At 44.9% G+C, this 231872-nt stretch overlaps 8 protein-coding genes and 2 long non-coding RNA genes across 15 annotated transcripts in view; 2 read left to right on the top strand and 8 right to left on the bottom strand.

The window, feature by feature from the left end:
• Positions 1-19793, bottom strand: part of DHX40 (DEAH-box helicase 40) — a 28891-nt gene extending 9098 nt beyond the window's left edge. Inside the window, exons 1-10 of one of the 4 annotated variants that reach the window (XM_064729401.1) lie at positions 19544-19793; positions 18086-18231; positions 14950-15069; positions 13032-13262; positions 12810-12876; positions 10819-10950; positions 9014-9113; positions 7850-7936; positions 4619-4801; positions 1678-1758 (exon numbers count right to left, since the gene is read on the bottom strand). In XM_064729401.1, coding sequence (XP_064585471.1) covers positions 1678-1758; positions 4619-4801; positions 7850-7936; positions 9014-9113; positions 10819-10950; positions 12810-12876; positions 13032-13262; positions 14950-15069; positions 18086-18231; positions 19544-19682 — 1286 coding nt within the window. In that variant the 5' untranslated portion in view covers positions 19683-19793. Of the gene's footprint in view, positions 1-1677; positions 1759-4618; positions 4802-7849; positions 7937-9013; positions 9114-10818; positions 10951-12809; positions 12877-13031; positions 13263-14949; positions 15070-18085; positions 18232-19214; positions 19268-19543 lie in introns of those variants that run through there. The other 3 variants (XM_064729404.1, XM_064729403.1, XM_064729402.1) reach the window with 3 other exon arrangements.
• Positions 19794-20781: 988 nt separating this feature from the next.
• Positions 20782-25200, bottom strand: LOC135455891 (uncharacterized). The gene is made up of 4 exons (XR_010442414.1): positions 25032-25200; positions 24018-24159; positions 22151-22457; positions 20782-21218 (listed from the first exon to the last, which is right to left on the bottom strand). It is a non-coding gene; the product is annotated as an uncharacterized LOC135455891 (long non-coding RNA).
• Positions 25201-34561: 9361 nt separating this feature from the next.
• LOC135455776 (uncharacterized) lies at positions 34562-37829 on the bottom strand. Its single transcript, XR_010442382.1, has 3 exons — positions 37754-37829; positions 37561-37660; positions 34562-35145 (listed from the first exon to the last, which is right to left on the bottom strand). It is a non-coding gene; the product is annotated as an uncharacterized LOC135455776 (long non-coding RNA).
• A 6650-nt stretch (positions 37830-44479) lies between these two features.
• YPEL2 (yippee like 2) lies at positions 44480-77814 on the bottom strand. Its single transcript, XM_064729236.1, has 5 exons — positions 77723-77814; positions 65297-65610; positions 48627-48670; positions 47802-47910; positions 44480-45867 (listed from the first exon to the last, which is right to left on the bottom strand). Exons 2-5 carry the CDS (start codon positions 65411-65413, stop codon positions 45778-45780), a joined length of 360 nt encoding a protein of 119 aa, XP_064585306.1. The 5' UTR covers positions 65414-65610; positions 77723-77814; the 3' UTR covers positions 44480-45777.
• Positions 77815-84490: 6676 nt separating this feature from the next.
• GDPD1 (glycerophosphodiester phosphodiesterase domain containing 1) lies at positions 84491-102291 on the bottom strand. The gene is made up of 10 exons (XM_064729577.1): positions 101869-102291; positions 97121-97163; positions 93420-93468; positions 91906-91951; positions 91269-91387; positions 90338-90427; positions 89493-89626; positions 88967-89026; positions 88207-88258; positions 84491-87681 (listed from the first exon to the last, which is right to left on the bottom strand). Exons 1-10 carry the CDS (start codon positions 102002-102004, stop codon positions 87559-87561), a joined length of 852 nt encoding a protein of 283 aa, XP_064585647.1. The 5' UTR covers positions 102005-102291; the 3' UTR covers positions 84491-87558.
• A 1196-nt stretch (positions 102292-103487) lies between these two features.
• Positions 103488-108214, bottom strand: SMG8 (SMG8 nonsense mediated mRNA decay factor). Its single transcript, XM_064729451.1, has 4 exons — positions 106504-108214; positions 105633-105778; positions 104372-105247; positions 103488-103848 (listed from the first exon to the last, which is right to left on the bottom strand). Exons 1-4 carry the CDS (start codon positions 108185-108187, stop codon positions 103651-103653), a joined length of 2904 nt encoding a protein of 967 aa, XP_064585521.1. The 5' UTR covers positions 108188-108214; the 3' UTR covers positions 103488-103650.
• A 794-nt stretch (positions 108215-109008) lies between these two features.
• On the bottom strand, positions 109009-113359 carry PRR11 (proline rich 11). The gene is made up of 10 exons (XM_064729473.1): positions 113206-113359; positions 112429-112540; positions 111878-112025; positions 111590-111712; positions 111024-111260; positions 110798-110896; positions 110204-110313; positions 110029-110088; positions 109845-109941; positions 109009-109512 (listed from the first exon to the last, which is right to left on the bottom strand). The coding sequence occupies exons 1-10, from the start codon at positions 113351-113353 to the stop codon at positions 109447-109449; spliced, it is 1200 nt and encodes a 399-aa protein (XP_064585543.1). The 5' UTR covers positions 113354-113359; the 3' UTR covers positions 109009-109446.
• A 430-nt stretch (positions 113360-113789) lies between these two features.
• Positions 113790-125655, top strand: SKA2 (spindle and kinetochore associated complex subunit 2). 2 transcript variants are annotated; one of them, XM_064729474.1, is made up of 7 exons: positions 113790-113930; positions 119613-119702; positions 121485-121661; positions 122871-122957; positions 123941-123980; positions 124617-124749; positions 125157-125655. In XM_064729474.1, the coding sequence occupies exons 1-7, from the start codon at positions 113898-113900 to the stop codon at positions 125281-125283; spliced, it is 687 nt and encodes a 228-aa protein (XP_064585544.1). In that variant the 5' UTR covers positions 113790-113897; the 3' UTR covers positions 125284-125655. The 2 variants fall into 2 exon arrangements, with proteins under 2 accessions (XP_064585544.1, XP_064585545.1); XM_064729475.1 differs by lacking the exon at positions 119613-119702 and having other exon boundaries at positions 113848-113930.
• Positions 125656-127834: 2179 nt separating this feature from the next.
• On the top strand, positions 127835-153667 carry TRIM37 (tripartite motif containing 37). Of its 2 annotated transcripts, none has more exons than XM_064729457.1 (25): positions 127835-128044; positions 129365-129466; positions 130791-130831; positions 131405-131521; positions 131780-131867; positions 132699-132821; positions 134255-134378; positions 137980-138047; positions 138526-138650; positions 139332-139382; positions 139598-139679; positions 141107-141183; positions 141569-141748; positions 142259-142373; positions 142476-142688; positions 143064-143200; positions 143883-143983; positions 144952-145140; positions 146647-146958; positions 148105-148236; positions 149729-149888; positions 150565-150674; positions 151961-152113; positions 152829-152907; positions 153078-153667. In XM_064729457.1, exons 1-25 carry the CDS (start codon positions 128024-128026, stop codon positions 153130-153132), a joined length of 2955 nt encoding a protein of 984 aa, XP_064585527.1. In that variant the 5' UTR covers positions 127835-128023; the 3' UTR covers positions 153133-153667. The 2 variants fall into 2 exon arrangements, with proteins under 2 accessions (XP_064585527.1, XP_064585528.1); XM_064729458.1 differs by having other exon boundaries at positions 127836-128044; positions 153129-153667.
• Positions 153668-157454: 3787 nt separating this feature from the next.
• Positions 157455-230969, bottom strand: PPM1E (protein phosphatase, Mg2+/Mn2+ dependent 1E). Its single transcript, XM_064729459.1, has 7 exons — positions 230475-230969; positions 170790-170908; positions 165474-165673; positions 162463-162651; positions 160674-160817; positions 160347-160440; positions 157455-160079 (listed from the first exon to the last, which is right to left on the bottom strand). The coding sequence occupies exons 1-7, from the start codon at positions 230876-230878 to the stop codon at positions 159031-159033; spliced, it is 2199 nt and encodes a 732-aa protein (XP_064585529.1). The 5' UTR covers positions 230879-230969; the 3' UTR covers positions 157455-159030.
• Positions 230970-231872: the final 903 nt, after the last annotated feature.

The following is a 231872-nucleotide window of genomic DNA, read 5'->3' as shown; positions in this document are numbered from 1 at the left end:
ATCTCATTATATATCTCATATTATTGTATATCTCACTATATATCTCACTATATCTATTTTTATATATTCAGATTCAATGCAATTATTTATTATACATTCTGCTATTCATATCTCATTATATATCTCATCATATATCTCATATTATTGTATATCTCACTATATATCTCACTATATCTATTTTTATATATTCAGATTCAATGCAATTATTTATTATACATTCTGCTATTCATATCTCATTATATATCTCATTATATATCTCATTATATATCTCATTATGCATCTCATATCATTATATATCTCACTATATATCTCACTATATATCTCACTATATATCTCACTATATCTATTTTTATATATTCAGATTCAATGCAATTATTTATTATACATTCTGCTATTCATATCTCATTATATATCTCATCATATATCTCATATTATTGTATATCTCACTATATATCTCACTATATATCTCACTATATATCTCACTATAATCTCACTATAATCTCACTATAATCTCACTATAATCTCACTATCTCACTATATATCTCACTATATTTTTATATATTCAGATTCAATGCAATTATTTATTATACATTCTGTTATACATATCTCATTATGCATCTCATTATGCATCTCATTATGCATCTCATTATGCATCTCACTATATCTCTCACTATATCTATTATTATATATTCAGATTAAATGCAATTATTTATTATACATTCTGCTATTCATATCTCATTATATATCTCATCATATATCTCATATTATTGTATATCTCACTATATATCTCACTCTATATCTCACTCTATATCTCACTATATATCTCATTATATATCTCACTCTATATCTCACTCTATATCTCACTCTATATCTCACTATATCTATTTTTATATATTCAGATTCAATGCAATTATTTATTATACATTCTGCTATTCATATCTCATTATATATCTCATATATCTCATTATGTATCTCATATCATTATATATCTCACTATATATCTCACTATATATCTCACTATATCTATTTTTATATATTCAGATTCAATGCAATTATTTATTATACATTCTGCTATTCATATCTCATTATATATCTCATCATATATTTCATATTATTGTATATCTCACTCTATATCTCACTCTATCTATTTTTATATACACAGATGCAATGCACTGATGTGTAAATGTGAATTGGGATGGCAGCACTTCCCTCTGCACTGTGAGTGCCCACACGGGTGCTGGGCACATGGACAAGTGGCACCAGCAATAAAATTTATAATGCACATTTCTCCAGCCTGCTGTGTCTGCTCTCCATGGCGGGCACAGCCAGCTCTGGGTTTGGGTTTTTCATTCTTTCCAAGAAGAATTCCTGGAAGTTCAGGATAAGATCTCATTTCCTGCCTGAGCTCTTGGAGCTGCTGAGCCCCAGCAGGCTGGGATGCAGAGCTGGGGGCACTGAGGAGCTCCAGAAAATCAGAAAATCCTAAAAATCAGAACCTGATTTTTATCTCCCAAACCCCAAACCCTGCTCCAGCCCTGCTTCTGCACACAGTCCATTAAACCCCAGGAAACTTCCTGGAGGTTAAATAAGGAAACACGTTGTGCTGCTGAGGAGTGTCCTTTAATCCACACAAAACATCAATTTAAGGCTTAGATTTTAAATTCTTTTGGTTTTTACCTGTCAATAGCATTGCACTGGTAAAGTTCCTTCAGAGCTTCCAAAATGTGTCTTTCCTCAGGTGGGTCCAAATAGGGAAACCTAGGGTTAAAAATGAAGTCGATTTGTTATATTCATATTTATGAAAATAATTTTTAAATATTTAAAATTTTATTTTAAATGATTTTCATAAACGTTATTTATTATTTTTAAAATTTTTAAATTTAAAATTTATTTTATTTATTTTAAATTATTTTCATAAACGTTATTTATTATTTTTAAATTTTTTAAATTTAAATTTTATTTTATTTATTTTAAAGTTTTAAATATTTATGAAAAATCATTTTTAAACCTCCCCAATGCACATCTTCTAACCAAAGTTAGATAATCATAACAATCATCTTATGTGTGTTCCTGTACAAACTCCAGCTGAGGAATTTCTGATGACAAATCCCAGCATGGCACACACTAAACTGCATTTTCTACTCTTCTATGGTCTTAAAACTATAAAATTCCAGAGAGATGAAACTTTTTGGGTATAAAAATGCAGTACTTTGAGGATTTGAAGTATTTAAAGGTGTAAAAACCAGTATTTTAAGTATTTTAAAGGTATAAAAAGCAGTATTTTAAGAACTGTAAGTATTTAAAGGTGTAAAACTCAGTATTTTAAGGATTTCAAGTATTTAAAGATACAAAACTCAGTATTTTAAGTATTTAAAGGTGTAAAAACCAGTATTTTAAGTATTTAAATGTGTAAAACCCAGTATTTTAAGGATTTTAAGTATTTAAAAGAATGCTAAAAACCAGTATATAAGGATTTTAAGTATTTAAATGTGTAAAACCCAGTATTTATGGATGTTAAGTATTTAAAGGTATAAAACCCAGTATTTTTAGGATTTTTAAGCATTTAAAGATATAAAAACTAGTATCTTAAGGATTTTAAGGATTTAAAAAAACACTTTAAAAATATTTAAGGATTTAACTATTTAAAGATCTAAACCCCTGTATTTTAAGGACTATAAGTATTTAAAGGTGTAAAAACCAGTATTTTAAGAATTTTAAAGGTATAAAAAGCAGTATTTTAAGAACTGTAAGTATTTAAAGGTGTAAAACTCAGTATTTTAAGGATTTTAAGGATTTAAAGATATAAAACTCAGTATTTTAAGTATTTAAATGTGTAAAAACCAGTATTTTAAGGATGTTAAGTATTTAAAGGTCTAAACCCCAGTATCTTAAGGACTTTAAGCATTTAAAGATATAAAACCCAGTATATAAAACCAGTATATAAAAACCAGTATATAAAAACCCAGATATAAAAACCAGTATTTTAAGGATTTTAAGTATTTACAGATATAAAAACCAGTATTTTAAGTATTTAAATGTGTAAAAACCAGTATTTTAAGGATGTTCAGTATTTTAAGGTCTAAACCCCAGTATCATAAGAACTTTAAGCATTTAAAGATACAAAACCTAGTATATAAAAACCCAGTATATAAAAACCCAGTATATAAAACCCAGTATATAAAAACCAAGTATTTTAAGGATTTTAAGTATTTACAGATATAAAAACCAGAATTTTAAGTATTTAAATGTGTAAAAAACAGTATTTTAAGGATGTTCAGTATTTAAAGGTCTAAACCCCAGTATCTTCAGGACTTTGGGCATTTAAAGATATAAAAACCAGTATATAAAAACCCAGATATAAAAACCAGTATTTTAAGGATTTTAAGTATTTACAGATATAAAAACCAGTATTTTAAGGATGTTCAGTATTTAAAGGTCTAAACCCCAGTATCTTAAGGACTTTAAGCATTTAAAGATATAAAACCCAGTATATAAAACCAATATATAAAAACCCAGTATATAAAAACCCAGTATATAAAAACCCAGCATTTTAAAGATTTTAAGTATTTACAGATATAAAACCCAGGATTTTAAGCATTTAAATGTGTAAAAACCAGTATTTTAAGGATGTTAAGTATTTAAAGGTCTATATCCCAGTATCTTAAGGACTTTAAGCATTTAAAGATATAAAATCCAGTATATAAAAACCAGTATATAAAAACCAGTATATAAAAACCCAGGATTTTAAGCATTTAAATGTGTAAAAACCAGTATTTTAAGGATGTTCAGTATTTAAAGGTCTAAACCCCAGTATCATAAGGACTTTAAGCATTTAAAGATATAAAACCCAGTATATAAAAACCCAGTATATAAAAACCCAGTATATAAAAACCCAGATATAAAACCCAGTATTTTAAGTATTTAATTGTGTAAAAACCAGTATTTTAAGGATGTTAAGTATTTAAAGGTCTATATCCCAGTATCTTAAGGACTTTGAGCATTTAAAGATATAAAACCCAGTATATAAAACCAGTATATAAAAACCCAGATATAAAAACCAGTATTTTAAGGATTTTAAGTATTTACAGATATAAAAACCAGTATTTTAAGGATTGTAAGTATTTACAGATATAAAAACCAGAATTTTAAGTATTTAAATGTGTAAAAACCAGTATTTTAAGGATGTTAAGTATTTAAAGGTCTATATCCCAGTATCTTAAGGACTTTAAGCATTTAAAGATACAAAACCCAGTATATAAAAACCCAGATATAAAAACCAGTATTTTAAGGATTTTAAGTATTTACAGATATAAAAACCAGTATTTTAAGTATTTAAATGTGTAAAAACCAGTATTTTAAGGATGTTAAGTATTTTAAGGATGTTAAGTATTTAAAGGTCTATATCCCAGTATCCTAAGGACTTTAAGCATTTAAAGATACAAACCCCAGTATTTTGAGGATTCTAAGTATTTAAATATATAACTTTTGATGGATTTATCTGCAGGCTGGCATGGAGGGAGAGCAGCACAAAGCTGATTGCAGTGTCCCACTTGGCCGGGCCCTAATCCTGCCCCTGGCCCTCCCGGAGCAGAGCGGGATAATCCCGCAGGGAGCTCACCTGATGACATCGTGCACGGAAAGGCATTTCAAGGTGAGGATCACAGATGTCAGGCTGGTCCTCCTGATCTCTGGCACGGTGTGCTGGGGCATGCACTGCTCCCAGAACTCCCTGCTGTACAACACAAAACATTTCCCTGCTGATGTCCGGCCCGCGCGCCCGGCTCGCTGCTTGGCTTCACTCCTGCCCAAAAAAAACCAACATTCAAACCTTTCATCCCTTCTGGTACCACCCACACAAGCATCCTGTACAGATGGAACAGGTATTCCTGCACAGCAGCTGAAAAATCCAGCTGTGCAAGAAATAAAGTAAAATTTTCGTGCATTTTTTGGATGCCGCCGTATTCAGCCAGCCCTGCTCAGACAATGCCAACTCCTCCTAAATATTTTTAGGACTAAATATTTTTAGGACTAAATATTTTTAGGACTTTTAGGAAGTTGTATATCCTGAAGTGCTTTTTACATTGGTTTGGTGTGCTGGGTCATGCACTGCTCCCAGAACTCCCTGCTGTACAACCCAAAACATTTCCCTGCTGATGTCCGGCCCGCGCGCCCGGCTCGCTGCTTGGCTTCACTCCTGCCCAAAAAAAACCAAAATTCAAACCTTTCATCCCTTCTAAACCACCCAAACAGCACAAAATGTTTCTCTTTATAGCTGGAAGAGGTATTCCTGCAATGAAATATCCAGCTGAAAGATCCAGCTGTGCAAGAAATGAAGTAAAATTTTCGTGCATTTTTTGGATGCCGCCGTATTCAGCCAGCCCTGCTCAGACAATGCCAACTCCTCCTAAATATTTTTAGGACTAAATATTTTTAGGACTAAATATTTTTAGGACTTTTAGGAAGTTGTATATCCTGAAGTGCTTTTTACTTGGTTTTACATTGCTCAGGTGTGCTGGGGCATGCACTGCTCCCAGAACTCCCTGCTGTACAACACAAAACATTTCCCTGCCGATGTCCGGCCCGCGCGCCCGGCTCGCTGCTTGGCTTCACTCCTGCCCAAAAAAAACCAAAAATTCAAACCTTTCATCCCTTCTAATACCACCCAAACAGCACAAAAAATGTCTCTCTTAACAGATGGAAGAGGTATTCCTGCAATAAAATATCCACTTGAAAAATCCAGCTGTGCAAGAAATAAAGTAAAATTTTCGTGCATTTTTTGGATGCTGCCGTATTCAGCCAGCCCTGCCCAGACAATGCCAACTCCTCCTAAATATTTTTAGGACTAAATATTTTTAGGACTAAATATTTTTAGGACTTTTAGGAAGTTGTATATCCTGAAGTGCGTTTTACATTGCTCAGGTGTGCTGGGGCATGCACTGCTCCCAGAACTCCCTGCTGTACAACACAAAACATTTCCCTGCCGACGTCCGGCCCGCGCGCCCGGCTCGCTGCTTGGCTTCACTCCTGCCCAAAAAAAACCAACATTCAAACCCTTCATCCCTTCTAATACCACCCAAACAGCACAAAATGTTTCTCTTTACAGTTGCAACAGGTATTCCCGCACAGCAGCTGAAAAATCCAGCTGTGCAAGAAATAAAGTAAAATTTTCGTGCATTTTTTGGATGCCGCCGTATTCAGCCAGCCCTGCTCAGACAATGCCAACTCCTCCTAAATATTTTTAGGACTAAATATTATTACAACTTTTAGGAAGTTGTATATCCTGAAGTGCTTTTTACTTGGTTTTACATTGCTCAGGTGTGCTGGGGCATGCACTGCTCCCAGAACTCCCTGCTGTACAACCCAAAACATTTCCCCGACAATGTCCGGCCCGTGTGCCCGCTCGCTGCTTGGCTTCACTCCTGCCCAAAAAACACCAACATTCATTCCTTCTGGTAGCACCCAAACAGCACAAAATGTTTCTCTTTACAGATGGAACAGGTATTCCTGCACAGCAGCTGAAAAATCCAGCTGTGCAAGAAATAAAGAAGAATTTCTGCGCATTTTTTGGATGCCGCCGTATTCAGCCAGACCTGCTCAGACAATGCCAACTCCTCCTAAATATTTTTAGGACTAAATATTTTTAGGACTAAATATTTTTAGGACTTTTAGGAAGTTGTATATCCTGAAGTGCTTTTTACTTGGTTAGGTGTGCTGGGGCATGCACTGCTCCCAGAACTCCCTGCTGTACAACACAAAACATTTCCCTGACAATGTCCGGCCCGTGTGCCCGGCTCGCTGCTTGGCTTCACTCCTGCCCAAAAAAAACCAACATTGAAACATTTCATCCCTTCTGACAGCAGCCAAACAAGCAAAAATGTTTCTCTTTACAGATGGAACAGGTATTCCTGCACAGCAGCTGAAAAATCCAGCTGTGCAAGAAATAAAGTAAAATTTTCGTGCATTTTTTGGATGCCGCCGTATTCAGCCAGCCCTGCTCAGACAATGCCAACTCCTCCTAAATATTTTTAGGACTAAATATTTTTAGGACTTTTAGGAAGTTGTATATCCTGAAGTGCTTTTTACATTGGTTAGGTGTGCTGGGGCATGCACTGCTCCCAGAACTCCCTGCTGTACAACACAAAACATTTCCCCAACAATGTCCAGCCCATGTGCCCGCTCGCTGCTTGGCTTCACTCCTGCCCAAAAAAAACCAAAATTCAAACCCTTCATCCCTTCTAATACCACCCACACAAGCATCCTGTACAGATGGAACAGGTATTCCTGCAAAGCAGCTGAAAAATCCAGCTGTGCAAGAAATAAAGAAGAATTTTTGTGCATTTTTTGGATGCTGTCGTATTCAGCCAGCCCTGCTCAGAACTCAGACAAAGCCAATTCCTCCTAAATATCTGTGACTTTTAGCAACCACTTTTTACTTGGTTTTAAATTGGTAAATTAAAACCAACTGAAGTGGTTTTTAAATCTTAAAATGGTTTTAAAGCCTTAAAGTGTTTTTAAATCTTAAAGTGGTTTCAAACCGTAAAGTCGTTTTTAAACCCTTGAGTGATTTTAAACCTTAAAATGGTTTTTAAACCTTACAATGGTTTTTAACCTTAAAGTGGTTTTAAGCCTTAAAGTGGTTTTTAAATCTTAAATTGTTTTTAGACTTTAAAGTGGGTTTTAAATCTTAAATTGTTTTTAGACTTTAAAGTGGTTTTTAAATCTTGAAGTGGTTTTAAATCATGGGGCTTTGAGGTTGCTGCCTATTTTTTAATTTATTTATTTTTTAACACAGAGCATCACTGCCAGAGCAGCTCCCAGAAACAATAAGTGAGTGACATTTTTCACTTACTTTGAGATGGGAACAACCTCCAGGATGTCCAAACCCACTCTGGGATTATGGTTCAGCTGCTTCACAAAGCCACTGTCCACCACATACCTGAAATGAACCATCCAGAGAGGTAAAAACCAGGGAACTGACACATGGATTTCATTAAAAAACCACATTTATTCTACCTAGAGCCTGGTTATTCAGTAGATTTGATTTCAAAATAGATTCAAAAATATTGAATCTAAGACTATAATAATATTAAGGGTTTTTTTACTGCTCAAACAAAGGCAATGGTAGCAGAATAAATGTGTGAAATGAACAATGCAGAGAGGTAAAAACCAGGGAACTGACACATGGATTTCATAAAAAAACACATTTACTCTACTTAGAGCCTGGTTATTCAGTAGATTTGATTTCAAAATAGATTCAAAAATATTGGTCACCTCTAAGACTATAATAATATTAAGGGTTTTTTACTGCTCAAACAAAGGCAATGGTAGCAGAATAAATGTGTGAAATGAACAATGCAGAGAGGTAAAAACCAGGGAACTGACACATGGATTTCATTAAAAAAACACATTTATTCTACTTAGAGCCTGGTTATTCAGTAGATTTGATTTCAAAATAGATTCAAAAATATTGAATCTAAGACTATAATAATATTAAGGGGTTTTTTACTGCTCAAAAAAAGGCAATGGTAGCAGAATAAATGTGTGAAATGAACAATCCAGAGAGGTAAAAACCAGGGAACTGACACATGGATTTCATAAAAAAACCACATTTATTCTACCTAGAGCCTGGTTATTCAGTAGATTTGACTTCAAAATAGATTCAAAAATATTGGTCACCTCTAAGACTATAATAATATTAAGGGTTTTTTTACTGCTCAAACAAAGGCAATAGTAGCAGAATAAATGTGTGAAATGAACAATCCAGAGAGGTAAAAACCAGGGAATTGACACATGGATTTCATAAAAAAAACACATTTATTCTACTTAGAGCCTGGTTATTCAGTAGATTTGACTTCAAAATAGATTCAAAAATATTGGTCACCTCTAAGACTATAATAATATTAAGGGTTTTTTTACTGCTCAAAAAAAGGCAATAGTAGCAGAATAAATGTGTTTTTCCAAACCCACACCTTTCTGAATTATTCCCTCTGCTATGAGAGACAGAAATCAATACCTGACTCCTTCAATGGTCAGAGATGTTGCAGCAATGTTTGTGGAGACCACACATTTCCTGATGCCTCTGGGGGCTGGCAAAAATATCCTTTTCTGTTGATCTAAAATGACAGAAAATGATGACGTAAAATAAGGTGACAAAACAAAATAAAATAAAGCGATATAAAAAGAAACAATGTAAAATAAAGCAATGCATAATAAAGCAAAATAAAACATAAAGAAAAATAAAGTATAAAGTAAAATAAAGTATAAAATATATGAAATATATGAAATAGAGATGAATATATGAAATAGAAATGAAATATATGAAATAGAGTAAAATAAAGTCAAGTAAAATAAAGTAAAATAAAGGCAAGTAAAATAAAGTAAAGTAAAGTAAAGTAAAATAAAGTCAAGTAAAGTCAAGTAAAGTCAAGTAAAGTCAAGTAAAATAAAGTAAAATAAAGTAAAATAAAGTAAAATAAAGTAAAATAAAGTAAAATAAAGTAAAATAAAGTAAAATAAAGTAAAATAAAGTAAAATAAAGTAAAATACAATATGAAGTCATCTGGGCTTTCAGTTACTCAATATCCCCTTCCTACCTGAGGATCTTGAAGTCACATCCAGACTTGGATCTGGATTTTGACTGGAGCCTCAAGCAGCGAAGGCTGAAGTTTGATTTAGTTTTTGACGACCACAACAAAACCCAACCCCAAAGTGCCCCCAAGGGTCCATTCCCACCCTTTTCCCAGCCCAACAGCCAGTCTGCTGAGGATGATATCCATCAGCAGCCCTGCAGCTCACACTGTGTTGTGGTGTGTTGCAATGTCCTGTTTTACCTTCTCCCTTCCCCCTCGCCCCTCGCTGAGTGTGCCCTGTCAATCAGGCTGACATACCAGCAAGGCGTCGTGTGATTGGTCCCTCAGGCCTGGGGGACATTGGATAGGTGTCCCTCGTCCCTTGAGACCCTGCCCCTTCACCTGGTTGGTGGCTCACCTGTCCCCTCCCCTTCCCCTGCCCTGAGCTTAAAATGTTAATGAGACCATGCGGCCTCCATTCTGTTAGCAGCAGTGGCCCAGTGCAGACATCTCTGTACCAATGGAATAAACATCTGGCAACCTTCTAGCAGAATCCACTCCTTTTATCTCCACTATCGCCAGAAGCTCTCTCTCCTGAGGAGAACGGAGTCCTGTCTTGTGCCCCGCTGCACTCTGCCGCCAGCCAAGGTATCTCTGGGGTAAAGCACCACAGTGCTGCCTTTGGCCCAGCAGCGAGGGTCAGAACTGGCCTAGGCACCATCTAACTGGTTATATTGGGATTCATATTCCAACATACCAGCAAGGCGTCGTGTGGTTGGTCCCTCAGGCCTGGGGGACATTGGCCTGTATAGGTGTCCCTGGTCCCTTGAGACCCTGCCCCTTCACCTGGTTGGTGGCTCACCTGTCCCCTCCCCTTCCCCTGCCCTGAGCTTAAAAGGTTAATGAGACCATGCAGCCTCTATTCTGTTGGAGGAATTGTCCCAGTGCAGACCTCTGCACCCATGGAATAAACATCTGGATATAACCCTCCAGCAGAATCCTCTCCTTCCTCTCTTCACCATCGCCAGAAGCTCTCTCTCCTGAGGTAAACGGAGTCCTGACAAGCCTGGACTTGCTCAGTGCCCCGCTGCAATCTCCAGCAGCCAAGGTATCTCTGGGGTAAAGCACCACAGTGCTGCCTTTGGCCCAGCAGCGAGGGTCAGAACTGGCCTAGGCACCATCTAACTGGTTATATTGGGATACATATTCCAATAACACTGCTGTGCTGAAGGGAGGTTTGGGCTCTGACCTGTGGACATGGAGCCGTAGAGGGGCAGGATGAGGAGCCCCTCGACAGCGCGGTCGTGCACCTCGTAGCGGTAATCGATGGCCTCTGCCCTCCTGAAAAGCACATCACAGGCTCTCTCTATCTCATTCTGCCCTAAAAGACACACAAGAGCATCTCAGTCACCTCATCAGCTACAGCTCTGCGTTCCTGGTTTGCAACACCTTCAAAAGAAATTGTTTTGTCAATGTGTAATAGGTCAGCATCATTAAAATGAGGAATTCATGAGAGGGTTTGGGAGGTGACACCCAGCCCTTCCACAGGGCCTCCCACCAAGGATTTGCCTTAAAAGATTAGATATCTTTTTATTAGATATTAATATTAGATATTAGATATTAGATCTAATATCTAATATCTATTATCCATCCATATCCACAATATCTAATATCTAATATCCATGCATTGCTGTAGGATTTTACAACTAAAATAATTCATAATTAAAATAAGGAATTAACGAGAGGGGGTTTGGGAGGTGACACCCAGCCTTTCCACAGGGCCTCCCACCAAGGATTTGCCTTAAAAGATTAGATATCTTTTTATTAGATATTAATATTAGATATTAGATATTAGATATTAGATATGGGCCTGGTCCATGCATTGCTGTAGGGTTTTACAGCTAAAATAATTCATAATTAAAATGAGGAATTAACGAGAGGGGGTTTGGGAGGTGACACCCAGCCTTTCCACAGGGCCTCCCACCAAGGATTTGCCTTTAAAATTAGATATATTTTTATTAGATATTAGATATGGGCCTGGCCCATGCATTGCTGTAGGGTTTTACAGCTAAAATAATTCATAATTAAAATGAGGAATTAACGAGAGGGGGTTTGGGAGGTGACACCCAGCCTTTCCACAGGGCTTCCCACCAAGGATTTGCCTTTAAAATTAGATATCTTTGCATTAGATATTAATATTAGATATTAGATATTAGATATTAGATATTAGATATTAGATATGGGCCTGGCCCATGCATTGCTGTAGGGTTTTACAACTAAAATAATTCATAATTAAAATGAGGAATTAACGAGAGGGGGTTTGGGAGGTGACACCCAGCCTTTCCACAGGGCTTCCCACCATGGATTTGCCTTTAAACTTAGATATCTTTTTATTAGATATTAATATTAGATATTAGATATTAGATATTAGATATGGGCCTGGTCCATGCATTGCTGTAGGATTTTACAACTAAAATAATTCATAATTAAAATGAGGAATTAATGAGAGGGGGTTTGGGAGGTGACACCCAGCCTTTCCACAGGGCCTCCCACCAAGGATTTGCCTTAAAAGATTAGATATCTTTTTATTAGATATTAATATTAGATATTAGATATTGAATATTGGCCTGGCCCATGCATTGCTGTAGGATTTTACAGCTAAAATAATTCATAATTAAAATAAGGAATTAACGAGAGGGGGTTTGGGAGGTGACACCCAGCCTTTCCACAGGGCCTCCCACCAAGGATTTGCCTTAAAAGATTAGATATCTTTTTATTAGATATTAATATTAGATATTAGATATTAGATATGGGCCTGGCCCATGCATTGCTGTAGGGTTTTACAACTAAAATAATTCATAATTAAAATGAGGAATTAACGAGAGGGGGTTTGGGAGGTGACACCCAGCCTTTCCACAGGGCTTCCCACCATGGATTTGCCTTTAAAATTAGATATTTTTGCATTAGATATTAATATTAGATATGGGGCTGGCCCATGCATTGATGTAGGATTTTACAGCTCAAATAATTCTTCCTCCCTGAATTAACAACAATCTAAACCATGCAGACAACACAGAGTCAATCTGGTTATTCCTGAAACACTCTGAAATTACCATTGCACAGGACTTTGTGCACCAGCCTGCACCTTTCCCTTCTCTCTGCTCTGGGGAAAAGCAGGCAGGCTCTGGAGGCTTTTCTGCTTTGCTGGCAGTGCCATAATTCACCCAGGAAAATTCTCACCTGTGAGGAAAACCAGGATGTCACCTTCTGGTTCATTTAAGTGAACATCCAGGGCGACCTTCACAGCCTGGAACAAACAACAAACAAACCAAAATCAGTTGAAATCTCATTTAATTCACCATCCCAACTGATCCTCCCCTATTTCCTGCAGAGATGCTGAGAACACAACAGAACAGCTCATTCCTCCAGGTGAAAAATATCCCAAAAGCAGGGAAAACAAACCTCTGTGACATAGGCAGAGCTGCCCACATCCCTGGGGCTCAGCAGGTTGCAGAATATCTCCTTGACAGGGTAACTCCTGCCTGGAATGTGCAGCACTGAGCAGTGGCCAAAGAACTCGGAGAGCTTCTCCACCTCCAGGGTGGCTGACATCACCACCACCTTCATGTCTGCCCTCCTGCCTGCCGGCTTCTCCTGCAGGAACAGCTTCTTCAGCAAACCAAACAAAATATCCTGGCACAAAAACACAAACAGATGATGTTAAAACCCTGGTTTTCCTAGAAGAGCCTGAAAAACTTGGAAATTTGATGATTTTATCCCATTGATAGAGTGAAAATCACACATTCCAGGCCTAAGCATTCTGAAGAAAACCCACTTTTGCCCTGGATATTTTGGTTTCTAGAGTTTAATGATTTTTTTACCAGCTCTCCTCACAGCACCAGTGTAACTCAAACCCCTTTGTTTTTCATTTTTACACTCTCTTGGTCAAGTCATTTGTGAGAAGTTACCTCAGCCCCATTTTTCATCCCATTTTCCAGCCATGTCCCCTGACTGTGTGTGCACCCTTCCTTGCTTTTATTTATTGCAACGACCTCAGCAAGTTTATTTTCCTCTGTGCTGCTCTGAATCACAAATCTGCTCCTTCCACCACTTCAGCTCAGTTATTTGCCATTCCCTCAGATGCCTGAGGGCAAGCTGGGATTCAGGAGATCATTTTTTCTTTTCCCAGCTGGACAGGGAGATGGTTTGCTGGAGCAGGAGGTTGTGTGACACACAGCACAATCTCCTGAGGTCTCAGTGACCTCAATGTCCCTTTGTTGGCCACACAAGGGTCAGGGTGACCTCTGAGAGCTTTTGGCACTCAGGTCTAGATGCTTCCATGGACCCAACAGCCATAATCTCTCTGCACAGTCACATACACACCCTAAAAAATATTGGACAAGACAGGTCTTTGGGCTTTTTTTGGTGTATTTTGTGTTGGTGGTATTCTAGAAAGTTCTGGCTTCAAACTCCTGGGAATTTTGGGAGAGTATTCAACAGAAAAGTTTTAACTGCATTTAAATGCAACAACTACAAAAATTCCAACACTATTAGAGGTTACATCTTATTTTCAATTTGTGCAGCATGGACTGAACAAAGCAGCAGAAGGACAAAGCACATCCATGGAAGGACAAAGCACATCCACTCAGGTCTAGATGCTTCCATGGACCCAACAGCCATAATCTCTTTGTACAGTCACATACACACCCTAAAAAATATTGGACAAGACAGGTCTTTGGGCTTTTTTTGGTGTATTTTGTGTTGGTGGTATTCTAGAAAGTTCTGGCTTCAAACTCCTGGGAATTTTGGGAGAGTATTCAACAGCCAGCAGAGTTTTAACTACATTTAAATGCAACAACTACAAAAATTCCAACACTATTAGAGGCTACATCTTATTTTCAATTTGTGCAGCATGGACTGAACAAAGCAGCAGAAGGACAAAGCACATCCATGGAAGGACAAAGCACATCCACTCAGGTCTAGATGCTTCCATGGACCCAACAGCCATAATCTCTCTGCACAGTCACATACACACTCTAAAAAATATTGGACAAGACAGGTCTTTGGGCTTTTTTTGGTGTATTTTGTGTTGGTGGTATTCTAGAAAGTTCTGGCTTCAAACTCCTGGGAATTTTGGGAGAGTATTCAACAGCCAGCAAAGTTTTAACTGCATTTAAATGCAACAACTACAAAAATTCCAACACTATTAGAAGCTACATTTTATTTTCAATTTGTGCAGCATGGACTGAACAAAGCACATCCATGGAAAGTCAAGATCCCCCAAACCCCTTGGGGATCGTGCTGAAGTGAAAGGAAGGGACAAACAGAGCACAGAAAAGGAGAGACAGTGACCCAAAACCCAGCTATGAGAGACACTCACAGTGCTGAGGCTCCTCTCGTGGGCTTCATCCAAAATGATGACGCTGTACTTGCTGAGCAGGGGGTCAGCCAGGATGTGCCTCAGCAGGCACCCGTCGGTCATGTACCTGATGGCAGTGTCCTGCAAGGGCAGCCACAGTCACTGCCAGCCTGGCCTTTCACCTCAGAGCAAACTCTTCTACACAGGTCACACATTCATCCACCACAAGGATTTCCCTTAAAAGATATTTTTGGGCTTGACCCATGTATTTATATAAGATTTTACAGCTAAAATAATTCTCATTGTGCTTATGCTTGGCAACGTTTCACCTGCAAAGTGCCCAAAAACCTCCCTCAAATGAGTCAATGCTTGTTTATTTCAAATACAATACCTACCAAGCCTTAAAACAGCCAAGCCAATGCACAGAGCTCCATTATTAAGCTTAAAAACTTCCTAATATCTTGCCAGATAAACTTTTCTGTATTTAGGGAGTTATTCCAGACAAGTGTTAATAGACCATTGTTCTATTTGTCTTTGCTTTTCTACATTTTACATCATTTTTCTGCTGACTTATGGCTACTGCTTAGCTCTAAACTGTGTGAGAGACAGTTCTGCTGTCTCTGAGGCCTGCCTTCTGCAGCTTTCCCAAAACTTTCTGATTTTATGCATTTCCACAAGGGGACACAAACAGCAGGGACAGCCCCTTCCCAAAGCTCTGGGACAGCCCCCAGCCCCCTGGTGCACCCCAGGACACCACAAGGATTTTCCTTAAAAGATATTTAAGGGCCTGACCCATGCATTGATATAGGATTTCACAACTAAAATAATTCACATTGTGCTCATGGACAGCAACACAGGTGCTTGGAAACGTTCCACCTGGAAGGTGCCCAAAAACCTCCCTCAAATGAGCCAGGGGACACCAACAGCCCCTTCCCAAAGCTCTGGGACAGCCCCCTGCCCCCTGGGTGACCCTGGCACACCCCTGGGCACCACAAGGATTTCCCTTAAAATATTTCAGGAAATATTTAAGGGCCTAACGCATGTATTGATGTAGGATTTTCCAGCTAAAATAATTCTCATTGTGCTCACGTTTGCCAACGTTTCACCTGCAAGGTGCCCAAAAACCTCCCTCAAATGAGCCAGGGGACACAAACAGCCCCTTCCCAAAGCTCTGGGACAGCCCCCTGCCACCTGGGTGACCCTGGCACATCCCTGGGCACCACAAGGATTTTCCTTCAAAGATACCTAAGGGCCTGGCTCATGTATTGATATAGGATTTCACAGCTAAAATAACTCACATTGTGCTCATGGACAGCAACACAGGTGCTTGGCAATGTTCCACCTGCAAGGTGCCCAAAAACCTCCCTCAAATGAGCCAGGGGACACCAACAGCAGGGACAGCCCCTTCCCAAAGCTCTGGGACAGCCCCCAGCCCCCTGGGTGACCCTGGCACATCCCTGGGCACCACAAGGATTTTCCTTAAAAGATATATACGGGCCTGACCCATGCATTGATATAGGATTTCACAACTAAAATAATTCACATTGTGCTCATGCACAGCAGCACAGGTGCTTGGCAATGTTCCACCTGCAAGGTGCCCAAAAACCTTCCTCAAATGAGCCAGGGGACACAAACAGGTGGGACACAAACCTTCCCAAAGCTCTGGGACAGCCCCCAGCCTCCTGGGTGACCCTGGCACATCCCAGGGCACCACAAGGATTTCCCTTAAAATATTTAAGGAAATATTTAAGGGCCTGACGCATGTATTGATGTAGGATTTTCCAGCTAAAATAATTCTCATTGTGCTCACGTTTGCCAACGTTTCACCTGCAAGGTGCCCAAAAACCTCCCTCAAATGAGCCAGGGGACACCAACAGCAGGGACAGCCCCTTCCCAAAGCTCTGGGACAGCCCCCTGCCACCTGGGTGACCCTGGCACATCCCTGGGCACCACAAGGATTTTCCTTAAATGATATATAAGGGCCTGACCCATGCTTTGATATAGGATTTCACAACTAAAATAATTCACATTGTGCTCATGGACAGCAGCACAGGTGCTTGGCAATGTTCCACCTGCAAAGTGCCCAAAAACCTCCCTCAAATGAGCCAGGGGACACAAACAGGTGGGACACAAACCTCCCCAAAGCTCAGGGACAGCCCCCAGCCCCCTGGGTGACCCTGGCCCACCCCCTGGGCACCACAAGGATTTCCCTTAAAATATTTCAGGAAATATTTAAGGGCCTGACGCATGTATTGATGTAAGATTTTACAGCTAAAATAATTCTCATTGTGCTCACGTTTGCCAATGTTTCACCTGCAAGGTGCCCAAAAACCTCCCTCAAATGAGCCAGGGGACACCAACAGCCCCTTCCCAAAGCTCTGGGACAGCCCCCAGCCCCCTGGGTGACCCTGGCCCACCCCCAGGGCACCACAAGGATTTTCCTTAAAAGATATATAAGGGCCTGACCCATGCATTGATATAGGATTTCACAACTAAAATAATTCACATTGTGCTCATGGACAGCAGCACAGGTGCTTGGCAATGTTCCACCTGCAAGGTGCCCCAAAATCCTCCCTCAAATGAGCCAGGGGACACCAACAGGTGGGACACAAACCTTCCCAAAGCTCTGGGACAGCCCCCTGCCCCCTGGGTGACCCTGGCACATCCCTGGGCACCACAAGGATTTTCCTTAAAAGATACCTAAGGGCCTGGCTCATGTATTGATATAGGATTTTACAGCTAAAATAATTCTCATTGTGCTTATGCACAGCAGCAGAGGTGCTTGGCAACATTTCACCTGCAAGGTGCCCAAAAACCTCCCTCAAATGAGCCAGGGGACACCAACAGCCCCTTCCCAAAGCTCTGGGACAGCCCCCTGCCACCTGGGTAACCCTGGCACACCCCCAGGGCACCACAAGGATTGTCCTTAAAATATTTCAGGAAATATTTAAGGGCCTAACGCATGTATTGATGTAGGATTTTCCAGCTAAAATAATTCTCATTGTGCTCACGTTTGCCAACGTTTCACCTGCAAGGTGCCCAAAAACCTCCCTCAAATGAGCCAGGGGACACCAACAGCCCCTTCCCAAAGCTCTGGGACAGCCCCCAGCCCCCTGGGTGACCCTGGCCCACCCCCAGAGCAGCCCCCAGGTCCCACCTCGCAGGTGCAGTCGTCGAATCGCACCTGGTACCCCACGAGGGTGCCCAGGGCACAGCCCATCTCCTCGGCCACCCTCTGTGCCACCGACACGGTGGCCACGCGCCGGGGCTGGGTCACACCGATGGCTCCGTGCTCGGCCAGCCCTGGGGGGACACAGAGTGAAAAACACCAATCATTAGCTCGGTTTTTAACATTTTAAATGTTTAATAGTAATAAAATGCTTATAAAAATAGTAACGTAGAGAAATAATAATTTGGATAATTGGGGTTAGGACAATATGAGACAATAGAAACAAAGAGTTACAGACAGTCTGGGCACCTCTTTCTGAAAAAGGACCCATGTTAACAGAGGATTAACCCTTAAAAACAACAGCCTGTTGCATACTCATACAGCTCATACATGGTGCATAAATTCCATTCAAACACAGGATTCTGTCTGGTCAGTGCCAGCTTCTTCCTCTGAATCCTAACAGCGCCTTTGAGGCAGCAAGCAGTTCATTTCTTCTGATAATGGGGCAATAAATTCTTTTTCTCTGAAAGATTCAGGTGTCCTGTGGCTGCTATCTTGCTGCAAGTCCTTTCTTTTAAAAAGTACCTTCCATAGCATAGTTTCTATTTTAACACTTTGTTATAACCTAAAACTATATTTACCACACTACTTAAGTGAATTAATACAGCATTACTTTATGACACAACACATACAATATTCATTTGAATATTTGCGAAAAGCCAAGCATAACATACACATTTTTCACAGAAGGGACATTAAAGATCATCTCGTTCCACCCCCTCTTGGAACATCTTCTACTATGACAAGCTGCTGTGAGTCTTCTACAGCCTTGGATGCTCCCAGGGATGGGGCAGATTCCATGGGCAGCCTGTGCCAGGCCCTCCCATCCTCACAGGGAACAATTCCTTCCCAATATCCCTCCTGAGCCTCCCATCCTCACAGGGAACAATTCCTTCCCAATATCCCTCCTGAGCCTCCTCTCTGGCAATGGGAAACCATTCCCAGTGTCCTGTCACTCCAGGCTCCTTCAGGTACTGGGAAGGGCTCTAAAATCACCGGGAAACCTGTGCCAGTCCCTCCCATCCTCACAGGGAACAATTCCTTCCCAATAACCCACCTGACTCTGCTCTCTGGCAATGGGAAACCATTCCCTGTCACTCCAGACTCCTTCAGGTACTGGCTCTAAAATCACCCCTGGAGCCTCCTCCAGCCTGAACACCCTCAGTGATTGTGGCACATTGGGTTGTGCTGCTCCAGGTCACTTTATAACACGTACCCACAGTTCGTTTTTTTTTATTTAAAAGGTTTAACCGAGCCACCTCCTCTCACCACTTCCCAGCCCGAAGCTGCGTCACCCGTGAGGGGACAGGGGCACAGCCGGATGAGTTTATGGTGCTCGTGTCCCACATCCGCAGCCCGCGGAGCGGCGGGGGGGGGTTCCGTTACCTGCCTCGTAGAGGTACCTGGGCAGCTGCGTGCTTTTACCGCTGCCCGTCTCGCCGGTGACGATGAGGAAGGGCCGCTCCCTCACGGCCTCCACCAGCTCTCGGCGGGAGCGGCGGATGGGCAGGGCGGGGCCGTCCATGGCGGCTCCCGGGGCTCACCTGGAGCTCACCTGAGGGTCACCTGAGGCCCCGCCCACGCGCGCCCCCGGCGGGAACCCCCCGTGCGCGCCCCCGCGCCCCGCCGGTGCCGCGCGCCACGCGCATGCGCGCCACGCCCCCATGGTTCACCGCCTCCTCGCTAAGCCACGCCCCCACGCAGCTTCCCGCCTCTTCCTTAGGCCACGCCCCCCCACTCTCCCCGAGGCCCCTCACGGCGCCTCAGAGTCACGGAATTGCCCAAAAAATGATAAAAATCACCAAATTACAAAGTGCGAAGGGTTGGAAGGACCTCGAAATCAATGATCCCGCCAGATCAGGCTGCTCAGATGTATTTTGTGACAAAACCTGAGCCTTGAGTCCACACGTAAATGTCCTGATGGAACGACCCTAATTAGGAAAACATTCTAAAATCTAAGGGAGAAGAAACCATCTCGAATTCTGTTATAAATAATTTCCATAGGTCAGCTAAGTGTCATTTGTGTTGCATTAAAGTAATACTCTCTTTCCATAGGTCAGCTAAGTGTCATAATGTGTTACATTAGGCTGTTACACAATATTGAACAAAACACAACTGTACACATGTAGAAAATAGTAAAATATTGATAAACAAACCTGCTGCACTAAAACTTCTTCCTTGAGAGAGAAAAAGCACTTTGATGTTTTATCTTTTTATACTTTCAAGCCTAATCAACAAGAGACGAGATTCAATCTCTGAAACAGAGAGCGGCCAACAAGCTCTAAGTGATGTGTTAGAAAAAAACAAATTACTTGGTAGAATTTTAAAAGTTTAGCCTTGGATACGCTCCAATGATCTCAGACTTAGGGGCAGCTTAACAAAGCTGTGGGGAAAAAAAGGGTACCATTGGTAGTGGACACAAAGAATGCAGAATTTAGGGGACATCTGGCAGAACTGCCAAGATGTGGAAGAAACTGATAAACCCAAATGAGCTCCAAGTGGGTAAAAGGTAATTCTGGTAATTCTGTGACCACCCACCCAAGAAACCCACTGACCCCAAAGAGAAGGACTCAGCACAGCACTAATTAGCGTCAGAAGCAAATCATTAACTGGTAGAAGATAGAATACTAATTAACAAGTGGACTGTGTGACTGGTGGCAAATGAACACTAATTCCTTTGTGTGGTAAAATGTGTAAACAGTAAAAAGTTTTGATGGTTGGGCTGCCTGCTCTGTGAGGTTCACCCAGGCTTGGCAAGGCTGAAATAAATAATCAAAGTCCCTCTGGTACGTGCAGGTATCGCTGTGTTGTGCTCCGGGTAACAAATGTGATTTTTAAGGACATGATTAACCCAAAACTCGCTGTGATGAACAAATGAAGGCGCTGCTGCTCCGCCTGTGAGTTCACAGCCGGCCTGAAGATGGCATGCACAGAACGCTGAACACACACCAGCCGCAGTCCAGCTCCCCTGCTTTCCCCAAAATGCGATTTTTATGGTGAATTTTGCCCGTAGCTCAGTCCTTTCTCCCCTCACACGCTGTTTTTCACCCTCCATTGGCCTCTATCAGTGAAAAGAAGCACACAGTAAATTTGGTGTCACACAAGGGGCAAATTCAGGCCACCCACTGAGTCTGGTTATCCCAAATTCCCTCAATTTTTGCCTCTGGCACAATGGGAGAAATATTTCCCCACTAGGAACATGCACTCTGAGGCTTGGAACATATTCCATCAGTTCCATCAGTTAGCTCTGTCTAACCTACAAATAATTGTTTAGTCTGCCAACAAGCAGGCATTGTAAAATCCCACACTAAACAGGGTTGTGACAGTCTGACAAAAATAGTGGAATGTGCCAATACACTCTATGTTGGTACACTCCTTTATGGAAAATACCAAATTTATTGAATCACCATTTACTTATGTCATGTTGCCACTGGTAATTTACAGTTAATGGTGATCATATACACATTTGAAACTGCAAACACACCCTTATTTCACTTTTTGCTGTGTATTTGCCAAGAAATATTTAATGGTTTTAATAGACACACATTTATGCAGACACACTTGCAGTCTGCATGATTTTATTTAAATCACATCTTTCTTTTGGCAGACACAGGGCTAGGTAAGGTTTTTCAATTCTCTTTTTTTTTTTCCTTTTTTTTTTTTTTTGTCCTCCCAGCCTGGGAATAGCAGATTTGGTTTTAATCAACCCCTTTGCAGTGCTGAACTTTGTCCTCCTGGAATACAGAGCCATTCATTGAAGGATTTCCCCCTGTCTAATAAACATTAATGAAGCACACTTTACAATTCCCCTGTGATCTTATCTCAGTTTCACAGATGGGGAAAACAGAAACAAATTAAGGGGTCTGCACACGCCACAAATCAAAGGCAGAGCTGGGGGAAGAACCCAGGAATCCCAGCACAATTCCCTGCTCCAATAACTGAGAAATGTGCTCCCATTCCTGCAGCTGCTCTGGCACAGGGCAGCTTTGTTACCTTCAGGCCATCCAGGAAGAAGAAAATTGCTCTTTTTCCTGAGGTTTAGCTCCCCACAGAACTGCAAATCCTGCGAGGTGGCAGAGGGCTCGTGGCTCTGCTGGATTATCCCTCAGGATGTCTTTATTCCCTTCTGAGCAGAGGATCTCTTTTCTTTTCTGATTAGCAGAGATCTAGCAGGATGTGGGGAATATTCCAGCCCCTGCTGGTACACCGTGGGGTTTATCCATCTTTCCCAGGAGAGAATCCTGATTTCCTGGGGAATTCTCATCTCCTACCTCTGGACAGTGTGGTCCATTCCATGTGCCTGTGAGGAAAACCACATCTATTAATTACATCCAGCAAGGAAAGGCAGGTAATTGCCTTGAGCCTGGAATTTCTAAGTAGGGCCACTTTCTAGCAGAACAATCCCAGAGCTGTGGTTTCAGCAGAGACAGAGGAAACCAATGTTCCCTGCAAGCTGCACTCCTGTCAGACACCCAGCAGTTTTTCTGACAGCCAGGATTTTTGTGGCACTGGCTGTGAGTCATTATTGAAGAAGTGTTATTCTTAAAACAGAGGAAGAATACTGGAAAAAGGAGGTGTTAGACAGGAAAAAACCCAAACCCCTTTCACACCTCCATCTGCTGTCTTGCAGTGCCTTGCTACCAAACATTTACAAATTGACATGTTTTATTGCAAATCTTGCTCTGCTTGTTAAAAAATGCTTCTTTTTGAAGACACAATCAGACATTTAGCCTTTCTCCCCTGCCATGAATATATTTTCCTTGTGTTTAGCTCCATGGAAAACAACAATTCCTACTGTGCAGCCTTCTGCCAGGACAGCCAGGTAATTCCTAACTGCACTCCCAGGTTTCTGCTAAAAACAGGCTGCAGGAAATACAGCACTGGCAGGAACCTGGTTTAGTTTGTTCTGCAGGTGGGCAGCGTCCAGCCAGATCCAAACTGGGAATTGATCTGGTGGAATTAAATATTTTTGCGCTGGAGAGGGATTTGCAGTTCTGTGCTGAGAGTCCATCTCAGCATTGAGGAGCTCCTGAGCCAGGTGTGAGCGAGCCATGGCACAAAGGGTGACAGAGCTGCCACAGCAACTGCTCATCCTCTTGTTGGTGTGCTCACAGCCCTGCCCAGCTCACCCCAGGCTGATCCATTCCCCTCCAGCTGCTCTGGAGCTGTGTCTGCACATGGACCTGCAGTGAGTCACAGTCACACTCTCGGGTCTCTGTGCCCCAGTTCCGCAAACCTTTCTGCACAAACATCATTGTATTCAGCACAGGAGACCTGGTGTACTCACTGCAGGCCTTGACTGATGTTCTTACAGCCCTGCTTTCTCTTTAAAGTTGGTCTGGGAAGTGATTTTGTTGATTGACCCCCCTCACACGTCCGCCTGCTTCACCCTTTTTAAATTTAACTCCAGTGTCAGATGTGCAGCTGTTTCCGAGGCCACATCCATGAATGATTGCTGCTCCTGCCAGGTGCAAGCCTGAATAAAAAGGTCACGGGCTGGGGAGAGGATTAAGCTTTGGCTCAGCTGTTTGCATTCTCACACAGAGCACGGGCTGTCCATCCATCTGTCTGTCAGCCCTCACACACCATGCAGACAGGTGAGGAGCTGAATGTTGGAAACAATTCAGTGACGCTCGTACAAAGCCACTACGCCGTGTCTGTGGTTTATAAAAAGCTCCCCCAGCAATCCCCCAAGCAGCCCTTGGATCAGTGAAATGATCTGTGCAGGAACATAAATGCAGAATGGCATGGGAACAGTCTCCCTGGAGACTGGGGCAGGGCAGACTGGAGAATACCTAAATCTCTAAACGGTGTCTGAGATTTTTCATGTTAAACTGGAACATTTCCTTCCCACGCTTACCTAAGGAGATGAAGGGAGGCAGCTTATGGGCACTTAGCACATACACTGAGAGCAAGCAGGGAAAAAATCCAGGAGGCAGGGAGCAGATCCATCCCCCTGGATCTCCACCTGAGGCATTCCGCTGATTCAAGGCCTTTTGTACCTGCAGCAGTGAAAGCTCTTGGTTATTTTAAGACCTCCTCACGCTTGCACTTCTGTTTCAACCCATGGGAGGCTTCCAATCTATTTCTGTGTATTAGTAATCCTTCCTCTTCTGACTTCCTTATCAAATGTGCAAAACAATCAATAATTCACTCAGGCCCTCCATTCCCATTAGAGTGCACCCACAGCTGTGATTTAAATATATTTCTGTGGCTGTAGAATGAGCATATATCCTAAAGTGCCCTGGAAATGCCCTCTTACACATGACAGCATCTCCTGCCACCCAAAGTAGTTTTATTTCTCCAGCTGTTAAATCTAGGACAAAATACTACTCTTTTGTTCTATATTAAGACCATGGAATAACAGCAGCTGACTTCCCAGCCTCTGTCCTCGTGGAGGGGAGCAGCAGGATGAAGAATTAACCCCTGGCATGAGCTTTTCTCTTGCTAAGTCATTAAGAAAAGCCAGATCTCCTTGATGCTCTCCTGGATGACAGAAAACTGGAGGTTGATGAGCTGGGGGTTGCCTTCCTCCCCTTCCCATGGCCCTCACCACACACTGTAGGTCCAGGCTCACCTGGGATTTCCTTCCACAGCCTTCTTTGGAAGGACCTGAGGCTCATGTAGCTTAATTAAGGATAAAAAAGCAGATTTGAACTCTGCTTCCCCTTACCACAGATGCTGTCACACCTCCCAGGAATGAACTCATCCCTTACACCCTCATTTTGGAGGGAGGGCTGAGCTCTGGGAGATCAAGTGACGTGACCAGGTCTCCAGGAGTCACAGAGAGTGTCCAGAGTGACAGATCCCCAAGTGCCACATCCCCCAGACTTCAGAGATCTGTACAGACCAGACAAGTACCAAAACTTCTTACCAGAGACAAGGACAGAGCTGTCAGAGCACAAACTCCCCGAATATTTTATCTGGGAATCCACAGCCTCTCCCATTTCCTCTTTAACCCTTCAGTACCATCAGCTCTGTGTGTCCACAACATCCAGCAAGGAGGGCAGAGCACGGGGCAGCCACACACATCCTGCTACTGACTTCACTTCTCCCACCAGCTCTGGAAAAAACAAAAACAAACCCAAATCCCTGCTCCAGCATAACTGTGGCTCTGTTATTCATGGATCTTAAATCTTACTCCTTCATGAATTTTAATGTGCAGTCCATTTTCTTCCCACTAATCCTACATTAGGCTGGAAGCCTTTCCAGACTGAACATTTGCCCTCCTTCGCTTTTCTTTCCCCGTGGCTGCCTGTCCCCAGGCACTGCCCTTGTCTCTGCTGGGCTGGCACTGAACTTCCAGCAACATGAAAGTGTTTTCTTATCGGATCCTCCAGTTCTGTGCATCCCTGGCAGAAGCAGCAGGGTGGCTGCCCTGGGAACTGCAGCTCTTTATTTTGCCCACGATTTGGATTTGGCAAATCTCTGTTGTTTGAGGCAACGCCTGTCTGCGAGTCTTTAGCACCATGCTTTTATAAATCCCTTTTTCCAGCTAAAACCTTCTCCACAAGTCATCAGGAAGGGGTGAAAGCCTTTCAGGAAATTCTCCTTTCCAAGGAATTCCTGATGAGTGGCACACAAGAGCAAACCACAGGCAGTTCCACACCACCACAAGCTCCGAGATGCTGAACAGCCCCATTTAAAATGAAATCTGGTTAAAAACCAGACAGAACCATGAGATACTCCCATATCACCTTCTGCAAAATGCAGTTTGAGCCTGTTCTTTCTTTCAGTACTAAATTTAATCATTTGTTCAGCTGAAGTGATGCTTCCAAAGGGAAGATACCAGTTTGGATAGAGGAGGAAGCCACCATTTCCCATGGAGACATCCCTGAGGAATCATTGTGCCCTGAGGAGTGGAATCTACAACAAATTGAGGCCAGATGCTCTGGCTGTGTTAAATTGCTAAGAATATCTCAAACCCATCCCCTCCATGTGTCTCACAGAACCCTTATTAGATGAAAAAGAAATATGGTACAGTTCTCAGCTCTGAACTTCTAAAAATACGAGAACTTTGATATATAAATGCATGTTGAGGAGCTGGCTGGCACCGACTACAAATGTTCCCAATTGCCTTTAATTCCACACACTTGCAGAACCAGTGGTGAAATTTCTTTTCCAGGATATCCAGAGCACACCCAGTGCTCCAAGGATTCCATCCCTGGGGACACTTTGTGTGCCATCAGTGCAGCAGGCAGGAATGAATCGGGCTGAAAATCTGATTTGACTTAAACAACACTGACCTGATGAGGAGAGAGGAGTCTGAAGCAAATCCCATCTGTTCCTTATTTCTATAACAGGCAAGCTAAAACCCTAAATCCACACAGCTCTGAGCTTTGAAGCCAAATTTTGCAGCTTGAGTCCATTACTAGCAAATGATGACTGCTAGCCCAGCTCCTTTAATTGGAGGCTGGGATTTATAACTCAACATTAAATGAAGGAGACACATTGCATGGTGACTAACAGCTAATCTGGGAAGGCATTTGGAGACAGAAATTCATGGGTTGGTGAATCAATTGGCCCACCTCTTTGCTCCCCATAAAATTATTATCAAAGCACTCATGGTTAATGATGTTCTGAGGGTTAACTGATGTTTGAGAACCCCTCAGATGCTCCTCAGCTGTTGGGGGCTAATAAAACCCTGCACTAACTCTCTTAGTTATTGTATTGTTACAGTTTTTACTGGGTTTTTTCCAGCAATTTGATGTCAGGAAAAAATCTAATCCATAAAGCAAGCAGCTTTTTAGCTTTGTGAAAAATAAAAGTGAGCATATTCAGAGAAAAAAAAAAAAAGTCAGGTCTCTGTCCTTTAATTCCCAAGAACAAAGCTGGAGAAGGCTGGTCCCCAAGTGAGGGTGGAATTTGGCAATTCCATTCCCATTAGTGCAGAGCAAACCCCTTAAATATATAATGGCTCAAGGACAATGTAGATTGGAAAAATAAGCTTGGAACTGTTAAGGCACCTAATTATTTTCCATCCATCTACCTTCACATTAAACCCCAGGGTTTGAGGCTTCCCTGGCTGCTGGGGCAGCCACTGAGTTTATTGAGTTTTTGAAGTGATGCTCTGTTTATAGAACTGCAATTACTCAGTCTTGGCCTTTGTTTGGAGAAGAATCCCTGTCCATCCTCACTAATGGCTTCTTCTGATCTCATCCAGTGTGGAGGATTTCCTGAGCATATTAAAAACATTCTTCACTCTGCCTTTTTAGTTTAGCCAAAGATTTAATGACTCCAGCATAAGAACTGTGTGTTTGAACTGGATTTGCTCCCTGACAGCTGATGCTGTGCACTCTGTTCCCTGCGTGTGCTCACGGGCACAAGGGGACTGCTTGAACTGCTCCCATCTGAGATTTTTCTGGGGTAAGAACCTGTGAGGGTGGTGAGGAGGTGTGGCTGCCACAGCCCTGGAAGTGCTCAAGGCCAGGTGGGATGGAGCTCTGAGCAACCTGATGTTTTTAAAGAGGTTACAATGCTCACTCATCTCACTCATCTTGTAAAATGTGCACAGCAAAACCAGACTTAATTCCCTGCAGGACACATGGGCAGCACTTGCAGCCACCTCGTCCTTTGGCCAGGGAGAGGCTGGGATGTAACTGCAGTTACTGTTTGCCAGAGTGGGGCATTTTCATGGTAGGTTTAATTTTACTTTCTATTACTGGCCTTACACAGAGAAAACAACCCTGCAGGGCATGAGGGAGGGCAGGCTGGCAGTGCAGGGCATCTTCTCCTCTGCTGCAGTTCCTGGAGGAGAGGAGGTTAATTAACAAATTGTAATCAGTGCCTGGGGGAGATCAGCACCTGAACGCCTTTTGGAGGGTGCTGTGGGGCGATTTTGGGGTGCACACAGCTCATTAAACCCATTCTTAAACATTCAGAGCACAATTTCAGTGTAGACATTAAAAAGGACACCTCACTACCCCTGCCCACTTCTCCAGACTTCCCTTCCCCTCTCAAAAACAAAAAAAAGGGGGGAAATGGAAAAACAAAATAGATAACTCTCACTACTGAACTGCAAAACAACATTTCCCCCCCCAATTCAATATCATCCATTAAGCCTAAACTAACTTAAATCTATGTCAAGCATAGCAGAAGTGTTTACAAACAAACCACTAAAGCAGCTGTGTGACCAAAATTTCCTTCAGCCCAAATATTTTTCACCCTCAGACTGATCAGACACGTCTGAGACACACGTAATAACTCCCACCGGTGCACTCTGACAGGCTGCTGCTGATTCCCCATAATTCCTTTTTTGTGCCGTGAAATATCATCTTCTCTATCTAAAGCAAATTGATCTTTTCACCCAATCTATTTGACAGATCTACCATTTAGTATTCAATTACCATTTCAAGAATAAAACCCGTTTGTGATGCAGGCACCAGGAGCTCGTGCTGGGGGCTGGGGTCTGCATCAACCCTGAGGCTGCCGTTATTTTTTTATGAAGACCAAATTAATTCAGAAATATGAAAAGAATGGAAATAGGCACAAATATGCCAATTTATGCATTTGGCTCTCCCCCTAGCATTTTTGATTTTCCTCTCCTTCTTTCCCCCATCCCCTTGAGCAGCTCAGGATGGCTGTGTGTCAGGAGCAGCTCAAAGGCCTGCGAGTTCCTCCAGAGCAGCCTCATAAATTCCCATCCTGCTCTTCCCAGATGCATAAGTGTTTTTAAGTGCAGTATAGAGGTTTATCCTCATTTAACCACTCATCTCTCAATTTTTGATCTCTGAAGGCTGAGATTTCAATATTGAATAAGATTATAAACCTTCGTTTTCATGAGCTTTCATGATTTGCTGCCTTACCACTGCACAGAGATCCTAGACCTTGCTGAAGATCAGCTCCTATAAGCCAAGAAAGTTGCTCAACCAGTTCTTTCAGAGCTGGTTCTTTCATAAAACTTTATTTCTAGAATTCTGGTTTGTTTTGGTTTTTTTTTTTTTTTCCTTCAGTTTGAATCCTGGTAGGATGTTTTAGGCAGCTGCATTTTAATCTTTACCATTAATTAGCTTGGTAAAGTATAAATAAATATATATATTTATTTTTATATATTCTTATAAGTATATATAAAGTATAAATAAATAAAATGACAATCGTAACGAAAGTAGTAAAAACAGATTACCGGCTAAATCCAGAGAGCCCTCCTGTAGCACTGCGCATGCGCGGGCACAGTGAGGGAGTCGTCATGGCGGGCGCCGCATGGCGAGCGGGCCGGCGGGTGCGGGAGGTCCCGGAGCTGCGGGAACGGGAACGGGGCTGCGGCTGCGGCCGTGGAAGGGAACGCCGGGACGGCCGTGGTTGCGGGAGGCGCCGGAGCCGCGCCATCTCGCAGCTCTGAAGCGGGGGCCGCGCTGGGGAAGGCGCGGCCCGGCCCGCCATGCAGCGGCGGCGGCAGGAGCTGGAAAGCGACCACGGGCGGCGGCGGGGCGGCCGCGGGGGCGGGAGATGGTCCCGGGGGGGTGGCGGGAGGAGCGGCGTGGAGCCGGCGGGAGGCTGCCGCGGGGGCGGCATGGCGGACTGTGGTGGGCTGGTCGGCGGCGGGAGCGCGGCGTGCGGCCGCTGGGGGCTGGGGTGGCTGCAGGCCCGGCGGGCAGGGGCGGCAGGCACGGGAGGCTGGGCTGGAGCGGCGCCGGCACGGGAGGGGCTGCAGCCACCGGTGCGGACTCCGCGCCGCCGGCACGGCAGGGCTGGGCGGGCGGGGGCGCCCCGGTTCCAGCGCAAGCGGTGCCATGCCGGGAGCGGGGCATTGCGCCGAAACGGCGGCGGGGACGGGTCAGCCGTGGGCGTCTGCGCTGCCGCGGGGCCCGTGGGCAGCTCGGGGTGCGCTGCGGGCGCTTGAACGCCGGGGCCGGGGGACAGGATTCCCGCGGCAGCGCCGGGCGCGCTCGGCATCGCAGAGGCGGAGCCGCCTGGGACTGCAGAGACGCGGCAGCGACGGGACTTGGAGCACCACCGGCGCCGCTGTGTCGGCGCGGGGGGCGGGGAAAAAGCGGCGGGGAAAGGAGGGGCGGGGCCTCCGTGACGCTGCTGGGCGGGCTCGGAGCGGCGGGACTGGGGGGCGGGACAGCTGGGATGGCGGCACCGGTGGGACGGGCCAGGAGCGGAACCGCGAGGGCGGGGGACGGGGCGCCAGGGATGAGCAGCGCTGCGGGAACTGGAGCCGTGCGGTCCCAAGGGCAGCTGGGGGCGTGTCCCGTTGTGGACTCGCGGCGGCGAGGGGCGGAGCCGCAGCAGGGGCGGGGCTGAGCGGGGCGGCGGCTGCGGGCAGCCCCGTGCAGTAAACGGCTCCAGCAGCGCCCTGCAGGCTGGGAGCAGCTCCACTGCCGCCAGGGCCCGGCGGGAGATACAATAAAGTGCTGCGCCCAGCAGTGCCCTAAAGTCTGGTATACATGGCTGAACGGTACAGCGTTTTACGACCGTGCTGCTTTACGACACCTTTTACGACAGTCGCGCTTTACGGCACCTTTTACGACAGTGCTGCTTTACGGCCGTTTTACGACAGTCGCGCTTTACGGCCCCTTTTACGACAGTGCTGCTTTACGGCAGTTTTACGACAGTCGCGCTTTACGGCCCCTTTTACGACAGTCGCGCTTTACGGCCGTTTTACGACAGTGCTGCTTTACGGCAGTTTTTACGACAGTGCTGCTTTACGGCCCCTTTTACGACAGTCGCGCTTTACGGCCCCTTTTACGACAGTGCCGCTTTACGGCACCTTTTACGACAGTCGCGCTTTACGGCCGTTTTACGACAGTCGCGCTTTACGGCAGTTTTTACGACAGTCGCGCTTTACGGCCGTTTTACGACAGTCGCGCTTTACGGCCCCTTTTACGACAGTCGCGCTTTACGGCCGTTTTACGACAGTCGCGCTTTACGGCCCCTTTTACGACAGTCGCGCTTTACGGCCGTTTTACGACAGTCGCGCTTTACGGCCCCTTTTACGACAGTGCTGCTTTACGGCAGTTTTTACGACAGTCGCGCTTTACGGCCCCTTTTACGACAGTCGCGCTTTACGGCAGGTTTTACGACAGTCGCGCTTTACGGCCGTTTTACGACAGTCGCGCTTTACGGCCCCTTTTACGACAGTCGCGCTTTACGGCCCCTTTTACGACAGTCGCGCTTTACGGCCCCTTTTACGACAGTCGCGCTTTACGGCAGTTTTTACGACAGTCGCGCTTTACGGCAGTTTTTACGACAGTCGCGCTTTACGGCCCCTTTTACGACAGTCGCGCTTTACGGCCCCTTTTACGACAGTCGCGCTTTACGGCACTTTTACGACAGTCGCGCTTTACGGCCCGTTTTACGACAGTCGCGCTTTACGGCCCCTTTTACGACAGTCGCGCTTTACGGCCGTTTTACGACAGTCGCGCTTTACGGCCCCTTTTACGACAGTGCTGCTTTACGGCAGTTTTTACGACAGTCGCGCTTTACGGCCGTTTTACGACAGTCGCGCTTTACGGCACCTTTTACGACAGTCGCGCTTTACGGCCGTTTTACGACAGTCGCGCTTTACGGCCGTTTTACGACAGTCGCGCTTTACGGCAGTTTTACGACAGTCGCGCTTTACGGCCGTTTTACGACAGTCGCGCTTTACGGCCCCTTTTACGACAGTCGCGCTTTACGGCCCCTTTTACGACAGTGCGTTGGCTTTACGGCCTGCTTTACGACAAGTCGCGCTTTACGGCCGTTTTACGACAGTCGCGCTTTACGGCCTTTTACGACAGTCGCGCTTTACGGCCCCTTTTACGACAGTCGCGCTTTACGGCCCTTTTACGACAGTCGCGCTTTACGGCCGTTTTACGACAGTCGCGCTTTACGGCCGTTTTACGACAGTCGCGCTTTACGGCCCCTTTTACGACAGTGCTGCTTTACGGCCCCTTTTACGACAGTCGCGCTTTACGGCCGCCTTTTACGACAGTCGCGCTTTACGGCCCTTTTACGACAGTCGGCGCTTTAACAGGGAGCCGTTTTACGACAGTCGCGCTTTACGGCCCCTTTTACGACAGTGCTGCTTTACGGCTTACGCAGTTTTACGCCGTTTACGAGTCGCTTTACGGCACCTTTTACGACAGTCGCGCTTTACGGCCCCTTTTACGACAGTCGCGCTTAGGCTTTCTTACGGCCGTTTTACGACAGTCGCGCTTTACGGCCGTTTTACGACAGTCGCGCTTTACGGCCCCTTTTACGACAGTGCTGCTTTACGGCACCTTTTACGACAGTGCTGCTTTACGGCCGTTTTACGACAGTCGCGCTTTACGGCCCCTTTTACGACAGTCGCTGCTTTACGGCCGTTTTACGACAGTCGCGCGTTTTAAACCGGCCTCTTTTACGACAGTCGCGCTTTACGGCCCCTTTTACGACAGTGCTGCTTTACGGCAGTTTTTACGACAGTCGCGCTTTACGGCCGTTTTACGACAGTCGCGCTTTACGGCCCCTTTTACGACAGTCGCGCTTTACGGCCCCTTTTACGACAGTCGCGCTTTACGGCCGCTTTTACGACAGTCGCGCTTTACGGCCCCTTTTACGACAGTGCTGCTTTACGGCAGTTTTTACGACAGTCGCGCTTTACGGCCGTTTTACGACAGTCGCGCTTTACGGCCCCTTTTACGACAGTGCTGCTTTACGGCCGTTTTTACGACAGTCGCGCTTTACGGCCGTTTTACGACAGTCGCGCTTTACGGCAGTTTTTACGACAGTCGCGCTTTACGGCCCCTTTTACGACAGTGCTGCTTTACGGCCGTTTTACGACAGTGCTGCTTTACGGCCCCTTTTACGACAGTCGCGCTTTACGGCCCCTTTTACGACAGTCGTGCTTTACGGCCCCTTTTACGACAGTGCTGCTTTACGGCCGTTTTACGACAGTCGCGCTTTACGGCCGTTTTACGACAGTGCTGCTTTACGGCCCCTTTTACGACAGTGCTGCTTTACGGCCCCTTTTACGACAGTGCTGCTTTACGGCCCCTTTTACGACAGTCGCGCTTTACGGCCCCTTTTACGACAGTCGCGCTTTACGGCAGTTTTTACGACAGTCGCGCTTTACGGCCCCTTTTACGACAGTCGCGCTTTACGGCCCCTTTTACAACAGTGCTGCTTTACGGCCCCTTTTACGACAGTGCTGCTTTACGGCCCCTTTTACGACAGTCGCGCTTTACTGCACCTTTTACAACAGTCGCGCTTTACGGCAGTTTTACGACAGTCGCGCTTTACGGCACCCCCTCCCATTTTACGACAGTTGCCCTTTAAGGGCCTTTCTTTTACAGAATTTTTTGGCTCTTTACATCACTTTACGACTTTTATTTTGTTATTCATTTATTTTTAATTATTTCCTTTTTTTAAAATTTATATTTTATTTTATTTTTATTTTTAATTTTTTTATTTTTAAAGTGTTTTATTTTATTTTATTTGGTTCTGCCCAGAGCAGCTGCAGCTGGTGATTTTGGTGGGTTTTTGGGGGGTCCTGCGAGGGATTAGGGGTCCCAGGTGGTTTTAGGCGTCTATAACTCTCTCCAGGGATCCCCAAAATCCCCTCCAAAAATCAGCTGGGATCCCCCAAAAATCCCCCCAGGATCCTGCAGAGCCCCAGCTCCTGTGCCAGCACTGGGGTTCCCCGAAAAACCGCTCAGGGACCTTCCAAAAATCCCCCAAAAAAAACTCCCCAGGGACCCTGCAAAAACACTACAAAATCCACCCAGTGATCCCCCGAGATTCCCCACCCGGGGACCCCCTAAACACCTCCCAGGGACTCCCCAAAAATCCCCCTAAAACCCCTCAGAAAAACCCCCAGGGAGCCCCCAAAAATCTCCTAAAATCCACCCCAGGACCCCCCCAAATCCCACAAAGACCCCTCTGAAACCCACCCAGGACCCCCCAATACCTCTTCAGGATCCCCCCCAAATTACCCCAAGCCCCAAAAAATCCCCACAGAATTCCCCCCAACACCCCCTAAACCTCCCAAGGATCCCCCAAACCTGCCCAGGCCCCCCCCCTAATTTCCCCAAATCCCCCAGGACGCCCCAAAACCCCTCCAGGACCCCCTCAAACGCCCCCGTATTCTTTCAGGATTCCCAGTTCCCCCCAGGGAATCCAGGTGGGTTCAGGGCGATCCTGAGGGAGTCCTGAGAGGGATTTTGGAGAGGACCCTGAGGGGTCTCAGGGAGATCCTGAGGGGGATCCTGAGTGGAATTCAAGGGAGTTCAGGGAGATCCTGAGGGGATTCTGAAGGGGATTTCGGGGACATCTCGAGGGGATCAAAATTGGGGGGAGGGGGTCACTCACTGGCCTCTCCCGCCCCCTCCGCCATGAGTGGGGGAGGGGCAGAGCGCTCCGTGAGGGGAGCGCCCCTCCCCCCAGCGAATCCCGCCCTTCCCCCCCTCACAAACACCCCCCAGCTCCCCAGAACCCCTCAAAACCTCACCAAAAACCCCAAAATCGCCTCAAAATGCCCCAAAAGGCGGCCCAGGTGTCGCCTCCCCTCAGACCCCACCGCTGCCAACCCCAGCCTGTTTTAATTTTCCCTGGTACCATCCTTCCTCCCATCACTCCCAGCACAGATGATGAGGCTGCAGGGACAGGGCTGGGATTTCCAGTACCTGCTGCTTCTGTGAGGAACCAAAAATAAAAAAAAAAACATCTGCTAAAAATACTGAATGATCAGGGAAAAAAATGTTAAACCCCAGAGATCTCCCTGGGCTGCGAGGATTAATTTTAATTTCCCTTTAATCCGGACACAAATCGTGACGTCGCCGCTCAGCGGTGCACGGCTCAGCTCCATGGACAGAGCTGCAGTTCTGCTTCCACGACTTTTGGGTGCATTCCAGAGGAAAATGGACACACGACAAGCAGGAGGCCACAGGGTTCAGCGCAGGCTGCCAGAAATGTGTCCCAAATCCCATGGCTGCAGCTCCCAGTGTGCCCTTCCCCAGCTCCACACTTGGATCCAGGCTTTGTTCCTGCCTGCAGCCAATTTTGGGGTGCTCTGATCCTGTACCCCACTGTGGGAAAGAGCAGAAAAAGGGGACAGAGGTCCCAGATTACAGCCTGGACTTCTGAAAAATAAGATTTACCAATACTCTCCACTTTGAAGGGAAGGAAAACAGTGATTGGAGCAAATCAATTTGTGTTAATTTGTTCCCCTCTCCCACGTCCCCACAGCAGGGGTGGGCTGAGCATCCTCAAACAGAAACTTTGCTCCCAGCTTCACCCCAAATCAGATAGATGCAAATTTATGTGTGGAAAAATTTACATACAGAGCTTGGTCCTGGGAGGAAAACTCCCTTAGTTCCCAGGACAAGGCCAGGGTTTGGTGGTCCCCACATGCAGCAGCTAAATTTGGGGGAGGATTTGGGGATGGAAGGAAGCAGGAGGACATTTTGGGGTCCTTGGGCAGGAGAGGTTCAGCCTCAGGAATATTTTGAGCACTGAGGGCCTGCAAGCAGACAAGGGCTCATAGTTTGAGGTGTGATTTATGTGCAGCAGCACATAAACACCTGAAACGGGGTCTGTAAAAACACCTCAGCCTCCACCACAATGCTGCTGTTGTGGGGCTCCATGTGGAAAAAAAAAATAAGGAAAATGAAATGTAAGCAATTCCTTAAAAGCTGCTGCAAATGTGCTTTCAGCCCAGGAGTGATCAGAGGGGCGAGTCAATATTTTCCTGGAGAGGAAACGCTGCTGTGTTTACACCTGGTGCTGTTTGCTCTCAGTCCTGCTCAGTGTTTGCCCAGGGCAGGATGTGGGGAAGAATTCAGGGTTTGTGTGGAGGAAGCTCTGTGGTTGCAGGAGCTGCAAGGAATCTCTTCTCTGGGTCGTGTTCCTGTGAGCCTCAGACAAGGGGCTGCTGTTGGGCTGGGGCTGGGCAAGGTGGATAAACCCAAATATTTAATTCAGGAAGGCCCAACCTGCAGCTCTGGTCTGCAGGACCCTTCCCACGTGGAGGCTTTGCTCTGATTTTTGGGAAGATCCCCCATGGCTGCCTTTAAGATTTCCTCCTCCAAGTGCCTGAATGACCCAAAATTTGCTGTTTGTGCCACCCTCCTGTGGCACATGTGACATCCCCATGCCTGGCACAGGGGAACAGAGACACCCATGGGAATGGGAATGAGCCCTGCAGCACCTTCCCTTTGGGGAAAGCTGTGTCTGGGCAGGTTAGGGCTGTGCATCCTGGAGATCCCACCCAAATCCTGCACCCTTGGGTCCCTGGCACAGCCACTGCCCTCCCAGAGCATGGAGCAGAGCTCACCCAGCCCAGGGTGGCAATCTCCACCAGGAAAACTGACACCACCCTGAAAATGGTGGCCAAAATCAAAATATTTCCCTGAGATGTGAGAGGATGAAGGCACTGCCAGCTCCCTGGTGTGGGTGACACGGAGCTGAAGGTGCCCCCGTGATCCCTTTGCTCACCAGGCTGGAAAGGAGCACAGAGCTCTCCCCTTCCCAGCACCCAACAGCTGCCAAAGGTCAGGATTGAGCTCCACAGACCTTGGCAAGGGTTTGTGTGAAGAAATCCCCTCCAGCACCTCAGGAATGTCTGGGCTGAGCTTCACCTCCTCTCACTCCTTGGAGATTGGGGTGGTTTGGCCAGGCTGAGCTGGGAAGGGACGTGGCCAGGCTCCCTGTGCCACCAGGATCTGCTCCAAATCTCCCCCCACGAGCCCTTAATCAGCTTCCACCTGGGATTAGCTCAAACATTCCCAGCCTCTGGTTCAAAATAGCTTTTCTTGCTTGTGGGCAGCTAATCCAAAAGGAGCCCTGTCCCCGTTAGCCAGCAGCTCCACAATGGTGGGGTTTCCTAAGGATTGAGCCTTGCCTGGTTCCCAAACAATTTTGGGTTGGGACCCTCGGGCATGGAATGCTCCTGTTCAGAGCTGGGTTGTGATGGGGATTCACAGGAGCAGCTTCACTAAACCCAAGCAAAACCTGGCCTGGTTCAAGGCAGGTACAAAGAGCACAAGAGCCCAGTTTGGGCTGAATCATTTGTGTTTTGGGGAAAATTCAGGTTTGGCACAAGGGATTTCACTCAGGAGCTCCCAGACCCTCTCCTGCTGACAGCAAACAGAGCTAAAAAAACAAAAAAAACCAAAGCCCTGTGTATCTGAGGCCACCAGGACCTGGGGATGAACTGGGTAAAAAACAGCTTCTTCTGTAGGACGGATCCCAGAGCAAAGAACTGCTGAAAACCCAGAGAAAAAAATCCCTTCCCACAGCACCCAGAGGAGCAGGCAGGTTGGGAAGGGACGTGCCAGCAGCCACATCCCCAAGTGCAGCCGATGACGTGGCTGTGATTTAATAAAGGACATTATTAGTGCCCTGCTAATGGCTCCAGGCGCCGGCAGCAGAGCTGGACGGCTGCTGGCAGCTCCCAGCCCGGCAGAGCGCGTTCCCACCAGGCTGCTAAAGATTAAATTCACCTCCACAAGCCTGCAAAAGGATTGGCATCGACAGTCCCCCATCACAGCCTCCTCCTGCTGCCCCCATAGCCGGGCACACGGAGCCACAGCAGCTCAAATCCTGCAGTCAGACAGAAATCCCAGCTCAAATTAAAGATAACACAGCCCCAAGCCTTCAGCCACTTCATTTCCTCCCCATAAAACCTGCTCCCACCTGGCTTCTTCCCACTGAACTGAGCAGCAAAATCCAGTTGAGGTTCCAGCAGCAGCACCACTCCAAACAAAGCTTCCTCCCAGCAAAAATCTCTCCAGAAACCAGAAAATCTTTCCAGAAACCAGCAAAACCTGTGGGCTGGGGGAGGGCACTGGTGATGGGCACAGCTGGTGGCATCAGTGGCCTCTCAGCCATCCCTCCTGGTGTTTGCCCACCCTTTGCCTCATCAGCAGTGATTGGGGTGCGGATGAGCTGCCCTGGGGGAGATAAGGGCCCCTTGTCTGTCACAAATTGATATTGACTGCTCAATTGAGGTGTTCATTTCTGTGTCTCAGAACAGGAGTTTTGGCTGAGCCCCCGTTCTGTGCCACGAAGGCTCTGCTGCTTCCCCCTGGTCCAGGCAGCATCTGCACCACGGTTCATCTCCAGGCAGGAAACTCCAAAAAAGAAAAATCCCTGTGAGGCAGGGATGGAGCAAATCCCCCGTTTGCACAGGGTGAGACATCTGCCAGCAAAGGCAAACCTGCGTCAGAGGCTGAACCCTCCCGAGCTCCAGCTCCTCCAGCACCAGGGCTTGCCTGGGAGAGGCCCTCTGGTTCTGCCTGAAACCTCCATAAAAATAGCACAATTATGGGAAAATCCTGGTCCAAGTGGAAAAGAAAACACCAGCCTGGCTTTCACAGGGAAGCAGAGCTCTATAAAATCTCCTATAGCATTTGCTGTTTCTGTCAGGCATCCAAACCTTGCTCAGAGCCCTTCACCAGGGCACAGCTCCACAGGGCGAGGCCGGGCCCTGGTAAAGGATTTTATGATTTTTTTCCCCTATTATTTCCCTTCACCTCATCAGAAGTTTCCATACATTGGGAACAAACGTCTGCAGGAGCTTTCCCTGTGGAGCAGCGCGGGGCAGCCCCCGCCGGGAGCAGCTGCTTGATCCCGAGCCATAAATAACAGGACAGCCTGGAACAGCTCCATGAGGGTTTTTTTGTTGTTTTTTTTTTGTTTTTTTTTCTCTCACAGAAGTCGAGCTGGTGCTGCCTGTCACCCCCTGTCCCTGCTGTCCTTCATTCTCCCCGAGGATCCCCTTTACAAGCTTGGGGTGCCCTGATGGATGGAGGGATTTAATCCTGGAGAGGTTTAATCAAAGGTGCCCATCCCTGGACAAAGTCTGTGCTCGCAGCACCCCCAGATTCCCCAGAACAGAGCAGCACTCGGTGGTTTTTGGGGTCACATGGAGAGGGGTGGCAGCAGGGCTCTGTTATTTCCCCCAGGGGTGACAATGTTCGGGTGACATTTCCCTCGTGCCCGCCCCGCTTCTCTGGGACATTTCTCGGTCAGCAACAGAGAACGGCCTGGGCTCTATTTATACCCCAAGCCTGGAGCCGGGTAAAAATATCCCGGGCGTGTTTGGCAGCCTGAAGGCGCTACTGTAAATCCTCCTCCTGTCAGCCAGAAACGCGCTCGGGGGGAGCCGGGTCCCGCTGGGAAAGGAGGCGCTGGGGAAGCCCAGGGGCACCGTGAGGCCGAACCCCGAGGGCAGGAGGAGCGCAGGGATCGAGGGAAGCCATGGAGCAGCAGCTGGCAGCACCCCCGCGTCCCAAAAAGCCGCCTGGGAAGCAGAGCAGGAGTGTCAGATTGCTCTTGAGCCGGGATTAAAGGCCACGGGCGCTGCTGTATTTTTAGCTTCGTGATCATCCTTTGAAAAAAGAAAAAAAATCTTTCATTGTGGTGGGATGGGAGAGGAGCCGGGAGCTGCCCCAGGCTCGGCCCCGCTGCTCTTTATAGCCCGTCCTGTGGCCACGGGGAAGGTCACGGTGAGCCAGCAGCGCTGTCACCTCACGGGGACCGGGGATCCATCCATCCATCCATCCATCCATCCATCCTCCATCCATCCATCATCCATCCATCATCATCCATCACATCACATCCATCACCCATCCATCCATCCATCCATCCATCTCCATCCATCATCATCCATCATCCACCATCCATCCATCATCCATCCATCCATCCATCCCTCCATCCATCCATCCATCATCATCCATCCATCCATCATCCATCCATCCATCCATCATCCATCCATCCATCATCCATCCATCCATCCATCCATCCATCCATCCATCCATCATCCATCCATCCATCCATCCATCCATCCATCCATCCATCCATCCATCCATCCATCCACCATCCATCCATCCATCCATCCATCCATCCATCCATCCATCCATCCATCCATCCATCATCCATCCATCCATCCATCCATCCATCCATCCATTCCATCCATCATCCATCCATCCATCCATCCATCCATCCATCCATCCATCATCCATCCATCCATCCATCCATCCATCCCCCATCCATCCATCCATCCATCCATCCATCCATCCATCCATCCATCCATCCATCCATCCATCCATCCATCCATCCATCCATCCATCCATCCATCCATCCATCCATCCATCCATCCATCCATCCACCCATCCATCCATCCATCCCATCCATCCATCCACCCATCATCCATCCATCCATCCATCCATCCATCCATCCATCCATCCATCCATCCATCCCATCCATCCATCCATCCATCCATCCATCCATCCACGGGATTTTCCCCTGCAGGGCTGGAGTGGGGAACAAGAAATGTCCCCACATCTGTGGGTCCCCTCCCCACTGCCCCAGGGGATTCCACACAGGGTTAAAACCTTCGGGCTTTTCCAGTGGGGCTGTAGGAACAAGCCCAGCCCAGGAGCTGCCCCACACAGACCCTGCAGGGCATTTTTTGGGATGCCATTGTCCCCAAGGTGGGGGCAGTGTCCCTTAGGGACACAGCCAGAGTGTCCCAGGCTGGTGTGAGGGCAAAAGGAGCAAATCAAGGTTTTGGTGAAACCAAGAGCTCTGACCCCACTGCAGGGACTGTCCATGGGGTCGCTCCCATCCCATCCCATCCCATCCCATCCCATCCCATCCCATCCCATCCCATCCCATCCCATCCCATCCCATCCCATCCCATCCCATCTTCCTTGGCCTTTCCCAGCTCCCAGGAATCCCCAGCCCCTCTCAGGCGCAGCTCTGGGGCCGTGGCCGGAGCTCACTCCCAGCTCAGGGCTCTCAGTTCAGCCCCTGGGCTGTCCCCAAATGGGGTTAAGTGGCTTTTTTGGTCCCGTGGGGAATTAAGGGCACTCAGCAGCCCAGGGACAGAGGGCACAGAGGGCACGGGGACAGGGACAGGGCACGGGGACAGGGACAGGGCACGGGGACAGGGCCCTGCCACCTCCAGCCGTGGACGAACAGGGATTGCACCCACCCATCCCAAAACCCCAAATACAGCACTGCCTTCCCCCTGGCTGTGGAGGTGTCTGATTTGGAAGGAGCTGCTGTTTCCCATCCCCTGATTGGGATGAAAATCCCCTTTGGGATGAAATTCTCTGGATTTCAGGGATTTGCACAGAATAAAGCAGAAACCTGGAGCAGCAGCTTTAGTACTTGAAAATTTTATTTTCTCAAATGAGCACCAACACATATTGTAAATATGACAAACAATACGCCTCCCTCTAATACTGAAGAACTATATACAATGTACAAATACATGAAAAGGTGAAAACCAATTATTTGAAAACAAACAATTGCATTTATGACTGAAGCAAATGACCTGAAAGAATATGCCAAAAAAAATTAAAATAAGATCAAAGAAATAAAAATATACACAATTTGTAAACACAAGAGCATCCATAGACAGGCTGGTATTGGAAATATTGTCCTTAGTTTTGTCAGTGGGGAAAGCATTCCCATTTCCTTAGGAAGAACAAAACAAAGGATACACACAGTTGTAACGATGAGAACAGCTTATTGGTGGTTGTACCTTACACAACGCCATTCTGCTTGCATTTAAATATGTTGATTTTTGATTTTATTTTTTTTTTTTTCTGAATTCAAGATGATTTCGTTTCCCCTCTTCTGCTTGTTCTTTCTCACCAGGATTTCTGCAGAAAACCTCTGTCTAACCTGATTGTTTCTGAGCACTGAGAGCTCCTTCCCACTGAGCTGAGCTTGGTGTTTGGTGTCCCCTCTTCATCCCAAAACTGCTTCCCCTGGAAGCTCCTCCCAAAGCAGGGCAGTGCAGTGAAATGCATGATTCACACCCTCTCAGAGCAGCCAGAAAAACGCACACACAGAGAGAGAGAATTCTCACTTGATCATCACCAGAACAACGGGGTTGGTTTGGCAGGGTTGGTTTTGTTCCTGTGGGGTTTGAAGTTCTCCAAACCCAGAGAATTTTTAAAGAACCTGCAGCAGTTCTTGAACAGCTCCTTGCTCAACACAGTCCAGTGCTTTGTGCTGTTGGTCCACTTTGGATAAACAAGAGACCAAGTGAAATAAAAACAAAGGAGGGAGAGAAGGGGGGAGATTAAAGACAGAAAGGAGAACAAAATAAATGAATTTTACTGCCAAGAGAGGTAAACTTTTACTCTAATTTGTTATGTAGCAGCCTGGTTAAAAAAAAAATAAACAAAACAACAACAACAAAAATAAAATCTCCCCTCGAAAATAAAAGCAGGATCTAAAGATTTGTGGTTTAGGTTAAAATTGGGTTCAAAGCTCCATCGTCCATCCCTGCAAACCTGAGGCTGCAGCTCCTGTCCAGCCCCAGAGCTCCTCACTCCAGCCAGCACTGGTGCAAGGGAATCCCAGGCCTGCATTCCACAAAGCAGGAAAAGTGGGAGCCCCAGGCAGAGGGGAATGGAGCCCTCCTGATGCCAGCCCACACATCCCAGCCCAGATCTGCCACATCCACAGCAAACACGGATCCACCTCAGAGGACAACGGAAATCAGGAGTTTTGTTTCCCTTTAAACATATTTTCCAACAAATACAGAAGGAAACAGGATCATCATCAACAACAACAACAAAAAACAAAAGTGCTCTCAGGGAGGGGCTCTGAGAAAACAGCACCAAATATATTATTTCTTTTAAAAAAAAAAATTAAATATTATTTACAAAAGTATATTTCACAAGGTAACGTCTTGGGGGTTGTTTTTTTTCTGCTTTGTATATATTATCATCTGAATATTTCTTACAGGGGTCAGGATTTCACACCAGAGCAAAAACAATTTCAAACTCGCTCGGGTCTGAGCTTTGGGGTACGGGGGGGGATGTAAACTCGAGGGTGCTCACGGCTGGACACCAAACACAGGAGGAGAGCCCAGCGCTGCCCAGGGACAGCAGCAGCTCCCCAGGGCCACATCTCCCTCCCTGGGCACACACAGGCCCCACCTGGCTCAGCTCAGCAGGGAATTCTTTGGTTATCTCTGAGGGTGTCACTCCCCAGCGCTGCTCCCAAGCTGCTCCTGCTCCCTGGGCACGCTCAGGGGCTGCCCCAGCCCCAGCTCTCCCCTCAGCCACCACAGGCACTGCCCAGGTGGGTGCTGGGGACAGGCACAGCCTGGCTGGGCTGCACCAGGCTCAGGGCAGGCTCTGAGCACAGACTGAACAGCACAAAACCAACCAAAAGCAGATTAACACCTCGCCCCATTCCAGCTTGGACTGGCTGCCATTAAAAGCCAACACCTGTGACCATAAAAACCAGCCAGGTCTGATGGGGCATTGTCCTTTTCTGTCCCAAATGAATGGATAAAACCATTTCCACCTGACTGGCATTTCTCTGCACAGCCCTGCCTTTTATTTTGCTTTTTGATCAGCACTCACTCCAAATACCAACATCAAACCACGAGCCCTGTGTGCTCCTCTCAGCCTCACAGGATTTGGGATGATCCCTCACCTCTCCCAGCTCCTTTAAAGGCTCTGTGCAGAATAAAGAGCTCTCTGAAGAACAGGAATTGCTTCCCACTACTCAAACCCAGTAAATTGCCATGGATCCTCAATGAAGGGACAGGGAAATGGCAGCAGGTCGGTGCCAGCAGGTGCTGTGGGAGTTGTGATTTTTCCTGGCTCTGTCACTGAGGGGATGTGGCAGAAGCAGAGACAATCCAAACCAGAAGCTGAAGGAATTGCACAGCCAGAGCAGGAGGGTGAGGGCAGAAGCCGCCTCTGGACAGGCTGGGCACCAATTCCATCCCCTGCAGGGGCCCGGCCAGCTCCCCCCCAGCTCTCCAGGGCTGTCAGGAACAGCTCGAGAGACAAAATTAACAACCTTTGCTCAGCAGGTCTGGCTTTCAGCACAAGGATCCAGCCCTGAATTCCACCCTGATCCTTCAGGAAGTCTCTGCTCCCATTCCCTGCCAAGTATCACCAAATAATATCACCAAATGAGTCCTGGCAGCCCCTGGCATCTCAGGGCTGGGGCAGTGATTACAGATCCAGCTCCAATTGGAGCTTCTGTCCCATGAGGAGCCACCACCCCTGCACAGCACTCACTCACTCCTTCCTTCTGCATTAAGGAAGATTTCCCCCCATGGATTAACCTACTTGAGAGAATTCTGCCAACAAAAAAATAAAAATTCACTGGGGGAGAGACAGAACGAGCTCAGCTCAATAGTCCTGGGTGATGCACCAGATACTGGCTGGATGCTGCAGAGCAAATTTCTCATTTTCCTTTTACTTTACCCAGCTCCCCTGGCACACAGGACACCCCTCCCCACCTTGGGAAGGTGCTCAGGAATCACCAGGGACAAACAAAAACGGGGAGGACTCGTTGTCCCTGCAGTTCTGACACCCAATCCACCCCTCAAGGCAGGGATCATTCCAGGGCTGCTGGAAGATGTCCCATTTCTTTTTTTTCCTTTTTTCCTTTCCCACTCTCCCCGTGCCTGCACTGGGCTGCTGGGAGTGGGGAAAGGGGGGAGGATACCTCAGGGATGAAATACCCACCTGTGCACCACAACTGCCCCCACTCAGCTCCCTCCTCGCCCCACTCCTGTGCATTTTCTGAGCCTGGCATCCAAGGAAAAGGTTCTGTAACAGCATTTTCCTCCTTGCACTTGTCAAAGATTGGTGAAACACCACCAAGGGTGCTCAGGGGAGGCCAGGAAATCCAGGGGTACCCTCTGCCACTGTTTGTCCCCATCCTCCTCTATGGAATTTCCCCCTCCTTGCCTCACACGTGCCTTTTTTCACCCCTCCACGTTCTCTAGGCTGCAGCTCCGGCCTCCTTGTGCCTGGAGTGGCTTTCTCCTCCTCTCTGAAGGGCTCACAGCTCAGGCTTTGGTTTCTCCAGCCTTGGGGACGCTCCCTATGGCCGTGCTCAGCTGGGACCTTCAGCCTCCCTACCCAGAACCAGCGAGGAGGAGGAGAGGCAGGAACCTCCCCTGCAGCAAGGAGCTCATAGACAGCAAACAAAACACAGATTGTGGGGGAACTGGCTCTGCCTCGGGCTCAGCCAGAGCCTCCACTGATGGATTCAGAGAGAAAACACAGCCATGAGGTAATTCTGTCCTTTCACACAAGGAGATATTCCTGTGTCCTTCTCAGACAAGTGGATATTTCTGTATCCATTCGGACAAGTGGATATTTCTCTATCCATTCAGACAAGTGGATATTTCTCTATCCATTCGGATATTTCTCTATCCATTCAGACAAGTGGATATTTCTCTACCCATTTACACAAGCAGGTATTTCTCTGTCCGTTTACACAAGGAGATGGTTTCAAGCCTCGCTTACCCAGGACTGAAAGGAGCAGCACAGCATCACCCTCTGATGGTTCCCCACCCCTGTCCCACCTTCTCCTGCCCAACCTCGGGGCTGGCACCAGCTGGGAGGTGCCAGGAGAGCCCAGGCCAGGCTGGGTGGAGCTCTGGGCACGTGGAATGGCTGTCGGGCATTCGGTGCATTCTCTGAGCCAACAGAACAGAGAGAGAAGCAGCCAGGGTCAACTCACAAACAGAGACAAAGCAAAGAGACAGAGAGACAGAAATTTAGAGGCCAGTCACCAATAAAGATGGAGAAGGGTGTGAAGATGCTCCCGGGTTGCAGAGCCTCTAAATGCATGGAACCAAGCGTTCAGTCACTCTCTCACTCTTGGGTACAATGTTGGGCTGGATGGCATCTCTGGCACTGCAGGGCTGGCTCGGCTCAGTCCCAGCCGTTGTCCTTGATCATGTGAGCTAGTTCAATGATGTATTTGCCTTCTTTATACTTCTGGCTGCTTTCAAAAGCGTGTTCCTGCAATGGAGGCAGGAGCAGAGGGAGATTGAGGTGGTGCTTGCTGGGAATCCGGTCATGGATCAGATTTGGGAATGCTGGTGCAAGTCTGAGCCCACAAAGGCAACTGCAGCTCCTCCTGTGGGCTCTTGGGAAATTGTGAGGGGAAAAATCTTAAACCCTGCTTCTGGAATCCCAAATCCTGCTTCTGGAATATTAAATCTTGCTTCTAGAATCTGAAATCCTGGAATATTAAACTGAAATCCTGAAATATTAAACCCTGCTTCTGGAATGCCAAATCCTGCTTCTGGAATATTAAATCTTGCTTCTAGAATCTGAAATCCTGGAATATTAAACCCTGCTTCTGGAATACCAAATTCTGCTTCTGGAATATTAAATCTTGCTTCTTCAATCTGAAATCCCGGAATCCCAAATCCTGCTTCTGGAATATTAAATCTTGCTTCTAGAATCTGAAATCCTGGAATATTAAACCCTGCTTCTGGAATAACAAATCCTGCTTCTGGAATATTAAATCTTGCTTCTAGAATCTGAAATCCTGGAATATTAAACCCTGCTTCTGGAATACCAAACCCTCCTTCTGGAATATTAAATTCTGCTTCTGGAATCATACATAAATCCTGCTTCTGGAATCATAAATCTTGCTTCTAGAATCCTGAATCGTGAGTCTAGAATACTAAATCCTGCTTCTGGAATCCCAAATCCTGCTAATGGAATCCTAAATCCTGCTTTCTAGAATCCTAAACAGTAAATCCAGAATACTTCATCCTGCTTCTGGAATATTAAATTTTGCTTCCAGAATCCTACATCCTGCTTCTGGAATCCCAAATCTCGCTTCTGGAACATTAAATTCTGCTTCTGGAATATTAAACCGTGCTTCTAGAATCTGAAATCCTGGAATATTAAACCCTGCTTCTGGAATCCTAAATCCTACTTTCCAGAATCCTAAACAGTGAGTCTAGAATACTTAATCCTGCTTCTGGAATCCCAAATCCTGCTTCTGGAATACTGAATTCTGCTTATGAAATCTTAAATCTTGCTTCTAGAACCCCAAATTTCGGAATATTAACTCCCAAATCTGGAATCCTAAATCCTGCTTCTAAAATGCTAAATCTTGAGTCTAAAATAAGAAATCCTGCTTCTGGAATATTAACTCTTACTTCTAGAATCCTAAATTCTGCTTCTGGAATATTAAATCCTGCATCTGGAATATTAAATCCGGTTTCTGGAATCCCAAATTCTCCTTCTGGAATATTAAATCCTGCTTCTGGAACCCCAAATCCTGTTTCTAGAACCCTAAATCAGGAGTCTAGAGTACTAAATCCTGCCTATGGAATCTTAAATCCTGTTTATAGAACCTTAAATCCCACTTCTAGAATCCCAAAGCCTGCTTCTAGAATCCTAAATCATGTTTCTAGAACCCAAAATCCCACTTCTAGAATCCTAAACCCTGTTTCTAGAATCTTAAATCCTGCACCAGCTCAAGCACTGGTGAAAAACATTTGGACAAAATGATGTGGGCCTCCAGAAGCAGAAATTAGGATGTAGCATTGGATTTTATTGGAAGGTAATTGAATTTTGGAAGAGCAAACAGATAAACTCGTGTTCAACAGCATTTCCAGTGGGGAGGACACAGGATTAATGGAGCATTCTGTTATTCTGATAACATCTACCAGAATAATAGAAAAAAGACAGTGTGAACCACAGGGCTGAAATGATCCTCATTTATGTTAAATGTCACTGAGGGGCACCAGGTGTAGATAAAATAAAATTAGTGAAAACAGAACTATTAAAGCTGATTCTCTAAATGCAACCCACACAGAGGCAGGAGGAATGCAGCTGGCTACAGATGCAAACCTGCATTTTGGGCTCCCAAAATGACCTTCCCACCCCCTCAGCTGCAGCAAAGGGGCACAGGCAGGGACACAAATACTCACATATTTCCAGCCCAGCGTGGTTTTGCAGTTTTCACAGTAAATATCTGCCACGGCGTGCAGGCCTGTTAGCAACACCCGCTCCTCTGCAGGGCCACAGCCCACGTTCACTCTGGGACAAAGCACAGATGCTCCATTAGTGCCCCTCCACAGCAAAATACTCCAATAAAATCGACAAAGATTTCACTGCAGTGTTTGAAAACATGAGCAGGAGGTTCTGAGTTCCCCAGCTGTGCCCAGACAAAGCTCTCTGGCAGTTCCAGAGCAGAATGAAAAGGTAAAATGGGATTTTTATTCAGCTAAAAAACTCAATGAAAGCTTTGAGCAGGAGATTAATAACACTCTAGTCACTTTGCTAATTAGGCATTTGAGAAAGGTTTTCATTCTCAAATTGATAAAATGGTGCTTTTACTTTCCCAAATGGAAAATTGAAGAATGTGAGTGAAATCAGCAGCTCTGCTGAAACCAGACCAGCAGTGACCTCCCCAAAACTATTTCCAGTCACTGGGAAAACGACACTCAGTTTTTATGAAGTGCATATTTAGATATCATCTATCTCCACATTTACAAACTCTGGTTATGGTCCCACTCCATCCTGGGAGAGGAGATGACTCAGCCATCAGCTCTGATTTCTCAACCCAATGACGAAAAAATTCACCTTTTCCTTGCTGCTTATCTGAGACCCCTGCACCACTCAAATATGAATCAGGGGCTATTTCTGCCTCTTTCTCCAGCCATGTGCAGGAAGCTCCCCACTCCCAGGCAGAGTTTTTCTGAAGGAAATTGGGTTTTTTTCCCTTTTTCAGGAGGGTTTTGTTGGGTACTCACACGGAGTTGAAGAGGTAAGCTCGTCCTTGGCTGCCCTGGAAGGACTGCAAGGCAAGAAAACAAAGCTCAGTTGGCTGCTTGAGAGCAAAGGGGCAAATTTCTCCATCTCCAACAGCTGCCCTTCTCACAGCACACACCTGCAACTCCCACTCATTTCATTCCCTGCTCAGGAAGGAGGGGCCGAGCAGGGGGCACTGCCTGTCCCTGCTGCAGCGCTGGGATAACTGGGGAGGGCTCAGGGATGAAGCACAAAATCCCACAGCAACCAGGGCAAAATGCAGGCAGATGAAGCTTTCTCAGCATCCAGTCCTTGCCTGTAAATACTTCTCCAAAAACACCAAAAAGTGACTGAGTTTGCCAATAACAGCAACTGTGGGAGCAGAGTTTTTACTGGTACAGAAATAGGATTTTCTGTTCCTGCTGTACAAAGGTCTGTCTTTAATCAACAACAAACCCAGCTCCATCATTGCTGCATTGCCTGCCCTTCCTCCCAGCCCAAACCAGTCCTTGAGGGTATCTAAGGGTGGTCACTGGAAAAAAAAAAATTCACATTATTTACCCCCTGCCCAAGCAGAGTTTTGAACAAACCACTGCTCAGCTTTCAGTGCTGTCTCAATAATCACCCTCCAGCCAGCACAGCATTTGGCAAAACACATAAAAAGAAGGGAGAGAAGTCTGGTAACCACAAGTTCCCCAGTGCATTTGTCCCCTGCAGGACTGAGCTGGCTGTGCCTTTATAAAGGTGGCACAGGCAGCTTTTATCTGGCTGCTGTAACCTGAGCATCTCCTGGAGATCTTCCTGCTCCTTGGCACACCAGAAAAACTGGCACATGCTGTAACGGGAACTACAAAATCAGAAAAAAAACCACCCCAGGTATATTTATACACAAGCAGATGCTCTTGTATTTGTTTTTGCTGCTTTGTTTGTTTTTATAAGAGCCACACAAAGATTTCCACAACACCCTTGATGTGCACTGAGGTGACAGCCAGCAGCCAGACCTACTTTCTGTGCTCTGCATTTTCCCTGTGCACATTCAGAGGTGCAGCTCAACCCCCTCCCACTGAAACCCAGACTCTGAAACAGCTCCTGGCTTTCCTTTCCTTTCCTTTCCTTTCCTTTCCTTTCCTTTCCTTTCCTTTCCTTTCCTTTCCTTTCCTTTCCTTTCCTTTCCTTTCCTTTCCTTTCCTTTCCTTTTCCTTTCTTTCCTTTCCTTTCTTTCCTTTCCTTTCCTTTCCTTTCCTTTCCTTTCCTTTCCTTTCCTTTCCTTTCCTTTCCTTTCCTTTCCTTTCCTTTCCTTTCCTTTCCTTTCCTTTCCTTTCCTTTCCTTTCCTTTCCTTTCCTTTCCTTTCCTCAGAGATGGAAAGGATTCTCTGTGGATGTTTCCCACTGGAAGCTCCACAGATTTTTCCCTGCTGGGAACACATCTGGATGTGGCAGCAACACAACCCAAGCTCCCCATCCTGCCTGAGCCCTCTGAAAAACCCCTGAGCTGCTGGGATTGGAGATGCACAACAGCTCAAAACAGCTCAAACCAGCTCAATCCTCCTGAGTCAGGAACCCTCTGCACCCCTGGGTGCATCCCAAAGCTGCAGGGCCCAGGGATTGAAAGTGCCCAGGGGGGAAGCAGAGCCTGGAGTCAGCGGTTTGGGGCAGTTTGGAGCAGTTTGGGGCAGTTTGGGGCAGTTTGGGGCAGTTTGGGGCAGTTTGGGGCAGTTTGGGGCAGTTTGGGGCAGTTTGGGGCAGTTTGGGGCAGTTTGGGGCAGTTTGGGGCAGTTTGGGGCAGTTTGGGGCAGTTTGGGGCAGTTTGGGGCGGTTTGGGGCAGTTTGGGGCAGTCTGGGGCAGTCTGGGGCAGTTTGGGGCAGTTTGGGGCAGTTTGGGGCAGATCCCCTCTCCTCTCACAGCACAAGCTCCATGCTGAGATGCTCTGGCAGCTGCTCTGGTTTAAGGAGCTCCTGTCACCCAATTTGCAGCCACCTTGCAGCCCCTCAGCTGTGCTGGTCCCAAATCAGAGCAGTGAAATCTTTTAAAAACCAGATGTTTTTTGAGGGAAATGGCTTTTCCCTCCTTGCCCTGTCAGCCAGTGGCAGGACATTCCCAGGGGGTGCCTGTGGGGCAGCCACAGCCCTGGGGAACAGGGAATTCTCCAAATGTGCTGGCAGAGCACAGAAGTGCAGCTCTGCTGGGACACTCAGCCTGCACAGGGGCTCCTGGGCTTTCAGTGATGCTGCTGGAGCAGCCACAGCCTGCAGGACCCTGGATCTGCTCTGCTCAGCAGCCAGGACCTTGGGGGCTGTTGGGATAAATCCATTTGTTATCTCTGCTCTCAGCCCCAGAGCTGAACCCACAGCTCTGAGCACACCAGAAAAACTGGCACATGCTGTAATGAGAACTACAAAATCAGAAAAAAAACCCCAGGTATATTTATACACAAGCAGATGCTCTTGTGTTTGTTTTTGTTGTTTTGTTTGTTTGTTTAAAAGACACACAAAGATTTCCAGAGAGCAGAGCCATGCAGGGCAGGGCCGTGCCTCTCCACCAGCCCTGCCCTTGGCTGTGGCTCATTCCCCTCTCTGCTGGTGCTGCAGAGCCAGGAGGGAGCTCTGACATCCCACCAGTGATGCCAGGGAAAGGCACAAACCCTGGGAAAGGCACAAACCCTGGGAAAGGCACAAACCCAGGGAAAGGCACAAACCCTGGGAAAGGCACAAACCCCGGGAGCTCCTGCAGCTCCTCACTCCCAGCACAGCCCACTCAGCAGCTCCACTCCCTCAACAGTGACAGAATCAACACCCCAAGCCTTTGTGGTGCTGTCTGACAATGGGCTGAACATGAAAAGAGCTGCTGGAATCATCTGGAAAAAGAGGAAAGAGCTGAAAGGCTGCAGGGTGATGGCTGTTCCTGCAGATGCAGCAGAGAAACCCTGCTCACCTGTACCCAGCTGTGAACAAACCCTGCTCACCTGTACCCAGCTGTGAACAAACCCTGCTCACCTGAACCCAGCTGTGAACAGCCCTGTCACTGAACCACTGGAACAGTCCTGCTCACCTGTGTGCAGCTGTGAACAAACCCTGCTCACCTGTACCCAGCTGTGAACAAACCCTGCTCACCTGTACCCAGCTGTGAACAGATCCTGCTCACCTGTACCCAGCTGTGAACAAACCCTGCTCACCTGTGTGCAGCTGTGAACAGATCCTGCTCACCTGTGTCCAGCTGTGAACAAACCCTGCTCACCTGTACCCAGCTGTGAACAAACCCTGCTCACCTGTGTGCAGCTGTGAACAAACCCTGCTCACCTGAACCCAGCTGTGAACAAACCCTGCTCACCTGAACCCAGCTGTGAACAATCTCTCACCGTACCATGGACAATCCTCTACCTGTACCCAGCTCTGAACAAACCCAGCTCACCTGTGGCAGCTGTGAACAAACCCAGCTCACCTGTACCCAGCTGTGAACAGACCCTGCTCACCTGTACCCAGCTGTGAACAAACCCTGCTCACCTGTACCCAGCTGTGAACAGATCCTGCTCACCTGTGCCCAGCTGTGAACAGATCCTGCTCACCTGTACCCAGCTGTGTACAAACCCTGCTCGCCTGTACCCAGCTGTGAACAACCCTCACCTGACCTGTGACAACCTGCTACCTGTTCCAGTGTGAACAAACCTGCTCACCTGACCCAGCTTTGAACAGACCCTGCTCACCTGTACCCAGCTGGCAGCTTTGAACAACCCCATAAAACAGGAATGAAAAGCAGCTGGTCCCAAAAAGGTCCAAGAGGGGAAGGGGACAGCGTGTGCCCCTTCCCAGGCTGCTCCTGCAATAATTCCCACTGCAGGGATGCACAGGGAGCTGAGGGCCCTGGGCAGTGAGGGGGGGCAGTGCCAGGAGGAAAACAAGCACAGGAATCAGGATTTTCCAAAAGGAACAAGTTCCCTGTGCTATCCCCACAGGGCAGTGCTGCAGTGAGAGAAGGGATGGTACAAACCCTCGGGCACTGAGGAATCCAAATCTCCAGGGAGATTTGGGATCATTGATTTCCCAAATTTGGGCTCTGAGTGGTGCAGAGAGTGAAGGGATGGTACAAACCCTTGGGCACTGAGGAATCCACACAAGGATCTATCCAGGGAGATTTGGCATCACTGATTTCCCAATTTTAAGTCTGAGCTCCTGCAGCCACAGCACAGCACTGACTGCAGATTCATCTATTCCCACTGACAGATTCATCTATTCCCACTGCTGACCTAACCCTTAACACCCAAGGAGGAAAGGTTCTCATAAAACACAGCCTGAACAGGGAGAGGAACCTGTAAGTGACACAAAATGTGGTGTCAATACAACCTGACACCAAGATGTGCCCCAAACCCAATTCCCTTGTGCTCATGCATTAATCCCAATTCCTACCTGCTGCTTTCCAGCATCCCACACACCAAGCTTGGCTTTTGTGGCACCTTTCAAGCCTGATTTGATTTAATTTGATTAAAAAGATGAACCCTGGAATGTGCAGCAGGGGGAGAAAAATGAAAAATAAAACCTGTGCAAATTCCTGCTGCAGATTCCAGGCTGTGCCCAGCCATCCCAACATCACACCCAGCATTTCCCAGGGGAGCAGCAGCTCAGCTGCTTGGTCTGAACCCACAGAGCCCTCCCAGGGTTCATTAATTCCTCACACAGGGGGCAGGCCATGATCTGATTGAGCAGATTCAATTTTGCTCTGATGCCACCAGACATCTGTGGGATCTCAGCACCTCAGGACTGAGGTGTCACCGAGAGCACCCTTGGGGGGCTCGGGAGTCCTGGAATGTTCCAGAAGTGTCTGGTGGCTGGACTTTGATCCTACACAGGAGACGACACCTGTATGAGGACAGGAGGGTTTCACCGGGGTGAATGGTGAAGGGATTGGTTAATTAGAGAGTGAAACACAGGGTTTAGGATTTCTGTACAGGGGGGTTTAGAGAAGTAAGATGGAGGAATTGGGGCGTGTCCTGTCCTTCTTCTTCTTCTTCTCCTCCATCTTCTGTGGTGATGGTGGCACTTTGGGATTGGTCATTACTAAAAGTGCACCGGGCAATAAGGGTGAAAGGTATTGGGGAAAAATGATAAATATTGTACACGTAACTTTGGGTATAAAGATAGGTGACTGTCCAGAGGGCAGCACAGTGTGCTCATGGCTGGCTGCTGAGCAGAGCTCTGTCGGGCCGAGAGAAAATCTTTTAGATAAACAATTAATAAACACCGAGACCGAGAAAAGAACTGAAGCCTCTTCTGTTCCTTTGATACGCGGCTGCCCCAAGGCCACCCCGGGCCTTTCCAGGCCCTCCAAACAGCCGAAAACCGGACAGACATCAGGACAGGTTCCATTACTGCACCTCGTGCCCAGATGTGACCTTCCCCTGCTCCAGCTGCATTCCTGAGCTCTCATTGAGTTTTACCACGGGTCCTTAATGCTATTTAAAGCCCCAAGTCGATATGGAATTAGTGGACCAAACTCATCTCTGAAATAATTCAATTAATTCAGCATGGCCTTTATTCCCCTGCAGTTTGTGTTGCTGTGCAAAAACTCAGGGAAAAATCAGGATCTGCTGCATTCCAGGCCCGGAACAGCTCCAGATTTTGTGGCTCAGGCTGTGCAGGAAGGTGCACAGATGAAAGGTTTTTATCTGGTTTTATTAATATCATTGCAATTTTTAATTCTGCCTCCCAGGTGTTGATCCAACCCCAGCCCATGTCCAACCTGCAAGAATCCCTGTGCTCTGAAATCCCAGAGTTCCAGTGCCATAAACAGCCCCCTGATCCTAAAACCCTTGGGCAGATTGAAGGAATCCTTAAAGGGCAAATTTAAGGAATTCTCATTTTAAAATTCTTCTCAATAAGAACATTTTTGGTCCACTTTGGTTTGGTTTTTCAAAGGGAGATTCTCTCATCCTCTCACATTTCTGATTACTGGAGCCAAAAAAAATCCAAATTTTCACAGGATTCCCCAAAAATGCTGAAGTATCATGCAGCACAGTGGATATCCCTGGAATGTCACTGCTGCCCAGGAAAATGGAGGGATTTAAATGGGTCAGGATCCAGGGGCACATTCCCAGTTATTAATCCATAGCAGGGCAGGGGATTTCTCTCAAATGGGAAATTTTATATTTCAGTTGCAGAAGGCAGAAAGAGAATTTCTTCTGAGGCTCTGCAATTAATGAAGGGCAGCACTCAGGGAAATTCCCTAAAATCAAGGGGGAGGTTTTTCCTCCAGCACTTGGATTTCTAACACAGATTAAGACACTGCTCTGCTGAGCTAAATCCTGAGCCAAACCCTACAAAAATGCCAAAATTCACAAAATAATTGCAAATTGCTCTGTCCCCTTGTCCCTGCCAGGCTGTCCTGCCTCACTTCAAGCCCAACACTGAATTTTCCTCCTGTTATCACTGAGCTCTTCCCCCTCCTCCCTCAAGCCCTGGGCTCCTCCACTCTGCTCTTATTTATTTTTAAACGAATTTCCAGCTCACAGACTTCAAAGTGAAATTTCAAAATGCAAATGGCTGAGGGCACAAACTACTGAAGGCAAATAAAAGAAAAACCCATCAGATTTATGACTTCTATAAAAACTCCACAATATTTTGGGGCTCCTCTTGTGATTTTCACAGTCTCTGGTTGCTGCTGTGCTTCAAAACTTGACTTGGAGATGAAAAAGGATGGAAATACTGTGGGGAGAAAGAGCAGATGGAGTGTTTACTTTTAAAAGCAATTACTGCAGTTTATTCTGTAATAAACTGAATTTTTTTTTACAGGGGAGAGAAAAGCAGAGCAGAAATGTGGGATTGTGAATCCCAGGAGAGGAGGGAGCCTGGGCACTGCCCTGATCCTGCACCAACATCCCCAGGGCTGGGATGGGTTTGGCACCTCTGGCACCATTTCCATTTGCCATGAAGAAGGGCAATATGGATGAAATTTTATTATTTACTGTGAAAAAACACAGGTGACAGTGAAGCCCTTTCTGAGTACACAGGGATGAAAAATTGTAATTTTTGCTGTGGGTTTTATCCCCACTTTCGAGTGCTGCTCAAAGCATCCACCCCAATGCAGTCATTTTGAAAAAAGCAGTGGCAGAATAAAGCCTTTTATTTCCACATTAATTATTGCTGCTGCATGGGTTTTGGAGATAAACACGGAGCTGGGATGGAAGATGGAAAGTGCTAATGCAACAGGTTATTTAATTAGCAGCATAATAGTGAGTGTGCACGTATCAGTGGAGCCCTGCTCACCATTAGGGCAGCCCATAATAGCAGCAGTGCTGACTCTGAGGGCACGCTGGCTTCTCAGCAAAAGCAGATTTGCCCAGGGCAGCAGCTCCCCTGTGTCCCTGGGCAAGAAATGAAGGGAAATGAAGTCACCAAACTGGCTGAGAATTCCTCCATTTATCGAAATTCTCGTTCATTTGTTAATCCCATCACCTAAATTCTCAATATTTGTGTCTTGTCAAAAAAAGTTTTGGTACTAAAATGTATTTTATTATTGAGGATTTGTCCTCAGAGCTGAGCTGGAAGCAGATTTTAATTCTGATTTTAAATCTCCCAATTCCAGGTATCCAGCCACAATTTCTACCTTTGTTGTTGCTGCTTATCCCAACAGCTGTGATCCCATGGTGCATTTTAAGAGAGGAGTGTGAAAAACACATGGATTTTATGATTGGCTTTTTGCAAATATTGAAATGAATATTATATGTGTTGTGTTAGAAAGTAATGCTGTATTAATTCTCTTAAGTAGTGTGTTAAATACAGTTTTAGGTTATAAAAATTGTTAAAATAGAAATGATGCTATGTAGGATACTTTTTTAAAAAGAAAGGACTTGCACTGAGATAGCAGCCACAGGACACCTGAATCTTTCAGAGAAAAAGAATTTATTGCTCCATTATCAGGAGAAATGAACTTGTTCATGGTTTGAAGCTGCTGTTGGGATTAGAAGGAAGAAGTTGATGGTGACCAGGCAGAATCCTGTGTTTGAATGGAATTTATGCATCATGGATGAGCTGTATGAATATGCAACAGGTTACTGTATTTAAGGGTTAATCCTCTGTTAACTTGGGTCCTTTTTCAGCCTTATGCTGCTCGGAAAAGGCACCTGGACATCTGGAACTCTTTGTATTTATTGTCTCATACTGTTCTAATCCCAATTGCCCAAATTATTATTACTCTAATTGTATTACTATTTTTATAACCATTTCATTACTATTAAACTTTTAAAATATAAAACCGAGGGACTGGTGTTTTCCACAGGAGACTCTGGGCAGAATTCCCTTTTTCCTGAGCCTCAGCCCTTGCCCATTCCACCCTGCTGGATGAGCAGAAATGCAGAGGATTCCTGCATTCCTGTGCTGCAGCCTGCAGGCTGTGGAGCCCTCAGAGAGCATTTCCTGCTGCTCTCAAACAGAATTTACCCTCAGAAACTCCTCAGGGCCCTCTCCCCAAAGGCAGCAGGTGGGAAAAGCCCTGTGGAGCCCTCAGAGAGCATTTCCTGCTGCTCTCAAACAGAATTTACCCTCAGAAACTCCTCAGGGCCCTCTCCCCAAAGGCAGCAGGTGGGAAAAGCCCTGTGGAGCCCTCAGAGAGCATTTCCTGCTGCTCTCAAACAGAATTTACCCTCAGAAACTCCTCAGGGCCCTCTCCCCAAAGGCAGCAGGTGGGAAAAGCCCTGTGGAGCCCTCAGAGAGCATTTCCTGCTGCTCTCAAACAGAATTTACCCTCAGAAACTCCTCAGGGCCCTCTCCCCAAAGGCAGCAGGTGGGAAAAGCCCTGTGGAGCCCTCAGAGAGCATTTCCTGCTGCTCTCAAATAGAATTTACCCTCAGAAACTCCTCAGGGCCCTCTCCCCAAAGGCAGCAGGTGGGAAAAGCCCTGTGGAGCCCTCAGAGAGCATTTCCTGCTGCTCTCAAACAGAATTTACCCTCAGAAACTCCTCAGAGCCCTCTCCCCAAAGGCAGCAGGTGGGAAAAGCCCTGTGGAGCCCTCAGAGAGCATTTCCTGCTGCTCTCAAACAGAATTTACCCTCAGAAACTCCTCAGGGCCCTCTCCCCAAAGGCAGCAGGTGGGAAAAGCCCTGTGGAGCCCTCAGAGAGCATTTCCTGCTGCTCTCAAACAGAATTTACCCTCAGAAACTCCTCAGGGCCCTCTCCCCAAAGGCAGCAGGTGGGAAAAGCCCCCCTGGTTCTGTGTGATTAAATTACAGATTGAACCAGCAGCTCTGGGCTGCTCCTAACGAGGATAAATCAGATTAAAACCACACACCTGCAAGGGAAACTGCCAGGGCAGCTCCTCCAGGAGCAGCCCAGGGTTCTGCTGGAATTCCCTCCTTGTCCAAGGGCTCAGAGCTCACCAGCTCCCAGCTCCAGCTGTTGAGGATTTGCAGCACTTGCAGCAAAAACCCTGATGATTCAACTGTCCTTCCTCCCTGGCAGCTCCCTGGATAATAAATGGGAACAATATTTTATTTATGCCCAGGTCATCAATTCTAAGGCAGAGGAAGCAGCAGATGAAAGGAGAGCTGTTTCCATGAAGAAAGTGATGGATTAGAAAAATCCATTTTTACCCTGTTCCTCCTCCTTGACAGGGAATTCTAAACTCTTGTGATTTATTACCTTTTTCCTCCTTCTTTTTGGACCAGAATGAAATATTTAAAAAAAAAAAAATCACACAGCAGTTAATTGCTGCATAAACACAATTATGCAAGGAGGTACAAATTACCTTGGGGTTTTTCTGTTAAACAGCAATATCCTGGCTAAATAAAACAAAAAATCCGGACCTGCATTTCATTTTAAACTTCATGGAAGCCAAGAATTACAAGGTGCTTTCCCCCCTCACGTTCACAGCACTGAAATGGGAGCTGAAAAATCTCATAATGACTTTTCCTGGAGCTGCTTTGCTGTTTATCACTCACTGCTTGAACTCTAATATTTGCAATTAAGAGCAAGCTCTGAATAATGCCTGGAAGTGGCAAATTCATTAGGGAACAAGAGCTGGAAAGGAGGATCCAAAAGCTGCTGGACAGCTTCTAGAAAATGTGCATAAAATGGATAAATCTGGTGCATGAAGAGCTCCCAGCAAATAAATGAACACAAGATTTCTGTGCAGTGCTGAGCCTGATGCAATTATGAAATGTGGGAGCTGAGAAGATGCTGCTGCAGAGTCTGAGGCTGCAACAATGAGAGCAGCTCTGTTTCCATCCCTAAAAAAGAGACTGAAATGCTAAAAATGCAGAAGAGAGCCACAAAAACGATGTGAAACTGGAAAAAATCAGATTGCACCATGAATCTGTTTAGTCTGCCCAAAAACTGATCAAGAGTGACTTTGGTTACTGCAGATATTTTATAGGAATAGAGCAGGACTGGAGATGGATTTTATTAGCCAAAGAAATAAAATAACGGCCAATGACAAGAAGCACAAGTCAGACAAACCTAAATTCAAACTCTCTGATTTTTAATAGTAAGGATGATTAACCACTGGATAAAAATGACCAAAGGGAGCAGTGAATTTCCCCTCCTGAAGTGTTTAAATAGAGACTAAATGCTTTTCCTGGAAGAATTGCTGCAATCCTGGAGAAACCCACTGGCCCATGGCCCAGAGGAGCTCAGGTGTGAGGATGATGATGATGATGGGATGGCTCCTCCTGCCCTTCAGAGCTCATCACTGTTATAAATAACTTTATTTCAATTACTGTGGAGCTGGGAACTTCATATTTGGGAAGGAACAAAATCTACTTTAAAGCAAGAATAATAAAACCTGTGTAATGAAATCCAAGAACTTTACCCATGAGAAAGGAATACCCCTCTCACCTCATACACTGTTTTTTTCCTGTGATGGAAATGCAGGATTTTCATCAGACATGCTTTGGACATTTATTAAATGCCTTTTTTTTTTCCATCAGGTTAAAGATTACCTCGTAATTTCCCATTTATTGTTCTGCCTTGTGTGCACGCTGCCCCCACCCAGCAAATAACTTCACATCTTCAAAGGGAACTGAACTACAAATATCAGAGAAGTAAAGCCCTAAAGAACATTAAACACTGCCTTGTCCACATGAAAAAAAGGAAAAAAAGCAAACAGCCAAACCAAAGACCCAAATACTGCTGCTCCTTTCACCAAAAAACCCAAAAACTGCTGCTCCTTTCACTAAAAACCCAAAAAACTAAAAACTGCTGCTCCTTTCACCAAAAAACCCAAAAACTGCTGCTCCTTTCACCAAAAAACCCAAAACTGCTCCTTTCACCAAAAACCCATAAAACTAAAGTGTTGCTCCTTTCACCAAAACCCAAAACTGCTGCTCCTTTCACCAAAAAAAACCCAAAAACTGCTGCTCCTTTCACCAAAAAACCCAAAAAACTAAAAAGTGTTGCTCCTTTCACCAAAAACCCAAACCTGCTGCTCCTTTCACCAAAAACCCAAAAACCCAAAACTGCTGCTCCTTTCACCAAAAACCCAAAAACTGCTGCTCCTTTCACCAAAAAACCCAAAAACTGCTGCTCCTTTCACCAAAAACCCAAAAACCCAAATCTGCTGCTCCTTTCACCAAAAAAACCCCAAAACTGCTGCTCCTTTCACCAAAAAAACCCCAAAAACTGCTGCTCCTTTCACCAAAAACCCAAAAACCAAAACTGCTGCTCCTTTCACCAAAAACCCAAAAAACCCAAAAACTGCTGCTCCTTTCATCAAAAACCCAAAACTGCTGCTCCTTTCACCAAAAACCCAAAAAACTAAAAAGTGCTGCTCCTTTCACCAAAAAACCAAAACTGCTGCTCCTTTCACCAAAAACTGCTGCTTCTTTCACAAAAAACTGCTGCTCCTTTCACCAAAAAACCCAAAACTGCTGCTCCTTTTACCAAAAAACCGAAAAACCCAAAACTGCTGCTCCTTTCACCAAAAAACCCAAACCTGCTGCTCCTTTCACCAAAAACCCAAACCTGCTGCTCCTTTTACCAAAAAGCAGCCAGGAACGAGAGAGGCCACGAGGATTGGGAGGGAATTTTCCTGCTCCACCTCCCAAATCCCGGCTCTTTGAGAAGATCAAAAAGAGCTTCCCAGCGTTCCCTCATTAACAACCCGGCCCCAAACGGGAAACCCAGGCACACAGGAATGCTGGATTTTTCCTAAATTCTCAGCCTGGAGGAGCTGCAGCCTTTTTGTGCTGAAGAATTTCCCATTCATGTTCGGCTGAGGTTCCATGCAGACATCAAAGGAAAACATTAAATTTCCCCAGCAAGCCTGGGGCTAACTTCAGAGGATACATCACTGAGTAATGTTGAGCAGTTGGATCACAGTTAATTCAGGGGAAAAAAAATGAAACTGCAGGACGCCCACAAGACATTCTCCACATATTTCCATAATCAGGGACATTTCTGCTGAATTACTGCTCACAAAAAATCAGCACCCAAGACACTCAGTGGCATCTCTGGCCTGCATCTTTCTGCTCTTGTTCCCATCCTCCTTTAAGGGCACCAAGTGGATTCCAACAGAAAGAGCTGGAATAACTCAGAGTAGGTAAAAATCAGCATCACCCCTGCCAGTTTTAAACTTTAAGTTTACTTATTAAATGTCAATTTTTTTGGCTGTTCCCCTCAGGCCTCACTAGAAAATGATGTAAAAGAAAAACTCCTGTGTCTCCTTCCTGGAGACATTGATGATGGAATATATATTTTTCTCAAACATTCTAAAAACCATGGGATGTCGTGCCTGTAACAAGAAGTACCTTTCACTTATTTTTTTGGCATTGAAATATGATTTTTAAGTACGGTTGCCTGGCACTGTGATATTGTTTTTACATTAAAACCAAAGAGGATTGGGACAGCCTGTACTAATTTGGAGGAGCAGACAGGACCTGCTCCAAAACCCTCCAAGCTGCATTTTTCAGGTGGGGGAAAAGGAGGAACAAAGACATCCAGTGACTTCCTCAAGGTCACACAGGAATCTGTTGCAGGGCAGGGTTGAGTTCCCAAAGCCTCAGCCCACTTAAGCACTGGAAAAAAGCAGTGAAACAAGAGTATGTACTAAATTTGGCACAGCCTTTTAAATGATGCATTGCTCCAAGGGAACAAGAAACTCCACTCATGCTAAGCCAGACACCAAAGGAACACAGAAAGGAAAAACTACTCACTCCACCCAATTTATCTGATCACCTTAATATTTCCTAAGTCAATAAGGCCTTTCTTGGCCAGACAGCCCAACCTACAATTTAGATCCTGTTACAAAATCAGACACACTAAACCACTTTCTCCCTCAGGCTGCAGGAGATAAAAGGCCAAGTAAGCAACATTTTGGTAACTGGCTTCATGTAACAGCTCTGGATTTTCTTAAAAGCCTCAGCATCGATTGTTTCCTTTAAATAGCAATGGTTTATTGAGAAATCTTCCACCCCTTTTAAAGCACAAGGTTTTCCTGAGGTAGAGAAAGGAGCAAAAACTGCCCTGCCAAGGCAGATTTGTCTAAGAGTTTTGGATACCTGGGGCTGGCAAAACATTTTGAAGTTAGAGTTAAGGTAACACTGGTGCTGAGAGGGGAAACTTGGGAGAGGGAATGAAAGCAGAACAACCCTGGGATTCAGCTCCAGCTGTGTTGGATCCAACAGCTCCAGCCAGGGCTGCAGCTTGTGAGGAGCATCCAGAGGAGCCAAAGGAGCACAGGAATTCATTCCATGGAGGCAAATGCCCAGCACCCTGCTGTTACATAAAAGCCTGTTTGGTTGGGAATGCTTCCCTTTGGGCTGCCTGGATCCATGGCACAGCCAGGCTCAGGATGAGCTGCAGCTGCTCCCATTCCTGCAGAGTCTCCCACTCCCTTTTCCAGCCCTGTTCCTCCCTTCTCCTCTGCCACGTTTCCATGTGGGAAACCAGCACAGCAACTGCAGTGCCTGCTTCAGGGATGGGAGCGTAAGGACTGAAACATCTCCCCAAGCCTTCCTCCAAACTGAGCTCCAACAGATAAAAAAGCCACTATTTCACATTGCCTGGGAAAGTTCCTCCACATCTGGAAGCCCCTTGAGGCAGGGACTGCCCTTCTGCTCTGTCAAACACCACTTGTACAAGCCACGATTGCACAACTGCTTTTATAAGGTTTCCAATTATACAAAGAATGTGTTTTTATTCATGTTTACAACCCTGAGAAACAAACCCTGAAACCCCAAACCCTTTGCATTCAAATTCCATGACCTGCTGGTGGCTCCACCAACTATTAATTCACACCTTGGTCTACAATGAACTTTTAGAAGGAGCACACTGGAATTAACACTTCCAAAAGTCACATTGTGCTTCCCTCCTTGCCCTCTCCTGTCCATATTTTAGCAGTCAGCATTCCTGGACTAGGAGCTCAAATTCCAAGCAGTTGGCAGCTCTGGCACTGCCCTGCTGGAAGCTCCTTAACCTGCAGAGCTGCACTGGAGCATGGACCTGGAACAAGGAGGGGAAGGAAGCAGCAAAGGTGAAAGCACTGGGAATGTACAGCCTTGTTTTTCCTTGGCTGGGCACCAGCTGTGCCAAGAAACAAAAGCAGAGCACAAACTTTAATCTACTGTAAAAGCAGCAAGTAAAACAAGCCTCCTTCCTCAGCCAGTGAAGCACTTTCTGTGTCCCAACACAACATCCAGGGCACCAAATAAAAATCCAGGGGGTCACTGCCCCATCCCAACTGGGCACAGGAGCCTGGAGTCACCCAGCTGGCCCAAGGGTGAAGCAATTTCACCTCCAGGGCACAGATGCTGCTGCATTTACATTTCTCTACATTTCAAACCCCTTTCCAAGGGGCACAGCCCCTCTGCCCCTGGTGATCCAGAAGCTGAACTGTTCAAGCTGCACACACAGAGCTCACAGCACCATTTCCACTCAGCCCAGCTCATCACCCTCTGGCTGGGGCTGTTTTTTACTGAGCACAGATTTTCTAAGCTGAACGAACTTCCTGGAACAGTTATTCCAAGGCAGCTGAGCCCTGGGGGCTGGCCACAGCCAGGGAAGGTTTCATTTCCCACCTCACAACAAGCTCCTCTTACTGGCCTGCATCAAAACTCTTACTGGCTGTGAGAGCTTTTAATTCAGCTTATCCTGACACCCCTCAAGAGCTGGAAGGGACTGATCAGGATCACTGAGTCCAACTCCAGCACAGGACCCCCCAAAAATCCCATCCTGGGCTTGAGACCAAACCCTGGGGAGCCTCTTTCAGTGCTCCACCACCCTGGAGGTGAAAACCTTTTCCTGACACCAACTAAAGCTGCCCTGACCCAGCTGCAGCCATTCCCTGGTCATGGCAGTGAAGAGATCAGTGCACTCGTGAGGGTGGTGGAGACCCCAGGCAGTTAACACAAACCCACAGCTCACAAACAGATCCTTTGGGATGAGAGCCCATTTTCCAAGGGAAAAGGCAGCTGGGAAAGGCCAAGCATTTACAGAGCCACTGATGTGCAATGTTATAGTGTTTGCAGGGAGATATGATGCATCTGACTCCATCTTATCAGAAGGGTAATTAATTACTTTATTATACTATATTATTCTATACTATTCATTATACTATATTACTTTATTATACTATATTATTCTATACTATTATTCTATTACATTACATCTAAACTGAATCTGCCAAGCACTCAACTCTGCAGACAACTGCACTGATCTTGTGATTGTAACCCAACAGTCCTGACACACACACACACACACCTGGCCCTGACAGGCCAAGGAACCAAAACACCATCACTGTGGGTAAATAATCACCATATTGAATTCTACTGTGGCACAAACACAGGCATAGCAAATAATAATTGTTTTTCCCTTTCTCTGAGGTTCAGAGAATGAGAATCTCAGAAATATTTTTGGGAAGAATTGTGCCTTGCTTTTCTCTGTGGAGAGAAATGTGGGGCTACACACCGGGCCCTGAACCAAGGAACCAAAACACCATCACTCCATACTGCATTCTATTTTTGCACAAACACAGGCACAGCAAATAATAATTGTTTTTCTTTTCTCTGAGGTTCAGAGAATGAGAATCTCAGAAATATTTTTGGGAAGAATTGTGCCTTGCTTTTCTCTGTGAAGAGAAACGTGGGGCTATAAACTCGGCCCTGAACCAAGGAACCAAAACACCATCACTGTGGGTAAATAACCTCCATATTGCATTCTAGTTCTGCACAAACAGGCACAGCAAATAATAATTGTTTTTCCTTTCTCTGAGGTTGAGAAAATGTGAATTCCAAAAATATTCTTGGGAAGAATTGTGCCTTGTTTTTTTCTGTGAAGAGAAATATGGGGCTACACACCAGGCCCTGAACCAAGGAACCAAAACACCATCACTCCATACTGCATTCTACTTTTGCACAAACACAGGCACAGCAAATAATAATTGTTTTTCCTTTCTCTGAGGTTCAGAGAGTGTGAATCCCAAAAATATTCTTGGGAAGAATTGTGCCTTGCTTTTCTCGTGAAGAGAAACGTGGGGCTACACACCTGGCCCTGAACTAAGGAACCAAAACACCATCACTCCATACTGCATTCTACTTTTGCACAAACACAGGCACAGCTAATGAGATAAGAATTATTTTTAGATAAGAAAGGTTTAGAGAATGTGAATCTCAGAAATATTCTTGGGAAGAATTGTGCCTTGCTGTAAAATGTGCTGACACAACGTGAGGGCACCGTCTGCTCCGGGGAGCCCCTACCTTGGAGATGAGCTCATCGTGGTTGGCCAGGTGGGCCCTGCAGTGGATGCAGCTGTAGGTCCTGTGGCAGGAAGGCAGATACGCCTGGAAAGTCTTGGACCTCGTCATCTTCACCATTGGAGCCACGGAGCGCTGGCTGAAGTCGGGGGTGGCCCAGGAGGCGCTCCCGCAGGAGGGGTCGCACGGGAAACAGCGGAACACGCAGGTAAAGGCCGTGGTTCGGCGGGGACGGGCTGTGTGGGGCGGGCTCCACACGCTGCTGATGCTCCAGACGAAGGGATTCGGGCACCAGAAGCAGGGGATTGCACAGAAACCTGGGGTGGAAAGCAGACACAACACTCAGCTTGCAGCCCACAGCGGGATTTAGGGCTGGATTTAGGAGCAGGAGTGATGCCTGGGGATTAAATCAGTACCAGAGATCTTTATTCATTTGCTGGCTGCCCTCACACCTCCCTGCTGTTATTTGCACCAATTCTTCCAGCTCTTGTGGCTCTGGAAGTGCCTGCAGAGGAATGGAGGTGATTCCCATATAGCCTGGTCCCAGGATTTAGGAGACAGGAGTGATGCCCAGGGATCAGATCAGCAGCACAGATCTTTATTCACTTCCTGACTGCCCTCACACCTCCCTTCTCCTGTTATCTGCACCATTCTTCCAGCACTTGTGGCTCTCTCTGGAAATGCTTGCAGAGGAGTAATTCCCACCCAGCCTGGTCCCAGGATTTAGGGCTGGATTTAGGAGACAGGAGTGATGCCCAGGGATTAGATGAGCAGCACAGATCTTTATTCACCTGCTGGCTGCCCTCACACCTCCCTGCTGTTATCTGCACCAATTCTTCCAGCTCTTGTGGCTCCTGCAGAGGAATGGAGGTGATTCCCACCCAGCCTGGTCCCAGGGTTTAGGAGCAGCAGACAGGAGTGATGCTCAGGGATCAGATCAGCAGCACAGATCTTTATTCACATGCTGGTGCCCTCACACCTCCCTGCTGTTATCTGCACCATTCTTCCAGCCCTTGTGGCTCCTGCAGAGGAGGGGAGGTGACTCCCACCCAGCCTGGGACAAAGTGGGGAGCAGAGCCAGCCCCTGTCCCCGGCCTGACTCACTGCTGTGACACCCCATGGGAAAAAATGAGAGCTGGACCTGGGTTTTCTAAGGCCATGAGTCACCAAACCAGTTTTTCTCTCCATTCTGCCCTACTTTCCCCATGGGAAATGCAGGATTCCTTCATTATACTTTCCTTTAGAACTCCCTGCAAGCTCTGAAGGTAGAAGCTACTCTATAAATTCCACTCCAGTATTTTATTTTTTTTTATCTGAACATCTGACAGCAGCCAAAGCAAGGCACAGCCTCTGAAGCCTACTCCTGATAGCAAGAGACATTTCAGAACCCTATTCAGGATGGAAACACCATTTTACACTCCAACATCATCTGACAGCACCTGCAAGGCAGCTCAAGCCTGGGTCTCTTTTTGTTGGCAGAAATGGAGTTTTCAGATCCCACACCTATAAAAGTCTTAGAGCTACAAGCGTTGCTTTTGAGGATGGAGAAGCACAAAGGAAGCAGCAGCAGCTCCCCTCCCTCCCTCCCTGCCGGATCCATGGCGCGCACGCACGCTCTGCAAATTAATCATGAACTCTGGCTGCTCCTCCCAGGAGGATTTTCCTTTCCATGTGATTCTGCTCAGCCTCTGAGCCTGCACTTTGTGGGTCAAACATGGAACAACACCAAGTTCACCCCCAAAATAAAGAAAACAAGGAATAACATCTCAGGCATCCAACACTTCCCCCAAGCCTTGTCATGGTTGATAAAGCAGATTTAAGGTGTCCAAGCCATGGAAGCTGTCCCAGGGTGTCCAGAGCTCTGTCCAGCCTGGCCTGGACACCTCCAGGGATGGAGCAGCCTGTGCCAGGCCTCCCCACCCTCACAGGGAAGGATTTTTGGGTGATCCCCACCCCAAAGCTCCTCTCTATCAGTGTGAAGCCATTCCCTTGTCCTGTCACTCCCTGCTCATGGAAATATTCCCTCTGGTACCAGAGGGACCTGACCACACACAGAGCTCAACAGGAGCCAGAATCATGTAAAACAACAGGATACCCATTTTTCTTCTTTTTTCTTTTTTTCTGAAATATTTTTCTTCTGCTCTCCAGGAGGCAGCTCCCTCACAGCCAAATAGGGAAAAAAGCATCTTGCTCATCAGGCAAGCTGCTGATAAAGCACATCCATCACGATCATAGCAGTCAGCACTTCCACAGCACTGCTCACTCCTAAAGCTTTCTGCAAATACCAACTAATCAGATTAACCTTTTCCAATTAAAGTTACAGCCACAGCCGAGCAGGACCCCTCTGACACAGAAAGGTTCATTTCCCAGCTTGAGAGGAGCTCACCCTCTCCTCTTCAGTCCAAATGAAATTTTGCCAGGGATTTACCTGGCCAATTGATAAGGACTGGGCACTGTTTGCTCCCCAGCTGCAGCTCTGGATTTCAGCAGGATTTGTCTTTTACACCCATCAGAGAAGGAAGATAAATCAGGAAGATAAATCAGGAAGATAAATCAGTCTTCACCTGTATCCTGCCCCAGTTCTCTGTGTGCACCAGAATTTTGTCAGAACTGAGTTCTGCATTAGTCAGCATTGTTTTCCCATCCAAGGTGAGACGCACTCAAGGACTGCAGCCTAAATTAGCAACAGGGCAGAAACCAGATGTAAACCAAAGCAGAATCCTCATTTTCAGCTGCCACAAAACCATCCCCAGATTCCAGGGCCCTGGTTGAGCAGCTGATGTGTTTTATCCCAGAACCTGCAATCTGTGAGGCTCCAGGGAAGCAGGGGAACAAATGTGCCCTTCCTGGGGCCAAATGCAGCTGGAGACAGATTCCCTTGGAAAAGCTGGGGGAAAGTACAAGGAAGGACTGGCAACACTTCAGCTGATTCCTGAATGAGAATCCAGATTGTGTCTAAACCTCAGGCTTGATCTGCAATGAAATGCAGCCCCCTCTCCCCTCCACTCCAGTGCAATAATCCATCACCACTTTCACCACCTCCATCCTGCCCTGCCAAACCCTCCCTTCCCCATCAGCTGCAGAAGGTAATCCCCAGGCACCCCCAGAGAGAGATAAATAAACCCCAACCAGAACAATATCCCAGCAATCCTTTAATTTGCTGCTTGCTGACCCCTCTGTCCAGACCTGCTCAGCATCAATGCTCCAGAACAATGAATAAAGCAGGAAATCCTACAGCTGCATTTATCTGACACAGCAATGAGCACACACACAGCAATTATCTGCTGCACACAGCTTTCTGCAAAAGCAGCTCATGAGCATTCATTTATTTGACCTCATAACACATTGAACATCAGCAAAAAAAAACATTTGACCTTTTTAAAGCAGACCAAAAAAAGAAAATGTTCAGGCGAGATGGTATCGCAGGAACTGCAATTCCTGTCTCAGGGCTGTGCTGAGAAAGCAAACTCCATCTCTGCTCCAGGCAGGGCAGAGAATAAAGATTGGTGAGCCAAGATCTTGGTGGGAAGCCTTGTTAAGAAAATGCCTTGAATAAAAACTTCAGATAAGCTCAGCTATAATTTACCAAGACACCACTTTGACACAGTGTGACCACATGGGCATTGTCTACCAAGAGCTGTGTCCCCACCAGTGTGGGAGAGGAGGTAAAACCTACAGGAAACGCATTCTGACATTCTACAAGCACAGCCAGCAGCTTATAGGCACCAATTTCTGTCTTAAATACAATTTTGAAATGTATTCAGTGGCTCCCAGCAATGCAAAACCCAACCCCGTGGATTTTTCATGTCCTAATGCCAACTACATTTGAATTAGGAGACAATTACCAGCTAACAGTGCATTTGTGCTGCTGCAGAACAAAGGCACGGGATGAATTTGGGCTGTGCCTCTGGTTTTCAGAATGATGAGCTCACGTTCATCAGCACCACAGGCAGTGGGCAGCAGTGGAATCGTTGCACTCACTTTAAAAAAGAACAAAAGAAGGTTTGTTCACTTTATCATCGTGCCCAGCACTGTCAGAGAGATGAGGATCTGTCACCACCAACATCATCCATTATTGTTCTTTTCTCATTCAAGAGAAATTTATCTCTGGGATGCACTCACTCCATTCAATGGAAGAGGAATTTGTGCCTATTAATTAATGCCCACCAAGTCAGGAAGTTGGTTTAGACAAAAGGAAAGGATTCTAAAGAAAAAAAAAAATTGCAACATCATTTATTGTGGGTTATCAGTGGGAAAATCAGCTGAATGTTTTCTTTGCCTGCCCTGGGTGTGTTGGGCTGTCCTGCTGAGCTCTGGGCAGGTATCAGCTTCCTGATGGAAAAACCACCACACACTTTTTGCCATTTGGCCAAATTTTGGTTCAGAACCCACCCTCCACCTGTGGGTGTCCCACACAAAGCTCTCAGCAATTCCGGAAACACAAAAAAAGGAGGAATTCTGTGCCAAGCACTTGCCAGACAAGGCCACTGTGAGCACAAGTCCATATGCCAGGGAACAAAACCATCACACACAAGCCTGATTTCAATAAAATCCATTTGCAATGCAGCTCAGATGCAAATGTTCATTGTGGCAGGACAAACAACAGGTTTGTTTGGGCTGAGAGGTTTTTTTAATGATTTATTCAATTTTAAGATCAACTTCAGCCTGTGAAATACTTATTAGAATACAGCAAATGCTACAGAAAGCTGCTTGCAGCAGCTCTGAAACGATCCAGGTATTTGGAAACCCAACCTTTCTCCTTTGGTGGGTCTCTCATTAATACAGAAAGAGTTTGAGATGTGCTGATTCCCAGAGCAAGGAGAGCACAGAGGAATTGGGTTTGGAGTTTGCTGTGCCTAAACTGGGTTGCTCCAGGCTCTGAGGAAGATTTTAGGAAAACTCTCAAGGTAAATACAGCCACTTACCAGGGTTTTCTTGACAAAAACTGCTTTAATATTCCCTAGTGCAGCTTGGAGGAAGGCTGGGCTCTAATTGGAGCTGGGGTTTGATGCCCTGCTCTGCTTCCCTATGATCAGGAGTTATCAGAGGCAGGTGTGGGACACTCAGACACACCTGGCACTGCTAAAGGAGCATTTCATACTCTGATGGTGACAGAATATCCTGGTTTGGGGCAGTTCTGGAGAGCCACAGCTCTGGGAAAGCTGCAGCAGAGCCTCTGAGGGTGGCAGGGAGGGTGGGATGTACCTTGAGGAAGGGTGAACAACCTGAATTCAACCAGGGAACAACACAAGGGGAAGCCAAGAGAGGAGCTGAAACAGCAGATGGGTGAGCACAATGTGCTTCACTCACTCCTTCAGCAGCAAGTCTGAAATGCACCAGTTTCAAACCCTGCAGAGAGCTCAGCACCGATCCCTGAGTGTCCTTTAACACCTCAGCTCATCCTCCAAACCCTGCAAGCAGGAGAAGAACACGAGAAAATGTGGAAAACAGCCAGCAGGAACCCTCTGCACTTTTATCAGCTGCATTGACATCATTACAACACAAATAATAATAATAATTAACCCCTGAGTGTCCTTTAACACCTCAGCTCATCCTCCAAACCCTGCAAGCAGGAGAAGAACACGAGAAAATGTGGAAAACAGCCAGCAGGAACCCCCTGCACTGACTTTTATCAGCTGCACTGACATCATTACAACACAAATAATAATAATAATAATAATTAACCCCTGAGTGTCCTTTAACACCTCAGCTCATCCTCCAAACCCTGCAAGCAGGAGAAGAACACGAGAAAATGTGGAAAACAGCCAGCAGGAACTCTCTGCACTTTTATCAGCTGCACTGACATCATTACAACACAAATAATAATAATAATAATAATTAACCCCTGAGTGTCCTTTAACACCTCAGCTCATCCTCCAAACCCTGCAAGCAGGAGAAGAACACGAGAAAATGTGGAAAACAGCCAGCAGGAACTCTCTGCACTTACTTTTATCAGCTGCACTGACATCATTACAACACAAATAATAATAATATAATAATAATAATTAACCCCTGAGTGTTCCTTTAACACCTCAGCTCATCCTCAAACCCTGCAAGCAGGAGAAGAACAGAGAAAATGTGGAAAACAGCCAGCAGGAACCCTCTGCACTGACATCATACAACACATAATAATATACAAACTAATAAAAATATAATATAATAATAATAATAATAATAAATAATAATAATAATAATAATAATAATAATAATAATAATAATAATAATAATTATATTATTATTATTATTATCTATTATACTTATAATAACCCCTTCTCCTCCCTGGTGTCTCTAGCAGTGAGAAGAATGAAAATTCCTCATCACCTGAGGAACGCGCTGCACGGTGACTTGGAAAAGGGCATGGAGATGGATTGGATGGAGGGATGGATATGGAGGATGGATGGATGATGATGGATGGATGGGGTGATGCTACTGGCACAGAACATCCCAGACCCGTCCCAGGGAGCCACTAGAGGGCCTCGGGAGGAGCTGCAGCAAGCAGAAGGCAATCCCAGCCACAGGGAAGCCGGGACGGGCACGAGCTGCATGCCAGCCCTGCTGCACCTGCCCTGCTCCACATTCCACAGCCAGCCCCGCCACGCTGCTGCTGCTGGTAATCACCTCCCAAAGCTGGCCTTTGGTGGCTTCTCCTCCTCTTTGAGATCATCACTCTGTGTCTAGCACAATTGTTGTGGTCAGAAATGGATATACAGCACCCCACAGCAAACCCCCCTGGTGTCTCTGATGGGCAGGATTCCTCTAAAGGTCACCTGCAAAGCACAGGGAAATGAGGTGAAACTGAAAAGGAACAAGGAGCAAATTTTAAAACTCACTTTTGTTAGAATTTTGTGTAGATTTGTCACTTTAACCCAGTAAAAACCCATTAAACTTACTGACATTAAAAAACATTTTAAAATCCTTATTTTAGGTTCTGACAGTTTGGAGATTAAATCAAATTTAAAAGTTTCACCTATTTTAATAACCCACACCAGCGCATTTTCAGGTTCCCAAATGCAAGAAGCAAGTCCAAAAGGCTCCTGCATTCCAAGCAGGAATCCTTGTGTGAATTACAGCCCTCAGCCAACTGGGAAGGGAAAGAACAGGTTAAAATAACTCACTGAAGATCATGCAGAGGTGCTTCTTTCTGGCTCCTGACTACAGAGAGCAGGGCACAATGAGAATTTTCTGATTTCTTTACAGCCTAAGGCTGGGCTTGGAGCATTCAGTGTCAGAACTGCTCACTCATCCCTCCCCACAACCCAGAGCACCATCAGACAGCACTGGGAAGGCAGGGAAAGGAAACAATCCTGGATATTTTAATCAAAGCCTTTCCTTTCCAATTTCATCTCCAAAAGGCAGGGCACAGGCTAGGACAGACACCACCCGGCTCAATGGTTTATTACAGAAGGATTCTTTAAACCTTTTTTTATTTAAAGGTATTATTAAAAGATTATAATTTATTACTTTTTCCAGGCCTGCCTCTGAAACCACAGGAGCAGGGACTGCAGGATCCAGGCTCTCCAAGCAGTGACTGACACCTCTGGCTGAATTCCCTTCCCACTCTCCCCAGTTGCCTGGCAGCGATATCTTTGCAATGCAGAAGAGCCTGTGCTGCTGATAAGGAGCAGCAGGGCGAGATTACAGCTGTGAAATGCCCACCTCCAGCTCCTTGCACCAGACCCAGGGCCCAGCTCCAGCAGAGGCCACTCCAGAGGTACCGAGCAGGAGAAATCTCCTGCAGAAATCGCGATGCCGAAAGCAGGCGGCGCTTCCGTCCGCTCCCACCGGCAAATCCCACTCGTGCCACAAATAAAAGCTGCAGCCTGGGCTAATTTAACACACAAGTGATTCCATTTCCTCCTGTACGTTTTGCAAAGCCCCGGCAGGCCCAGGAAGCTGCAGCTCCTCAGTTTCAGAGCCACCCCTGTGCTGGACAAAGCCACGCTCAAGGTGAAGGGCACACCTGGAGCCCCAGACAAGAATTCTGCCACATTCACGCTCACACAGAGCTCCACAAAATGAAACAAGACCCTTGCCCTGCTATTCCAGCACCAACATGAACTAAAGGCAGAGGGGAAAAGCTCTTCCCAGCCAACTGATCATTTACTGACAAAATGGAAACGCTTTTCATCATCCCCACTTCTCAGCTTGATTTGCTTTAATTGCAAAACAGTCTGGCTGTCCAAATAAATCTCCTATCACTGCATTTTCTGTGGTGTTCCTCAGATCACTTTATTATTTCCCTCTCTGGCACACGAAGGTATGAGCAGGATTCAATTACCTGGGTCTGCAGGACGGATCATCCATTTCTCCTGATAAAGGCAGGGAACACAGCGAGAACATTTATCTGCTGCAGGGATCACTCCAATATCCTCAGAGACATTAAAGAAGGGTCTGCTAGAGCTGCCTGTCATGAGTCACTACTACAAGCTCTCTTTGCCAAATTCCCAAGTTTTCACTGCCCACAAACCCCACCTGTTCTTCCCAGGAACTCTTTAACCCAGCAGCTCATCTGCCACAAGACAGGCAGCAGCTTTATTTTCTACCCTGATTCTGTTCTGAGTAAAGCTGAGGATAAAATGGCGAATTCTGACCCACCTCTGCCAGAAACACTTGAAATGCAACAGTTCCTGCATTAACAAGGGCCAAGCTCTGTGTTGTTCAGCCACAACCCCTCTCACTCCCCTTTAGTGTGTCAAGGGGGCAAAGCCAGGTGAGCATTTAGAACCTGAATCTTCCCATGGCAGACATTCTATAACTGAATCTAGTTTAAGAAGGTCAAGTCAGCTGTTAGCCTGCCAGGTTCTGTCATTAGTTCCTCCTGGATATCCTCTCAGCCTGCCAAGGCAGGTGCAGCACTGACTCACCTGGCGCAGTCTGTGACAGAACTGACGCACGTCTGAGCTGGGAGTTCCTGGGACTCTCCTCAACATTTCTTATTTCCCCACAGTTAATGATTAACCCCATCTTTTATTTTTGTTTGCAATGCTGGCAGTCTGTTTTTAGCAACATCTTGCCCCAGCCGTATTTCATCAGTGAAACCTCAGAGGTTTCCTCTGGAGCTCCATGGCTGGGGCCGTGCAATGCCCAGGTCACACCATGCCACGTTCTGTCCTCCTGGTGCCAATGTGAAACAGGAGAAGTGACAGCACATCAAAAACTCCTCTGAAGGGCAAATTCAAAGCATCCTCAGCTTTTGGAACTTTTAGGAGCCTTTGCTCCACTGCGGGAGTTTTGTTTTGTACAAGTCACGACAGCAGTGAAAAAAAAAAAAAAGGAGAGTAAAAGTGATATATTTTTGTGAGTTAGCAAAGCATCTCACATTTTAACATCCTCCACCTGAGCAGGTGTAAAAAACCAATCTCCAGATGGAGCTGTTGGTGAGGAGACCGGAAGGCAGCTCCACCAGCCTGCATTCCCAGTGACTCACAGAGCCTGGCACTATCATTTGTTAAAGCAAGAGTGAAGCAGGGATAATAGCTATTTACTAAAAACAGAGGAGCGTGATTAGCTTTAATTAGCATTGTCAAGTGACTTGAGATTGTCAGGTACAAGATGTGGGAGAACTAAGTCTCATTAATTATGTTATTTCCTGCAGCCTTAAGTGGCTTGGCCAGTCCAGCGAGGCTTCCGGGGATGGAGCTGCTCCCCATGGCCAACACACCCCACAGCAGAGGCTGGAAAAGGTGGAAAAGCTCCCAGGAAGATGTGGCTGTCCAGTAAAAGGTGGCAGAGGAGGAGAAGAATCAGCCACACTCAGTTTATGTGCAGCAGGACAGCCACAGAGGCTGACAAACGGGGACAAAAAGGCAAAAATGACACGGCAGAAAGCAGAGTGAGAAATAACCCACTGCCAAAATCCAGGGGGATGAGGAGCAGGGATCAATGGGGGTACAGGGAACAGGATTCAGCTCCAGGGCACAGCACTCCCACAAAACTGTGGTTTTGTTCTCCCCAAAAAGACAAACTGTAAGAAATCCACATTCCCACACAGCCAACAGACACTGATTTAGCAGCTGAGGATTTGTACCAAAGAAATGAAAAATCCTGGGGTCAGAATAGTCCCTCTCTTGCATGGACTGGAAGGAAAAGCAAACCTGTCCTCAGCCATCAGTTACTGTGATGGGATCTGAAAGACAAGACCTGCAAACAAACAGGCACAGAAAAGAGGAAACACCCTGAAGGACCAACCCACAGCTCTCCATCAAGGAGTGGGGAAAGACAGCTGTGTGTCCTGGTTTCCAACTCTGCTGCATCCTGGACATCCTGAGCAGCTTCAGAACAGCCTGAACAGGGAACTGAACCCTCAATTTCCTCATTCCTGACTCCACTCTGTGATCCCTGTGCTCCAGCACCCCACAGCTGACCTCTAATGAAGAGTCTCCTTAAGCTCTGCCTGTTAATGACCAAAGCCCAATGAAAGCCTGGCTTTATTGGTGCCTCTTCTTCCACAAACACAAGCAAAGGCAAGGCTGTGATGCAAGAACAAGAAATAAATGTTTTTTTACTCCTCTGCAATCCCTGCAATGCTTTTGTAGCACCACAGCAGATGAAGGAGGTCCCAACTTTGTGAACTTCCAGCCAGGACCTACACCAGAGTGACCAGTTCCTTAATTAAATTCTCTCTCTCTCTCAGCAACAGGTTTCAATCCATGAGTCAAGGAGCCTTTGAGGGAATGTGGATTTACAGGTAGGGATGCTGTCTGCTTCAACACAGCCCTGACTCAACTGCACACACCAAGCAGCAAGGAAAGGAAATAATTTATTCAGAATCTATGGATCCAGAGGACACCGGGGAGCTCAAGGACTGTTTTGCCAGTTATTCCAATCCTGGCACTGGGAAAGAGACACCTGCAAAGAAAGCTAAAATAATAAATAAATAAGGGAAGCACTCGACATCTCCATCACAGTATTCCCAACCTCAGCTTCAAAGCTCAGCCCTCACTTTTACACAGGAGGAAACGAGGAAGGAGGAAACAAGAGGAAGGAGGAAACAAGAACCAGGGAGGAAAGGAGAACATCCCAATTCCCTGTTCCAGCACTGCTGTTACACAGCACACCATGTTTACAAGGAACCAGAGGCGTGGATCCAACACGATGAGATCTCGAACAGAATCAGTGGGAGTGCTGTGCGAGGATGAAGTCACAGAACACATCCTCTCCAGGCAGAATCCTCTCACGGATTACAAGGCAAGCTCCCCTCAGTATCTGCTTGTTTACAACCCTCTCACTCAGCACAGGCCTCCCTGCACTGCCCAGCTTTAAGGAACCATAAACGCATTAGGAAAAATCCTTATCTGGAGCGGGGAGCCGGCGCTGAGGGAGGCAGGGCAGGTGCTGTGCCCTGGCCCAGCTGCATGCGAGGAACACTCACTGCTCTGACAGGCTCTGGCTCTTTTCTAAGACACAAAAAGGTGAGGACAGAGCCACTCCAGTAAATTGTAGGTTAAGGCTATGAGGATTCCACTTCTGTTCTTCCCACCCCATTTTAAACAGGAGGATTTCAAATCAGCTGCACTTCAAAAATCAGCATTAAAACCTGAAGCTATGAACCCAGGGCGACTTCTGTCACCTCGAACTTTTCAGCATCAAAAACCCAGGAGTCTCTATGGAGATGCAGAACCCCGTTAGCATTTCAAACCTCAACCCTGGCCCTCGGCGGAGCTCTGCAGAAGAGGAAGCTGCTACACCCTTATCAGGGGAGACAGCAGCAACACAAAACAGCTGAGCAGCGACACAGCAGCCGAGATACAACACGGAGCAGCCGAGCAGCCCCGGGAGGGCATCCATCCCCCGGCTGCCCCGCACTCCCTGCGCGCCCCCGGGCACGATGGCAGCAGAGGCACGGCCGGGGCTCCCGGGACTCGCAGCGCCGCTGGCACCCGGAGCCGCCGGCTCGGAGCCCCCGGGGAAGCTGCGGCGGCTCCGCACGGTCACGGCCCGAGCCCCCGCACGCCGGTGCCACCACGGCTCAGGGCTTGCGGTGCAATCACCGCCACAGCCCGGTGGCTGCCGAGGCACGACCACCTCTGTTCCTCCTCCTCCTCGCCCGGCGTTTCCTCGCTGCTCCCCGGCCCGGTGGCACCGAGCCCCTCCCGGCCGGACCTGTTGCCCCCCGCCTCCATCCCCCGGCCCGGCCGCGCACACAAAGGCCGCCGCTCGCCCAGCCCGGCTCTCCCACCGCCAGCACCGGGGGCTCCCCCATCTCCTCCAGCGGCCCTGATGGAGCCCCCCCGGGGATGCTCCGCGGGCTCCGCGCGGCCGCGGGCCGGGTGCAGGGGGGGACGCGGGGACACACGGACACAGACGCGGCTGTGGCGCAGCTGCGCGCGGCCGCCCAGCCCCGGCCCCGCCGCGCGCGGGCCGGGACGCTTCTCCTCGGCGGCCGCTCGCCCCTCACGCCCTCACGCTCTCCGTGCCGCCCTCACTCACCGCGGCCGCACCGAGCGCGTCCCGGCGCGGACCGAGCGCGGCGGCCGCCGACGCGCACAGAGCCCGCAGCGCCTCCCCCGCCCGCCGCCTGCTCCCTCCCCTTATACCCTACCGGCGCTGAGCGACATCGACTTTAACCAATCAACGCACGCCGCCACATAGCAACACGCCGCGGATTGGCTGGTGCCGGCCGCAGCCCATTTTTGCCCAGCCATTCAGAGCGCGGCGCTCCCGCCCCTCCCGCGCGCACCCGCGGGTCCGCACGCAGCGGCTGCGGCGGGCGCAGCCAATGGGAGCGCGGCTCGCGCTGTCGCAGCCAATGGGAGCGCGGCTCGCGCGGCCGCACAACAAACACGGCGCGGGCTCTTAAAGGGGCCGCGCCTCCCGCGGGGATGCGCGCAGGATGCGCGGGGGATGCGCGGCCCCGAGGGTCCCGGGGCTTCCGGGGTCACGGCGCAGGGAAAGGGGCGGCTGCGGTCACTGGGCCAGGGCTGTGCGGTATTTCCGTCTTTCCCCGCGCAGGTAATTAGCGCGCGTTAATGAACGGCGGCAATGAGCGGTGTCTGTGCGCGGGGTGGGCGCTGGGGTTGGGAGAGCAGCGGCAGAGCAGAGACACAAAATGCACGAATTGAACCCCAAAATCACCAGTAGTAACCCCAAAATTAATCATTATTAACCACCAAAATCCATCAGTGCTAACCCCAAAATTCACCAATATTAACCCCCAAAATCCATCAATACTAACCCAAACATTGTCAATATCAACCCCAAAATTCACCGGTACTAACCCCAAAATTCACCAATATTAACCCCCCAAATCCACCAGAACTAATCTCAAAATTCATCATTATTAACCCCAAAATCACCAGTACTAACCCCAAAATTCACCAATATTAACCCCCAAAATCCATCAATACTAACCCAAACATTGTCAATATCAACCCCAAAATTCACCAGTACTAACCCCAAAAATCACCATTATTGGCCCCAAAAATCCACCCATATTAACACCAAAATCTACCGGTACTAACCCCAAAATTCACCAATATTAATCTCAAAGTTCATCAATATTGACCCCAAAATCCACCAGTACTAACCCAAACATTCTCAATATTAACCCCAAAATCCACTATATTAACCCCAAGCCCCACCAGTACTAACCTCAAAATTCATTAATATTAACTAAAAAATTAACCCAAAATTAACAAATATTAATCCCCAAAATCCACCAATACTAACCCAGCTTCTCCACCCACCTCAGGGCTAACAGCAGAAATGAGGATATTTTATTTTTCTCCATCCATGAATTTTCCAGCAGATTTGTGCCCCAGCAGTGCTCACACCCCCAGCAAACCCCAATTAAATCCAAAATCCCCTCAAAGCTCTGTAATTAACACAGAGAGCTCAGGTCACTGAAGGCTTCTCCCTGTTTTTATTCCCTAATAACAATAATTCAGTTTATAAAGTACAGGTTTAATAATCCCAGAAGGGTTTGGGGTGGAGGGGAATTTAAAGTCCATCCCATTCCACCCCTGGTGGATTATTATTAAATAATATTATTATTAAAAATAATATATTTAATATTGGAAATGGCCAAGGACTCTTCCCATCATCCCCTAGACATTTCCAACATGAAAAATATTTAATTAATATCTTCTATCTGTCCATTTCTCACAGCCATGATTAAAGTTCTGCATCTTCAGGGCTGAAATATATTTGTTTTATGAGTTTATTTTTGTTCTAACTTTCTCTTGCTTAAGGAAATTCTTAATGATATTTTATTGCAGAATTCCTGAATTGGTAATAAGAGCAATATTCTGGTTCAAATGTTAAAGACATGGAGTAATAAGGCAATATTTCCATTAATTATGATAATTTTTAAAAAATAACATCCTAGCTTTTTCAGCCCCTCTCCCCAGTGCTAAAAACTCTGAATTTAACAGATCTGCACGAGGTTATCAGCAGGAAGTGGTGACAGAATTTACTTGAACTTGAAATCACCCAGAAACCACAAGAAACCATCAGCAAAACAAATTGACACCACCAAAGAAGGGAATTTTTTCTTTTCACCCCAGAATTTTTCAGTACATTATTATTATTATTATTATTATTATTTACAAGGTGAACATTAATATTGTTTATATATAAAGGTTTCTGTTGTTTATTGGTTAAGGGTGATGAGAAATTGGAATTATTTTGCTTTAATTCAGCATCACTGTGGAGATCTGGGGGCTCACACAGCTTTGAGGTTGTAGTAAAATATCACCATAAAAAAGCTAAAATTTCTTATCTAAACCCCATGATTTACAAAAATTGGAAGGTTTTTAGGGACACCAGTGTTTTATAAGGAGAATTTCACTCACCTTTGTAAAATAAAACATTGATTTAAAATAAAACATTGATTTAAAGGCTGCTTATTAAAGCTTTAAATCCCATTTTCACATTTGATTCTGGGTTATTTTGGTTGCAAACTTTGCTGGGCTGAGCTTTAGGGAAACCTATTTTAAAAAAATCTGAATTTTGGCTCTACAATAATTACAATTTAGCTTTAAACTGAACACTGAGCAGGATTTTTAAGCTCTCTATTTGCAAACACTCATTTTTTGGAGCCTGAACAGCACAAGTACTGTTTTTTCCCTGCTCAGTGGCTGATATCAGTTTAAATAATAATTATTATTTAAACCAGCAAAGCCCAACTGCTCCAGCATCGCTGCCTGGGGGAAACTTTTGTCAGGCAATTCTGAGAGGGGAGAAAACTGCAGAGCACCCACGGAGGAATTGCCTCAGCCCTGGGAATTAAATCTGTGTTTGCAGCTGATAAAATCTCCATTTCTTGGCATTCCTGATTTTATTTACAGGAATTGTAAATAAATAAGGGTTATTAAATAAATAAATATTTATTTATTTATTTAATATATTAAAATATTAAATATTTTAATAAATAAATATTTATTTATTAAATAAGGGTTATTAAATAAATCTTTATTTATCTTTGGAACCAAGATGCCTCCCCTGCTATTGCCTGTTTTTCTTTATTTGGGAATAAAATAACCTAAAATGGGAATATCTGAAATTTTTGATGTAGCAGCATCCTTTCAATGTTCCCATCATTAATAGAAATAATTTTATTTCACTATTTTTGGTGCTTCAGTGCTTCATCCTGCCCCAAAATCACCAAGCCATGACAGTGCAGCTGTAACACAACCCCAGGGGCTGCTCCCTCATTTTCCTTTCTGCAGCAATAATCCCGATTTCACAATTAGGATTTCCATGGAAATCGGTTTTACCGTGCAGAAATGGATGGGGAAAGCTCCTAACCCGGGGCTCCCTGGGCTGCACCCGCAGTGCGGGCTGCCGTGCCGAGGATGAGGATGAGGATGATGATGATGAGGATGATGAAGGCTGGAAAGGCAGCGGGAAGCCGCGGGCTGTGGCGCCCTCCGGCGGCAGCACCGAGCAGGGACATCCCCGGTTATTGCCTGCCCTAATTCAGCCCTGCTGAGCACTGGGAGTTTCAAGAAACTCATATAAAAATATAAGATATATAAAATTTTATCTTAATATAAAATAAATAATAATTTAATATATTATATTTTTTATATATTTATATATAATAAGATAAAACATAACATTTATATATATAATGAAAATATATAAATGTGTATATATTTTATATATATATATAAAAATATGACATATACAAATTAATATATCAAAACATAAAAAATATATAAAAATTATATATTTTATATATATATATAAATTGAATATAAATTTTTATATTAAAAAAGTTATGATAAAATAAATTTATATATACATTTTGTATATTTTATTATTATAATTATATATGTGTATATATATGTATATATATATATTTTATAGATAAAATATATATATATATATTATATATGTGTGTATATATATGTATATATAAGTATATATGTGTATATATATGTATATATATATAAATATATATATACATTATATATAATACATAAAAATTTTATATATATTTTCATATATATTAAATTTTTATATATATTATACTTTTATATATATTGTACAAAATATATATTATATAAAATATATATAATATAAAATTTATACATATTATATATATAAAACTTATCTTATATATAAATATATAATTTATGCATATAATAAATATAATAAAATATTTTATATAATTTTTATATAGTATATATATAAAATATATATTCTATAAAAATTTTATATATAACTAGATATAAAATAAGTATAACATATATAAGTATATTATATATTTTATATATATAATAAATAAAAATTATATAAAATATTTTTATTATATATAGATATATATTATATATAAATTATATATTTAAGATAAAAAAATTATATATAATATATAAATGTTATATAATATATATTTTCTATTATATATATAAAATATATATTCAATAGAAATTTTATATATAACTATTAGATATAAAAAAGTATAACATATATAAGTATATTCTACAAATATACTTTTATATAAATATAAAAATGTATATTAGAATCTATACCAATGATAATATATTCTATGATATATAAAATTCATAGATAAAAATTATATAAAAGATATAGTATATAAAATTTATAGATAAAATTATATAATATATATTAATATATACATTTCTATATTATATAAATAATATATAAGTAGATATTTTATATTATTTACTTATAATATTCTATTGTTTATTATTATATTTTCAATACATATTATGAATATATTCATATACTATAACTATATTGATATAGTAAATATAATACTATATTTAATTGTAATTATATATCATTATATATGTAATTATATATCATTATATATGTAATTATATATCATATAATGTAATTATATATGATATTATAATAAGAGAAAACGTAATTATATATATTTAATATATCTAATATTATTTTAATATATAATGTAATTATATATAAAACTTAATATAATTATATATATACACACATTTTCAATACATATTATGAATATATTCATATACTATAACTATATTGCTATAGTAAATATAATACTGTATTTAATTGTAATTATATATCATTATATATGTAATTATATATCATATAATGTAATTATATATAATATATGAGAAAATGTAATTATATATATTTAATATATCTAATATTATAATAATATATAATGTAATTATATATAAAACTTAATATAATTATATATATACACACATTTTCAATACATATTAATATATTCATATACTATACCTATATTGATATAGTAAATATAATACTGTATTTAATTGTAATTATATATAATTATATATGTAATTGTATATCATATAATGTAATTATATATAATAAGAGAAAATATATATATTTAATATATATAATATTATAATATATAATGTAATTATATTTAAAACTTAATATAATTATATATATACACACATTTTCAATACATATTATGAATATATTCATATACTATAACTATATTGATATAGTAAATATAATACTATATTTAATTGTAATTATAAATTATTATGTATGTAATTATATATCATATAATGTAATTATATATAATATTATAATAAGAGAAAACATAATTATATGTAATATTTAATATATCTAATATTCTAATAATATATAATGTAATTATATTTATTATATTATATTTTCAATACATATAATGAATATATTCATATACTATAACTATATCGATATAGTAAATATAATACTATATTTAATTGTAATTATATATCATTATATATGTAATTATATATCATATAATGTAATTATATATAATATTATAATAAGAGAAAACGTAATTATATATATTTAATATATCTAATATTATAATAATATATAATGTAATTATATATAAAATTTAATATAATTATATATACACACATTTTCAATACATATTATGAATATATTCATATACTATAACTATATTGATATAGTAAATATAATACTATATTTAATTGTAATTATAAATTATTATGTATGTAATTATATATCATATAATGTAATTATATTTTCTCTTATTATATATAATTATATATATTTAATATATCTAATATTATAATCATATATAATGTAATTATATATAAAATTTAATATAATTATATATATACACACATATATACATACATATATATATATTTATATATATATATTTATATATATACATATATTACATATTATAGTATATATGCTGAAAATTCCTCAGAATAATCAGCACCTCGAGCCTTCTTGCTTTGGATAAATAAATTGTGAATTTGCTCTGAATTTTCTGTTTGAGCTGCAGATTTATGGCAGGTGGCAGCACCTGAAGTGATCACAAATAAATATTTTCCATGTTAAAAGATTCTGTCCTGTCCCCCAGTTCCCTGGTCTGGTTTAGCAAACATTTGGGAAATGTTTTAAGGAATCAAACAGCACCCAGAGCCATCTGGGGAATCCTCCTTGTGCTGGAAAAATCCATTAAAATTTACTGGAAATTGTAACACACAAACCCCAGCTCACCTCTCTCACCTCAATATGAACCCCCAAGGCTTCAAAATTACACTTGACCTTAAAACCTAATATTTAATTTAATTTAATGGCAATCCAAAATGTTTCCTCTAGGATTGGTGGAAATTTTATCCTGCTGATCATCAGAAAGCTGCTGCAAGTGGAATTCCTGAAAACACCAACTCAAACCAAGCACATTGGAAACACAAAACTCTCAGAAATGAGGTTTTTAGGGAAAGAAGTCACACCTAACAAGCATTCAGTTTTAGACCTTTTATGAGCAAAGATGTTTTAATGTGCCACTTTTCAAAAGCATCAAATCCTTCTTGACATGAAAAGAGAAATCACTGCATAGCTTTGGAGCTGGAGAGGTCCACGAGAGTTTCTGCAAATTAAAAAATGCATGAAATCCATGCAGTCATCCTTCATACACCAACAGGGTGGAGAACACAGTGGTAAAACAATATTTCGAGTTAAAAATACCTGAAAAGAATCTCACCTCAGAGAGAGATGAACTGAACATCCTCCTGGACACTTGTGCAAGTTCTCAACAAAAAGTGGTTTAAAAAAAAAAAAAAAAAAAAATCACAGAGATTCTGGAATATTCCAAACAAGATTGGAAAGAAGAAATGTTTGTTTTTTAGAGTTCCCCCAAGTCCGTGGGGTTTGGGCCCTGTGCACTGGGAGTCACCCCTGGGACATTTTCTGTCCCATGAGATCAGAGCTGATTTCCTCTTGTGGAAATCCCAGAGGTGAAGGAATAAATCCAGCTCTGGATTTATTTCCAGCTTTATTTATTTCCATCTTTTCCAGCTCTGGAGCTTTTCCCTCCCAACCCAATTCCAAGATATTGAGCAGCAGATTTGTCCAAGAGAGGTCAAGGTATGATCAGCATAGTCAGGAGCTCCATCAGATGTAGAACAAAAACAGGGTTGGAAAATGTGTGGAGAATTTTAGAATGCAGAAATTTCCATCTCTACTACTAAATAGAGAATTAAAATGTTAAAATTAAATATAAAACACTAATTTCAGTGCCTGTGTTTTATCATTCAATGTAGAATAATGGAAAATTGTGTATTTATTGAGTGTTGAGGGAAATTTGATACAAAGTAAGTCAGAGATCAAAATTGGCATTTTAAAACTTAGCTCCTCCTAACTGAAACAAATCAGTTTTAATGTGGTTTTGATATAATTTTCTAAAACCATCATTATATCTGCATCTTAATATTGGTGCATGTGTTACAAATTCAACAGCAATAAAATTGAATTTAAAAAACCCACATTGCATAAAAACTCATCTGGAGCTACAAACTGCTAATAAACCCAGATTGGGACAGAAAGGTGGAATTTTTTTTAATTTTCTGAGCTGCATGTGGAACATTTTCTATAACCATTCTGTGGCTTCTAAAAAGCAGGCAGAGCTGACTGATTATTAGCACTTATGTGAGCAGACAGAGCTGGTCTGAGAGGGAAACAGAAAGCTTTAGTAGCTAATAAATAATTTCATCCTTTTCCCCCCCATGAACAGTTAGGAAGTTCCATTTTCCTCTCTTCCATTCAATAAGCAACAAGGCTGATTAAATTAGGAGGAAATTGAATCTGCAGCCATCCTCAGCAGGCAGATATTCCAAAGGACAACATGAACTCATCTGCCCCCATCAGCACATGTTCACTTGAATCCTAAACGCTGCAGGTTTTTTTCCATTTCACCCAGACAGATTCCTCAGAAAGGAGCTGTGCTGCAGAAACAAAGCCTCTCCCTGCAGATGGGTTTGGCATCCTGACAGGCAGTGCAACAGCAAAGATGCTCCACAATTATAAATATGGCACAGCAGCCAGGGGGTGCAACAAGAACCCTCCCAAATCTGAGCTACCAAGGGGAAAAAAAAGAACTTAAAAATCAGTTTTTAGCACAGTGGCTGCTCCTTGCTGTAAAAACACATCTGATTGCTGTGTTTATTATTAAATCTATTATTTTCACATGAAACCCCTTCAAGAAACAGACACTGCTGGAGCCAAACTCTTGTTTAGAGAGAGCATCTGATGATGCAGTGCCTGAGCTCTGGCCATTGGGGGTCATTAAAGCACAAAATCCAAGCCCTGAAGGCCCAGCCCTGCCATGAGCACACCCAGGGCACTGCAGGCTCCAGCCTGGCTGACACTGGGGTAACTCCTGCTCACAACAGCATGGAAGCTTCCAGAAATACCTTCCTGCCTAACTGGGCTCCCCTGGCCTTGTGCCTGTTGTTCCCACATCCATGCACATAAACATGATGGATATTGAATGGATTTTTTGTGGAGAGAAAAGACTCAATCTGTACACATTAGATTGACACTTCCTCCCTTTATAAATACACAAAAATCTGGGTGAATTCATTGAATAGGAACATTTTCATTTGTCCCTGAAACTCCTGACCAAATTTAAGTCTTCTTTGGTCCCTCACCCTAAAACACAACTTCCTGTTCATCAAGAACCACAAATGTGCAAAAGATTTTTATAGGGCATGGTGGAAAGGCTCTTTCAAAGTGAGTGGAATCTGTACCAAGTGCAGTTTTCCATCCTGGAGATCCAGCCCCTGCCATGAGAGGCAGGGGCAAAGCTGGACCCTGCACTGGAACTTGGTGTCAAACCCAGATCCTGATTTAAATCCTGGACCAACAGGTCACAGCGTTGCCATCACCTCAGAGAGGGTCTAAATCCATTTCCAACTCAAGTTCAACATTATTGTCAGTGAGAATAATGGAATAAATCTGTACTGAGTTAATTCTGGCTAAAAGTGACCACCTTCACTGAGTGCACTTCACTACCTGGCCAGCCACAGAGGCTGCTTTGTTGTTTCTCCTGTGCCTGTTTTTCTTTATTTTATAATTTTTTTTTTCTCTAGAAGTTACCTGAAATCTAAAAGCAACACAAGAAATGCAAACACACAGGCTACACTTTCAGAAATTCTTCAGTTTCTGCTCACTAGAATATAACTGGAATAACTGACATGTCTGGACAGCTGCTTAGGAACAATTGTGACAGGTAAAATGATGCTTATTATCTACAGGAACCTTATCAGGCAACTCTCTTCCTAATCATCATCATTTGTGAAGTGTGCTGTTACTAAATGAGCTATTTACAAATGTAAACTATGTCATTAAAGTTTAAAATAAATAGACAACCTTGACATTAGGTAGTGATTTGACAACAAGGAAACAGATCATCAGTTACATCTTTCCAACAAAAATGATCTGTGCATGCTGCCCCCAATTATTTTTGTTTTTAGTGAGGAAAATCCTTGGCTCACAATCTGTTCTGGAAGGACTTTCTCAGTTTTCTTCCTTCATGCTGGGTAATTATGTAAGAACTCCTTCAGTTTTGTTGGATAGTCTGTCATCACTCCAGTGGCTCCAAGATCAAACGCTCTCTTGTATTCTTGTTCTTCATTCAGTACCCAAATGTACACCTGGGAAATGGGATACAACCACCAAGTTATTACAGGAAATACTAATTTCTTTTTAAAAAGTGACTTTTGACCTAAATTGTTTGATCTGAGAGAGATGTTGCTGCATATCTAAAATGAGAAATGATGACACTGATGCTGGACTTTTCTCCCTCACCTTCCAGAAGGAATATTTTTTAATGGTGACTCCAATTCCACTACCTCAGACTTTGTATCCTTTTAAAAGTCAGTATTATTTTGTGAAAGTCCCACATCAAATAACCAGTTTTGCAGATTTTATAGGCTTCATTTTGACTTCAAGGGATTAAAATGAAAAAACTCTTTTTTTTTTCCCCAGGTGTACAAATGTTCCTTTGCAACCAGAGCACAGCAAATACAACAGCAGCAGCTTTTGCTCAGGAACCAAACAGCAACTCAAGGTCCCAGAAACAACTCAAGGTCCCAGAAACACAAAGAACTTGTGGGGAACAGGAACCTCCTTCAAGGCTGGGTGTGTTTGAATTCTCAGTTCAGCTTTGCCCACTGTACCTGGATGCCCCGAGCTGTGAGGTGATCAAACAGCGCCTTCCTCATCAGCAGCCTGAGAAAGGAGAGGGAAATTAATGAACAACTTCAGGTAAATTTGGAATTTTCAGGGTCTGTTGATGACAATGAAGTTCCCATACAGTGTGTAGAGTTTTCCACAAGAGAAATCCAATTCTAGAAATTGTTCAGATAATTCAAGTGTCAAGATTGAATCCAGCAGAGAAATCCTTCACCCTGCAGGGACCTTACACCTTGTCTGATGAACTACTCTGCTTTCAGGTGAGGTTTTATCCTTCCCATCAGAAAACATGAAAATGTCCTGGAGGAATTAAACTATCAGATGTCAGAGGCAGGAGACACTGAAAAGCTGTGCCTAAATCCCCTCTGAAGCACAGATATTCTCAAAATGCAAAATGTTCCTTGTAAGGCAAACAGTGCCTCTCCTCTGACAACATTATGAAACAGTCACATCCACAAAATCTGCATTCTGCATCTAATTGCATGTTAATTAGCTGAGCACAATTAAGGACAGGAGCTTAACAGACACAATTGGAATAATTCCCACTTTAGAAAGCTCCTGTGTATGGAAAATAAAAGCATAAAGCACACCTACGTAAGATTTGAATCTGATTTATCCTGCACTGACAAAAAGCTGGAAGGAACTGAAAATATATAATGCATAGATACAGCAATAGCTAATTTGAGTCAAGTATTAATATAAAAGCAAAATATAAATAAAAACTAAATCAGACAAAAATCTTACGTGTCAGCCAGCCAGATAACAAATCTCTGGCTTTTTGACATCTTCTCTGGTTCTTTCAGCCTGTTGAGGAAAAGAAAACCAAAAATTAGCAGAGCACAGATTAAAATCTTAGTTGAGATGTTGCAGCAAAAGGAACATAAAGAATTAATCTTGCTCAAATTAGAGCAGTAATTTCACTGCTCAAGACAGTGACGTAGAATTGGGTTATACAAGAGAAATGAGCCACATTTAAGAGAAGCAGCAGAGATGAGAATTCTGCAGCATTTTGAGTGAAGAATGAGAAAGATTGTGAAATCTCATTTCCACTCTACTGCTGGCTTGTCTCTTGGCCCTATCAGATAAATTTGTTCTCAAGAAAAGAGGAGAAAAGAACAAGAATTTATTGTAAGTACAGAACTGCTGTGCATTACTGTGCACAGAATTCTCCCAGCAATATCCAAAAGTGCCTAAACCAACAGAAAAGGAACCTCAGCCCCAAAAAATCAGCTCAGGGAGGCTTCAGGGATCAGCAGTGGCTGTAACTCACTTGAGGATGATGGAAGGCATGGGGATCTCAAAGAATTCCTCCTGGAAGGGCACAAAGGGCAGCAGCCCAGTGTAGAACAGGCCAAGGAGCAGGAGCACACGCTGGGCACAGAAGATGGTGGCAATGTCAGAGTTCTGCAGGAGCACAAAAGAGATTCTCAGTTAGCTTGGAAGATTTTGACTCTGCTGCAATTCAATTTACTCATCAATGCATGGCTGAAATGCAGCAATCACACCTGAGATGAAGCTGCTTATGTGAATAAATTTAACTGCTGTTCAGGTAGGAAATGGGGTGTTGTCCTGCACTGATAAATTGAAATAATCAACTAGACTGAACTATCAATAAGATGGATTTCACTCAGGTGCATAACTCCCTTGGACTAAGCACAATTTTAATTTAATTCTAAATTGTAAAATTCCTCAGCAGGAGGAGGAGAATGATAGCTGTGAAAGAACAGCTTGGTGCTGATGCAACTCTGTCCACTAGTGGCCACATCCATTATTTGCATGCAAAGAAACAGACAATCAGCAATCCTTGGGAAAATTGCTTTTTATCAGATGAACGATGTGCAAAGCAGGCTTCTAAGAACTCCTGGCATAAAACTGCAATGCCCTATATTTCATAAAACAAGAATAAAACATGACTAAGCTGAATTCCTCAAGTATTTCATGGCAGGGTAGAGGAGTGTTATCTGTGCTTGTCTTATTTTAGCAGAACAATCTGAGCACAGAATTTCTCACCACGAGTGGAAGCCTGGCTTAGCTGGTTAAATCTTGATTTTCAGAGTGTTTTTCTGTAGGATTTGTGAGCACACAGCACCAAAGCTCAGCTGGACTCAGCCTTACCTCCTTGAAACACTTGCACACAATCTCATAATTGACATTGCCCCACACGGTCAGGTGCTCTCTCTTGTAGCGACTCACCAGCTCTGAGACCTGCACACACAAAGCACAGCTCTCACCTGGAGCCACTGGAAATAAATGCAGAATTATTGAACTGAAACTCTGCTTGCTTTGGAAATCATTGCAGGGAAGAGCTCTGTACTTTGTCCCCATCATGAGCTGGTTGGGATGCTTTGATGGGAAATAAACAGGTTCAGGACAACAGATTATAGCTACAAAAAACCCTAAAGAATTCAAGGAACCTAAATGACAAAAATAATATTTTCTGGAAAGATTTCCCTCTGTGTTGAGAGGTTACTTTCTACTTTCTTACTCTCTGCACAGGGACTTTCATGTTAGGGGTGGGTTTTTGTTTGGGTTTTTTATTGAGGTGAATCCTCCCCTTTGGTTTTGGGCACCAGGCACACTCAGAGCCCCCTGCCCACCCCACAAATTCACTTTTCACCCCTCAGCCCATTTCCTCCTCAACTCACCGAGTATTTGAGGTCAGATATGTTCACATCATCACTATCTACACAATAACATATTATTTTATGCTGCTTTGGGGAGCAGCAGTCCCTAAGAGGACCCTTCCCATGAGGTACAAAGCAAACAGGTCTCCAGCAGTGCTGGAGCTGTTTCTCTTCCAGATGAAGGCTCCTGAAGAGCTTTTACAGAATATCTTGCACAAGATCCCTTCTCTGTCTCCTCTATTACCTCACACAGAGAGCAGGACCCAACATGAGAAGGGTGAAGCAGTCCAAGAACACAGATCTGGCTGTCACAGACTGCCAGAACTCCAAAAAAACCTCTGGAATATCAAGGTGTTGATATATCAATATCAAGTGAAGCAGCACTGCCCTGCCTCAGTGTGAGCTCAGCAGGCCCCATGTACCTTTCTGATCAACACATCATTGTTCATTTTGATGTCAATGTTGACAGGAGTCTCTGGAAATGCCTCAAACACCTCCTGCAGCAGTGGGATTCGGTTGTCTGTCCCCTCACACTGACTTTCTGGGGAAACAAGAAATTTCTCACTGCTCTGGCCACTTTGAACAAATAGATAAACACAGATAAAGGCAGAAATAGCAGAGCACTCAACACCTTCAAACTTTATACTTTTAATAAAAAGTTCCAAGGATAATCACATTTTTAAACACATAATTAACTATGACAAACTCATTTTCATCATGAAAATGCCCTGAGCATGTTGCACATTCAGGTTTTAACTTCATGAAATTCACTCGTTATTTAGCAACAGTAGGAGTGCAGGCAACATTAAAATCCTGAAATAGCAAACACAGGCTCAGTTACCACACACCAAATGCAATGAGATTCATGTGAAAAAGACAAAATGAGAAGAAAATTTCCTTCTGAACTCATACCTACAGGAACTACTGCACTGGTTTCTACAGCCAGGGTTATATTTTTCCTTTGAAACTTCTTTTGTCATGGTATTGAGAGAAGAAAATGTACTTTTTTACTCCCTTTGCCAAATGGAAAATTGAAACAGCAAGAGACAAACATCTCACCTTTCTGAAAGGTGACATCCAACTTGCAGAGATAGGGTGGAAGTTCCTTAAAAATAAAGAGGAATGGAACATCAATTCAAATGCAGGGATATAATCATGACCCTCCTCCCAAAAGACAAAATCATAATTCACAAGCCACTTTCTCCTCATCCAAAAATCTGGTTTAGTAGCACCACTTTCAGTATTAATTGAACTGTTTGGCATTCTTAGATTTGTGTCAGCTGTAAGGGAACAAAGCAAAACTTTCCCAGATGTCTGAGAATTCTGGAAATAATTCTACTGAGAATTCTGAAAACTCCATTGTTGAGGCAGAGGGGATCCATCTCCCAGTTTTCCCACTAAAAATCTGGTGACACCAGGAAGAGCTTTTATGCTTTTGTCACTGTGCCATCGGTGTGACAAACCATGCCAGCTGCAGAGCCACCGAGCCAGGCTGATGCTGAGGAGTGAATCCCCCTGGGAAGGTGCCAGCTGTGATCTCCTGACTGCACTGGGAGCTCAGTGAGGGTGGTTTAGGTTAGGGTGGGTGTTGTGGTGTGTTGCAATGTCCTGTTTTAAACTTCCAGGTCCCTTCCCAGGTGTGCCAATATTCCCTTCTCCCTTCCCCCTTGCTGAGTGTGCCCTGTCAGTCAGGCTGACATACCAGCAAGGCGTCGTGTGATTGGTCCCTCAGGCCTGGGGGACATTGGATAGGTGTCCCCAGTCCCTTGAGACCCTGCCCCTTCACCTGGTTGGTGGCTCACCTGTCCCCTCCCCTTCCCCTGTCCTGAGCTTAAAAGCCATGAACAGCAGCATTTTCTGCTTTATAGTGATAAATTAATTAACAGCAGTAATCACCAGCAGGCACAGCATTGTTTGCTGGTTTAGCACAGCTCAGGCCTCAGTGCGGCCTCCACTCTGTTGGAGGAATTGCCCCGGTTCAGACCTCTGTAACCATGGAATAAACATCTGGATATAACCCTCCAGCAGAATCCTCTCCTTCCTTCTCTTCACCATCGCCAGAAGCTCTCTCTCCTGAGGTAAACGGAGTCCCTGACAAGCCTGGACTTGCTCAGTGCCCCGCTGCAATCTCCAGCAGCCAAGGTATCTCTGGGGTAAAGCACCACAGTGCTGCCTTTGGCTCAGCAGCGAGGGTCAGAACTGGCCCAGGCACCATCTAACTGGTTATATTGGGATTATATTCCAATAGGTGGTTTTTGTTGGGTTTTTATTGGTCTGCTGGGCAATAGGCCTCCAACCCTTCACTTCCATCCCCTCCTCCTAATTCAGGTTTTGGGCAGCATTCTGACATGACACTCCTGCACCTCAAATTCACTTCTCACACCACCATCCTCCTAACTACCATTTGTCAGTAGTTGACATCCTCCTGGATCCTCAGTTCCCTGACACACCATTGACTTTGTCAGTGCACCAGCTGCATGTCTGCCCAAGCACTGCAAGGAAAGGCTGCCCTGAGCCACTCAGGTGCTTTGTGCAGCTCCAAAAAACCCAACAAATTCCACAAACCAACCCACTGGAAGGGCTTGGGAGGCTTTAATGGTGCAAGGAATCCTCTCAATGCTGCTGCAAAGCAAGGAGCAAACAGGAATCCTCACAACATCTCAGGAAGCACAGATGGGAATTTTGGCTCTGTCTCCCACAGGATTTGGGAAGCTCACCTGTGGATTGCAGCCTGGCAGCCCAGGATTGAGAAACCTGCTCCTAAAGATTGGGTCAGGATTTGGAGCGGGGTGTTAAGGAGCAGCAGCACATCTGGCACTGCAGGAAGTGAGGTTGTGAAAAAAGAAATTGAATTTGTGGTGAGAAACAACAAATGACAGGGGTGTGAAACCTGTTTTTTTTAAACTTTATTTACATTAATCAGGAAGGGATAGATCATGAAAATAGCAGTGGGACTTTCAGACTTTTGGCTGTTTTATTGGGTAGCAAAACAACCTTAAACTATTGTGTTAATTTAAATTAAAGAGGAAATAAACCACTAAACATCCTGTTATAGTTTTTAAAGCAAAATAACTATTCCTGGTCCAAGCCACTGCTTTGAAAAGCTCTAATCCAATCCCAAATCCACTCCATGCTAGTTTGGTTCATAGGAGGAGTGAGGAAAGCAGAAATTAATGATGATATTGATGGAAATAAGAACAAGAAACCTCAGACCAGAACAGAAAAAAAAAGCTTTACTGCAATGAGCAGTGAATTGCTTATTTAACTAGAAAAGTGGTGTCATTGCAGCAGACAGATAAAAGTCTGAACTCTTCCTTCAAAACCTTTTTATCCACCCCTGAGCAAACCCCCAGCACCTGTGAGCTGTGCCCAGCTGGGACCCACAGCTCTGGAAATTCAGCATCAGCCTTTTCCTTCTGGGCTTCATTGGCTGCTGAACACAGCCCATGGACATCCACTAATGTGGTAACAAACCAAAAAATAAATCAGAACACACTCCCCAAAGTGGTTAACACAATTTCTGGTCCAGCTGGGATAATGATCAAGGAGGGCTGTCAAATTAAAGCCAATTTGTGAACTGTTTGCCAGTGCTGCTAATTAAGAATTAGAAGAGGAACAAAATCCTGTTACATATGGAAGAATCACAGGCTGTACTGGGTGATTTTTTTCCTGCTGAGGGAAAGCAACTCCAAATCTGCTGCAGGAGATTTGCCAGATCTGTAGCTGTTCCCATGTTTTATCATTGCACCAGCAGATTTTATTAGCAATATTTCTTGCTTAAGAAAGTCAGGGCTGCTGCTGCATGGAAAGGGGAGAACAAAAACTTTCCTTGTTCACAGATCTGAGGCTTTGCCAGGCCCTTACAAGCAGCTCAGGGCTCAATGAGCTTCCTCAAGTGCTGAGCTGAAAATCAGTTTATTCTGTCAAATCCACACTGCTCCAGAGCAGGCTCCAGATTCAGAACATCATTGTGGGTTCAGATCCAACTGCTCCAGAACTCAAGCTGGGAGGAAAGCTTGCATTTGTAAATTAGGGTGAGAGTGCTCCTGCTTAAAATCTGTTGTTTTATCATCTAAAACCACCACAGAAGCATTTAAATATGGTAGAATAAGATTATAGCCCTCCCCCCATCTATTATGCATCTTATCCAATAAAACAAAACTAAAAAAAATTTGTCTTAGGTACAAAAAGCTTCTCATTTCCTTCCAGGATATTTGTAAATTAAACAGTATAGAAACTGAAATTGCCAATAAATGTCTCCTCCCCCCATACAAACATTCTCCTCTGCATTCAACTGCAGCAACAGGCAAATATTCCTGCTTGTGCAAACCTGCAGGAACAGCTCCTGCAGACACACCCTGTCTGGCTTCACACACAGTCTGATGGATTATGAATTGATCAGCTCCTATCAGCTCTTTGAGCCAATCCTGACCATTTTTCACCAGCCAAATCATTGATTTTCTACCCCTTTTGCTGTTTTACTTGTGAAGATGGGAATGAGCAAATGGGATGGACAAAGCCTTTATCCCTTCCCAAAAGGAGCCAGAAAATTTCTACTCCTACCAGGAGGAAATTGCTTCCTGCAGAGCTACCCTGGCTCTCTTTCCTCAGATGAACTTTGCTATTGGCAACTGCTGTGGGTTCAAAATCTGCATTTGTCCCACCACAGCTGTAAAATAATTAAAATGGGCAGAAGAGAGTCAGAAAAACTCATCACAAAATGTATTACCCCCAGCACAGTCCGTCCTTTAAGTATTACTGCTTATTTCTGGGAATAAAATAAAAATAGATTATGGAGTAACTTCCATTGCAAGAGCTCTTCGTGTACAGAATGATTATGCATGATATGAAATGAAAATTAAGAAATGGTTAAAAAAAAAAGGAAGAGGCACTTTCAGAAAGTCTGGTAGCAGACTTGAAAAAAGGTCAGGCCAGCAGGGAAAAAAACCAAACAAAAAGCCACAGAAAACTATGCTGAGCTTCCATGGAGATAGAAAATAGTGCAGGACTTTCTTTTCTGTGCTTGGGAAAGCTGGCACCCCTCAGGCTGCAGGGACACAGCAAACTGAGGAGGCTCCTGAGCACAAAGCAAATCAGAAAAACCCCAAACAAAACAAAGACCCACAAATGTGTCCTCTGCTGCAACGAGTTTACAATTTGCTGCTCTCCCAATGCCTTGAGAACTTGTAAAATTCGCTGCTCAAACCTTAAAATTCGCTGCTCAAACCTTAAAATTCGCTGCTCAAACCTTAAAATTCGCTGCTCAAACGTTAAAATTCGCTGCTCAAACGTTAAAATTCCCTGCTCAAACGTTAAAATTCGCTGCTCAAACGTTAAAATTCACTGCTCAAACGTTAAAATTCGCTGCTCAAACGTTAAAATTCACTGCTCAAACGTTAAAATTCGCTGCTCAAACCTTAAAATTCGCTGCCCAAACCTTAAAATTCGCTGCCCAAACCTTAAAATTTGCTGCTCAAATGTAAAATTCGCTGCTCAAATGTTAAAATTCCCTGCCCAAACGTTAAAATTCCCTGCCCAAACGTTAAAATTCCCTGCTCAAACGTTAAAATTCCCTGCTCAAACGTTAAAATTCCCTGCTCAAACGTTAAAATTCCCTGCTCAAACGTTAAAATTCCCTGCTCAAATAAATTCCGCAACCTTAAAATTCCTGCTCAAACCTTAAAATTCCTGCCCAAACCTTAAAATTCCTGCTCACAAATCCGTTAAAATTCGCTGCTCAAATGTTAAAATTCGCTGCTCAAACGTTAAAATTCGCTGCTCAAATGTTAAAATTCGCTGCTCAAATGTTAAAATTCGCTGCTCAAATGTTAAAATTCGCTGCTCAAACGTTAAAATTCACTGCTCAAATGTTAAAATTCACTTAAAGCTTTCTGGTCCCAGCCCCATTTTAAACCCCTGAGTAAGAGGCTTTCACACATTGCATGAGTGCAGGAAAACCCATAAACAGCAGCATTTTCTGCTTTATAGTGATAAATTAATTAATAGCAGTAATCACCAGCATTGTTTGCTGGTTTAGCACAGCTCAGGCCTCAGGGGTTGTTTCCATTTGTAACTGAGCACAGACCATGATTTGTGGTATCCCAACTCCTTCTGGTGGAACTGGAGTGGATTTGGCAATCCAGAGTTATCCTGATTCCAGAAACAGGACACAGGGACCCCAAAGAGCTGAGGAATTCCCACCTCCCCTGGTGGCTTCACTCACTAAAGACACTGAGAACACCAAAGTCAGAGATTCTCATCCTTCTGTACTCACTGGTGAAAGGCTGCCATTGTGTTCTCCAGGTTCTCCCCAGCACCTGCAGAAACAACAAAAATAAAACTTACACAAAATCCTTTTCCTCCCCTCAATCCCACTGATTTAATAGAATTAATAGAATTATAGAATTAATTAATATTAATATAGGAAATTTCAATGAATTTCAGTAGAATTTCAGTAGAATTTCAGTAGAATTTTCAGTAGAATTTTCAGTAGAATTTGTTCAGTAGAATTTTCAGTAGAATTTTCAGTAGAATTTCAGTTAGAGAATTTCAGTAGAATTTCAGTAGAATTTTAGTGGAATTTTAGTGGAATTTTAGTAGAATTTTCGTAGAATTTTCGTAGAATTTTCGTAGAATTTTCGTAGAATTTTCGTAGAATTTTCGTAGAATTTTCGTAGAATTTTCGTAGAATTTTCGTAGAATTTTCGTAGAATTTTCAATAGAATTTTCAATAGAATTTTCAATAGAATTTTCAATAGAATTTTCAATAGAATTTTCAATAGAATTTTCAATAGAATTTTCAATAGAATTTTCAATAGAATTTTCACAGAATTTTCATAGAATTTTCAGTAGAATTTTCAGAGAATTTTCAAAGAATTTTCACAGAATTTTCACAGAATTTTCACAGAATTTTCATAGAATTAAAAACTGGCAGGTTTTAAAATATACATATTTTGAGAAATGAGGATGAAATCCTCATGAACCAGAAATCTCTGTTACCACCAATGTCCTGGACAGACATGACCTTCTCCAAGTAAAATGATTTTAAAAAAGAATTTATATTGGATTTGTGTAACATTTAGAATATTCAAACCAAAGTGTTTGTTTTACCAGAGGTATTTAGCTGGGACAATAAGCCCCACAGGCATAGGGAAATTACATGCAAAAATGGAGTTGAGAGTTGGTGGGAAGAGTAACAAGAGGAAAAAAATAACAAAAAAAGCAATGAATTAAAGCACCCAAGGCATTCTAAAGCTGACACTCCCTAAATGTATAACCCAGCTGGGGTGACACAGGTGACAAGCTCTTTGTTCAGTGCAAAGAGCACAAATCTGTCAAGAAAGGTTTGTGCTGCAGGAGAAGGGAGCTCTCACTCACAAGGAATCAAACACATCCATTCAGTTAAGAAATGAAAGGACAAGCAAATTTAATTTTCTCTCAGGCAGGATTAAATTCTGCAAGTCCTAAGCCAGCAATCTCTGCATAAAGATCTTTGAAAATCAGCCTGGTTAGGGACTGGAAAAGATTGTGCCTTTTCCTGAGGTTGTGCCTCAGAAAATAGGCAACATTATAGACTGGCAAACAAAACAACCTCGGGAGGATACACGTGCTGATGAAGATATCTGTGCAAATTCCAGCTGCTCTCTGACAGCAATGAATGACAGACTTTGTAAACAGCAATTATAAGAGCTCCAATTAAGGCCTTGCCTATTAACAAGACCTCACCAGGACATACTTACCTAAACCTGTGCTCAGTTACTTAATTAAAGCAATGCACAAGCACCAAATTAAAATTGTTGTTCTCAGGCAGGTGTACAAAATGGAAGACTTAGAAGCATGATGACAAAAATCTGCAGGGTTTAGTGTAAAACAATATGGTGAGTTTCATATCATGCACAGCAGCTCCTGTGATTAAATATTCACCATTTTATGGGATTTGATTGCACTGGGAGTTGGCTGAGCAGCAAAAGTGAACAAGGGACAAAGGAGAGCAGGAGAACCTCATGGTGCCCATCTGGAGATTGCCCAACAAATGGGAATCCCCTGCACAGGGCCTGGCTGATCAGTTACAAATTAACTGCAATAATGATTGAGGTTTTTAGATAACTTATCAGCTGGGGCAACCCAGCCCAGACATCCTGAACGGGGAGGGAAGGGCCAAAACACCTGAGTCAAGTCTTCCATTTGTGAGCAGAGCAAGAGCAGCCTGACATTCCTGGGCAGAAAGTTCCAAAGATAAAAGTTTCAAGTGGCTGATGTGAGAAATCACATGGCAGGGGGGTGGTCAAGGGCCAGGGATGGTGACAGGTCAGGGGTGCTGAGTCAAATGCCTGACTTGGAGCATTTCAGGGAAATGAGGAACAAAGCTGAGAGATCAGCTGAAAGAGGAATTCTAAATCAGCAACCACACGCAGAAAGGGGAACTACACGAGTTATTGGATAAAAGTAATTTTCTCCCAGAAAAGTGAGAAGGCTGGGCTGACCAAAGGGCTCCTCACACTTCCTCAAAGACATTTCCAGCCCCATGGGCTCATTCCCTGTGAGGAGCAGACCTTCCCCAGCCCAAATGGCACAGCCAGACATGAGGAGGGCACCAATTCCCTCTCTGCAAGCACCACCATGGCCAAGAGGGAGCCAGCACCCAGCACTGCCTCGAGGAGACCCTCAGGGAGGTTTTGGTCAAGGGGGGTGATGGTTCCCCTCTGCTCAGCATTGCTGAAACCACCCCCAGCCCCACATCTGGGCTCCAGAGCACAAGACTGACCTGGATGTACCAGAGTTAATCCAAGGAGGGGCTGTGAAAATCAGGCATGAGAGGCTGAGGGTGCTGGGATTGTTCTGTCTGGAGAGGATCCTACACATGTAAATACTGGATGGGAGGGAGTAAAGACTCAGCCAAACTCTTCTTGGTGGTGCTCAGGGAAAGGACAAGAGGAATGGGAACAGGTTTAAATACAGGAAATTCAGCTTATAAATGTAAGAAAAAACTCTTTTTTGTTGTAAGAGCGAGCAAACTTTGGGACAGAGTCCCTGGAGAGGTTGTGGAGGCTCCATCCCTGGATGTATTCAAAACCTAACTGGACCAGGTCCTGGTTAGCCTGCTCTGGTCAGATGTCCAGATCCCCAGAGGTCCAATCTGAATTATTCTGTGTAAAAACCATCATGCCACCCTCTCTGAGAGACCCTGCAACCCAGGGCTGCTGGCATTGACAGAGGACTCCAACACAGAATATCAAGACTCAATAACTGCCCTCAGAAATGACCATTTTTAAAATTATGCAGAAGTGAATAAATAATTCAGGCATGATTCTACAAAATGAGGTGACAAAATTCTTGAATGAAAAAGCAAGACAAATCAAGACTTAAAAACTTGACTGCACAAGGTTTGATCCCAGAGAGGAAAAAGCCAAACAAGTTAAGCTAATTGGAGTAATGCAATAGGAAACCTGACACTGAGTCTAAAGCTACAGCGTGACTAAAGCCGGGAACTCGAGTCCCGCAGGAATTTATGTTACAGGGTAAACACCGAGGACAGCAAAGCACGAGGGATCTTCAGCCTCAGATGGGCAAAAAGCTGCTGCAACATCCAGGGCTGCCCTCCTGCCTCGGGTGGATTTCACAGAACAAATCGCAGAGCGTGGACTTTGAGTGCCTGAGGAATAATCCTGCCTTAAGCGAGGCTTTCCTGCAGTTCCGATGGAGCTTACAGCGACCGGCCCGAGCCCTCGCATTCCAGGCTGCGGATCTTAACCAAGGTGCTTGCGAAGGAGCGAGAACAGAGGATTAAAGGATCATTCCAAGTTCCAACAAAGTCGCCTGCAAGTTTTTAACAGCCTACAAATAAACCAAACCAAACTAGGAAACCCTTAAAATTGAGAATCTTTTCTTTCGCTGAAGGGAAAATATAACTACCAAGTAACAGATAATATAGGTAGTCCGCACAAAGAGCTACATTTTGTGCTATACTTAAAACTATAGTTACAAAGAAACTTAAACTGCCAAATGAAGAAAATGAAAGAAGCGCCAGTAATAAAATCATTACAAGATCAGCTCCAATTTTTATATTATGATAATTCAAGACAACAAACAGCATTTGTTAAGGACCACTGGCTAAAACTGTGATCAACCCCTGCATAAACTGGCACTAAGTTTGATGTTGAAAACTGTTTAAACTCAGCACTAGACATCTCTCACACAAAATATCGGAAAATATTTACTAGCAAACTACCTATTTCAAAAATTAGGTGAGGCAGCAGGGAAGAGCGCAGAGCTGATCTCTACACAACAGGAAGACACACCTTATTGCATTTCCCCCTCCCAATGCTTTGGAATAGGTGGGAGAAACTTAAAAGCCTATTTTAGACAGAATCAACGTGCCTGACTTTCAAATGCAAGAGGGTTTTACCAGGGCACTGAGCCATTCACTGTCTGCCTGCAACACCGAGGGGAACAAGAACAGAGTCACAGCAAATTCTGCTTCCCCTGAAAGCAGCAAGCAAAGCAAACAGGAGGGCAGAGGCAAGAAAATTGCTCTCTTGTACCTGACCTAAGCAACAGCCAGACGCCCATCTGGTTGGGGAGAGAAATACCAGGATACAGAATCGTCAGAAAGAAAAAAAAAAAAAAAAAAGACGTGTTTGAGAGGGAAAACATCACGCCCCTCAAAAAAAAAAAAAAAAAAAAAAAAGGAAAAAATAGGAAAAAAAGCTGATTTTCGACTGGCGCGGTTGGACTTCGGAGATTAATTCCGCGCTGAAGCGAGGCACTGGTCAGCAGGTGGCACCTAAAATTAGGCTGAGGGAGGAAGGTTTAAAGGGAGCCCCGCTGCAAGGCACGGGCACGGCGCAGCCCCTCACGAGCCTCCCGTGCCCGGGGGCCCGAGCAGCGCCCCGGGGTCGTGAGGGAGCAGCGCCCGCGGGCCGCGGAGCGCCCGGAGCCGGGCTGGGACCGTCCCTCAGGAGCGGCAAAGAGCAGAGAGGCCCCCGCATCCCCTCCCCTCCATCCCCGCAGCCCCTCACTCACCGCCGCGGTGCGAGATGTGCCGGCAGCGAAAGCGCTGCCGCTTGGGCCGGTGGAGCAGCCCCGGGCACTTGAGGAGAAGCGCGGAGGTGAGGACGTATCCACCCAGCGTGGAGAGCACGTAGAGCGTGGCCGACATCCTGCACCTGTCAGCGGCCGGCCCGGCCCGTCCTGCCGCGCTCCGTGTCCGTGTCCCAGCCCGCGGGCGGCTCGCAGCGAGGCGGAGCCGCTGCGGGACGCGGAGGCTCCGAGGCAGCGGCGGCGGCTCTGAGGGAGCGCAGCCTCTGCGCCCGCGCAGCCGCCCCGGCGCCGCCAGGAGCGCAGCGCGCAGGCGCGGCGGCCCCGAGCCCTTCCCTTCCCGCCCGCCCGTGAGGGGCTGCCCGCAGCCGCCGCTGCTTCACAATCGCTCCGCGGGTAATTCCCAATTAAACGCTTTAATTCCCAACCGAGCCGTGCCGGCTGTCTGCTGGCAGGTGGAGGGATGTGTGTTCCACACCCCCGCCCAGCGCCCGCCTCATGGGCGGGGCTGTCACGGTCAAAAAGCACTTAGCAAGTGCTGTGGGGAAATTCTCAATTATACGCTTTTATTTTCCACCTGGCTGTGCCGGCTCTCTCCTCACAGGTGGAAGGATGAGTTTCCCACACCCAGCCCCCCAGAGAAGTCGTATTCCCAAGGAAGGGATGTGTTTTCCCCCACCCAGTCCCTCAGATCCGTCAAATTCCAAAAGGGAGGGATGCTCTTTCCCCACACACCCCCTCAGACGTCATAAAATCATAGTCCAGCCCCTTATATCATATTCCAAACAGGAGGGATGCATTTTCCACACCCAACCCCTCAGAGATATCACATTCCCAATGCAGGGATGTGTTTTCTTCATCCATCCCCTCAGCGATGTCATATTCCAAATGGGAGGAATATGACATTTCCCACATCCAGCCCCTGAAAGATCACAGAATCATGAAATGCTTGGAAAGGATCTTTAAAGACCACCTAACCCCAACCCTAATGTTGTATTCCATATGAAGAGATGTCTTTTCCTCAGCCAGCCCCTCACAGATGTCATATTCTGAGCAGAAACCAGGTCTCAGCTCCGGTCATGGAGTGTAATTACCGTACTATAGCAAACTGGCAAATTAAATTATGTGTGCATGCTAATTAGAAACAAATATTCTAGAAATTAAATTAGGTCTCGGCATACAGCCTTACATCTTACCTCAGTTAAAAGTCGATTTACTGTGGCTGATTTTTTGGCACTTAAGAGGCACTTGATACAGGTGAGTGCAGTTTCTGGCTTTGCTGTTATTATACATCAGAACTTCAGTATCTTTTTTTCTTAAAGACAAAATGATTTCTCCTAACATCACATTAAAAGTATAACTTACAAACAGCTTGTTCAGAAAAAATATTTTGCTCGTCATTGCCTCAATATGACAAAGTAAACTCTTGATTTCAGGCAGTGCTAATTTTTTAATATTCCTAAACAGGTATATAAAATACAGGATGGGGAAAAGCACTGTCATCAAAACATCTAGTAATACAAGATCAGCACATTACGAAAACCAGTTTTTATTCTTTACATATGAAAACTTAATAAATGGAAAATTTACATGTCTCAGATCCCTTTTCCTGCTTTGATATCAACTTTATTTCCAATCTCACCACATTCCAGTGAAATACAGCGGGGGCTTCACACAATTGCAGTGACAACAGTTGGGTAACCAAAACCCACGAGCTGGATTGAAGAGAGCCTTCTTAAACTCAAACAGAGATACCCAAAACCATTCTCATTGTGTGATTGCTTTCAGGATTCCTCGGAGAACCTTGTAGCTCATTAACTGTTGGCTTTCTTTGGGAGGGAAGCAGGGCCCCCGCTCTGTCACGTAGGCGTAGGGAAACCTCAGCACCCAGAGTCCATCAGAGGGAAGGGTGATTTCTTGCTTCTCAGGGTAAAATATAGGGCAGGGTGGTGGTCCTGGCTGAACCTAAAGGCAAAAGGTAACATAAGTTGGTGATCAAACATCATTACTACCTCAAAAAGTTAATAAAATGCAAATGGAGTTTTTTTTCAAATGTGTATTGAAAGAAAAATAGAAGGAACGGTGAAGAATTCTCCAACTAGGAAAACCAACATTTTTTCACCTCTTAAATTCAAACTGTAACTAATAATAATTGAGCAATGAGTCACTGCTTTTCTCCATGACATTTAAAATGACAAAGTCATTCTTAAAGAGTCACTGTTAGCTTTTTTTTTTTTTTAAATAAAATCCATTATTCCAGCAGGGAATGCCAATAACTTATCCTTGGTAAAATATTTTTGTAAATTTACTTTGTATAAAGTATAAATCTGAAGTTTAAGAAATCCTGAGTGCTTATGTAACAGATATTTTGGAAACAAGTGTCTGGGCTGAAGCAGGTTTGAGTTGGAGTTTCTTGACACCGTTTTAATTAATGCTTCCCCAACCAGCCGTGCCTCTGCTGCTCCCAGATTCCCTCTGCACTCCCTACCTGCGGGGTCAGGGTGATCTGCAGAGGAGCATCAGGCACCACCACGAAGAGCCTCATGAACTGGGCGTAGTGGGGCTTGAGGCCGCGTCCCTGCGTCGAGGACAGGATGTACAGGGGCATGTCGGAGTTGAGGGCTTTCAGGGCCGACTCCTTCGGCCCCCCTCCCATCACCTTCATCACCTTGTCAGGCCCCGAGCACATGAACCTCCTCCCTCGCGCATCTTCATACTCAAAGCCCACAAAAGCCCGAGCGATGTCGTCCCTGCGCCGGCCTCTCCCCATCACCACGGCGCTCCTTTTCCCAGGAACAGCCTTGTTGGGAGCAGGCCAGGAATTGGTGTCTAAGTCTCCTTCATCTTCAGTTCTCGTCCTGATGACAATGTCCCAAGGCATTAAATAGTTTGTCCCCGGGATAAAACCCTGTTGATCTAAGCCTGTGTGGAAGTTGTAAGCCTTAGCAGGCCCCAGCTTGACCAGTGACCAGCTGGAGAATTTGGGCAGAAGGCCTTTGGGGCAGTTGGAATGGAGCATCCCGGGCAGGTACTCGACAGTGGACGCCTGGCGATCCACCAGGCTCGGCCTCTTCTCGCCCTTGGAGTCCCCGCTCTGCCCGTGGCTCTCTGTGTTGTCCCCTGCACCCTGGGCATCGGCTGGGTAGGTGCCCAGGCTGCCCGTGGACTGGCCCAGGCTCAGGGCTAAGCTCAGGCCTGTGCTCTCTCCCTGAGTCTGAGGCTCCTTCTCTTTGAGTTTCTCCATCTCGCCCTCCGGAGGGGCGGGCGATGCCTCGTCCCGAGCAGGCGCTGGGTCAGGTGTGCTCGGCTGAAATATGGGGAAGTTGATGTGCTCCAGTTTCCCACAGCACTTCTCTTCCAGCAGCTGTGAGAAAGAAAAGGTGGTTTAGTATCCACCCTGAGATGAGGGAGCTCAGAGTCACAACATCCAGCAGCTATAATTAAGATACAAGAGGTTTGCACCACGTGAGAACCAAAGCAGCGATGGGAACACGGCCCACAGACCTGATTATTTAGAATTCACACGGACCAACGCATTCTAAGTGTAAACAGCTGCATAAACTGGTGCTCCTGTGTGTGTGGTAAAGACTGGAACTGCCCATCCTGGTCAGCCCATTTCTGCTCCCAGAAATGTCTCCCCCAAGCAAAAAGTTGGTAAGGTTAAGAGGAAACTTGTGGTCACTTCAGAATACAGACTCTGCAGATGGAACAAAAGCACTGCTGGAAGCACCAAGAGACCTGAGAGTTACCTGGTAAAAGTCATAATTGGCTGCTTTGATATCAAAGGGGTCCTCCCGAGGAGCTTGTTTCCTTCCACAGTTACAGGCGCCAGTGGAACGAGCCCGGCTGTTGTGGTACAGAATGGGAGGATTTCTGTCTGCTTCTGGCTTTTCCCCTAAAAGCAAAATCAATCAAACTTTGTGCAAATTGCTCACCACTCAAAACTTTCTTTATTCCCTTCATCCATTGCTCCCTCCCTGCTATACACAAATACAAAATATTTGTCAAGCAACTCCTCCCTTCCCCACTTTTAATAATGCAAAGTTCCAGTGGAGGTTATACCACCAAACCAAATCTTATTTGTTTTTACAACCTCTTCCTGAAGGCTCAAAGTTCTTCTGCCTGCGATAAACCTGCAGAAGTCAGTTTTGACTCCCTGATTGACCATGTTATTTAAAGCAAAGGGGGATGCTCATGCTTTTTAGAGAATTTTGTTCTTACACGCCTCTCATTAGGAGGACTCCAGTGTAATTGCTTTTAGCTGCTAAGACAGAATCAGAGTTACTACTAAAATCAGAAAATCAGAGTAAGAGCTGGCTCCTAAACTCAGCATAAAGGAAACCTGCACATCAACTCTGCTATGATCCCACTGTAGAGGTGATCACAGAATCATTTGGGGTGGAAAAGACCTTTGAGATCATCGTGTCCAACCTTTGCCTGGTCACCACCTTGTCAATCGGAGCACAGCACCGAGTGCCACACCCAGCCCTTGAACACCTCGCTTTAAAGCTCAAACTTTCACCTCCCACAACACTTCAGAGCTGGCGCTTTCAGCCTAAGGCATTTTAACACAGATACAAAACTGAACCATGAAACCCAAGCACGAGTGAGCACCTTTACCTGCTTTGGGGAGCAGATGGAACTTGTGCACGCAGTGCTGGTCCGTCAAGCTCCGCTCCTCGCAGAGCTGGTGCCCGTTGCTCCAGAACTTGTAGCAGTCCTCGTTGAGCTGCATGGCGTATTTGTGGAAGGCTGGGCCCCGGGCGTGCTGGCTGTACACGCGCAGGGCCTGGGCCAGCTGGTTCTTGTGCACGGTCATGGTGTAATTGTGGGGCAGGTTGGACTGGTAGGCGCTGTGGGCCATGGGCAGAGCCTTCTGGCAACGGTTTTCGGAGAATTTGGTGTCTATGTCTAAGTAGCCTTCCAAAACTTTGATGCTGCTCATGATTTTTGAGCTCAGCTCGCCACAGGTCGGGTCATCGTCCTTGCCTTCGATGGTCACTTCATAGAGTTTTAGAGCAGCTGCCACCCACTTCTGGTAGGTTGGGAGCTCAAAGTGAGAGGGCTGCGGGTTCCTCCCCACGCTGTCTTCAAAGCCCTTCTTGCTGAGCACCAGCTCCACGTGCTGCCACAAGAACTCCTTGAGGGTGCAGTCCACGAGCTGCCCAGAGGAGCTGGAGCTGGAGCTGCTGCTCTCGGCGTGGAAGGAGAGCTGCTGCCGGCCGTGCCTCATCATCTGATACCTCCTGGGTCCCGACAGGGTGGGAGCCAGCAGCGAGTCAGTCTCCCTCATGGTGCAGTTGCTCCTGAGCTGGTCGAGAAGCATGGCCACGGGATCGTCTCCATCCTGGGGCCCTCCAGCCACGATGTACACGAACGCCTGGTTGGCGGGCACGGTGAACAGGCAGTTGATGCTCTGGTTGGTCAGCACGCGGCTCTTGCGGAAGATGCGGTAGATCTGATCCTCCAGAGCGTGCTGCAGCCTCCTCTTGGGGGAATGCTTCTTGGGGGGCGGCTTTTCCAGGTGACCACAGGGGTCCTGCCCCCTGCTTGGCAGCGGATCCACCTTCAGAGCCCCGTTGAGCTGGAAGAGGAAGAGGAGGCGCGGAGGGCACGGCCTGCAGTTGAGCTTCCACTCCTTGCCGACAGGACAGTCCTTGATAGCAGCTTTCAGCGAGGGCAGCACCTTCTGCCGCAGCCCATCCAGCGCCCTGAACACGCGGTCGTAGGTGATGTCGAAGGAGCAGGTGGGATGCACCAGCAGCAGGATGTGGCACACGGAGAACAGATAGAGGAGGCTCAGGCAGTGCAGCTTCTCCTGGTGCTTCCAGAACTCGTGCGCCTCGGCGTGGGGCAGCGGCGCCGGGCCTCCGGAGGGGTGCCCGGGCCCGGCCTCTCTGTTCTCGGCGGCCGCCAGGTCCCCGCAGGCGCGCAGCAGCTGCGGCGTGTCGCAGATGGAGGTGAGCACCAGGTACAGCACGCGGCTCTCCTGGCTGTAGTACGCCTGCAGCTGGTTGTAGTCCTTGGTGGCCGGGTCCCCGTCCTGCCCCGCGGCGCCGTCCGCCAGCTCGGGATCCTCCTCGGGGAAGAGCGGGAACACCTGCCGGTCGCACACGGTGCTCACCAGGGCCTCCTTCTCGGAGCAGAGCTGCAGCGCGGTTTTGCCGAAGATGCCCACCACGCACACCTCCTCCTCGCCGCCCGCCGCGCCGCCCGCCTCGGCCGCCAGCAGCAGCTCCCGCAGGCTCATGGGCCCCACGGCCGTGCCCATGGCCCCGGGCGGCCCGGCCGCGGGCAGCGGCATCGCTCCCAGCCCCGCTCCCGGCTCCGGAAGCGGCGGAGCCCCGGCCCCGGCCCCGCGCATGAGCGGCCCCGCCCCGGAGGGCGCGGACACGGGCACGGGGGGCGGGCGCTGCGGGGCGGGACCGGCCGGGGGTGACAGCGCGGTGGGCACAGCCCGGGGGTGACAGCACGGCCGGGGGTGACAGCACGGAGAGCACAGCCCGGGGGTGACAGCACGGCCGGGGGTGACAGCACGGTGGGCACAGCCCGGGGGTGACAGCACGGCCGGGGGTGACAGCACGGTGGGCACAGCCCGGGGGTGACAGCACGGCCGGGGGTGACAGCACGGCCGGGGGTGACAGCACGGCCGGGGGTGACAGCACGGAGAGCACCGCGCGTCCCCATCGCTCCCGAGGGTCGGCTCCGCACAGCCGGGAGCGCCGGGGGGACCGTGCCTGGATGCAGGGCTGTGCTACCGGGACTCACCGCGGGTCCCCACCGCCCCCGAGGGTGGGCTCTGCACGGCCGGGGGTGACAGGACCCCGAGCACTGCTGGTCCCCATCGCTCCCGAGGGTCGGCTCCGCACAGCCGGGAGCACCGCGGGCACCGTGCCCAGATGCCGGGCAGGGCTGTGCCACCACTGTGCCCTGGTCCTGGGTTGTGTCGTGAGCTAAACCGCGGTACGGGCACAACCTCTGCCCACCCCATGACTTGGACTTGGAAGGAAGTTTTGAGTTCCTCGCCTTTAAGCAGTGCAGCCTTTTAATCGCCATCAGCCAGCAGTGATACACAGTACAAGGTCCTCTTACATTTGTAGCCACACACTCTCCAAACAAAGCAACTGTTTTGTTGAAGGTTGCAGCTTTCCACTTTAATAACGTTAGTGCATTAAACTGTTGTTTTTTCTTTGAAACTGTACAAATACCGTCATTTTTTTGTTAAAAAAAGATATAATAATACTGAATTTCAGCAAATACATATTTGTATGACAAGCAGCACCAGTGCTAGGAATATAATAGTCCCTGCTTCAGCAGCACCCAGGTGTCAAAAGACTTGGGAAATTTCCTATTTTTTTTTCCATTATGAATAAAGATGCAACCAAATTGAGAGACATTAGAGAGAGATAAAAAGCACAATCTGCTTTGCAGGGTTTCACAATGCCCTGTTTTCCTGTGCACTACATTTACTTACAAATACATGTGCCTGAGTGTAACAAAAATGGGATTCAAGTGTCTTCCTGACCACAAATGGAAAATTGCTCCATAAACCTACTTTCCTTTTTACTTTTCATCAAAGCTGTTTGCAGCACTCAGCCGTGCAGGAGAGGGACTCTTTGGGTGAGCCATCTGTCAAAAGAAGGGAAGGGTCACAACTTGGATATCTGAGCTCATTATCACTGAGATAAAACAGTGCAATTCTCACCTGGCACCTTAAAACAGACACAACAAATCAGTAAAATAAAAGATGCAATTCACCCTCACATTTTGTTCTTCTGCAAAGTGGAACTATGACAGTGAAAGCTGCATTGAGGCACGCCATTGGCCACCAAAAAAAGCAATTTTTCCTCTTGGGATTGTCAAATAACCTGCCAGAATGGCATGTCCGTTCTGCAGAGCCCTTAAATCAGTAGGAATTCTGGGATTTTTATGATTCCAAGAAGAGGGACAGAGTGACTTGCCTGGAACTTGCGCCGCAGTGCCCGTGTCATGATTGGGGTCAGCCCAGAGCCACATTCAGTGTTTTCTTTGCTATTCAGAGGAGTGCCACCAGGACTTCTGAAAGGGCAATTATGATTCGTTTGATTGGTTCTCTAGTTTTTCTAAATTAAAAAAAACAATTAAAGATAATAGAAAGGAACAGACCTTTCGATATCGACTTTCTTCAGATGCTTCCGAAGATCAATCTGATTTTTAGGGGAGGTACTAAGAGAAAAAAAAAGAAATTGGTACAATGAAATGTTTCCCACTCAGTAAAAAGTGTTAATCACTGTTTAAAACAGAAGAATCTAAAATCTAATCAAGGAAGAAAGCATCTTACATTAAAGATTTTGCAGCATGAGGTGATGGCTTGGATTTAGGTCTCAGATTAACACTCTGTAGATCTGTGACTGTAATTAATGCCCTGCGTGGCTTCGCTGGTGATTGCTCCTACAGCAAGGAGAGAAATGTTACCCCAAATAAAACTTCAGAAGGTCTCACTACCCTGAAATCCATTTAATATTTAATAAACCCAAAAGTTTTTTGTGGTTTATGGCTTTTATGCTTTTTTTTGAATTATTAAGATTTGAATGTGCCTTGGATAAAAATAGTTTTAGGAAAAAACAAAAAGAAATTAAGAAGGGTTTTTGTTTTTTTTTGGAAACAAAGTTCCAGCTGGGCAAAAGGAGTCAAAAAATCTACTGATAAAATAGAAAGCTCTATGGTCTTAATGTAAAATCAGAGTTGTCCTGAGTGCCAGGTGAGATTGGAATTTGTCACTTTATTCCTTCCCTTCCAAAGCCCAGGTGCAGAATTAGAATGGTCACTTGAACCTGACCACTGGGTGTTTGGATGAGAATCAATTTATCAAAAAAAAAGCAGGAAATACAGCACTTCCAGGGTGGATTTTCCCTTGATTCACCCTCCAGTTTACCTTGTCCATTCTCAGGTTGCTGTTTGTCTTCTTCAGTTTAACATTCAGGAGGTCTTTGAGGGTGATGTGCATGGGCCCATCCTTTTTCACTGGCGCTGCCTGAAGGCAAAGGGGAAATCAGGAAGGGAAAGCGAGTGAGCACTCACAGAGTGATGTGCTGAGGAATCCAGGCCCAAAAGGAACTCAGGCATGAAATAAAAAGCAGAGGAACCCTCTGATTCCCTACCAGCTTAGAGGCTGTGCCCCGTTGGAGGAGGAGAGGAGCTGGAGGCACTTTGGGTGCAGGCAGCGGTGGAGGAGGAGGAGGAGGAAGAGGAGGAGGAGGAGGAGGAGGGGGGATGGACACAGGCATGGATGCTGAGGGTGGAGGATCCATCTGTGTCCCCACAGCAGCTCCCAGGACTGGCTTGTGACACCTCTGGCAAAGGGAACTTTCTGAAGGCGGAGCTGCCACGCTGTCCATCTGAAATAAATAAAGAGAACATTAAATCCAGCAGAAAAAAGGTGAGATTTTAAAGAACAAAGGTGCTGGCTGAGGCTGAGCTGTAAAGATATAAACCCTCCTGCCATGAGGGAGCAGCAGCTCTGAGTGCACAGAATGCCCCTGAGGAGCTGCTCAGCTCTCAGAGGATCTGCACTGAACACAATTCCTGATCCTCACACAATTCCTGATCCTCACACAATTCCTCATCCTCACACAATTCCTCATCCTCACACAATTCCTGATCCTCACACAATTCCTCATCCTCACACAAACAAATATTGCCCTGCCCCAGCTGGACTGAGACTGACCTGCAGGGCTCCTTGTAGCTTGGCAAATTCACTTTCCAACTTCTCCAGCTTCTCCCTGAATGCATTTAGTTCCCTTAAGTAGGCTTGTGATGGGAATATGGTGTCTTTGACCACCTGAAAGCTCTAAGCATAAAAAGAAACAGATTATGTGTGTTTGTGTGGTGATTTTCTTCAGATCAACCTGATTTTTAGGAGGGCTACTAACAGAACAGAAGAAATTGGTACAATGAAATACTTCCCACTAAAACAGAAAAATCCAATATCAAAGAATATATATATTACATATACCTGTGTAACCCTGCTCTGGCACCACCAGTACAGAAATGATGCTGCTGTTGTCAAGGGTCTGACCACATTTTTTACACTGGGCAAGGCTAAAGGCCAGGGGGAGCATTTTGGGGCTGGTGATGAGTTCAGAGGGAGAGGAGCTGGTGACCTGCAACAGAACAAGGCCAGAATTTTATTTATTTTATTTATAATTCATCCTTTTTTATAAATTTTATTTATAATTCATCCTTTAATAAAGTAACTGTGACCAAACCTGTGGAAATTACAAGCAGGTAACAACAGAGAAAATGTGATTACAGAAAGCCAAGATACATTTCAATAAAGAAAGGGGGGAAATCCTATTGGAAATACTTTTTTGATTCAAATTGCTTTTCCTGGTTATTAATCATAGAAACATTAAGGTTGGAAAAGATCTCCAAGGTCACACCAAAAGATACCATGGAGTGCCATGGACTTGGCACAAATCTTTGCCTCCTTTCCATGAGCCATTGGGAGCAAAAAGCAAACCCAGGGATGGGGTGAGAAGGCAAAATTCAAGCAGAGCCTCTTACCGTGGAGAGGGACAAACTGAGCCCTGGGGCGTTGCAGCATTTCTCTTCTTTTCCACTCGAAATTTGGCTCGGGCTCTTCGTTTTCGTTTGCATTTCTTGTACCTTGCCATTACTGGGGAAAAAGACACATTGCAAATGGATGTAGAGGGATAAATCAAATTATGCATTGGGACAGAGCTGCCACCAAAGAGAATAGCACAGACTGCACCTCAGAAATCGAGCCAGAGGTTACTCACAGCTGCCTTGGTGGAATTATCATGGACCAGTGATAGAAAATATATCCTTAATTTCATATGATCCATAGGGATGTGTTTGCACACAGAAAGCATCACTTTATATGGGCTTATTCCTGCCCTTTTCTATTTGTAACATAGATAGCACTAATAGTTATTATAAATATAATAAAAATATGAATAGTTAAATAAGTACACATGAAAAACATTATAAATAATACTATAAATAAGTGTAAATATACAAGAAAGTGATTAGAAGTATTATCAACTAAATAGAAACATTGCAACTATTGATATGTAAGCACAATAAAAATAAACGGATGTTCAGTTTTTCGTTACGCTGGCGTGCCAAGCACGGAATTTGGGGAAAACGACGCTTGGGGAGAACGGTGACAAAAGCCACGGAGAAGCCACGGAAGGATGCGGGGGCGGCGCGGGCCGGTCCCTGACCGGTGATCGGTGACACCCCAGCCCCGCTCACCCGGGACCCCGCACCGAGAGCGGGATGTCTCTGTCACTCACTCACACACACACCTGCACACACCTGTGGGGGTGTCCCGGGGATGTGCCGGGGCCGCCCCGTCCCCCGGGCCGCGCTCCGCGCCCGCCGCCGCCGCCGATTCAAACCGCTCCCCGCGCCGCGCCCAGCCAATGGCAGCGCCGCTCTCTGCCGGCCCCCCCACGCGCCGCATGTAAGCCGCGCGCTGATTGGCTGTCGCTCCGAGGCACGCCCGCGCTCCACGGGAGAGGGGCCGGCACTGCCCCGCCCCGGCCCGGCCGCGCTGAGGCGAGCGGCGCCGCCATTGGACGAGCGCGCTCGGTGCCGCCAATCGGCTGCGGGCAGCGCTCGGCTGGGGAAGGCCAGCGGGGTGAACCGGGCGAGGAGCGGCCCCGCCGGGGCTACCGGAGCGACCGGGAGAGAACCGGGGAGGCGGAGCGGCGGCGCCGCCCCTTCAGGGCCGCAGCGGACCGGCCCGCACCGCTTCCCGCCAGCGCCGCGCGCCCCGCCCCGGCCAATCACGGCCGGAGCCCACTCCGGGCCAATGGGCTCGGCCGTACCTCGGAGCGGGTTTACATTCTCCGCTGGCCAATGGCGAGCGCGCCCCGCGAGCCGCCAGCCAATGGGAGGCGCGCGGCGAGTGACAGCTGGCCAATGGGCGCCGCCGACTCTCCCGTGCCGCGGCGCGGGGGGTGGGGATCTCCCCGCCGCCGCCTGAGGAATGTCAACTATTCAACATGGAGACGGCGGTTACCAGGCTCGAGACCCTGGTGAGGGCGGGCGGCGGCCGCGCTGAGGGGCGGCCGCGCCGCGGGCCGGCAGCGGCGACGCCTCGGAGGGCGCGGGGCCGCCGCGGAAGGGAGGGAGGAAGGGAGGGAGAAGCGGGCGCGCGGGCGCGGCGCGACGGAAGAGCGGCCCCTCAGCCGCGCCCGCGTTCCCCATCCGGGCCCTGAGCGCGGCCCGCGCCGCCCTCGACGGGGCGCCCGCCGGCCGCGTCCGGGTCAGGCGGGTTCGGCCGGGCCGGTCCATTCCGCCCCCCCCCCCGCTCATCGAGGGGCGGGGCTTGCGCCGCTCCATTCACCCCTCAGCGCGGGGCAGGGCGCGGCCATTTCCCGCGCACCTGGGGGGGCGGGGGGGGTGGGCGCGCTCATTGCCCGCCTCGCGGGGGGACGCGGCCGGGCCGGGCCGCTCCATGTGCCCGCGGCGGGAGGGGGGGCGCGGGGCAGAGCGGAGCTCCCGGACTAGTCCATTTTTTTCCCAGAGGGGGGTGAGGGTGGAGCGCTCACCTGGGCTGGACCATTGTGGTTACGGAGGGGAGGAGAGGCGGGCTGGGCTGGTCCATTGGCGCGGGCGCGCGGGGGGAGCGGGGCGATGGCCCCTCAGCCCTCAGGGGCCGAGCTCCAAAATCGCGGAGTTTTCCCCGCTTTTCTCTCCGTTCCACGGGGCTGCCCCTCAGGGAATGACGGCCTCTCTGCCAGCCCCACTCTTGGAAAAGTGGAAAAAATGAGGTTTTTTCCTTCTTTTTCTCCTTTTCCAAATGAGAGCTTCATTTTTTACCTCACGCGTGAGGGCTCTGGGGAGCGGTGTCCAACCAGCCGAGTTCCTCGTGCCGTCCCTCAAACCTTCATCTTCCTACTACAGAGTCTTTTTGCCATTTTTGCCCACATATGTAGTACTCTGTATTTTTTCTAAAGCCTAGTTTAATTTAGAAATATGTTTAAAGATACTTGGGTTAGATGCTTAATTATCGAATTTATTTATTGTCATGGTTTATTGAAAGTCATGCTTTCAAGTAATTTTCATTTTAGGACGTGTGAACAGAGAGGTGTTTTTGCCCTCTTTAAGCTAACAAGGGCTTTTATTCTGGAATTTAGAATAATCTCCCATCTCACAGCTTTGTGTCTCCTCCTTTCCCTTCTGCTTTGTTGGTTTCCCCGTCCTGGATTTCCTGTGAAGTCAGCTCTCTCCACACAAGTGTGATAAAATAACACTTCTTATTTCCCTCGAGCTTTTGACACGAATTTCATGGAAAGCTTCCTTTTGGAAGCAGGGATAAAGTAACTAGTGGGAGCTTGAAGAGAAAAATGGGTAGGAAAATAATAAAACCAACCAGGTAATCAATGGTTATTTGTGACAGGAGCATCGTCAGTGTTAGATTAATTATGGAACAGATCACAGAGCTGGCAGTGCTTCATTCAGAGCAGTTCAGTTCATTTTTATTTCTGTTTTTTGGCATCCTGCACCTCCTCTGCCCTGAGTGGTGTCTGTCCAGTGCCCTTTTTATGTTGTACTACTGGTGATGATGCACAAAAAGCAGTGCAATGTTAAAAGGGCATTGGCCAGCAATACAATCTGCATTATTCTGTATTGTTTTTAACAATATACAAGCCCAAAATGTGTCTGAGACCCCAAAATGAGATTGCCACTGGTTTATTTTTATTTATTATTTTTTAAGGAGGAACATTTGCCATTTAATGACAAATGCCATAATCCCTGTCTTAGAAATGGCCCAGGTCACTCAGCTGTGTGTACATCCCCAAAAATCCCCTTTCTCCACTCCATCCCCAGTTTACTTTGGTATTTTTTAAAATATCTCAGCAGCTCCCAAGCCTGAGAGTCCTCCAGCTCTCAATATGTGTTAAAAATCCCAAAAATCCCTGAGATTTCTGGAACACCCCTTCCTTGTGGTGGTGTTCTCACTCCCCATGGTAAAGGCCATCCCCAGAGCTGGGCAAGGAGTGTTTAAGTGCATTTAATGGAGTTTTTAAGTGTATTTAATGGAGTTTTTAAGTGCATTTAATGGAGTTTTTAAGTGCATTTTACTGTGATTCACACTGGAAATTATAAAGAATAAATTCTGCTGTCTAGCAGATACTCCCTGTAATGCAGTTTATCAACATCTGGCTGATGGCAGGTTGGAATCTCAGCTTGCTGGGAGGCAAATCCAAGCCATAAATACACTTGGAAATGGAATTTCCAGTTTAGAAAGCACCACATAGTTTAAAATCAAATTTCTGGCCGATCTGTTGGGTGGTTGGGTTTTTTTCCCCCTCTCATGATCAGTGGAATGGCAAATTCTGAATAATAAAAATAATAATAATAATGTGAGTTTTTGTGTGTTAGGATTCGGTGAGCTTTAACCTCACGCAGCTCTTCACCATCCACAGAATCCTCTGGCTGAGTTGATGTGGTTTTTATTCCCTTTTTTTGGTGAGTGTGTGGTTGATTGGTGCCCAGAATTGTTGCTGCTAACGAGTGCTCTGACTTTATTGCACTACTGTGCTATACAGAGAGCAGTGCAATAGTATTGTCAAAGCATCTGAGAGCAGAGCCCTCTGCACTTCCTAACATTGCCTTCCAAACCTGTGAGTAAATGACACATTTACACCTCAAACCTGCATTTTCTGCGTGGTTTATTGTGAAATAATCATTTTACAAATGCTCCTGAGCTAGAATATTCAGGGGGGATTTTTGCAGGTGAAATGCAGCAAGAAATAAATATTTACAAAAATAAAAGCAGTCACAATAAACTCTCCTCACAAAATTCTGGCCACATTTAGCTTCACATCCAGTTTTTAATATCCTGAACCACAGTGTGTAAGTTGGCTCCTTATGGAAATGTCAAATTATCAGTATTGAACATTTGATGGGTCATTTTGAAAGCAGTTCAAATGATGAAATGGATTTGATTTTTTGCTTTTCTCCAGAAAAGCAAAAAAAAAAAAAAAAGGAAAAAAATCAGCAGAAGAGAAAAAAGCAAAAAATGTTCTTTTTGGGGCGCCTGCCATGGAAAGGAAAACCTTGAAATATTTCTTAGTGGAGGAGAACAGAAACCATTGAGCAGTCAGGGAAGAAATCCCTTGTGAGCTCTTTAAAAACTCTTTCTCAGTGTGCTGAAAAAATATTTTATTTATTTATTTTTGGGTTTTATCCTGGCTGCTTTCTGGGGCAGAAGTTTTGCTGGGAAAATTATGAATTATGGTGAAAACTTTCCCCTTGATTTATGGATGCTCCAGCTTTTCACTGGATTTATTTTCCTTTTCATCAGCTGTTATTGGAAATGTGCTGGAGGTGTGTGGAGCATCATCCATCACCCTCAGAAAAAGGAGATTTTATTGCAGATCTCACCCTCCCAAAGGCATCCGTGGCCATTCCTTAAGGCTTGTGAAAAACTCCATAATCGCTTGTTTTTAAATTTTAAAAATTTATAAAATTATTATAAAATTTTTAAATACATTTATAATAGTAATCGAATGGTTATAAAAATAGTAATGCAATCAGAGTAATTATAATTTGTGAAAAACTCCATAATCGCTTGTTTTTTAAATTTTAAAAATTTATAAAATTATTATAAATTTTTTAAATACATTTATAAAAATTAATAGTAATCGAATGGTTATAAAAATAGCAATGCAATCAGAGTAATTATAATTTGTGAAAAACTCCATAATCGCTTGTTTTTAAATTTTAAAAATTTATAAAATTATTATAAATTTTTTAAATACATTTATAAAAATTAATAGTAATCGAATGGTTATAAAAATAGCAATGCAATCAGAGTAATTATAATTTGTGAAAAACTCCATAATCGCTTGTTTTTAAATTTTAAAAATTTATAAAATTATTATAAATTTTAAAAATAAATTTATAAAAATTAATAGTAATCGAATGGTTATAAAAATAGTAATGCAATCAGAGTAATTATAATTTGTGAAAAACTCCATAATCGCTTGTTTTTAAATTTTAAAAATTTATAAAATTATTATAAAATTTTTAAATACATTTATAAAAATTAATAGTTATCGAATGGTTATAAAAATAGCAATGCAATCAGAGTAATTATAATTTGTGAAAAACTCCATAATCGCTTGTTTTTTAAATTTTAAAAATTTATAAAATTATTATAAAATTTTTAAATACATTTATAAAAATTAATAGTAATCGAATGGTTAGAAAAATAGCAATGCAATCAGAGTAATTATAATTTGGACAATTTGAATGAGGACAATATGAGACAATATTAATAATAAATAAATAAATAAATACAATAAATACAATAAATACAAAGACAATAAATACAAAGAGTTTTGGGTGTCTGGGTACCTTTTGTGGGCAGCACAAGCCAGAAAAAAAATTCTCTGTTAATTAACAGAGAATTAACCCTTAAAAACAAACAGCTCATCCATGATGCTTAAATTCCATTTAAACACAGGATTCTGCCTGGTCACCATCAACTTCTTCCTCTGAATCCCAACAGCACCTGCAAACCATGAACAATTTAATTTCTCCTGATAATGGAGCAATAAATTCTTTTTCTCTGAAAGATTCAGGTGTCCTGTGGCTGCTATGTGAGTCCTTTCTTTAAATAAATTATCCTACATGGCACAGTTTCTATTTTCACATTTTTTATAACCTAAAACTGTATTTAACACAGTACTTAAGAGAATTAATACAGCATTACTGTCTAACACAACACATATAATATTCATTTTAATACTTACAATCATAAAATACCTGTATTTTTCACAGGCTAATGTGAAAAATAAATATATTTATTTATTTATGTGAAAAATAAATATATTCCAACATAAATATTGGAATCCCAGCCTGACCACAGACTGGATATTTATTTTTTATAACAAATACAGCCTTGCTTTGATCCTTAAAAAAAATAAAATTGGAATGGTCACTTTGGGGTTAATCTCAAAATAAACAGTGAAAAGCAACTTAAGGGAGTCAGAACCATTTTTAATTTGCTTTCATCATTGTCTCTTCAGTGCAATCACTGAATTATTGTGTCAGAGTTAATGAGTTAATAAAGGGGAAACTGCCTTTCCTGAAAGTGGAAGTCTTTAACAGATATTAAAATTGCAGACTGAAATTAATTAAGTGGCAATGCTATCAGCAGAGTGTTTTCCAAGGCAATTAGAAAATTCTCTGGTGGCTTCTTTATCCCAAGGAAAGAAAAGTGATGCCATCCATTTTATGGGCTGGTTTATTAGGGAATAATAAATTGTAATAATAAAGTGTATTGTGGACATTAAAAGCATCTGAAAGAACACATCCCTCATATGAGTGTTAATAAAATCTCTTGGATCCTGAATTAACTCTGTGTAAATAACCTGGGTGTTGTAGTTTTGCTAACAGAACCCCTTTATATTTGAATAAAATTCCATTGGAAAACTTTTAGCTTTTCAAAGTGAATAAAATTGAATATTTGAATAAAATTTTATATTTATATTTGAATAAAATTCAATTGGAAAACTTTTAGCTTTTCAAAGTGAATAAAATTGAATATTTGAATAAAATTTTATATTTATATTTGAATAAAATTCCATTGGAAAACTTTTAGCTTTTCCAAGTGAGGCCTCCTGCTTTTCCTGAAGCACAGCTTGGGGTTTGTCTGCAGTTTTTGGCTTTTAATAAACTGGGCCTGACCTTAAATATTTTAGTTCCAGAAAGCAGAATCTGATCTGGATTACATTCAGCGCAGAGTGGAGTTTGAAATCATGAAAAATCTTCCTGAGGATACACCAGCAGAGGTATTTCCAGATGAAATTCCATTTTATTGCATGAAGTTGGGCATAAATGGGTATTTTTTTTTTCTTTAAACCTGAAATATAATTGGCTATTCTTTAATTCACTTGTCAGGACTAATAGCAATAGTAGTAGTAGTATCATTATTGGTATTGTTGTTATTGTCATTTTATTTATTTATTATTATTTATTATTACTGGTTTTATTACCATTAATATTGTTATTGGCAGGCTATAATAATAATAATAATAATAATAATAATAATAATAATAATAATAATAATAATAATAATAATAATCTTTATAATAAATAATTTCTATATTATTATCATAATAATATATTATTTATTAATATTATATAATATAATATTTAATAATATTAATATTAATTAATAGTATAATATCAATCAATATTATTATTATTAATTATTATTAATAATATATTAATATATATAATAATATATTATTATATTATATTATATTATATTATATTATATTATATTATATTATATTATATTATATTATATTATATTGTATTATATTATATTATATTATACCCTAATATATTATAGAGTTAGGGTTAGGGTTATATTATAATATATTAATTATATTATAAATATAATATAATTATTATTATAATAATATAATATAATAATAGTAATAATAGTAATAATAATAATAATTTTTATAATAAATAAATTTTTATATTATTATTATTATTACTACTATTACTATTATTACTATTATTATTATTATTAACTGTATTTATTTATTTATTTATTTATTTCCTGCATCATCTATCAAGATAAGTGGCCTGATATGAATTCCAACCAAATTCCTTTGGTTCCTTGGGCCAGTGAAATCCTCCCACGTTGTGCTCTGAGCAATCAGAGCTAAATTCAGGTTACAGATTCCAGTCTGAGCTAAAACTCACCCTTGCTGTGAAAACCAAGAGAAACTTCACTGCCACCAAGCAGTGAATAAATTCAGATTTGGGGGGAGAGATGAGAGGAGAACAATAAATGACATCACAGAAAGGATTTTATAAATATGTACATTTTTGTGGGATCTCAGCACCTCAGGACTGAGGTGCCACCGAGAGCACCCTTGGGGGGCTCGGGAGTCCTGGAATGTTCCAGAAGTGTCTGGTGGCTGGACTTTGATCCTACACAGGAGACGACACCTGTATGAGGATAGGAGGGTTTCACCGGGGTGAATGGTGAAGGGATGAGTTAATTAGAGAGTGAAACACAGGGTTTAGGATTTCTGTACAGGGGGGTTTAGAGAAGTAAGATGGAGGAATTGGGGCGTGTCCTGTCCTTCTTCTTCTTCTTCTTCTCCTCCATCTTCTGTGGTGATGGTGGCACTTTGGGATTGGTCATTACTAAAAGTGCACTGGGCAATAAGGGTGAAAGGTATTGGGGAAAAATGATAAATATTGTACACGTAACTTTGGGTATAAAGATAGGTGACCGCCCGGAGGGCAGCACAGTGTGCTCATGGCTGGCTGCTGAGCAGAGCTCTGTCGGGCCGAGAGAAAATCTTTTAGATAAACAATTAATAAACACCGAGACCGAGAAAAGAACTGAAGCCTCTTCTGTTCCTTTGATACGCGGCTGCCCCAAGGCCACCCCGGGCCTTTCCAGGCCCTCCAAACAGCCAAAAACCGGACACATTTTCACTGTAAAGGATTATTTCGTGTTAAATATCCAACACCTGCGCTCTGAATCGATGTGTGGCCACAGGAATTTTACCATTTTGTGTAATTTAAGTGTTCTGCTCACGCAGGAGGACCCAGCTGCCCTCCTGAAGGAGCTGCCCGTGCTGAAATCCAGGTACCAATCCCTGTGTGCCCAGATGGAGGAGATTTCCCTGGAGCAGAAGGAATCCATGGACAGCATCCGAGCTGCCCTGCAGAAAACCATGGAGATGGTGCAGGCGCTGCAGCAGCAAACCCAGCTGGAGGTGGTGGTTTTTAAATTTCATTAAAATTAAAATTTTCATTTCAATCGCTTTCTTTTCACTGCTGGCAGCGAGCACCAACTTTGTAACCTTTGTGTGCTGCTGGAAATTATTGTTTTTATTTTAGAAGATCAGGAGACATTTCCCAGCAGGAATGCTGGCAGGATTGGAGCTGGTTTTGGAGTTAAAATTAGTAAAATTATTGCTGTTCAGATTTGGAGCTGAGGAGTGTCCATAGAGTGACACAATTTGGGTCATTTCATAGGAACTGACACCTCTGTGCACTCCTCAGGGCCACACTGACACCTTAAAGAAAATACAAAGTGAAACCAGGTTTAAAAGGCTAAAAACTTTTAAATGATAAATGTATTTTCAGTGTCTAAAGGGAGAAAGTTAAACCATTGTAACAAACCCCCTGGGAGTGCTGTTATTCCAAAGCTGTTTTTCCTAAGATAATGTTTAAATTGGTAAAAAACTCAGCAACAAACAACATTTTCTTAAGTGGTCTTCAGCCACTGCTTCATTATTGAAGAGGTGAAAATATTAATTTTGACCCTTTACAAATGAGGTGATTTAGATCAATATTCTAATGCCTGGACATTTAGACAGATTTATTAATCTGTCAACAGTTATCAGTAACTTTTGATAGACAAAATGGGCTGTAACATGATTTAAAAGAGTGGTTCTATATCACAGAATGGAAAATAGATCATATCTTACTGTGCTTTGAGGATATTCTGCCCAGAATAATTTTATACTTGGATTTCCTCAAAGTGGAAGACCCTTTTTTTTAAAGTTATATGTGGAGCTTTAGGTAAAGATTTTCTTGTACTTTTTATATTTCCTAAGATAAAGATTTTCTTTCACTTTTTATATTTCCTAAGATAAAGATTTTCTTGCACTTTTTATATTTCCTAAACCAGAGATGGATCAAAACTTCTGGAGACATAAAAATCTTTAAATGAAATACCTTTTTTTTATTTGAAAAATTTCTTTTGCTTGACTAATTTATATAGTAAAATATATATAATTTATAGTATTGGGGCTGGAGGAAGATGATGGTTGATTTTTCAGCACCACTTTTGTACATTTGGTTTTCAGAGGAAGGAAATGAGGAGTTCACTGTGAGTTTCACAAACATTGAGTCCCTCTGTAAATATCAGGAACTGAAGGATCACAATTCCCTGTGTTTGCTTTTCCTTGTTTTCCCAGAACTCCCCTCTGTCAGCACAAGAACAGACTGCAGCCCAGCAGTTAAGCCTGAAAACGGGGAAAGAAATGGAATTTTCAGTGCAAGAGGTAATTGTGGGCATGGGATGTCAGAATTCCAGAAACTTTTAACCCCGAGTGCAGAAAGGACTGATTTTGGGATTTTTCAGAAATTGGATTAAATTCCTTAACAAACCTTTTCATTTTTATTCTATACTGATTAAGCTTTTTTTAATTGTTCCAATTAGATGGTCCACAAAGGAGAAATCAGCTTTGATGGAAGATTTTGTTCCTGTTATTTTTTAATTGGGATATGTTTGTGTTTCTTGGGAATGCACTTGGTTGATCTTCTTGATAAAGCAACATTTGGGTGGGAGTGAGGGATGCCATTGATTCAAACCAATGTGGGGAGAAATTTAATTTCCTGCGAAACATTAAACAAATTTTGGGAGATGAGTAACAATCTATTCTAACTGTAAATATGAGTAACAATCTATTCTAACTGTCATGCAGTAAAACTTAGATCTAAATGAATATTTATTTAAAAAGTCAGATATTCTCCCATAGCTCGATGTGTAATTATCCAATATAATTATCTGCAAATATCTGCTCTGGGTCTCATATTAAAAATATTAAAAATACTAAAAAAAAATTAAAAATATTAAAGCAGGTTAACAGAGGGTGTTTTTTCTGATTGAATTTTCCTACATCACACTTTGTGTCCCTTTATTGCCACACTTGGTTTGCATGGGGCCTGCCCATTGCAAAAATCTGCTCCTGCCTTGAGAAATGCTCTCCATTTATTTATTATTTATTTATGTCCCTCACTAATTCCAAATCATGTGCTGGAAAGCTGCACAGGCTCATCTGACCCACACATTAATCTTTCTGTGTCCATTTTAAACTTCATTTTAAACTCTGTTTAATCCCTAAGGTTTTGCTGTTGACCTCAGTGGCTGCAAGATCCAACGGCAAAATGTAATTAATGTAAATTTCATGCAGAAATGAAAGTGTGAAAAAAAGATTTTTTGGGCAAAGCACTAAGAAATACTGACATTATTGTTTATTTTTAGCCATCCTCCCCAGGATCTACAGACCCTGGCTCAGCTGAAGGTAAGTGCTGCAAAAAATCAACTTCTCACTGATTTAATTTCATAGAGGCTGTGACACTGCAGTGTTTTCACTCAAGCACCAGTATCTGCTGCTTTTATGTGAAGAATTTAGACTTTTCTAGAAGGACCTGACCCCTGAGTTGCATTCCAGGAATAGTTGCCACGTTTCTGGGATGTTTTTCCTTGCTTTCATTGGGATGGAAGTGGAAAACTTGTTGTGTTTAAGCTCTGGAAGAAATGGTGCACTGATCTTACCACAGAAATTCTTCTTTTCAACTCATTGATCCCTGCTTACAGGAAGGAATTTTCACAGTTGGGTTTTGGTTTGTACAAAAACCACACAAACAAACCCAAAAAGCAAAGGCAGCTGGTCACTGACAGGCCAAATCTGTCAGTCCTCACCAGATCTCAAATTCAATTATTTTTTACTGAGTGTTCCAGATCCAGTGATTGTTTTTTTCTCTCCTTTCTCTTGCTGGGAAATCTTTCTTTAGTCCCACCTAGGGGTATTATCAAACACCAATGGAAGCACTTTCTATCTTTGGTGCAATTTCTGAAGAAACAAATATTTTTTCCATTTCTTTTTTTTTTTGTTTTGTTTTGTTTTTAACAAATATCTTCTGTTTCCAATTTTTAGAAGCCCAGTTCATCCCACTGACTAAGGAAGCATTTCTGAGCGTGCCCAGGAGCATCAGAAGCACTGTCAAGTTAGCAGACCTGAACACTTTTTACAAGGAGTTATTTAACCATTTCATTGTACAGAACAACAGGTAAGGCTTAATAAAGCCATTCATGGAAAGGTTTTTATAAACTGCAAAGAATTTTATCCTTTTTAAATGAAATAAAAGCAGCTAGTTAAGCTTATTGTAAATTCAAAATGCCCTGAGACCAAACCCTGCCCTCCCCTCACCATCCCCTTCTCTGGGTGAGTGCTGGGGGTTTCTGACAGGCTGATGTTACAAAAAAAAAGGAAGTTTTAAACTCAGGAATTCTCTCTTTTTAACCCTGAGATTTACAAATGACTGCTGGGATTTGAAGTGGCATAGAAAAGCTGATGGTAATCTGAATAAATTTGAGATTTACGAAAATCATTGATTAACCATCGTTTGCTTTTTAGCCTTTTTCTGCCAGACCTGATGCTTGATCCCTGCTTTACTAAATTGTTTTTGTCTTACAGAGCAGCACTGAGTCTTTCACAGATGAAAAACATGAATATGAAAGCCACTGACTCAAGAATTCGAATCCTGGAAGAACTGGGGATTGTAGAACTCAACAAACAAGGAAATGTTAAATTAGCTGTGTGAGAGAAAACTCAGAAACATCCTGGAAAATCTCCTGGGTTATTGAGGAACAGGAATTTCTCTGGAAGCAGAGTTCCACTGTAGGGAAGTTGTTCATGTTTCTGTATAAATATTCTGTTGGTAACACTTGAAATTGGAGAGTTCAAGGTCATTGAGGTTGGCACTTTACCTTGGCTGTAAAGGGATTTATGGTGGGATTTTTTTTATGATGGGATTTCTTTAAGGGATTATGGCTGATGCATTTTTAAGGAATGTTGTGAGCCGTGTTCCACTTTCCTGCTGCGTTCCTGAGGGGGTTTTAAAGGCAAATAATCCAAGCCTCTTCATTGTCCTTGCATTCCTGAATAAAGATTTATTTTAATTTTGTTGAAGTGACTCCTGACCCTGATTCATTTCCCTTTAATGTGAATTCCCTCAGGTTTTTACAGTCCAGGCAGGGTCAGAAGGGATTTCTGGGCACTGCCCAATTCCAAACCCCGAAACTGCAGCTCAGGACAGAATCCTGAAAATTCCCAAGGATCCGAAATTTACAACCTTTGACCACTCTAACCGTGAAAAACATAACATTTTTTCTTATGTCTAATATTTCTATATTATATATATTATACAGTCTATGTATATTATATAGTTTTAAATATTTATATTTATATTGTTATATTTCAGCATAATTTGAGGGGGTAAGATACATGATTTTTTATTAAGTTACTGTGGGGGTTTTTGCGAAAAATTATGTCTCTGAAAGGAGAAAAATTTAAATTAGTGCTCTTAGGGAGGGAAAGGCTGATTTCTGAACCCATCCTTGAACTGCTTTAGGGTTTGATGGGAAGAGAAACAGGCTGGGTATGGCAGAGGAAAGAACAGGAATAAGTTAATTTTATGGTGTCTGCTGCCAAGGGTGCCCTTTGAGGAGTAACTAATCAGTTTCAAGCAATTATTCAGTTTCACAAATAATTTAGTAGCTTTCAACCACATTGATCTTCTAATAGAGGACTCAAACCTTGCTGTGCCACTACCTAAAGCAGGGTTAAATATTGAATTTCAAGCTGGCTGTAGTAACTGAAGACAGCTCTCAGTAGAGGCCAGAAACCCATCCCTGCTCCTGAAATCTCGCAGGTAAGGAAGAATAAAGAAAAATAATTAAGAAAAATAAAGAAAATTAAAGGAAAATACAGTAAGATGCAAACATGGGGCTCTCTCCCTGCCGGTTCCCCTCAGGCGCCAGCTGCGCTCCCCTTGGGATGCCTTTGGCAGCTGGGGTGTGCCTGGAGCTCGGAGTTTTGTGGTTTCAAAACCATAACCCAAGGTGTAACCCTAACCCTAAACCCTAACCCAAGGTGTAACCCTAACCCTAAACCCTAACCCAAGGTGTAACCCTAACCCTAAACCCTAACCCAAGGTCTAATCCTAAACCCTAACCCAAGGTGTAACCCTAACCCTAACCCAAGGTGTAACCCTAACCCTAAACCATAATCCAAGGTGTAACCCTAAACCTAAACCCTAACCCAAGGTCTAACCCTAACCCTAACCCAAACCCTAACCCTAACCCAAGGTGTAACCCTAACCCTAACCCTAACCCTAAACCATAACCCAAGGTCTAATCCTAAACCCTAATCCAAGGTGTAACCCTAACCCTAACCCAAGGTGTAACCCTAACCCTAAACCCTAACCCAAGGTCTAATCCTAAACCCTAACCCAAGGTGTAACCCTAACCCTAAACCCTAACCCTAAACTCTAACCCAAGGTCTAATCCTAAACCCTAATCCAAGGTGTAACCCTAACCCTAAACCCTAATCCAAGGTCTAACCCTAACCCAAGGTGTAACCCTAACCCTAAACCCTAACCCAAGGTCTAACCCTAAACCCTAACCCAAGGTGTAACCCTAACCCTAAACCCTAACCCAAGGTGTAACCCTAACCCTAAACCCTAACCCAAGGTGTAACCCTAAACCTAAACCCTAACCCTGGGCAGGAAAGGCAGCTCTGATCTAGGGCTGGTTCCAAGGAAAAAGTCATGGAGGCAACCATGTCTTGGCAGTTTTGTGTTCTACTTGGGATGCCTTTTGCAGCTGCAGTGTGTTTGGATCTCTGTGTTTTTTGGTTTAAAAACCCTAAACCTAGGTCTAACCCTAACCCTAACCCTAGGCAGGAAAAGCAGCTCTAATCTAGGGCTGGTTCCAAGAAAAAAGCCGTGGAAGCAGCCATGTTGTGGCAGTTTAGTGTTGCCTTTGGGATGCCTTTTTTAGCTGCAGAGTGCCTGGAGCTCTGGGTTTTGTGGTTTCAAACCCTAACCCAAGGTCTAACCCTAGCCTTAACCCTAGGCAGGAAGGGCACTCCTGGGCTAGGGCTAGTTCCAAGGAAAAAGCCGTGGAAGCAGCCATGTTGTGGCAGTTTAGTGTTGCCCTTGGGATGCCTTTTTTAGCTGCAGAGTGCCTGGAGCTCTGGGTTTTGTGGTTTTAACCCCAACCCTAGATCTAACCCTACCCCGACTCTCGGCATCCATCGCAGCGCCGTTCCCTCTCGCTCCGCCACGCCCGTTTGGGGCGGCCCCGCGCATGCGCAGCGCGGGCGGGGCGGGGCGGTCTCGCTGCCGCGGTCACGGCCCGGCCGGTGCGCGGGGCCGAGCTCGGTGCGCTGGCTCCGCTCCTCGCAGCGCCGCTCGCGGAGCTCCTGCTCCTCACCCGCGGGCACGGACAGGGAGCTCGGGGACAGCCGTCCCTGCTGCCGCCGCTGGCGGAGCCGCAGCCATGGACGAGCAGAGCGTGGAGGTGAGGGCGGGCGGGCGGCGCGCGCGCTCCCTCAGGGCTGTGAGGGGGCAGCGGCTGCGGCTTCTCCGCCCGCGGTGAGGGGGCAGCGGCTGCGGCACCCGCCCGGTTCACCGGAGCCCCTCGCAGCCTCCGCGTACCCTGTGCGAGGGGGGAAAAAACGCCGAGCGGTAGCGAACGGTGTCGGCCCGGGCGCTGGGAACAGCCTGCGGCGCTGCGGGGCTTGGCTCGGGTGGGCAGGCAGGTGGGGAGGGGGTCGGAAATGAGCTGGCGGAGCGCCGCGGGGCCGGTTCCGGAGGGGGATGGATCCGGGCAGGGCTCCATGGAGGGATGGATCCGGGCATGGATGGAGACCTGGCGCGCACCGAGCCCGCCCCGGCACCGTGCAGGTGCAGGAGTGGCTGTGACCCGGCAGCTCCAGCACCTGCCGGGGGCTGTGTCGCTGCCAGGCTGGGAGAGGATGTAAAAGACCGGCTGCGATTTTCTCCTCTAACCGCATATGGTGCGTTTCAATGGCTTGTAGCTGTTAAAGGAAGCGTTAATGTGTGGGAGATGTATTGGTATCCCTAAATTGAAGATGTGTTGCTTTTGTGCTGATTCACAATCTGTGTTCTGTGGGAAAAAAATTAGCCCACCTGAAGGACCTTATAAAGTTCCAGAGTTATAACCAGAAATTATAAGTCCTGTATGTATATATAAAATGTATGTATATGTAAAACTTCCTTATCAGTTCAAAATTATCAATATGGAAAGCAAACATTGCTTTCAAAATTTGGGGAATGTTTTTATCCCTTTCTCATTTGGGGAATGTTTTTATCACCCAAAATTGATTAAATAGGGTGGAGGAGAGTGTAGAAATTGTGGAGCTAATGCTAATGGTAGACCTTAAAAGAATATAAGTATTATAAAAGTCCAAAAAATACCCAGTTCAGTTCAACACCTCTTGTGTGTTACACATACCTGCACTTACCGTGATGAAAATAGAAATAGTTTAGTCCCAGTGCGCTGTCTGCAGGTACAACTCCATTTCTTCTGGCTGCTGCTCAATCCCGTGTGAACACACACAGGAATATCTTGGCTACAGAAAGGCCTGCTCTGAAAGAGATAAGGCAAACAGAAAGTATTCCTTGAAAAAGAGAATAATGTTATAAAACAGCTGCTGGTGCGGTGTGGGAGCAGCTGAGGGGGAGAGCTGTGCTGTGCAGGTTGTGTCTCCCTCAGAGAGGTGGAACAGCACAGAGGCCTGGCACGGTGCCTGGGGAACAGAGGCAGCCCTGGTGTGTCTGAAGCGTGTTTAACAATGGTGCTAATCCCCCTCTGCAGAGCATTGCCGAGGTGTTCCGATGTTTTATTTGTATGGAGAAGCTGCGGGATGCCCGCCTGTGCCCCCACTGCTCCAAGCTCTGCTGTTTCAGCTGTATCCGGGTGAGTTTGCTTGCTTTGGGCTGTTCTTTCAAAGGTTTGAACTGAAAACTGGCTGAGCTTGTGAAAACATTCTTTTCCTGGAGTTCCAAGGATTCCTTTTTTTGTTGTTTTTTTTTTTTTTCCCTTCCCCTTTAGTTTCCCTTTCAAAACCTTTTATAACACCCCTGAGGAAGAAGTAGGCAGGCTGTGCATTGCCTTCAGTGCTGCTAATTATAGGCACCATCTGGAATAATTGCTTTAAGGAAGAGACACACAATGATCCCTTCTTTAGCACCTCCTGAGAGTCGGTGATGCCTGTGTGGAAGGGAAAAGTTGGGACAGGAATCAGATGCTGACTTTGCATCCGGGAAGGTCACAGCATCACCTCGTGTACCCTGGAGGTGTTTTATAACCCTTGCCAGGCTGCTGTGGTGGGATCAGGTGGGGCCAAATCTTCCTCAGGGGAGTCTGAGGCAGCACCTGAATCCTCATTCCTTTATTTGGGCCCTGCTTCCCAGTGTATCACACTCCAGCTCCAAATCCAGGTGCTGGTTTGTGTTGCTGTAGCAGCAGAAGGTTCAGCTGAGGTTTCCAGACCTCCAGTAGTATTTCCAGAAATTGGAACAGACATTCATCCTTCGCTCTGGAAGCTCTGACAAGAGCTGGAGGTGAAGGATTCGTGCTGCATATTAAGGATTTTAGTGACATATTGTTGCTGGGTGGTGAGAGATTATTCATGAGACTCTTTAAATGTAGTAGAGAGCTGACAAATATAAACCCATCAAGTGCTGAGCTTTTACACTTGTGAGTTGTAGTGGGCAGGTGAAGTTCTTTGCTCAGCTGTTTGTCCCTGGAGCTTTCTGGAAGAGAAGCATTCACAGGCTCCTTGTGGATTTGATCATTGAACTTCAGCTATTTAATTTGTCTATAAATAACTCAAGAGGAAGAAATAAATTACCTTGAAGACTAATTAGACTCTGAGAAAGATGCTTGTGGTGTCTTTTTCTTGCCTTTATTGAAGCATCCTCTTTAGTCTAAGGCTCTGGGAATCAGCCAGGTGGGTGGTTCCCAATGCAATATTTGGTACCTCCAAATTCTCTCTATAATTTTAACTGAAGCATCTCTGCCATCTGAAGACAAAGTGGTTGCTTGTTACTAAGACACAAATAGCAGCTTCTTCTGTGACTAAGTGGTTGAACAGTTAAATTGAAAATTTGCTTAACAGGGAAAAAGTATAGGAAAGCTGTAATAAAAATAAATAACTCCTAATTAATGATAGAATGTATTTGCCTGCAGTTCTTTCATTCCAGCCTGTTTAAAAAGGTTTCTCCTTTTTCCATCACAGCGTTGGCTGACTGAACAAAGAGCTCAGTGCCCTCATTGTAGGTAAGGTATTTTTAATAGCAGCAATTGGGTGGATTGTCCTGTTATGATCAATCTCTTTTTCAATGCAGCTTGCACTAAATTTATAAGCTTAAATTTTTTTTCAGACCTGCCTGCTGTTTCTTTAAAAATTGGCCCTGGTGTAATACTTCTTCTAAAATGCATTCTGGTTTTGTGAGAAGCTGAGCAGGATCTTTGTTCTTCCCACAGAACACTGCTGTGCACATAGCTGGTGTAACAGGAGTGACTACAGGGAATTCCTCTTTATATTCTTCTTTCAAAAGTCAGAGCCCAGGAGCTTCAGTTTTCAGGGTGAAAATGTCCATTTTTAGTGCCTGTAATTTGTGTGGAAATGATGCAAATTCTGTGCATCATTGCAGGCTGCACTCCCCACCTCTCCCAAACGATCAAATCGACTTAATTTATTTTTTTCTCTTGTAATAACTAATCCAGTTTCTGCTCTTTTTTTACCTGTGACTTTTGTGGTAATGTAGAATTGAGCTGAGCTCATTTCAGTGCTTCTTGTTTGGCTCCTGGAGGCGAATTCCTGCTCTGACTGTGCCGTCCTTCCTGCAGAGCCCCCCTGCAGCTCCGGGAGCTCGTCAACTGTCGCTGGGCAGAGGAGGTGACCCAGCAGCTGGACACCCTGCAGCTCTGCAGCCTCACCAAGCACGAGGAGAATGAGAAGGACAAGTAAATGGAGTGTTCTTTGCATCAAGTCTTTTGTGGTTTGGATTGTAGCAGCTAATTTTAGTCGTGTACTCTGTGTATCTGTGAAGTTCTTCTGGAGAGAATGCTGAAAACAAAACCTTACAAAAGGTTTTTATTGACTTCAGCTGTTCCTCCTGGAAAAGGTGGTGTGTAGCAAAACAAGTGAAAATGTTGAGCTGAGTTTATAGAAAATTGATGGCTGTTTTCTGTGGGTGATATGTGTATTTTTTTTTGGTCAAGGTGTGAAAACCATCATGAGAAGCTCAGTGTTTTCTGCTGGACCTGCAAGAAGTGTATCTGCCACCAGTGTGCACTCTGGGGAGGAATGGTAAGGGGAGATGGACGTGGTATCAGGGACTTCAAACTTTGTGTCTGATGTGGTTTTGAAGAACAAGAAATGCTGTGAAACTGCTGTTGTGGCTGTTGGGTTGCCATGCAAATACTGCAGGTTTAGGTGTATTTCTTATTTAGTAACACTGCTTGTGAAACACAATACTTTCAGTTCATAATTAGAGAAGGAAATCTAATTTATACCAAAACCAGGTCAGAAGTACCTTCCTTGTTATAAACTTCATGATGTTTTGGACAAATTCTTTGTGGTGGGGAGATTTTGTGAGCAAAGGAAGAAGCTTTGCTCAGAAAACACAGATAACACTTGTTGTTTAATTGTCCTGGCCTCCAATCTCCAAAGCTATTAAATTCATCAGTGTTTATCCATCCAGTTGGGTATTCAAGGAGTAACAGCTGTTGCTGTTTGGAATGTAAGTGGTTAACAGTGTGCTGCCTTTGTTTGGCAAGAGTGTTTTAATAATAATAATAATGATAAAAATAAACCTTCTACCAATATTTGATTTGGTAAAGGATTGCACAGTGAATGAAGCCGTTTATTTTTGGAGAGGACTCTTGAGATTCCAAATAACTCCTGACAGGAAGCTTTGATGGAATGAGAGCCAAATTCATGATTTCTTACAAAGGGAAGTGAAAGACTGACTTCCTACATACAATCTGCTTTGGAACCTTTCCAGAATGAGTGATGCACTCGTAGGCTTTCTTCCCTTCTCTTTCAGGAATTTAATAGGAGTGGAATCAAGTGGAAAAGAGATGCTGTGTTATTCACCACCTCCTCCTCCTCTTCCTCCCTTTTTTTCTCTTGGAACAGCACGGGGGACACACTTTTAAACCACTGGCAGAAATCTACGAGCAGCACGTCACCAAAGTGAATGAAGAAGTGGCAAAGCTGAGGAGAAGACTCATGGAATTGATCAGTTTGGTGCAGGAAGTGGTAAGAAAGTTCTCCTGCAGTGGCAAAGAAAAACTGTTAGAAGGTGGCAAGATTATCCCACTGAGAGACCTTTTTGTTTTTTCATTTGATTCTTTTTATACAATGTGGAAAGATCAAAATATTCTCAGTTCTGGTTTAGAGTTAGGTAACAGAATTTTTGTTTTGGAGTGTGCTGTTTAAAAGCTGGACTTGGACACTTCTTTGAAATATATATTTTTGTCAACATTTAGTGTGTTTTGTCATGCTAAATGAGTACAAAAATAGTTTATTCTAGCAGCTTATTTCCCCTTTTCTAGAATAATAAACTGTAAATGTATTTGAGCCTGCAGGATGAGCAGCTCACCAGTTGGAGATGTGTTTGTGCACATTCTTTTTCATCCCTTGGGATAAACGTATCAAAAACCTGAATATTGACATGTTCAGCTTGGGCAGTTTCAGTGGGGATTCCAGCAATTTGATGCAGTTTCTGGTATCCCAGGAAGAATTACTTTTATGTTCTGTTATATTTATGATGAGCAGTCTTTGTGCATGTAAAACCAGGAATTTTTGGAGGGAGTTTCTGTATGATTTTTGTCCATTTTTCAGGTGCTTATTTGCCACATGCATTAATATTTTTCTCCAGCTCAGATGTGACTTTATAAACACAATTGGGGTGATAAAATGCTGAGAGTTTGTGGCCTTACCCTGGCAGGGAGAAGTGTGCTGGTTTTATCCATTGCTGTCACAGACATCTTTTATGAAAAATCCTTTCCTTGGGATTTTTCCTCCTGAGAAGCTGAGAGGCCTCAGGAATAAAATGTAAATATTGATTATCTGCTGCTGTGGAATGCAACAGGTGCATCTGGGATTGGCTCATGTTGGTTTGTTTGTAATTAATGGCCAATCACAGTCAGCTGGCTCTGACTCTCTGTCCGAGCCACAAACCTTTGTTGTCATTCTTTCTTATTCTATTCTTAGCGGGCCTTCTGATGAAATCCTTTCTTCTATTCTTTTAGTGTAGTTTTAATATAATATATATCATAAAATAATAAATCAGCCTTCTGAAACACGGAGTCAGATCCTCATCTCTTCCCTCATCCTCAGACCCCTGTGAACACCATCACACATTACCACAAAACTTTTCTGGTTTTAGCACATTATTCTTGTTACCACAAAGAGTAAAGCACTTTTCTGTGCTGTTCAAGTTGATTTGATCCTAAGGAATCCCCACATGACAGGTTTGATCCTAAAGAATCCCCACATGACAAATCCCTGTGTGATCAGACAACGTTGCTGAGTTTCCCAGTTCCCCTTGGGGCTCTGTGAGGGATCCAGTGAAATCACTCATCAAAGCAGCACTCCTCTTTTCCCTCTTGGGGGATTTAGGGGCAGTGAAGCATTTTTGGGGGCTGAGGGAGGGGAGGTGCAGCTGTGTGAAGGTTTGTGTCCCGCAGGAGCGGAACGTGGAGGCCGTGCGCAGCGCCAAGGACGAGCGCGTGCGCGAGATCCGCAACGCCGTGGAGATGATGATCGCCCGCCTGGACACCCAGCTCAAGAACAAGCTCATCACCCTCATGGGTGGGTATTGGAATAAGAATCCCAATATAACCAGTTAGATTGTGCCTGGGTCAGTGTGACCCTCGCTGCTGGGCCAAAGGCAGCACTGTGGTGCTTTACCCCAGAGATACCTTGGCTGCTGGAGATTGCAGCGGGGCACTGAGCAAGTCCAGGCTTGTCAGGACTCCGTTTACCTCAGGAGAGAGAGCTTCTGGCGATGGTGAAGAGAAGGAAGGAGAGGATTCTGCTGGAGGGTTATATCCAGATGTTTATTCCATGGTTACTGAGAATGCGGCCGCATGGTCTCATTAACCTTTTAAGCTCAGGGCAGGGGAAGGGGAGGGGACAGGTGAGCCACCAACCAGGTGAAGGGGCAGGGTCTCAAGGGACTGGGGACACCTATCCAATGTCCCCCAGGCCTGAGGGACCAACCACACGACGCCTTGCTGGTATATTGGAATATGAATCCCAATATAACCAGTTAGATTGTGCCTGGGTCAGTGTGACCCTCGCTGCTGGGCCAAAGGCAGCACTGTGGTGCTTTACCCCAGAGATACCTTGGCTGCTGGAGATTGCAGCGGGGCACTGAGCAAGTCCAGGCTTGTCAGGGACTCCGTTTACCTCAGGAGAGAGAGCTTCTGGCGATGGTGAAGAGAGGAAGGAGAGGATTCTGCTGGAGGGTTATATCCAGATGTTTATTCCATGGGTGCAGAGGTCTGAACCGGGGCAATTCCTCCAATAGAATGCGGCTGCATGGTCTGATTGACCTTTTAAGCTCAGGGACAGGGGAAGGGGAGGGGACAGGTGAGCCACCAACCAGGTGAAGGGGCAGGGTCTCAAGGGACTGGGGACACCTATCCAATGTCCCCCAGGCCTGAGGGACCAACCACACGACGCCTTGCTGGTATATTGGAATAAGAATCCCAATATAACCAGTTAGATGGTGCCTGGGCCAGTTCTGACCCTCGCTGCTGGGCCAAAGGCAGCACTGTGGTGCTTTACCCCAGAGATACCTTGGCTGCTGGAGATTGCAGCAGGGCACTGGTGCAAGTCCAGGCTTGTCAGGGACTCCGTTTACCTCAGGAGAGAGAGCTTCTGGCGATGGTGAAGAGAAGGAAGGAGAGGATTCTGCTGGAGGGTTATATCCAGATGTTTATTCCATGGTTACAGAGGTCTGAACCGGGGCAACTGCTCCAACAGAATGCTGTTGCGGTGTGTTGCAATGTCCTGTTTACCCTCTCCCTTCCCCCTCGCCCCCTTGCTGAGTATTCCAGCAAGGCGTCGTGTGATTGGTCCCTCAGGCCTGGGGGACATTGGCCCGTATAGGTGTCCCCAGTCCCTTGAGACCCTGCCCCTTCACCTGGTTGGTGGCTCACCTGTCCCCTCCCCTTCCCCTGCCCTGAGCTTAAAAGGTTAATGAGACCATGCGGCCTCCATTCTGTTGGAGGAATTGTCCCAGTGCAGACCTCTGTACCCATGGAATAAACATCTGGATATAACCCTCCAGCAGAATCCTCTCCTTTTTTCTCTTCACCATCGCCAGAAGCTCTCTCCTGAGGTAAACGGAGTCCCTGACAAGCCTGGACTTGCACCAGTGCCCTGCTGCAATCTCCAGCAGCCAAGGTATCTCTGGGGTAAAGCACCACAGTGCTGCCTTTGGCCCAGCAGCGAGGGTCAGAACTGGCCCAGGCACCATCTAACTGGTTATATTGGGATTCATATTCCAACAGAATGCGGCCACATGGTCTCATTAACCTTTTAAGCTCGGGGACAGGGGAAGGGGAGGGGACAGGTGAGCCACCAACCAGGTGGAAGGGGCAGGGTCTCAAGGGAGGATGACACTTAGACAGGCCAATGACCTCTGGGCATAGGGGCATCTTTTGAATTTGACCAACCACACGACGCCTTGCTGGAATCTTAAGCCTGATTGACAGGACTCACTCAGCAAGGGGGTGAGGGGGAAAGGAGAGAGGTATAGGCACACCTGGGGAAGGGACCTGGAAGCTAAAAACACCACAACAGGTGGGTATGGCCTCTGTGAGGAGCAATGTGGAGAGCTTGGTTCAAGCATGCTTTAAAGAAAGATAGGTGCTTTAAAGAAATATAGAAGCTTGCTGTAAAAGCAGCTTTTCTTAGGCTTGATCCTGTAAATAATTAGGTTCTCAGCTACTTTTTATATAAACAACAAGATTCTCAGACTGTTCTGTCTTTGGCTGCTACTGGGAACAGACAGCCAGTCTGGGAATAGATATGAAGGTTTTGAGAACCTTTCATATCATGGTGGGAACACTGATCTTGGTTTCAGTAAACTAACTTCAGGTATTGTAAACAAAAGGAGGAGCTGAAGTTTTCTCTACAGCCTGTCAGGAGCTCAGATTTTGCAATATGCATGAACTTAATTAACACGGTTATAAAAAGTGACTGATTGATGAATAAACGGAGTCAGATGCGAAAAATCAACATAAGTAGTTACTCCCTCACTTCGACAGAGGAGGAGAAATGTATTGGCAATCTGTAAATCTATTGAAGGAAGACAACCCTCCTTTGTTGGTCAGCATCGACTTCCTTTACTGATTCAATCAATCACTTTTTATAACCGTGTTAATTAAGTTCATGCATATTGCAAAACCCGAGCTCACAATAGGTCAGAGATAACACACCAACCCCTCCTTTTGTTTTCAATACCAAGATTTGTGTTCTCAAAACTTACTTTTACTTTCCCAAAACAGCCAAAGATAGAATATTTACCTGTTATGAGAAAACTGCCTGAGAACCCTGGTATGAAAGGTTCTCAAGGCCTTCATGTCTGTCACTTTTGTTTTCCCATACCTTATCCAAGGACAAGATATTTACTTGTTATTAAAAACAACCTGAGAACTTCTACTGTTTAACAGGCTGTGAGAATTTGCTCCTCACAGCTGCCTTCTAAGCCATTTCTGAAAAAATCTCCAACATAAACCCACTGAGAGACTTGGTTTCTGTGGGAGGGTGACTCCTTCCACTCTGTGGTGTTGTGAGAGTTCACTGCTGCCTGAAAACTTCCACCTGCAGCAAAGCCTTTGGTTAATGATGTAGCTACTGTGAAAAGTTCTAAATTCACCATAACCTGATTATATTCTGTTAAAAACTCCTATATAATGACTTGGAAAACATTCCCATCTGGCTGGAAGTTATTTAGCACTTTTCAAGTCAAGTGCTTTTACTTCATCCGTTATGTTGGTCAGGAAGTGCATCTTTCTAATTTGAAAATCCATCTTTGTAATAGATACTCCTTTTAATGTAATTTTAATATAAGAAGGGCTTATCTGGGTAAGAGTCAAACCTGCTTTTCTTTCTGTGCATAAAAGCACCCCAGACCAACAAACCTGCCATTTCTGGGACACAGAGCACTTAGTTACTGACTTAACCTCAAATGAGTTATTTAGTACAGCTCTAATTAAGGATGTAGACCTGCTTTTCAGATGCTTTCTCAATCAACCTTGGTACATGTAAAAATCCTTTACTTTAGTATGTTCTGGGGCAGCCTCCAAGTGGAAACAACAACAAAAAAAAAAAGAAAATACATTTAAGAAATATTGGGTATGTGTTTTAGGGGTTTTTTTAACATTTTTTCTTTAAACAGGTCAGAAGACATCACTTACTCAAGAAACTGAACTTCTGGAAACCCTGCTACAAGAAGTAGAACATCAGGTAATTATGAAAGGAGATTAAACGTTGTGTAGATAGGCCAGCTGAGGAGGGATCTTTCTTACTTACTTTTTTTATTTTAAAAATATTAATTGATGGATATTTCTGGAGGATATATTTTCATTGATGTGGCCTTAGGTTGCACAATTTCTTCTTAAGTGTGTCTTCTAGAGATACTCAAAGGTGTTGTGTGGTTGAAAAATTACTACAGGGATTAATGGCAATATCATGCAAAATTACCCAGTTCTGTGTAAGTTAGTTTAATCTAAGGGAAATACACAGTGGCTGTTGTAACTTCCATTGTGGAATTCCAGAAAATAAAATAACCCAAAACCTCCAAGCTGCATTTTGTCATTGTGTTGTGAGTAAACTTCCTGAAGCTGTGACAAACATGTGATTCAGTTGTTTAAAACCAAAAGTGGATAAAACCTCTGATTTTGACTGAGCTAAGGATTTTTTCCCTTCTTTTTTCCCCTCCCAGCTGCGGTCCTGCAGCAAGAGTGAGCTGATATCCAAAAGCTCCGAGATCCTGATGATGTTCCAGCAGGTCCATCGGAAGCCCATGGCCTCCTTTGTCACCACTCCTGTCCCCCCAGACTTCACAAGGTCAGTGTTGCACTTCTGCTCTGTTTGTTCAGAGCTTAAAAACACATTGAAAGTACCTGAGAGGAGAGTTTCCTCTTAACTTACTCCTTGTAGTAACCTGTGCTGCAAGTAGGCTTTTGTGTCCCAGCAGGGCTTATTTTGTGTCTGAAGTCCCTGCTGGGGACCAGTGGGTTCCAGCTCACTTTTTTTTTTTTTCTCTTTTACACATAGTTTACTGATTTGTCCTTTTTTCTCTTATTATTGGGTCATTGAGTATATAATTGCCAGGCTCTCATGAGATGCCTCTGCAGGTCACCTTAATTCAGAATATACAGCCAAAATCACTTCATAGCACGATTCTTCATCAGGAGAGTGCTGCTGGTGCTGGGTTCTGAGGGAGCCTGTGCTGAAAAAATGTCTCCAAAAAATGGAAAGTCAGAGAAGTGTCAAGAATTCCTCAGCAGAAATTGGTTTGGCTGTGTCATGGTTTAAATCTGAATGGTTATTTTCCAATGGCACCAAGGAATCTCCTCCTGAGGAGATGTATAAATGGAATTATTCTGCAATAACCCAGTGTAGTCTTGATGAATTTCAGTGGCTCTGGTGACCTGAAACACCTGAAGTTCTTCTACAGATTGCAAAGGTTGGGATTTTTAATACCATGTTATTCAAGTGAAATAAATTTATTCTTTCCCCACACAGTGAATTGGTTCCAGCCTATGACTCAACAACATTTGTCTTGGAAAACTTCAGGTAAGAAAATCTTTAATTACTGTGAATATTGGCACCATCCTTCTGTACGTGAGAAATGTTATTTAAAACACAGAACAACCTCTACAGAAAACAGTGAGATGTAGACTAAACTATGGGAATTCCATAAAAAATCTGTTGTTTAGCAGGTGAATAATCAATTCTGTGGGAGGGTTTTGCTTTGTCCCAGTCCCAATTGTTCTCCTCCTGTCTGGCAGCACCCTGCGGCAGCGCGCGGATCCCGTGTACAGCCCTCCCCTGCAGGTGTCAGGACTGTGCTGGAGATTAAAGGTTTACCCGGTGAGTTTTGTCTCCAGCTGGAGCTGTTTTCCCATCCCAGCTCATTCCCAGTAAGGAATCATGTTTGTCCCATGCTGGACATGAAAAGAAAAGAACATTATAAGTATTGATCACCAGCCTTTGGAGGGTTCCCTCTCTGCCTGCAGATCTCCACTGAGAACATGCTCAGTAGAGTTTGGTCAATTTAGAACCAATTAAAGATGGGTCCTACTGATATTGCAGAGGAACTTTGATGGATATTTTATTGTCTCAGGGATTTTTGCAGATGTTCCTTACAGAACTGAGGTATAGAATAACTATAGAATACTCAGTTATATAGATATAGTTATATAGATATATTATAAATATATCAGTTATATAGATATATTATAAATATAGAATACTCAGTTATAAGTATCACTGTTTGAGTGATACTTCCTGGGGAAGGGGGAGGAGCACCAAGCATTTGTTCTTGACTCTGCATCCAGCTCCCAAACTGGATTAAAACTTGTATTTTGCTGTGTCCCTTCAGTGGGCTGAACATTCCAGTTCCTGAAGCTTTGTCCATGTTGGAATGTTGACCCCCAAGCTGGGATCTTCCCACATTCCCTGCTCTGCTCAGTGCTGCTCCTGCAGCTCTGTGGAGAAGGAGCTTGGTGGTGGAGCAGCAGCTCTGGCTTTGTGATTTTTGTGACATCCTTGAAAAATTGGCTCTATAAGTTAAGCCCATGGATGGCCAGAATTGAGTTATTGCAGTGCAGAGGTGGAACTGTGGGGAAGTTTCCACAGTATTGTAAATTCAGGATTAGCTACCTGAGCTGTGCTGTCAGAAGGCATTAAAATTTATTTTTTCAATGGTAAGTTGAAATGTTTCTTCAAGCTGGAGGATTCACGTTGAGCCATTCTTCATCCTTGATTCAGGTGAGTGTGATGGAGGTTTTGCTGTATTTTTTTCTTGACTTCTGGTGACTCTAATATTGTTTCTCAGTTAACTGCCCTAACTTTTCATGTTGCATGGGATTTTTTTCTGAAGAAATTGCTCTTTCCTCAAAAATGAGGTAGCTTTGAAATGTATGCGAAATATTTCAGAACTAATGTTTAACCTAAAATAATATTTTGCTGATACATTAAGTGTTTGTCTATTCAGACTTCCACTTAATCAAATACCTGAAGTGTTAATAGAGGAATTAAAGCTTTGTCTTGAGATTTATATCTGAGATACCAATACTAGACTGTGAATGTGCTTCCTGTTGATCTGTGTTATAGAAGGAGGTCACTGAAGACTAAAAATCACAACTGTAACACCCAGAGTAGATTCCTGCTGCAAATCCAGTCCTGATTGAAGCTGTTTTCTAAACTTCTCTAAGTTTGCTGTATCAAATTGTTTTGTTTTGTTATTTTTTTCTAGTTTTTGCTATTTTTATTCAGTGTCTTGATTTCATTTCAAGGATGGAAATGGAGTAGTTCGAGGCTACTACCTGTCAGTGTTCCTGGAGCTGTCTGCTGGGCTGCCAGAGACATCCAAGTAAGCAAAGCTGCACTAGGAGCAGATGTTGGGGTTTTTCTGTCAGAGACTGCAAAGCCCTTTGAAAAAGAATGCTGAGAGTTCTGTTGTCCATTGAGCTTTGACTGGGCACAGAGATAATATTTTAAAGTTGTTACTCAGTGGCTTTCTTGAGATAAAAAAGAAGCTGGTGAAACAACTGATAGGAGTATCTGTGTAGTAGTTCAGCCCTGGAGTTCACTCTGCTCCATATTCTTGCTGTGTTTTATTTTTCACTGTTTATCTAAGCATACAGTAACATTTTAGGCCTGGCACTCATTCAGCTGGGCGTGAAAGCACAGCTCTTAAACCACTCAGCAATTCTGACATCTTTTGATCCCAATCCCCATTCCTTTGCCCTGGCCAGGTATGAATACCGTGTAGAGATGGTTCACCAGTCCACCAACGACCCCACCAAAAACATCATCCGGGAATTCGCCTCTGATTTCGAGGTTGGCGAGTGCTGGGGCTACAATCGCTTCTTCCGCCTGGACCTGCTGGCCAACGAGGGCTACCTGAACCGCCAGAACGACACCGTCATCCTCAGGTGGGGCTGCTGCTCTCCTCCCCAAGGGGCACCACAAACCTGCTCCTGAAACAGGCAATCATTTATTTACCTGTTTGAATTGAAAATCTTGGTGCCGTGTTTTGTTCCAAGTGGGTTTCGCCCTTAGCGGGTTGAAAGAAGGAAATGTGGCAAAGGAGTTGTGGAGTGTTTTGAGTGTGTCTTCCTTTGAGGAGTGGCTGCTCCTCATTAATAAGGGTTAGAGATCTGTAGGTACCAGAATTAAAGGAAAAAGGTGCTTTTTCTCCCTCTTTAGGAACAGTTTTAGTGAGCATTGGAGAATTTTGGGTATAAAAGTCTGTGAGTCCCTGCTACAGAACTCACTGTGGCCAGTCAGGGCATCCAGGACACTGAGCCCACAAGGACCTGTTTGTTAAGTTTATTTCACCACTAGATTTTAGATTTTAAGGTTTTTCTGCAGGGACCATTTAAAAACAAACCTCAAACCAACCAAACTCCCTCAAAAACCCCTTTTCAAACGTTCCTTTGAAGGTTCCAAGTGCGCTCACCAACCTTCTTCCAGAAGTGCCGCGATCAGCACTGGTACATTGCTCAGCTGGAAGCAGCTCAGACGAGTTACATCCAGCAAATAAATAACCTGAAAGAGGTAAGTGGGGTGTTTGTGAATGTAAAATCACCTCTTGGAGTGAAATCAAGCAAAGCTGCTTGGTTTGCTGCTGCTGCTCCATTGTTATTTTTGTGCTCTCAGAGGCTCGCGATTGAGCTGTCCCGGACGCAGAAATCCCGAGGGGTTTCCCCTCCAGACACTCACCTCAGCCCCCAGAACGATGAGGGCTCAGAGACAAGAGCAAAGAAACCTGGACAAAGCATTGAAGCACTGCTTGAGAATTTCACTGCTCCAGGATTGGCACGGGAGAACAAGGAGGAGGAGGAAGAGAAGACTCAGCAGGAGGACTTTAATGTAGGAATTCTCTTTTTCCCACCTCTGTTTGTTTATGTGCAGCTTTCTTTGCTAAGGCAGCAATAGAAACAAGGGGAACTTGTGAATTGTAAATGAGGTTTATTATCCTTGCTGTGGAAATAGGAGATGACACACTTGAGAGCTGTGAGGGAGAGGTGACTCCAGAGAGATGTTCCAGAACTGAGCTAAAAGATCCCACCACAAAAAGTCTCCAAGAAAAATCTGATTTGTGTTTGTTCTGTAATGTGCTTTGAGAGCCTCCTCACTGCTGTGTGATGGTGACACTGGGGACAGAGAGTCTGTTCACAGCTTTTGGGGATGCATCAAGGTGCTGCTGAATGTTTCTAGATCAAAACCCTCCTGTTTTTCCTGCAGCACGAGCTCTCAGATGGTGACCTGGATATAGACCTTGCAGGAGAAGATGAGGTGAACCACCTTGATGGCAGCAGCTCCTCAGCGAGTTCAACAGCAACCAGTAACACTGAGGAAAATGACATTGATGAAGAAACGATGTAAGTAACTAAAAATGTCTTTCAGCTCATCCTGTACCCAGGGTAATCATCCTAATTCCAGTGGAAACTGAGTAATTTGCTGGGGTGTGTGGGATCCCAGTGTGATTTGGGAGGTGGTTCCTATACTGGGAACAACACAAACTCATAGAGTTGGTGCTAAACATTGAATTTTTGGTCAGCTAATTAGTGTCTTTCTGATCTCTTTATTTACGCTGGTGCTGCACTCTGTCTTTGACAAGTGATAATCTGTGAAGGTTCTTTCCCAAACACCATTCAGGAATCTGTCTCAGAGCTGTAACAGAGGAGAGGTCTGGCTCTGGGAGGTGTTGCAGTAGTAGGAGAGTGATGATGAGGCCAGGTACTTAAATTAGGAAATTCAAGACTGAGCAGAGCTGATGTCAAATCCTGGAATCTTAATTAAAACATGACAATCTGCTGCTGCACTTCCAAACCCTGGAGTTTGCAGCATCACATTTTGCAGTCTGGGTACACACAGCACTTTTGGCCTCTTGGGTAATGAGACAGCCATTTAATTACTACACTTCCTTTGTCTGTTTGGCTAGCTTGGAATGCAGGAAATACAATTTATGTTGTGTTTTGAGGTTTGTGCCACAACATTTAACAAGAGCTGAGGAAAGCTAACAGTTGTGTTCTCCTTTTCCCACCCTGCCCACCCCTGCAGGTCTGGAGAGAACGATGTGGAGTACGGCGGTACCATGGAGCTGGAGGATGGAGATCTCATGGAGGATGCAGCAGCAGCTGCTGCTACTCCTGGAGCATCAGGTATGAAAAATGACTCCAGAATTGCCATCAGAGTGGAACACTGCTGGATTCCTTCCCCTGCTCCTGCTGCAAGCAGAGCCAAGCTGTGTGTTCTGCAGGCAGTTCTATTTTGGGAACTGCTGCATCATGTGGTTTGTGCTGATTATTGCAGTGTAGCAGAAACACTTCATTGGGTCAATAAAAGAAAAAGGGGGGGGGGAGGAAATCAGGAAATCTGAATGTGCTGGTTTAAAAACGATGTCAAAGTTTGGAGGGCAGCTTTGAAATTCCTTGTGTTCCAATCAATAGGAGACTGACAAGGAATTTTTGCTGGTGTCAGGGTGACCTCTGAGTGGGTGACACATTCACTTGGGGTTTAGTGCACTGCAAAACCCAAAGAATGTGGAGGGAATGAAGTAAAGAATACTCACAATACATTTAAAATGCAACATGGTAAGGTGTTCTGGGATATTCTGCTGCCTGGAGATGATCACAGCCCAAATTAGCCACAAGATTCTGAAAGAAATGAGTATCTATATGGGATATAGAGAGATACTGTGGAATCTGAGTGTATTTATTTAGGACAAAGATACCAGAAGTGCTGTTTGTGCTGCTGTGAAAGTCTCTTGGTGCTTGAAGGACAGAATTCCCCAGTTTTGAAGTTCTGGAGGTCAGAGAGGGACATGTTTGTCTCCTTAATCCTTTATAGTAACTCTAATCTTTGTATTTATTTATTAACAAATCTGCTCATTAAGAGATTTTTTATAACAGGTATGAAGTGAAGCATTTCCCCCTTTCCAGGTGTTTTTATCTTATTCTTTAATTTGCAGCACACCCAATTGCTTTCAGTGCCCAGAAATCCACAAAACACCCACATCTCCTTAATCCCATGGGGTCAATGAATTCCTTATCTACCTGTGTGACTCTTTTTTGTTTTCCCCAGGTAATCAATGTCCCTCATCTGTCCCCTTTTGTGTCTCCCTGGCCAGGTTCCAGCCCCAGCTTCGGCAGAGCCTCGCGGCGCGGCGCCAGCGCCCTGGGCTCCGCTGCCAGCAGCAGCCTGCTGGACATCGATCCCCTCATCCTCATCCACCTCTTGGACCTCAAGGACAGGAATGGCATGGAAAACCTCTGGGGCCTTCAGCCACGTCCTCCTGCCTCCCTTCTGCAGAACAGAGGTACCCACAGCACGTGTGTGATGTTTGATTTCACCTGGAGATGCAGGGGAGGAGTGAAAAGAACTTTTCTGGAAGGGTTGGCACTGGAGGCAGCAGCTCCACCTCTCCTGCACACTGGGAGTACTTGGAGCAAACCAAAAAAAAATAAATCCTGGAATTTAGAGGCCACTAGAGCTAGAAAAATGTGAGTGGTTGTAAGGGCTGGAAAAGGGAAAAAATAAGGATCAAAATGTCAGGAGCCAAAAATAGTGATGGTATTTAAATAATTGAGGAGTGTTTGTGGTTCAGTTGGGACCCTTGACCCGAAAATCCCAATTAACTCCAAGTGCAGCAGCAGAACTGGCAGCCCTGGCTCTTCCTGGAGGTTGCTTGTTCCTCTGGTAGTGAGGAATTCAATTTATTGAATTTTGTCATGATTGACACTTATTTAACTGCTGGCCCAGAACCATTTGGTGACTTTCTAGAACAGAAAGAGAAATAAATGTCCCTTTGCTACAAGTGATGCTGGGGTTTGCTGCCACAATGCCATTGGTGGCACTGAATTTAAAAGCTGGCTCAAACTCTTTGTTCTTTTGTCATTAGCTTTTTAAATGGGGTTACATAAACAGCCATGAATTTTCACTGAATGTAATCCATATTTCCAAAAATGGAAGTCCCTTCTAGAAGAAGTAAAAAAAAAAAGGGAACAGCACATGAACTGAGAGTCCCAGTTCTGTTTTGCTTTTGGAAAAGGAGCCTTTTCCCTGGACAAAAGGAGCTGAGGAGAGGGCAGTGCACTTTGTGCTGTGCCTCTGAGGCAGGTGAAGCTCTCTGTGTGAATCTTTTGCTACTGAACACAGCCAAAATCACCTGTTCTGGAGCTTCCCTTGGGGTTTGGCTGTTCCCAGTCAGGTTGAGCCTGGTCAGTAAAGACAAAGCTGCTGTTCCATTTGGAGTTTGCCAGAGCTCACCTCCTGAGGTGAAGGTTCCTGAGAGCCACTTGACTTTGCAGTTTGGAACAGCTGAATTTGCACAGAAACACAGAATTTATAACACTTCAGATAGATCCAGGCTGATTTAATTCCAGCTGAACAACACAGAGTTATTCAGGTGTTGGCTGCTCAGCCTGCTCTGCTCTGGGCTACTTGAGGGAATTCCTTCCCACCTGCAGTTTCTTTGAGTTCTCTGTGTTATGAGATATTGGTGGTCTGAGAATCTTCTACACAAATTCAACAAGTTTTATAAAAACAAATTTGATGTGAGCTGGCAGGGTGGGAGCTCAGGTGTCACCAGGATTTTCCTGCTGCATTGCTGGGAGCCTGGCTTGTCCCAGTGAGCAGGGCTGGGGACCTTCATCCGTGCCTGGGGACAAATCCCTGGGCAGTGCCAGCCCTGGGCAGTGCCAGCCCTGGGCAGTGCCAGCACAGAGTGTGTGTCCCTCACTCTCACAGCAGGACACAAGGTACAATTCTTGTTTATCTGAGGATGCTTTTCCTGACCTGCTGTGCTCTCTGTTCCCTTGCAAAGCCTCCTCCTACTCCCTGAAGGAGCGGGAGCAGCGCAGGCACCAGGCCATGTGGAGGGTGCCCCCAGACCTGAAGATGCTGAAAAGACTCAAAACCCAGATGGCAGAAGTTCGCAGCAAGATGTCTGATGTGAAGAACCAGCTGTCTGAAGTGAGGAGCAGCAATGCTGCCTCAGGGGAGGGACAGCCCAGCTTCTTCTCCATGGAGCAGGGTGCCCTGGCTGCCTGTGGCACTGACGGCTGCAGCAAGCTGCAGGAGATTGGCATGGAGCTGCTGACCAAGTCCTCAGTCACCAGCTGCTACATAAGGAGCTGTGAGTGTGTGGGGAAGGGGATTCAGTCGCCCTCACAGGTGGTTCAGGTCCCAGGGCAGTTCCAGTTGAACCTGAGTATGAGGAAGATCAGGAATGTAAAACTGCCCTGGCCTTGCAAACACCAGACTGGAGCCCACAGGCACTGCCAGACCTGATCCAGTGACAGAGTTCTGAGGTTTAACCCAGTGTCACCCTGCAGTGACAGTGTCCTATGGTTTAACCCAGTGTCACCCTGCAGTGACAATGTTCTGAGGTTTAACCCAGTGTCACCCTGCCAGACTTGATCCAGTGACAAAGTTCTGAGATTTAACCCAGTGTCAAACTGCAGTGACAATGTCCTGAGATTTAACCCAGTGTCACACTGCCAGACCTGATCCAGTGACAATGTTCTGAGGTTTAACCCAGTGTCACCCTGCAGTGACAGTGTCCTGTGGTTTAACCCAGTGTCACCCTGCAGTGACAGTGTCCTGTGGTTTAACCCAGTGTCACACTGCAGTGACAGTGTCCTGTGGTTTAACCCAGTGTCACCCTGCAGTGACAGTGTCCTGAGGTTTAACCCAGTGTCACCCTGCAGTGACAGTGTCCTGTGGTTTAACCCAGTGTCACCCTGCAGTGACAGTGTCCTGTGGTTTAACCCAGTGTCACACTGCCAGACTTGATCCAGTGACAGTGTCCTGTGGTTTAACCCAGTGTCACACTGCAGTGACAATGTCCTGTGGTTTAACCCAGTGTCACACTGCAGTGACAATGTCCTGAGATTTAACCCAGTGTCACACTGCCAAACCTGATGCAGTGACAGTGTCCTGAGGTTTAACCCAGTGTCACACTGCTCTGAGCTGCTCACTCCCTTGCACCAGGCCCATCTGGGAACTCGAGAGAGCAAATTACAACAGTCCAGACTTGCTGAAATTTAAAATGCGAGGATTTGGGTTTGTCTATCATTTACATTGTCATGCTGGCTGAAGGAGTGTGGGTGGGTGGAGCTTTCTGGAGGATGTTCCAGTGGAGGGAAGTGAACACGAGCTGTGCAGCCCAGGCCCCTGACAGGAGGGGTTTTGTGCAGGACTGAGGGTTAATAAACAATGAGACCAGGGTACAGCAGTGCTTGCACTGAACATTGGTCACATTTTTACACTTTTTTTACAGCTGCCAGCAAGAAAAGTTCCTCAGCCAAGCCCCTTCGCTCGGGAGCTGCCGGGAGCCTGTCCCTGAGGAGAGCCATGGACAGCGGGGACGGGAACCTGCGCCTCAAGGGGGACAGCAGCCACCCCAGTGAGGGTACTGAGGGGACACTGAGGGGACACTGCCACCCTAGTGAGGGTACTGAGGGGACACTGAGGGGACACTGCCACCCCAGTGAGGGTACATGGGGCACTGAGGGGACACAGCCACCCCAGTGAGGGTACTGAGGGGACACTGAGGGACACTGAGGGGACACTGCCACCCCAGTGAGGGTACTGAGGGGACATTGAGGGGACAGCAGCCACCCCAGTGAGGGTACTGAGGGGACACTGCCACCCTGCTGAGGGGACACTGAGGGGACACTGAGGGGACACTGCCACCCTAGTGAGGGTACGTTGAGGGACACTGAGGGGACACAGCCACCCTGCTGAGGGTACCTGGGCACTGAGGGGACACAGCCACCCTAGTGAGGGTACTGAGGGGACACTGAGGGACACTGCCACCCTGCTGAGGGTACTGAGGGGACACTGAGGGACACAGCCACCCTGCTGAGGGTACCTGGGCACTGAGGGGACAGCAGCCACCCTAGTGAGGATACATGGGACACTGGGTGGGGGGGGACATTGCCACCCTGCTGAGGGTACTGAGGGGACACAGCCACCCTGCTGAGGGTACCTGGGCACTGAGGGGACAGCAGCCACCCCAGTGAGGGTACTGAGGGGACACTGCCACCCTAGTGAGGGTACTGAGGGACATTGAGGGACACTGAGGGGACAGCAGCCACCCTAGTGAGGGTACATGGGGCACTGAGGGGACACTGCCACCCTGCTGAGGGTACCTGGGCACTGAGGGGACAGCAGCCACCCTAGTGAGGGCACTGAGGGACACTGAGGGCACTGCCACCCAGTGAGGCACTGAGGGGACACTGAGGGGACACTGCCACCCTAGTGAGGGGACACTGAGGGGACACTGCCACCCTAGTGAGGGTACCTGGGCACTGAGGGGACACAGCCACCCTGCTGAGGGTATATGGGACAGTGTGAGGACACTGCCACCCTGCTGAGGGTATATGGGACAGTGAGGGGACACAGCCACCCTGCTGAGGGTACCTGGCCACTGCCACCTGGGGGGTGGAACTGCCATCTCTTGTACAAAAGCTTCTCAATGAATATTTTATTTAGAAACTGGAGTTTCCCTTCATTTCCGTGGATGCTTTCTCCCACCCAATGAGTTCCTGTAGCTGAGCTGGGGAGCAGCACCCCTCACATTGACTGAGCAGAGCAGAAATCTGGGTGTTGTGTTGTGGCCTCTCAGGAGTGCAGCTGACAGTGCAAATCCAGGATTAACCAGCACCGAGCCAGGTTTAAATTGTGGTTGGGCTTAGAGGGAACTCAAGGAAGCTCCAGTAAGGATGTTATGGTGGAGCTGCTCCTGAGCTGCACGAGGCCCTTCCCTCAGTGCTTCAGTGCGAGCACAGGGGAAGCCCAGAGACAGACATTGGTGTTTTGCTGCTTGGCAGCGCTCAGAGCAGGGCAGGGGAGGGTCAGGGCTCTCACTGTGCTCTCACTGTGCTCTCCCTGCCCCGCAGGCCTGGGCAGCTCCAAGCTGGGTGTGCGGCCCCTCCGCGCCCCCGAGGCGCTGCCCAAGGAGGAGCCGCCCTGCGAGGGCTCGGACTCGGAGCTGGGAGCTGCTGCTGCCCCCGCTGGCCTGCCTGCCGGGGACAAGAGCAGGAAAGCTGCTGCTCTGGGGTAAGGGTGTCTGCATTCTTCCTCTGATCTCCTCCCCCACCTTCCCTTGATCTGCAAAAACCCCACAATCTCCTAAAACCAGGTGCTTGTAGCATGAAAGAGAAATTGCTTTGAAGTTTACTTGGTTGCTGCTGTTCCCTCTGGACAGCAATTTTTGGGTTTATAACTAGGTTACAAGCTGTCTTTTTTCTTTTTTTTTTTTTCATTTTTCTTTTATTTTGATCAGCTCTGGCTGGAGTCTGACACTTGGAATTGAAAGGCAGCCCAGGTCTGCTTTCCCACTGTTCCATGCAAAATACCCTCTAAGTGACATTTAATCACTTTTGATTTCCTCATTTGAGATGAAGTTTTTCACTCTAACTCAAATTTTCAACCATTTCATGATAATTCTCTGTTGGCCACCTAAGCAAAGGGCAATGGAGTTTTCAGGTTATTTTTTCTAAATAGAAAAAATAGAGTAGAGTAGAGTCACCTTTTTTGAAATATTCAAACTTTTCAAGGTTTTTTGATTGATTTAGAAATATTAAAATGCTAAAAAAAGCTGGACGTTTAAGTGAGTGTGCAGAAGACTTAAGGAGTAAAACTCAATGTGGCACTAAAAGCTTTGTTTCCATAGCTGAGCTCAGGCTGAATTTCTAACGTGGGGTTTTGTATTTCTCCTCCATTCCCTCCCAAGCTCCAGCTCCAAGGGGTGTCGGGCAGAGGGAGCCCAGCCTGGGGGCCTGGAGGGCAGCTCCGAGCCCGGGGAGCTGCAGAGCTCGGAGGGAGCAGCGGCAGAGGAAGGAGGTGAGTTGGGGTTTAGGGAGGAGAGAACCCCCCAGAGCTGCTGCCGTGGCTCTGGGCCCTGCTGGGGCTGCAGGATAAACCTGAGTGTGGATAAACCTGAACGGGCTCTCTGGACAAGCAGCTGCTTCTGTACCCTGAGACAGCCCCAGGGCTTTGCTGGGCAGAGCTGTGGCCTTGAGAAGTTGTTCATTTCTCACTGAAACAGAATCTCTGCCCTTGCCTGGTGGCTGTGCTGCCTCCAGGCCCAGCCCCTGTGGAATTTTCTCCACAGCCACACCAGAGCCTCTCCAGCTCCTCAGTGCTGCTGGGTGTTGTGGTGCACAATCCAGTTTCCTTAGAGACTTGAAGGAAAGTTTCCCCCTCCCTTCCTGCATCCTTTCCATGCTGGAAAAAAATAACTTTGCTTTTTTTTTTTTTTCCTTTCTGAAAGTCCACACAGAGTTTTTCTTATCTTGCTAAAACTCTCCTGCCTTCCACCCCTGCACTAATTTGAATTTCAATGACTGGATTGTAGCACAAAGCCTATATTAAGGTGCCAGCATCCATCTCGAGCTGCAGTGTGCAATATTGTGTGGGAGTTGGCATTTACAGAAGGTCTCTCAGTGACAAAACTGAATTTCTGCTCTTAGTCACTGCAGCATGATCGTGATGTGCTCCTGCAGTTCTGCTCTCAGAGCAGGGAGCCCAATAGGAAAACGCTTTAGAAACTGAAATACTTCATTGTTAAAAACCCCAGGAAGCAAATATTACAAATTTTCTTCCCTTCAGAGGAAAAACTGCAGTAGAATTGGCCCTCACTTTGCTTTTCTTGGCAGTGAGTATCAGCCTGTGGGAAGCAGGGTCTGTGCTGCCCAGTGACACCCCAGGCCATCCCCTGCAGCCACCAGGGCTCTGCTCCTGCTTTGGGAGGGAAATTTGTTATGTGACACTCAAACTCAAAATCTTGCTGCTTGAGGGCTCTGCAGGCCCACCAGCCCCACAGGTGCTGCCTTTTAGCTCCCAGAGGAGCAGCTCTGATTTTCTGTCCCGGCTGCAGAGTGGGCTGAGCAGCTCAGCTGGTGACACGGGACAGACCCAGCTGTGCTGCATCACACCCTGGGTGCTGGGGCCGTGCTCCTTCCCTCTGCTGTGACACCAAAGGCCAGGAGCTGGCAGCAGGGGACACGGGGCAGATCCTGTGCCCTCCCTGTGCCCTCCCTGTGCCCTCCCTGTGCCCTCCCTGTGCCCTCCCTGTGCCCATCCCTGTGCCCTCCCTGTGCCCGGGCTGTCTCTGGTGTCTCTTGCAGCTGGGCTGTGTCAGAAGCACGTCCTGCACCTGCTGCCCGGGATGAGCAGTGACAGTGACATCGAGTGTGACACGGAGAACGAGGAGCAGGAAGATGCCACCTCCCCCTCCGAGGTGTTCAACCAGGCCTTCTCTGCCCAGCCCTCCAGTGAAGGTAGAGCTGCCAGAGCCCCCTTCCCAGAGCTTCCCAAACCCTTCCAAACCTTCCCACAGCTTCCCACAGCTTCCCACAGCTTCCCACAGCTTCCCACAGCTTCCCACAGCTTCCCACACCTTCCCACACCTTCCCACACCTTCCCACACCTTCCCACACCTTCCCACACCTTCCCAAACCCTCCCAAACACTCCTCAAACCCTCCCAAACACTCCTCAAACACTCCCAGTCCTCCCAGAACTCCTTGGATGCAGATCCCTGGGAGGGGAGGCTGTGGAGGTGTTGGAGCTCCAAGTGCCAGTAAGATTTGGAACTCTTCTCTTGGGATCCCAATTAAAACAGCTCAAAACAGGAGAGGGAAACTCGTGCTAGCCTTGAGAAGTCAGTTGAGGTGAATCTCCTGGGAAGGGCTGGAAAACCCAGAGCTCCAGTTCCCAACTGGAACTCCCTGTGAGCCAGGACTGGCACTCTAAGTGGGCAAATTCCAGGGAGGTAAGCACTGCCTGAGACACGGATTTGCATCTTCATTGGCAGCAATGTGCTTCCAGCAGCTCACTGGAGCTCCAGAGCCTCCTCTGGCTGAGCTTTCCCTTCCACCCCTTGGATCAAAGCTGTGGGGCCAGGGGTGAGGTTTTGGCCTGAGGGAGGAGCATTCCCTGGCCCTGCAGGGTCACTGGAGCTCACTGGGCTTTGCTGGTGCTGTGTTCACCCTCAGGACACTCCTCGGTGGTAGCAGATGGGGACCAGGCCAGTTCTGAGGATCTCAGCTTTGTCCCTGCAGATGACAGCACCAGGTAACTGGGAAGGTTCTCCTGGGGCTGCTCAGGGATCCTGAGCTCCCTCTGCCCCTGAGGCAGCCTGGGAAGGAGGGAGGGAGGGAGGGCTGAGCTCTGAATGCTCCCAAAACTGACTGGGTTGAAGCAGCTGGCATAAAATTGTAACTCTGGGATTGTGTTTGTTTGAGGCCTTCTCCAGCAGGAGAGTTCTCAGTGCACCCTGCCTTTGTCTGGAGCAGGTAGAGCGTGGGCTCGGGGCCTGGAGATCCTCGGCTGCGTCCCTGGGGAGGTGTGGGAGTCCCTGGAGCTGTGCCCAGGCTGTGCCCTCTCCACGCTGGGTTCTTCTGCCATTGTCTCACCCTGCCCTGGGCACGAGGACTTTGCAGGGGTGGCCCTGCTGCTCCACCAGCACGTGGGGAAGGTGCTGAGCCCCAGGCTGGGATGAGAGTCCTGCTGTGCCCCTGGAATGAGCAGAGTGTGCCTGTCCTTTGGGATGCTGGGGGAATCAGCCACCACTCCATTGTTTCCCCAGTCGGTGACGTGGACCAACCACACCCATTGCCAAACTCTTTGTTCGTTGCATTTTGAGCTGCTGAAGTCCCTGTGAAGCTCCTGTGGGAGCTGATGCCTGGTTAGTGACAAAGCATGAGCCCTGTCAGTACCTGCTGGTGTTGTCCTCGTGTGGCTGCCCGTGCCCTGTGTCCGTGTGAATGTGCTCTACAACTCCTGGTTTGAAACTGTTTGCACTTTGTTAATAAAATGAATGTTGAAATCTGAATTTCAGGTGTTTTGTGTGTGGATAAGTAAAACGATGGAGGCTGTCAGGGTCAGCTCCATTCACTGCAACACCTGGCTGTGTGTGGAGGGGTTTTTCCTGTCACTTTTTTCTTTAATTATTCAGTGAAAAGCACTGAATCCCCTCTGGGATTCTATTTGTAGAAGCCAGACCAAATGCTGAAATCAAATGAAACCAAATGCCGATTCAAGCAGGAATTGAGAAGGATGCAGAGTTTTGCCCAAAGTTGCTTTGGTTCTTCAGAGGGAACAGATGCTGGGCCAGGCCAGGCCACAGCTGGAGGTGTTTGGGGGTGTTTGGGGCTGTGGGGTCACAGCTCAGTCCCTGCAGCCGTGGGGCTCTGGGGCTGCTCTGGCTGAGAGCGGAGCTGCTGCTCTGCTCACCTTCTGTGGGCAGCTTATTCACAGCTGGCTGGGAAAGGGGCTGGGAAATGGACACTGATCTTGTGCTGTGCCATGACAGCCCCATCCCTTTGGCCACACTGATGGGCCCTGAGCAGCCTCGGGAAATCCAGAGCTCAGCAGGGTAACCCCAGTTCCACATCCAAAGGAAACCCCCTTCCACCACTAAAGGCACAGCTGCTCTCTGCCTTTGTTAGCTCTTCAATAACCAGACTAGCTGGAGTGTGGTTTAAATTACTGTTTTATTAAGATATTGGTAAAACTTCAACAGTTTTTCCTGTATAAACAGCTTTCATAAATAAAATATGGATGACTAATACATGGTTAGAACTAAACTCGCGGGTGAACTGTAGAACAAGATTGCAAATGGAAAAGTCCCAACACTGGTACATGATTTAGCTTGGATTTATTCACTTGATAAAGAACATGTTTCATGAACAAGGTACTACAGAAAGGTCAGCGGGAGCACCCAGGAGCTGAGGCCGTGCCTGGCTGGCCACGAGCAGCAGCAGCAGCATCGGGGTGAGCTCAGCCCCCTCCCCTGCTCTCATCCCGGGGTGTCTGCAGAGGGAAGGAGAGGAAAGACCGGACAGGACAAGGGGTGTACGAGACCCTGACAGGTGGGGCTTGTTTGTCTTTAATGCTGGCAAGGGCTGGGCCATGGCCGGGGTGCCAGGGCTGGAGGGGGGCACGGACATCCTGGTAATGCTTCCTTATTATTGCACATGATACGAGGGTAGAGAGTTTTGTTCCTGTCGCAAAGAGGATGTGAATTAAAGAAAGATTGCCCTAAATTACAGACATGAACAAAGCTGCAGTATCCCCTTGGATGGCTTTGTTTATGTGACTGAGTGCCGAGTGAGGAAATTGTGCTAAAACAGCCCCTAATTTAGACCAATCTTTCTCATTTTGCTTTATTCCCGCAGAATCTTGGGGTCGGGAGGATTTGGTGAGGAGAGAGTGGACCTGAACTACAGCAGCCATGTCTGTGCACACAACTCCTTGTGCCTCATCTGCCCATGGGACAACTGACACACACTGCTCCAAAAACAGGTGGAGTTTCTAGGATGATGCACCACCAGAAACGTGGTGTAAGTTAAGTTAAATCTGCTTGGACATTGTCCTCCAGCGCTGCAGCTCAGCAGCTCGGCTACGGACGGTTCTCACTCACAAGGACAATGGATGGCACTTGTAGGTAAAGAAAAGTTCCACACGTGCGTTTCCACCCACCTCTAGTGCAAATGGAATGGGTGAAGAGCTCCCTGCCCTGTGCTGTTCTCTCTGCACCGCACACCTTCCTCAGCCTTGGAAGCTCCTCACAGTGAGGAGCTCCCGAGCTGCTTTTGAGCAGCTCCGGGCAAAGCAGCCCCGAGCCCCTTCCTCAAAACCACCACAACTGAAACAGAACAAAGCTCAAGTCGTGTTGTCACTGCTACCTCCTGCTTCTGCAAGCACGGTCAGCACGGCGACCGAGAGGGATGCGGGGTTGTGTGGACGCGGCAAAGGGATACTTCAGCTCTTTATTGGAAAGATTTCGTTGTACAAATTTTCACCACCACTAAGATACACGATAAAAATACAAAACACAGGTCACAGACTAAATCTCAGTATCAACAGTTAATAAATACAATGAGATAGTTCTCTATCAGCCTAATATTTTACACTGTCACCAGAGAGACGATCAAGGTACGAATACAGAACACTTAGATACCGTTAGAGAGGGATTATTGCTTACGTCAGCAAGCAGCAGATAAGGGCACAGGAGTTTGAACTGAAGGAACTACTTCCTATCACCAGTGGCATTAAGAGAAAACACTGCATTTCACAAGCACTGCTTTTTGTCTAGTGTGTAGAATCAAGAGCAGCATAATCAGACCAATAACCACTACTTTTAATATTATAGAACTTTAAAGGACTTACCTTACAAATGGTTCCTATCTACTCTATAAATATGCAGTTAGTGAAGAAATGAACACTTGCTCTATCTATACAATGGTTTTACCTGACCACACTGCAACTACGATGGTGGATTGGTTTTTTTTCTCCTAGCAAGATAAATGGGATGAGTCGCAGAATTACCATTTATGAATCCACACCTAAAAAAGCTAGATCCTTCCCAAAACAGCACACATGCAGTCCAGTGCTCTTCAACTGCTCCTGCAGACTGGGAAGAAGTTTTATCATCCGTGACGGGTTTGCATTCTCATTTACTCACATCAAGAATTGCACTTACACCACCTTTCTCTCCAGAACATGACAGTCAGCTAAAGATGGACTTTCAGTGAGTCATTATTACTGTGAATAATTTAAAACAAAGGCACCGCAGAGATGCCCCAGAGTTGCATATTTTACCATTTCATGGTTTCTCAAATTTCCTCGGTAAATCTGACTTGGACCAGAAGCTGCAGCTAAAGAGAACGTTGACAACAGCTAAGGCAGAATAAGATGGCAGATAAGAGCCAATGATCCCGTAAGATTAAAACAAAGTCTGAAAAAGATCAAAGGAATCTAAAGCCACACTCCAACTCCTGGTTGCTCACAAAGCCTTTTGCTGTTCATCAGATTGCTTTTAAAATAGTGCATCAAAGAGAGAAGCAGCGGAAATTGGCAGAATTCAAGCCTCGCCATCTTGTCGTGTTGAATAATTTTCTTGACTACTTAATATTAAAATACTTTGCAAATTCTAGCTAAACACTAATACTGCTATTGTTACTGCTAAAATGATACGGATTGTTCACTAAGTGCTTATGAAGATTTATTTTGTTCATCCTCCTCCCAATGCATCGCTGTAACACAGGGTAGGAACGGGATCTGGACTTGGTGGAGCTGATGGGAATCGGCCGCGTATTCACGTCCCAGTGAGCGGCTGCCCTGAGGCGGGAGCTGCCCCGGCAGGGCAGGGGCTGCTCCTCACAAAGGGCACCGAGCCCCGCCTGGGCCTGCTGGGCCGGGGCAGCCGGAGCAGAGCCCGGCAGGCCCCGAGCTCCTCACAAAGGGCACCGAGCCCGCCTGGCCCTGCTGGGCCCGGGCAGCCGGAGCAGAGCCCGGCAGGCCCCGAGCTCCTCACAAAGGGCACCGAGCCCCGCCTGGGCCTGCTGGGCCCGGGCAGCCGGAGCAGAGCCCGGCAGGCCCCGAGCTCCTCACAAAGGGCACCGAGCCCCGCCTGGCCCTGCTGGGCCCGGGCAGCCGGAGCAGAGCCCGGCAGGGCCCCGAGCTCCTCACGCACAAAGGGCACCGAGCCCGCCTGGCCCTGCTGGGCCCGGGCAGCTGGAGCAGAGCCCGGCAGGCCCCGAGCTCCTCACAAAGGGCACCGAACCCCGCCTGGCCCTGCTGGGCCCGGGCAGCCGGAGCAGAACCCGGCAGGCCCCGAGCTCCTCACAAAGGGCACCGAGCCCCGCCTGGCCCTGCTGGGCCGGGGCAGCCGGAGCAGAGCCCGGCAGGCCCCGAGCTCCTCACAAAGGGCACCGAGCCCCGCCTGGCCCTGCTGGGCCCGGGCAGCCGGAGCAGAGCCCGGCAGGGCCCCGAGCTCCTCACAAAGGGCACCGAGCCCGCCTGGCCCTGCTGGGCCCGGGCAGCCGGAGCAGAGCCCGGCAGGCCCCGAGCTCCTCACGCACAAAGGGCACCGAGCCCCGCCTGGCCCTGCTGGGCCCGGGCAGCCGGAGCAGAGCCCGGCAGGGCCCGAGCTCCTCACAAAGGGCACCGAGCCCCGCCTGGCCCTGCTGGGCCCGGGCAGCCGGAGCAGAGCCCGGCAGGCCCCGAGCTCCTCCCCGTGCGCTGCAGCCCCAGCGCAGCCCCTGCCCTGCTGATCCTCGGCATCCGCATCCCTTTGGATCCGCTCCCTTCCCTGCACCCCTGAGCGCGCAGCCCCGGTGCTGCGGCCGTGAAACGCTGCCTTTGCCAGCTGGGAATCCTCACCGGAGCCACACAGCTCCTCCAACAGCTCCCGATCTCCGCTGGGACGGGCGGGGATAGAGCGTGGCACCGGACACCTCCACGGGTTGGGTTATCTTAAGACCTGAGATGAAGTTAAGGTGGGAAGAGGTTGGCTCAAAGCATTAAGCACAGTCATGTTCAACTCATTGAGAACAATTTCCTAAACTGAGAAATGAGAAAAATGCCACTAAAAGCACCAGAAAGATACGAAATTCCCTACACTGCACCTCCAGCTATAGGAAATAATTTCTTTAAACTGCAAGAAAAGTTTTCTTCATACTCTGCATTTTATATTACATGGGGAAAAAAAGGTAAATGATGAGTCTGTACCTCGATGGGAGTCTGAGACCAGAGCAGCAGGAGCTTAGTGTGTCCATTCCTAAGGTACCTGGTAAACCCTGTATGGCTTTTAGTCGTCTACCTGCAAAAGTGGATGTAATTTTCTAATTCATCTTAACGCTCACCTGGAATAAACAGAAAGCAGAACACGAAAGGAAAAACAAAAACCCAAAAAAACCCCACACCTCGACTCTATTATGGAAACTTCCCCCCGCTCTAAAAAAATTTGGCAGTTCTAACCCAGATCGTTCTTTGAGTATTGCTCCACAGACATTTCTCAGGCAGGTGCAACCTTCTGCGTGTGTAAGGACGTGCCCTGGCGCTGTCTGTCTGTCTGTCTGTCTGTCTGTCTGTCCACGTGCAGCGCTGCTGGGCTCTCCCTGCTGGATGTGGCTGACACTCGTGTGTGCGGGTGGTCGGGCGGCTGCGGCATTGCTGGGGGTGGCACCACCACCAAACTTTGTTAGAGATCCAAACAACTACATTGGTTAATTCCTAGTTCTATTTACACGGGGTTGAGCTTGGCAGGGGACTGGAGTACAGTTCGGAAATGCCCACCTCTTTTTTTTTTTTCCTTTTTTTTTTTTTTTTTTTTTTTTGCTTTCTGATGATGCCAGTTTTATTTTGGGAATGTCTACTATGGGAGTCTGACAGGGGAACACGAGGGGGTGGTTACATTTTACAGCATTGATGAAGGTGTGGGTCTGGTATACAATGACTTTGTCTTCGCATCCAACACTCGCTGTAGGAGCCGTGGCTGGGCAGCCTCCGCCACGGGGAGGGCCGGGCCAAGGCCCTCCTGCTCCTGCGGGCCCGGGCAGGGAAGGGCAGGCCGGATCCTTCTCCCTGGGCAGGCTCCTGAGCCCAGAGCGCCGTGTGAAACTTTGGTTTGAGCCTGGCTCCTCGCCGCCTCTTCCCGCTGCAGAGCCGCAAATGGGAGAACGCGGCTCGTTTGCCCAAGGATTGGAACAGTTCCTCTTCCAGCCCGAAGGAGACGGGGGACGAGCCCCTGACCCTGTAGATGCCCTGGCCTGCAGCCCCCGAGCCCGGCGGGTCCTCCCCGCGACCGCAGCCCCAGCGCGCGCCGAGCTCCGGGGCCTCGCTCTCGGCCGGGGAGCCGCTGATCCGACCCGCGCTCTTTGGTGTGCCAGGACTGAACGCTCCGACTGGTGGCAGACATTTGGCACTCTGAGGTGTACTAGTTTCTGTTTTTGTCAGGTCTAAATAGCCTTGATCCTCCAAGGGGTTAACGCTGGAGCCTATGCTTAAGCTAGTTCTGTCGGTGAAGGAGTCCACTCGTCCTTCATAGCCTAAATCCGCCGGTGCTGAGCACTGGTGCTGGGGCCAGGGCCGTTTGCAGTCTCCGTGGTTCTCCTTGTCTTCCCCGTTGTCTTCCTGCCCCCCCTGGAAGGAGTTCTCAGTCCAGTCCGACTCCTCGCTGACGGCGACCGCCGCGTTCATGTCCCTGAGGAACACCACGATGACCGTGATGTTGTCGCTGGAGCCGGCATCCCGAGCAGATGCCACCAATTTATGTGCTACCATGCTGCTGTCACCGTTATTCTCCTTCAGATGGTCAGCCACCACTTTGACTGCCTCATCGGGGTTCACTGTGTCGTAGAAGCCATCACAGGCCAGAATGAGGTAGTCTTCAGAGCCATCCAGCACCGTGGAGGCAGAGTCTGCGTCCCCACAGATGTATGGCTTGTGCTCAGCGTCCCCTGTGCAAGAACAGCAGAGAAACAACTGTGGGTTTGCAGCCACAGCTTCCAGCAGCCCTTTATTAACTCAGTGTGGAGCCAGTGACTCTTACCCCAAGTTAAAGCAATTATTTGGAAATTATTCCCTCAGACTGTAGGGGGAAAAATAGAGGTTATTGCTCATAGGTCTATCTTCAGCTGTATGTCAAATTTTGATGACTAGAAAATTAAAATTTTATAGTTAAAAAGCAAAGCAAGTCTCCAAAAGGAATGAAGGCTCTCTCTTACCAATAGCTCTGGAGACAGAGAGGCTCCCGTTCACCCTCCAGGCTCCAAACCAGACCACGCAGCCGCCCAGGGCCTCGATTCGCTTCTTCTCATCCTGAGCAGCAACACAAGAGAGCAGTCAGAGCTGCACCACACACTCAGCACTCCCATCAACATCTGCATTTTCACAAACACAGCAGGCCCCATGAGCCAAAGGATTTGCTCACAGGTCCAAACAAACCAGTGGAAGGTGCTCTGCTGCTCACAGAGATGCCGGCATGGCAGCGCTCCCCAGAGCTGTGCCTGTGCTGGTCACTGCCCAGGGCTGCTCACACAGGCCCTTCTCACCTCTCGGTCTGGTTTGTGGGGTTTCATCAGTTCCACTGCTTGGCCTCTCCTCACCAGCATGACCTGGGAGTCCCCCAGCCAAGCCACATGCAGCATATTCCCTCGGATGAAAGTCACCACCCCGGTGGTTCCGCAGCGCAGACTCTGGAAAAAAACACATTTCCATTTCAAAGCATTTTCTTCCTTAACCCAGGGACAGAACACATGGAAACTGCAGCACAGAGCTATTCCCAGGGAGGAGCAGGCAGTGCTTTCCCTACAGCTACAACTGCTCCCTTACAGCCCCTTGGTGCCAACCTGGCTGGACACCAACGTGCCCCATGGCATCCCTGGCATGGGAGCTGCCTGCCAGGAGCTGGGCACTGCTGGGCTGCTCCTGCTGCTGCCAGGCACTGCTGGGTGTTGGTGACCCCGAGGGCTGAGCCTGGGAGGCAGCTGAGAGTGGGGATGGCAGCAGCATCCCTCAGAGGGGCTGGGAGAAGCAGGAGCTGCCATTGTTATGGGGTGTGAAGCTATGGACAGAAAGGCACCAGCGGGGCATGGAGAGCTCTGTGCTGGTTCCACTGTGCCTCTCTGGAAAGGCAGGATTGATTTGCAGTTAATGCTCTCAGAGTCCTGCTGGAATTATTTACCAATATAACCACATGGGACATGCCTGGCTTGTCTGGCCCTTGCTGCTGGACCAAAGGTGGCAGCTGTGGTGGTTTCACCTCAGAGACACCTTTGGCTGGCTGGATATTGCAGCTGGGCGCTTGGAGACAAGTCCAGACATGCAGGAGCTCAGGTTTACCTTTGGTGGAGAAGCTTTAAGGCAATGGTGAAGAAAAAAGGAGTTGGGTTCTGCAGGAGGGTTCTGATCCAGAGCTTTATTCTGGCCCACAGGCCTCTGAATGCAGCACCAGCTCCAACAGAACTCCCTGACCCTGTGGTTGCTGTGTCTTTTAACCCCAGGGAGAGGGGCAGAGAAGGGGTAGGGAGCCACCAACCAGGTAAGGGGAGGATTCTCAGGGGACAAATGACCCCTGGATGGCCCAATGTCCCCAGGGCTGAGAGGCATCTTTTGAACTCTGCCAATCACTCAGTGCCCATCTGGAATGCCAGGACTGACAGACAGCGCTCAGCAGGGTCAGGGTGGGGAAAGGACGGGTGATGGCACACCTGGGGAATCCACAGGGAGAAACCCCAGGTGTGTGAGGCTATTGGAATAAGAATCCCAATATAACCAGTTAGATTGTGCCTGGGCCAGTGTGACCCTCGCTGCTGGGCCAAAGGCAGCACTGTGGTGCTTTACCCCAGAGATACCTTGGCTGCTGGAGATTGCAGCAGGGCACTGAGCAAGTCCAGGCTTGTCAGGACTCCGTTTACCTCAGGAGAGAGAGCTTCTGGCGATGGTGAAGAGAAGGAAGGAGAGGATTCTGCTGGAGGGTTATATCCAGATGTTTATTCCATGGTTACTGAGAATGCGGCCGCATGGTCTCATTAACCTTTTAAGCTCAGGGCAGGGGAAGGGGAGGGAGCCCTGAGCTTAAAAGGTTAATGAGACCAAAGGTTAATGAGCCCCCATGAGCCACAACCAGGTGAAGGGGCAGGGTCCCAAGGGACGAGGGACACCTATCCAATGTCCCCCAGGCCTGAGGGACCAACCACACGACGCCTTGCTGGTATGTCAGCCTGATTGACAGGGCACACTCAGCGAGGGGCGAGGGGGAAGGGAGAAGGTAAAACAGGACATTGCAACACACCACAACATGAGGCAAAGCATGACCTGGCACCAGAGCAGAGCCCTCACCTCCCTGGCTGCCTTCTGCACGAAGCGCTCGTCGGTGACGCGGAAGGCGCGGCACAGCGCCTCGGCCGGGTCCTGCTGGAACATCTCCTGGTGCACCATGTTCACGTGCAGGTGGATGGAGGCATAGATGGCAGCATCCACTCCTCCGTGGCCATCAAACACTGCAAAATAAGCTTGTTCTTCTTGGTCCTGCCAGAGGAAACACAGGGAGGAAAAAACTCAGGTGGAAGCAACACAGACAGCTCATTGGATTGTCTTAAAGCTTTGAACTTGGGATTTGTGCTGTCCTCATTAAATTGCAATTAGAGACAGAGTCTCCACTGGAGAAGCAAACTACCCTGACCACCTGCCCTTGCATCAGTGGGAAATTTCCACCCTGCTGTTGAATTCTACCTGCAAAATGCAAGAGATGCCCTGTGTGGTGTTCTCAGTACTCCTTAGGTCCCATTTGTTACAGCTCAGTCACACAACTCAAATAGGAAGTGCCATTCTCATCAAATTGTGCAGGAGATTTTGTGACTGCAAAAACCACAGAGAGAGAAGAACATCCAATACAGTTTGCATGAAGTCTACATCATGATTGGAATCCACCAGGGATAAAATGCCAGTACAGTTAAAATGTGAAGCCAGCCAGTCTTTGCTTTCACTCTTCTTTTTTCCTTAAATCTAAAATATAACATCTTAGATGCCTGTGTTTTAAAAAAACTGCATGTGCTCTCTCATCAGAAAATTGTGATTACATTCACAAATCAAATACAGCAAAATCACTCATCTTCAAGGCAGTTTTCTCAGCTTCCCCTCCTCTGTTCAGAGAAACAACGTGGTACCAGGAGACAGCAACTCCAGCAACTCACACACACAACACCAACCCACTGACAGAGCCAATTCAACCTTGACAGCCAGCTCAGTGACTGGAATATTTGCACATTGTAATTTTTAGGTAATGGGCTCCAACACAAATTGGAATAAGAAAGCTGACAATTGACAGGCAAAGGAAACATCTGCCTCTGTTTGCATGAATATCTTTTAAAGGTAAGAATGTGGATGGGGCAGAAGATGGTTATTAAAGTGACAGGGTGTAATAAAGAAGTAATTATGCAGCAATTTGATCCTCAAGGTAAAATTCTTGCCATTTTCTTTTACTTTCCATTCCTGAGTGTCCAGTTTTATATCTCAAGGGAGAGCAAGAATGAGTGTCTGACCAATGGCAACATCAAGAAATTAATGGAAGGGAAGACTCCAGTTCCACCAAACTACTCACATTTCTAGAATTGTGTGTGAGCACTCAGTCCTGTAAGGTTTGGGTTTGTTTTGGATTTTTAAACTTAATTTCCTTGTTTTTGCTTTTGGCTTCTTCCTCCCAAGAGTAAAGGTTGAAAAGCAGAACAGACCCACTCCAGCTGCCCAGAGATGAACTGTGAGGTGACCAACTGCCAACCCTGCTGAGATCCATCACCCTTCACTCCCTCAGTGGAAAACCTCCTCCTTTCCTAGGATGCAAACCACTGACCTGTGCCATTCACATTCTCTGAAAAAATCCCTTCACCCAGGGCTTTTCTCCTGGGAAGCTGAAAGGCAGTGAGAGAGGCCTCAGAGAAAAGAAAAATAATTCTTATCTCATTTGCTTCTCCTGTGCTGTGCTCATGTGGAATGTGTTTGGAGATTGTTTACCCACAGGTGATTGTTCCATTGGACTCTGCTGTGAGTTGTTTTCACTCTTTGGCCAATTGGGGCCAAGCTGTGTTGGGACTCTGGAAAGAGTCAGGAGTTTTCATTATTATCTTTTTAGCATTCAGTAAGTATCCTTTCTGTATTCTTTAATATAACCTAGTATAATAAAGTAATAAATTGTTCTGATAAGATGGAGTCAGACACATCATTCTCTCCCCTCGTTGGTGGACCAACATTTACAATATTGACCACAGAGTGTGTGTGTGTGTGTGTGTGTGTGTGCTCACCTCGAGGTTGAAGAGCCTGGACTGGACTCTGGAAAGAGTCACGAATTTTCATTATTATTTTAGCATTCAGTAATTATCTTTTCTTCATTCTTTAGTATAGTATAGTATAGTATTCTTTAATATAACCTAGTATAATAAAGTAATAAATTATTCTGATAAGATGGAGTCAGACACATCATTCTCTCCCCTCGTTGGTGGACCAACATTTACAATATTGACCACAGAGTGTGTGTGTGTGTGTGTGTGTGTGTGCTCTCACTTTGAGGTTGAAGAGCCTGGACTGGACTCTGGAAAGACTCACGAATTTTTATTATCATTTTAGCATTCAGTAAGTATCCTTTCTGTATTCTTTAGTATAGTATAGTATAGTATTCTTTAATATAACATAGTATAATAAAGTAATAAATTATTCTGATAAGATGGAGTCAGATGCATCATTCTCTCCCCTCGTTGGTAGACCAACATTTACAATATTGACCACAGAGTGTGTGTGTGTGTGTGTGCTCACCTCGAGGTTGAAGAGCCTGGACTGGACTCTGGAAAGAGTCACGAATTTTCATTATCATTTTAGCATTCAGTAATTATCTTTTCTTCATTCTTTAGTATAGTATAGTATAGTATTCTTTAATATAACCTAGTATAATAAAGTAATAGATTATTCTGATAAGATGGAGTCAGACACATCATTCTCTTCCCTCGTTGGTGGACCAACATTTACAATATTGACCACAGAGTGTGAGTGTGTGTGTGTGTGTGTGTGTGTGCTCACCTCGAGGTTGAAGAGCCTGGACTGGACTCTGGAAAGACTCACGAATTTTTATTATCATTTTAGCATTCGGTAAGTATCCTTTCTGTATTCTTTAATATAACCTAGTATAATAAAGTAATAAATTATTCTGATAAGATGGAGTCAGACACATCATTCTCTCCCCTCGTTGGTGGATCAGCATTCACAATACTGACCACAGAGTGTGTCAATTCTCACAGAACGTGTCAATTCTCACAGAACGTGTCAGTTCTCACAGAATGTGTCAGTTCCAGGTGTGAGCTCACCTCGAGGTTGAAGAGCACGTTGAAGTCGGGGATGCAGACGTGCTTGTCCTCCATCTTCCTGCGCATGTTCTTGATGGCGTGGATGGAGGTGTCGTAGTAGCGGTGGGGCTTGGGCTGCAGGGGGAAATCCTTCACCCAGCTGCTGCAGATCTCGTGCAGTTTGCTGTAAACCAAACGGGCCAACTTCACCGTCTCGATCTCTGAGGAAGGCACAAAGCACAGATGAAAGCCTTGAGAGTGTTATTAAGGCAGAGTTTTCTCCCCTGCATACATTAGAGAGATGAAACAAAACCATTTTAGCCAGTTGATGTCAGCAGGGAAATTCTGGGCTCTGATGCATGAAAAGAAGAAGCCAAAGTCACCATAATCAGCATTCATCAGTAAGCAGCTCATTGTTTGTTTGTCTTTTTAACTTAAACAATTCCCTGTGCCTTTGGGGAACTCATTTGCAGCAGCAGGGACAATGAAAGGCAGGAAAAGTGCTGGGTCCCTGGCCCTGCCCAGGGCGTGCAGCTCTGGCAGGGACTGTGTCATGGCACAGGGTGCCACCTACAGAACCCACCCTCCCTGACAATGACACACTGGGTTGGGACCAAATTCTCTGTTCTAAACACCATTTCATTGCAGAGCTGAGGCAAGGCAGTGGAAACAATCTGCAGAAATTAGCAGAGTGATTTTAAGGTGTTTTGTGCACTTTCAGCATTGCACAGGTGCCTTCTTAGCTATTCCCTGATTTCCTATTATTCCCATATTCCTGACAAAGGTGTGTCAGAGAAATCTGCATGAGCAAATGACAAAACCATAAAGGCCTCAAATTTCAGAAAATGCTGAACTGGCACTCCTGAGAAATTGTCATTTTAAAACGTGAAAACTCAGGCACTTGACATTTGTTCTGAAATCCAGGGGAGGAAAACAGGAAGTCAGCATCAGAGCTGAACACATCCCCATCTCTTTGTTCCTGATGGCTCACCAAAGGCAGGATCCTCCAGGCTGAGCAGCAGCAACCCAGGAGTGCCAATCACTCCTGCAGGAGGAGGGGCTCACGCAGGGAGCAGAGGGAGCTGCAGCATCTCTCACTTCACAGGAATTCTGTACAGAGCCTAAAAGCAGCATTTACAAATTCCTGTCCTAGCTCTACAGTGAGCAGGGGCCCGGATCCTTAGGAATAAATATTGTAATATTGTCCTAGTTCTGTTGATTATGGGTTGGTTCAATCAAGAGGCATTAAGCTGAAAATACACTGGATAAATAACCAAAAGGAACCTTGGCTCCTTGATCACACAGCTTTAAAATAAAGGGGTGGAAATCAAACACTGCCACGGTGTGAGTGGGGGTTCCTCACCCCACCTGTGCTGCTCTCTCTGGGGCCACCAGAAATCTCTCTGGGTAATGTATTTAAAGAGGGAACACATCCAACCTGAGGTGTCCAAGTTGTATTTTCCAGAGGACAGCCCACAGAATTTGCTCTCCCATTCCTCAGGTCCAACCTGAGGTGTCCAAGTTGTATTTTCCAGAGGAAAGCTCACAGAATTTGCTCTCCCATTCCTCAGGTCCAACCTGAGGTGTCCAAGTTGTATTTTCCAGAGGAAAGCTCACAGAATTTGCTCTCCCATTCCTCAGGTCCAACCTGAGGTATCCAAGTTGTATTTTCCAGAGGAAAGCTCACAGAATTTTCTCTCCCATTCCTCAGGTCCAACCTGACATGTCCAAGTTGTATTTTCCAGAGGAAAGCCCACAGAATTTGCTCTCCCATTCCTCAGGTCCAACCTGACATGTCCAAGTTGTATTTTCCAGAGGAAAGCCCACAGATTTTGCTCTCCCATTCCTCACATCCAACCTGAGGTGTCCAAGTTGTATTTTCCAGAGCAAAGCCCACAGATTTTGCTCTCCCATTTCTCAGGTCCAACCTGAGGTGTCCAGGTTGTATTTTCCAGAAGAAAGCTCACAGAATTTGCTCTCCCATTCCTCACATCCAACCTGAGGTGTCCAGGTTGTATTTTCCAGAGGAAAGCCCACAGATTTTGCTCTCCCATTCCTCACATCCAACCTGAGGTGTCCAAGTTGTATTTTCCAGAGGAAAGCCCACAGATTTTGTTCTCCCATTCCTCACATCAAACCTGAAGTGTCAAAGTTGTATTTTCCAGAGGAAAGCCCACAGATTTTGCTCTCCCATCCCTCACATCAAACCTGAAGTGTCAAAGTTGTATTTTCCAGAGGAAAGCCCACAGATTTTGCTCTCCCATTCATCACGTTCAACCTGAGGTGTCCAGGTTGTATTTTCCAGAGGAAAGCTCACAGAATTTGCTCTCCCATTCCTCACATCCAACCTGAGGTGTCCAAGTTGCATTTTCCAGAGGAAAGCTCACAGATTTTGCTCTCCCATCCCTCCCCACAGGGCAGACATGGCAGAGTCACCTGTGGCACCTCTGCAGGAGGGTGCCTGTGAACCCAGGGCCCTGCTGAGATCCTCACTGCCCTTCCCAGGGGACCCTGGGTGGTGTCAGCATCATCAGGAGCTGCTCGTGAGGTTAAAACAGGAGAATAATAAAATGCCAAATAAAAACCTCCCCCTCACAGCTGGAAATTACTCATCAATTGTTAATGCTGCCACGCTGAGCCAGAGCTGACTCAGCTGGCACTGCAGTTGTGTCATGGAGAATTTCATTTCCCTCCTGCTGCTCCCAAATCCCCAAGGTTGGAGGGAATGCTGAGCTGCACCACAGTGAGTGGGAAATCCAGCTCAGGTGTTGCTGTTCCCAAAGATGACAGGGCAGAGGGAAGGTGGAAAGGATACCAGGAATCAGGTCCTGCTTTTTAGTGCCATGTTTTATGAGCTGTGTTGATAACATGGACAGGTCAGAATCAAGGTTTCCCTTCATCTAGGAGCTCTAGATCCCTTTGGATATCTCTAGGATCCATCTCCTAGAACGTGGAACAACTGGGTAATGGACATTAGGATTTGCTTTGTGACATCTCCTGGAAATTTGATCCCACCACCAGTTCCCATGGTCCTGCTATCCAGCCTCTGCTGGTTCCTTAACAAAGCCAAACTTCCACAAGATTCTCTTCCTCCACAAACAAACCCCAAATTTAAATGTCCTTAACCTGACCTTGCAAACAAGAAATCCAACATCACTCAGGTCTCATGGAAAATCTCTTGCAGCTGGAAGGGAAGAGTGACTCAGATACCCAAAAACACATGGTCACCCCAAACACAACAGACCCCTAATCCTGCAATCCTACATTTGTGGACTCCAACCAGTTTTTCTTCTTGTAAGATTTGCATTCTTCTGTCCTGGAGTTTCTCATTTCTCTCCACACCAAGAGCTGCTTTCCCCACTCCTAAGCACAGGACATGATTTGTCACGTTGCAATTCTCAGAGTGAAATGTGCCACTAAGGAAATTTGAAATAGCTTTTTTTTATCTTTCAGCAAATTCAAACTTGAGGCAAATCAGGTAAATGTCTCCTTGTATTACACAGAGTAAAAATCTTTCTGGGTTCATAAAAACCTGACATAGAACTGGATATTAAAGCCAGGCAGTGAAATTCAGCTTGGTTTCACATTCTGCAGCAGCTCAAACAGCATCAGGGCACAGTGAACTCTGAGCATCAAACTCCAGGATGTAGAAATCCCATTTTCACCACCTGCCACACTTTGCTTTGCTTTCTTCCAAAGCATTGAAGCATTGAATTCTCCCACGTGGCACCACTGAGGGCAGATCTCCTCTGAGCACCAGCCCAGGCCTCTCCAGGACTCCTGGAAGGGTCTCCAGGCTGGAGCTGCTGCTGCTGTCACCAGTTCTGTCTGGCTTTGCTGGGCCAAACCTTGCACTTGAAGCACTGATGGAGCAGCTGGGGCTGCCCTGGATCCCTGGAGGTGCCCAAGGCCAGGCTGGATGGAGCCTGGGGCACCCTGGGATGGTGGAAGGGGTCCCTGCCCATGCCCATTGATCTTTAGTGTCCCAAACCTTTCTGTGATTCTGTCATTCCTATGTCCTGTTTTAGAAAATGATCACTTAGATTATTTGAAATTGCAGGGTTGGTATGAAGCTGTTGCTTCACTACAGGCCAGAGGATTTCTCTCTTCCTCTCCCCAGAAACCCTCACAATTTAACACTCACACTGCATCAGCACAGGGATATTTTATTTCCAAGTATCCTCATTATGACAATTCACCTCAACAAACTGCATCTGGAGCCCTATTCTTAGTGCCTGCTGCAGTCTGTTCCCATCTCAATCTATGTTTGCCTCTGTCTTACAGCCTTAGATATATTTAAATGTCAATTTCTGTAGGTGTGAGGGGTTTGTGGTGGCTTTTTTCCCTTTCTTTTTTCCCTTTTTTGTTGGATTCTGTAGATATTCTGTGTGGAGGCTTAGTCAACATTTCCTTGGAGACTGTCAAATATTTATGCAAGTTTCAGAGATCTCAATTTGAAATTAATGAAGGCTGCTCAGCCAGAACAATGACAAATCTATTCCATTTACCTGCTCAGCAGGAGGAGGCAGCAATACCTACAGAAAGAGAACCCAGAGCAGGTTTTTCTGTTCCTCAGGTTTCCAAGGGTCTCTGGGGAATACAGCAAAATCTTCCTTTTTGAAAAGCCAGATTTATAGATCCTCCTTTCCCCCAGAATAATTTCCAGGATTTTTTAAATCAAAAAAAGAGGGGATGGACAAAGTAGGTTGGGGATATTTTCAAGATCAAATGACAGAACTCCTGTTACTACATGTGAGAAACATTGGTTTTTGTTGTAATGAACAACCCAGCTAATTTTCAAGGTTATTTAGGCCAGCACACTCCTGAAATGAATTAGGGTGCATGACCTTGAGCTGGAGGCTGCAAAAATCTTGTCAGCCAACACAGATAAATGAGAAAAAGGAATTTTCTTCCTTTTAATCACAAAATCTCTTTATACTACCTTTTGCTAAAACCATAAAAAAACCCCTTACAAGCCATAGTAAAAACCACACTGACTGAAATAATTCAGAATTAAATTATCTCTTCCCACATATATTTGACTTTGCTCCAAGGATGAGGGAGGACAACTGGCACTTGCCAGCAGAACCACATTGTATGAAGTGCTGAGAGAGAGATTCAGGGCCATCAGCAGACACAGCCACGAAAATGCATTTAATAGAGTGATTCCAAAGGTTTGATTTGAGCAATTTGATCTCTGTAGCTCTATCAGAAGGGGTGGTGAGCTCCCCATGAGGCTTTTTCCATCCATGTGGGGTGTTTCTGTCCCAGAATTGCAGCCCAGGGGTGGAATTTGGGAATTTGGGGTTTGGGAATTTGGGATTTGGTGGCACTTACGGATGATGCCGTCGGCGTTGTCCACGTGCTTGGGCAGGAAATGCGCCGAGAGGTCGCTCTGCAGGACTTCATCTGACGTTGCTCTGGCTAAAGCAGAGGCCAGGAATGAGGGGCAGTTACTGGAAAGGAAAAAGAGAAAGCACAAAAAGATGTTTTAGTGTGATTCAGCCAGGTAACATGAGTGTGTTTTTCACCAAGGTTTGCCTGAGTCCTGCAGCAAGACCTCAGACTCACTGATGGGTTTTGGTTGCCCCCTTTCACTCCTCTGTTCCCTGGTTCTTAAGTTTTAATGTTTCAGTTCATAACCTCTATTTAAATTCTTTTCAAATCTAGACTTGAACCCTCCAGAGTCTGTCACACCACTGTACATTTTTTACATATGTATGGTACAATTTTAACTCAGGTTAAGTCCAGTTTCTCCTAAGATTTGGAGTTGGGGTTCCAGAATTCCTCAGATTTCAAAGTGTCCAAAGGCTCCCTAAGGGGCACTGGAAGTTCAGGTTAACCCACAGGGAGCTGATGTGCATAAGGTAAAAAAGCTCCCTCAGGAATGATTTCTACCCACAGTGAAGTGGCTTTAATTCACTGTAGTTTAATTAAACCTGGTATCCCCCAAGGTTAATCAATCTATAGCAAGCCAAGGCCACTTTAATGTACATTCTCTCATTCAAGAGGAATTTAATACCTCTTAATTTATGTATAACTTTGCATTTCCCATTGGTCAGCCCCAACTTCTCCAGGTGTCTCCTGCTGACACAGCCTGAAACTTCCAATTTCCACAGATTTTAGTGGGATAATGGTGTCTTTCCCAATACATCCACTGTCACAGGGCCATAAAGAGACACAGAGCCAATTTCAGCCCAGAAACCATCCATCAACCACAGAATTCCAAGGCAGAAATCCAGAGAACAGGCAATAAACAACAACACTTCCTTAACCTGTTCGTTCTGTTCAACATATCTATAAATGATTAAGGGATAAGATTAACAACAAATAGCTTTGTCTAACACTGTTAGGAAGCTCTGGGAGTCACACACAGCGCCTCGTTAGGGCCCCACCCATCCGAGGATTTTCCCTGGAATTCCCAGGCAGGATTCCGGAATCAGCTGCCTCAGGGCCGGCCCTTCCCAGCCCAGGCTCCGATCGCCCCGGCCCAGCCCAGCCCAGCCCAGCCCGGGGCTCCGATCCCGGCTCCCCTCAGGGCTCCGATCCCGGCCCTTCCCAAGGCTCCGATCCCGGCCCTTCCCAGCCCAGCCCTGGGCTCCGATCCCGGCGCCCCTCAGGGCTCCGATCCCGGCTCTTCCCAAGGCTCCGATCCCCGCCCTTCCCAGCCCAGCACGGGGCTCCGATCCCGGCGCCCCTCAGGGCTCTGATCCCGGCCCTTCCCAAGGCTCCGATCCCGGCCCTTCCATCTCATCCCGTTCCCATCCGGAGGAAAACTCCGGCACATCCCCTGCTGCTGGCACGTGGAGGAGCTGATTTCCTGCCTTGTTTTTTTTCTGTCTTTATTTGGCTCACAAAGAGCAGGTTTGTCATGCTGGTTCTGCTCATGTTCCATGAGATTCCCCAAAAAGGGAGAGGTCTCAGTGCCCGGGATAGCAGAATTATCCCAGCAGTTACCAGCAGGGCACCCGCAGGAACCTGAGCTGTTTCCAGTCCGAGGTTCCCCTGACCAGCTCCGTGCTGAAAAACCAAACTTGTTTTGTGTCACTTCTAAAGAATATTCAGGAACATCCACTGATGGGCCAAGAGGGAACCTGGTTAGGAACGTGGCTAAAATAGACTCAGGACTAAACAGCAAAGAATAAATAGCCGAGAGGGGAGGAATTTCTGCTTTGCCTGGGCCTGGGAGGGGGCACAGCAATGTCTGTGGATACCCAGAGCCATGAACACTTGTATCTGAAATTTTAGGTATTATTTTCACTGCAGTGACCAATGGCACAAGTGAAGGTGCATTTACAGGGGGTGTAGCAGGTCAGAGTATTTCCCCCCAGCTCCAAGTGCTGTTCACGTGTTCCATTTCCACACAGCAGCTCTATATCCAGCCATAGAGTGCATTTCCATTACAATGCTAAACCTACACAAAAAGCTGCTAAAGATGTTATTAGATAAATTAAAGGATTTTGAGTACATCCTTCCTGATTCTCTGGCAGCGTAGGTGTGTTTAGAACACCCACAGTTGCATTGTAGCAATCCTGGAATAACTCTGGGAGGGTATTAAGTCAAGCCTAAAAGTGCTCTGCTTCCATGAATTGAGAAAACCAGTCTGAGGTGGGTTTAATTCAGCCCACATATTATTATGTTACCAGCTTAACTCCTCTCCATCCTGATAGCATTAAAGTGGGGAGGACTTTCTAAACACCTTCCCTGAGCTGTTCCTCTGTGCTCTGAATCTAATACAAACTCTCCTGAAAATAAAAGAGATGGCAAATTTGAAATTCATATTGCGAGGGAGTTCACTGCTGGGGCTTGAGCAACTGATCAATTTGGAGGGGAAAGGTAGAGAAAACAAATCAGCTGAAGGCTTTCCTTCTATGTCTGGCCACTCTTTGTCCTAATAATAACAGCTGCTGGCCCAGGAATTAATTGCCCTTGACATTTGTTGATCACAAAGCTTCTTATGTGGCTGCGGCAGGGCTGTGCCATGTGAGCAGGGAGGTGCCCACACGCAGACAGATGATTTCCCCTTCCTGATTAGCACCTCTCAACATTTCCTTCTCTCCCTTGGCTCCTCAGAGCACTTTTAGTTGAATTACTTTTTCCCTTCAAGGAACAGCAGATTGCACTGGAGGTTTAAAATAGCTGTTGAAGGCAAACTGCTCTGAGGACACTTCATTACTGCTCCACCAAGACAAATGAAGAGCCAGCTCTGGGATCTCTGTTTGCAGCACCAAAGTGAGCACTCAGGTGAGCAGGTACAGCATGACACAAACAGCAATCCAAGGGGGAAAGTTCTCCCTCTTCACAAAACCCAAAATTATCACCAGGATCCCTGGGGACAGGGAGGAGCTCCCACCCTGCTGCTGGTGTAACCAGGGGTTACCTGCTGGCTCTGCAAAGAAATTCTTCTGCCACCTTCTAGATGCTCAAATGTTATTAGTCATGAAGTCTGACAAATTGAAACTGGGAGGGCACAGTCTTGTTTAGCAGAGAGCTGAGAGCTAAAATGCCTTTGTCTATTCATAGCTGTGCCACTAACTCAGCAGCTGACCTTGGACGAGTCACTTCGCCACTCAGACCTTCATTCCTCATCTGCAAACAAGGAATGAGAATGTCATTTCCTCAGGGAGAGGAGGAGGAGGAGGAGGAAGGCAGTAGAAGGCCTAAATCCGTGTTTGTGAAGTATTCTGGAATTTCTTGCTAAGAGCCCAACTGAAGGGAAAAATACCAAGATGAGAGTGGGAGATATTTTCAATCTATAGGAGATTTATACTTTCATACTTCTGATAGCTTTCCTTAGTGTTTTTCTCACTCTTTTCTCATAACTGCCAGAAGTGCTAAGTGGAACACGCAGGCAAACAACAGCTCTGGGTAACTCACAGTGTCACCAACAGCTGCAGGAGAGGGGAAAACCAGCAAAGAGAGACCTCAAGTTCTTGAAACTCACATTTCTGAGCATTAGCGTTGCTGATGGGAAAATGAAGCTGCAGCCCCTGCCTGAAATCCACAATGAGGGCACCAGGGCTGAAAATCCCCAGCCCTGTCATGGTCTGGGGGAGCTGATGAGGCATCACTAACCCAAACAAACAGGGAAAATGGACCAAAACGAACTGGGGCTTTCAAGAGGCAAAGAGGGCAGTAAATCACAAAATGCACAGTGTTCCTGTTACCTCAGGAATCCCCTGACACCACAGAACAGCAATTGTTTTAGTTAGAATGAGCAATGATTTAAATAGAAATGCTATTCAATCTGCTGAGACACAAACAAATGCACAGGCAAACAGGATAAAGCAGCATATTTGGTTTCACCCAGCAATCCAAGACCCAGAACATGACCTGAAAAGAACCAAGCACAGCACATTCCCCAAAGGCCTGTAATTTACTGTGGTGGTAAAAGACTTTGTAGGGATGACAAATGAACTGCACCCTTTCCAAAAGACATTCCAGCAGGGATGCACTTTGGGAAACTCCTGCTCGTGTGGCCAGTTGCAAGCTCTTGTTAGAAAGCAACTTCTGCCAGATTCACTTTAAGAAAAACCTCATTTGTCCCCTGCCTGTATTTACAAAACATTCCCAACTCTCAGGAGACCTTCCAGATGGAGCTTTGGATACAGCCTGGAAGCTTTTTGAAGAAGCCTTTAAAGTCTTTATTATTGCAGGTTGCCATGCTGAGAAGTGCAGAGCAATGAGCACAGAAATGCTTTGGGGAGCTCCTTGGGCTGTTTCCCCACCCTCCCTTCCTGCAGCTCCTGTTTCTGTGGCCATCCAGAGGCACCTGGAGCACTGAGGGGCTCCTGTTTGTCCCCAGGCTCCTCCAGGTCACCCAGCACTAGAGGGGAATGTGCAGTGAAGCATTCCAAGGCCCTGAAATGATCATGGCTGCATCCTGTGGATCTGCCCAGCAGATGCTGTTTCCAGCTCCCATCTCTGCAGGTTCTCCTCTCCTGACTCCCAGAGCATCCCTGCCCTGTGCTGTTCCACTGCTCTGCACAGCTGCTGGAAGTTCTGATGCTTATTTAAAGCCTGGTCACGCTGGACAAATGGAGTATTATTATTTTTTTTCCCCCCTTAACACATGGTGAAACCCTGCACTAGATTTATCTGCTGCAGTGAGTTACTAAAAAAAAACCTGGCACACACACACACACACATCCAAAAATAAGAAACAAATAGAAAAAACAATGCACCTTTTACAAGCTTGCATAACCAAAGCTCCTTGAGAAGTCATTTGAGCTGGCAGTGGTGAGACAGTGAAGATGTTGATAAATCTGTTTGAGGGAGCTGCAAACGTGCTACCCAAGGAAGCTGCTATCTATAGGCTCCCAGAGACAGCTGCCTGCTCACATCCCTGCCAGCCTGTCCTTGTGCTGACAGTTGGAAGCAACAGAAATATAACACACAGGCCTTGCAAAAAGACGCTTCAGATACATTTATCATGCCCCTGTCCATGCAGACACTGCATTCACCACATTTTTAACCTCCTGCTTTCTGCTCACTGATGTTTTCCAGGCCTGTTTTGTATAGATATGTTTCTCTAGTTAAGTCTGTCTTAACTGGATGTGAAAAAATACCCAAAGCAGAGGAGCACTGCTCATCAGAAAACCTCTGCACAGCTGGGTGAAGATGCTTCACCAGGGGAAACCCTTGGCTTTTCACAGACTGTTCTCAGCACATGAATTAGGCTCAGAGCTCTGATGCAATTTCTGCTGCAGAGCAAGTCAGTGTTCCCTTCTCCAGAGGGTGAAGGGCACATGGCAGTACATAAAGGCACCAAAATGTGAGCAAGACAAAATAAAAAGGTCATCTCTGTCTCTTTGATGAGGTGCAATGTCAGGAAGGGCAGTGTGTATCTAAAATATAAATGCTGGCTGCCCACAAACCACTCATAAGCATTTGTGATTTAATGGCTGTCAATAAAATAGCACTGACACCACAGGGGTGAACTGTGAAGAATCCAAACCACACAGAGCAGCTTCTCCTGAGCTCCTGGCTGGATAAATTGCCTGGGTATTATCTTTGAAACCAAATTCTATTATTTCTCTCACTCATCCTCCCAGCGTGGGGGTTCTGAGGTTACTCACATTCCAATTTCTGGGGCTGATGCTGTGGCTGCATTTAAAATGACAGAAATCACCTCCTGTAACATGAACAACCCCTGAAAAGCCAGCATGGCCCTGCCAGGAGCTGGAAGCCAAATAACTGCAAGAAATTGAATTCCCAGGAGTGACTCTGGGAGGGTTTTCTTCATTACAGCAAAGAGCTGAGGATACAAAGTTTGCTGCTGGAAATCATATCCCAGCACTTCACAGCCAGATTGTATCCATCTGTTATTAAAAGAAAGGGAAACCTGGACTTTGAAGGAATGCAGAGAAAAATGGACCCCAATCCATGAACCTCTGGTATAACAAACACCAAGATGTTGAGGATGTATCTAAATAGACTCTTTTTCATCTAAATCAGAATATTTTCTACCTGAGGAGTAAGATTTTGAGGGACTGGATAGTTTTATAATAAAATCTTAATTGCCGCTATGAAATGCACTTTAAAAATTATAAAAATATTATTATAAAATTTAAAAACCCCAACAAGCCACTTATTTGATGGGCATTGATTGTACAGCTTAGCTCTTTGGTATTCAGCTTTGCAAATGCAAGCACACAGTGAAAATAAATCTGTGTTTACCCTATCATTAATTCATCAAAAGAAAGGTAATTTATTGGTATTACCCACTCATGTGACTTTCAGGGGTTTATAGTGAGAGGAAAGATCCTTCTGGGTGTTGTTGTTGTTTTGCAAGGATTACCCTGCGTGTTCACACAGCCCATGCCCTGTTGCGGTGTGTTGCAATGTCCTGTTTTACCTTCTCCCTTCCCCCTCGCCCCTCGCTGAGTGTGCCCTGTCAATCAGGCTGACATACCAGCAAGGCGTCGTGTGGTTGGTCCCTCAGGCCTGGGGGACATTGGATAGGTGTCCCTGGTCCCTTGAGACCCTGCCCCTTCACCTGGTTGGTGGCTCACCTGTCCCCTTCCCTTCCCCTGTCCCGGAGCTTAAAAGGTTAATGAGACCATGTGGCCGCATTCTGTTGGAGGAATTGTCCCGGTTCAGACCTCTGTACCCATGGAATAAACATCTGGATATAACCCTCCAGCAGAATCCACTCCCTTTCTTATCTTCACCATCGCCAGAAGCTCTCTCTCCTGAGGTAAACGGAGTCCTGACAAGCCTGGACTTGCTCAGTGCCCCGCTGCAATCTCCAGCAGCCAAGGTGTCTCTGGGGTAAAGCACCACAGTGCTGCCTTTGGCCCAGCAGCGAGGGTCAGAACTGGCCCAGGCACCATCTAACTGGTTATATTGGGATTCATATTCCAATAATGCCCTGCTCAGGGTGTGGGGGTGCCCTGAGTCCCCCAAATCCCTCCCTGTGCCCACTTGGCACCGCTGGGAACGGAGTGGGGACAAAGCCACGTCAGTGCCAGTGCTGCTTCCCTGGAGAAGGAAATTTCCTCGCTGGAAACCCAATGGCAGCAGCACTTACCTCACACTGAGTTTCCCTGGCACAGCCAGGCCTGTTTAAAAGCTCCACAGGACATTAAAAATGTCATTGATTTTTCTCTCTTTGGCACTCAGTCAGTTGAAAGTCAGCATAATTCAATATCTTTCTCCTGCTTCCATTAGCAAAGAAAGGAATCCATGCTTCAATCTGTGCTGCCTTATTGGAAAAAGTAATTTAATTTTACATCTGAAAGTGTGCCAACATCAGCATAAAAGCATGCACTGTATACATCAGATTTAATTTATGAATTCTGCATTTTGTCAAGCCAGGATGAGATGCTGTCTAAAATCAATGAGAGTGTCCAGCTCACTCTGAAGGTACTTATATATATTCTTATTATTTCAGATATTTTATGTCCTAGCTGGAGTTTTTGATGATTTCTCTCCTTGCTATAAAATATTAATGACACAGTCTCTAGAAAAGTTCATGTTGCAGGAAACTTGCAGCAGAGTTCAGGCACATCATTTACTTACCACTGATTCATGCCCAATTTTTTCTCTGTTATAAATAAACTTCCACTGACACTTCCCTTAAGTGGAAAGGATATTCCATACAGATCTGATGTAAGTTAAATAAGGATCCCCCAATGCAGAGCCTCTGTTTTATCAGAGATCAGATTAACACACCCAACTCCTCTGTCAGAAAGAAAAATGCATTTTGGTGCTATAGCTAAAACTTCATTTCAAAGAAATGAAATAAAACGCTCCACAGCAACACATCCCCTGCTGTCTCCTGCAGATCATCATTAGGGCAAACAAATGTTAAATGACTTCTTTAAAAAGGGTGAAGATGGTGCCTGTTCAAATGCTCAGCTCCAGTAACACCCCCAGAGCCAGGCCCCAAACCCTGCTCCTGTTGGAGCATTTATCTTCATGCAACTGAGGAAAAGTCAGAATTGCAGAGCAGGATTTCCAAATGACATTTGATCACTTAACTTCTTTCAACCCATTGAACAAATATCAAATCTAAGGCAAAACACACCCTGGAAGATTTATGGGCACTGAGTCAGCAGTGAATGTTCCCTCGCTGCCTTCCCCCTCCTGTGCCTTGCACTTCATCACACAAATGGCTTGGGTGTTTATGCCAGATGTAAGATTAGATAATTACTCATCCAAGTCCTGCGTGTCAACTCTTTTTGGTGATAAAAAATTTATTCCAAATGCCCCGTTTATAATCAGCTGGCTTGCAGAAGGATTCTGTTGTGCAGTAATTCTGTGCAGGGACACGCTGTGTTTGTGCTGTGGCAATGCCTGATGTCAGGAATTCTGGGCCTGCAACACAGGGACAATGCTATTGACCTCTGGAAAGCAATTTCCAAGCCAATGATGAAGTGCCAGATATTATTAATTAAGCCTAAAGTGGGGATGGAACAAGAGAACAGCAATTCCCTTGCACTGATTCCCAGAAAATCCTGCTGCTCTTGTGCGTGACGTGCAAGAGAAACAAATGAAAGCAAACAGAAAAAACAACGCAGCACCTTTAAAAGTGATTTTACAGGCAGATGTGTAACTACAGGCAGATTCAAGGATTTCCCAGTGGGGCACATTAAAGATTGGATTGGAAGCTCAAGATGACAATTACTGACACTGATGCCCACAGAAGAAGATGCTGCAGGGATAAAAGGGGCTCTGTGATTGGGGTGAGTGCTCTTTTAAAGGAAAAACCCTTTAGTTACTCAGAAAGATCCCATCCTAATTCCCACTGTCACTTGTCCTTTGCAGAATTGCAAAGGATAATGGCAGGTTTAGGGGTTTAGGCTTTTTCTTTAAAGGATAATCAAAATGTTTTAGCTATTCTGTTTCACATTAAAGTCCCTAATGCATTCTGTTCTACTGAGCCACATAGTTATTTCAGTCATTCTTAATAAATAACAGTTGCCAGTAGTAGTTAAGCCAACAGATCTGAATTATTTATAGTGTTGAGGAACAGAACAGCAGATAAAATACATTAGGGCTCTGGGTTGTTCTGGCCTGAACGACACAATGGCAGCATTTAGATGTTTTTCACCAGGCTGTAAAATATTCTCTTTGCAATCCTGGTTTAAAAGATTTCCTAAAGAGGCAGCAGCCAAAGCTCCAGCCATCCATCTTCAATAATCACAGTCATGAGCAGCAGGTGAGAGCCTCTCCCAGATCCTGCACTGGCACAAAGTTTGATTTCATTGCACAGGTTAAATGGCTACTTAGGATTAGTCCTAAATTATTAGAGATAAGCAGAACTTAGGTGTTTACATATTATATAGCATGGCTCTAAACCTTCCAGTGAATTATTTAAAGTGTTGAACTCAAATATTTCTCTTCTCCCTTTGCCTATAATCCACCCTCCCTTCAGCTGGAAAATGCAAAATATCACCTACATTTGACAATGGCAAATCCAACTTCACATTCCAGGCTGCAGCACGGAAATCCTGGCATTTGAAGAGGCCACATCATGAAACATTGAACACCCAAAAAGCAACAGGGACAGAAATGATCTTGACATTAACTTGACAAGTTATGTTACACACATGTTGAATTTAATGCTCTTTGTAGCTTCAATTTGCATTCCAGTATCTGTGCTGATGGGACAATGTGCCTGGGTGGAAATTTGTGGCAATATCTGACTTTGCCACCTTGTGCTGCCCTCACAGGGGACTGCAGCCGTGGGAAATTCACTGTACAACCAACTCACAAGGAGAATTGTGCCCACAAATGCCAAGGAGAGATTTACACTCAGATGCTGCAGGGAGAAGAGCTGGGGGAGTAGTTGTAGCAACACAAGCTTCAAGCAAACAGTTTTCCTTTTATAGCTCACCTTCCACTTCCTAGATGGATCTATTTACAGCAGGAAATTATTGTAGCATCTCCAAGGAGTAAAAAGAATTTTAAAAGAACAAAAAAAAAAAAAAGAAGGAAAAAATCTGGAGAGGTAAAAACCCAACCAAACTTCCTTCTGTTAAATACTAATGAAATAGAGGAGGAATATCACTGAAATAGGGGAGGAATAACACTGAAATAACACTGAAATAGAGGAGGAATGACACAGAAATAGGGGAGGAATAACCCTTGGAGGCCATGCCAGGTTGTGGAAGTGGCTCCATGACATTTCAGGCTCTGGGAATGAGGCCCAGCATCCCAGGGAGGGACAAGGGACAGGGTCCCTGTGCTCCCCTGCTCCCTCCTCTCCCTGTTCCCACCTTTATTGAGGATTTGCACTCTGAGGTCACCAAGGTGGGGAAATTCTGTGAGCTCCAAGCAGGGGAATGTGGATTTCCACAGGGCCAGGCAGGTCCTGCAGCACACAGCTAAATTTGGCTCTTCTTGCTCACAAAGGCTCTGGGAAGTGATTCCCAACAAGCTGGGGATGTTTCAAACAGTTCTGCAGTGCTGTGGCCTCTCTCCTGTCCTGGAAGGTACAGAGAAAGATTTAAAACTTGGGAGAGATGTCTTAAAATTACTCCCAATCCCATTTAAAAACAAATTGTTAAAAGGTCAACAGAAAAAACAATAAGAGCTGTGACATTTCATAGTGTGACATTGCAAACCTCACCAGATTATGGACATTGGTTCTCTACCCTGGACTTCTCAATACTTCACAAATTCTCCCACACAAACTCTGCCTGTTGACCACAATCTGGGGCTTTGTTTCTGCAGCATAATCAATCTTTTAAGTCTTATTTGTTCCATTTGATTTTCTGGGAGATGAGCGCGTTCCCAGCGCCCATCTCAGAGGTGCCAACGCTGCTCATGTCAGAATTACCCAACAGCTCTGCTTTCCCTCTCCCCCTCCACAAAGAAGATTGTCAACTTTGCCCTAAGCTTATTATCAAACCTGTGATCTCTTCAGGAGAGGCACAAGCTCTAAATATAAGGAAGAATCTGTTACATAATGCCCTGAGCAAGGAGAGCACAAGAGCCTGTGGACAGCGCGAGCCTGAGTGAAAAGGGAGGAAAATCTGGGACTTTACCCAGAGCCAGCCCTTGGGTCTGTCCTGTGCACCCAAAGCACAGGGAACATGGAATAATTGCAAAATTTCTGGGTTTATCCCTAAAAATATGGAATAATGTGCAAAATTTCAGGGTTTATCCCCTAAAAACACGGAATAATTGCAAAATTTTGGGGTTTGTCCCTAAGAATATGAAATAATGTGCAAAATTTTAGGGTTTGTCCCTAAGAACGTGAAATAATGTGCAAAATTTTAGGGTTTATCCCTAAGAACGTGGAATTATTGTAAAGTTTCAGGGTTTGTCCCTAAGAACGTGGAATAATGTGCAAAATTTCAGGGTTTGTCCCTAAACACATGGAATAATGTGCAAAATTTCAGGGTTTATCCCTAAAAACATGGAATAATTGCAAAATTTCAGGGTTTGTCCCTAAAAATATGGAATAATGTGCAAAATTTCAGGGTTTATCCCTAAGAACGTGGAATAATGTGCAAAATTTCAGGGTTTATCCCTAAGAACATGGAATAATGTGCAAAATTTTAGGGTTTATCCCTAAGAACGTGGAATTATTGCAAAATTTCAGGGTTTGTCCCTAAAAACGTGGAATAATGTGCAAAGTTTCAGGGTTTGTCCCTAAGAACGTGGAATTATTGCAAAATTTCAGTGTTTATCCCTAAGAATGTGGAATAATATGCAAAATTTCAGGGTTTATCCCTAAAAACGTGGAATAATGTGCAAAATTTCAGGGTTTATCCCTAAGAATGTGGAATAATGTGCAAAATTTCAGAGTTTGTCCCTAAAAATGTGGAATAATGTGCAAAATTTTAGGGTTTGTCCCTAAGAATATGAAATAATGTGCAAAATTTCGGGGTTTGTCCCTAAGAACGTGGAATAATGTGCAAAATTTCAGGGTTTGTCCCTAAAAATGTGGAATAATGTGCAAAATTTTAGGATTTGTCCCTAAAAACATGGAATAATGTGCAAAATTTCAGAGTTTGTCCCTAAGAATGTGGAATAATGTGCAAAATTTTAGGGTTTGTCCCTAAGAATATGAAATAATGTGCCATATTTTAGGATTTGTCCCTAAGAACGTGGAATTATTGCAAAATTTCAGGGTTTGTCCCTAAGAACATGGAATAATGTGCAAAATTTCAGGGTTTGTCCCTAAGAACGTGGAATTATTGCAAAATTTCAGGGTTTATCCCTATGGAAGGTGCACACATGCACACAGATGACACTGTCTGGAAGTTGATTCGGGATGTGGCAGGAATTTCCTCACATCTGAAGAAATCTTCCCCAGGCATGAGCAGGAGCTGTTTGAAGCTGCACTGTAAATAATGCACTGTAAATAATGCACTGTAAATAATGCACTGTAAATAATGCACGGGTGGGAGTGGCTCAGGCCGTGGTGAGGAGGCTGAAATGGAGCAGGGGCCCAGCTCTAATCAGCACTTAAGAGAGTTCCTCAGGAGCCACACTATCAATTACCCTGGTCATACATATTCAGGGAGGCTGGGAGAGCAGACAGAGAGAATAGCAAATCAAAACATTAATAAAAAATAAGGAACCTTTGGAGACAAATGATTATCTTCTGTGTCTACAGTGCTTTGTGCATTCCCAAAGGATTTAAAAGCTAAAAATAAATGATTGCTTCTAGCAGCGCTGACATCCAAGGTACCTTGGATAAAAAGCAGCAAATTGCTAACCATGGATAGCAACATTGCACAAGTGTTTGGAACAAACAGCAAGAAATGGACCATGCTGGAGAGAACAGCAGGTCTCTACATAGAAATTGAGGCTAAAATGTAACGAGAATAATGTGAATATCACCTGTGATGGGATAAAAATGAGAATTGTCTGCTTGGATATCTCATCCTCAAACTCCATCATCCTTCTCTCATCACTCTTTAGCACCACACTGAGACAGTGCCTTGAAGGAAAATACTCAATATCTGCAGCTGAAATACATTTATATATATATATATATATATATATATATATATGTACATACACATATATATACATACATATATATACATACATACATATATATATATACATATATATAAATATATATATACACACACACACACACACACACATATATGTGTTTAAATATCAGTAATCACCACAGATTCCTTGGAAAAAAAAAGAGCAAATATTCCTAGAATAGACAGAAGATCAAATGTCTCACAAAATTTTAAAACAACCAAAAAAGGAGGAAATCTAGAGAGGTAAAAACCCAACCAAACTTCCTTCTGTTAAATAGTAATGAAATATGTAGCTAACACAGAAATGACTAAAACCCCAGGCAAAGTAATGTTTGGAAAATAAATTCAATCAGTTCTGTCCCCAAAACACACACTGGTAATGGTATTGGTAGAGAAAATCATCTAACAATGATTAAAAAAATAAAAAGCCAAATGGGCCTCTGCAAGGCACAGCTCTGGACTAAAGGCAGCAGTAAATTAGAATAGTAATTCTATAAACACAAAAGAACAAATCCAGGAGGAGAAAATCAAGGAAAAGTAAAACAAGGAGGTTTTCTTAGACAGAGATTTCTGTGAAAGGGTTTAGAGAAGAGCCATGAAAGTGCAAGAATTTGTAACCGTTCACAAAGCACCAGACGTTAAGAAAGAAATCAGTATTCCAAATGCAGCCTGGCAAGTGCAATGGGTGATTTTTGCTGGGTTTATCTGTAAAACCCCGCTAATGGCACAGAATTGGATATACCAGAAGCACAGGCAGGCAGCACCAAGATCCCTCAGGGGCACAGAGCTCTCAAATCCAAATGCAGGTGCTGCCCCCAGCCCAGCGAGCTCCCTAATGAGCCATGGAGGCAGCACAGAGACACAACTGCCACGGCTTGCGCTGAAAATAATGGAGCAAGGCAAAAATAAAGATTAGCAACAGCAGCTGAGCTCTGAGATAACACAGGGGAAGTCGGTGTTAAAGCAGGATTGGAGCTCTAATAAGGCAGCAGTGGGAAATTGGAAGATGTAACGTGATAGGAGGCTGAGCAGCGCTCAAATGACAGCAAATCATCCCATCCCTGCACCTCCATCCAGCCAGGACACAAAGGGCTCCATTGCCTTCAAACTTTGGAAGAGCACCATGAAATTTAATTTATTAATGCCTGAAAACTGTGCTTTAATCCTCAGATGGAACGGGCTGGGGAAGGACGAGGTATTTACAAAGTTACCGCTGCCTCATCAAATATTTTTGTATTTTTGTGTTTTCTCGGTGAATCTTCATCTGTTTCTGTCCTGTTTCAGCTCATGATTCTACAGCATGTCTTGACTTAGAGATGTTAAAAAACAATAATGGACTGATGGCAAAATGCTCATGGTGTTTTCTAATATTTAATGTGGTTTTTTTGATCAGGGCTGGTTATGTCATCATCATCATCATCATCATGTGCTGATGGCAAAATGCTCATGGTGTTTTCTAATATTTAATGTGTTTTTTTTGTTCAGAGCTGGTTATGTCATCATCATCATCATGTGCTGATGGCAAAATGCTCATGGTGTTTTCTAATATTTAATGTGGGTTTTTTTGATCAGGGCTGGTTATGTCATCATCATCATCATCATCATGTGCTGATGGCAAAATGCTCATGGTGTTTTCTAATATTTAATGGGGTTTTTTTGATCAGGGCTGGTTATGTCATCATCATCATCATCATGTGCTGAAATCATGCATTTGATTTGTAGATTTTTAGTAGTACCAAAGACAGGGAGAAAATCCCCTCAGTCCCAAGCAAAGCTCAGCAAGGCTGGAGCCTGAGCTCTGATTTGCTGAGATGGCAGCAAAGGGAAATGCTCAGGACAACCAAACAGAGACATAAGAAAGCAGCCAAGAAAATCAAAAGTGATGCCCACCAGAGTGGAACTGACCCCAGTGTGCCACTGAGAGCCCGGGCAGAGCAAAAAGTGTCACCCAGAGGGACAGCCTGGGGCACAGGCTGGGAATCCAATCAGGGAAACCTCCCAGGCTCCTGCTGCCAGCTGAATATTAATTCTGGATATTCAGGAGAACTTGCCAAGAACAATTGCACTGTTCCTCCTGAGCCTTCAGCTCTGAGTCACCATCGCGTTATGGAAAGGTGAGCACAGCACAGAAAGGGAAATTACCTGGGTTTTGTTAATTTATCAATCAATAAATAATTTATTATAAATATAATATTTATTTACTTAATATGTCTTTTTATTATATACCATTTATTATTAATTTTATATATAATTCTCACCTATTTAATACCTACCTACCTAATACCTGAATATACCTATATAATAATCACCTATTTTTTTAAAAAAAATATAAAAATGTCATTAATCTTCACAGGGATCAATGATATTCCTGGGCATGAGAGAAAGAGGTTTTTGTGTTTGATGGAGAACTTTGAATCTCTGCTGCTCTCCCTCTCCTGCAGGAATGGCTCAAAGGAATAAAGGGATATTCCTTTAGTGTTCTTCCTCCTGCCCCAATCTACCCAGCAAGGAATCTGGAGAAACTGGAAAGAAATATCAGCATTTATAACCATTTCTTAAATCCAGATCTCATCTTGGCAGAAGGAAAATGTCCATTTTTGATAGCAAGTTTTATTTAGGCTGAAAAAGGAATATATGTGGCCCTTTTGGTACATATGTTCAGTTGAATGTGATGTCAGTTGCAAACAAAAGTGAATATTACTGATTTTAACACCTCAGTGATCAAAGCTCTTCTCTGACGCAGGGAACAAGAAAAATTAGCAGGGAAGAGAACAGAGGGCATGAAAAATGTGCAGGGAAAAGAACAATAAAGTACAATAAGACACGTCTGAGTAACTGCTCAGGTTCTGATATCTGCAAAACCTGACCAAGAGAGAAAGGAAGAAAAAGAAAGAAAGGAAAAAATGAATGGAATGATTGAGATTAATTTGAGTACTTGCTGCTGCAATAATTAAAGACTTCTCTCTTATCATGTGAATGTCTCAGGCACCCGTTCATGAGGGAGATTGACACACTGATATATTTTTCTTCCAAGTTAAAATGGATTTCTTTTCCCTTGCAGCCACTCTGGAATATATTGAAGCAAAATAATGCAGAAGATTGATAAGAGCAAAAACAGTGAATAACATTTAGTCAGGACTGTGAAGGATTCTGCATCCTGAATCCCCCTGTGATAAAGGAGCAGCAGGAATTGGACATTTCTCCTCTCTGTCTTTTCCGGGGATTTTTCACCCTCCCACATCCCAGCCCTTGCCCACAGAATTCAGACAAACTCCTCTGGTTCCAAGGATGACAATGAACAGAGATCTCCCAACATTTCCCTTGCACATCCTTCCAGGTAGAAGTCTCCTCCAAAAGGGATTGTTGTGAAATGAAGAAAAAGACAAGAAATGTGGAGTGGTCAGGAAATGGGGGAAATCAGAGGAATAAAACCCCTGACTGTGCTCCAGGTTGTCCCAATAATCAGTTTATATCTATTTCCTTCAAAGTGTCCCTTTTGGAATAAAATGCCTGTTGAAATATCATATTTTTAAAAGTCTAAAGCAGCAACCAATTAAAAAAAAAAATAAAAAGAGAGTAAACCCCCAGATTTCTCACTCCATGTATTTAATACGAGGTTGTTTCCTGATGGAACCCTTGGTAAGTGGGAGTACTCAGGGAGAAACTGGGATTTGCATAAATTTGAGAGAGAAAAACGCTCTTAGAGTGAATCCATGGCATGGTTGGGATTGAGTCTTCCAGCAGAAATTACTCCAGGCTGCACAGAGACACAGAGCTGAGGCTCAGGCAAAATTCATAATTAATTTCAGACTATGTCCTTAAATTCAATCATTGCCCTCCCCTTTCCAACATTAGCACAATATTTACAGGTTATTCATGCACAATATGCCAACTCTAAGTTCTTATTTTACCTTGCTTCTAAGTTCATTTTGCCATTGCCACACAAATTTTAAATATAACTCCCTGCCATTCCTGATAATTTGATTTTTACCCTTTTGAAAGGTGCAGTACACATATCACAGCAACACTCAGCAGTTAATGCAATTTAATGCAAAACTACACACAATTTTCAAAATGGATAGTGGAATTCATTTAAGAGTTCTGGTAGACTCAACTTGATATATTGCATCATCATACAGTGCAATAGGTAATAACTTGGGATTTTTTCTTCATAATGGCCAGTAAATTCAAATTCTAATAGTTCTTCTGTAAGAAATTCATCTGCTAAAGACCCAGGTGCAGCACAAGCCACTCACCAGAAGGCACTGAGGTTCCCAGCTTGGCAAATGCAGAAGAGATTGAAAAGAATGATCCATTTGCTTTTTTTGGCACAAAAATCCCAACATTCCATGAGCAATTTCTGAGAGATCCGTGATGGAAACAGCAAAGAGCACCCCCAGCAATGCCTGGTGGAGAATTTACCAAAAGGATGAGAGAAAGTGGCAGAACCAAACCCAGATATCTCCTGGGCAAGGTGGGCTCTTCAAGCCACTCCTGTCTTTATTTTTTGTTAGGAACAGGGGGCAGGAGAGGGTTTTAAGGGAAAAGGGGGGAAGAAGGCAGGGAAACCCGGCTATCCAATAGAAATACATATTTGGAGGTACGAAACATAACTGATATACTAAAGTAACTAACTGTTATAAATCATAGGAGGGGCTCCGGGGCTACAGCCAACCATAACTCCCATAGAAAAGAAAATTCTCGAAACCTGGGAGGAGAAAAGGGGTGATTGACTGACCCCAAGGAGGAAACAACTTTCACTTTATAAGAGAAACCAAGGGAGGAGCAGTTTCATTTCTATAGCAACTTAACTGGCAGGGTCCTGGGAAAGGAAGAAACCATTTAATACAGAAAATGGGGGGAGCAAACTAACAAACTTAAGAACACACCACAGCAATAAATGTCTGAAGGTTTTGGAGTAGCAAGCAGCAGATGGCTGCAGAGGGACTGCACGCCCCAGTTCCCTCCTGGGCCCCTGTGACGGCAGCAGAGCCCCCAGAGAGCTCAGGGTCTGAGATTGTCCCTGCGGGGGACAGCCCTTGCACAGCCTCACCAAAAGGCTCCTCAAGCTGCAGCCACTCCACCCATCCTGTAATGCCCACAGCACTCAAGGATAATGTTCATTTTTTGGTATACTCTTCTCCAGCCAAATCACTTCTGCTGCAATAAAGATTTGTTAAAAATGTGAATCAGGGAGCGGTGAGAAGGGTCAAAAGTTTGGAAAATGAATAAATGATTGTGGAGAGACTGGTTTAAGCATGGCTTAAAGAAAGAGGCCATGAAGCTATTCAGCAAAGGGAAAAGCAGTCTTTCCCAGGCTTGATCCTGTAAATAATTAGGTTCTCAGCCACCTTTTACATAAACAACAAGGTTCTCAGACTGTTCTGTCTTTGGCTGCTACTGGGAACAGACAGCCAGTCTGGGAACAAATATGAAGGTTTTGAGAACCTTCCATATCATGGTGGGAACACTGATCTTGGTTTCAGTAAACTCACTTCAGGTATTGTAAACAAAAGGAGGAGCTGAAGTTTTCTCTACAGCCTGTCAGGAGCTCAGATTTTGCAATATGCATGAACTTAATTAACACGGTTATAAAAAGTGACTGATTGATGAATAAACGGAGTCAGATGCGAAAAATCAACAAAGGTGGTCGCTCCCTCACTTCAACAAATGATGGCTGAGGAAACATCAGAATTTACCCATGGAGCAGTGAGGCCCAGGAAGAGCTGGGGCTGAAAAATTCACAGGAGGGATTTGTCCGGTTTTCGGCTGTTTGGATGGCCTGGAAAGGCCCGGGGTGGCCTTGGGGCAGCCGCGTTTCAAAGAACGAGAAGAGGCTTCAGTTCTTCTTTCGGTCTTTATGTTTATTAATTGTTTATCTAAAAGATTTTCTCTCGGCCCGACAGAGCTCTGCTCAGCAGCCAGCCATGAGCACACTCCCTGCCCTCCGGGCGGTCACCTATCTTTATACCCAAAGTTACGTGTACAATATTTATCATTTTTCCCCAATACCGTTTATTCTTATTGCCGGGTGCACTTTTAGTAATGACCAATCCAAAAGTGCCACCATCACCAAAGAAGATGGAGGAGAAGAAGAAGAAGAAGAAGAAGAAGAAGAAGGACAGGACACGCCCCAATTCCTCCATCTTACTTCTCTAAACCCCCCTGTACAGAAATCCTAAACCCTGTGTTTCACTCTCTAACTAACTAATCCCTTCACCATTCACCCCGGTGAAACCCTCCTGTCCTCATACAGGTGTCGTCTCCTGTGTAGGATCAAAGTGCAGCCACCAGACACTTCTGGAACATTCCAGGACTCCCGAGCCCCCCAAGGGTGCTCTCGGTGGCACCTCAGTCCTGAGGGGCTGAGATCCCACAGGGATTCAGAGTGGGCAGAAGGAAAATTTCCCACCTGGAGCTGCCACCACCAGAGCTGGAAGAGCCCTGCAGAGCTTGTGGGATCTCCAGTGCCAGGATCTGAGGTGAGGTCAGAAAAGGAGCTCCCAGGATGGGCTTCAGGTTTAGTGAGTTCTACCTTGAGTGGAACCATGGACTCTGTGACCTCCTGAGCTGCTTTGCAGCCCTATTTTCGATGGTTTTTCTATTCTATTAAAAACATGTGAAATTTCCCTTAGCTCTTTTCCTTAAAGGAAGGAGGGTAATTCAAGAGGCACAGGATCTCCAGAGCATAGTCCTTAATTAATTAACCTGCTAAGGTAACCTGCAGTCACATTGTGCTGTGGGTGCCCCCTCCAGCTCCTGCCCTACATTCCAGTGGCTTCTGCCTCTGGAATGTGGAGCTGGATCACAGAGAGTGGTGTGGCCTAACTCTGGGAAATCCATGGGAATTGAGGTGACTAATTAGGAATTGTAATCAGGCCCTTAATCCAAGGCAACAGAAAGACATGCCTCTGGAATCCGATTAGCTGCTTAATAATTCAAACCAGGCACCAATAATGGATTGACTGCCTGGGAAAAGCATCTTCATCTGAGGCTCAGCCTCACATTTCCACTGAACTTCCAAGGAAAGAGAAGCCAGCCCTCAGCCAAAGCAAAATCCACGAGGTTTCTATGCTGGATGGAAGATTTTGGGGTTCCCAGGGCTGTAAAATTCTGCAGGACTGAAGAACTTGTACCTCTGTTTGTGAGGAATGATTCTGTAATGATTTCAATTCTGACACTTCTCTGCCCTATTTTTAAAAAATTTCAATCATTTTTTAGGGTATCACCTCCCTCATAGGCAGATCTTTGGGTGCATTGCTGATAACAGCCTTTGCTGATCTCCTGATTTATCCCAGCTGCTGGGAATCAGAACTGAGAGACTTAATTACTGCACCTTTCAATAAGGATTTCATTTTAGTTTTGTTCTTTCTGCTGCAAATGCCCATGAATCAGAGGGTCACTTTAAGCACAGAATTCAATTTAATTATACTCAAAGGCATTTTTATCATTAAACAGGTCAACTTATTAAAAAAATCTCTTGATTATGAATAATGGAAAGGCTGGCAGGCAGTCCAGGAGAGTTTCACTCTGAAAGCTCCCACATCCATTTGTTTAGATTTGTTTACTAAGCACTGGGCAAGGTCCCACTGAATGAAAATGAGCATGACAGCATTAACTGAAACTGCTTTCAGTATTTAATTGGAAGTAGATTTTCATGCTTATTTATAGATCTTTTAGAAATGTGATTATTTACCAGTAGTTGTAAACTGGACTAATAATTCCTAATAAAGGCAGGGGATGAGAAAAGCAACTGAGAATATGACAGTGAGCTGGTAAAGCCCTTCCCAAGGTGCAGAGATTCCATAAATCAGGCAGGACTGGATCCTTGCTCAGGTAGGAAATGATTTAATTACATGCCAGGGAGGATGTCTCTGATGGACTATCCTCATGTGAACCACTTGGAAATAGAAAAATCCATGCTGTTCATGAAAGCCTTGATGTGCAACGCAGAGGAGAGTAAACATTCTGGAGAAAAACCATTCTGGATGGGAGGGAACAGAAGAAAAGCAAAGCTATTTTCATGCTTGGGTCTTTTCAAGGCAAGCATTTGCATATTTTTGCTCTATTTCGTATGCAACTCCGTGTAACATGATTTCTGAGCTATTTATAAGGCTAAGTAGTCAAGTAACAGTGTTTTATATATCCCCTTCCTTTATGCTCCCCATTTTCATTAACTCTTTGTTTTCTAATAGTTCAACAGGCCCAGAATTCATTTATTGATTTAACTCTATGGTCAATACTAATTTAAAAACTGGTTGTTATTTTTAACCACTTGCTATAAGTATAAAAAAGAATTAATTCCATTATTTTAAGCTAAAGGCTTTAAAATGTAATGACACAAGGATGCGATGGAAGAAATAAATTCAAGTTTTTACTGAGTTCCAAAAGGTTTTTACCTTCATCTTTATGTCCTCATGACACAGAAAGGAATCAAGCTGCAGAGATAAAAGCCATTGCCTGAAAGGAGCCTGATTGCAAAGGCAGCTCCTCTCTGGACCTGCAGGCCTTGGAGCACTTTCCTAATTCAGCCAGGATTACTTCATGACCCTGATCATGGATAACCACAAACACACAGATATCAAAAATGGAAGAGTTGGAAGCAATTTCTGTTCTTGGAGGAAAGTTGTGTTTGCTGCTTCATGACACAAGGGCAGCAGCTCTCACAGGCCACAGAGACAGCGTGGCCTTACCACAGCCCTGGATTTTCATTTTCAACTTCCTTTTCTACATAAAATCAAACATCCCACAGAACTGTCAGAAAACCAGGAGTTGGGTTTTATTTGCCATAAATGGTTGCTCATGGCAGACAGAGGTTTGGTTTTATCGGCAGATCAGATCCATCATGTTCCTCTAAATACAGAAGTTTAATAAAACAGGGATTTATCCAGTTCTCACATCAGTTCTGCTGCTCCTTTCTCTCCCATGGCCTCATCTCTTTCCTCTCCCAGCTCTGAGATTGTTCCTGTCCTGTCCAGGCTGGGAAAGCAGCAGATTTGCTGGTAATGGATTCATTGCTGCTCTCTGACAATCTATTTTTGCTCAGATGATTCAATTGAATGTTCCTGCAGTGTACAAGGCTGACCTGAGCTCTCTCAGGTGATGACCTAAGGACTACCATTGCTTTTATTAGTCATAAAAACTTTCCAAGATAAAGTTTCTTATGGAAACAAATCTGAATGAAAGAAAGAAACAAGCAGTGAAAATACAAACTTGCATCTGCAGTGTGACACTGAAATGTGTTTTATAGTCCTTAGTCAGGTCTCATACTGCTTACATTCATTTTCCAGCTGTTAGATAGTTGATCATTGTTTGTTTGGACACAAGAGCAAAGACATTTCAAACAGCACAGCACTTGGGTTTAATTGGGATTCTCTGTAAGAATTTGCCATTTTTTGTTACCATTCTTACAAATTCCTGAGTAGCTCTGTAAATAAGGTTGCCCCAAAGAAATTGGGCAGTGTGTGAACAGAACAGGGCAGTTGTTGGTTCTTGTGCTGCCTCCTCAGCCTCTTCACTGCTGCCCGTGGCCCTTGCAGCCCTCTCTGCCCGTGGTGGGCAGGTGGCAGTGCCAAGCACGCTGTCCTGGGCTGACGTTATGATGCTTGTACATCCCCATTCATCTGTTCTGTGCCTTTAAGGCCGGCTCTGAAGAGTGGAAGTTTTGTTTGGGTTTCTCTTATCAGGGACACAGAGACGGGCAGTACTTAGGGCTGTTTTTCACTTCCAGCTTCAGCTTGCTGCTTTTGCTTGCTCTCTTTTTCTGCTCTTGCTTCTGCTCTGCTTTCTGCCTCTGCTTATTAGCTAGTTCTAGATAAACAGTCCAATTCCTTCCTGGACTGTTTCTCCTCTCCTGTTCCTGTGACCATCTCGAACCTGCTCCGGACTGGGACCCGGGAACACCGAAGGTTCGGCGGCAGCGGCTGCCCCAGAGCCTGAGGGACTGAGAACAGAGCAACCACCCCCGACAGAGACTTTCTGATTTTGTCATCTTTCTCTGTCCTGGGTGACGTTATGATGCTTGTATATCCCCATTCATCTGTTCTGTGCCTTTAAGACCGGCTCTGAAGAGTGGAAGTTTAGTTTGGGTTTCTCTTATCAGGGACACAGAGACGGCAGTACACAGGGCTGTTTTTCACTTCCAGCTTCAGCTTGCTGCTTTTGCTTGCTCTCTTTTTCTGCTCTTGCTTCTGCTCTGCTTTCTGCCTCTGCTTATTAGCTAGTTCTAGCTAAACAGTCCAATTCCTTCCTGGACTGTTTCTCCTCTCCTGTTTCTGTGACCATCTTGAAGCCCCAAACTGCCTTTCCAATCAGCATTTTGCAACCTATGTATCTTGCTACTGCACAAGAACATAATTTTGTTTCCAGTGGTACTTATAGGGCATTATTGATCAAAATGCTTAGGCAGAGCCACAAACTGAAAATCAACCCTAAACAGTCCTATCCCATTCCACGGTTAGCTACTGACACAACCCCTAACGCTGGAGCCATATCCCATATCACCGGCGGGTGGTCTCACCGGGGTTTGCCCCATCCACATTCAGGAATTGCTGATGATGCTGTGCGCCAGGTTACTCATTAATCCAAAAGCAATCCTGGTGGATTCTTCTATTTGAAGTTTGGTAAGCAGGGCAAACAGGAAAGAGAGATAGGGATAGGGGGATTGACGAGCTAAGCATGTTCAGAGCCAACAGTGTCAAACTGACCCTAAGAGCCGTGCCAAGCCATGGGGACCAAGCCAAGTACACCGGGAATTGGCCATATTAGGATGGGAGTTCAAAGGTTTAAAGAAGAAGACTCATCAAGACCCCTGCCAGTGATGAAGGCAACCAGAACGGCCACCAAGATGATCCTCAAAAGGGATGGCTCCGCCCACGCTCCGCCTACACCATGCCTCTTATGAATATGCATGCAAAGACATTATTATGTATGTGATGATGTAACCCTGCACCCAAAACTGTATAAAAAGCCTGCTTCTGTTATGAGATATTTAGAAATCCCTTTTGTGATTTCTCCGACGCGTCGTAATAAAATACCTCCTGTCTATGCTGACTTAAACTGAGTCTCTTAGGCAGTTATTCTCACCTTTTGGGGCAAAATTCGGCATCAATCTCGAACCTGCTCCGGACTGGGACCCGGGAACACCGAAGGTTCGGCTGCAGCGGCTGCCCCAGTGCCGGAGGGACTGAGAACAGAGCAACCACCCCCGACAGAGACTTTCTGATTTTGCCATCTTTCTCAGAGCGCTGTCATCGGGTATTGTTCATTTTGTGTGCTGGGGGTGCTGTGCCTGTCAATAAACAGGTTCTTTCCACCTCTCTCCGAGGAATTTTTCCCGAACCGGTTGTGGGGAGGGGCCGTGTGGGTTTCGCTTTCTGGAGGGGCCTCCTTTGCAGATTCTTTAACAAATTTGCCCTAAACCAGGATGTAGCAGATAGGGCCTGGCGTTCGGAAGATCTCGTGATGTTACGGGAAGACAGGGCCCCTGCCCCCTTAGATAAGAAAATTAACATAGGAATGTAGCCCCCTGAACCAGATTCCAGTAATTTTCCACTTGCCCAGGTAACTTTCCATTGCCTACTAACCATAGATGGTAAGGACAGACCCTCACCTGACGTAGAAGCCCCCTAGACTATAAAACCCCACGGGAAGAGAGAATAAAGGCCTTTGATCCTCCACCATATTGGTGTCCGCGTGTTTCTTAGGCCCGAGCGACCCTGGGGAAGGGGGTCGCCGTGCTGTTTCCTGAAACCAGGCCGCCTGCCTTGTAGCAGAAGGCAACACCAGGACAATGATGACACCCCCGAGGACACCACCCCTGTCACCTCCACACTAACGAGGAGCACAGGGTGCAGCAGCACTGCCACATTCTGGGGGAGGCAAAGGAGCAGCAGAGGCACAGCAGGAGCAAGGGCTGGGGGTGATGGAAACCCCAGTTCCCCTCAAAAATCCAGGAAAATACAGATATGTGTAGGAAGTTTTGGGATCTGGGCTGTCCTTTCTTGCATTCCACTGGAATTTCACTGCAGCAAACGTTCCCTGACCCAATGAATTCCCAATTTCAATATTGAAATCGGCACTCAAAAGGAGAGGAAAGAAGGGCAAGAGAAGTGAAGCATTAAAGGCATGGAAGGAATAATGATTTGGCACCCAGGTTAGCCCCACTGCTTGGGAGGGAGATTTCTATTCAAATATTCAGATTATTATGATGAAATTAGGACAGGTAAGAAGAGCAACTTCCAAACACAGAGGTCTGAACCACAAGCAAATTGTGCTACAAAAAAGCAGACTCAGAATGATAAGATTCCTAGTGAAATATTAGTCTTGCTGCCACATATGTCAATCCCTAAACTTAGGGAAAGGAACACCCAGAATATAAATTGGACTCAAGGCAAAAGCAGCTGCAAAGCAAAGAATGAGCTGATTTGACACTTGCTAAAAAAAGTCCATTAATCAGAGGAGAAATATTTATGCTTTCAAGTGAGAAGAGCAGACTTGAAAAACCAAATATCTGCATAAATTCCTCATTGTATTTCCAGACTTTCAGCCACAACACAACTATTTCTGTGAAAAATGTGATTATACAAGTTTGTGTGTGTATGTTAACAATTAGTGAGAGTAGAATTAAGAGATGTCCCACACTGAGAGATCTTAAAATGCCACCCAGGTAACATGAAGAGAATTTCAAGCTGACACTGGACCACTGATTAAAACCAGATCATGTTTTATATTATCCAAAAGTGGTGGATATAACCTCCAAGTTGGAATTCATTTTATGCTGCATAATTTCTTCCTATTAAATCTGAGTGGTTCTTTAAAAAGCAAATTATTTGCCGAGGGTATTTTTAATGGGAATTTTGAAAAAAATAGCCAATATCTAATCTTAAAGTTCTCCTGAATTTCTGTTGCTATAACAACGCTTGCAAACCTTTTTCCTGTTGAGGACATCTGTAGCTATTTTTACAGGCAACAGCTGGATTTGTCTGTCTGAATTTCACTTATAAGAAAAAGTGTTTTATTTGCTGCCTTTGAACAAGCTTTTAACATAATGACAAATGTCAGAGCCCAGCAGGCTCAGTAGCTGAATAATCTGGTATAAAACATGAATTACATGGCAAAAGTGTAAATTAAGCAACAATTTGATGAAAAGTAGTGAGAGTCTCACAGTCCCCCCATGCACAGACAGCTCTTCCTCCCAGATTTAGCACTGGAACAACAAGGGCACAACAAGTCTTTAGAAATGAGATCTTTGATCACAGGAGATGCCACCTTGTACTTTAAATTTGTCTAAAATTTACCAATACAGAAGAACAAGGGGCTGACTTGCAATTTCCTGCAGAATGAGGTGTGCCAGGCACATCCAGCACTGTGAGATTGCCCAAATGCACTGACAGTGTAACAGCCAACCCTGCTCATCCTTCTCTAGAAAACTTTCTCATATTAAAAAACAACAAATCCAGTCAGAGATGATCATGGAGATCATCCATAAATAACCTTGCAGGATTGGGCTTTGGGTGAATTTCCTGCAGAATGTGCAGCAATCAGCATCTGAATCCAATCATGAAATGAACAGCAACCTGTACTCTTAGAAACTTCAATTAAAACAACAAATCAGTAGAGATGATCAGAGATTCAAATACTGAGCCTCTCACCTTGCAGGATTGGCTTGTAAATTCCTGCAGATAGTGCAGGCAATCAGCACTGAGATGCCCAAATGCACGACATGTACAGCCAACCCTGCTCATCCCTCTCTAGAAAACTTTCTCATATTAAAAAACAACAAATCCAGTCATAGATGAACATGGAGATGTCTGATAAATAACTGAGCCCTCTCAGCCCCTTGCAGGATTGGGCTTTGGGTGAATTTCCTGCAGAATGAGCTGTGCCAGGCACTGGGAACATCCAGCACTCTGAGATACCCAAATACACTGACAGTGTAACAGCCAACCCTGCTCATCCTTCTCTAAAAAACTTTCTCATACTACAAAAACAACAAATCCAGTCAGAGATGAGCATGGAGATCATCCATAAATAACCTTGCAGGATTGGGCTTTGGATGAATTTCCTGCAGAATGAGGTGAGCCAGGCACATCCAGCACTCTGAGATGCCCAAATGCACTGACAATGTAACAGCCAACCCTGCTCATCCCTCTCTAGAAAACTTTCTCATACAACAAAAACAACAAATCCAGTCAGAGATGAGCATGGAGATCATCCATAAATAACTGAGCCCTCTCAGCCCCTTGCAGGATTGGGCTTTGGGTGAATTTCCTGCAGAATGAGGTGTGCCAGGCACATCCAGCACTCTGAGATGCCCAAATGCACTGAAAATGTAACAGCCAACCCTGCTCATCCCTCTCTAGAAAACTTTCTCATATTAAAAAACAACAAATCCAGTCAGAGATGAGCATGGAGATGTCTCCTAAATAACTGAGCCCTCTCAGCCCCTTGCAGGATTGGGCTTTGGGTGAATTTCCTGCAGAATGAGGTGAGCCAGGCACATCCAGCACTGTGAGATGCCCAAATGCACTGACAGTGTAACAGCCAACCCTGCTCATCCCTCTCTAGAAAACTTTCTCATACAACAAAAACAACAAATCCAGTCAGAGATGAGCATGGAGATGTCTCCTAAATAACTGAGCCCTCTCAGCCCCTTGCAGGATTGGGCTTTGGGTGAATTTCCTGCAGAATGAGCTGTGCCAGGCACTGGGAACATCCAACACTGTGAGATGCCCAAATGCACTGAAAATGTAACAGCCAACCCTGCTCATCCCTCTCTAGAAAACTTTCTCATATTAAAAAACAACAAATCCAGTCAGAGATGAGCATGGAGATCATCCATAAATAACTGAGCTCTCTCAGTCCCTTGCAGGATTGGGCTTTGGATGAATTTCCTGCAGAATGAGGTGAGCCAGGCACCTGGGAATATCCAGCATCTGAGATGCCCAAATGCACTGACAGTGTAACAGCCAACCCTGCTCATCCCTCTCTAGAAAACTTTCTCATATTAAAAAACAACAAATCCAGAGATGAGCATGGAGATCATCCATAAATAACTGAGCTCTCTCAGTCCCTTGCAGGATTGGGCTTTGGATGAATTTCCTGCAGAATGAGGTGAGCCAGGCACATCCAGCATCTGAGATTGCCCAAATCCACTGAAAATGTAACAGCCAACCCTGCTCATCCTTCTCTAGAAAACTTTCTCATATTAAAAAACAACAAATCCAGTCAGAGATGAGCATGGAGATGTCTCCTAAATAACTGAGCTCTCTGAACACCTTGCAGGATTGGGCTTTGGGTGAATTTCCTGCAGAATGAGGTGAGCCAGGCACATCCAGCACTGAGATGCCCAAATGCACTGACAGTGTAACAGCCAACCCTGCTCATCCCTCTCTAGAAAACTTTCTCATATTAAAAAACAACAAATCCAGTCATAGATGAACATGGAGATGTCTGATAAATAACTGAGCCCTCTCAGCCCCTTGCAGGATTGGGCTTTGGGTGAATTTCCTGCAGAATGAGGTGAGCCAGGCACTGGGAACATCCAGCACTGAGATGCCCAAATACACTGACAGTGTAACAGCCAACCCTGCTCATTCCTCTCTAGAAAACTTTCTCATATTAAAAAACAACAAATCCAGCCAGAGATGATCATGAAGATGTCTCCTAAATAACTGAGCCTCTCAGCCCCTTGCAGGATTGGGCTTTGGATGAATTTTCTGCAGAATGAGATGAGCCAGGCACTGGGAACATCCAGCACTGAGATGCCCAAATGCACTGAAAATGTAACAGCCAACCCTGCTCATCCCTCTCTAGAAAACTTTCTCATACAACAAAAACAACAAATCCAGTCAGAGATGAGCATGGAGATCATCCATAAATAACCTTGCAGGATTGGGCTTTGGGTGATCTTGCCCCCAAATTGTTGATGGCTGTAAAACTGGAGAGAGAAATTTGGAGCTCAGACAAGCAGGGAACACCCAAATGGGCTTTGAGAAAATGCCATTTCAGTTTAAACCTCCACTTTATGTTGTGCAGGATGTATTTATTACTCTTATTCTTGCACATAATTTAGAATAGAGGATCATTAGCAGGAATCCCTGGAGTGAATTGTTTGAGGATTAGGGAGGAATGAATGATACCCTGATGCTGATTCCAAGCTCTGCTGCCATGTGTGGGGAGAAGCTGCTGGAAGCTGAGCCTGCCCCCCCGGGCACAGCAGCTCCAGTGCTGCAGAGCCTTGCAGAGCACAGGGAGTCACAAAAGGCTCTGTGCATTCCTGAAAATTCCCCTCCTGCTGTTTCCAAAAAGACCTGTTGGTGATGAACTGCAATCACAAACAGAAATAGCACTGGGACTCTGCTGGGACATTGGAAATACACAATATATGAATTATACAGAGGCAGGACCTGCACCTCTGCCTGGGGCATGGGGATTTGGAGAATATTTGCTTTATTTTTCAAACAAAAGAGGGGAAGGCATGACATTTTGTGAGCAGGGTCCTGTATCTTTTATTCTTTCTGATTTTAGCTGTAAATACATAATTACTGTAAATGCATTTACACCTACACGGCTCCTAAAGCAGCCCAGAAGTGTTCCTGCTCATGTGCTGATCAATAATTCCCAATTTCATGCAGAGACAGGTAAATTGCCAGAGCTTCACCCCAGGACACTTTGTGCTCAGACAGACGCCCACAGTTTCAAGGCAACAGTTTGCACCACAAAAGGCAAAACCAGTCTGAAAATTTTTTCTTAATAATTTGCCTCCAGCTGATTGCTCCCCACATTCAGATGTGTTCCTACTGCAAAAGTCCTGAGTATGACTGGGAAGTCAAGGAGATTTACAGCCCAGTGGCAGACAATGGTTTTGTTGACACTTTCTAAGCTGAATTTATTGGAGAGCTTCCTGAAGAGAGGAGAAGGATTCAATTACCCAGTAAATATCAAAGAACATGCTTGGTGCTGCTGTCCCTGCCTTGGACAGGAATTCCAGGCTTTGAAGTGTGACCTTTTGTTCAGGCCTGCTGGAGTCTGTGTTTGAATTGTGTGCTGCAGAATTGGACACAGTGCTGAGCTCAGGAGTGATTTCCATGCAGGTTTACCCACAATGCAGGGAGCAGCACACAAAGTAGAGACTGAAAGGCCCAAGGCAGCAGTTTTTCAACAATTCTCTAAAAGAACAAACCAACTTCCCTTAAAAAAAGATTAAGAGCAGGGATATGAAACAATTGAAATTCAATATCTGAACTGTGCCAGGCTGAGGAGCACCTGGATGCTTTGCTGTTGTTAGCAAGGGAATAAAGAAAAGAATACAGAGAATAAAACAGCTTTGGAATGGAGCCAGGAGAAAGCAGAGAATTCTGTCCCAGGTTGATGATCCAAGGGAAGGCTCATCTGAAATTCCACTCATTAATTGATTACTCTGTTATCTCCAAGATATGAGGCCAACAGACCCAGCAGAGTGCAGGGATGGGACAGGATGGGCACAGTGGAAAGCAATTTATTTGTTAGGATGTGGCAAAAAACAAGTAGTTCAAGCAACTGAAAGAATTGGAGAATGACCTTGTGTTAATCAGGTCAGCATGCCCAAGGGAGTGGGAGGGAAATCTCTTTACTTAATAAGATCAGTCTTGATTTTAGAGATAATAGGGACATAATTACAAATTGGTGAGGATGATGTGACCTCCAACCCATCTTTGAAACCCTCATCTCAGGATCCTTAATGAACCCAGTGAAAGTGGGAAATGAAATGGAGTGAGGGGTGATGATCAGAGCCAATGCCTGGTGGAGAAGTCTTCAATAACAACCACACTGAATTTTGAGGAACTGAAAGAAGCATTTTAACACCACGTGGAGGAAGATCTATATGCAGCAAAACCTTTTAACACATCTTGTAAAGCAAATTACTTCAATCCACTCACACTTTAACAGCGTGGTTTGCAGCTTTAACACACAAAATGAGAGCAAAACAGAGAGAAAATGAACTGGTCTTTCTTTGAAACAACCTCCACACACACCTTCTTGGATAACCTTCCAAAAATGTGGCCTTTTCTGTCTGCTATTTATATTTACTGAGGCTGCTATGATGGCTTTTGGAATAAACTCTCAGCAATCAATCTTTGGAAACACAACAGGACTTGGGTTTTGCACCAAGGGATGCAAACATCTGTAACCCTGCAGGTGCTGCCATCTGCTCAGCTATTAGAATTTGTACCCACAAATATAAAACTCTTCCAGGCACTATAAATACCTTTAGTTTCATGTTTTGGTGATTTTATGCAGGTTTTAAAAATCCAAACCTTATGCAGAAGCATTAGAAAAAATGGATATGTTAGAAAAGGAAGAGAGAGGTTTGGAATGGATATTGGGGAGGAATTCTTTGCTGTGAGGGTTTGAATTTGAGGATTTCTCCAACAGTGGCTGACCTTGAATTAGACCTCAACACTTTAGAAAACACTTTTGAATTTACCTCATTTCCAGACCATCAGCATTCAGAGCACATGAGTGACACTGATCCCCATGTGCTGAAATTCTGACAGTTACCTTTAAACAGCAGAATCAAAGTGACACCAAAACATTACTAAATCTCTTTTTTACCATTTTCCAGATGAATTATTTAATAGCAAACCAAAGGAAAAAAATTCTAACCCAGTGACTTCAAGATGACATTGCTCTCTGTTCCCAATTTCTGTGTGATCCTCAAGCTGAAACCAAAAGTTGCTCCATAAATTTAATGCTATTTAAGAAATCTAGGGTTTAAAGAAATTTAAAGCAGAAATAACAATAGAGGATAGCTTGGGGGGAAAAAAAGAAATCAGTGGAAAGCCATGAAATTTCTCAGTGTTCCATCCTTCACGTCACAAATAATCTCTCTGGAGATATAAACACACAGGCAAAATTCAATTAATGCTTTCAAACTGACAAGAGTGGTTAAAAATAATAAAATTAAAGCCTTTTTAATCAGGAGGCATTGCCAAAAGGTGCATGCAGGGAAGGCCAGCACTGATTCCAAGGCCTGGGAAGGATCCAGAGGGTTCCTGAACCTCCTGGGTCTGTCCTGAGCCATCCCCTGGAAGCTCTTCCCACATCTCCTGGCTGGAAATTGCCTTGCCATGATATATTTCTATGGAATAATAGGGAAAAAATGATGGAAAATGTGAAGATTGCAGGCATGTTCCCTGGAAAAAGCATCTTTGATCACAGGAAGCAATCCTGACCTATGAATTCCTTACTAAAAGTTGTTCTTCCCACTGGTGGTTCCAATTTATTCTCATTTTGAGATGAATCCAACCAAAAGAAGGGAGAAAAGAGGGGAAACAAAACAAGAATTCTGTTGAAAAAACACCAAGGCACTATAGAGGGAGTTTTGGTGTTGTTATGGAAACCCAGAAAGCACAGCTAGGAAAAAGAAAAGTGAATAAAGAAGCAATTTCAGCTGCAAATATAAACATGTCCTTGCTTCCTGGAAAAAGCCCTTCCAAAGGATTTTGTTGATGCTGTGCACCCAAGCAACTGAAAACTACAAATTCTTCCCCAGAGAAACACAGATAAAAATTGGAAAGCCACTGTAATAAAATAATAAACAGGACAAGGGAGAAAAAAGCAGATGGAGTTATCAAAGTGTTGTTTTCACACCCACAAAGAAGCAGTTTGCTGAAAATGCAGAAAACTTCAGACATTCTGTTTTAAGTAATCAGAAGAGTGGTGGAAAAGGAGAGGATTCTGTATTTATCTGGAGAAAAATAGTTCTCTGCTCTTCTCCCACATTTGTGTTTGTATTTCATACATTTTGAACAGCTAGCCAAAGAAATAATTCTGTTCTCTGAACATAAATTACTTAGGAAAAATTGGTTGTTGTATTTAAAGCTACTCTGAATATGCAGAACAAAATGCAAAAATGTCCATTATCTGTTAGTCTATAGTGCTTTGCACCTGAAAAGTTAACTTAAATATATTTCCTGACACAGACCTAAAAAATGCATCCAAAAATAATGCTAATTAAGTGCACTGATATAACCAAGCTTTGGCTTTCAAATTCTCATTGTGCCATTAGGTAATTCTTAATGAAATGGCACAAATCAGTCCTGCTAATGGCATAATGCTCTTATGTACCTGGATAATCTGCACTGCTCAGCTTTCCTGCACCCTGGCACCTCAGCAGCTGGGTGGGTTTTTAAGGGGAGCACCCAAAAGTGCTTCCCCTACTCTGAAAACTCCTTTCACTGCTTGAGAAAGAAGAAAAAAATTATTTATTAATTGGAGCAATGATAAGCTGGTTAGGGAAATCAACAGCAAGACAGGAGAGTTTCTCATCAATTCTAAATATTCATTGTCACAGACATCTTTTATGAAAAATCCTTTCTTTAGGATTGTTCCTCCTGAGAAGCTGAGAGGCCTCAGGAACAAAATGTAAACATTGATTATCTGCTGCTGTGGAATGCAACAGGTGGATCTTTGATTAGCCCATGTTGGTTGTTTCTAATTAATGGCCAATCACAGCCCAGCTGGCTGGGACAGAGAGTCCCAGAGAGTTTGCTATTCTATTCCTAGCCAGCCTTCTGATGAAATCCTTTCTTCTATTTTTTTAGCATAGTTTTAATGTAATATATATAATAAAAAAATAAATCAGCTTCTCAGATGCTAAAAACTCCTTTCACTGCTTGAGAAAGAAGAAAAAATTATTTATTACTTGGAGCAATGATAAGCTGGTTAGGGAAATCAACAGCAAGACAGGAGAGTGTTTCTCATCAATTCTAAATATTCATTGTCACTGACATCTTTTATGAAAAATCCTTTCTTTAGGATTGTTCCTCCTGAGAAGCTGAGAGGCCTCAGGAACAAAATGTAAACATTGATTATCTGCTGCTGTGGAATGCAACAGGTGGATCTTTGATTAGCCCATGTTGATTGTTTCTAATTAATGGCCAATCACAGCCCAGCTGGCTGGGACAGAGAGTCCCAGAGAGTTTGCTATTCTATTCCTAGCCAGCCTTCTGATGAAATCCTTTCTTCTATTTTTTTAGCATAGTTTTAATGTAATATATATAATAAAAAAATAAATCAGCTTCTCAGATGCTAAAAACTCCTTTCACTGCTTGAGAAAGAAGAAAAAATTATTTATTAATTGGAGCAATGATAAGCTGGTTAGGGAAATCAACAGCAAGACAGGAGAGTTTCTCATCAATTCTAAATATTCATTGTCACTGACATCTTTTATGAAAAATCCTTTCTTTAGGATTGTTCCTCCTGAGAAGCTGAGAGGCCTCAGGAACAAAATGTAAACATTGATTATCTGCTGCTGTGGAATGCAACAGGTGGATCTTTGATTAGCCCATGTTGATTGTTTCTAATTAATGACCAATCACAGTCAGCTGGCTCGGACAGAGAGTCTGAGAGCCTTTGTTATCATTTGTGCTATTCTATTCTTAGCCAGCCTTCTGATGAAATCCTTTCTTCTATTTTTTTAGTACAGTTTTAATGTAATATATATATAATTATATATTAATGTATATATGTAAATATATAATTAATTATATATTAATGTAATATATATAAAATAATAAATCAGCTTCTCAGATGCTCATCTCTTCCCTCATCCTCAGACCCCTGTGAACACCGTCACAATTCATCAATTTTAAATATCCAAGGGTGGATTTTCAGTGAGCCCTCAGTGGTTTTGGCACCAAAGCTGCCCCTGCACCTCCAGAACAGTTCCTGCTGCTGAAGGGATCATGGCAGGAAATCAACTGCACACCCAATAAGCATTCCTGTAAATAAGCCCATCTTTGAGAACAGTTTCTCTTCCTCAGCAAAACAAAACACCAAAAAAAAAGAAAAAAGAAAAAAGAAAAAAAAATCCCCCAAGGGCAGCAGACCACAGAGTTCACATTATGGACCCAGTGGCTTCTAAATTCATTCTGGAAAGAAAACCATTTTTACTGCTGCCATCCATCACTCACCCAGCTCAGGAGCTTTTTCTCCCTGCAGGGCAAAGTCTCTTCATCCTCACTTCTGTCATTTGAAAGCACAGAAGGGAACAAACCACACACCTCACACTGGGGGTTTATTCTTTCTTACACCAAATTTTAAAGTCATTTTGTGGCTGGGAACAAAGAACTCAGGGATCTGAACTGTGCTGCGCCAGTTAAGGGAAATCACTGAGCTCTTCATGCACATAGATTTGTACATAAATAAATCAAAATAAAAATCAAGCAATATTCACAGAGATGTTATCATTGGTTTAGAAAAAGACTGAAGTGCTGTAAATTACTGGGATTAACTCGGTTTGTTAATTCAGTGCTCTTGCAAATCCTTTTGCCTCCAAATTCCTGCCAAACTCCTTAATATTCTTTTAGTAAAACTCAAAAATAGAAATATAGATTTTAGCAGCATCTAGTGTGGGACTTTCTTGTGGGAAAAACAAAACAGGTAAAGGAAAATTAATGTGATTTTTCAAACTGAAGCATTTTACCTCATTTTGTGAGGATACTCACAGTTTCTTCAGCAACACACACAAAGCCAAGGCCTTCTATATTTGAGACCAATCAAATACTCTCACCTCTGTGTATTTGAGCCACTGCATCTCCAGAAATGCAGTTTCAAATTCTAACATTGCCATTGAACACCCTGGTGGGCACCTCCACTGCCAGGAGCAGAATAATTGCAATGAAGACCCTGGGAAATGGTGTCAGAAAATGTCTTTTCCTTTGGGCCAGGTGGGAGCAGGGGTTGGGCATCCCCAGGATGGGGTCACTGCTGCCTTCCTGTCTCTCCTTTGGGGTACAGAGTCAGTTACCATCTCTGCCATAAAAGATACAATGCACTGATTTATCCCTAATTAAGGATGGAGTGCAGAAACGAGATTTGATTGTTATTTACCTTTCCACATCTGTCAGCCTCTTTCAAAGACAGTGATTTGAAAGGGGAGAAGAAACCTCACTAATTGCTCTCAGAGCTGTGTGAAGAGTTCAGGCTTTCTGTTTTTGGGTTTTTGTAGGGAAGAGCTGTGTTTCAGATGTAGTGTGTGTTGCTATGGTAATTATTATTTTACTGAATGGTATACATTCAGAACTGATTTCATATTGTCAGACAGCAATTAAACAGATTAGGCTGTGTATACTCACAGCTCTGAGATATTTCCAATTTGTTTTAAATTTTGGGGCATGTGAAAAGCAGTGCCCTGGGATGTGAAGGATCAATTCAAAGGGCAGCTCCAGCTGTGCAGTTTCCTCTTCCCTCCTGCTCTGCTCCCAGCCCGGGGGGTTTGGGAGTGGAGACACTGCAGGGCATTTTGGGGCCTCAATTCCCACTCAATTCCCCCATTTGCAGACTGGAAATCTCTTTCCAGATGGAAAGAGCTGCAACAGCTCCATAACTGCCCAAAACTGAACCTCCTGCCTTCCACCTCCCATGGCTGCCCTGCTCCTCAGAGGAAGATTTCACTGGAAAAACCTCTATGAGGATAAATGATTTTCCTCCTCCTGCTGTCCCAGTGGCACCCAGCCCCTGAGGGCAGGTTGGCATCACTGCCCCCAGTTTGGAGAACAGAACCAGGGCATGAAGGGCTCACTCCTCACCCCAAACCCTCTGATTTCAGCTCCAACAAATCCTTCAGGCTGGCAATCCAGATTTATCCCCCTCACGTTATAGGAACACAAAAGAAGTCAAGGAAGAAAAATAGGAAACAACATGATTTGATTTTCCTGAGAGGTTCCAAGTATCTCCGAGTAACTGGAGAGCCAATATTCCCCCAGGACAAAAAGGATGCTAAAATTGGTGTAACCAAGCCCAAGAAACCCTTTGGAATTTTATTTGCTGTGTCTTAGCTTGGCATAGGAAGAAATTCTAGCAGCCAGGATAGGAAGTTTAGAAAGCTCAGGCTTCTGCTCAGCTCTAATACAGGTTTTCTTTGGTAAACCAATCAATTCCAGAATCCCATTTTTCCCCATGCTAAGAAATAACTCGAGGCAAAATTTAATCCATGTGAGTGGGGATAGTCATGGAGATGAATGAGATGAGAAACACTTGAAAAATGTCCAGAATTGTCAGGAAGGGAAGGAGCTGTGCAGCTTCTGAGCAAAGGAGAATAATTTCCAAAAAAAAAAAAGAGCAAATGAAGCCTCAGTTCTGTGGGCCATGGCTGGATATGTGCAATAATCCAGATAAAAATAGGGTGCAGCTTTAAGCTTTGTGAGGAGGGCACCTGACAGGCAGAGAACAGCAAGAGAAATGATAAGATTATCTAATTATCCATCTATTTTCCTGGTCATTTTCTCTCTCAAGTAAATGATTTTCATAGGTTGACATATTCCAGTTGGTGGGAGCAGGTCAGGGAGGAGATCAGCAGTGAGTCAGCAGTGGAAGGCTGATGGCAGCATTAATCTTGAGGAAAGCTGAAGGATGAGAGGAAAACAGAATCATCCAAGATCAGAGAGGATATAATGGGCACAGAGGGTCTGAAAGGTGAACAGGCTGATGGCTGCTCAGGGAACAGCAGCCTGCAGGAAGCTGCCATCAACAGAGAGGAAACAAATGGACTAAAATAAGATAGAACCTTGAAAATTAGGATAAAAATAATTTGGATTCTGAAAGGAGACATGATTTACCCAAAGGGTGTCACGTCCTGGCAATGTGAGTGAGGCAATTGTCCAGCATTTGCTGTTTCTCCTGGTGATAAGGAATCAGCATAATCTGGGCATTTCAGACAGTTCCCAAAGGATTTGGCATCCAGTCAGGAAAGTCTTGACTTCTCTTTTTGTCCCAGTTCCCAACCCTGTGAACAGCAGGGGCTTTGTGTGCCACCAGGGTATTGCTAAAATAGCCAGGTTGTTCACAACAGCACTCCCTCCCCAAAATCACCAAAACAAGAATGGCTTTTTTATGTCTTTTGGATCAAGCTGTCATGTCTGTGAAATACAGACATGCTGGGTATCCCTGACATATGGTCAGAATAATTTGGGTTATTTTCTTAAATACAACATTCTCTTAAGGCAAATTTACTGTGTAAGAGCTATGGAGGGGAAAATGATGCAAAATAAATCAGTATTCAGTTCCAAGGGAGATTATAATACATATTTAATTTTAATAGATACTGAAACTCTCTGTTGGGCTTCACATTCAGCCTCATTATGACTAAACCAAAATGGTGATTCTGTGCCTTTCCTGTGTGTTTGAGAACATTTGGGTTTGTCTGCAGAGAACAAGGAGGTACAAACAAGGTCATTCACCTTCAGCTGCTGAAGGAGCTCAGAGAAAGAACCTGAACTGAAATTTCTGCAAAGAGTTAACTGGAGCCAGGATTCCACAATATGAGTTTAGGAAAGCTCCTAATCCTGAGCTTTGCAAAAGGGCCACCAGATGAAAACGCAGTGCTGAAGGAGCAGCTCACTCTCTAAGGCCACCCTGGAGTGGAGACACTGCAGGGCATTTTGGGGCCTCAATTCCCCCATTTGCAGACTGGAAATCTCTTTCCAGATGGAAAGAGCTGCAACAGCTCCATAACTGCCCCAAACTGAGCCTCCTGCCTTCCATCTCCCATGGCTGCCCTGCTCCTCAGAGGAAGATTTCACTGGAAAAACCTCTATGAGGATAAATGATTTTCCTCCTGCTGCTGTCCCTGTGGCACCAGCCCCTGAGGGCAGGTTGGCATCACTGCCCCCAGTTTGGAGAACAGAACCAAGGCATGAAGGGCTCACTCCTCACCCCAAACCCTCTGATTTCAGCTCCAACAAATCCTTCAGGCTGACAATCCAGATTTATCCCCCTCAGGTTATAGGAACACAAAAGAAGTCAAGGAAGAAAAACAGGAAACAACATGATTTGATTTTCCTGAGAGGTTCCAAGTGTCACAGCAGTGTCCCCAACCTTCTCCTTAAAATGGCTCTACCACCATCCCTCAGCCCTCGCCCAGTTAACTCGCAGTGAGCACGTGTGAGGCTGAGCTCAAAGTTATTTTAGGAGCCAACTGGAAAGGAGATTCAGCCTTTTTAAAAATGGAATTGTTTTCTCTGGTTTAAGACTGTTTCCATGGAGAGACCACAGCATATGAACATCTTTAGGCCAAGTGCTTTGCTGCAGGCTTATCTGAATGGAAGCACCACAGGAGGAAGGATAATTGAGGCCAGTTGTTTAAAATTCATGGGCCTCCTCCTGTACTTAACTCGGGAGCAATTTATTTTCATTATTTTGATCTGTTAAGCATTTAAAAGTTAAACAGTTCTATACATACCTTCTCTTAAGTGGCATATCTTAATATAATATTTACTCAGGATGGGATAAACTTAGTGGCAGCAATGTCAGGCTGTTGGGTGAGGGTGACAAAGTGGCAGCAAAATCACACTGTAGGTTAATGTAAAGGGATGCAGGAGGGGAAGAAACCTCCATCCTAAATTCACACACAAAATAGTCTCTGAACAGGCTATTGCCTCTTGGGAGAAGCATTCTTCTAAGTTATAATGAATAGGTCTATTAAAAAGGCAGTTTACTCTTCACTAAAGGCAAATAAAGGCAGCAGAGTGCTGGTTATGGGAGCAGGGATGTTGTTATCCTGCTTTATAAACCCTGGGTGAATATTGGCTCTGATTGGGATCTCAGTCCAGCTTCTGTGCTTACAACTTCCCCTCCCAGCACAGACAAACAAGAAAAAGTACACAGAAGGCAATAAAAGCCATGAAAGGAATAGAACAGCTGCTCTTGGAGGAAGAGCCAAGAGTTTATGTTGTTAAAAAGTAAATATACTGGATTTGCTGTTTGCTCTTGCACGCCTTCGCAAGGCAAAGCCAAAATTCAACCTTTCCCCTCAAAAAAATGCTAATTGGATTTGGCAGGAGCAAGTTTTGGGATTGAGGAGCTAATGTTTAAATTTGATAGACTGACAAAGGTTTACCTAAGTCTTGAGAACATTTTCAGAGCTTAAAAAAGCAGCTTCCCTCCTCTGTGCTCAGCCATCACGTGAATTGCTGTTTAATCTGTGTTTTCCCCAGTGCAATAATTCATGGCCAGGCTCAGGAGTGGGGGTGGAATGCCATGGGCCTTTTCCAGTCAGGAATGTTGTGGGATGCAGCCCATTCCTGGTGGCAAAGCCAGATTAGGGCTCTCAGCACAGAACTCAGGGTAAATGTCTCAGTTCCGTGGTCACATCCCAGGAAAATTAGGGTGAAAGCACTCAGATGTATTTCCAGTTTTTGCTGATGGGAAATGATCACCTGAACTGCCTTAAAATCCAGCAGAGGAGCCCTGGATTTTATGTTTGTTCCAGAGGACACCTGCACACTCCTCCAGGACAGAAGGGTCTTTAGAAACCTGAATGGAAGAAGGACAGGAAGGAAATTTCCTCTGGCAGGTCGGGATGGTGCCACTTGCTCTGGCTTTGCTGCTCATGATAAATGGGAGTGTCAGGCTCTCGGAGCCGAGTCCCAAATCAGACAAGCTGATCCTCAGAGGATGAGGGCTGAGTCTGAGCACATTTTCTATAGCTAAAGAAATTCCATTTAATAGCAGAACATTTACCTTTGACATCAGAACCTCTGTACACACGAGAGGAACAATTTACAATTGACATTTTCCACAGCAATACTCTGTTCCATTACAAATGCATCATGTTCTTTCCATTCTTATGCATGAAGAATAATGACCTTAAAAGTAACATTTCAATTTACAGGAAATTTTAACTAGCACAATCATCATCCCCAAAGGAACATGATATTGAAATATTATTCTCCTGAACTTTGCAAAACACAGTGAGATATCAACACAAATAACAAACCTTTCACTGATTTAAGGCACAGATACTGTGGTGAGGTATTTTTGCAAGGAAAAGCCAATTTGCTCTTCTCTGCACAAATAATATTAATAATTAACTGACATTCCATATTCACTGACTCAAAGCAAATTTCCTGAGATGAGCAGGGGTACAGAGAAGCAAAATTATCAGATTTTGCTGGGGTTCTTTGACCTGCATTTCTTGGACTAATGAGAAGTATCTCATTAAGATGCAAACGAGCAGCCCATGTGAAAGGAATTCCAGCTTTCCAATTGCCTTTGTAATTTCCTGTGTTATGATAAACATTTCTAAACACAGGCAGACATTTTCAAACCATTAACTGCAGATTTTTGGAATTTTTTTTAGGTCAAGATCCCTGGTTTACTATCAAAATAATCTATGATATGTATATATAGGAACCCTTCTCCTTTCCTATAGAGCAGAAACCAGATCTGCAGCAAACATGGGTTAATGGAACAAGGACACTGATGAGCCACAAAAGTCCTGTCAGCCACAACTCTGTAAACAAAATATGTCAGCAGGAGAAAAATGGAAATGTTCATGTATTTTCCTGCTTGAAATTCAGGATCTGATTCTGCTGTTTGATTGCATCTCTGGGGAGAAACTCAAAAAGCAGACAGGCTTGCTTTGTCATGTTTCTCCTCTGGAGAATTTTGGAAAAGAACCTATTTGCACCAGTGAAGGTTGAAAAACTCTGAATCAACAGTGACATGCTCAGCTGGTTCCTCCCTCCAAGACAAGTGAAACAAGAAGATTTTGTATCTTTTATCCAACCGAAGTCATTGCCCCCAATGGATTTTACACATTCACAAATATATTTATGATGCCTCATTAGCCTGGCATGATGAATAAACTCCATCAATCAACGTTTATTTTACTAGATTTAACTGCTATTACCCTTGAGTTGAAAAGGAAATGAAGAAAAATGTAGGCTTGTAGGAGCTGTTAGCCCAAGGGCTTTGTTAAGGATGAAGGGGAAATGAAAGGAATTGGAAAAAACTTTAAAGATTGATTCCAACTGTTCCCCAGCACTGCCAAGGCCACCACTGCCCCATGTCCCCAATGTCACATCCACAAGGCTGTCAGATCCCTCCAGGGACAGTGACTCAGCCACTCTGGGCAGCCTGAGCCATGCCTGCTAACCCTTCTGTTTGGTTTCTCTGCTTTGATCAGGGAACAAGAATTACTCATCTGCTGTAATTATTCTTGTGAGCAGCCGTACCTTCAGCAGGGTGAGGGCAGGAGCTGCTGTGCCCCTCTGTGGGATCTCAGCACCTCAGCACTGAGGTGCCACCGAGAGCACCCTTGGGGGGCTCGGGAGTCCTGGAATGTTCCAGAAGTGTCTGGTGGCTGCACTTTGATCCTACACAGGAGACGACACCTGTATGAGGACAGGAGGGTTTCACCGGGGTGAATGGTGAAGGGATTGGTTAATTAGAGAGTGAGACACAGGGTTTAGGATTTCTGTACAGGGGGGTTTAGAGAAGTAAGATGGAGGAATTGGGGCGTGTCCTGTCCTTCTTCTTCTTCTTCTCCTCCATCTTCTGTGGTGATGGTGGCACTTTGGGATTGGTCATTACTAAAAGTGCACTGGGCAATAAGGGTGAAAGGTATTGGGGAAAAATGATAAATATTGTACACGTAACAATGGGTATAAAGATAGGTGACTGTCCGGAGGGCAGGGAGTGTGCTCATGGCTGGCTGCTGAGCAGAGCTCTGTCGGGCCGAGAGAAAATCTTTTAGATAAACAATTAATAAACACCGAGACCGAGAAAAGAACTGAAGCCTCTTCTGTTCCTTTGATACGCGGCTGCCCCAAGGCCACCCCGGGCCTTTCCAGGCCCTCCAAACAGCCGAAAACCGGACACCCCTCGGTGAGAATCTCCACATTAATGGGAGCTGCAGCAAGGGAGCTGACAGGGATGGGCTTCACTCACTTGGCAGGGACTGGGATGGCAGAACTGGGGACGTTGTTGTGGCTCTTCCTGTGCCACTGGCACTGCCACATAAATCAGCAGCAGAAGTGCCAGAGCTGTGAAATCTTAGATGAGGAAGGGAACAGGAACCCTGGTACTGCAGCTGGCAGAAATTGTGCTGAGATTTAGCACAGGACTTGGGTTTCAGGAGTGAAACCACAGCCTCAATCAGCTCTACATTAAAATATATTTCTTTCCAGAGCCTGTGCATGCTCATGTCTGTGTGTGTACGCCTTTAAAGATAAACCAGCAAGCAGACAGATGTTGATTCATGGAGAATTAGAATTAAAATAGCCTCCTTGCTGATTACACCATTCAGCAGAGGCTGTTTTGTCCTTTTTGATGTTATTTTTTCATTGCTGAATGCTCCAACATTGTCTCATCTCCAATGTCCTTTAACACCACGTTCATAATACCACAAAGGTACTAATTGACCAGAACATTCCAGAGTGTATATTAAGACTCCCATCATGCAAAAATAACAACATAAATGGCTGGGTTTGCCTGTGCTATCTATCTGTAGGTAGCTAGCTATAATCCCCAAATCTCTCTATATCCCCATCCTTCTGTCTTATCTCCAAAACAATACTGAAAAAAAACCCCACAACAAACCAGGCTTATATTATACCATATTAAAAGCTCAGCAGAATTTCATTAAACAGCTACATTTGCTTTGTTTGAGATTACAAACACAGATCTCCCTCCTTCTGGCAATCCATAACCCAAGATATTTGGCACTCTATCAACAATTCCAGACTTGGAAGGATTATAGATGTGCTGACAGTTAAAGGGAGTTCGAGTTCCCTGCCTAAGATAGATAAGTAGCATGTACTCTTTGATAAGTCCTATCAGAGCCCGCTCTGACAGCAATTCCTGCAGCCTGCACTAAATCTTGCCCCGTGCAGCTCATTAAAGGCGCTGCCATTTGTCCCAGCAGAGCCTGAGCTCCCCTGTCACCAGGAAATATATTCCATTTCTTTCCCCAATTACACACACTCTGCTTTACAGTCCAGATTCGGGATATGTTCAGGGGGGAAGGAGGAAGGCTTTTGTAGGAGCACACAGATCCAGCCCTAATCTGCTGAGCTGTGAGACAAAGCTGTCCAGTGGCTTTGTGGCAGAGGAATGGGCAGAGCAGCACAACGCAAATTCCACTGTTTGTAAACATTTCATTCCATCATTTGCACGGGGTTGCTCTGTGGAAATGAGGAGTTTCTGGAGAAACCAAGCAGTTTTGGGGGGGTGTAAATCCGAGCTCTTTAGTTGCAGTGATTCCTCCCCGTGCCAGGATTTTGCAATCTCATTACCCACACACAGAGCACGAGGATCTCAGCCAGCTCCATTCAGGAGCAGCACATCCAAGTTGACTGAACATTTTTTTTTCCTACAGGAATATCACGATGATAGGTTCTGCAGAATGTGGTCAGGCTTGTGCTCACTTCACTGGGTGCTACACCATTACAAAATCCATTCTGAAATCTCTTCCTGCCTTCAAGATAATTGGGAAAATAACAGAGCTCCAGCAGCAGAAGCCTTGCTGTATGTGTAATGAAGATCCGGGATCAAACATCTCAACGGATTCTCTTAAAATAAGTGTATTCTAATTTCCTAGATTATTACCTGCCAAAGCTCAGTGGGTGGGCTCTGGAGGCCTACGCTGTCAGGAATCCCAGGTTCTTAGAATCCTGTCATATCTGTCTGCATCCACCCCCTCAGTGTTTCCAGTTTCCCTTCTTCTGCTTCTGAAAGTAATTCCCTGGGTAGCTGTCGCATTAAGATATTGGGATACAGCCTTCCCACTGCACTCCTGGATTCCAGCTGAACCTGATTGTCAACTCCACTAACAGAAAGTGAGTACAACCTCCTCCAGTGCCTTGAGATGAATCTGCCTTGAGCTAATGAAAGTCAATTTCTAATTTCAACCCTTAATTGTGATCAATAGAGCTTGAATGAAACTCATCCAGACAAACAGGGGGAGAACTGATAGGCAGAATCCATACCCAATGTGGCCATTCAGGATTATGTACCAGCCAGATTGGATTCTTCAGGGTTAAACATTTTTCAGAAAAAGGGAGATGACAGCTCAGAGTTATCACTGGAGGGAATCAGGTGAAGTTAGAGCACAGTAAATGGGTTTGGAGCCCACAGATTATCACTGGTTTTTACATGAAGGGACATTCCATATGAGCCTGACACACTTTATTGGGGGAGGTCGGTTCCCTGCAGGTGGGGAGGCCAAAATCCTGACTGAGCATCACCTCTGGCTCTGCCCTCCCTCACTGTTACTCCAAACCACCTCAGAGCATGGACAGCTGATTTCAGCTCCTGTGGCATTTCTGAGGCAATGGAGAGGAAAACATCCCAGCTCTCCCACATTCTTAATTCAGAACAAAAACCCCACAACACACACCAACACCTTGCATACACACGCCAACACATCATTTAACCAATTCTATATTTTTAATAAGCTCCTAATCAAGTTATTTTTAACTCAGAAAACTCATTTGGTGCCCATGGGCAAGCTTGTTGGCTACAGATAAAAGCTGTTCGAGACATTTGTGTGCCTTTTTTCCCCTATTATTGAGCACCATGGCCAATATTTTGCAGCAACAAAATAATCAGAATGATATTTTCAAGCCTGATATCAAGGGCAACACTTCCCAAAGAGCTTTGTTTACGCTGCCATTTTTCAGGAGCTTCCCCAGTTTGTTGTTCCCACCAGTGTTATGATGAGGGCAACAATTTTAGACACTTGAGTGTAAAATTTCCTTACCATGTCACTTCCCCTTGCTCTAAGTGAGACTGGCAGCTTGTATTTGCTACTCATACTCACAGTAGTAGTCTCTCCTCTTTTCACAGAGTACTACAATGGTTTTGTAACTACACACACACAGAGCAGCAGTAAAAATGCCAGTAAAATTAATCAGCCTTGCATCTGTAGTAAAAACCCTGCCTGATCATGCATTTATTTTAGTTTTTCTCAGATTATGGTTACAACAAATGAATAATGAATATTTGCAGGCAAATGCAGAGAGAGGCATCATCCTCATACTCTATTGTGTTCGCACAACAGAGATGTGTAAACTATCTTTGGATCCAGGAAGTGGAAGAGAACAGATGAATCTTGGAGCAGAATAATACTTGTGGAATGTTTGCTGCTACAGGATATCCCAGCATGTGGGCTGGAGCATGCAACTGGGGGAGTTACAAAGATATTTCATATACTGTACTATAGTGTGTAGTGTATACAATGTAAAAATATTCTTAATATTGCAAAAACTTTGTTTTGATATTAGGTCAACACATCACTCCACACTTAATTCTGTCAGCAACCAGCAGAGAACCAGACCCCTTACAAAAGAGGAGGAACAAATCTAACAGTTATCAATTTCTCTTAGATGTCAGAAAGAACAAATCTGCTCATTACCAATCCCAGCCTAATTGGTGTAAGTTCATCAGCACCACATTCAGGGGTAACTTGCCATGTCAGTGTCCTTCTGTTTGCCAGGAGATTTCTACAATGTGGGGAATTCTTATTTCCCATCTATAAAACAACAATGGGAGCTGGTAGAGAATGAAAGATTTATCTTTTCAAACCACTCCTGGAAACATAAAAGCATCTCTGGCTGGTTAGACCACACTGGATGAACAAGACAATTTGTACCAACAGTTTGCCTTGTCAGACTTCCTTTGTCATGGAAGAAACACTGAACACTGGCAGAAGAGAATGCTGAAACCTGAGAAAGATGACAATTCCATAAATCCAGCTATGATATTTCAGCTGCTGCCCTGCAGGTACATCACTGAATAAATCAGGGAGTGGGGCTGGGTGAGAGGTGCAGTTTCCCCGAGGGATCAAACAGAAAATCCAGTTTTTCACAGGGCACAGGAGGAGTGCTGAGCTTTGGGTGGATTGCAGCTCTCAGCCTGGGGGATGAGGTGCAATCAGGGTTTTACTGGGAGGGTGAAACACAGCCAGGTTAGGGAAGGGAACTGAAGTCATCATCCTGGCAATTCCTTTTAATTGTTTGAGCTGATCCAATGCTTCAGCTCTAATTACCCTCACAATTTCATTTTGAAATTATTTTCAATGGTGTCTATTACATTTTCTCATTCTGCCCCTTTCTTCTTGGAGGTTAATTGGTGACTGCAGTGTCTGTGGGAAAACAACCCCACTGAAATTTCAGTTTGTTCTTTTTTTAAGGAAACTTTCCAAGTTGATAGCACAGAAGTGTAAAATGTTTCCAAGTACATTTTTCAGAAGCCAACCCAGCACCAGAGTTTCTTCTCAATTATTTTAAATTTACATAAGTTGTTTCATTTGAGCTAAGTGCTGATACAATGATTGCTTGGTTTGGCAGCACTTTCTAATTCACCTTTTCACTTGTACATTCCTGTTTTAGGGATTTTTATGGCATTTTAAAATGCCATTTTTATATGGGACTTTTCTAGAGATACAAGGAAAGCACTTGTCCAACAAGACTCCCAAATGGATTTATTCTTGTAGCAGCAGCACAATATAATTTAATTTATAGCTACAGAAATGAAAACTTTGTCACTGAACTGGCAGAGGGTGAGGAGAAAAGATCAAGAATGAAAAGGACTTTTTTAAGTGGAGAAGAATTTTTGAATGTTTACTTTTAAACCAAAAGTAACTTGCTCTTTTCTCTTTTTTCCCCCTATAAATTTTCCCAACCTCCTGCCCTGCTTTATGTATTTATCCTTCCTTTTCCCTAGAAAAGTAAAACAAATCATCTTCCTTAAAATAAAGGATAAATATAGAGTAAATTAATTAACTCACTTCTGAGACATAAGGGTTTATGAGACTGGAGGATGTGTTAGTTTATTCTTGGATTTAAAAACAGCAATTTTTGAGGGTCATATCCTGTGCCTTTTTATTTAGCCCAAACTTCCTTTGCCATAACTTAGAAGTCCTTGACATGTAAAAAATGCAGCTTGACCTGCAGGCACAGTGTGGAGCTTGGCACTGGCCTGCAGTTTCCAGGTTTATTGTTGCTACCAGGCTCACTCAGGGTTTAACACCTCTGAGTTTCTGTTCTGCCGGCCAGACAGCCCCAGGCAAGGCGAGCGCTGGTACAGAACCACAAGGAGACACTTGAATTATTTTATCAGTGCTTCCAAAAAACCTGAGTGCAGCCCAAAGCAGCTCCCTGAAAGCACCTGGAGCTGGTAGGATGTCCGGTTTTGGGCTGTTTGGAGGGCCTGGAAAGGCCCGGGGTGGCCTTGGGGCAGCCGCGTATCGAAGGAACAGAAGAGGCTTCAGTTCTTCTTTCGGTTTTTATGTTTATTAATTGTTTATCTAAAAGATTTTCTCTCGGCCCGACAGAGCTCTGCTCAGCAGCCAGCCATGAGCACACTGTGCTGCCCTCCGGGGCGGTCACCTATCTTTATACCCAAAGTTACGTGTACAATATTTATAATTTTTCTCCAATACTTTTTATCCTTATTGCCTGGTGCACTTTTAGTAATGACTAATCTCAAAGTGCTACTATCACTACAGAAGATGGAGGAGAAGAAGAAGAAGAAGAAGGACAGGACACGCTTCAATTCTTCTATTTTACTTCTCTAAACTCTCTTGTACAGAAATCTTAAACTCTGTGTTTCACTTTCTAATTAACTAATCTCTTCACCATTCACCCTGGTGAAACCCTCCTATCCTCATACAGGTGTCGTCTCCTGTGTAGGATCAGAGTCCAGCCACCAGACACTTCTGGAACATTCCAGGACTCCCGAGCCCCCCAAGGGTGCTCTCGGTGACACCTCAGTCCTGAGGTGCTGAGATCCCACAGTAGGAGGACGTTAATAGCAAACCCCCATGAAACAAGAGCATGAGGAAGCAGCAAATCCTTCTCTAAATCAAACAGCACAGCCCTGATCCCTCACAGGGGTGTCCAAGCACAAACCCAGCCCTGGGTAACCAACTCAGCTCAGGATCAAAAACTGAGGAGTTTCTGTATTTTGCAAACCCCTTCACAGACAGACAATGATTTTCTAATCAATGAAGGGGTGGGTCACTTATTTTTGTGGATTATTTAACTCTTTCTCCCTCTTTCTGTTTTATTATTTCACGCTGCCTTAATGAGCTGGGTCTCATCTCTTCACAAACACAAAGCAAACTTTCCTTCTTCTTTTTGTACTTCCCCACAAGTTCTTTGTTATCTCTGTTTCAGAAAATAACAACTAATACCCACTCCACAAGGTGTAAATTCCAGATTTCTTTTTATTCCTGTCAAGAAGCACAGAGCATGGAAACAGGAACATGAAAATCCATCAGTTTTCAGAGGATAATAAATGAAATTGAATAGTTTTCAATATGTTCATGCAAAACTAGCTTTTTATTAGGTAAATCCCATATTTTGTCATGTATAAGATATATATCTTGTAATTGGTTTCTTAAAGCTATTTAATATAGAATTACATGAACAGAAATGGAAGAAGAGCTTTTCTAAAGAATGATAATCTAAATATTTAGAGCTCATTGCTTTCTGCATTAAATTTTCAACCAGCTAGGATGAATTTAAGAAGTATTTTTCAGAGTTATTGTATTCTAGTCTCTATACTCCCTGTTGACAAATCTTCTAACTTATATCTCCCAAGACACAGAAAGAGTTTGTAAAATTTCAGGGAGGAGAGAAATATTTTTAGGATATTTAGTAATTTTGTAGGATAAACTATTTTTTCTTTAATCCCCAGAGCCAGATTTAGAACTTTGTGGCTTGGCTCATGTTTTTGGAGATGACTTTACTGTATGTCATGGACAGCATTGACACTTGGGACAACAAAGTGAGTGTGAATTGTGGGGTGCTAAACCAAAAGTATCTAAAAACCTCTCTAAATTTAGTGTACAATGTAATTAGTGAGATTTGAAGCATTCTGTATGATCATTTGGGTCATTCTTATCAGCCAAACTGAGAGAAATTGACAGCAAGGAGGAATTTTAAAGCCAATTTAAAACCAATTTCCAATTGGTTCTCAGTGCAGGCTCAGCTCCTCCAGCCTGGACACACACCCAGAACCTGCAGCTGCTTCTGCCTCTCATCCCACAGGGAACTGCACCACTTCCACCCAGTGATCTCTCTCACTCCCTGTTTGTGCAGCAGACAATCATTCCCATTGATTTACACAGTTTGCACCACGAAGGTAAAAGGTTAAAAGCTCCCACTTCTGTTTCATCAATGCTCATTTCTACTGGGGGCACTTCCCGACTTCAGGTTAGCATCAATTAATTTTCTTAGAGAATCTGATACTTTGGATATTTGAAAATTTGGAGTTTTTGGAGTGCCAAGAAGAGGAGAGGTTGAGTTCACATCACACCAGGTAGATCCCTCACTCTGTGAGGAGCAGAACTCAGAACAGCCCAACATCCCCAGGCTCTGCAGGCACAAAGTGCATCTGTCCCAAACAGGGATGTTCCTCCAACCCCCAGAAATACTGAGCTTCTGCCTTCTCATTGCCAAATATTTGGTTTTACCCAGCTTTTCAGAAGAGTATTATTATCCCTTTCAGGAGAAAGGGGTAATAAGAGAGCTGAGAACATAAGCTCGTTTTAGACAGGGATGTTTATAAATAAATACATGAATTCATCAATATTTCCTCAAACACAGCAATGAGATGACAAACAGAATGACACCACTTCTAGGAAAAGCTTGGAAAAGTCTTGGTTTAAAATAAATGTCATGCTGTGTATAAGTGTGTGCTTTAGTTTATAACTTACTGAATTCCTGCTTTTTATCCAGACTGGAATTTTTGATAATTTATCACTGTTGGGCCCAGAGGTTCCAATAAGAACTGAATGTTTCCCTGGGTTTTCAGGTGATCTCTTACAAACTAACAAACCAAACATCTTCTAATATTTATTTTGTTGAGAAAAAGAAAACAACAAAAATTTGTTGAATTCTCTGCTAGAGCATGGGGAGTTTCAGCCTTGCAGAACTTGGAGTTAGGACTGAAGGAATGGAATCCTTGTGGCAGCTAATTAATGTAATTAATGTAACCTGCAGAGCAGGGTGTTTGTAACACTGAGGAGGAAAAACTCACCACGTTCATTTCAGCTCTCTGAACCTCAGTAAGAAGGTCACAGCCTGAGGTGAAAGGAACAGCCCTCGAGAAAGTGCCAAGAAGTTAAAATGCCAAGGGCTATTTTTACATGCTGCTTCTATTATTAGTTACATGGTGTGGAAGTACAGAGCCTATGAAAAAATCATATTCTCAAACGAGTAAAGTACTCAAATTCTTTCTTGTAAATGAAGAGCAGAGGAAACTAAAGTTGAAAATTTGTTAGGTACAATTTAACAGGCTTTACTGGATCATCAAAGGCCAGCAAAAATAGCTTCCAAATCCTACCCCCTGAGAAAATGAAGGGGCTGCCCACAATTTCACCCAATTCATCAAATATTCCTTTTGCTGTAATTGCAGTGTCCCACTTCAGGTTTGTGTGCATCCAAGGCCATTTTGCCATGATCAGAGTTTAGCAGCCTACTTGGTAACCCTGCCCTGTGTCCGGTTTTCGGCTGTTTGGATGGCCTGGAAAGGCCCGGGGTGGCCTTGGGCAGCCCGCGTTTCAAAGGAACAGAAGAGGCTTCAGTTCTTTTCTCGGTCTCGGTGTTTATTAATTGTTTATCTAAAAGATTTTCTCTCGGCCCGACAGAGCTCTGCTCAGCAGCCAGCCATGAGCACACTCCCCTCCCTCCGGGCGGTCACCTATCTTTATACCCAAAGTTACGTGTACAATATTTATCATTTTTCCCCAATACCTTTCACCCTTATTGCCCGGTGCACTTTTAGTAATGACCAATCCCAAAGTGCCACCATCACCACAGAAGATGGAGGAGAAGAAGAAGAAGAAGAAGGACAGGACACGCCCCAATTCCTCCATCTTACTTCTCTAAACCCCCCTGTACAGAAATCCTAAACCCTGTGTTTCACTCTCTAATTAACCAATCCCTTCACCATTCACCCCGGTGAAACCCTCCTATCCTCATACAGGTGTCGTCTCCTGTGTAGGATCAAAGTGCAGCCACCAGACACTTCTGGAACATTCCAGGACTCCCGAGCCCCCCAAGGGTGCTCTCGGTGACACCTCAGTCCTGAGGTGCTGAGATCCCACAGCCCTGCACCAAAGGCACCGTGAGGGTGCACAGAGAGTTCAGGGCTGGAGCAGCTCCACAGCTCCAACTGCTGCATTACTCAATCATTCCTTGCCCTCAGCTGTTTTCCATCCAATACAAACATAAACTGAGGTGATCCTGCAATCTGGTTAACTTGTTTAACTTCTGTATTAATTATAGAAGTACCCAAGGGCAGCTCTTTCCCACGCACTCCTCATTTGTGGCTCTGATGATTACTTCTTTATAAAATGTCTTATTAAAGGCGGGTAATGTTGTTTCCTCTTAATGAAGTACAAAGGCACGGCAGAAAATGTTGCTGTAAAACAAGTCCACAGTCTGCAATCATTTTATCTAATCACTGGTGTGTTATAACAACAAAAATCTGGAATATTTGGTTAGTAATTGAGATTTCAGCCAACCCAAACAGAAGGCCCTGAAGTACAACTTGTAGTAACCCTTTAGCAGTGTCATGGGTTCCCAACACGTCTCTCACACATATTGTCCAGGATACATTTATTTTTACAATCATTTGCATTACATAATTGTGATTGCATTGCATAAGACTGTCTTGCAGCATGCTTCAAAGAACATCTAATGTTTTAAACTGCTAACTCCATTTCATCTCCTTTCTCACATGTCTTTCCTAGACAGCGAGGAGAAAACAAACCAAAAAAGAGCAGGCACCAAAAAATGGGAAGAAAGAAAATGGTGTGGAACAGCCAGAGAATACTTCAGGGCATCAAATACAGTAATAAATAGTATTCTCATTATCTGTTACTGCATGCCCTGTTGCTTTTGCTTTTAATGTGATCATGTAAGCAATTTAGCCAGACAACAAAAATGAATGAGAGCAAACATCACTGAGACAGCAGGCAAGGCACCGAAACTTCTGCTCACAGAATGCAAAGCAAATGAAAAGTTTCACCTTTTATGAAAAGAACCACATTGAGTTCTTCAAAGAACAGGTGGAGAAATGCTCTGCCTCTGTTAAAGTTACAATGAGGGATTTTAAGGATAAAAATGTTCTGTGCAGTGTTTTGTGCCAAAAAGAATTACCAAACAAACTCTCCAGAGGAATGAAGCTCATTGCATCCAAAAGGAAGAGTCCAAAGTAGTTCCACACAATGGCCAATGAGATTTGAGTTGCAGGAGTGGTTGTATAAGGGCCAAAAAAAGAATGTGTTAGCACAGATCTAATTCTTCAGTCAGTTTGTACTCAAAAGCAAACAGCCTCACTTAGGAGGAGAGAATCTGTGCAAATTGCTCTTGGGTCAAAAAAAATCTTGGTGTGAAAAGCTCCTAACAACATTAATTCCCTTTAATGTGTTGTACTACCAGCAACGTTCATTGAAATAAAAGCAGTGGAATGAATACATTTCCATAATCTGTTCACTAAAATGATTTTTAATGCTATATAAAGCAACTCCCAAGCATAGTCACCCTTGTGCTTGAAAAACTCAGCATCCTTTTAATCATAAAGTAGGAAGTTTTGAAATGTCACCTTATATGTTAACCATTACAAAATGTAAATCTGCAATTTAGATAGCTTTTCTGAGCTGCTATTCCATTTTTTTTATAATGAGTATCAAAATATTTGATTTCCTTCAGTATTTTTAAAAGTGTGGGAGGGTGAGCTGAATATGCCTTAGAAACAACAAGAATCCCTCAATGTGTAGAGAATGAGTTGTGTTTGGGAAATGTTTGTAGATTATTTGTAGATTATAGTGATTTCTATTTGTAGATTATTTGTAGATTTAGATTTCTAAATACAATTTGTAGATTTAGATTTCTGTTTGTAGATGATAGTGATTTCTATTTGTAGGTTATTTGTTGATTTAGATTTCTAAATATAATTTGTAGATTTAGATTTCTGTTTGTAGATGATAGTGATTTCTATTTGTAGATTATTTGTAGATTTAGATTTCTAAATATAATTTGTAGATTTAGATTTCTGTTTGTAGATGATAGTGATTTCTATTTGTAGGTTATTTGTAGATTTAGATTTCTAAATATAATTTGTAGATTTAGATTTCTGTTTGTAGATGATAGTGATTTCTATCTGTAGATTATTTGTAGATTTAGATTTCTGTTTGTAGATTATAGTGATTTCTATTTGTAGGTTATTTGTAGATTTAGATTTCTAATTATAATTTGTAGATTTAGATTTCTGTTTGTAGATGATAGTGATTTCTATTTGTAGATTATTTGTAGATTTAGATTTCTGTTTGTAGATTATAGTGATTTCTATTTGTAGGTTATTTGTAGATTTAGATTTCTAATTATAATTTGTAGATTTAGATTTCTGTTTGTAGATTATAGTGATTTCTATTTGTAGATTATTTGTAGATTTCGATTTCTGTTTGTAGATGATAGTGATTTCTATTTGTAGATTATTTGTAGATTTCGATTTCTAAATATAATCTGTAGATTTAGATTTCTGTTTGTAGATTATAGTGATTTCTATTTGTAGGTTATTTGTAGATTTAGATTTCTGTTTGTAGATTATAGTGATTTCTATTTGTAGATTTAGATTTCTAAATATAATCTGTAGATTTCAATTTCTGTTTGTAGATTATAGTGATTTCTATTTGTAGATTTAGATTTCTAATTATAATTTGTAGATTTCGATTTCTGTTTGTAGATTATAATGATTTCTAGGCTAAGGGGATGAAGTGTGTGTGCCATGACATCACCAGCATTTAGAACTTGGGCTCTTTTCAAGAGTGCCAAGGTACCAGCAGCACTGAAGCTCTTGACTTTCTGCACACCCTCCAGTGGGATGATTTAGGGTGAATTCAGAGAACCACCAGGATTTCTAGCACCAAAATCCCTTGGGTGTGATGTCAGCATCCTCAGCTGTACCCAGGCTGCTCCACAACCACCCTGGAGGGGATTCCTGACCTTGGAGGGGCTCCTGGGAGAGTTAACACAGCCTCAGGTTGGGAAAGCCCAGCCTGGTTTGGGTTGGAAGGGGCTGTAAAAACAACCCAGTGCCAGCCCTGCCATGGCAGGGACACCTTCCCCTGTGCCAGGGTGCCCAAACTCTGCCCAGCCTGGCCTTGGGCACTGCCAGCGATCCAGGGGCAGCTCCAGCTGCTCTGGGCACCTGTGCCAGGGCATCCCCACCCCACAGGGAACAATTCCTGATATCCAATCCAAGCCTAGATTAGATAAAATATTCCTAATATGGAGGGATATTAGGATATTCTAAATTGAATGCTCTCTTTCCAATCTCATTAAGCAGAGAAAATGCCCCAGCCAGGTGCTGCCAAATCTCCTCCTGTCACTCATTGTGGGCACAGGCCAACATTATCATTTCTATTGTAAAACCTCACAAAAGATGATGAGAAAAGCACCATGTTAAAAAAGGATGCAATGACTTTTTGTTGGTCCTTGTGATTAATATTAGACATGGCAAGTAGTTAATTATATTTCTTAAAAGGGCTTTGAGATTGCAATCAATAGAATTGATTATAAAAGACAAATTATGAAGGAGTAAAACATCACAGCCTATTTAATATGATGCTAAGAAAGCCCATCCAGCATCATACATGAATTTCAACTTAAAGTGACAACAGTGCCAGCTTTCATGTGAGAGGGTTTAGAGAGCAAGTTAAAACGTGGATATCTGCTGTTTAAAGGGAAAGAATTCCATCTCTCCACTCAACAGAGATGGAGATAGCAGAAATAACAATTTTCAAGAGCTTATTTTATTTTAAAAAGGATTTCTGCTCATGGAAAATTACTACAAGAAGGTCTTCTTTAGCTTAACATTGCAAGCTGAGGGGCAAAACCTCCATTCTCATTTACTGTCCACATTTTACTTAACTCCAGTGTTAGAAGGGTGAGCCTACCTTGCCTTTCCTGATTTTTTATAGTAAGACTGTGGGAAATCCATGAGCAAAAAGTATTTTCTCTCTTTAAGAGAAAGAAAGGATCAGTTAAAAGAACTCACTCCAAATGCTGCATTTTATTGGAATCTAAGTATTCTGTGAATGTTGCACAGTGTTCTGTGAAGAAATGTAAAAGGACAGTGCTTACAAGTTTTTCTTTTCATGTTCCAAGTCAAAGCAAGGCTTTTACAGCCCTTAAAATAATAATGTTGCCATCAGGGACTTAGTTAAGCCCTTAAGATGACATAACAATAATTTTTACTTTTATTTTACTTACCATCTTCTGCAAACTCAGCACTGGAGAAGTAGGGCTTACTTTCTAAGCTTGTTCAAATGAAATTTGAATTCCTAAATGAACATTGGAAAGCAGAAATGTTGTACCTCTAAAATCACTGAAAATAAACCTGAACCTAGAAATTATACCAGCTGTATCTATTCCTATCAAAGCTTGGGGCAAAAAAAGAGAAAAAGAAAAGCAAGAAGAATGCACAGTTGAATTTTTCAAAGCATTTCATTTGCACAGGAAAAAAGGAGTGTAGCAGCAAGACAAATTTAAATTTGTGCTTCCTGGTGACACAACTTGTAAGAGTCTGGCTGTGTCCTCTCTTGGCAAGCACAACTTTGCTGATTTGTTTTTCAGAGGTCTTGTCAAGAACCAGCTCTTTAAATGTGTCAGGTTTAATAATGGTATCAGTAGGAAGAGGAAGAGACCAGAGCATGATATGTAACTTTGCTACTCAAGTTAGTAACTTCTTCCTTTAAAATGAGTCAGAAATCAGCTCTGATTCAGCAGCAGCAAGAGATGGGATCTCATATTTCATGTTTTAAGGCCTTGGTGTGTTTGTTCCTACATAGAAACTCTGTAAATTATCTTTTTCTCTTGAATAATATGGTCTGGCTATAGCCTGAGAGTTCATTTTGTGGTTACCAGCCAATGTTCCAAGGCAATCCCCTTCTGACAATTTTCTCCTCTAATGCAGCTCCTATTGATGGCTTTCATTCTGTGGAGGGTCACTAAGAAAACACACAGTGCCCATTTGGTGGCATTCAGACAGATAGAAAGATTACATTAATCTAATTTTCCAAGCATATGTTGCCTCCACAAAAAATAAAAAAAAACAAAACAGGAACAGGAAAGCTCAAAGGGGAATATGAGTCTTTTGGAAAATAGCAGGAAAATCTCATAAATAAGAACTCTTTGATACTGATCTACACAGTGGCAGGAAAACATTATATTTTGTCATGATTAGCAATATGTTCTCATTTCTGAAATGGTCTTACTTTCCTCAAAAAGATCTAAAGCTCTGTGCTTAAAATAGCTGAAAAACAGCTGTTGGATTTTTCACAGCAATGGGTTTTATCTTCATGCTACATAGAATGCAAACCAGTCATTTGACTAATATATAGTTGCAGAAAACATGCCTTCAGAACAGTCTCTCCTGCTAATGACAAACAGAGGAAATATTCCCTTTTACATGAGTTTTCATGTGCTTTTTTATTTAGGATTTTTTTTTTAATTTTAACACTTTCATAGCTGTTGGCACAAGAGAGCTTTGCTCATACACATCAAGTTTCCCACCTCTGGAACCAGCTGAGCCTTTGGCTGTAAAGGGTGAAAAGATTCTGCTTTTGCCTGTTTTACAGTCTTGTCACATTTTAAGTTTCTCTGGTGACTGGAGAGCGAACTAAAAATACAGTGCCTTACCTGAGGAATACTTTTGCATATTTCCACTTACCTCAGATTCCACCATCATTCAAGAAAAAGCTATTTCAGTTTAGCTCTGTCTTAGGAGTTGTTAGATTTGGCTTATAATATTTTAAATGTTTTATTTAAGCCTTTAGGAAACTGTTTTCTCTCAACATAATCCCCTGCTCCCATGATTTTGAGGTAGACCTTGGTTTTTGCCTAGAGGAGGAAGCCTGCATTGATTTCACCACAAACAAAGCCAGGGGATGCTTCATTCAGTGGCCATCCAAAGATTTATACTGAAGGCTGAAAAAACCCAAAGAGCCACAACCTGGCAAGGGCTGCCTCTATAAAAAGATTCCTCTCAAAAGGTCTTTTTTTTTTTTTTGCATATTAATTTCAGCCTTGAAATGGGGAATCTGGGGTATGGGGACAGGCAGAAAGAGAAAGGATTGGGGAGGAATTCCAGTTCAAAATAATTTCATAGCTATACTTGAAATAATACTTTCAAATCATCTGCTCCACGTCTAAAACTTTATTCCCACTATCGTGACTTTGGATTTCACAAACCTGTTTAAAAATAACCCAACAAAACACGTCCTAAATAGGTAGAAGGGACTTGCCTCTGTGCTCTCTACCACATCCTATGAATGTGCTGCTGTATTCCAGAGACTTTCCAAAGGTGGCAGGGCGAGCATGTGTGAATAGGAGAGCTTTGTCCTCTGCAGCTATCATTGTGTTGTCCCTACCGTCCACAAACGCAGAGGGCAGATGAGAACTGGATAGAAACAGACCATGCAGTTGTAAAACCCGGTTCTTTTCTCTCTTTATTTATTTATTTCTGCGACTGAGTAACACCTCTCATTACAATTACCGGCTCAATGGCAGAAAATCTCCCCGGTGTGCTGTGCAGATTTTCACAGCTTCATTTGTCTCCTCCTGTGGCATCAGTTTAAAAAGGTTCCTAAAGAATTGCCACTAACAACCGCTTCTATTTCGAGCCTTCAAAGCCGGAGCTGAGCACAATACAAGGCACTGGTAACTGATCTTTAGGTTTCAGTCCACAGACTTTCCACACTGGGAATAGATCCCATCTGTTTCCTCTTTATGCACCAGCCTTTAGAAAGCACAGATCTGGAAACTGCCTCCGTACAGAACCGAGTATAGCCGGCTTTCCCCAGCTGACGGCAGAAAAATCCCCATGATTATGGATAGCTTTCTCCCAAGGCTTTCTACTCCTCTTTTCTCCCCGCTCCGTGAATACACGGTGCGGCTTTCTCCATGTGCTTTGGTTTTTTGGAAGGGTGAAGGGACTGGACCGCCTCTCTTCCCTTGCCCCTTCTTCTTTCCCCTTCTTGGCAGAGGTTTCCCCATTTACCAGCCCTCACAGTGGGAACATTTCAATTTCAAGCCCCAGCACAATCAACCACAGGCAAACCCCCCTCCTTGCTTTGGCACCAGAGCGTGAGACATTTCCCCCAGCGCTCTCCCTCCCCAGCAAGCTGCTCTCCAGATGGATGCTCGTGGCTCTCCCTTCTCTCTTCCCTTCTCCTGTCCCAGGCAAGCGGAGGGCACAGGGCAGAGGATTCCTTGGGGCAGGGGAAGCCGCACAGAGCAGGACGCTGTGACCCCGGGGTGCTCAGCACCACAGAAGTCCTGAACTCTTTTGCCTCGGGGATCCCCCCTGTCCTCGCTTCCTTCCCTCAGCCCCACATTGGGGGAGTCCCTCAACCCCTCACGGGGGCCCCTCAGCTTCACATTGGGGAGTCCCTCAGTCCCACATTGGGAGAGTCCCTCAGCCTCATATCGGGGGCTCCCTTCAGCCTCACGTTGTGGGTGCTCTCAGCCTCACATGGAGAGTCCCTCAGCCCCACATGGAGAGTCCCTCAGCCCCACACTGGGAGAGTCCCTCAGCCTCATATCGGGGGCTCCCTTCAGCCTCACGTTGTGGGTGCTCTCAGCCTCACATGGAGAGTCCCTCAGCCCCACACTGGGGGAGTCCCTCAGCCCCACATTGGGGGTCCCCTCAGTCCCTCACAGGAAGGTCCCCTCAGCCCCGCGCCCTGCCCCGTTCCCCTCAGCCCGGCACTCACTACTTGTAGAGCTGTTGCAGGCAGAGGTCCAGGCACTCGCCCTCCACCTCCTCCTCCGTGATGTACTCCGAGAGCGGCCGGGGCAGCGAGGGCAGCGGCGGGGGTGGCGGCGGCGGGGCGGGCGGCTGAGGGTCGCCGGCATCGCCCTCGCCGCCTTCTCCCTCCTCTGCCTCGGCGGCCGCTCCCGCTTCTCCCTCTGCCCCGGGCTCCTCGTCAGCGTCTCCCGCGGCTTCGGCAGCGGGAGGGGGGGCCGCCGGCTCCGGCTCCGGTTCGGGCTCCGGCTCGGGCTCCGGCTCTGCCCCGAAGGGCCCGCGGAACTCGCCCAGGAACAGCTCGAGGAAGCGGCGGTAGGTCTTCTCCTCCGCGCTGCCGCCGCCGCCGTTGCCCGAGCCGCCCGCGGCCATCGCTTCGCATTCCCGGCCGCCCGCCGGCGGATCAGCACTGCGCCCGCAGAGAGCTCCCTGCCCGCCGCCGCCTCCTCCTCCTCCTCCTCCCTCTCCCTCCCTCCCTCCCGCCGCCTGCGCGCGCGCTCCCGAGCCGGGCCCGCGGGGCCGCGCACGCCGCGGGGGGTGCGGGGTGGGGGTGAGCGCGCCTGGGCGTCGGGAGCGCGCGCGGCGCTGAGGGGGGCCCGGCGGGGTCCGGCGGCCGCCCGAGGGGGCGGCTCGGGCCGCGGCGCTGGCGGGGGAGCGGGAGCGGCGGCAGCCGCGCCGCTGTGATGAGTCATGCGAAGGCAGCCAGACGCGTAGGTTCCTCACAGGAACCCGGAGGAAACCTGAGCGCACATCGCCTGTTACCTAATCCCTGCCTCCTTCGGGGCTTCCCTGGAGCTTCCGCCGCCGCCGCCGGCGCCTCCGCGGCTGCCGGAGGGTGCGCGGGGCCGGGGCGCAGTGGGGGCCCCGCCGTGAGGGGACGGCGCTGTCCCGCCGAGCCGCGGCCCGGGCCGGGGCCAGGAGCAGCCGCGGAGAGCGGGTTTGACAGCGGAGAGTGTTTGCGTGAGGGGAAGTGGCCATGGAAAAGGAAGAGGGTAGGTTTAGTTCAGGTGTTCGGGAGGAATTGTTCGCTGTGAGGGCGGTGAGGCCCCGGCAGAGGCTGCCCGGAGATGCTGTGGGTGCCCCATCCCTGGAAGTGTCCAAGGGCAGGTTGGATGGAGCTCTGGACACCCAAGTTCAGTGGAAAGTGTCCCTGTCCATAGAATAGATGATCTTTAAGCTCCCTTCCAACCCAAACCATTCCATGATCCTGTGATAAATTACATATTACACAATATCTACTCATTCCATGTTCTGGCAAAGGAGAATTTGTGACAAGCTGAAGATGCTACACCAACTAAAACTTAAAAGATAACCTGTCAGTGGGAGACAAGCTGTAGTGAATATTCTCTTGCTGTCTAATAAATGT

This window comes from Zonotrichia leucophrys, chromosome 19, assembly GCF_028769735.1.
Source record: "Zonotrichia leucophrys gambelii isolate GWCS_2022_RI chromosome 19, RI_Zleu_2.0, whole genome shotgun sequence".
Lineage (NCBI taxonomy): Eukaryota > Metazoa > Chordata > Aves > Passeriformes > Passerellidae > Zonotrichia > Zonotrichia leucophrys.
The sequence above is the reverse complement of the archived record's forward strand: the minus strand, read 5'-3'. Positions and strand labels throughout refer to the sequence as shown.

Coding starts and splice junctions, on each gene's coding strand:
- YPEL2 (XM_064729236.1), bottom strand. CDS start 65,413: ATGGTGAAGATGACGAGGTCCAAGACTTTCCAGGCGTATCTGCCTTCC. Junction 48,671..65,296: donor ACGATGAGCTCATCTCCAAG/GTAGGGGCTCCC, acceptor CTTGCCTTGCAG/TCCTTCCAGGGCAGCCAAGG. Junction 47,911..48,626: donor GCTTACCTCTTCAACTCCGT/GTGAGTACCCAA, acceptor GCTTTGTCCCAG/AGTGAACGTGGGCTGTGGCC.
- GDPD1 (XM_064729577.1), bottom strand. CDS start 102,004: ATGTCGGCCACGCTCTACGTGCTCTCCACGCTGGGTGGATACGTCCTC. Junction 97,164..101,868: donor GCACATCTCGCACCGCGGCG/GTGAGTGAGGGG, acceptor TTGTTTCTGCAG/GTGCTGGGGAGAACCTGGAG. Junction 91,388..91,905: donor GGATGTCACCTTTCAGAAAG/GTGAGATGTTTG, acceptor TTGTTTCCCCAG/AAAGTCAGTGTGAGGGGACA.
- SMG8 (XM_064729451.1), bottom strand. CDS start 108,187: ATGCCGCTGCCCGCGGCCGGGCCGCCCGGGGCCATGGGCACGGCCGTG. Junction 105,779..106,503: donor CCATCTGCTCCCCAAAGCAG/GTAAAGGTGCTC, acceptor TTTTGCTTTTAG/GGGAAAAGCCAGAAGCAGAC. Junction 105,248..105,632: donor CCAATTATGACTTTTACCAG/GTAACTCTCAGG, acceptor TCTTTCTCACAG/CTGCTGGAAGAGAAGTGCTG.
- PRR11 (XM_064729473.1), bottom strand. CDS start 113,353: ATGCGGCGCGTGGGGGGGCCGGCAGAGAGCGGCGCTGCCATTGGCTGG. Junction 111,261..111,589: donor AGCTACAAGGAGCCCTGCAG/GTCAGTCTCAGT, acceptor TATTTATTTCAG/ATGGACAGCGTGGCAGCTCC. Junction 109,942..110,028: donor AAGAAAGTCGATATCGAAAG/GTCTGTTCCTTT, acceptor TTGCCCTTTCAG/AAGTCCTGGTGGCACTCCTC.
- SKA2 (XM_064729474.1), top strand. CDS start 113,898: ATGGAGACGGCGGTTACCAGGCTCGAGACCCTG. Junction 119,703..121,484: donor CTGAGGATACACCAGCAGAG/GTATTTCCAGAT, acceptor CTGCTCACGCAG/GAGGACCCAGCTGCCCTCCT. Junction 124,750..125,156: donor TTCATTGTACAGAACAACAG/GTAAGGCTTAAT, acceptor TTTGTCTTACAG/AGCAGCACTGAGTCTTTCAC.
- TRIM37 (XM_064729457.1), top strand. CDS start 128,024: ATGGACGAGCAGAGCGTGGAG. Junction 138,048..138,525: donor TACAAGAAGTAGAACATCAG/GTAATTATGAAA, acceptor TTCCCCTCCCAG/CTGCGGTCCTGCAGCAAGAG. Junction 149,889..150,564: donor AGGAAAGCTGCTGCTCTGGG/GTAAGGGTGTCT, acceptor TTCCCTCCCAAG/CTCCAGCTCCAAGGGGTGTC.
- PPM1E (XM_064729459.1), bottom strand. CDS start 230,878: ATGGCCGCGGGCGGCTCGGGCAACGGCGGCGGCGGCAGCGCGGAGGAG. Junction 165,674..170,789: donor CAACGCCGACGGCATCATCC/GTAAGTGCCACC, acceptor TGCCTTCCTCAG/AGATCGAGACGGTGAAGTTG. Junction 160,818..162,462: donor TGCAGAAGGCAGCCAGGGAG/GTGAGGGCTCTG, acceptor GTTTTTTTCCAG/AGTCTGCGCTGCGGAACCAC.